This window comes from Rhinolophus hipposideros (assembly GCF_964194185.1).
Source record: "Rhinolophus hipposideros genome assembly, chromosome: 22".
NCBI classification, from domain to species: domain Eukaryota; kingdom Metazoa; phylum Chordata; class Mammalia; order Chiroptera; family Rhinolophidae; genus Rhinolophus; species Rhinolophus hipposideros.
In genome coordinates, this window is record NC_138068.1 from 26,974,155 (window position 1) to 27,262,512 (window position 288,358).

The following is a 288,358-nucleotide window of genomic DNA, read 5'->3' on the forward strand; positions in this document are numbered from 1 at the left end:
AATTTAATTGGCATAAGACCCCTAAGCTTTCTGGAAATTGAAAATTGAATTATGCAAATAGATCAGCCTCGACGGGTATATTAAGAGTGAGTGTGCCCTCTCGGGCAGGTCTTTTGGGGACTTTTGGATGGAGAGAGAAGCCTTTTACAGGTCAGGAATTGCATACTAAGGCTTTCAGTTCTAGGAAGATCAGACAGATCTACATAAGAAACAGAGTTCCACATTGAAAGGCAGAGGCACCAGTGGAAGGAGAGACTTAAATGGTAGGAAATAGGAAATGAATAGGCCTCTGAAAGATACTTGAGAAAGCAAGCCTCCAGATTTTCCTGTGACAAGCAGTCTTTCTCCATGGGCTTCTCCTATTCAAGTGGCCCCCAAATAGTCATAAAAACTGTGGGACTTATAAGTGAAAATCTACAGGTTGAATTCTGAAGTTACTAGTCTCATTGTTTTTTAACATAAAGCAAATTAATAGATGCCCTTAAAGAATGCTGTAGTTCCTAGTATTATGCTGTAACTGAAATATTGGAGATTAGTTTCCATGGCTACCAAGAGAAGTGAACTGGATTATTGCATACTGTTTTTATTCTTTTTATTTCATATTATAAAGAACTTCAAAAACTTGCAGCATTTATTCCATAAACGTAATCATAACCAATATTAAGTAATATATTACAGATATTCACTATATTATAGGTTATGATATTTTATACTGTTTTTTGTGGTTTATTTTTAAGGAGGGCACAGCTCACAGTGGTCCACATGGGGATCGAACCAGCAACCCTGGTGTTATTAGCGCCATTCTCTAACCAATTGAGCTAACCAGTCACCCCTATTTTATACTGTTTTAAAGGACAAATGATACAAGCACTTTGAATCTCCATGTCAGAAGCAGCAGCTTCTATTTGGCAGTGAGGTTTTAGCATCAGTGATTTTTCAACCTTTATTAATATCAGTGCTGTGGGTGCTTAACCAGAGGTTAGACTGTGAAAGCAGAGAATTTAGAAGTCTGAAAGCCAGGATCACCTGCAGGGGGAAAAAAAGAGTGTGGTGTGTGCTTGTTTGTATCAGAGTAAGTGCTTGTGACAGGTCAGTAGATGATATTTGACTCCCTGCAATCTTGCGCTTTAATTTGATCTTCGTGAGGTCAGGATGACATTTTCCATTTATCTCTGTTTGCCTTTAATAAAGACTAAGAGGTAAGGATATTGAGGCTCTGGCCTCTGGCATTATTGTCTAATTCTGCCCTACAGATCACTTCACTGACATATTATCATCCTATGGAGGCCCTGACTGGCCTACGATATCACCTGTGGCTCTTTTGGAGGTCTTGGGGAGGATGGATTTGCTTGCAGGGACATAAAAAAAATCCAAAGAAGAGACTTTCTACCAGTATTTTAAGTTTGTGTAACTATTATTCACTTCATTAGTCTATTTTTTCATACGACCTGTGTAAGGGCATATGCAATAATAGATCTTATTACCAGTAATTAGCACATAACAATACAGTGATACTCTTAAAACTTTAAAGGTTACTTTTAAAACTTTTACTGGATTATAAAAATTATGCAGAACAGTGTTTATAAGTGAACATCGTGATGATTTTCACGAATTGAACCCACCTGTGCAGTGAGCATCCAGCTCAAGCCACAGATATGACCAGTCAGCCAGGGCAGCCCCCTTCCGAGTAGAGATTTTCATCTGGAGAACTGAGAAGAAGGGTTTGCTCACACCAGTGATTGTCAGACTGCTGGTAGTACACAAAATAATTTTAGGCACTACATGGACTATGTTTATTTTTATCGTTACCTATTCAGTTTAATACTTGTATGTTACAAAAATATAACTACCACATCTAATATATGCTTTACAAATATTACATAGAATAAGCTTAATATAAATATTTAAAATATAAAAGTGAATTGAATTCGTGAAAAAATTTAATTAATAATAGTGTAGGTGGGTGACATAAATATGTCAAAAATTATAGAAGTGGTACGCTGGAAAATGACTGAAGTTTGGAATAAAATGGGATAGGTCATCTTTTCTACTTTGTTGTCTCCCATCATCTGTCTCCTGGAATACTGAGAGAAACTTCCATCAGGTCAACCCACACCTACCTTTGCCTCTCTTTACCCTGCAGCCATAGTGCAAATTATTTTAAAAAGAAAATATGCATGAATAACCAGCAAATTAAAGAGCAGGGTCTCGCCTTATCAAATATGAAAACATTTTAACACTACGGTAATTAAAGCAGCAATAAAACAGAAGTAGATAAATCAAAGAAAAAGAGTTCAGTCCATAACTAATTGTGACTGCAGGTGCAAATTGAGTATATAATGAAGGCAGCAATCAAATGCATAAGGAAAAGGTGCAGTTTCAGCAAATGGTCTCAGAGTCATTCACTCCCCACAATAGGGGAGGAGAGTAAAAAAGCTAGATTCCTCCCCTCACTTCTGATAACAAAATGAATTCTAGATGCTTTGGGGTAATAAAGGATGATGTGGTAGGGCCTGAGGTAGGTGCTTTAGACTGGTGGTCTGAGAAAGATTAAAGAAGTAGGCATTCAAGCAGAGAGCTGCAGGAATTACCAAAACAAAAAGCAACACAAAGGCTGGAGCATCCAGGAAAAGAATAAGCATGTGCAAAGATAGTGTGACACGTAGCCTGGAATGAGCTCGAAGTGTCTGGACAGAAGAAAGCCCCATGTTTGAAGCACAATATGCAGAGGGCAGACTGGTAGATGAATTTCAGAAGCAAGCTAGGGCCTTTTAAGCCAGGAAGAGGAATTTGAATTTTATTCTAAGGACAATGGGAAATAATTTTTGGATTTTAAGTAAGAGAATAAGAAGGTACTCATGGAATTCAGTATGTGTTAAGGGTAACATTTCAAAACACTCATAAAAGTTGAATTACCTAAATATTCAACCAATGGTGAGATCCCCACCTCACATTAGACACAAAAATAGATTCCAGATGGATTAAAGATCTACATGTAAAAAATAAGACTATGAAAGTTGCAGATGACAGTATTGGTAAGTGTTTTTATAATCTTTTCCTCTATTCTCATGATCTCAGGTCACTGACTCCCTCAAACTCTACTTTTTTCTCCAGGGGAAAATCACTTCCCCAATTTGTTAGCGAACTCAATGTTCATGAGCAAGTTTACATTCAGAGGAAGAAAATGTGAAGGTGATCCACACGACAGCCGCTTTGGGAGAAATGATTTACACAGCCCAAGAAGCGTGTGGACCGGAGTCAGGCCTGTTTGCTTGTTTGCAACCCGCTGGCCTTATTTTCTCATTGCTTTTGGAGAAACATGGGTCTGAGAAAAACTATTCTTACATCTGCCTTTTCTTTCTCTTCCCACTGCCAGCACCTGCTCCAAAGCTTTCATTTCCTAAAGGTCCTCCTCAAGATTTTCCTGGCTGTCAATCTCTCCCAGACACTGTCGCTACCGTATCGGGTCTTCTTAAATCCAGTCAGTAATGGATCCCATCCCATCCTCCACAGAAACCTCCCAACCTCGTTCATACCAACAGGATGAAAAACAAACCCAGGTCCACGCTCGTCTACCTTGGGTTCTGCCCTCTCCTCAGTCCTCGAACCTTACATCCAAGCGCAGTGGTCTTCAAAACATCCTATCCTTTCTCCAGCCCCCACAGCTTTACCCCACAGTTTATTTATGCTTTAATCCTACACAGCAGGACCATCTTCTAACTATTCACATATGTACATCTTCCTTTCCCCAATAGATGGAAAGTTCCTGAAGGCCAGACAGCTTATCTTCCCCAAGCTAGGCATACGACAGTCCTGGGTAAATATTGACCATCACATGGACTTGTTCTGTAGTCATATTTCCTGTTTAGCCTCCTAGGGAAGCCAGCTTGACAACTTCTTTCTCTTTGTGACAGCTGAAACCATATCATTTAAAGCCAGGAGCAAGGGGTGGGGGTGGGAGGTGGTTTGTACCTTCTGAGAAACATCATGGCAAAAGGAAGAGTCCATTTGTAGGCATCAGAGGCAACAACGCTGCCATTAACAAGTGGGGTGTTCCGTGAGCCTCATATAACTCCTCCAGGCCTCATTTCCGTCTGCAAAATGAGGACATTAGCAGAGCTCCAAGTCCCCCTCAGGCTCAAACATTCTGTGCAAATCTCTATGAGGGCGGATTCAGGAAACAGATTTTTCAAATTGATTGAGCTATGTGGCGTTATTACATGGAGAATTAAACTACTGTTCATCACAATTCATTTCTTGAGTTCAGCCTATCAGCCAGTGTTTATTAAGCACCATTTACTCTGCAGTACCCTGGATAAAGTGCTGTGGAGATACAGAAGTGGTATCTCACAGGATCTGTGGCTTCAAGGAGTTTATTACATAATCAGGATTTATTACATAATAAAAGCTCACCCAGCTCATGATCCAGCAAATTACTTTCTGTTTGTTTACCTAAGACTTCTGTAAAGTTTCACTTGAACCATCACATGTAATCCCTATGTGGCCTATGTATTCTGTGTGTCGTTTCTATATTATTTTACTTGAAACACACATATATTAAAAATTCACTGTATGCTTAGATATAACTATATACTTTGAAAATATATGTATTTAAAATATCTCTATTGACAGGCTGCGATTTTTTTTAAAAGTTTTTAATAAACCAAATGATGCAGATTTTCACACTTTACAAAAATAGAGGGAATTGTGCTATGTGCCTGCCCATCACCTAGCTTCAACAGCCTTTAGCTTTACGTCATTCTTTTTCATCACCCTCCACCCCCCTTTTGTGTGCTAAATCATTGCTTCTTAAGCTGTCAGTGTGAAGGACCCTTATTTAATTTCCAATCTGTGATGGACCAATGGGAGCACACAACTCATGGCATGCCACATACAATTCACCATGCGAGTTCAACAACACCCAGGGAATCAATTAAAAACATATGTAGGACTTGCTTTGAAATACATCAACAAATAAGAGGGAGTGATGAATGATGGATGGTGGATAGATGGACAGACAAGAGATAAGGAAGTACAGTAAATGTTAATGGTGAAATCTAAGTGGTGGGTATACAGGTCTTATTTGTAAATTTGTATCATGTTTTCTGCATGTTTGAAATTGTTCATAATAAAATGTTTGGGGAATATATACAGGATATGCTTTAAGTGTATTAAATATCTACCCATATGCATTTATTTATACCTTGGAGTTTTAAGTTACCACAGTTCCCTGAAGACAATCTTTTTTCTTAATGGAAAACACTTGAAATATGAAAATATAACTTTACTTGAACTAATTAAACAATCAACAGATCATTAATGAATACTTCCAAATTACTCTGGGAGATATGAATATATAGTCATGGTCCTCAACTTCAAAGATACTCATTAGGAAAATTATTTCCATATTGCTCTATCTAGGTCTCTGTTTCATCACCTATACCTAAGCTATGTCATCTGCATCATTAACACCTGTACTTTCCTGCCCAGGTCATAAATTCACATTTATCTCTCTACATTATGTATATCAAATATATCATCCACATCTATATTTAGAGTTATATCATTTGTAACTACTCTTACATTATCATCTACATTTATATTTACATCTGAGGTATAATCAAACAATACAGTGAGTGTTTAAATTAAAACATTTTATTACAGTAAAAGACACATTGCCATTAACCCCCCTCAAAACATTCCCCTCGCTTCAAACACACTTATCCCATGGTTCTTGCCACTTTCTGAAGCAGTTCTGGAAGTCCTCTTTCTTTAGCGTCTTCATCCTCCATCATGACAATGCTCCGTGCCACACATCGCTTCTGGTACAGCAATTTCTGTCAAATAAAAACATTACAGTGTGTCCTCATTCACCTTATTTACCGGATCTGGCACCGTGTGATCTCTTGCTCTTCCCCAAAGTCAAAATGACCATGAAAGGTAAATGTTTTGAATCAATTCAGGACATCGAGGCAGCCATGACAGTGCAACTAAAGAGAGTGCACAAGAGAGGACTTCCAGAACTGCTTCAGAAAGTGGCAAGAATGATGGGATAAGTGTGTTCAAAGCGAGGGGGATTAATGCAGTGTGTCTTTTACTGTAATAATTTTTTTATTTAAACATTCACCACATTTTGTGATCATACTTCATATATTTTACCTACATCTATGTTTACATCCATATCGTCTACAGCTACTTTTTCATGTTCATCATCTGCATTATTTACACCTATGCTTCTGTCTATGTCAGTATCTACATGATCTACATCAGGGGTTCCCAACAGAGCCAACTTTGCACCCAAAGGACATTAGGAATATTCAGAAACATTTTTGATTGTCACAACTTGGAGGTGGGGAGAGAGCGTCCCTGGCATGTAGGACAATGCATAGGACAGCCTCTGACAACAAAGAAGTATCCGGCCCAAAATATCAATAGTGCTGAGTTTGAGAGATCCCAATCTGCAGCCTCTACATCCATATTTACAGCTATGCTGTGCACATCTGCACCTATATTGACATTTACTCTGCCTACATCTGTGTTTAGATCAACATATGCCTTTGCATATTCATATATGTCACTGTGTAATGACTAGTGGGGGGGAAAGAAAGGGGAGGCACACACGTTAGAATGGGGCTAATTAATTAATTTATTTAATTGGTAATCAATTTAGTTAGCAACATGCCATAGCAAAAGACAAAGACAATTAACAGAATATGCTAATGTCAGAAAGTAAAGGTGGTTAAGACTAAACTATATACATTGATAACAATGCCGTGTCAAAGGAGTACACATACATATAAGTTTAAGAGATCCCAACATATGTTTACTATTGATCAAAAATCACTTGGCTAAATACACAAATAACATCAGTAAGGAGTATCCAAAAGCAGTAATACGCTCTACAGGATAGTAACTATTACAGTAGTTGCCAAAAGCTCACCAAACCGGGGTGGGGAACAGCACTGGAAAAATAATAAATCAAAACCTTGCCAAATCTGCAGCTGAGAGAAACTCAGGCGTCTTCCACACCACACCGCTGCTTGTTAGTTCCCAAGAACGCAGCTGCTGTTGCCTTTGTTGTTGTTGTTGTTGTTGTTGTTAGAAGTCAAGGTATCTTATGATGTTGTAAGCTGCAAGCTGCATACAAGTTTTCTAGATGCTAACAAGTTCTCAAGAAGGCTAATCGTAGTGAACAACACTGGAGAGGCCGGGAACCAGCCAGACCTCCCCAGGTTCGAGGCTGGAAGTCAGTTACTGATATGAATGTTGCCCATCCGGCCGAAGGGCCAATTCATCCGGATAAGCAACAAGGCCTGGCGATGTGCCTGTCCCGTCGTCCTGATACAACGTAGCTAATTCTTCACTTCATCTGCTGATGTGGGTGAAACAGAACAAAGACGGCATTCTCTCAACCCCTGATCAAGAATTTTTTTTTTTAATCCTAAGCTGACTATCACCTCACAGCACAGACAGAACAGTAGCCTCCTCTCACATCTCCCCTACGCGGGAGAATGAGAACAAACAGAAAAACAATCTCATCTCATGTCTCCCCTACTCGGGACCATGAGACCAAAGGGAAAAGCAACCTCATCTCATGTCTCCCCTGCTCCGGAGCACGAGATCAAAGGGGAAATTTACTCAACCCCTGACCATAGCACAGAGATCACCTCATCTGCAGAAATGACAAAAACTAATAGACAAAAGCTCGTATCAACCAATGAAGGCAAATTTTCCTCAACATCTACCCTCCACACTGGCAGCCACATCATCATCTCTACCTGTGTGATCACATCTTTGATGTCTACATCTAACTGTATGTCTAATTAGCAGCTAGGGGCATGCTTGTTACATCCGAATGAGGGGTTCATTTAATTTAAACTTAAAATTTAATGTTAATTCTCCCCTCCTCTGGCCATAACGATTCTGATCACCTAATTCCAGTGTGTGGTGGGAGGTGGTGGGTTCCCGCACCACCAAGCAATTCTCGGACACCGACTGGCGTCCTACAATTCAACTCAGTTCCAACACTGTCTATCTGGAGATAGCATCAAATTCTGTAGATTGAGGGCTCAGTCCCACAAGACCGCCCTCCACTTCAGAAGCCAATCACAAGTCCACGTTGTTACCTGTGCTTCTGACTGGCTATAAATCAAAGGTTTCCACAATTCTTATCATGGGTTTGATTAATGTGTTAGAATAGCTCACAGAACTCAGGAAACCAGTTTACTCCCTAGATTACTGGTGTATGGCAAAGGATATTAAAGGATATGAATCAACAACCAGATGAAGAGCTACATAGGGCAAGGTAACAAACAAAGGAGCTTCTGTCTTCATGAAACTTGGTATCTAGCACAGTGGCACGTGGAAGCATGCTGGTTCACCAGCCTGGAAGCTGTCCAAAACCTTTCCTTTTGGGTTTTTTGGAGGCTTCATTAAATAGGCACAATTGATTAAATAATTGGCAATTGGCCATCCATTCAACCTCCAGCCCCTCTCCCCTCCTGGGAGGTCAGGGGGTGAAACTGAAAGTTCCAACCCTCCAGTCACCGGCTGGTTCCCTTGACAACCAGCCCCCATCCTTAGGTGCTTTCCAAAAGTCACCTCTTTAACATAAACTCAAGTGTGGTTCAAAGGGGTTTGTTGTAAATATCAAGACACCTGTATCACTCTTACTTAGGAAATTCCAAGGATTTTAGGAGCTCTGTGCCAGAAACAGGAACAAAAGACCAAATATATATTTCTTACTATAAATCACAATATCACAGACCACATGCAAAAATGTTTGTTACATCAGAATGAGTGCTCTATTTAATCTAAAATTAAAATTTAATTTTAATTCTCCCCTCCTCTGGCCACATACAATAATATAAATGAAAGAGAGGTTGACCATTGTTGATCACACTCCTTAAATGTGATCTCTTTGCTGGCTTTGTCCCTGCTTCAGACCACATGGATTGAAGTAAGAAGTTAAGCATGTGCCTGAGGAATTTCATTCATGCCCTGTCTTTGCTTGCCAGCTTCCCAGAACCAGAGGACATCTGGTACAGACACAATTATCTCTAATATGGCAATAAAGAATACTTTCTTCTCAAAGAGCAATGACTGCACTTTGAGAACTTGAAATGGTTTGATCACTTCTTGTTCCATCTGAACTGGTCTGGGCTGGAAGACACGCAGTTGGAACATGGGTAGTTACAGATACTGCTAGTTTCCCTCGTCTCTTTGGGCCTCAGAGCAGTTAAAGACCTCTGATTCTACAATCAAACATCCACATTCATTTAAACTTCCTTAGGCTCATGAGTTGACTTGTCAGCCATGACAAAAGTACAATGATGGTTCTAGATAAAATTGAGAACATGGGAGATAAGACAAAAAAAAACAGAGCAAATCTCTATGGCTTCTTTAGGCTGTGACATTTACTAAATAACTGTGTTTCCCTATAGAAAGCCGTGCCTGTTGAAGACCATTATTTTTCTTTCAGGAACAAGATTGGCCCTAGGCAAAATTTCAAAACAGTCTTTCACTCACCTTTTTATATCCTCCCTCATTGTAATGTTTCTAAATTCTCAAAAAATGAATCTTTGGGACTTGGAAGTGAAACATCAGAAATTCTTTATTCATTATTATGGATTTATTAAAACATTTTAAATAAATAAGAAATACACAGTTTAGTAATATTTATAAAGAACTAAAGCCTATAACAATTACCCAAACATTTAAAAATGCCACCTAACATTATTCAGTAGATTTTGAATAATCTAACATTCAAATCTAACCCAGCTCCGGTATTAGGATTTCCTGATCTTGCTTTCAGTGGACCTCTCAATGATTCCCTTCAAATCAGTAGTGTCTCTATGTTGATGGTTAATTTTTAATTCTCACAAGAGAATTGTAACACCTTTCCCTGTTTTCTCAATTTCTCAACTGATTTTTCTCAAAATGTGAGATTTGGGAAGTCTACAAATCATCCAAGAAATGCTGGGACAGAATTCCCTCATGGAAACACTACTTAGGCAGCTCCTCCGCTGATACTTCCTCTCCCCTGGCCTTGCCCTCTGACTGCCCCAAACCCCCTTCTACCTTGTCCCACTAAACCTGCTGTCATGCCGGGCAGCAGGCGGGGTCTCTGCTCCCTCTCCCCACATAAGAACGCAGGACATGGTGAGGCCAAAAAGGAACACCCACGGAGCCATAAGTAGGGGAGTCATATCACTATATTCTCACTGGTGGCATCCGCCTCTCTGCAATCTGCTCTTGCTAGCCCCCATTTTTTCTGCTAGCGTAGCCACAGCAGTTATATTATTGGCCAATGGCTCACTGGTTACAGCTGACGGCCAACTAGACACAGCTGATGGCCATCTGATCACAGTTTATGGCCATTTACTACCCAAGCCAGCACCTTTCTATGTGAGGCCAAGAGCCTGGAAACTGCTTTTTGGGGCTTTGTCCCCACACCTGCCCTTTCCCCTACTTCACTTGAGCTGCAAAGAAATAGAGTCCCACCAGCAAAACGCCCCTTCTCTCTGGGTTGAATTTAGGCACGAGGAGGAAAGCAATCCCATTGAGCTATTTCATCCTGGGGTGTGAAGAACTAACATGTCTTCCATGGAAATTAGAAGCATAATCAAGACAATGGAAACATTTCTGCAACTATGGGAAAAAATAGTCCAAGGCATGCCTTCCAACGATCCAGCAGCAAAAGCTTCCAAGGGCCACATCAGGATAAATTGTGTTAGATGTTAACACAATTTATCTAGCTATTAAGGCTATGAAACTGGTGGAGATTGAGTGTGGCCAAACAGGAACATGAACTAAAGGCATTTAAATGCAAATGTTTAAAACAACCAAATAGTACAAGTCAAACATAACCCACCTGAGGGCCAGATTCGGCCAGTTTGGGATCTCTGCATTGATGCTTCAATGGGACTAGTCTGCTTGAGGTAGGTGAATCCAGCATCTGCAATCACACCTCAAAAGAAGATTGAAGCTAGTATTTCCCCAAAGGTGAGATGATAGAGTCAGTGAAATATAGGCATAGCTTTCTAAGAGGTATGGACTTAATGGAAACCAATTCCAGACCCTAAGAATTAAAATCACAGATTAAAATATTCTAACCAACAACAATTTAAAATAATAATAATAATTTATTAAAAAAAAACAAGTAGGCAAATGCCAGCAATTTTAATATTAGACTTTTAATAAATTTAGTAAGCTGAGAAAATTATATTTTATATGTAGACTGTGGTTTTACAAACAAAGTAACATGAGGAATTCATTATAATTATCCCCCTCCACTCAACTATTGCACTCGTATCAGCAATGTTTCTTTTTATTAGCTCATTGGTTGACCATCCTTATCAATGTACAAATTCAAATACAATCCTAATATTCTATAACCCAGAACATTTTTACATGAGTCTACTCAGGAGAAAAAAAATCATCGGCCTTTTATCAATTAAACATATTCAAAATACAGTTGCAGTATAACTACAATTGTTTGATGTGGTTCTTCTCTTATAATTCTGGTAGAATATTTTTAAGTCAAAGCTTGTGTTATGTGCACAAATGTGTAGAATATTGTGTGACTATTGCCTGCTATTCTAGTAATTAGATCTTTATTCCTTTAACTTCAGACCGTGATGTCAAATAAAAGGCACCATTTGGGAAAAAGCAAAATGATTCTAACCAACATAAACATTGGCTGCTCAATCTCTTCTGAACATGATTGTGATTTTTCCCTCCATATGGAGGGTCTCAGTTCCCTTATTGCATTTTTTAAGTATGTCTGTGATTATTTGAAATTCCATTCCTTAATGACGTCTGAATCTTTCCAGTTCAAGTTGATTTTTACAATGCAAAAGGTATTGAACTCTACTTGGGTCCTAAAACCTCCTTGCCCTGCTTCCTTGATGTAGATATTGATGATTTTAATATCTTATCACAGTCTCCATCATTTGAGACCTTTGAGATAGTTCTTGCCCACCTGGAAGTGAACATCAGAGAGGTAGAGTGTCACAGGGGAAAAAAGGTGAGTGTTAAACCAAGCTTATTGTAAATCTCAGTTCTGTCACTAATTGCTGTGTGACCTAGAGCAAATCACTTAACTTCTCTGAACTTTGGTGTTCCTATCTTAAAATGAGACTAATGAACCAATAATAAACCCTACCTCACAGGATGGTCTTAAGGATTAACAGAAATGATGTTTATGACACAGCAAGCACATCATAGGGACTGAGGAGACATAAAAGGCCCTCAACAAATGACAACAGTTTCTCTTTTCCCTCTCCCTCAGACATCCCTTACACATCCCCACGTCATTGTCCTTATTCATGCAACTCTGTATTAGTGTTCTAGGTCTGTGGTTAACAAATGACTACAACCTTGGTGGCTTAAAACAACAGACATTTATTCTCTCACAGCTCTGGAGCTAGAAGTTCAAAATCAAGGTGTCAGTAGGGCCACGTTCCCTCTGAATCCTGTAGGGAAGAATCCTCTCTTGCTTCTTCCTAGTTCCTGGTGGTTGACAGCAATTTTTGGTGTTCCTTGGCTTGTAGCTGTACCACTCCAATTGCTGTGTCCGTCTTCACATGGCCTTCTTCCCTGGGTCTCCACTGTCTCTGTATCCAAATCTCCCCCTCCTTTCTCTTATAAAGATATGAGTCATTGGATTCATGGCCCACCCTAATCCAGTATGACCTTACCTTAAGTAATTACAGTGACAAAGACTATATTTCTAAACAAGGTTACATTCTGAGGTTTCACGTGGACATGAATTTAGGGGAGGGCATTATTGCACACAGTACATTTGCTTTGTCATGTCCGTATCTCACCCAACGTGAAGACCTAGCTCATACCCTCACCTGGGTGCATTGTCCCTGACTGTGACAGCTACCAGGACCATCCAGTAATATGAACCATGGGATCATGTCTGTCCTGTGCCTAGTGGTGTGTTCGTGAGTATTTAGCAACCAACTTTCTTGGGTAGGTGTGCAAAGGGATATATATATATATTTGCATATATATATATGATGCAAAGCAAACAATTACCATTAATTTATATGGAAAAAGTTTTGAGTGTTCCCAGACTCAAAAAATAACCTACCAATCATACCAAAATACATTTAATTAAGACCAGTTTTATGCTAAGCATAATACCCTTACAAGCTCTCTTAGTCTTCTCTTATATGTTAGGACACACCTTGCGAACAGATGCACAAAATGAATGCAGATAAAGCACGGACGCTCCCAGACGCAGGGCAAAGTTTGTGCCTTGATGCTGAGATGCTGAGTGTGGTTCCCGGGAGAGGAGCTTGCTGGGGTCACTCTCACTGTTCAAGGTGTGCATGGCCTCTGTTACAAATCTCTGCAAAACAAACACCAAACTCTATTCTGCTTTTTGTCTGTTTTCGTAAAAGCAAAAATCCTCTTCGGATTTCTCTGGTTATCGACAACAGGTACTAACGTAGGTCTTTCATAAAAGCAAAGTGGCCTAACACGAACTTTCAAAAAGCAGGGGATACTGGTGGCTGGTTTCTGTGCTGTAAATACTCCCACCCGGCCTGAGCTCAAGCTATCAATATGATGTCAACGAACTCTTGAAATTCCTGAAACTTTAGCAATCAGCTCTCACGAACTGGTACAAGCCAGCTCCAGCATGAGTGACACAGTGCCTTCGTAACTGCTGTTTTGTCTTTAATGTTAGTCACCACCCTATGAAATAATAAGCTTCTCCGATATGTGTTTACTCCAGGGCCAGCTCAATATCAGCTCCAGTGGAAGCCTTGAGGGCCCCCATGCCAACTTTGGCAACTCTACATAGGCCCTGCTTTGTATTGTCCTCTAAGAATCACTTAGAATCTTGTATTATAATAATTTATTTGTGCCTGGAATTCCTGATATGCTCTTTGAGTGCAGTTATGGTGCGTTTCCTAATTATCCTTGAATCCGAGTAACTCACACAATGTCAGACCCAGCAGGTGTTCAGTTGTCAAATTGAATTGGGGGAAGGGGTCAGGGCCTATATCTTGTTTGGTCTTCCACAGTGCCATGTTCGCAATAGGCATACAGTACACCCTTCCCCAAACTACATAATGTCGTTGTTTTAATGTCCCCAAAAGCAGACCACCCACCCCTATTGGTTGGTTGAGTGCCCTGCCTAATAATGGTTTCCATATCTCGTTATGCATCATTCATTCATGCAACAACACGCACTGAGCAACCACTCTGTGCCAGGCACCATTCGAGGTACCAGCAATAGAACACAATGAAACAGGCACAAATCCCTGCCCTCCTGGAGCTTGCACTCTAGTGGGAGAGGCAGGCAGCAAAGAAATAAGTAAAACACATATGTTAAGTGCTTTGGAGAACAATAAAGCAGGAGAAAGGATAGGGAATGCTGGCAAAGGGGGAGGAAGATGGTCTGGGAAGACCTCATTGACAAGCATAATGTACTGCAGAGGTAACAGAGTCCATAATAGCATAATAACTATGAAGAGTGACAAATGGTTACTCGACTTATTGTGGTGGTCACTTTGTAAGGTATATAAATATTGAATCACTATATTGTACACCTGAAAGCAATAGAATACTGTATGTCAATTATAATATTTTTTAAAAGTAGCATTGAAGCAAAGCTCTGAAGGAGGAAAAGAATGAGCATGTAGATCTCTGGCCCTGTTTGAGGACACAGTAAGTGCAAAGGACCTGAGGCAGAAGGATGTTTTGTATGTTTTAGGAATAGCAGAGTGGCCAGTGTGGCTGGAACAGAGTGAAAGAGGGGGAGTGTGGGAGAAGTGAGAGAGATAAAGGGAGCCAAGTCATAAAGGGCTGGGGGCCAGTGTAAGGATTCTGGGTTTGTGAGTGACATGGGAGCCACTGGAACATTTTGAACAGAGGAGTGACACGGCCTGAGTAAAGTTTGAGTCTTTAGGATTTTCTAAAAGAGTAACTAGTGGATGTGAGAGAATAGAGGCATTAAGGATGACTCCCAGGTTCGTGGCTGAGCACCTGAAAGGATGGAGACACTATTTACTGAGATGAGGTACCAAACGCTTAATCATACATTATACAGTCATAGGCTACAGGAGAGGTGGCTGAGGTCAGACCATAGAGGAAGAGACAAGTCTAATTATAAGAAGACAGACTCCATATTGGGCCAGACCACCTAGAAATGTGGTCTGATGATGAACGCTGTGCATCTCTCCTAACAGAGGCTTAGGGAGGACATAAGACTCAGGCAAGGTTGAGCCCAGAGACACAGGGTTAAGTGTGTTGGTTGGGGACAGACAAAAGCGACAGAAACGGTCAAGTGGCATTGAGAGATCAACACCTCCTTAACTCACTGAGGTTGGGACAGATGCTATTAGGGTACAGAGATAAAAAAGACCTGCACCCTCCTCCCAAGAGTTCTGGAAGACCTTCCAAACACCACCCACTTTGCAGTGCTCACAGAAATGTCTACTTCAGCAGCCTCCACCCCCACCCCAAGGATGTTCTCATGGGAACTACTGTTTCCATGTGAAGCGAGAGCAGAGTCGGTCCACTGAGTGGGCCATGACCCACAGGTTATGAGCTGAGGGATCCTGAGACGGTTCTTAACTGAAATGGGTCGCGGAGGAACCTCTGTATTGTGCCTGAAATCCCACTCATGGACTCTCTCCTCTTGGATGTCTTGAGGGACAAGTTGTTCTGAAATGGCTCCAGGGGTAATATTGGTTTGGAGCCTCCCCGCATTCATTAGCACTTTGCAACAGCACGTTTTATGCAAATTACCTCTTTACTTTTGGATCTAGTATGGTGAGATGTTAATCCGTTACTGGAAGGGCAGGCAGATGATGGAAGCCGGGTGCTTCATTTGGGTGCTCACTTTAGAGCAGAGTGTCAAGGAGACAGAGCATGGTTCCTGAGTTACTTCCTCCTCACCTCCCAAAGTTCCCTTGGTGTCTCCCTTTCATCTGGAGGGAGCAGGGGAAATGGAAAAGAGATTATGAAAAGGAGAGGATTGGGGGCCACCGACTGATTTGGCATCGCAATGCCTGCTCTGAGGCTTCCATGACCTTCTGTGTGCCCTTTTCCTTCGACTCAGCAAGTAGCAGCATCCAAGAATACCCATGTGTGGGTTTACCTAGAGCGAAGGGAATGCATGTGTCTATAGGACACTCTGCCTTTTATATACTCTTCTTGTTTTCTTCCTCTACATCCCCACTGTCCAAACAGTGTCCACAGTGTCACAATAAAACACTGAATTACTGTGCAAACAAACAATTGCTGTAGCTTTTAGAGAATGCCGTCTATCTATTTCACTGGGTCCTTGGGTAAATTCAGGAATGAGGGGAATTCAGGTTCATTCTGTGACAAAACCAACTCCTGTCCCCCATGCTGCTCCGACCTTTTTACAATCTCTCCCTGGGCTCTAGATCCAGTGGGGTTTTTGGATGCCCTTTTACTTCCTCATCTACCTCTAAGCTAGAAGCTGCCTTATATTCCAGTAGGCTCTGGTCTGATGAACTCTTAGGCTTCTGCTTTGGTCTGCAGGACTTGGGATACCACTCATATCCCAGCAAAGGTACTTTCTCCTTTCCTAAGTTAGCTAGGAATTCTGCCCCCACTGTACTTCTGGGGAGAAAGTACAAAATCCTGGTAACTTACAGTTTCAGGCAGTACCATGTTTATATGGCAGAATTATCTGGTGCTCTTTTCTCATCTTTGTGAGTGAATGTAAAAGAAAGGAAAGGCAGCTAGAGGAGAAGAAAGGGATAGAGAGCAATCCTTTAATAAAACCGGTGAGAATTGGCTCACTCTCCATATATACATTTGTTACTCACATAAAAAATATGGGCAATTATATTTTGGGAGGTTTCACATTATGCATATTTACTTATGATAATGGCTCCTCGAGGACCATTGTGAATTATTGGGAAATAAAATATTCATAGGTGTAAAACTGAAATTAGCCTACATGGGTTTTTCCTGGAGTTTACATCTACAGAATGCATTTTTTGTTGAGGAGAGGTCTGCCTGGAAGTTGTTATGTTCTAATATTCGCCATAAATAATTCAAAATTCAGCACCAGAAGAAGAATGCCTCCTCCAGAGGAAAGAGGGCTTATTAAGTCTGCCAGATCTCTCAGAATCACAGAGACAGTACCAGCTTACATTTCATGAATCCTGAGGATGAGTTCAGGGAGAAAGGCCAGGGGAATTCAGCAGGCCAAACACAGGAGGGAGACCTCAAAACTGCTTCTGATGTCTAGTTTCAGCCATGTTTGCCTAACGGTGCTGTGATTTCAAGGTCATGACCACCATTTCTGGCTTGGTGTTAAAAATTCCTAAAATTGAAATACACATTTTGGAATGAGACAAAATTTCAAAAATTTCTGAGGAGTGCCATCAAGAGAATATGTTTTCAGGGGAAGAGGAGAAAGAGGCTGTGGGCACCAAGGCATGAGAAATGGGAGAGAAGTTGCAAAGAGGTGGAGAGAACCCAACAGAATAGGATGCAGTTCCTGACATCTCTGCTACCCACTCCTTGGCACAAGTGTTGGAGAAGGGAAGGACCATGCCACTTGTGTGCTTCTACCAGGTACCCCACTCAAATTCCTGAACAGTTACCCCTAGATTCTGTCCTGCTTCTGGGCTTAGAGGAACCTCAAAATTTCTCCAATCTTTTGCATTAGTCCTATCTTTGGGTCTGTGATTTTCCTCCTTCACTCTGAACCCACCAGCTTTTGCCTTTTGATTCCTCATGATTTCTGTTCCAATCAGAACATTTCCTCTTATATGGCAGCACTCATGTGTAAACAATGTGTAAGCATTTTTCAATCCTATATTACACATATACCATTTTGAACATGCTGAACTTGGAAAGTACACACAGCAAACAGTTTCAGACTTCTCTCACAGCTGCCTTCAAGCATGTTATCAAATTTCCCTGATCCTTGAGTTGTATCTCAGGTAGAAATAATAGCTTTTCATTAACTCTGGATCATTACAACAGTTCAAACTTTTATTTTTCACCCCATTCAAAGCTCCAGCTCCCAGTTGTGGCCCAACTCTGAACAAGTCATGCAGAAAAGAGAAAACATGCCCATTATTTTGTTTCCTTGTTTCTTTCCTTCTATCCTCCCCTCTCTCACCCTACTCCACCCCAGCTCCATCTAGTTTGGAACAAGGGCAAGGATCAGAGAAGACAGAGGAGGGATCAGAGATCACCACTGCCAGTGTTCTTTGTACTTTGCAGTTCTCTCTTGGATATTATATGCTCTCTGTTGTGGAACACCAGAGATGCTGGGTTGCCCATTCACAGGGGACTTTTGTCAATTCTTCAGAGTATTCCATGGCAAATTCTCATCCCATCAATCCCTAACAAAGGAGATGCTCTCTGTCTGACCTTTCACAATGACTCTCAGCTACATCATCAGTACATCCCACAGGTCCCCTTGCTCCATCAAGCAGGGACCATTTGGGGTGACTTAAGACCAGTAAAATTCCATGGAGTCCACGTGGCCCAGGGAAAACTCTGGATATGTAGATAGTTCAGTCATCGTTCTCTCTGCCCAACTTGCATTGCAGGCTGTTCCAACTGACCTCTCACTGACCTCCATCTTCTTCACTTAATTCTCAAACTCTTGGAGATACAAATTAAATTGCCGTGTGGTCTCCTTCCCACTCTCCTCTAGTAGCACTGTAAAGTGTCTCTCAGTTTCTGCAGCTCAGCAAGCATCCAGACAGGAAATGAGATGTCAGTCTTCCTTTCTGCAGACAACCCTACTTTTTATGGGCTGTTCTCTTGGGGCCCATCACTTGTCACTTAGGAAAAAGTATCATGAAACATTATAGAGCTCCCTACAAACTCCCTTCAAATAAATTATTTCTCTAACTAATCCCCTTTGTATTTCTATTTTACCTTACACGGACGTTATGAGTGAGAGTCACCATACCAGTTCAATCTCGTGTTAGTAAGTCTCGTAGAGTCTTAGCGAAGACAAGATCTTTGGAATATGTGGGCACTTAAAGCCATGTTCTCTAGCTCTGAGGCCTCAGCCAAAAATTAGACATAATAAAATTTCTATTTAACAGCCTGTTAGAGGTTTGTGAAGATACATGTCATAGTTCAATTTCCCCCAGAAATAAATCCTGAGACAAAAATTTAACTGCAAGTTATTTATTTTTGAGACAATTCCAGGAAACAGTAACAGGGAGTGGAGAAGCAAGACAGGGAAGGAAAGGCAGCCATATAGAGCTTGCTATCAAGAGACTTTCCACTGTGGGTAACTAAAGCTCAGTCCCACTGGGAAACTCTCAGAGCCTATGTAGAACACACACCTCAAAAGGATCTCAGAATCTGGAGTATTTACACACCAATGCTTGTCAGTCTTTGAGTGAGGGCTGATCCCAGGGGCTTTACTTTCTCAGCACTTCTAGCCTCCATTTGCATAGCACTGTTGGCCCTGGTGACTAGAGAAAGCCATTAGGCAAAGAAATGCAGGTCTTAGTAACTGGAAATACAGCCAGTGTGCTGTGAAGTGGGAAGGACCGCAGATAACCAGTAGCATTTGCTGCAGAGTGTGTGTGTGTGTGTGTGTGTGTGTGTGTGTGTGTGTGTGTGTGTGTTGGGAGGAGGATCATAAGAGAGACCAGGAAGCACTCTGAATTTATTCTAGATCTTTACTATGCTATATGTTGCTAACTAGAATAAATTTGTCAAGAGCCTGGTGATCTTATTAACTCATCAGACACAACCATAGTTATCGCACCTAGTTCTCAATGTCCGTTTCTTGTTTTCTCTCTAGTACACGAACAAATATATGATGATGGCTCGGTGTGAGGTCGGAGGGATAATGGATGGGGGAGGGGGGTTCACAGTGTGAGGGATATAAATGATGAACGTCTAAGTATTACCTTGTCTTGTACACCTGAAACTAAAAAAAAAAAGAAAAAAAAAGACCTAAAAAAAAAAAAACCAAATATATGAATCTGTTCATCTAATGCATCAATTTTCTGCAAACTCCAAATTAAAGAGGAACAGTCTCTGCTTTGTCATACCTGAATGGTTGCAGCTCTATCTCTTGACTTCTTTTAAGAAATTTTAATTTTTATGAATATGTACCTATATGCAAGTTATATGGAGTTACATTACCTACAGTTTAGTGGATTAAAAAAATAGTTTCTATTTTCTAAGATGAAAACTGGGTTTGTGATTTTTTAATTATGTCAAAGGGTATTAGGAATCTGTCTGACATAAGAAACCAGGTACTAAATGTATTCTACAACCAAACTACCTAAGGAAAACTACTTGTTTACATGGTGCTCTTTATTAGGAAAATTCCTTAAAGTCAGTCACAAGAGATAAATGTCATACTGGCTACAAACACAGACAATTCTGTACATGAACATTTGCAGGGCAGTAGTTTCCATGGTAGTGACATTTTTCTGGCATGCCATGCTCTCTCACCCTCTTCTGTAGACTCAGAATCCACCCTACACCTCTCCCACTTTTACTCTCTGGCTGGCTAGTGAGCTCTGCTAGAGTAGGTGGAGTGTATGTCTTTTTGCCCTCAATGTTGATATTGACCATGTAATTCGCTATAGTCAAAAAGAATATGCACCTACCAAAGTATCTGACACATTGTAAGCATTTATACATGCAAATAAAATGAATTAATAATTTTTGAGAGAAAATCTAAATTCAGTACCTGTACTGCTAGGTGGTTTCGATCTATATGCCATTCATCTGCTTGTTTACTTTCTGATTCCTTCCTCTGTTCTGTATCACTGGAGAGACTGGCCCTCGCAAACTTTATTCCCCAGGCTTCCCCTGTCAGTCATTCCCAGGTATGTTCAGCCACTAAAGAGGCACTGGCACTGAAAGAAAGCAGAAGCCAGGGTATTTTCCCCCTTTCTCTTCTTGGGAGGAGGGCATACATCTCTAGCAGTCACTGCTTCTCTTCTGTGGTTTCAGCTTCCACCAGATAGCCCTTGTTCTATGGCCCAAATACCACTTTCCTAGCCTACAGAAGTTCCCACTGCAGAAGTGGCCCATGTTTCTGGGCTCCAGTGAGAACATATCCTTTCTCTATCCCTCCATTTCCCAGGGGTGTAGTGGCTGCCTGCAGTGAATAATCTCTGGGTTTCCTCATCCCCCCCTATTTGCTCTTTCAGTTTTTGTAACCCCTGTGCATTATTTCTTGTGTTAAATTCCTTCTAGTAATTTCATTTTACTGACTGGACCCTGATGGATAAGCTGTTTCAGGAGCCGTTAACAAAAACTATGGTTTAATCTAAACCCTGATTCCTGAAGGAGATATGTTTTCTTCCTTAATTCTTCCTTGAGAGCATTCCTGAGACATGTTCTTCCCTGTGGGTTTTTGTATTTTCCTATGGTAATAGTATTTTGTAGTACTTGAGAGCAGATTATATCCAGAAAATTATCAGCAATCAAAAACCCAAGTCTGCCCAATATTGTAAAGATATCATCTGTTCCCAAATTAATCTATGTTTTTAAGCAATTTCTATCAAAATCCTAACACTTTTTTTACATGGAAATTGAAAACTGATTTTAAAATTTATATGAAAATGCAGAGGGCCAAAAATGACTAGTACCCTCCTGAAGAAAAACAAGGTGGGAAGACATTTTCCGCCAGATATCAAGATTAACTAGGGGCCGGCCCGGTGGTTCAGGAGGTTAGAGCTCCATGCTCCTAACTCCGAAGGCTGCCGGTTCGATTCCCACATGGGCCAGTGGGCTCTCAACCACAAGGTTGCCAGTTCGATTCCTCCAGTCCCGCAAGGGATGGTGGGCAGCGCCCCCTGCAACTAAGATTGAACATGGCACCTTGAGCTGAGCTGCCTCCCAGATGGCTCAGTTGGTTGGAGCGTGTCCTCTCAACCACAAGGTTGCAGATTCAATTCCCACAAGGGATAGTGGGCTGTGCCCTCTGCAACTAGAAATGGCAACTGGACCTGGAGCTGAGCTGCGCCCTCCACAACTAAGACTGAAAGGACAACAACTTGACTTGGAAAAAAAGTCCTGGAAGTACACACTGTTCCCCAATAAAGTCCTGTTCCCCTTCCCCATTAAAATCTTAAAAAAAAAAAAGGATTAATTAAAAAGCTATGGTGATAGGTGAGAGATCCAAGATGGCGGAATAGATAAACACTGTGCCTACTTCTTTCCATGAACACATTAAAATTACAATTAAATTATAGAACAATCAATCTGAAGATTAGCTGAACATGAGTTTTATAACTAAGGATATAAAGAAGAAACCACGTCAAGACTGGTAGAAGAGGTGGTGATGCAGCCCCAAACCTCCATGTGGCAGTTGGAGGGATATCTCAGCCCTGGAGTTTCCCTCTGGAGGAGTGAGTACTCCCCAGCCTGGAGTACTGGAGCCAGGAAGAGAAGCCCTCACAATACCTGACTATGAAAAACAGTGGGGATTCTGACTGTGTGGATGGGATGAAAGGCTGGGGGAAACCCAGACATCATTTTAAGGGGCCTGTACACAGACTTACTCACTCGCAGTCACTCACCCTGGGCTCTGGTGGAGGGATGGTGACTCAGGGGGCGTCGGAGGCACATGAAGGGCAGACTGAGGAATGTGGCTCCAGAGTGAGGACTGGAGGACAGTCTCAATTTTCTCTGTGAAGGGGCCTCCACCCATGCAGCCAGCAGGCGGGCACCATCTTTCTTGTGCTGAGCCTGCCCACACACAGCCAAATCAGAATCTGATTGGTCTGGTGAGCTCCACTGCTCAACCCTGCTGACTCACTGGGAACTCACCATCCCCAACTCCCCCAATACCAGATGTACTTTCTCTGACAGAAACCAGCCTCGCCTGTATTACATTCTTTCTTGGAAAACTATCAAAGTCCATGGGCCACAGGTGGGCGACAACTAGCCTCAGTGTGCTCTGAGACTTTTGCTGAGTAGCTCCAGGCTGAGCACTGGCACCAACCCAGAATCTACATTAACCTGGTGACCACGCTAGTGACTCCCTGAGACCGTGCCTCACCAAATTTACATACAACACAAGGATTTATCAGAGGCTGAACCTCAAGGGAGCTGGCAGGTGGCAGCAGGCCTCAGGGTGTCCTGACGTTTTGCAGAGCTCCTCCAGGCCTTGTACTGTGACAGACATCCTCAGTTCATAGCATGGCCTCTCCCATGCACCTACAGATTTAGCACAGGCAGTGAACAACTGCAGATCACTTTGTAGCTCCTACCAGGTAGTCCCCAGCCAGTCACAGGCAGTGGGTGACGTGGGTCTGCACCAGAGCACCTCCCAAGAGGCCCCAGAACCAACATACTTAGAGGTTGGCTTCAACTTACAGCAGAGCACTGCCTAATTCTCCCCACAAGTGGCACACACAAAGAGTAGCCTCAACAAGCACCAGAGTCCACTAGGGTGAATTCCACTCAGTGGGGTAAGCCCCCCACACAGCAGCCTGTAAGCTGTGGATGTGCCCAAACCACACAATCAGCTTGAGGGTCAATCCCACCTACTGACAGGCCAATAACAATCAAGGCTCAACTATAACAGGCGGGAACACACAACCCACACAAGGGACACTCCTGGAGCACCTGGAACAGGTGATCAGGGAGACTGTGCCAGGGTCCCACAGGGCACCTATTATAAGGTCGGACAATTAAGTTTGAGAACTCATCCTAGAAAGTGCCACATACCTCATTGCTGAATATCACTATGGTCACCTTCGAAGTACTCCCCTTGGGAAGCTATGCACCGATCCCAGCGCCTCGTGCACCCTTCAAAGCAATTTTGGAACTCTTTTTCTGGAATGACCATCAGAGCTGTCATCATATTACCCTTGATGTCCTGAATATCATCAAAATGTCTTCTTTATAGTATTTCCTTCATCTTCAGCTAAAGAAAGAAGTCACTGGGGGCCAGGTTAGGTGAGTAGGGAGGGTGTTCCAATACAGTTATTTTTTTGACTGGCTAAAACCTCCCTCACAGACAGTGCCGTGTGAGCTGGTGCATTGTCGTGATGCAAGAGTCATGAATTGTTGGCAAAAAGTTCAGGTTGTCTAACTTTTTCATGCAGCTTTTTCAGTACTTCCAAATAGTAAACTTGGTTAATTGTTTGTTCAGTTGTTACAAATTAAAAACGAATAATCCCTCTGATATCAAAAAAGATTAGCAACATCACTGCAACAAGTTCACGAACTTAAGTGTCAGACAATGTACATAAGGCCAAAATGAGGAAACAAAGAAATATGTCTCAAATGAAACAATAGGAGAAAACTTCAGAAATAGAACTAAACAAAATGGAGGCAAGCAACCTACCAGAAACAGAATTCAAAACAATGGTTATAAGGATGCTCAAGAAACTTAGTGAGAATTTCAACAAAGAGATAGCAAGTGTAATAAAGGACATAGGACCCATAAAAAAAGAACCAGTCAGAAGTGAAGAATAAAATAACTGGAATGAAGAATGCACTAGAAGGAATCACCAGCAGATTAGATGAAGCAGAGGATCAAATCAGTGATTTGGAAAACAAAGTAGCAGTGAAAGAGAAAAGAGAAAAAAAAATCCAAAAACAATGAGGATAGTTTAAGAGACCTCTGAGACATCATCAAGCATAACAACATTCATATCATAGGGGTACCAGAAAGAGAAGAGAAAAAGCAAGGGATTGAGAACCTATTTGAAAAAATAATGACTGAAAACTTTCCTAACCCAGTGAAGAAAATAGACATACAAGTCCAGGAAGCACAGAGAATCCCAAACAAGATGAACCCAAACAGGCCCACATCAAGACACATTATAATTATTGTAATTAAAATGCCAAAGATAAAAGACAAAGAGAGAATCCTAAAAGCAGCAAGAGAAAGGCAACTGGTAACTTATAATGGAGATCCCATAAGATTGTCAGCTGATTTCTCAACAGAAACTTTGCAGGCCAGGAGGGATTGGCATACAATATTCAATCGTGATGAAAATCAAGGGTCTTCAACCAAAACTACTCTACCTAGCAAGGCTATAATTTATAATCAAAGGACAGATAAAAAGCTTTCCAAACAAGATAAAGCTAAAAGAGTTCATCACCACCAACCCAGTATTTCAAGGAATGTTAGAGGGACTTCTATAAGATAAAAAATATGAATAATAAAATGGCAATAATTACATATCTATCAACAATTACTTTGAATGTAAATGGATTAAATGCTCCAATCAAAAGACAGAGGAGGGCTGAATAAATCAGAAAACAAAACCCTACATATGCTGTCTACAAGAGACTCACTTCAGCTTGAAAGACACACACATAGAAAATAAAGGGATGGAAAAAGATATTTCATGAAAATGGAAATGAAAACAGAACAAACAAATAAAAAAGCTGGTGTAGCAAACTTATACCAGACGAAATATACTTTAAAGCAAAGACTATAACAAGAGACAAAGAAGGACCCAATAATCCCACTTCTGAATATTTATCTAAAGAAACCCAAAACACTACCTCGAGGGGACATGTACATCCATATGTTCATTGCAGCATTGTTTATAATGGCCAAGATGTGGAGGAAGCCTGGGTGTCTGTCAGTGGAAGAATGGATACAGAGGAGGTGGTATATATATACAGTGAAATATTGCTTAGCCATGGAAGGGAATGGCAATTCACACTTGTGGCATCATGGATGGACCTGGAATGTATTATACTGAGTGGAGTGTAAGACAGAGAAAGACAGATGTAATGTGATTTTGCTTATACGTAGAATCTAAAGAACAAAATAAACAAACAAAACAGTAACAAACTCATAGATGCAGAGAACATTTTGATGGTTGCCAATTGGGAGGGGGATTGAGGTGTGGGTAAACAAAGGGGAAGGGATTAAGAAGCACTACAAAGTAGTTATGTAGATGTTGAATATAGCATAAGGAATAGAGTCAATAATATTGTAATCACTATGTATGGGGTCAGATGGGTACTAGATTTGTTGGGGTGCTAGATGGGAGGGTTTGGGGGGGCAGTGTGAAAAAGGTGAAGCAATTAAGAAGTACAAAATTGTAGTTATAAAATAGTAATGGGGATGTAAAGTAAGGCATAAGGAATATAGTCAATGATATGGCAATAACTATGTATAGTGCCAGGTGGGGACTAGACTAGTCAAGGGAATCATTTGTTAAATTATATAAATGTCTCACCACTGCGCTGTACACCTGAAATTACTATAAAATAATATTGAATGTCTAGGTATAAAACAAGTAAGTCATGGTGATGTAATATATGGCATAGGAAATATAGTCAATAATGTTGTGATAGCATAGTACAGTGTCAGATGGTTGTTGGACTTATCATGGTGATCACTTTAGATATATAAATGTTGAATAACTATGATGTACCCCTGAAACTAACATAATATTGTATGTTAGCTATATTTTCAATAAAAATCTTTTTTTAAAAGCTTTGGCGATAGAGAAAGTGTGGTATTGCTCCAAGGATAAACAAATAGACCAATGAAACGAAATGCATCAATATTCTAGGAGAGCCCCAAAATATGCCCATGCACATGTAGACTGTAGATTTTTTTCACAGTGCCACAGCAGAGCAGTGGAAAATGACAGTTATTTCAATTAAAAAAAGTCCCAGGGCAATTAGGTTGTGATATGGTGTTTGTTTTTTTTAAAAAAGCATCTGTGTCCCTGTCTCATATTATTTATGAAATAATGACTGAAAGAAAGGTAAGTCTGATATAGGAACCGGCTGTGGGCCAACAGACAATAATGAAAAGACTTTTCCTAATGATTAATAAACTCTGCCCAAGCCTGGTTTGAGAAGCTACAAGATGACATTAACATTTTTAACCATGTGCCTTTCAAGGGAGCAAGAAGAGAGGGAAATTGCTATAAAAGTGGAATGCAGATGCTCCTGGAATGTAGCGATTTGCAAGTACTATTACCAATCAGTGCATTTAAAAGAGCAGTTGGAACCCTTATATATCTCAATAGTAGAGGAAGAACTTCTTCCAAATTAATACCCAGGGGAGGGCTCTCATGAAACACCGTTGTTTTCTGTACCCACTGCTATACAGACTCTTTTGTGCCAAGGACATTCTTTTCTGTTTGCTTTAAAATTATATCAGATTTTGGAAAAATGCATAAATAGTATTAAAAACTTCCAAACACCTTTCACCCTCAATTTCCCAAATGTTATCATGTTGCCTTGCTTGCCTTAGTATTCTCTTTTCCTTTCTCTATCTTTATATTTTTCTAAGACATCTGAGAGTAAGTTGTACACATGATACCCTTTTACCTTTAGATACTTTAACATGTATTTCCTAAAAACACAGACATTCTCTTACATAATCCCAGTAGAATTCTCAAAATCAGGAAATTAACATTGATACATAATCATTATGTAATTTACAGATCTTGTTCAAATTCTGCTAATATCCTTTTTAAGATTCTTCTTATAAATATTCTCTGGCTGTGCCCTTGGTGAAATAATTCCCAGCCTTTTCCGGAAGATGCAGCCATCCCCTCAGCACATGTAAAAAGAATTTGAGCCTCATTGATTTTCTGGAGAAGGACATCGAAACCTCCTTTTAGCTGCGCATGCAGACATCTGCCTTCCCTGAAAGAGACCCCAAAGGAAGGCTCACTCTGTTTCCCAAAGCCTGTGTTGTCAGAGAAGATTCTAAATTGTTTCTCTTTGGTGCAGGGCACTTTCCTGCTGCTCTCCTGATTCCTCATTAGACTGAGAGAACCCACATCAAAATTATCCTGGAAGATGTTTTCATCTTCCTCTCACACATAATAACAAAATAGTTTCCTCTACTTCAATTTTAAAGCAAAGGGGATTCACAGGGCTTGTGGGATATACTAGTTCCTACAAGCAGGTTATTCCATTCCCCACCCCTGAGACTATGGCTCTGTTATAAAGGAGTAATAAGATGCCAAAGGGTAGCAACATAAATAAACGTCCATCAGAAAAGGGCCTGGATAAATAAATTCTAGTATATACAGTCAATGTAATACTGCGCAGCCATTCAGAATAAGTTGCAGCTGTTTATGTTCTAAACTAACTTAAGCCTAACAACAGAAATTAATTAAGTCATGTTAACTCTGCAGAGGAGTATTGGGGAACTTGGGGAGATAGAGGTGGAGCAGAGACACTTATAGTGAACCCTTCTGTCGCATCTGAGATTTTTAAAATTTTTACCAAGTGTATATGTTATTGTTGGGAGGGAGTTATGAATAGTAGAATAGTGGGTAGGTAGCTGAGTGATAGATAGATAGATAGATAGATAGATAGATAGATAGATAGATAGATAGATAGATAGATAGATAGATAGATAAATGAATAATAGGTAAGTATAAGACCAAAAGTTTGAAAAACAGCAGGTTCCATATTTTCCAGCTGCACCTTGTTTTTAAAGCCATCAAGCCTTCTCCATTTCCGCCACCGTTTACTCCTCTCTATTTAGCAAGAGTCCTATCATCCGCTGGGTAGTGGAGACACAAAACAGGCTGACGCGTGGATGGACACACTCTCAATAGAATCACACAACATACACAGCTTCCAACACGTTTTTAGACTTGTGTGTGCGGTGGAAATGAGGCAGTCCAAGCTCGGGCAGTCTAAGCGGGACCTCCCGCCTCTCCCGGGGATCAGGTTGGCACCACCTCTCTTCACCCTCCCATTCCTTCCGCCGCCTTACTCCCCACCCCCACTCCAGACCCGGAGCACCCAGGCGACTGCACTGGCGCAAACTGCAGCCTACTTGCGCCCCCCCCCGCCCCCCAGTGCTGCCTCGTGACGTCAGGGCTGAGCGAGGGGGCGCCGCCTGCTGGGTGCCCGCCCCTCCGGGCCGTGCGGCCGGGACGTGCCCTTTAAAAGAGCGGGGGGCCTGCGCCGACCGCGCCACACCGTGGGCACTGAGACACACGGCCGCTTTCCCGGAGCATCTTCATCTCGCCCGCCGTCCTCATCCCGCTCCACCGGTGCTGCCACTGTCCTCTGCGGCGCGCAGATGCAGGCGAGCCGGGCCATGCCTCCGGCTGTGCTTCTCGGCCTCCTCGGAGCCACGATGGTGGCGGGTGAGTGGGCGCGGCGGGCCGTTCAGCACCGCGGACAGCGCCAGGCTCTCTCTTCCCCGCCGCTCCCGGCCTGTTAGCTGGAAGATACTGGGAAAGAGGGAGGGTGGGATAGAAGGTTTCTCCCTCTTGCTGCAGGTGCTTAATTTCTTCTCTTCCCCGGGTGTTTCCCTTCCACTCCCCGCCCCACCGTGTGACTTGGAAAAAGCCCGAGGGCTTCTTAGCCCAACCAGTAGAGTTTCAGTCTTTTCAGATCTGAGGTTTCCTGTGGGTAGGGAGAAAACGTGCCAAAGCCTCCGAGGAAACCTCACGTTTTGCGCTCACTTCTAAATTGTCGTGCTCTTTTTACCCACCCGTCTAGAGAGGCGCTTTTATAGTCTTAGTCTGTATCTGTATTTAAGTATTTGGCTTTTTTACAGCCAGATAACCAAGGAGAGACAGGAGTGCATGTAATGTGATATCAGTTGGCACCTGCATATTTAGCTTTGTTATTATTATTATTATTATTATATCAACATGATGAGACAAAAGTAAGTCTCCCATACATAAGCTATCCTATTTTTCTCTTAACATAATAATATATATGTGTATGTGTGTTCGGGTATATGTGTGTACAAGTTTAATGTAACGGTTTTCTGTATTTTGTATTTGCGTTTCTGGAGAGAGTTGATTTCACATTCAAATTAATGCATTTTTAAGTTATGAATGGAAACTGCAGTAGATATTTTGAGTTTTGTGTTCCAGAAAAACAATAGAGTATAAAATAACTACAAAATGTCCATGGAGTCATGAAAACAAAATTATTTTAGTCAATTTGGGAAAATGATTTTTTTGGTCTTTTTTTATGGAGGCACAATTGACATATAATAGGATGAAATTTTAAGTGGTAGATATTTGACAGTGTCTCTTTATGTGTGGACGAATGTGGGATTAATCTTTCAAACCATTCTGAATCTCAAAGAAATGATCTCTGGGGGTTTGAAAGTAAAGTGTGTGTGTGTATGTGTGTGTGTGTGTGTGTGTAAGTAGAGTCACTATGAGTTTGAGACCACTGAGAAGTAAATATGTCAGCATCAGATTAAACTGGAGATTTTCTCCAGCTGTTTTAATGACCTCATAGAATTTTTTAAAAATCTGGGATAGAAAGTCCTGACTAGAATTGAGGTAATGCCATCCATGAATATGAAGCTTTCATTGACAGCAATTACTGGATCTAAAATGTAAAGAGATAAAAGGAAAGCCAGTGGTCATTTATTTTATTGCAAGCTACACACATTAGGAATTTCCTATGATATTTGTCATTCTTACCAATCACCTATAAATGTTCTCAATTTAATTCAAGAAAACCAAATAATTTAGAGTCTTTCTGGTGAAAAATATCTTCAGAAAGGAATTGCTTAAGAGGCTAAAACTGTGCTATATATTTTGCTAGAATACAAAACAGTGACATTTGCGAAACTTACTTAACTATAACTATAGTGGTAAAATACTTATGGCTCTCTTATGCAAGAGAATATTTTAAGAAGGGTTCATATTTTAATATGAGCTAACATGGAGACATTATACTCTTTAAAAATTTTTTTCATTGAGCTATAATTCACACGCCATAAAATCCACCCTTTTCAAGTGCATAATGTAGTGATTTCTAGTATATTCACAGACTGTGTGGCCACTATCAAATTTCAGAACATTTTTATCACCCCAGAAAGAAACCCCATATTCGTTAGCAGTCATTTTCCATTCCCACCTCTCCCCAGGACCTGGAAATGAGACATGGTAACCTTCAAGCAGAGTTTGTTATTTAGCAAAATCACAGGGCTGGAGGGGGCGGACTTCAGGAGACCATATGGTTCATTTTCTGTCCTTAAGAACTTCTGGAGGGAGATTCACACCTTTCCACTGTAGCTACTGTGCACTCTAAAAATTAATGCGAGTGAAGTAGCTACCTGATAGCCATATTATACCAGATAAGATGGGTTCTGCATTCAGAAGGGCTTGCTTAACTTGTTATTTTATAAATGTGTTTTCAATCTGGGATCAAACCTTGATAGTCTTATGAGAGATATTAATACTTCAGACATTATTCTCAGATTTATCATACAATATTATTTGAAAATTTTTCTACCATCTCACTACTTCATTTTAACATAATCATTGGGTTTCCTTTTGTGCCCCCTTTATACAAAAATAAGGTAAATCTTACTTTATACAAAAATAAGGTAAACTGTTTTAGGGCAATCAATATGTCTTAGTTATTACTTTGTTGTCACAGATCCTATTGGAGGAACTACATTGGCACTTAGATGTCTCACCAAGATGCATAACACACTTTCGCAAGGAGACTCTCATGCTCCTTTCCATCAAAATATGTCTGAAGAGCCTCAATCAGAGAAACAAGACTGTTCTGTAATAATAAACACGAGCTACAAATTGTTTAGAGTAATAAAAGAAAAATATTTCTCTCCCCCCAAATCTAATGACTGTTAATACTTTGGCAACATCAGCGCTTAATAAAAACACCTATTTCACATTTGTGGGGGAAATAAAAGAGGAAAGTTTTAGCAAGAAACTGCAATACCAAAGGTTTAGTAAAGCTAGATTTTAAAAAGGCAACTTCTAGTTTATTAGAGGAGGAATTCTCTCATTTATTTCCAGAGAATTTTACAGAATCCAGGTGGAAAGAGTAAGTGCCAAAGTGAGAATTTGGGGGATAAAATAATGGTCCACTATATTGGTCCCTGGATACTAAAGAACCATCAGGATCTGTCTGAACTAGATTTCAGGAAGAACATGGGAGTCTTTGTACCTTGTTGGCAATTTCTTCAACATTTTACAAATGATTTTAACATGCTGGGTTACTTTGGGCCTCTTAAAACAATTGAAGCAGATCCCAGGCCATACTTTGAAAAGGAAAATTCGGAAAGGTAAGTAAATGGAATAGGTGTTTTATTTCTAGGTTGAGCCCTATGATATGTAATTGATTGGAGGGGGAGTAATTAAAGAGGTTTGGGGAGTAAACATTTTGGGAGGAAAGGTCAGGTTGCTGGTTATAAATAAACTGCATTTGAGTAGCTTCCATCTCCGATGTTTAATAGTTTCGCCCTTGATCCAGCTAGCTTTACTCCTGTTTCAGGGACCTAGAAAAATTTTCTGCAATGAGCTTTTTCCGCTATAATAGCAGTTTCTCCTCCAGGAAATACCAGGAGAACTGTAGAGAGGGACCTATCTGTACATAAATGCTTTGAGCTTCTCCAATGGAAAAGGCTTAGACAGAACAAAGTCAAAGTAAAAGGTAAAAGGATGAAAGCAACTTTGAAAGAATAAAAGAAGGCACTGAAAAATTAAAATCAACTGAAGCATTTCCTAAGAAGACAAACACACTTCGATTGCTGGTTTAAAATAAGTTGAATCTCATGAAATTTAATTTAAATAAATTAAAAATTATCCTTTTAAAAATATCCTCATAAATAGTTGTTAAACTAAAATATCCTCATAAATAATTGTTAAGTGCCTATTTGCATATGATATTGGTGAGCTACTAATAGAATTAGACACTCTCATGTTCTTTACATGGCTGCAGACAACGTGGGGGATGATACAGCACTGATTGATACAGATGCAAAGCTAGCTTGTTCAGGTAAAGGCCTGGAAGTGAAAAACTGAGGCAATTAATTACATAAAATAGTCACAACCATGTTTTTGTAAAGGCAGTGAGTTTTGGGGAGAACGTTTTCTTGAGGACAGGAATAGGCAGAGGGAATCACAGATCTTTACACATTTTGGGTGGGCAGAATAGTTGAAGAAGGCACACTGGATTCATTTAAACTAGGTTTGTTTTAAACTTTTTACTGAAGTATAATATACAAAGAGAAAACTGCACAGATCATACGTATAATTTTTCATGCTTCGAGCATACCTGTGTGATCAGATCCCAGATCAAGAAACGGAACGTTACCAGTAGCCCCAAATCTCCCCTTATCTGTGGTCTGGATTTGATTTAGACTGAGTATAAGATAGCATATTTTTCCAAATCATGTTTAGGGAAAACAGCTGTGTGTGTGTGTGTGTGTGTGTGTGTGTGTGTGTGTGTGTGTGTATGAAACGGAGACAGTTATGGCTCCTGGAACAATCATCCCCAGCTATCCCCACTCTGCTCAACTCGGACTCTGCCCCTTTCTCCAAGTAATGCGTGTGGGGGATGGAGGATGATTTTGTGAGTTTGGGGTCATACAACTTCCCAAATCAACGCAACTCATTTCCCATTCTTTTTCTCTTTCACAGCTGTCAGTTCTATGCCAGTGGATACCAGGAATCACAATGAAGAAATGGTAAGTTGAAATGAGTCTAGAATCTAGACTGCAATGCATTCTCCCATTCCTTATTATACCAAACGAAATAAAATAAAAACAAAAACAAACAAACAATAACAAAAAAACAACATAGTCTTACAAAGCCAGGTTTTCACCCCTGAGGGACTAGGCAAGGAATACCCCTCCTGCCCTCAGTCTCACCTGCTTCCTGGATGTTTAGTGTCTCTGAGGATAACTGTATCATCACACCATTTTCCTACCAACATGTTGAGAAATGGGTGTTTATTCTCTTCTTGGGGGGATCTTAGCCCAGTGCCTTCTTGCACTGTCCAGGAAGGCCTGGAAGGTCTCATTATGGTCCTGTAACTCTACATTCCTGCCCCAAGGTTTCTGCGTCAGTACAGATCACATAAGCAAGCATCTCTGGACAGCAGCCCTGGGTTGAAGAGTCTGTCATCCCAGTGACACCAGCTTTTGCCAACCTACTTTTGGGTTTCCCCCCAGGTGACTCGCTGCGTCATTGAGGTCCTCTCAAATGCCCTGTCGAAGTCCAATGCTCCACCCATCACCCCTGAGTGCCGGCAAGTCCTGAGGAAGAGTAAGTTTCCTGCACTGAAGGAGATGTTTGTCCCTTTAGTGGTCCTTGCTCCTGCTCCCTCTACTTCACCTTCCACTTTACCTCCAAATAAACTGGGGGCATAATGCAGTGGGGGGAGTATAGACTAGACTAGTATCTGTAGGGTCCCATGGACAGTGGAAGGAAGCTTCTCTACGACTTCCATCCTACATACATACCTCTTACCGAATTTCTCCCCAACTGTCTTTTCCAGCCATTACCGGGAATGAGTGAGAGCAGAGTCAGTCTCTACGCAGGAACCAAAGGCTGCTCCTTTGGGCAAACCAATCCTGCTACTTCTGTTCCCTTTTCTTTCTTTACCAGATGGGTGCAAATGTTTGGGTTCTGTGATCCTAGGTCATCAAAGAACCATGATTGCTAGAGAGAGCTGTCAAGTGCAAGGCTCTGCTTGCCTGCCAAGATCAGATTCTTAGCCCTTCAGCTGAGGACATAGGATTCTGACCTCTGCATAGCACTAATTGTGCCCTGGGGTCTTTTTATGTCTGTTGAGAGAGCTCCAGGGAAACAGGTAAAAATCAAATGACCCATGTCTATCAAGGACCCTGGAAACATTACATCCATAGACCATAAAAGGCTGAGGTAAGGAGGATTTAAAAGCTCCTCTGGGGTTGTGGACTCAAACACCAGCCAGGGCCAGCCGAACAGGTAACATAAAGAAGTAAGACAGAGCAGAGTACAGCATTAGGAATAGAGACAGTGGAAATGTAATGGCTGTGTGCGATGTCAGAGGGATAGTGGATCGGGGGAGGAGAGTTGTCACTGTGTGAGGGATATAAATGATAAATGTCTAACTATTACATTGTTTTGTGCACCTGAAACTAATTTAAAAAGTTATGAAAAATAAAATAAAAAAGAAGTTGTAATAATAAAAAAAAGGGGGGGAGTAAGGCAGGACAGGAAAGGACTCCCAGTCTGGAGCATATAGGCCCCTTTCTAAGGGAGAGCAGATATTTCTCAGCTCCAAAGCTATTTGGAGAAATACAGACACTGTAACCAGATCTTGGGATTTTTTTCAAAAGAAGTTAAAATTGGAACTTTTAAATTTTTTTAAGCACATCACCTGGTACTTGCCTCTGAATTCAAATTTACTAAAAATGGTATTCAGGCCAAACAGAACTTACTTCTGGGCTACCAGTTTGTGACTTCTGTCCTATTCGATTCGAGTTTTCTCTCTCATGCTGACGTGTCTTAAGTTGATCCAAAGATTTGTGGAGCTTTCAGCCAAATGAATGGATGAATTCCCCACACCTATTCCCTCTCCATCTCCATTTCCACTCTCTGCAGCATGTCTCTAGAGCTGGCATACACTTTTGAGCAAATGGGCATTTGGGGAGTAGGAAAGAAACGTTGGTTTGTGGCTTAAAGAGACCTTAGTGAATGTGTAGTCCAATTTGTTAACAGAAACAAAACTCTATCACTAGGTTGATCCTTGCAACATGATAGGGATGGTTTTCCCCTTTTGCTTCAAAGTAAGAGTGAGCATTACACCTTAGTCTTTCAGATGACTGTGTGCTGCTAATCACAGACCTTCTCTGATCTCACCTGCTGGGTCTTAAAGCTAAATTTAGGAGAAAGTGCTAAGCCTCAAGCACAAGCTGCTACAGGCAGCACATGTTTAACTGGGGAAAAAAATGAAAATACTTCTGGTCCTGACCAGCAGGCAGTAGGAATGGAGCCACACAGCCTCTGCCTGGGGAAGCTGAGCTCCTGTCCGATCCGTAGCACTATTTCAGCTGACTCTCAGAATGACGTCAGTATCTAACCAAAGCCTCCCTGCTTACCTGTGCCTACCTGGCCAGCCCCGCAAGCTTCTATGCTGCACGCATCACCACTGGCTCTCAAAAGGCAAAGGCGCTAGTGAGGGACCAGCCTTCAGGTGTCTGGGTGTGAAAGATCGGGGACACTTCAATTGTCTCGTAAAATGAGAATATTAGCATGCCAAGCTGGGTTTTAAGCAGAGAAGTACAGAATTCCATGATTTCTTGCACATTGTTTGCGAAACAGACCAGTTTTTTCTATTTCTATCAGAGCTGTTTAATAGAAGTATCATGTGAACCACAGATGTAATTTCCAATTTTCCAGTAGCCACATTAAAAAGTTAAAAAGACAGGTGAAATTAATTTTAATAATATATTTAATTATAATCAATATGAAAATTTGTCATATTTTGTATTCTTTTTTTAATTTTTACGTAAAGTCTTCAAAGTCTGGTGGGTATCTTACACTTACAGCATCTCTCAGTTTGGACCAACACATTTCAAGTGCTCAGTAGCCACAAAGGGCTGGTGGCTTCCACAGTGCACAGCACAGGTGTAGACCCAGAGCTGTCAGTGGCCTTGGCTTCAGACATTGTATCTGAATTCAGTGACGTAAGTTGAAATCCAAACCTCCCAGCTAACAACTCATAGAGTGTTAACTGCATATCTCCTTTCACGAGATGTCCTTGAGTTAAGAAGGATTTAGTAAAGGAGCTGTCGATATTTGGACGAGATGAGAGAGAACAGAATTCAATTAAAATATCAGTTATACCATCCACTGTTGACTCATGAAATACAAAGATAACTCAGTATACTGATCTTCATCCTCAACATTTGAGAACGTGTTGGGCAAGTGGGACCTGGGTGAAGGAAGAGAAGGTCTTTCCACTGGCGTATAGTTTTCTCAGAGAAGAAATATACACCTTTCTTATCACCAAACACTAAGTTATTAGGTTGATGCAAAAGTAATTGCAGTTTAAAAGGTTAAAAATAATTGCAAAAACTGCCATTATTTTTGCGCCAACCTAATATATTGTCACTTATTTCTAGGTTGAATCTACACAGTTGATTGGATAATAAAAGTCTGTTAAAACTGGTTTTTAATTAAAACATTTTCAATCCTCCTTTGAATCTTGGTATTTCCCATTTTGGCTAACTTTATTAAGCTGGACTCTAGTTAGAGCTACTTACAAAATGATAACTTTTAATTTCTTCTGAGAGAAAATATGGAAAGAATAGTCCTGAATTATACCTCTTTGAGTCTCAAGGTCTCAGTCTGCAAAAAAGACGAGGTTGAACTAGACAAATTTGAAGGTTTCCTCTGGTTCTAAATTCTAATATTTCCTAAATCTATGCTTGGATTTCAATTTGATCATTGATAATACCAATGAGAGATGCTGGTTGGGTGTTATGAAAAAATAAAAATACAGAGAGTGTATTGGTAGATTGAAACACAGCCAAGGAGCTTTCATACCATTTGCTTTGAAAGGGACCTGAGTATATCTTTTATTAACTTAAAAAATTATCCAGGTAATGTTCAGAGCCTTTAGGATTAGTAGTGATCACTGATGCTGGTATTTGTTGAACCACAGGCAATTCTAACGTTATACTTACTCTTTTAAATTTTTTATTATAGGTAAAAAGGAGGTTAAAGATGAAGAGAAAAATGAAAATGAAAACACAAGATTTGAAGTAAGATTGTTAAGAGACCCAGCTGATACCTCAGAAGCCCACAGGCCTTCCAGTAGGGAAGATGCAGGAGTTCCAGGGGAGGCGGACACCCAAGGCCCATCAGTGGCCAACAGACAGAGAGGTGGGCACAGCCAGGAGGGAGCAGGTGAGCCCCAAGGGACTCTCTATGCCTCTGACAGTCAAGAAGCAAAGATACACCATTCTGAGAAGAGCGAGGAAGAGGAAAGGGAAGACGAGGAAGGAGAGAAATATCAGAAAAGGGAGCGTGGGGAAGGTGGCAGTGAAGAGCAACACCTGGAAGAGCCAGGAGAGACACAAAACACCTTTCTCAACAAAATAAACCAGGCTATGGCTAAGAAAACAGAGGAGATAGTGTCCAGATACAATACACCCTCTGCCAGGCTGCCTGAGGAGAAGACACACAGCCGGGAGAGGAGTAGCCAGGAGAGTGGAGAAGAGACAAGGAATCAGGAGACACACCTCCGAGAGTCTAAAAGCCAACTCAGGAGCCTGGAAGAACCTGAGGAAAGTGAGGAAGATACCAGCCTGGAGGTGGACAAACGACTCTTGAGGCCAAGACATCACCACAGGCAGAGTAGGCCCGATAGGTCCTATCAGGAAGAGAATCCTCCCGCTGAGGAAAGGGGACACCCCAGGGAGGAATCTGAGTCAGACATGGGCATAACCAACTTAGGGGACAAGAGGGACCATCATCCAACCCACTACAGGGCTTCCGAGGAAGAATCTGAATATGGGGAAGAAGTGAGGAGTTACCCAGGGGTCTGGGCCCCCAAGAACCTGGAGGGGAGACAATATGGGGAAAGAGGAAGTGAGGAGTACAGGGCTCCAAGGCCTCCTGCTGATGACAGCCTAGTGAAGGAGGACAAGAGATATCGCCCCAACTCAGAGCTTGACAATATGGCACATCGATATAGTGAAGAAAGTGAGGAAGAGAAGGGCCCTGAGTGGGGACACCTCCACAGAGCCAGGGGCAGGGAGCCTGGTGCCTATTCCACTCCAGACAAAGAAGAGAAACGATTCTTGGGTGAAGGACTCTACCGTGTTCAAGAAAACCAGATGGACAAGGGAAGGAGGCATCCACAAGGCGAGTGGAAAGAGCAGGGCAGAGATGACCTCAACTATGGTGAGGAAATGGGTGAGGAAGGAGCCCAAGGGAAGTGGCAGCAGCAGGAGGTCCTGCAAGACACTAAAGGGAACAGGGAGGAAGGTAGGCTTCAAGGCAGGCAATATGCTTCCTATCACACCACCGAAAAGAGGAAGAGATTAGGGGAGCTGCTCAACCCATACTACGACCCTTCCCAGTGGAAGAGCAGCCATTTGGAGAGAAAAGACAACATGGATGACAATTTTCTTGAGGGTGAAGTGGAAAATGGCCTGACCTTGAATGAGAAGAATTTCTTCCCAGAATATAACTATGACTGGTGGGAGAAAAAGCCCTTTGAGGAGGATGCGAATTGGGGATATGAGAAGAGAAACTTCGCCCCCAAACTGGATCTGAAAAGGCAGTATGACAGAGTGGCCGAACTGGACCAGCTCCTTCACTACCGGAAGAAGGCAGCCGAATTTCCAGATTTCTATGACGCTGAGGAGCAGATGAGCCCGCACCACGTGGCCGAAAATGAAAGGGACAGGGCTGGCCCGGGAGTTCTGACAGAGGAGGAGGTACAGTGTGGGGGTTTTGTTTAAAATTAACTTAAGATGGATAATGTTAATATGTTCAAGACTATCTGATATTAATGGGGAGAAATTGGTGGGAATTAATCACCATGATGATGTACCCCTCGTAACAGAGTGGAGACAACTTCTGGGTTTGATTTCCACCTAACTTCTAGCCATTGTCCACGTCCCTGCCCACCTCTTCCTATTGCAGTGTTTCTCAGTCTTGGCTACACATTGGGATCAGCTGGAGGGCTTGTAAATTACTCATGTCTGGGACCCACCCCCAGAGATTCTGTCTGTTTGGTACTGGGTGATGTCTGGGCCTCAGGATTTTTTAAAACTCCCAGGTGGATTCAGTGTCCAGCCAAGGTTGACAACCACTGTTCTGGTGTCTTCCCTTATTTGACTTTGCATCACTATTTCCCAGGATAGGAAAGAACAGATGATAGAGAAATTAGTTGCTTTGTTCTATCTGTGTCAGCCTCTATCAACCAGAAATTTGCACCTGGGAAAGGTAACATTATCAGAGGTGTACCTACCTAAACAATGTTTTTTCCTAATATTGATTATTATGTAGGTCAGTGCTTCTGAAACTTGAACAGGCATCAACATTACGAGGGATTCCCAACCCTCAGAGTTTATGATTCAGTAGGTCTCGATTGGTACCTGAGAATCTGCATTTCTGACAAGTTCCCCAGTGGTGCTGCTGGCCAGGGGACTACATTTGAGAGCCACTGATATAGGGTGTCTCAGATAGTCTCAGACGCATCAAAAATTCCCCTTTCTGTTCACACTGCTTTAAATCATAACAAAATAAATAGATCTGGGACCTCTTACTTCCGTTTTTCTATGTTTTCTAGGAGAAAGAACTTGAAAACCTGGCTGCAATGGATTTGGAACTACAGAAAATAGCTGAGAAGTTCAGTGGTAACCAAAGGGGCTGATGGTCGTTGGCGCCAAGGGCCATTTTAAGAAGCAGCCCTCACATTGTCTATTTTCCACCACTTCGCTGAAAAACATCATTTATTTACCCAAAGGCAGAAAGTAGAATTTAGTGCTTAACACAATTGGAAATGCCTTTAATTTTTGCCAGAATGCTATTGAAAATAAGAATAGCATGACTTGTAGCATATTCTTTCTTGCAAAATTGACCCATTACCATGCTTGTGACAATGACTGCTACCATCCTTGAAAAAAATATGTCTGTTTCCATTTAAATAATAAAAGATTTACCTGAGGCCAAGAGCTTCATGTCCTCAGCTTTCTTTGGGCTAATAGAGAGGAGAGTGATTTTCAACTCTGTTCTTTAAATTCTAAAAGACTGCACTAGGATTTATTCATCTTTGGATGCAGAATAGAAAAAAAAAAGGCAACCTTTGAAGGATATAAAAAGAAAGAGATCAGGAAAAGACATCTTTTCCTCTAGCCTGGAGAAAGATTAAATAGGCTTAAAGAATCTGTTTCAAAAAATGAGCCTAAAATATTACTTTTGAAATACTGTTATCTGGAGAGCTCTGGGAGTAGCTGGCCAAGGGTCAGTTTTCAGGGCCGAGGAGAAAGCCTGGATAATGGGAAGAACTCTGGACTTGGAATCACAACATCTGGGCTGGTCCAGACAGATGCCTGGACCAGGTACTTTCAGTGACTTACTTTTCTAGGAGAGTTTCAGTTTTATCATATGGGAAACAAGCCAGTCATTGCTATGAATTTGACAGCAAGTTGTTCTAAATCTGGGCACATGCTTTTCTAGAAGGCTGCTTATTAGCTCTCTGCCTGGGGTCTTTTTTTCCTGGCCATCAGATCATGCCGGGATGTTTGCAAAGACACATGTGTGAGAAGTGCTGGGGGTGTCAGGGCAGCTGGGGCAGTGCTCATGATGGATAGATTTGATATATAAATATTGTACTATTTTTCCATAACGAAGTACCACTGGTGGCTTAAAGCAACAGAAATTTACTCTCTCACAGTTCTGGAGGCCAGAAATCCAACATTAAGGTGTTGGTAGGGCTATGCTCCCTCTAAAGCCTGTAGAGGAAGATCCTTCCTTGCCCCTTCCAGCTTCTGGTGGCCCCAGGCATTCCTCGGCTTGTGGCAGCATAATCCCAATCTCTTCCTCCATGTCCGCATGGCCGTCCTTTTCCTGTGAGTCTCTGTCTGTTCACATGATGTTCTTTTTATAAGGACACCAGTCATACTGGATTAAGGGCCCACCCAGTCCAGTATGACCTCATCTTAACTAATTAATCGGCATCGATCGATCCCATTCCCAAATAAGTCACATTGTTGCTATACTAGGGGTTGGAACTTCAGCATATCTTTTTCTGGGGACAAAATTCAACCCATTACAGGACAGGCCAGCTCCCACACCCCTCAGGTAGAATAACTCTGAGCCACATGTGCTGTGTCTCCCAGAACTTCCCAGAGCATTGAGCATTACCAGCTGACATGCTTGGTAATGCACCTTTTACAGGCTGTCTTTAACTCCCTGTCCCACTTTCTACTGGTGACTCTACTGGTGTTTCCAGGGACCACCTCCCAAATAAACTGCTTGTCCTTAAGATCTTATTTTGGGGTTTGCTTCTGGGGGACCTCAACCTAAGAAACCATTCAAAGCCAGGCTGAATATGGCAAATAATACAACTACAGTTGTAATAGATCACAGTTGTAACCCCTTGTGTTACTACATCTTGATACAAGAAACTACAAAATGCTCAACACGTTGCAGTATACAAGGTAATGTGTCTCTCCTTTTTCTCTGTTGCAGTCCAGTAACAAAAAACAAATCGTTTCCTAAATAAAGAGAATTCAAGGGGCCCAAGATGAATAGGGGTTTACTCACTGGATGAAAGGAAAGCCCCTGCAGTGCACCAAATGCCAGCGTGGCAAGTCTCTCTCTCTCTCTCTCTCTCTCTCTCTCTCTCTCTCTCTCTCTCTTTCTCTCTCTCTCTCTCTCTCTCTCTCTCTCTCTCTCTCTCTCTCTCTCTCTCTCACACACACACACACACACACACACACAGTGGGCACTGCTCATGAGGAAAAGCTTCTGGCAGATGGAGCACAGCACTGCATGGCGCCCAAGCTCGGAGATGGTTCACCCAGCTTTCTCCTGGCCCACTGCCTTGTTGATGCCCTGCACTCTGGCACATCCTTTCATTTTAGTTTGCAAACACTTCAGGGCAGGCGAATGTGCAGACATGGATGACCTTTCAAGGATGCAGGAGACATCCAAGGAAATCCCACGTGACCCATGGTGCTCAGCAGAGTGCAATTAGGGTGTCTGGGAATGTCACAATTTCTTCAAGAAGTCAAGGCCTACCGTTTTTCCCTTTTTTAATTAAAATACATCATGATGGCAAAAACATCGAGTAGTCCTGAAAGGCTTATAATGGGTGTTGTAGATTGAAATGTGTGCCCCAAAATGACATGTTGAAGTCCTGACCCCTGGCACCCGTGAATTTGACCTTATTTGGAAATACGGTCTTTGTAGATGCAAACAAGTTATGACGAGGTCATTAGGGTTGGCCCATATCCAATATGACCAGTGTCCTTATAAGAAGAGGGAAATTTGGATACAGACATACACAGCGAAGAAGGCCATGTGAAGACGTAGACACAGAGGGAAGACAGCCATGTGAAGACGGTGGCAGAGATTGGAGATATGCTGCCATCAGCCAAGAAATGCTGGGGGTCACCAGAAGCAAGGAAAGATTCTCCCCTGGAAAGAGTCTCCCCTAGAACTGTCAGGGGAGAATGGGCCAGCTGACACCTTGATTTGGGACTTCTGGCTCTAGAACTGTGAGAAAATAAGTTTCTGTTGTATTAAGCACTCAGTTTGGGGTACCTTGTTGCAGCAGTCCTAGGTACTTAGTAATTCAATGAGAAACAAATGGACTCTGCCTCCTCTCCTCCCAAAAGCTTCTGCACATACTGTCACCTACAGTTATTTTAGAGAGTTTTCTTATTTGAGTATTGTAATTATCATGGTCTCACATATTTTATCAGGTGATGGGACAGGAGGTGAGAAATTGTTCTATCATTACATAATTAAAATATGCAACATACCATTTAACATACAGTATAATTGGGAGATCCCAGGCGCTAAAATAATTCACTAACTGCAATAATTACTATTCTGTAGCTCAGAAACTATACACTTGGACACATAACAGGCCTCACTGAGAAAGTGAAGACCTAAGGAAGTGAGGGTATGAGCCATGTGGCCCCCGGGGGAAGGACAGAGGCAGAGGGAACAGCAGGTGCACAGGCCCTGAGACAGGAATGTGGTTGGCACATTTGAAGAAGAGCAAGGAGGCCAGCATGGGGGACAGTCATAGGATGTGAGGTCAGAGAGGTGGCAGGGGTCAGATCACACAGGGCTTTTGAGGTCCTGGTTAAGGATTTTTGCTTTTGCCATTGGAGACTTCTCAGTAGAGGACTGATGTGATTGGGCTGATGGGTTGAGAGAACGCTGTAGGGGAAGTGAGGGCAGGAATGCAGAAGCCAGGAAAGAGGCCACTACAAAAATCCTGGCAGGTCATTGTGATGACTTAGAACAAGGTGGTGGCACTGGGGGTGGGGAGAAGTAGTCAAACTCTGGATCTATTTTAGAGAGACACGATAGGTAGTGGTGATGGATTTGGTGAGCAAAAGAGGCATCAAGGACGATAACAAGGTTTTAGGCCTGAGCAACTGGGACGAACAGAGGTGGGAAAGACTGCAGGAGGCACCGCCTTGGGATGGGAGAAATGCGGGGATCTCAGGTCGGGCTATATTAAGTTTGAGATGTGACTAGACACCAAGTGGCAGTGGTGAGTTGGGTATATGGGCCTGGAGCTCAAGGAAAGGTCTGTGCTAAAGACATGATGTGGGAGTCTTCATCATAGAGATGGTCTGTAAAGCCTTAAAACTGGGTGAGATCACCTTGTGTGATATAAATGAGCCAGAGACGGCCTCTGTGCTTTGGCCTCTAGGTTGGTTATTTCTTCACTGTAGGATAAGAACTGTTAGCTCAAACGCCTGCCAGTGCCACACACAAATTTTACACATCCATTTATTTTAAACATCTCCCAAACAAGCGAATGTTTAGACATTTAGTGCCCACCTGCTTCACATACTTCTGCCAAACCACACCTAGCACTTGCTGGCCATTGATAAGATAAAGTCTTGTGGTCACAAGATCCCAAGCCACATAAGTAATAAGACTTTCACTCCCTCAGGGCTATCAGATCCAGCAACTCCCTGCCACACTGCTGAGTGACATCCCCCAGACCCAAAAGTCATCTGTCCGATTCCCCTCTCCCTAGGAGTTCCCTTGTCCCCCGCCCCTTCGAAGCAGCAACCCCCGTTTCATTGCTGTAGCTTCTGGACAGATTCGTGCTGTGAGGGACGTCCCCCCTCTCCTTCCAAACCTGTCAGAGTGTCAACTTTTACACAATAAAGCTTGTGTGTGCTACTGCCACCTCATGGTCATATCTTTTTCTTTAATCATTTCCCAAATCCCTCAAACACCTTACATCTAGGGAGTGAGTGTAGACAAAAAAGGGAAGAGGTGCAATTGCTGAGCCCTGGGTCATGCCAGTGTTTTTCTAAAGAGTCATCTTGGAGATGAAGAGGAACCAGCAACAGGGATGTAGAAATAAAGGCCAGAAGATAGGAGGGAAATCAGGAGAGTGATGTCCTAGAAGCTTGGTGAAGAAAACTTCCACAAAGAGAGGGTTCAACTGTTTCTGATGCTGCCAGCAGGTCTAGAGGACCGAGAAGGAACTCTGAATTTCACATTACATCTTTCATTGCTGCTGGCTTCAAGGAAGCTTCCTGCTGAGGCAGCTCCTAAGTGCTGCTCTCCTATTCCATTCACCCCACAATCCCTCTCAGTGCTTCACTTAAATCCATGGTCAGCACACTTTTTCTTAAAGAGCCAGATAGCACATGTTTTAGGCTTGAAGGGCCATATGGTCTCTGTCACAACTATTCGACTCTTGCTGTAGATTGAAAGCAGCCATGGACAAATACATAAACAAATTAGCATGGCTGAGTTGCAATAACACTTCATTTATGGGCACTGCAATTTGCATGTCATGTAATTTTCACATGTCACAAAACTATTTTTCTTTTGTTCCCCACCCCCACCCCCATTTAAAAATGTAAAAACTATTTTTAGCATGCAGGCTATACAAAAAAACTGAGAGTGAGCCAGATTGGGCCTATGGGCTGTAGTTTGCTCACTCCTGATTTAAATCAATCATATTCTTTCTTATTATGTCTCCTCTCTTCCTTGAGTCTGCCACCATATGGCTATGGCTACTTTGTGTCACCCACAGATGATGGGAAAAAATTGTGAGAGACCACTTTATCCACTTGTTTGTGGAAACTATTCCCAAAATACAAAGGGACTTCTGCTCTCCTTTCCTCCATCCTCTGATTAATTTCTCTACTTTTTAAAGTTTGTTGGTTTAGAACGATAACACTAAAATAGATTGAGCCCACTCACATTTTGAAATAAAATTTCTTTAGTGCCTTGTTACCTTCCCATCAATGTGAAATTGAAATGTCAAGATCTTTCTAGTCTTGCTTTCATAGCTCAGCTAAATGTCAAAAGCCCAGATTTTAATGGACCTGTAAAAGAGACCAAAAAAAAAAAAAAAAAAAAAAGGAGGGGTTATGTGATATTAATTTCCTATGCTTAAAAGATTTTTGCCCTTTCTTATAAAGGGTCAAAGAGCAGTGCAGCGAGTGCCTAATAAATGTGAATGGTGGGGGGGGATAATTAACAGCTTATCAGTTGCTCTTTAAGTAGCTATTCAGGGACTCACATTTCTTTCCATCTGATCTGCTACATAGGTAAATTTATTTAAAAATCTGTAATTTATTCTCTTGAAATCAATATTAACCTAGAGGCAACATTATATTTCAAGTAAAGATATTAAATACGCTCAGATTCTTTCTAGCACTGCACTGCAGTACATGTGCATTCCAAAATCAGGAACACATGGAGCAACATGAATCTTAATGATCAGATTTTTAGGAAATGCTTTTTAGTATTTAGTGTTGCTCTTGCAATATTTACAACCAATGTTTTAAAACAAAATGCAAACACCCTCATCTTTTTCAAAAATTTGTACATATTAAAAAAGAATATATATTTTTTGCTTTTCCATATACAACCAATAAATGAATGATTGTGCATTAAGATTTACCTCATATGAGAAAGGGAACCAAGATAGTGACATGGGGGTGGGACTTCCTAAACTTCCCTCTTCCCATGGTCGCCCCAAGTATACAGTTATACATTTCTGAAAGAAATCCAGAAACTGACTCCTACACATCAGATGAATGAGAAAATGCCCATATTGAAGTGAGTAGGAAAGGCTGAGACACACTTTTGGCATAAACACCCCAGGCACAGTGCCAAACAGTTGAGAGGGAACCCCCAACTCCCAGCTTCTCCCTGAGAAGCAAAGCATTTGGACCACACATATAGCACCCCAACTTTTAAGACTCCCATTCGAGGGATGGACTCACAAAACACTAATTGTTGGTTCCTAATTTTCAGGAACCAACACACAAAATGAAGGAAAATGATGAAACAAAGGAATGTGTTACAAACAAAAGAACATGATAAATATCCAGAAACAGATCTTATTAAAACAAAGAAAAGTGATTTACCTGATAGAGAGTTCAAAATAATAGTCATAAAAGTGCTCACTAAACTCAGGAAAGCAATGCATGAATAAAGTGAGGATTTTAACAGAAATATAAAACCTACAGTATCAAACAGAAATCATAGAGCTAAACAACACAATAACTGAATGAAAAATTCAACAGCAGAGTAGATCAAACTGAGAAAGGATCAGCAAACTCAAAAATAGGGCATTGAAGTTGATCCAATCAGAGAAAACAAAAAGCAAAAAGAATGAAAAAGACTGAAGATAGCCTAAAGGACTTATGAGACACCATCAAGTGAACCAACATACATATTATAGGGGTCCACGAAGGAGAAGAGAGAGAAAGGGACAGAAAGCTTATTCAAAGCAATAATGGTTGAAAACTTCCCTATCCTGGAGAAGAAACAGATATCCAGGTCCAAGGAACCCAGAGAGTACCAAATAAGATAAGAACAAATAAGAACAAATACCAAGACACATTATAATTACATTGTTAAGAGTTAAAATCATGGAGATACTCTTAAATGCAGCAAGAAAAAAGCAACTTGTTAACTACAAGAGAACACCCATATGACTACTACGGGATTTTTCAGCAGAAATTTTGCAAGACAGAAAGAAGAGGAATGATATATTCAAAGTGCTGAAAGCAAAAAGCTGCCAACCAGGAATACTCTACTTGACAAGTTGCTTTTCAGAATTGAAGGAGAGTTTTCCATACAAACAAAGCTTTAGATGTTCGTCACTACTAGACCAGCCTTACAAATGTTAAAGGATGTTCGTCCAGCTAAAATGAAAGCTACTAATCAACTAATTAGTAACATGAAAACATAGGAAAGATGGTCAACAGCTTTATTACAACAGCTTTATTGTAACTGCTTTATACAATGTCATACGGGTAGTAGACTTGGGTTATCACTTTGTGAGGGATGTAAATGTCTAATCATTATGTTGTTTTGTAAACCTGAAACTAATATAACAAATAAAATTAAAAAGAACTAGGACCTAAGCCCAGGTCTTGAAAAAAAGAAAATGAAAGTATAAAACTATCTGATAAAGGTAAATATATAGTTCAATTCAGAATATCTCATATTGCAATGATGGTAGGTAAATCATTTATAATTCTAGTATAAAGGTTAAGACAAAAGTATTAAAAATAACTGTAACTACAATAATTTGTTAATATATACACAACATAAAAATATGTAAATTGTGACATCAAAAACATAAAAGGTAGGGAGGAGCATAAAAATGTAGAGCTTTTGTATGTGGATATAAGAAGGTCTGACAATTAAGTTCGTGAACTTGCCACTGCGTGCTTACACTGGCAGCACTGTACAAACAGCTCGGTAAGGTTTCATAACTTTGGTGTATCAGTGTTTCACAGCTGTGTTCGTGTTGACCTGTGGCAGTGTCTTCCTGAGTGGTGTTCATTATTGTTGTTGTGTGTTTTTGTGTGCCATCATGAGAATGTCTGACCTAGAATTAGAGCAATGAACAAACATTAAATTTCTTGTTAAACTTGGCGAGAGTGGAAGTGAAGTCAGGGACATGCTAGTCCAAGTTAATGGGGATAATGTCATGAAGAAAACTGTACAAATGGATTAAATGTTTTTCTGAGGGGAGAGAATGCATCACTGATGAAGAGAGGCCAGGGCAGCCAGTAACGAGCAGAACTGACGAAAACATTACAAAAATTCATTGAATTGTACGTCAAAATCATTGGCTGACAGCGAGAAGCATAGCAGACCAAGTAAACATCGATAGAGAAGCAGGAAAATCTTAACTGAAAATCATGGGATCAGAAAGGTGTGTGCAGAAATGGTCAGGAAGGAGCTCACCGATGAACAAAAGCAAAGGAGAGCTAACATTTGCCAAGACCTTTTGGAGAGGCAAGATGATGTTTTGGGCCATGTTATCACTGGTGATGAAACATGGGTGTACCAATACAACCCTGAAACAAAGCATCAAAGTGCACGAGGGAAGTCAGACAATTCTCCACGACCAAAAAATTTTCCGTCAGCCTAAATCAAGAGTCAAAACGATGTTGCTAACTTTTTTGATATCAGAGGGATTATTCATTATGAATTTGTACCAACTGGACACAGTTAACCAAGTTTACTATTTGAAAGTGCTAAAAAGGCTGCGTGGAAAAGTTAGACGACCTGAACTTTTCACCAACAATTCATGGCTCTTACATCACGACAATGCACCAGCTCACACGACAGTCTGTGAGGGAGTTTTTAGCCAGTAAACAAATAACTGTATTGGAACACCTTCCCTACTGGCTCCCAGTGACTTTTTTTTTTTACCCAAAGATAAAGGAAATATTGAAAGGAAGACATTTTGATGACCTTCAGGATATAAGGGTAATACTGTGTTTCCTCGAAAATAAGACCTAGCCAGACCATCAGCTCTAATGCGTCTTTTGGAGCAAAAATTAATACAAGACCCAGTATATTACATTACATTACTTTATTATATTATATTATATTATATTATGGACCCGGTCTTATATTAAACTAAGACTGGGTCTTACATTAATTTTTGCTCCAAAAGACACATTAGAGCTGATGGTCTGGCTAGGTCTTATTTTCCGGGAAACATGGTATGATGACGGCTCTGATGGTCATTTCAGAGAAAGAATTCCAAGATTGCTTTGAAGGGTGGGCTAGGCACTGGCTTCAGTACATAGCTTCCCAAGGGGAGTACTTCAAAGGTAACTGTAGTGATATTCAGCAATGAGGTACGTAGCACTTTTTCTAGGGATGAGTTTGCAAACTTAATTGTCAGACCTTCGTATATCTGAAGGAAATGAAATCAGTATCTCAAAGAAATATCTGCACTTCCATGTTCACTGCAGCGTTATTCACAGTAGCCAAAACTTAGAAACAACTAAGGTGTCCATTGATGGATGGATAAAGGTGTGATATAAATATACAATGGAATATTATTCAGCTATGAGAAAAGGAAATCCTGCCATTTGTGACAGCAGGGATGGACCCTGAAGGCACATTATGCTAAGTGAAATAAGCCAGAGAGAAAGACAAATACATGTCATGTTACAATATTGTGGTTGCCAGGGGCTGGGGTGGGAGTGGTGTGGGGGAAGGGGAATGGAGATGTTGCAAACTTCCAGTTATGAGATGGTAAATTCAGAGGATCTAACGTACAGCATAGTAACTATAGTTAACACTACTGTTATATTTATTTGAAAGTTACTAAGAGAGTAAATCTTAAATGTTCTCACCACAAAAAAGAAATGGGAATTGTGATGGGATCGAGGTCTTAGCTAATGCTGTGGTGGTGATCCTTTTGCAATATGTAATTGTACCAAATGAACATGTTGACTTATACCTTAAACTTACACAATGTTATGCCAGTTATAACGCAATAAAACCAAAAACAAAACAAGACTTGCTTCATCCAATTTTAGTGTACCTCTAAGATAAGAAATCCTCTAATTGGCTCATCTATGCATTTCCAATATCCTAATCCAGTGGAGAATATGGATTTTACAAAGTGATTGTCTTTACTTTTTGATTGGCACTCATTAAAATGCTCTCTCACATAACTATCCTGGTGGCTGGATATCCAGAATCATAGAGTTATCCATTCATCTGCTCCAAAGGTGGACATCCACTTTACGAACAGTGCACATTGTGTATTTACTAGCTGCACTCATGATGTGGGTACAAACAAGAGTGTTTCTCAAGGAGTGGTTCCTGGGCCAGAAGTGCCAGCATCACCTGGGAACTTGTCAGAAATGCCTCATTCCAGACCGAGTCGGAAACTGGGGTGGAGGCCCAACAATCTGTGCTTAGTAAGCCCTCCAGGGGATCCTGGTGCACACTAAAGCCTTAGTACTCAAAGATGAAGTTATATGCATGAGAGAAAAATAACTTTTTTAAGGTTGGTTTTTGCTGCTGGTGTGTGAGATGAGTCCACGCGGCCTCAGTAGTGCAGACCCCCAGAGTGAATGCAGTGAGATGGGACTTGGACATTGGTTGAGTCACAAGTAGGAGGTGCTTCTAATAAGTGACCATGGAGACCGGCCACCACTGAATCCAGTCTGTAACATGCTCCTTTGACCAAATATGACTGGTTGTTTGTGGGTGACAACTGTTTACAAGGACATGTTCAGTGAGGTGTCAATCAAGGCATGTTTTCTGACACAGACCATGTGTCACATCAACTGAAAGCCAGTGAATGTGGCGTCACTGATGGCATTATTAATGTCAGTCAGACGGATCATAGTAGGAAACACTTTTATTCTCTAAAAGCAATTGAGAAAAATCAAAACTGTTACTTTTTGGTAATCACACTGACCATTATCAGAATAGTACATGCTATTAGGAAAAAGCAATTTCTTTTTTTCTGAGATGCTCCTTGCTGGGTGATCTGCATCTATTCTATAACAACGTGACAACACACATGATGAGCGTGTTCAGTGAGCAAGACTGACTCAAACGGACGAGAGCCGTGGCTCCCTCTAAACACTTCTCCTGGCTGCAGTAAATGACCAAAGAATTTGATTCTTTTCAGTGCTTAGAAAGGCTAACCACCTAATCATGCCAGAGTTCAACAAACCAGCATTAATAATCACCAAAAAAAGGCACTTTAAAATACATTTGACAAGGAGTGACACTAATGCAATGAGAACCGGCCTAAGCCCTGCACTAAACTTTATCATAGTTCATGGAGATAGTGCATTCTGTCTGCGTGTGCATGTGCGTGTATAAATATATATGCGTGTGTGTGTGTGCGCGCGCGTGTGTATATACCAACATCCATTAGAGCAGATCCTCGAATGAAACCGTTTTGTTTAATGTCGTTTTGTCACAATGTTGATGAGATGCCATAGGAATTTAACTCTTGTTTATATGAACTAGCCTATGGTAAAATTGATTTTGTTATGTCATTTTGCTTAAAGTCACAGAACCTTAATGACAACATTAAGTGAGGACTTACTGTACACATATATGTGTATATATATCTACCTATCTCCGTAAGACTCTGGGGAGGGAAAAAACCTTTTGTTTCTTTTAATTGGATAGTACACAAAAAATTCTAGTCCCATTACTTGGAACAAAGATGGAGGGGATTGGTCAATTAATGCAAAAAAGTACCCTACTATACCTTTCTATTGACAAAAGAAGAAGTAAAATAAATATTCAAAACTTTCCTAGGCTGTGAACTATTAAAATAATAAAATCTAGGATTTTAAAAGTTTATTCCACTGCAGGGTACAGAGCAGACATTTTTGGTACTGTAAATCTCACACATCTGTATTGCTTAGGTTGAAGAGAGTGGAAAGAACAGAGGAAATTTCTTCCACAAATTCCTTCCTTGTAGTACCCACCAAGTTTTAGCTATATGGTGTCATTCCACTTAGCTGAACGTAGAAACAAAGTCTGGTATAAATATATTTTTAGGATGTCTAAATTCTCAAGATATTTGCACAGAGTACAAAAAGTACTTAAAGGATTTTTGTAAAATAAACAGAATTGGCCATATATCAGTCCACTGCATACTCCAGGCTTGGCTATTTTGGCTCGAGGTTTTGACAGACCAAACCCATCTGGTCAGAGGTGAACAAAGGCTTACTTGTCTTTCCCAAGAACAGGTGTATAGACACAATCTTATTCTTAGGATATGGAAAAACAACTAGTAATGACATTTAAAGTTTAATTACTAACTGTATAATGCCTGAGAGCAAAAATCAAAGCAACTTTGAAAGGTTAAGAGTCAGACTCTGGGCATTTCCGTTTTTTAGCTGCTGGCTCTTCAGTCTTGTGTAATTCTAAAGTGCTCGAGTTGGAGTTGAGACTGGGGTCTTCTTTAAGGTTGTCCATGGTAACGGTGAAGCCTGAGAGAAGGTACCCCCCACCTCCGCTCATCAGTAGTTTGGGATGACTTCGATCTGGCAAAACCTAATCAAGACAGAAAGACAGACACTCATATTTTCCTCAGCAGGTAAAGTATATGCTAACAATATACACACTAGAAATCAGAATTTCAATGACACAGATTCTCTTGAAGATTGAAATGAACCAACTTCTAAGTTCCTTCCTTCCTTCCTTCACACGATAGTTCAGGTAAGAGTATAGAAATTGGTTTAAGTGCTTTTCTTTTGAAAAACGAAACTGAAGCTGTTTCTCTCAAACCTGAAGCAAGTTTCTTGTGGCAAATGGGCAAATGGTTTCTGTAGTGCTCTGGGCCTGTACATAGCTTTCTTCCTCTTGGCTCCAGGATGCTTCATGGCAAACAGTGGAGCGTGGGTCCATGGAGATGCAGCTACGGGACATACACCCAGAGCCTCCCTTTCCTACTGTCCTACTGACTGACAAGACTGCTTCTTTCCTGTTACCATAGCTAAATAAGACGACAGCCATGAAAGGCAGGGTCGTCCAGGGCTATAGAGTGCCCTGGATTAAATAAGATGTCCAAGCAGCAGGGCAGGGCCTGTGGCAACCATGGAGGTGCTCCCTTAGATCGTCAAGAGGAAACTGGTGGCGAGGAGTTCAAGTAGCAGAAAGGCTCTGGTAGCTGCTCCTTTGGGATCCACTGTAGCGTTCACTCCCACGGCGGCCATAGGCTGCTCCATGTTGATAACTGAGCATAGCAACCAGGCCTGCACCATTTCTGCCCAACACAGGGCTCCTTTAATGGCCAATCTTTGCACTGGGGATCCCCATCATCCTGGCTGAGACTTCCTCAGAGCAGCACTGCAGGCCTTCCCCCCCATTCCCCTTCCTTCTTCCTGTTTCATAGGCAGCAGACCTGCCTCACGGTCTGATGGCTCTCCCTGCCTAGGTAATCCTGCTCCCTCCTCCCTTATCTTTCAAAGGAATGTGCCCCGATAAATCTCTTATACTTCTAATTCCATCTTGACGTAACGCTTTCCAGAGGACCTGAACTGACATGGAGCACACCAATTCGTCCTGAAAACTTGCTGCAAAGACATCCCAGTAGAGAGGAAAGGGTCCTTCTCTTGGCTTGGGAATTTGGCTATGATCAGTTATTCCCTCCACAGTGATCTTGAGGCCTTGGGTAAATACAAGCATAACTGTTTGCATTTTAAATGTCTCTGGACTGGAGTTACAGAGTAATAGATCCTGACATGAGAATAACGGGTCAGGAAAGGTCAGGGCACTTTCTGAGTTACAGGTGGGAGACTGTTTCATCTTTGTAGACACAAACAGGGATGTCTGTTTTAACACATTCTGGCACTCCTGCAAGGAACCAGCCACCCAGGAGAGCAGCTCCTGGGTTTGGCTGTAAGAACACATACCTGGTAATTTCTGAGCCAGGTTTCAGATACCCTGAGGTTGATGACCCCTCCTCTTTCCCGCAGTTTTGTGTAGCATTCCAACAGAGGCTGAGTGTATAAACAGAGTTCTGTTAAGAATTACTTCTAGGTCCACAATATGAGAATCAACATTTGGATGCAAAAATTCCCATCTATTCGTTTAACTATTACCTCTTTATACTGACAGTAGACCACAAACGGCCTTGAAGGGGCCACGAAGTTCAGCAAAGTCAACAGCAGTGGAGTGGGATGAAAACGACTTGCTACAATTAAACTGCAAGAAAAATGTTGGACATATTATTTCTCTATGCCCCCAAAATGGAGCACAGGTTTTAAAATGCATTTAAAATGATCATGTATTTATTTGCACGACTCACACGAGGAAGAGCTTTAAATACAACATTCCAGAAATTCCAAACAATAAAATCATGAGCTATTACTTTCTAGGAAACACAAATTGGATTATAAGCTGTCATGGTGCTTGGCAACTATAAGTAGTGATTCACATTCTTGATTTAAAAAAAGAAAACCACATGGAAACAAATCCCAACATTGTGATGCTGGCTTTGTGGGTATCTGAATCTCTCTCCTTGTCAGATTTCTTTAGCCCTCACCAGTAGCCAGTATCACGTCAAGTTGAATGCCCCCACCCCACCTACACCAAGTAGGACTACACAGCCCTGTCTGATGCACTATCATTGGAGAAATTTCAAAGTTCTTTTAAAACTCTGAAACCAGCACAATTTCCCACCTCTGCCAGATGCAGTCTCCTTTCTTTAAAAACCCAAGACAGAATCATCATCTCTGCTCCCACCATTATCAAAGCAGACAAGCAGAGAATGCTAATCTGTTTGAAGCAGAGCCCATGAGTACCAAGATGTCTCCTGTATTATCATCAACGCACCCATCCGCGTTTCTCTCACTCAGCAGAGCAGCAGCCTCTAAATGTCTTTTCCTTTGCTCTTCTTGTCTCCTCTGCTTTTCCTGAATCTTCAAGAAGAAAAATAAGAAACCAACATACTGAGGCCATTCAGTCAGGCTTATGGGAACCCTGGTCTATCAAAACATTTCAACAATATTTATCAGCTTAGGCTAAAGCAACAGAAGGAGGTCATTTATAAGGGAGTTGAAAACACAAGCCCGTATGGTATAAAGCCATCATTAGCTGCCTATATGCAATGCTTCTGTAGCCTGAAGCTTCACCCCAAAGAGAGTATCACACGTGTGTGCACCCACACACACACTCTTTCTCCATCTGGTTTGATATTTATTATTTTGGGGAACTGATGTTCCAAAGCCAAATCTCAGCGCTTAAATAACTGCGGTCCTGAGGGGAATATTATGAAGGCAGTGGGGACTCTTTAACATTCTTACATAATCCTTTTTGCTTCCTCTCTCTTTAGCCTCCTTATATTCTTGATCTTGAGAGACAATTTCCATTGTTTCTTGTTCTTTGGGGTGATTGCTCCCTGGGGCCTCTGCCATGCTGTTTTCGTTCTCTTGTTCTGAAGTCTGTTTTTCCTCCAGTGTGCCATTCCTTTCTTCAGCCAAAGCACTGTCTTTTGGCTCTGAAGATAACATCTCGGCAGAAAATGTTCCATTTAGAAGACTGTCCACTTTGTTGAGGGGGAATTCATAAAGACTACTGAGGAAAGATTTGGGAAATCCAAAACAGGTTGTTGCTGCCCGAACTGGTCCACCTCCAGGGTACAGCTGAATAATGGAGCCAAAACCTGAACAGATAAAAGAAACAAACATCTCCCACTGAAGGTGACTCAAGACTATGCCAACACTCAGGGTCCTCCACAGTAAGAAGACTGAAGGTCTCTCTACGCTGTTCAGTTTGAAGGGTGATACAGCTTCTCTGGGGGTCAGTTTGGAGCCTATGAATATTCCCAGTGGATGTCATGTAATTCCAAAACAGAGAAACAGGAAGTTTTAAAGAAGCTAATCCCCATTTGACACTACAGTAAAACCCTGGGATCATGCAAATGTGGATGTCGCATGATTGGTGACGAGTGCTTAGCTCCCCCCCACCATCCAGTCCTGAAAAAGGGCAGTGAACAGATCTTATCTTCTACGGGGTCAGAGAAAGGGCAGGCAAATCAGGCTATGTTGTACTCTTCCCACTCAATTCAGGCCAGCAATATGAGCACCAGTTATCCAGGAGTTTACTGAAATCACTGTCGTGGAGGTCCAAGCCAGTTCCTAGCCACAGGCTTCAGAACTATCCCCACTGATACGTAGTGAAGCTAGAAAAGACAATGTCATCTGGGGATTCCAAATGCAATGCAGGCTGGCAGATGTGGGCTGTGCAGGAAGGTCCTGGGGACTGCATCAGTGGCCAGCCCAAGTCGTTTCATTAACCTCAGAGTAATTCAACCTCACTTTCCATGAGTTTGAATTTTCTAGACCCCTCTACTCTAATCGTGGTGGGGTTTTCAGGAACTTGAAAATGTTAAATCTTACCTCCCATTCGTTCCATCATTGCACCCAGCACCAGGCCTGCACACGTTTCCATTACAATCATTTTATTGCCAGCACGAATATTTCCCAATGTCAACATCTGGGCTAGTGTATCATATCTCATGTGGCTAAGGAAAAAAGAATGATTCATTCACTTTTAATTAGGCAAAAACTGTTATTTTAATTGTCATTTTTCAAGTTTTGTTTGTTTCATAAAAATTTACGTTGATAAGATTATTGATTGTTTTGGAGGCAACAGTAAAAAGGACTTACAATTTATGTGGTAGGAGGATACTTTATGTAGGTGAGCAAGTTTTTTCATTTTACTTAAAATCATGACTTTCTTAAAGCTGTATTTCCCCCCAATTATACTTTTGAAAGGAAACAAAGCGTACTTAATTTTTCCAGGTTCTCTGGCATAATACATAATTGAAAGGATGCGGGTGGATGGTTTCACAACAGTAACGATGGCTTCATATCTAAGGGAAGGAAAAACAGAACATCAATTTTTTAAAAAGTTTAAAAATGTTTTATTTTTAATAACATATTTTACAAATCTACAAAAAGACTTAATGTTTCCTTCCTTTCCCAACAAAAACTTACTTCTTTTTCTTCTTTTTTATATATTTATCTTGAGCAAATTCTGTCTTGTCTCGGAATGTTGTACTATTTTCAATCAACTGCTGAACTATTTCCTATAAGAAAAGGAGCAAGGAGATTTCCTGAAACTTTGTTTTCACAGAACAGATCACTTCAAGGTTTCTTACCCCAGAATGTATTCAAAGGTTTGATTCTCCAGTCCCTTTTCCACAGAAGTCCAAGTGGGTAAACTTTGTATTTTTTTACTCTATCTAGAATTTGTATTAAAATGCAAGTGCTTTATAGCTCCATTTAAACCAAAATAAAAGAACAGAGGCATACAATACAGAAAGAAGAGAGGTAAAGGAACCTCTCATTCTTGAAGACCCTGGCTGAAAACATTACTGAGAAAAACAAAGTTAAGCTCTGAGATCACTAAGTTATTAAATTGTCCTTTGCCATCATTAGTAATGTTATTCACTTATATCCCTGCATGTAAGAAATGAAATTTCTGATATACTGAATTGCATGTACATTTCAAGCTCTATATCTAACAGGAGTACACAGCATTTTTACAATTTACCTTACATCAAGTCTGCTTAAAAACCAAGCAATTCCCTAAATACCAAACAAAAACAGAACACAATATCCTTTGAATATTACCTCTCCTTTAATGCCCTTGTCCTTTAAAGCTTTTATGTCATCTTGAGTAAGTTTCTGAGATTTCCCATCATCAACTATATTTCGATTATCAGTGCCCGCTTCTTTGGTCTCTAAGGAAGGAAATTGCTTTATGACATTTATGATCTGATATTATTTTAAAATCTTTCTTCTTTTAAGTTCATGCCACAGTCAGCCCATCAGCCACTCAAATTTGGCCTTCCAGTTCCCTGCTCCCCCCCAGCCCACTATCCTTTCTGGCCACAACTACTCGAAGACTCAAACTCATCTTCCTGCTCCCACTCTTGCCCCCTTACAATCCACCTGGACACCAGAGTTCTCTCTTTAAAATGCAAATTGGCCCATTTATTCCAACGCACCAAAACCACACTGCAGCTTCTTGTAACTAAAATACATTCCAAAGATAACCTACAAGTTTGTATATGATCTGGCCCCCTGGCTACCTTTTCTGGCCTCATTTCTTCCTTTTCCCCCCCCATAAGCAGTGCTTGCTTTATTAGCATTAAAAAAGAAAAAAAAAACAAACCTCTTATATACAAAACAAGCTGATTTTTGTTTTCAAGTGTTAAACACACTCCTTATTAAACAAAATTTAGAGCCTGGATTACATGAATTGTTTTTCCTGGAAGCACTTAAATGAATGAATATTTGACAATGGAGATATCAAAATGTACATCATGCAGGCACCAGACAGCCACGGAATCCACAGGGCCTGCTCGCCACAGCGTATGACCTAGCAGACACTGACTGGGTGCCCGCACATGCCCACGTTTGGGTACAGAAGTGAATTACTGCTAAAACCCAGAGGTGCACGTACACATTGTGTAGAAAATTCACTTGCACATTAGAATACCAACTACATTCAGCAAAGTAAACCTTGCCCCAGGTACATCAGGCTAACTTGCAATAGTGAGTTGCAACCGATGAAAGTTTGCTGGACAATCGCATGTAAACGTCGTAACCAGTCAATGCCCAGCCCCATGTGACACAGCTGTCCCGTCACTACAGTAGCCACAGGCCCTGCTGCAGCAACAGAGCAGAATCTTCCCTATTCTGTGCTCAAATACCGAAAGTGCTGGGAGAGAACCAGGGCCCAGCGTGCAACCAAGCCACAGAGCAGGACATGGCCCTCCTCATCTTGCCACGGGAGGCAGGCCCTCAGAAAGCTGTCAGAAGTGTCCATTCTGCTGTTCGAGCACCCCGACCAGGCTCCAGTGCCTGGAGTGTACTGAGTTCTGTCCTGGGTACTCAAGGTGTCTGGGCAGCTCCAGCAGGTCTGGCCTCGTTCTTGACCCCTATACTCAGCCACAGTGCCGTCCTTCCTGTTTCTTAAACATCCCAAGCGCCGTCTCACTGCAGGGCGTTGGCACTTGCTGCTCCTTCTGCCTGGAATGTTCTTATGACAGATCTGAGTGGCTAGAGCCTTCCATCACTCAGGGCTGAGCTCATCGTCTCCACCAAGTCTCACCTCATCAAATTAACATCCAGTACACCTTCCTGCTTTGTCATCTTCAAAGCACATGTCACCACCTGAAATTATGCTGTTTGCTTGTCTATGTGATTATTTTTGGTGTTTCCCCACTGCTAAATGAATTTTATGAGATAAGCTACCTCCTGAACTGCTATAATCGCAGTGCTTAATCATGCCTGGAACAGATTTGGTGTTTAACAAAAATATAGATGTTGATTTAAAAGTATTTAATTAACTGGTTTGAACTACAACTTTAATCGTATTTTTTAAATAATTATTTACACAGTTTTTATTAATACAATATTTTGAGTACATTTATTTTAACAAATACTTAAGTATTTAATTTCAGTTAATAATGATGGCTAAAATTATGGGGCCTTACTACGGGCAAGGCACTGTTACTTCCTATGTGGCATATGACTGAACATTTGCTATAGCGTAGGCATGAACTTTGTTTACGGCTCCATTTTACAGAGGAGGATGTAAGATTTAGAGAAACCAAATAACTTGCCCAAGGTTACAAGGCAAGTAATGAAGCTAAAACTTAAACCCTAGTCAGCTGAATTCAGAGCCAGACGTCATAGCCTCTACCTTATATGCTAACTACCTCTCGGCTGTTACTTAACTTCTGGGCACTGCAAGTGCTCTGCACCTGCTCCTACACTGAAGTGGCAAGGGCTTACGGCCCAAGGTCAGAGAGCCAGTTAATGATGAGCTGGAGCCAGAATTCAGGTATCTCAAAGCCAAAGGAAGACCCTGCTTCATCCTATCAAGCTGGTTCTTAGATTATGAGTTCAGATTTCTTTAGAAATAGTCTGGGCTAGCACTTTAGAATTAAGTGGGGCTGACAGGTTTCTGACTAGCCAGCTCTAAGAGCCATCTATCTCATATATCCAAAATAGCGTACCTGAAGTAGGCTCTTCCTTCTTCTTTTTCGGCTGAAGACTTCCTCCACTGGTCACCTCAAATGTGGTTCCATAACTATGGCCAATGACGTTATCCAGATAGAACCACTGTTTTTCAAAAGTTACTTTTCTGGGGAAGAAAATGCAATCAATGAGCTGATTTGTATTCAGTCTAGGAAAGATATGTTCACTTTTATTTCAAAACTGGGCTCCACAAAACTGGGCTCACAAAGGATGATCAGCAGTATTACCTCTGAACATGAACTGACAAATGCACTAGAGAGAATCTGGTTGGGGCAGAAACATAAAATTAATAGAGAAGCCACAAAAACACTGAATTTGGAATGAGAAACAAGAACAGAAGACATTCCTCTTCTGAGGCATTGGTCTGACTCCAATTTGCAATGTCTGACAGGACGTCCAAACTCACAGGCTTTGCAGACTTCTGGAATAGCATAAAGATTAGCCAAGATTGTCAGGCTAATGGACACACACTGTGACAACCCTTGCAACTTACACAAGAAAACCTCAAAACTGAACAATCATTGGGGAACAAATTCCCTGGCCTATCTGGCCATTTTCTTTGAAAATTGTCTAGTAAAAGCAAATTATATGTACAAATAAACATTATTGACAATCTACACATTTGGAAATGATGCCTAACACTGACAGTGTTCTCCTGAGGACCAGGCAATTTTTATTTTTCTTATTACCCAGGTTGTTATTTTATTACAATTTAAAAGGGACATCCCAGAAAAACACAAACCTTCCCTTTCAAAAGAAGAAAACTAACATCTTGATTTGAGGTTAAGCAGTATGTGCTAGACGCTTCATATTTTTAAATTTAGTTCCCACACTAATCTTGGGACATAACCCTTTCCAGATGAGCAAGCTAAGGCTCAGGAAAAAGGGTCTTGTCCAAGATTAAGTTACAAAGTGGGAGATGGGATTCAGATACAAGTCTGCCTGACCCCAAAGCCTGGTTGTTTCCACTATATCCCACCGTCTACTCAGCAAAGACCAGTGAATTTCAGGAAGCCCTGCCTAGCTTCAGGACATGGTTCATGTCAACAGAAACCTGAATCCTGGCATTTCCTTTGTGCCCCAACCCACACCTTCTCTCCTTTATCTGTGCCCCTGGAGGCTGAGCATGACAGAATGCACAGACCACAACACCATGGTCTCCTCCCAAAGGCTTTCCACCGTTGTTAGACCCTGGGAGCATCACAAGTCTCTACTGGTGTACTAAACCTTGCCACCCCTCTGTACGTGTATGTGTCACATCTTCACTAAATCTCCTCACTTGAACCATCTGAATGAATGTCTGCGAGATCATCAGTGATCCAGATAAGACCAATTCTCTTCTTTGCTGGGTCCTCAGTTACTAAACACATAACAGACACTCAAAACATTTGCTGACATGAACCCTGGCAGAGAAGTTGAAACTCAGGTCAGGTCAGCCCAGATGTACACCTCCCCCACAACCACCCTCATTCTTTGAGCACCCCCCAGAGCTAATGAAATCCTGGGTCTGAGCTAGGTTGGGTTCACCCCTCTGGCAGCTGGTCTGATGTGCAAAGGAGGGTGTGTCACCCAAACTGATCAGCCTGACAGGAGGTCACTACCCTCGTTAGGAAAGCAGGGCCCAGTCAGAGGGATGTGGAGCCATATCTTCACTGGGAAAGAGTGGGATGTGCAGTCTCCTTCTCCTAAAGCCAGATAGCTTCTGCCCAATCAGATAAGTGCAGTCCTGAGGGAAGAATGAAGAGAGAGTCTGGCCTAGGATTTAGCTGAGCTCAGAAAGCCATTTTCTAAATAAAATGTAAATTAATTCTGTGGCTTCTGCCAAGAAGAAAATGACAAAAAGCATTTCCAAATTAAAACACACACACACACAAAACAGTCTAAAGAGTACTTTTTATAAACAGAGATGTTGCTGACTATTTCCTTGGTAATGAAAAACCTCTTGTCTAGAAGAGCGTATTATTAAGAAGTACATTCAAGCAACCAAACTCAAAATTGGGCGACTTAACAGGATAGTTGCAGAAAGGAAAGAAAGAAAAAAACCAAAGTTTCACCTGTATAATGACAGTTCATTATACCATTGTAAAACTTGGAGATCATTCATTGAACTTTTAACCTAAGAATTATGATGCAGTTATACTTCAATGAAAAAGTTTAAGTAATTATTATTGGCATTTTCTAGAACTTACGTACTTGGGTGCAGGCACACATTTCTAACCAGAAATTCTGAAAAGTAAAAAGTATTGGTTTCAAGAATACAAAATATACTACTGATGTGGGATAGTTATAAAATTTCTCTGATTTCAACCACCAAAATGAGTATTTAAAATGAGTGTTGAAATTTTAAAATGCTTAAAAGCCTGTGCACATATTACATTTCAAAATTAAAAGAAATCCTTCCCCCCTTCTACTTTTTTTCTTTAACAGATTGGTGCTAATGCAAAAAAGCTTAGTTGGCATCAGTTTGGAGCTTTGGGGACGGTTACTAGACTATTTTCTAATGACACCTGTTTCGCTTTAAATACCAGTCCACAGTATGATTCACAAAGAAGTAAAATAATTCATCTGACGTGAGCACTTATGACAAATTCCAAGTCTCGCAATACCTGGCCTTATGGTCTGCAGAAAGCGGTTCTCCTGAGATTGCATTCAAACAACTTACTTTTTGTCAAAAGTACTATAATAACCCAATTCAAAAAAAAACCGCTTGGTTGTCCTTTTCAGATAACTAACCAAAACATCCCAATACATTTTCGCCATGAACAAACAATTAGGACTGAGCAACCTCACCACCCCTGCCAGAAAGTTCAAAATTGCCACTTCTTTAAATACTCAACCAGAGCGATGACTAATCAGCAGGTTCACAAACCAAACCTAATTTCAAGTTCTGAGACCTTGAGCAAACTGCTTGGAGCGAGTCAGCTTTTCCAAACTTCGCATCCCCTGGGGTGAAATGAGGGACCTCTAGAGCCATCCCACATTCTACGGGAAGTCGTTTCCTAACGTTACTCTGGGCCGACCGGTAGTCCCATTTGGGTAGAGAGAAGAACCCAGAAGACCAGACAGGGTTGGGGAGGTGTCATTTTTTGTGGGATTGACCCCGGCTGAGGGATTTGGGGAAAAATCGGGTGGGGGGGTTGGGGGAGTGACTCTGAGAGGTAAGGATGAGATCAGAGAGGGAAGGGTGGGTTCCGTGAGAAAACAGGCGAGATCTCGAGAACCTAGGGGAAGAAGTCCAGGACGGGGGGTGGGTGGGCACCCGGGCTGCCGAGGGCCAAGAACGGGAAAGGGGCTCTGGGGAAAGGCTGAGACGGAAGCTGGGGGCAGAGGGCCAGCTATGAGACCATGGAAGGAGGGCTCTGTAGAAAGACAGGAGGGCCGAGAATGGGATCCTGGGGGGAGAGGCCTTGGCGGGAAGATCTGAGAGGAGCCTGGGGAGCCAGAGAGCCAAGAATGGGACCCTGGTGGGAGGATTCTGTGGGGAGACTGGGAGGGACGGTTATCTAGAAGAAAGGGGCGGGGGATCCCTAAAGCCAGCGACCTGACTTACTTTCTCCGCTGGACTTGCACTGCTTTGAACACGTCTTCCCGTTTCAGCACCACGAAGTCGCCGTCGCGGATGCGGTTGTCCCCGGGATTCGGTGGCTGTGGGCCCGGCTGCTCCCCTGAGCCCTCCATGTCGCTCAGCGGGTCTCCGCGCTTTGCGGCGTCTTCCCAGCCTCCCGCTCCCTGCTCCTCGCCCTCCACCACGGCTGCCGCCAGCCTCACTTCCCACGATCCAAGGGGACCGAGAACCCTGCGTTCGGCACCGCCCCCACGTGCCGAGCGCCACTTCCGCTTTCCGGTCCGCCCCTCTGGACGGCCCCCAGGAGCCTGACGCTTTCCGTCTGGTCGAACTCCTTGATTGGCTGTATTCCGTCCCGCCCCTCCCTTCTCCTGTGGCATGACCGGAAGTTGCGTCACAGCGGCGCCAAAAAAGAACTTGGAAGAAAACTGGGCTTCAGCTTGAGGCACTACACCTTCCCGGGAGTCTTACGGGCGTGGATGGATGGATGAATTGAGGTCCCCGAGCCGCTCGAACAGATTAGAGGTGGCCGTGCGCGGGGACGTCAGAGAGCTTCAGCTGAAGAGAAACGTGGGACTTGGTCAGGACCTCGCGCCTCGCAGTCTCCTCTCCGTCCCGCCGTGTTTTCCCCGGGCTGAAGGGAGAGCCGGCCGGGCGTGAACTAGGAAAGCTTTGGGACGGCAGCCCTTTGCCAGTCAGAACTTAGCCTGAGGAGACGTAAGTGGGGTAGGGTGTTTAACGGAGCCCAGCGGGCCTCCCGGCGGCGCCTTTGCTCCTTCCCCAGTCCTACCTCTTGCACGTGCGTTGGAGTTTTCCTCGCTGTTCTCGCCCTGTTACCTCGTTCGGGGAAGAGGGCACGTGGCGTTGTGGAAGGAGCGCTTCAGCCTGCGAGGGTGAAGACGCGGTGTTGAAATGAGTGCTGCCACCGATCAGCTTTGGTCTTGGTCAGTTTCCCTGGGCATTGGTTTCTTAACGCGTCATGTGCTGTCGGTGGTTGTCGAGGTCCTGGCTTGCCCTAATATCGTGAACTTGTATAGTGGTTAACTTGTTTCTTACTTAAATCCCTTTAAACAGACATTGGAATACATTCTCTTGGAACGAATTGCACTACAATATAGGGACGTATTCTTATTTTCTTTCGGATAGGGCCTGCTTTTGAAAATAGACTTTCTTAAGAACAATGTTAGGTTTACTGAAAAATTGCACAAGGTACACAGCGTTCCCATACATGTTCTTTTCTCTCCTCCCGCCTCCAGATCCCCCTGTTTGCATCTTGCATGAGTGTGATGCATTTGTTGCAGTCGATGGACCAAATTCCATGAATACGTTGTTATTAGCCGAAGTCCATAGTTTACAAAGGGTTCACTCTTTGTGTTGTATCGTTCCATGAGTTTTGACAAGTGCATGATGTCATATGTCCACCGTTACAGAATCATACAGAATGGTGTCACTCCCCTAAAAATGCCCTGTGCCCCACCTGTATGAATTATTTTAAAACCGATTTTTAAAGGTCACTTGTAGTTTTTATTGATACTCAGCCAGGAACTAACTCTTTATGGGTTTGGCTTTAATAAAAACGTAACAAAATAGAGACATTGTGAAAGGATAATTAGCAAAAAAGATTGTAATTACAACACATTAACGCATATGGATATGCTTTCCAAAAAAGTATTGTAGTTCAACAAATTTATCTAAAAATTACCAAAAACCATCTAGTCAATACTGACCTAGAATTGGTCTTGCTTCCATTGTCTTTATAAGACAGTTCTGAACTCTGGTTGAAAGATTGAAACATGTATGTATGTACCCTGTCCCACTCCTGTGCTTCCCCAGAAAGGTCCACCTTAGATGCCTATGTGAGAATGCCCTGGTATCCGTGATTAAAGTGGGTAAGACACTGCAGGATTGACGATATAGAAGGAGCTACAATGATGTATTCCTAACGTCTCACCGGTCAGGATTATGTTCAGCCAGTGCTGCCCTGTAAGTCTCAAAACACTACAAACAAGTTATCTCAGAGTTAATTTCCTGTTTTGTTTTCATTTCTATTGTGGGAGCTCCTTGAAAACAGGTACAGTACCTCTTCTTATTTTTATCTCATGAGCATCCAGTATACTTGGTTAAATATCTGTGGTATACCTTAAAAAGAGATGGAGTTTGGAAGAGTAACTGCAGATTAGAAAAGAAATGGGCTTATACCATGGTGTGCCATGTTGCATGCCTGTCTCAAACTAGAATGTGTTAATTTTCACTTATTTACTATGTTAATACATTTTTAGGAGCACTATTTCCCCTATAGTTTTGATGAAGACTTTCCTAATCTCTATCTTTTAGAAGACATGAATGGGGAATATAGAGGTAGAGGATTTGGACGAGGAAGATTTCAAAGATGGAAAAGAGGAAGAGGTGGTGGGAGCTTCTCTGAAAAATGGAGAGAAAGAGGACACAGACTTGAAACCACGGGAAAGCATACTTCTGGTAGGGGAGGTCAATGATTGTTCAATTTTTTTTTCCTTCATGAATGAATCTGTTCGTGCCTGGCATGCATACAAAGCAGTTTAACTTAAATTTCAATCTGTCTTTTATTGATGTAACCCCTTAAAGTAGTATTTGAATGTTGATATCCAAACTTCTTACCAAAGCCTATAGTTTAGATACTCTATTAACATGTCAAGTTCTTATTGTTGGAAGGAGAAGCAAATAAGGGAGAAAATGTTTGCTCCATTTCTACTAACCTAGTATTCTGTTTTGTTTTCAGAACAAACCTCACAGTCTTTGCTACTACAATCAACATTGGATCAATTCATACCATACAAAGGCTGGAAGCTTTATCTTTCTGAAGGTAGAATAAAAAATGCACAAAGTACCATAAATTACCATTTCTTAACTTGTCTTTGGGTGCTACATCTCATATTCATTTGCTTACTGATATATACCCTCTTTAATATTAGTTCGCCAAAACAGTTAAATCATGTTTATGTTTTAATACCATTATGTTTAGGTTTTGTATCAGTCAGGAGAACAGAAAACACAGTAGGTATTTCAAAAAGGGGATTTAATATAGGGATTTGGATATATAGATGGAAGACTAAAAGAGCAAAAAGGGAACATTGAGGTAAGCCCCCAGATAGTAGTAACTTTAGGAAGCGGCAACCATTCTTATGACTGAGGAAACAAAACTAAAAAGTTCTGAGGTTACCAGAACCTAGGAATTCAAAGGAGTGGGCCACAGCATACCTCTTGCTTTGACCCCTGAAGGGCATGCTGTAAAGCTGTATTTGGACTACGAAAGCAAATTAAGCTCCTAACTCTGGTGGAAGGAAAGCAGTGTTGGTGCTTGGAACTGGAAGCTGGAACTGTAGTTGTCCTCTGCAGCTAAAGAGATGCTGAAAAGAACTGGAAACAAGAATAAATTCCTTTCTTATTTCCTGCCACCTATCAGTCTTTAAGGTGTCTCCAATTGGCAGAACCTAAATTAAGTCTGGGAAATGCAGTGTGCAGATCTTGGTCATAGGATCACAGAGCAGAAAATAGGTAGGCTTGGAACAGAGAGATAATAACCAACGCAGATTTGTGTAGAAACACAGTTAAGGAATCTCCCTTTTATAATCCAGAACAACAACTAACATCATACATCTGCCTCTATAGGTTTGGAGAATTGTCTTTTCTGTGCTGTTACAGTATCTGTAGGCTTGTTATGTCTCTTATGAGATATGAGATAGACGACTGATGGATAAAGTGTTTTTTTCCCACTACACTGTGGAATGCTTCAGGGCAAGGATCTTGCCCCATAACAGGCACTCAGTATTAATTTGTGAATGAATAAAGTGCTTTTTGGATGTTTTTTATATTGAAAGTCTGTTTTCTATTATATAGACAGATACGTTTCAGACTACTTCATTGTACTGTTTCTGTGTAGAAGACCAATTCAAAAATGTTATAGAACTTTAGAGTGTAAGATAGCTTACAGGTTTAGGACCAGAGTCAAGTGGTAGACTGTCTCTCCCCTGATCTCAGCAAGGGATTTTGACACGTGGCATTTTGGACTAGTAGAATTTACTTTGTAAAGACTGTTTCAGAATAAGAGTTTAGTTCCTGTGTCTAGCTTTGGCTTTATTATGTAAGCTATTTGAACTAATAGGTCCTTTTAGGTGTCAAAATTTCAATACAAATATTCCCAGGTATTGGTACTTTTATTTATTTATTTTATTTATTTATTTTTGTATTTTATAATTTAAAATTTTTTTCAGTTACCATTGACATACAATTTTATATTAGTTTCAGGTGTACAAAATAGTGATTAGATATTTATATAACTTACGAAGTGGTCACCCCAATAAGTCTAGTACCCGTCTGACAGAGACAGTGGCGCTTTTAGAGAGAGACACTTCCTGTCTGCATTTCAGATGACGTAAACCTAAACTTGTTTTAGAATCTTAAGTATACATGCAATACCACTTATCTAATTGTAATCAGAATACAAAGCAATTGGGAAAATCATCTACTATGTATATAGTGTTTCCTCTGTCTCATGAAAATTATGTGTGATTATTAGTGCTAATACCGTATTTGTTTGATTAGTTTACAGCGACAGCTCTCCTTTTATTGAGAAGATTGAAGCATTTGAAATTTTTTTCACAAGGCGTATTGATTTATATGATAAGGTAAGATCCCATACGACAGAAAGCTCCTAGTTCACTTGTTTGTGTCATCTTATTGAACAGTGTATTTGAGGTGCTAGTGGCTGTGATCATAGACACTGGAGCCGGACTACCTTGGTTCAGCTCCCAGCGCTGCCACTTACCTGCAGTGTGGACTTGGTTGAATTACTTACCTTTTCTGTGCCTCGGTTTTCTCATCTATCAGTTGAGAATAATAGTATTAATGTCTACCACAAGGGTTGTTAAGAGGCATAAATAATAAGGTAGTATATTTCAAATAATAGAACCATGCTTGGCTACAAAACTTACAGCATTTATCACCATATAAATATGTGCTTTTGCAAAGTATGTAGTTGAATGCTCAGTTATAATCAACTCTGAAAAGCAATTATTATTTTCATATTTTAATATTTTGTAGGATGAAATAGAAAGAAAGGGAAGTATTTTGGTGGATTTTAAAGAATTGACGAAAGACGATGAAATAGCTAAATTGATACCAAATATAGCAAATGAATTAAGGGATACACCTGAGAAAACCTTGGCTTGCATGGGTCTGGCGATACATCAGGTAAATATTTATTTTGTGAGACTTTTGTCAAAATTTTAAAGGAAGATTTTACCTTAACAGTACCTTCTCTAAAAGATTAGTTTTTACCAAACAGATACTATAACTAAAACCAAAAGGTTGCAATCCTGCCTTGAAAGATACCATTCATTCTATATACAACAGCTTACTTAAAATACAACGTTTACTTCTAATTTATTTGAATAATTAGATTAATTTTATTAAAGATTATGTGGAAATTAAATCTTGTTTTCAAGTAGTTATATAATCTCATAGGGAAGATAAGACAAGGCATCATGGTGTTATCAGTTATGAACTTGGACTTGAAACAAAAAGGTTCTCTAGCATGAGGCAAGTCTCTTAATTTCTCTGAGCGTCACCGTATATAAATTGAAAATAATAATGCGTGCTGTGTCTGCCTGAGTTTTTCTCAGGGTCTGATGGCACAATATATGTAAAAGCATTTTTTTAGGTTGGCAAACACATAAATGCTTCAAGGCAAAGGGAAGTAAATCTCAGGATAGGCACAGAGATAGTGCTGGGTGCATTCAGATGTAAAGGTAAGATCCTGAGCTGTTGGGGAGGAACATGGTGTACAATCAGTGGGGAAAGCTCAGAGGAAGATTTTGTAGAGGTGATGTGATTTATGATGGGTTTTAAAAGGGGTACCGAGGACTGGACATGGAGCAGGGGAAGTAAGCGTATCCAGGCAAAGGAACAGTTCATTACAAAGATGTGTATACAACTAGTAACCCAAGACTGGGAACCTTGGCTGTTGTCTTCAGACTCCTCTTGCTCATTATTTCTCAGTATTCAAGTCACTACATCCTTTCATTTCTGTTTCTAAAATGTCTCTTAAATCTACCTCTTTTCCATCCTTACTGCTTCTGTCTTAAGCCTTTGTTATCTTTCCTAGACTGTTGCCATTCATGGTAAAACAAGATTTGTCCTTAGAAACTGTGTTGACTTCTACCAAATGAAATCCAAATCCTTACGTGACATTGAAGACCTTCCACGATCTGGTTCAGCTTCCTCTCCCCACAGCTGTCCTTCATTCACTACCATCCAGCTAAACTGAGCTCTCTCCAGGATTTTCTAAATACTTCTGCCTCTCACATGTGCTGTCATTCAGCATAGAATGCCCTTTGCCTTGCATATCCAAATTTTTGAGGCCTAACTCACTCAATTATCTCTCTGTGAAACCTTTCTCATGACCCCTTTTCAAAACTCGCATGGTATTTCATCTGTAAATCTTTATGGTACTTATAACAAGTATAGCTGTGTATATGCATTTCATTTTCTTTCTTAGATTGTCAGCATACTGTTTTATATGCAAGTAGATATTAAATATTTAGTGTCAGATGCCAAGGGAGTGGGTATTGTGTATTTCAAAAGTCATCCTTATTTTCTCTGTCTTAATTGATCAGTGAATTGGGAGATGCACAAAATACTTTATCATCAGACCCATCCAGGAGGTAATAGCTTTGGGGGCTACCATAAGGACTTTTAATATTAAGTTTAGCAGACAGGGATGCTGGAGTTTTCCGGTCCAGGGACAACGAAATCCCAGGTAAGTCATAATCCACTATAAAATAAGTAGTCATAATTGAATATCAGAGTTTTAAGGGGCTATTAGAGTTCTGTTAATGTCCTACTCTGAACTGTTTATATTCATAAACTTCATATTCTCTTTTTATAAAAGAGTTATGTTTCAAGATGGTATTTTGTTTTCCAACTTTTGAGTAAATGTCCTGTTTAGGTATTAACTAAGGACCTTGAAAGGCATGCAGCTGAATTACAAGCCCAAGAAGGATTGTCTAGAGATGGGAAAACAATGGTAAATGTGCCACACATTCATGCAAGGTGAGGAATTTGCTGGTATTATTTAGAATTGGGCATTGAAGACTGTTTAAGAATGAGAACCTCATTTTATAAAGCCAAAGAAATCAGTAAAACGCGTATGAGTTCCTTACTACCTCATTGGTCATCACACCCAAGTGAACCCACTGAGAGTTCTTCAAAAAAATCACTATAGAAATAAACCTCTTCTGCCCAAATAACTTGATTTCTCAGCCTGTAGTGTTTTGTAAACATTGATTTTGGATGTGTACTTATCAAGATCCCACTGTTTAAATTTAATGATCCATGTAATACACTAAGTGATGTGATTATATTTTGTTAAAATTGTTAGGTTGCTACTCTACACAGAACTGATGGAACTTTGTTTCTCTTTAATTCATCTTTATTGTATTTTTTTTTTCTTTTTTCACTAGAAAACAATCAGTGGGACAAGAAGAAAAGGGAAGGTTTAGCATGTTTTATTTTTAAGAATGATTTAATGTTTGTGAATTTTCTGATACGTATGTAGAGACGCTATGGTTGGAGAATTGCATGGTTTCTCCTAAAAGGAACTTATGAAAATACAGACAACCTCAATTTTCTGTCCATCGTAAATCATAGATAAATATGTTGCTGTTTTTGTTTTTAGGGTATACAACTATGAGCCCTTGACACAGCTCAAGAATGTCCGAGCAAATTACTATGGAAAATACGTTGCTCTGAGAGGGACAGTGGTTCGCGTCAGTAACATAAAGCCTCTTTGCACCAAGATGGCTTTTCTTTGTGCTGCATGTGGAGAAGTTCAGAGTTTTTCTCTTCCAGATGGAAAATATAATCTTCCCACAAAGGTGATCGCATGTTCTTGAACTACCTCTTTATTTATCTTGGTAGAGAAGGCAAATTAATTTATAGAAAACATTTCCTGAAGTTTCTGAACACAGAGCTTATTTTTATTTTCAGTCTTTAAATTATGAAAATAAACATTCCTTTATCCACCACTCAGAATTTACATTTTGCCAGCTCCAGATATATTTTTAAAGATACAAAGCATCACTGATAAAATCAGTGTCTTTTTTTAACCCCTTGCTTGTACCATTCCCAGAAATAGTCATTATACTGAAGTTGTATCCTTTCCATTCATATTTTTCTATTTTGACTTAATAGGTGCACACATCAAGTTTTCTTTATTGTGGTGTTTGAAAGTGGTCTTTTTTTCTTTAACATTTTTAAAACCATAGAAAAGTACAGAGAATAATGTAACTTACAGCTGTATACCCACCATTACGAGTTGGCAAATACTAATATTTTGTCATTTTTAGCTTAATTTTTTAAACAAAAGTAGTTAAGAGTTGAAGTCTCTCTGTTCCCCTCCCCAGTTCCATTCACTTTGTTCCATCCCTGGGGCAGCCACTATTGTGAAATTGGTATGGATTCCTCAAGCCTGCATTCATACTTGACTATAGATCTAGCGTTTGTTTTCTTGGTATACTGAAAGTAACATTGTGCAACTTTTTTATTCCATGTGGTTATTTTTGAGTTCTTCCTGTCTTGGCACACATCTAATTCTTCCATTTTTATTACTGTGGATTATTCCATCAAATGAATAGCCACTAATTATCCATTCTTCTGGTGAACGTTTCTGTTGTTTCCAGTTTTTTACAATTACAGGTGATGCTGCAGAGAATATTCTTGTACATATCTCCTTAGCAGAGGAATTTTTCAGTTGTAGGATATGCTTATTTTTAACTTTACTAGATGCCGCCAAATTATTTTCGAGTGTCAGTCGTAACTTACACCCCTCCGGGTAGTGTTAAGCTATTGTTATTTTCCCATACTTTCATTACCACCTGGTGTTGTTAGGCTTTTTAGTTTTACCAGTCTGATGAGTGTAAAATGGTACTTCATTTTTAATATGAATTTCTATGATTTTTGTTATGGTTGAGTGTCTTTTCACATCTTTATTGGCCATTCAATTTTCTTCTTTATTGAATTTTCTGTTTATACCTTCTGTTTATTTTTTTCTTTATAGAGTAGTACCCCCTTATCTGCAGGTGATACATTCCACGACCCCCAGTGGATGCCTGAAACTGCAAATAGTACTTAAATGTATATATACATATATACACACACATATATATTCCGTTTTTGTTCTATATGCATACCTTTTCACTTAATGGAAGCACTTTATGGCTTCTCTCTGACAGACCCATTGCCAGCATCACTACTCTTGCACTTTGAGGCCATTATTAGGTAAGATAAGGGTTCCTTGAACACAGCACTGTGATACCATGACAGTTGATCTGATAACCCAGACAATTCCTAAGTGACTCACAGGTGCGGAACCTGTGCAGTGTGGAGACGCTGGACAAAGGGATGATTCATGTCCTGGGCAGGACAGAGTGAGACAGCATGAGATTTCATCACGCTACTCAGAACAGCATGCAGTTTAAAAGTTATGAATTGTTTATTTCTGGAATTTTCCACTTAATATTTTCAGACAGCGGTTAGCTCGTGGTTATCCACAGATAACAAAAACTGCGGAAAGCAAAACCACAGATAAGGGGGGACTACTGTACTATTAATAGGAGTTCTTTATGAGTTCTGGATACTAATCATTGATTATATCCATTATAGATTTCTTTTCCCAGTTTTGGGTTTGTTTTTTAAAACTTTGTGGTGCATTTTTTGTTTTATAGTTTTACATTTTGACATGGTCAAATTGATCATCTTTTCCTTTATGATTTTTATGTTTTATACTGTGGTTAAGAAGGCCTTGCTCACTCAAAAGTCATAAACGTATTTCTTACCTTTTCTCCTAATTTTTAAGCCTTGTTTTTTGTATTTAGATCTTTGATCCAGCTGGAATTTAATTTTGTCAATGGCAAAAACTAAGGATCTAATTTTATTCTTTTAGGTGAAAAGCCAGTTTTCACCATTTATTAATGAAGCCCTCTGTTCCTGCTGACTATAATGCTTCTTCCGTAGTACACTGTGCTTCTGTACACACATGAGTCTGTTTAATTTCACTGGTCTTGTGCCAACTCTCTATACATGTTTACATTGCTCTTATTAAAACTTTTGATAAGGTAGTTAGATTTACCATAGCTATTCTTTTCCAGAGTTGCCTTTATCATCCTTGGGCTTTAATAAGTTTAACATTTATTACATTTTTACTGAAATTGAAATTCGTAAGGCTTTTTTATCTTACAGGAAGAACAAGGTGGGCTGGATTCAGCTGTGGGCCGGCAGGGCATCTCTCCTCCATGTGGTCTTTGTGTGGGTTGGTTTTGGCTTCTTTCACACAGTATAGGCAGCTCAGGACACTCAGTCCACTCGGCGGCTGTTAGCTTCAGGAGACAGAAGTCCAGCCGACAGGCAGAAATGGCTTTGCCTCTTTTGAGCTAGCCTCAGAAGTCAGGTGGCATCACTTCTGTCACTGCCTGTTGATTGCAAAATGAGTCACAAGCCTGGCCAGATTGTAAGAAGGGGAAATTAGATTCCATTTCTTAATGGGGGAGTGGCAAGGTTGTAGAAAGGCTCGTGGGGAGATACTGTTGCAACCGTATTTGGAAAATACAGTCTGCCATACTCTCTGAATTTATAAATGCACCTTAAGGTGCAGTCAGCAAATAAGTGATGCATGCAAACTTGAACACAACTTACTTATATGTTGAGGACTGCCTGTGTGTGACAGTATTATAAATATTATCAAACAGTGCAAAAGGAGGCTAGGTGGGAGAGCTGGTGATTAAAGAACTAGGAAAGGCTTTTGAAAAAGGAAGGATTGAGGCTGGGTATGTGGGACTGGATGCGAGTGGGCATGCAAGGATAGGAGACAGCATGGGCACAAAGGAAGGAATAGTGCTTATTATGAGAGGCAAGGGAGGAACCCCCACAGCAGAAAGTAAGTGCGGTTATCAAGAGGGACAAGCTGAAAAAGTGCCTTAGTAGCTCATGACACAGAATCAGTGTAGAAGGAAATAGAAAATCATTGTAGTTCTTACTGCATTTTACTTAAATACCATTCTGAGAACAACTTTTAAGATAATATTAAATGATGCTTTTTAGCTCGAGGTGTGATTGTAGTTTATCAGAATCTGAATGTGAATTAATCTTGTTGCAGTGTCCTGTGCCTACATGTCGAGGGAAGTCATTTACTGCTCTGCGTAGCTCTCCTCTCACAGTGACGATGGACTGGCAGTCAATCAAGTAAGCAGTCAGATTAGGTACTTAATAAAAGGCAGGTTTTAGATCTGTCCTACTGCCAAGTAAGTCTTTGACTTTCCTGTATTATACGGTGATTATTTGTAGACAGCAATAAAGTATATAATGAAAGATTTGATTAGGAGTTTATGTGTTGAAATAATTCTTTGAAATTGGTTTCCTATCAGACTCCAGAAAGGATTTGATATGCAAGTATTATGTCCTTTTGCTACTAAGAAATAGTTCATTTTATTTCTCATTTATGTGACTCATTGAACTGGATGTAGACTTTAAGCAAAGCTGTATAATTCATTCCATAATGAGCTGTGATCGAAATAATATCGTTTTGAAAGTTTAAAATAAAGAATTTCTTAGAAATGGGTGTGTTTCATTTCATATTCTCATTATCTATGAAGCATTTTACTATAGATATTTTTGTAAAAAATAAACTTTTTTTCATGGGTCATATTTTGTGTGTATGTGTTTTTAATCCAACAATTTATTCCATTTTTCTGGCAGTAGTTCCACAACTCATCCTAAATATAAAATAATGGGTGAGTGTTGTTTTCTTTTTAAGTAATTGCAGTTTTTGCAATTATTTTTAACATTTTAAACCGCAATTACTTTTTTAAAAAATTTTATTGGGGAATATTGGGGGACAGTTTGTTTCTCCAGGGCCCATCAGCTCCAAGTAGTTGTTCTTCAGTCTAGTTGTGGAGGGTGCAGCTCAACTCCAAGTCCAGTTGCTGTTTTCAATTTTTAGTTGCAGGGGGCACAGCCCACCATCCCATGTGGGAATTGAACCGGCAACCTTGTTGTTAGAGCTCGCACTCTAACCAACTGAGCCATCTGGCTGCCCCTCCAGCAGCTCAGCGGCAGCTGATTGTCCTCAGTTGAGTTGTGGAGGGCACAGCTCACCAGCCCATGTGGGAATCGAACTGGCAACCCTATTGTTCAGAGCTCACACTCTAACGAACTGAGCCATCTAGCCGCTCCAATAGAGGGTAGTTTTGAAGTCAGAGTGCTCTCCAGAAAACCTGGCTGAAATAGTCTTAAAAAACTGAGAAGGTAGGGGAAAAGTAAGATATGTTGCTACCAAGCCCTTTCCTAGCTTTATCCCCTTCAGTCCTGTAAAAACCAAGACCAACATATGTCATAATTAACTTCACTGTGCTAAGATAGTTACACTCTATTTTATAAAAGAGGAAATGATTAAGATTCCTGAACATGATCGTGTTCGCAGTGAGTAGGGAACCCTGGTTTCCCTCCCACATCGGCAGGACTTTTAACTACTGAAGGATGTGATGAGGGCCTGGACGGTGCTATATAAGTGTCACAATAGTATATATATGCATAGAAGATTCTGGGTAATTTGATTATTTGAACAAAACCTCTTTGTTTTTAGGTAAAAATAGCATAAAGAAAATAGGCTTACATGTTTTAATTGGATTTGAACAACAACTGATACTAGGAAATCAAACTTAGGGATAGCGAACTTTGGCACCCACATTTCTTATACCCTTATAACTTCCTGTGTGTTTTGTGAACATCATTTCATTTTATCTATCAATACTTTCCCATTTGCTGATTTCTAAAATTTCAGTATAGTATCCTTTGTTTGTTGATTCCTCTGCACAACCCAAAAGTTCACTCTTTTAGTGACTAATTTTGGTGGACATTTTGGAGGGAGGGTAGACAAATGCAAGCACTCATCCTGCCATCCTTAACTGGAAACTGCTGAAGTAATTTTAGATACACCATTAAACTTTGTTTTTTAAACAGCTCTTTATCTAGCTCAGCACTATGTGGACCCTAAATAATTAATATGTAGAAGAAATAACCCAAAGTCCATATGTGTACTGACCCAAAATTGTTTACCTTTTTAGAATCCAGGAGCTGATGTCTGAAGATCAGCGGGAAGCAGGTCGGATTCCACGAACAATAGAGTGTGAGCTTGTTCACGATCTTGTGGATAGCTGTGTTCCGGGAGACACCGTGACTATTACTGGAGTTGTCAAAGTCTCAAATGCCGAGGAAGGTATGGGATAACTCCTCATTTTGATTGTCCCACAATAATTTGTCAGCATTTGTCTTTTCTCTTAAGATACTTCTGAATCTCCATCAATTTAGGGAGTTCCTTGTTTATTACATAGGTGAAACTTTTCCTATGAAATGAAGGTTTATTTGTAAAAGCTCACTGTGCCATTCTTTTATATTCTGTTTGAATCTTCGTAGGAAAATGAAAATACCAATTATTATATTTCACACTTTGAAATTGACAGGTTCTCGAAATAAGAATGACAAATGCATGTTCCTTTTGTACATTGAAGCAAATTCTATTAGCAATAGCAAAGGACAGAAAACAAAGGCTTCTGAGGATGGGTGTAAGCATGGAACATTGATGGAGTTCTCACTTAAAGACCTTTATGCCATCCAAGAGATTCAAGCTGAAGAAAACCTGTTCAAACTTATCGTCAAGTATGTATGACATTATCTGAGGTTTTATTATTTGTGTGCATATTGGGGTGCTTAGGGCTAGAAGTAACAAAAAACTAGTCAAAATGGTTGTGTCGATGTAAGAAATGTCCAAACCTGTAGAGAATTTTTTTATGAATTTATTCGAGCCAAACTGATGACAATTGCTGGGAAGCAAAATCTCCACGGATTGAGAAAAAGTTCCAGAGAACGGCAGTTTTGCAGCTTATTTTGTACATTAGACTAAAAGGAGGAAGTGTAAGGAGGGTTACGTGAAATCCGTTGGTGTGGTAGGTTAAGGGATGGGAGAAAGCAAAGCAGGGAAATCTCGGAGATTGAATAAAAAGTAAAATGGAGAGATGTATACTTTTACTTTGGTGGGTACAGGATAGTTAACAACTAACATTTACTGTGCATAGAGATGGTATTCTGGGAACAAGATAACAGTGAGGGGTTCTCTTGCTGTAGTGCATGGTTGTTCCCTGAGGGGTCTGGAAAAGGGATTACTCTGACATTTCAAAGATGCAAAAAGACTGTAATAGACAGCCTCACCTAAGGTAAAGATTGATCATTGTCAAGGAACTTACAGGCCTAGGATGTGACTATCCACTATGACCTGCTTTTAGGAGTTTTTATGTTCAGACCATCCTATGTGGTTACTTGTGATCTCTGAATTTGTAAGGCCCACCATGCAGGACTCCCCTGAGCTTGTCAGGTTTAGTATGTGGCCCCTTTTAGTCCACATTTGCAAATTACGGTTCACAGGCCAAGTCTAGCTAACTGCCCATTTTTGTTTGGGCCATGAGCTAAGAATGGTTTTTACATTTTTTAATGTAAAAACAAAATCAAAAGGAGAATACTTCGTGACACACAAATTATATGAAATTTAAGTTTTGCTGTCCATAAATAAACTTTTATTGGAACACAGCCACACTCATTCATGAGAGAACTCATGTTGCGACAGAATAAATGGCTCACAGACACTGTCTAGTCCTTTACAGAAAAGTTTGCTGACGTCTAGTTTAAACAGTAACGAAAATTTACCATCTCACAAGAGACTGATGGGACAATGAACTCCAAAGTCATTTCACTTAGTAGTACGTAAGCGATTATTTTTTTCACTTTGAAAAAGCAAGAAAGAGACTCATAGAGAACTCACTTAACATTCAGTAAGTATTTCGTAATATTCTCTTTTTTTCTTGTTATGGCCATGAAGTAGAGAAGAAACAAAGTAGAGGCATTTTTGTTTCAGTAGTTAAGAGCTCTGTTTTGGAAATAAACCTAAGTTAGAATCCTGCTTCAGCCAGTTACTTTGTGTGGTCTGGGGCATGTTGCTTAATTTCTCCTTCATTTTTATCATCTAATACTTGTCTCAGAAGGTTGTTCTGAAGATTAAATGAGATTCCATAATATACCTTACATAATGAACAGTGTGCTATTATTTTGATACTTTTTTGACAAATTTTTAGATAATTTTGAAGAAATAGAGGAAAATGAGACTGAATAATAGACATACCTAAGAGAGGTAAAGAACTGAGGTTTTGAAATGCATTGTATGAGAAAAATTGGTGTTGTCATGCTTTCTCCTTCAGGCTTGTACACTTGTTTTTTTCTGCTTTTAATGTTAATTAGCGGACTATGAAAAGTACAGAGTTCCTCAGGGGTTTAGTCCTTAAACTCTCAGAGACTTCTGAACAGATTGCCATGGGAGAGAGGGTGCTGAGCCCAGGTGGGGGTTTGATCTGAGAAGTGAGAGTGTTGTGTGTGGTCAGTAGCAGGGTCCCAGGAGCTACCTGGTTGAGGACCAAAACACCTTTGATTGGTTCCTCTCCTCCATTATTAATAAAAATCAGTATTTATAGTGGTCCTTCCTTTGTATTACTTATAAAAGATAAGGTAATATGAAAAACTAGGGTTTTCTTCCTACAGTTTGCTTTTACCTTTTTGTTCTAAGTTTGTGATTTCAACATCAAAACTAGAATTTTTTTATGGTCCTCTACTTGTTAATCTTGCAGCGGTTGGCAAACTGGGCAGAGTGCTTATTTTTGTAAATAAATGCTTGTAAATAAATGGTGCTTCCATTAGAGCACAGCACCACCCATTTATTTATATATTGTTGACTGTTGATTTTGGACCAATTGAGTAGTTGTGACCAAGACAATAGGACCAAAAATACTTTCTGGCCCTTTAAGAAAAGGTTTGTTGACTGTTGCCAGATTAACAAATGGAGGACCTTGAAAGGAGAATGGAGAAGACAGTTAGAAGGATATGTTTTAGTTTAGGTTCCTTCAGAAGCAATGATTTGGCAAGTGTAGTTTACCCAGATATACTGGTAGGGGAATGGGAAAGTGAGACAGGGAAAGGATGGCAGTCAGTGAGTGTATGGTGCCATATGAACAGGTTACTACTAGCATCTGGGGCTTAATCCTCCTGAGGCCTCTGGGACACTAGACTGCAGAACTCAGTATTTTTCTGTTCAAGGGCCTAGATTTGGAGCTGCTCCTGGGAGCTCTAGATAACTCAGCAGTTCTAGCCTGTTTGCAGCCATAGAAAGCCATGTAGGAAGCCAGCAGTGGTTACACAGGAACATGCTGGACAGGAAGTGCAAAGGGGATATGGCAGGACACCAATGTCCGCGTTTACATATGTTAAATGGGATAATGACTCACAGGTACTCTTTAGTATATCTCTTCCACCGTATTTTTTGTGTTCCTTGTTTGTACAATTGATAAATGTAACTACTTTATATTCATATATGGTCTTATATATTCTGAATCTTTGGATTGAACTGAAAAATGAAATTTTATCCCACCTTTAAGATATGTATGCAGTTCACCCTTTAGTCTCCTTCTTTCAGTGACTCAACTGCACAAGTCTAAAGATGTGTATTCACATAAAATACAATATAATTCTGTATGCGAAAGTGGAAGACCATGATTGCGATCCGTTTTAAAGGCTAGTGATGTAAAAAGATCAACTGTATATTTGGTTACTTTAAAATACTTTATAAGTATCCTGTTTCCTTTACATTGGCACAGTTTATTAGCATTCTTCCCTTTATAATTTACCAAGAATTTTGAGAAATTTACTGTTAATGAAACTTCTTGAGTTATTTGAGGGGATGTAAATTTTTTATTTTTTGTCTTTTTGATGCAAAATAAAGCAAGTTAAGCAAACTGTAAAGTAGATCTTCTAATAGATTAATGAAGTGTAAGTTAGAATTTATAAGCTGTATTCTGTTTTTCAGCTCGCTTTGCCCTGTCATTTTTGGCCATGAAGTAAGTATTTTATTTCATTTTTACTCAAAAATATATAAAGTTGGCAAAAATAAAATTAGACTTTATAAAAATAGCTAATTTCTGTTGGCCAGTTGTTCATATTTTAATATGAATCATTATTCTCCATGAACGAATGCTGTGACAGGCAAACTATAGCCCCTTGTAAGAAAAAGTTGCTTACTAATTAGTTAATAGGAATGGCTTCCTTTAAACTGACTCTGGACACTGTAAACATTAAAGCAGAAACTAACAAATATTTTTCAGTTTTGTGGAATGGATTCATGCCTTGCAAGGTAGGTCTCCACTCAGAGACTTTTAAGATATGTACTGCTCTGATTTTATGTACTTCTAGTTTTTGCTTTTTAATCATTTACATTATAGTAGTTCATATTGTTAGACTTAACTTTTTTACTTAAAAAGTTAAGTTCAGTAATGCTTAAAAAAAATTCTTAAAGAAATAAATGTCATAAACTAAAAGGAGGAGCACCCCTTTTGCTAGGCATCTTTATATTTTTCTCACTCTACCCCCCACTCCTTCACACTTGAGCTTGTTAAAGCAGGTTTGGTGTTAGCACTCTTCGGAGGAAGCCATAAATATGCAGATGACAAAAACAGGATTCCAATTCGAGGAGACCCTCATGTCCTTGTTGTTGGAGATCCAGGCTTGGGAAAGAGTCAGATGCTACAGGTAGGAAATCAATCATTTAATATTTTACCTTTTGCTTATAAAACGCATGAATAATTCACAAATGAATTGGTTCAAAGCATGTAGTGTGTGTGTTCCACAGGATCTGGTTTGCCTGGTGGTATAAGTGATTGGGTTTGTGTGAGGAATATAAAACCTGTATCTGAGCATCTTTTCAAGTTGAGCTAGTCTTCTGTCATGCAGGCTGCACAGGCATGCCGGTCTGTGGAAATGTCAATATTGTGAAACATCAGCCATTTATTTCCCTAACCCCCATTTTGTCTCCATTGCTTTGCTAGTGTTTATCGTTGTGACCTCATCTATGCACAGAATAGTTCAAGAAAGCAAAGCAGGGTCACCCGTTCTCTCTTCACACAACTCGGTAAACACTGTTTGGGGCTTGAAGAATAATCTGATAAAGCTAAGAAATCTGTTGATATCTCACTGCTTCTGAGTCCAAAGGAAGGCAGCTTCTGTGACCAGTTCGTTGTTGGTCCCCAAGAAGTTTCTGTCTGTGCCGAGCAGAGTCTAGTGAGTCTCCCCTTAAGGGCTTATGATGGCCCTACAGGTGCTGCTTGTTAGAATGCTTTTGGTTTCCTTGGAGTGAAACCTGGTAAGCCAACCATAATGTCCTTTCTAAGAATGCCCACGCCCCCCTCCTTATCGCCTACGCCCATGTGGAAAAATGTGACTAGGCCAGGGGATCCCTGCCTCTTTGGAATGTTATAGTCCTGTGACTACTGAATCTTCCTCTGAGGGTTGGGAAGTCTGGCACCTTTGGAGCGCTTTGAAAATACTGAAGCCTGCTGCAGGCCAAATGAATTAAGAGTCTCTGGGTTAGGATCCTACTGTCCGTGCGTGTATAACCCTCCACAGGTGATTGTGATGTGCAGCCAGGACTGAGAGCTGCTTTCGTCTCTGTAAACCCACTGTCCTCGTTAAGAGTCTCGTAAAATGATGCCTGGTTTAACACTGTGGTTGAGTGTTAAACCAGTCATCATTTTAATTCCTAATCTGACGTTTCATCTGTTTCCGTATTTTGTTCCTTTTGACTAACTGGACCTATTTTAAAAAAACATACACAAAAAAACACCATTCTGTTCTGAGCCCTTGCCACAAGCCTGGCACAGAGTACCCAGTTGTAGGTGAAACAAAGTTGATAAAAATGAAAACAGGATAGCTAGCCAGAATATGCACACGCAAAGTACATGTGGGGGTCTAAATTGGTACAGCTGTCTTTTCTATCTTTTTGTAGCATTGTGTATGTGTGGGGACAGAGCCCCAGAGAGCAGTTTCCAGGCTCTTGGCCTCACATAGAAAAGTGCTGGCTTAGGTAGTAAATGGCCATCAACTGTGAATGGATGGCCATCAGCTGTGTCTAGTTGGCCGTCAGCTGTAACCAGTGAGCCATTGGCCACTAATATAACTGCTGTGGCTACGCTAGCTGAAAAAATGGGGGCTAGCAAGAAGATGGTGGCTGACCTGGCAAGCGCGCGCTTTGCAGCTAGCACGGCGGATTGCGGGTTACATATTGCAGAGAAGTGGACAGCAGGTTGCAGATAGTGTGGTTCCTGTTTCCTGTGTCTCCAACCTAGCCTCCAGCGAGAATATAGTGGTGTGACTCCCCTATCCATGGCTCCGTGGGTGTTCCTTTTTGGCCTAGCCATATCCTGCGTTCTTATGTGGGGAGCAGGACCAGAGATCCCGCAGGCCTCCCGACATGACAGTATGTGATTTTTGAATTAGTATATTATAGGTTGAAGCCTGGATTAACCTCCACAGTGTCTATTATCTGTACAAATCATTTAATTTTTTACATTTTGCTTACAGCATATAAAACTTCATTTTTCTCTCTTACTCCTTTTTTATTTGCACAATACATCTTGGCAAGTAATGGTTCCAAAATACATTAAGGGCATTGCAAATGTTTTAATACCAAGAAATGACATTGGCTGTTTTTCATGTTTTTTAGACCCAAAATAATACCTTTAAAACCCTTGGCTTAATTTAAAAATAGAAGATGTAATATTAGTGGAAATTAAATGTTGTGAATAATAGTTGAGGGTATCGCATGTAAAACTGCTAGCCCCACTAAGCCAGGATTTTTAAAAATTAGGCTAACACTAATAGTTACGAGTCATTTACTTTATATTTTTAACCCCCCTTTCCTCTGACCATGTAGTAAACCATCATACTCTTAGACTAACAAATAAGGAATTACAAGTAACAAAAATAATTATAGCTACTGTTTATAAGTTCGGCCCCATAGGGTGCCTTGGCGGGTGCACTGCACAAGCCCAGGTCACTCTGACATACTCGTAGGCAACAGTGTGAGCTCCATCTCCTGGAGTTGTGTAGTGCACAGCCGTATCCGGTGGCCTTGCACTGGGCACATATCGTGTGCCGGCTACCAAGGTAAGTGCCTTACATACGTGATCTGACTTATTCCTCAGGACAATACGTGATAAAATACAAGGACGATGAGGCTTAGAGAGGTCCAAGAGCAGCACAGCTGGCACATAGTAGAGCAAGGACTAAACCAGGTCGGCCTGACTGGAGGTTCATGCTTTTAACTATTGTGCTATTTGAAAACTTTTCTGCTCTATCATAGATTTTTTTACTCAGGGGCAAGCATTATTGAGACATTTTATTATTTGATGTTTAAAGAAGCACTGGGGCCTTTGAGATTAAAATTCGTCCTCACATTTTTGCTATTTGAACTTGAAAATGAAGCATAAAATGGAATTGTGTAGAGTATCACAGGCCCACAGACATCAGTCAGGCCGCCTGGGTTTGATTGAATCCTGACTTCACACCTTCATAGCTGTGTGAGTTACTCTCTGTAGGTGTTGGTTTCCTGTATCAGTACACAGGGATGTAATAATACCTTCCTCTTACTTTGCTGCTGAAGACTGTATGCTAAAGCTCTTAGAATAATACATGGCATATAGCTAACATTTGTGAGCAATTACTATTAGCTATTAGTTCCCTTTTCCTTTCGCTGATTCTCTTAAACTTTTTGTTTTCCCAGGCAGTATGCAATGTCGCTCCACGTGGTGTGTATGTTTGTGGTAATACCACAACCACCTCTGGTTTGACTGTAACTCTTTCAAAAGATAGTTCCTCTGGAGGTTTTGCTTTGGAAGCTGGTGCCCTGGTACTTGGTGATCAAGGTAAGAGATCAAAATGAATAATAATTCTGGAGCTTTTATTTTCTTTTTTCTTAAGAAACTTTCCTTTTCAGTTGATTTCTTTATATTCTGTTCAAGAGACACTTGGACAGCACTTACCCAACCAGTGAGTTAAGTATGAGTGACAGAAAAAATAACAAGAAGTATAGTACTGGCATTTTTATTTATACTACAGAATTGAAACTGGTACATAAATGTCGTTCATTTTCAGAATCTTGCAGCAGATACAATTGTATGTAAAAATTAAATAATCAGGTCAAATAGGTATAGCTCTCCACACTTCCCATTTCACACCACCCATCACATTTGTGACTTGTTTTAAAGCTTTATATGGGGGGAAACAGTGTGAGGGATATAAATGATAAACGTCTAAGTACTAGTTTGTTTTGTGCACCTGAAACTAAAAAAAAAAAAAGCTTTGTAGTGAGTTCCGTGTGGGGTGAGATTGGGTGGCTTGTTGATTGCCTTATTCCTATCACCTAGTACATAGGTGCACAGTAAATGCTTGTTGAATATATTACTGTTACTTAGCTCAGAATGGTTCTAGATGCCTTGGAACTAAAAAGAAGGTGAACATTAACCTTTCTCAGAGGTCTTACGATAAGAGCTTAGAGCTATTACTGTAGAAGTTTTGCAATATTTTAACCCATCATATCGGGGTTTTTTTTCAGAATTTGACTGACAGTTCATAAAAAATCCAGTTGGAGGGCTTAGCAAGACGGAATCTCTTTTGGGCTTTGCTACCAAACTTTCTCTTTGTGACGCTTTAACACTATTGGAAAAACATGCTCCTATGCATGTGTCAGGCAGTACCCAGATTCCAGTCCAATACAGGTCATTCATTCCCTCCAGTCTGCCAGTGACTGCCACGTTTCTAAATCCTGGACCCGTCAGTCATATTTGCCACAGCTTATCACTGCCCTCTCCATCTCCAGGATACTGCATTCTTCTAGTTTTCCTCCTGCTTTGTTCACCTTCTCAGTCTTGACTTGTTCTTCATCTCTCCAGCCTCTTAACTGGTTGGCATCTCAGAGTGCTTAGTTTTTGTACCATTTTTCTTCTTGGTCTGTATTCACCTTCATGGTGATCTTATCTACTCTCATGGCTTTACTTACACCTATATGCTGAAAATTTCAAAATTTATATTTCTTCTCCCCTGAACTCCAGGCGCACATTTCTTATTGCCTTTGCAGTATCTCTATAACTTTGTCAGTCTGAACATGTCTGAAACCAAAATTCTGATCTTCCACTTCAAACCTATTCTTAGTCTTTCCCATCTCAGTAAATTTCATCCCTGTATTTACACAAATAAGAAAATGTGGAGTCATCCTTGACTTTTTCTCATACCCCACATCCAATCTGTCAGCGAGTCTTCCCCACATTCAATCTGTCAGTGAATTTTGTTAGCTCTACCTTCCAAATACAGCTGACTCTTGAACAGCGTGGTCTGAACTGTTTGAGTCCACTTATATGAGGATTTTTTTTTAGTAAATACGGTACTGTAAAGGTATTTTCCTTATAATTTTCTTAATATTTTCTCTAACTTTATTATAAAAATGTCATACATAATACATATAACATACAAAATATGTGTTAGTCAGCTATTTATTCTTTAGGTTTCCAGTCAACAGTAGGCTATTAGTTAAATTTGGGGGGGTCAAAGTTATATGCAGATTTTTGACTGCACAGGGGCTCTGTGCTCCAACCCCCATGTTGTTTAAGGGTCAATTATATATCCAGCACCCAACCTCTTTTCCACTACTACTGTGTTTCCCCGAAAATAAGACCTAGCTGGACAGTCAGCTCTATGTGTCTTTTGGAGCAAAAATTAATGTAAGACCTGGTATCATATATATCATATCATTTCATATCATGTCATACCCGGTCTTATAGTAAAGTGAGACCGGGTATGATATTAATTTTTGCTCCAAAAGACGCATTAGAGCTGATGGTCCAGCTAGGTCTTATTTTCGGGGAAACACGGTACTACCCAGATCCAAGATACCATCACCTCTTGCATGGAATCGTATTGTGATCTCCTACTTGGCATGCCTGTGACTACCCTTGCCCTTCCTATTGTTTTAAAAACCATCCCATTACAACTTAGGTCACTTTATCCTTCTGTTCAAAACTGTCCAGTAGCTCCCTGTCTCATTCAGGGAAAGCCTGGGCCTTGTTAGTGGCCCAGGGCCATTCACATTGAGCCTTTCATCCCCTCTTTGCCTTCTGCCTCCTTTGTGTTTCTCTTCCCCAGCTGCACAGCTTGACCAGCACCAGCCCTCCAATCACTTCACAGTCCTTCATCAGGGCCTTTGTACTTGCTGTTCCCTTTGCCTAGACTGTTCTTACATCAGATAGATCTGTAAGGCTTGTTCCTTTTCCTCCCCCAAATTTTTGCTCAAGTGTCCCGACCCCAGCAAGGCCTTCCCTAAACCCCATATTTTGAATCGTAACCCCATTCCCACCAGCAGACCTTATTCTTTTTATCCTCCTCTACCTTTTCTTCCCATAGCACTTAATACCCTCTAATATATTATATGGTTTACTTTTTTTAGTCTGCCTCCTTACACCAAATAGAATCTAAGCTTCACAAGAGCAGAGGATTTTGTTTTTTCAGTGCTATGTCCGCCATTCCTAGAACATAGTACTGATATATAGAAGGTATGCAGTAAATATTTGCCAGAGGAATAAATTAAGCAAACATATATCTGGTTATCATATAGCTCATTAGAAGTGACAGTGTTTCTACTAAGTTACCAGATAAGAAAATAATAAATATAAGAAGAGGATATTTGTTGTTAAACTGTCAGACTTTCCATTGATTAGAAGTGGAAGGTGATGTGGAGTTTAGCTGTACGGATGGGTAATGGGATTTAAGATGCAGAATGGTAAGAGCCTACTACCTTCTTTCCAAATGTAGGTAGATAAGCTGAACACTACGCCGGCACAAGTAGCACTGTTAAACTACAAAAGAAAATTAGCCAGCAGAGCTCAGATTCTAGAAACAAATATGGAGTCCTGCTACAGTCTTTACTGAAGACTCACAGGGAAAAGGAGAAATGATCAAAAAATAGTCTTTAAAAAGGCAGCAAGATTTACCCATTGTCTTCAAAGATAAAGAGTTTAAAATTTTTAAAGTTTAAACTTTATGCTGTCAAAACCAGGGGTCAGTGAACTTTAAGTCCACAGGTCAACCCAGCCTTCACTCTGTTTTAGTACAGTACACAAGCTAAATATGGTTTATTTTTAAATGATTATAAAGAACGACAAGAAAAAAAATCACCAAGAATATGTGACAGACTCCATGAACCCTGCAAAACATGAAATATATATGTTTGCCCCTTTACAGAGAAAAAGTTTGTCAGCTCCTGTTTTCAAACTTTGAAAAGTGGCATCAAAGAAGTAGCTTGCCTTTGTTCCTACACTGTCCTCACCTCTGAGGAACTGTACTACCGTGTTTCCCTGAAAATAACATGTAGCCGGACAGTCAGCTCTAATACGCCTTCTGGAGTAAAAATTAGTATAAGACCCGGTCTTATTTTACTATAAGACTGGGTCTTATGTAATATAAGACTGGGTATAATATATATAATATATAATATAATAAACATAATATAATACCAGATGTAATACCGGGTCTTATATTAATTTTTGCTCCAAAAGACACATTAGAGCTGATTGTTCAGCTAGGTCTTATTTTCAGGGAAACGGAAGTAATCTTGAGAGTTTCTGGCCATACCATCAATTCTAGAGAGATATGGACTGACCTCAGAGCTGGCATGCCTTATTTGGTCAGAGAGTTGATAAGGGCTTAACAATAGCAAAGCCCTTTGGAGATGACCACCTAACTGCTCATAGTACGGGGAGGAAGGGAGGAAAAATATTACAAGGTAATGGTAGAGGGTCTCCAATAACTTGTAGATTAGACGTGATATACCTGGCACATAAAATGCCTTCTAAAGAGATTAAGTGATTTCCCTGTAATTATACACTCAGTACCTGGTATTGCTGAGAATTGCACCCGAGTCTTCTGACTTTAGAGCCCATGCTTTTCTTTCCAAGTCGTGCTGCCATAGTGTTCCCAAAAGATCTGGCTCAAATTGCACCTTTTTCTTGAAACCTTTCCAGATTAACTTTCTTCTTTTAATCTCCCCGCAACCACAGAAAAACTCATCTTACATAATTGTGTATCTCTTAGAGTTGTTGAATGTGTATGTATCTTATCTCGCCTGTTTGAATTTAAGCCTTTAAGCTTTTTGAAGGTCACTCTCATATCTCCTTCCTTTTTGTAATCCTCACAACATAGGACCTTCCCTATTGAAAATGCTGAATGAGCAAATATTACATAAAAATTCGTTAAGTAAGACAAGTGTTTTACTTGCTATAAAACAATCAGAAATGCTCTACTGTATGACATTTTATAGTTTTAACTGCTGGACTCAAATGGAAATAATTTTTTATTGTGGAATATCCATTCTGAAAAGGTTTAGAACTTGACCAAAGGAAAAGTTTTTGTCCATATTATTTTACTGTGATTGTAGGTATCTGTGGAATTGATGAATTTGATAAGATGGGGAATCAACATCAAGCCTTGTTAGAAGCCATGGAACAGCAAAGTATTAGTCTCGCTAAGGCTGGCATGGTTTGTAGTCTCCCTGCGAGAACTTCCATTGTTGCTGCTGCAAATCCAGTTGGAGGACACTACAATAAAGCCAAAACAGTTTCTGAGAATTTAAAGTAAGTCTCTTCAAATATTTATACCTTTAATATGTTGAATCCCTATAAATCAGTAAGAAAAAGATAACTGAAGATATAATGGATAGTTCACAGACATTACAAGTTTCTAATAAATGTAAAAAAATGTATTCAAACACTACAAATTAAAACAGTAAAATACCATTGATATGTTCCAAATTGGCAAACATTTGAAATATTAATAATCATTATTGGCAAAGGGATGGGAAAATGGATTCTCACACCATTTAGCATTTTGAAGGACAACTTGGCATTTTTATCACTATAGTAAATTTATATTCTGTTTGTTCCTGCCAGATCTTTTGGAAATTGTACTCACAGAAATAGTCACACAAGTGCACAAAGATATGTTTACAAGATGGGTATTATAGCATTGTTTATCACTGCCAAAGATTGGAAACAACTTAAAATGTTCATCGATAGGGAAGTGGTTAAACTATATAGTAAGACTATACAGTGGAAAGTAGCAGTTACGAGAATGAAAGGAACTTTGTCAGTACTGATAGGGAAACAGGTCTGTTCTTTACTGTTAAGTGCAAAGAGCACATTACACATACTTATATATGTAGAATGATCCCACTTTTCACCCAAAACAATGTTTATATCTGTCTGTCTGTATGCTTTCTCTTCTGATTTGTTCTGTATAGGTTAGGCAAAATGTATGGGAGGGGGAAAATAGACTCAAGTGACTCAAAAGGGAGAAAATGACAAAAGAATGAAAAAATTGGAACCTTAAATTCTAGTAGGGAACAAAAGCTAATTTCCTAATGTTTAATAATGTATACCTCTAATACAGAAATGGTACATACTAAAATACCCAATTGTACTTTGAGATTCTGGGTATTTCTGTACCACCACCACCAAAAAAGTAAATCTATTAGTTTTTCTTGGTAAAATGACAAAGTGCTACATATATTGGGAAGATCCTAAGGATCCTATTGAACCTATTAAACAAGGATCTAGGAACATGGATTCTGGTTTTTAGTGGTACCACAAACATGCTTTGGGACATTGGTGAAATCCTTCACTTTGGATTTCAGTTTTCTTTTCTCAAAAAGATGGAGTTTTCTGATTGGTGGATTTAGAGATGATTAGAATATAGCATTTTTATTATAGTGAGTAATTAGATGGCCCTTTAATAACATGGGCTTTTTGCTTTTAAATGGGCATAAATGTTTTGAGTGACTCAATGTGAGGCAACAGATAATAAGATTAAGAAATACTCAACTGGATAATCGCTGATGTATCATATAGTATTCTAACTTAAAAATTCAATGATCCTAAATCATAGGCAGTGATAGGAACATAGAGAAGAACTCAGTGGTTTTGGTGGTAGAAAGGGCCATGTCCTCAGCCTACCAAGGATATAAAGCTGTGAACATATTGAAGAGCATAGGGCCTGTTGTCTCTGGAGTTGGTGGGCATGTTGAATCCAAAAGCTATTGCTTGATTCTTTAAAACCTTTTTTGAATTCTACATGGAATGTGAGTAATAAACAAGCAAGTCAGTGGTGTTCTAGGTTTTCAGTTTGTTTTGATTCCAGTCATTGTTTCTTCTTTCTTTCATGCCTCTTTAGAATGGGGAGTACCCTGCTTTCCAGATTTGATTTGGTCTTTATCCTAGTCGACACCCCAAACGAGGATCATGATCACTTACTCTCTGAACATGTCATTGCAATAAGAGCTGGGAAGCAGAGAACTCTTAGCAGTGCCACAGTAGCTCGTATGAATAGTCAAGATTCAAATACTTCCATACTTGAAGTGCTTTCTGATAAACCGTTATCAGAAAGACTGAAGGTATGTTTCTTCTCCTTAATCATTCAGTTCGCTTCTGTTTTAATGTTAGAGTTGAGTGTGTTTATTGTACAGCAGTAGTATATAAACTTTCATACCAAACCTTTTATGTTATAATAAATACGAGGATTTATGTAAACTCCATTTGAAGTAACCTAAGTCAACCAGACCAAGTGCTAGAACTATAGCATGTTTGGTTTATCTGGAGAGTCTTTTTGAATTTTATATTTATCTAAGCAAGTTATTTTAGCAGAAAGATTTCATTTGCTGCTTATCTTTGTAATCTTGGGCCTTTTTATTGTGTGTTAGGTGGTTCCTGGAGAAACAATAGATCCAATTCCCCACCAGCTGTTGAGAAAGTACATTGGTTACGCTCGTCAATATGTCTGTCCAAAGCTTTCCACAGAAGCTGCTCAAATTCTTCAAGATTTTTACCTTGAGCTCCGGAAACAGAGCAGTCGGTTAAACAGCTCACCAATCACTACTAGACAGCTGGAATCTCTGATTCGCCTAACGGAGGTTTGTTTAAGTTCATGCTTTTTTGGCTTAAGAAAAGGGCCAAAGGACTAATATGATTTCTCTCCATTTTCTGCATGATTGATTTGGTTTTTCTTTTTATTGGGAGACATTAGAACTAGATTAAGTTTTTTAAAGGTTTGTGCATCTCTTTAACATATCAGTCGAAGTATTGAAATATAGCCATTTCTTTCTAGGCATAAGAGCAGTTAATTGCAAAGCAACTGTTTTTGTTTGTTTGTTTGTTTGTTTTAATGACACTTAGGAAACTCCTTAGACACTTAGGTTAACTAAGGATGTTGGAATCAAAGTTGAGTGTATGGGAACATGGAATGTGTCAAATACCTTGAGTATTTGATTTGATGCACAACAGCTCCATCAGGATAGTAGTGCCGATTTTTTTTAACATCTATTCACAGCAATGGAATGCTAAGAGAATTCTTGCAGTTAAAATTAGCTGGGTCAGAATTTGGGCTTTTTGCTTCTAAAATCTGATAATCTCCTCTTTGCTGTTTTAACAGATTGGTTAGGCATGACTTCCTGAAAGTAAAAGGCAAGGAAAAACCAAGTACCTTTCATAATCAAATCTTCTGAAATAAACACTCAGAGAGAATGTCAGTAGAGAAAAGTAGATTTTAATCCATATTAAAGGTTTCAAACCACTTTTTAAAATTCCGACTTTCATATTACAACATTCTTCCCCAAAAGTCAGTTTTTGTTTAAAATGAATAAATGATAGAAGTTTAGACATATTATACCCGCTCAAACAAGATTAAATACATTTATAATCTTGTTATCTGAAAATGGTTGTTTTCTTTCAAAGGCACGAGCAAGGTTGGAATTGAGAGAGCAAGCAACCAAGGAAGATGCCGAGGATATAGTTGAAATTATGAAATATAGGTAAGATTAAAAATTTTAATGTTTTAAATGAAATACCAGTGATTGTTCTGTCTCAAGTATAGATTTAATTAGGCCAAACTAAATTGTTTTTATTTTTCCCATTGGATCACATCTTCCTCTGAACAAACTGTACTTTCTTGATTTAAAATATTTCCATGTAAATAGTCTTTACATGAATTTTTTTTTGCGGCAATACATTCACATAGTTCTAAAATTATTTCAGAAATACATATTTTGAGAAGGCTTGCTCCCATCCTGTTTACCATCCACTCTTCCTCTTCACCAAACACTCATTACTTTTTTGTAAATAGCATATGACTTACATTGTTCTGTACCTTTTTTTTTTTAACGTTATATCCAGAGATCTTTCCCTGGAAGGACACAGAGACTTTCTCCTTTTTTTAAAGCTACATAATATTCTATTGTTTAGATACACCTAGTTTAACCAGTCCCCATTGCTAGATACATGAATATTTTCCATTCTTTTGCCATGACAAAAAATGTTACAATTAGTAATCTCTATAAGATACTTTGTATGTGGGTAATTCTAAGAAATGGGAAATTCTCAGAAATGGCTATTTCTGGGTAAATAAACACATTAGGACTTTGACAAATGTAGCTAAACTGTCCTTTGTATTTTATATCATTTGGTAGATCATGATTCCTAGAATGTAGAAAATAAAAAAAATTAATTTTAGAGTATATGTCTACCTTAGAAATAGATTTTTTCTTTTAAGTGAGAGCTGATTGTTGGGTAGGTTTTCCTTTCAAGTAAAATTTTCAAAATTGGTTCACACATTCATATGCTTCAAAATTCCAAAGTTCAAAAAGTGTACAGTGGAAAAAGTTCTCTCCTACTCTGTTTACTAGCTACCTTGTTCTTCCTCCTATTGCCCCAGTGGCAACAAATATCTTTTTGTGACCAGATATGAACACTCATCAGAACTCTGTATCTGTGTATTTTTTTTCCCCTTTTATAAAGAAATGGTAGCATACCACATACATTCTATACCTTGCTTTTGTCAGTTAAAGTGCTTTTTGGAGACCATTTCGTATCAGTGCCTAAAGAGCTTTTATTTTTTACAACTGCATAGTATCCCATTGTGTGGATGTATCAGTTTAGAAAGTAGCTCTTTTTAATATGCTCTCACAGCAATTACAATGTAAGTCTGTTAGGAATCCACTTTTCCAAGGCCAAAAAATATATTAAAGGTGAAATTATTTTGTTAAGTAATTTCCATTCAAAAGTAAATTTTTTTTTTCTTAGAGCTCCTATTGTGGGGCTTGTTTGGAGTCAGAACTAGGTGACTTTGCCTAATTGTTACTCTTTGGCTTTGAGTAAAAGTGGTATAGCATCGTTGAAAAAGCACAGGCTTTAGTGTCTGACCTGGTGTTCCCACTGAGAGCAAGTTACACTGTGCTTCTCAGTCTCCTTTTGTGTGAAATGCACAACAAAGAATTGTGCTCTGAGGTATCATGCAGTGAGGCTATATAAAGTGACAAGTATGGTTCTGGCATGTTAGTGGGCACTCAGGACACTGTATTACCATTAGTGCTAGCCTCGACGATATTAAGGTGAGACTGAGCAGATCCCCCCTTCTCTGGCTCGTATTACACACTGTAGCCTTCACAAACTGGCAGATCTCACATCACAGACCAGAAGTTTCCAAAATTATTAACCTTTGTGAAGAATCTTGGGTGTAGTCTTCAGTGTTCTCCATCTAACTTTTCTAATAGCTCTAAGCTGCAGATCTTTTTCCCCCTTTCCTCATATGGAGAGACTTTACCTGGTTGTCTTTTCATTCACAGCTGGTACTGACCTCTCTTGGAGGCCACTGCTGCCTCTAGAAGCATGCTGTATAGGTAGAAGGGCGCCCGTGCCTGAAGGTCGAAGCATTAATCTCGAATTTGTTGCTTTTATAGGCAGCCTGTGGATGAAGGGGAGTCTTTCTCTTTAATTCAATAAGTCAGAATTTGTCAGCAACAGTGAGGTTATACTTGCAGTCTTTGAAAGCTTTAAAGACTCTAGAATTGACCGCTCTTTTTATTGCTGGTACCAAAGAACTGCCTTACAATGAGTAAAATCATTCACAATTAATGAGACTATCAACCCTTTCAACCAATTCCTAACATACCGTGTTTCCCCGAAAATAAGACCTAGCTGGACCATCAGCTCTAATGCGTCTTTTAGAGCAAAAATTAATAAGACCCGGTCTTATTTTACTATAAGACCGGGTACAAGACAGGACAGGACAGGACAAGACAAGACAAGACACCAGGTCTTATATTAATTTTTGCTCCAAAAGACGCATTAGAGTTGAAGGTCTGGCTAGGTCTTATTTTCGGGGAAACAGGTACTGCCTTCTATGTCTAAATATCCTATTGGTTTAGCATCACACAGTATTGAACCATCAATTTTTTATGTGATTCAGTACGAGGGTTTGAGGGGTCTTATAGGTGAAAATTTTACCAAGCTGGCTTCCTTCCCTCTCCAGTTGACTTCATTGTGTTGGAGACCCTCCAGTTACAATTTATAAGCAACCACATAGTCTAGGAATTACTAAACTTTCTCATACAACATACTGCCAGGGGCTCAGTGTACTAACATATGAAATAAAAGAAAGGCCACAAATACCATTTGCCTTCCTGACTTCTAATAGACCAGACCAGTAAGAAACCAGAAACTGCCCTGACAGTCATCCTTTTTTCACTAGAAAAGTAAGTCACTGAACCTAACTGAAATGCCAAAACATTTGGATTCAAACTTTTTTTCTCAATTAAAAACAAGAACCAACAATAACAACTTTTTAATAACAAGAAGTTGCCTCTTTGCTTACAATCTAGAATGTGTCTTTTTTTCTTTTCATCCTGTGCTTAAACTGTCCATCTTTGGAGTTGGGGCTAAGATTTCTACTCTTGGTTTTCTTTTTAATGATTTCTCTTGCCCTTTGGATCTTTTGGTGTCTGGTTTGATTGAAAATGTCATGTATGTATGTCTACTTCATAGAATGTTGGCTGTCAAACCAATCAAGGGTCAATCTACCCTGATCACCTTCTCTCACCTGTAACATTCTCTTGGAGGCTTTACCCTTACTCAATTTCCCTGGACCTCAGACCCCAGACTTTGCCGGAAGCAGTCATTTGGTATTTCTCCTCAATAAATCCACTGGTCTGTGGACACCATGGATTAATTCTCATATCTGAGCATTACACTTAAGCAAGGTAAATTATACCTTACTTTTTTAATAAAATGCTATACTGCACATTTATGATTGGTTCTGCATGTCTGAATCATCATGTCAGTAGCCTTGCTGGTAAATTTGAGTTAGTTTCAGGCTGTCAATTTACTTCTAGGCTCCTGAAAAAAAAGGTCTCACTATTAAGTGTAAACACCACCCATATCACAAGAGATTACCAGTTTGTTTTCCTAAATTGAATGTTTTTTTACTGGCTTTTATAAAAATAATTAGATAAAATGTAATAGTTTGATTCCAAATGATTGGAATTACCTGGCATAATATCCATAATAATAATATTATCCATAATAATAATATCCATGGTAGAGATTAAGACCCAGTTGAAATACTGAGACTAGATTGCGAATTATCTGTTTTGTTATACTTAACCTGCTTCCTGTCCTTAGTCTACACTCTACGAGAGCAGGGAACTTGTCTGTCACATTTACCAGTGTATTCCCAGGGCCCAGAATCATGCCTGGTGCACAACAGGCCCTCAGTAACTGTACTGTGTTGATGGTAAAGTTGACCTTAGTACTCATCTTTCATTCATTAACTCTTCCATTTCAGAGTTTCTATCTCTTCAGCTTTTGAATGTTTGTCCTTAATGTGGTTTTGAACCTGTAAAATTACATTTTAACTGGGAAGCAGAAACCTAAATAAGAAAAATCTAAATAAACTGTGATGTATAGTTCATCAGTTATCAGAACACATAGCTATAAAAATGAAATGTTTATTGGCAGTAGTTCACATAAACTTTCTCTTATAATTGAAAATATACTAGGACATGGAAGAGAACAGAGCCACTGTCAAATGTGAGGTCATTGTGAATTTTTTCTATTTCAGGAAAGTAACTCAAATATTTTACATATCTTTCTTCAAATCTGAAGATTCAAATCCCAGATAGGCCACTCAGCTGTGTAATCTTTGGCAAATCACTTAACCTTACTAGATTTTATTTCTTCATCTGTAAAATGGAAATAAGAATTGCCCCTAAGTCATAGAATTGCTGGGAGGACTAAATGGGATGGCATATGGTAAATAAACATAATTAAGGTAAATATTAGCTACTATAATTAATGTAGTAGCCTAAAGCATTTTTGACAACTGTCTGAGAAATAAGCATATGGTCAATTATATGGTAGAGTAGTTAATCACGAAAACCTTAAGATTGTATTATCTTTCAGGGGAAAACATACTCATCTCTTACTATCATTTATTAGAGTCTTATTTGAATGAGAATTCCTATTTGCACAGTTTATTCTCTTTCATGTAGACTCTCATCTATTTAGGAACAAAATGAAGCTGTATTTAGTACCCTTTAAACTCATTGCTGTGAGCTCCTCGAGGGCAAGGATTGTACCTGTTTTGTTCACCATCATAAGCCCACTGCTTAGCAGGTGACCAATTATATTTGATTAACTCCTGATTAAATAACATCTTGGCCTATGAGCCTGACTGTGAGAGTGTATCTGTCCCATCAAAAAGGCAGAGAATTCAGGCAAGGAATCAGCAATAGGGCTGTATTAGAGGATGGCTAATTGTATCTAACTGGGGTTTCAGACTTCTGGCTAAAATGTATTGTCAAGTACATGTTTCTTTCCTTGATACTGTGAAAATAAGCAGCAGCAGAGAACTGGAGGTAATACGTATATCTTTTAATATGTAACAATCATTACTGCAAGTCAGCAAACCCTTCTAGTTCATTCCCAGAGTATTTTAAACACATTTTATTTGCCAGAGGCCGCATTGAGAACTGGGAATGTATCTTTACCCAGGAAAGTCTAAATTTAGTATGTTTAGAATTTTTTTTTATAGATCAAAAAAAAAATATTCTGGGTATCCATATCAACTTTATATTTTTATGCATTTCTCCTTTCAAATTTAGAAATTTCTTAAAAATGGTACCTGTGTCCTAAATATTTGTATCCCTCCATGCTATAGGGAATTTCATAGTGGCCATTCAGTAAATACATATTTAAATCTTTGCTATGTGAGGTCTCATGGCTACTTCCCCATTTTTCTTATAATCTGGTGGCCTGGGATAAAAATTTCTACAGGTGTGCCACATTGGGTAACTGTTTTTCTTCCTTTCCCATTAAGCATGCTGGGAACTTACTCTGATGAATTTGGGAACCTGGATTTTGAGCGATCTCAGCACGGTTCTGGAATGAGCAACAGATCAGCAGCAAAAAAATTTATTTCTGCTCTCAACAATATTGCTGAAAGAACTTGTGATAATTTATTTCAATTTCATCAACTTCGGCAGATTGCCAAAGACCTAAACATTCAGGTATGATAAGCCAAATACTTAACAAATCTTTTTTATAATAATGTCAGCAGGTCTTTATTAATGTATAATAGAACTTTTAAATATCAAAAGATTTGGATTAAAAGAATGGAATCGGCATTTTTGGAGTATTTAAAAATACAAGCTTGTTTATTTAAGTTTTGAAATTAGTTTCACAGAGCTTTTAAAAAATAGTTTTTATATTTACCTACCTCTTTTCAAAAGGTTTTTCAGCATCTTGATAGTTACAGGGAAACATTTCCGTGTTTTTCTGACAGTCCCTTGTGGGCAAGTCATCTTAATGTCTTTGAATCTGTGTTTTCATTTATTAAATGAACTCTTCCACCTACTCTACCTACTGAAAAGTTTTAGTGAGAATGGATGTAATAGGACTTTATTTTTTTAATTTATTTTAAATTATAATTGACAATATTATATTAGTTTCAGGTATACAATATTCATTGAACATTTATATAACTTACAAAGTGATCAACACAGTTAAGTCTAGTAACCATCTGTCACCTTACATAGTTATTACATGATTGAGTCTATTCCCTGTGCTGTACATCACATCCCCATGACTTATAACTGGAAGTTTGTACTTCTTAATCCCCTTCCCCTTCTCCATCATGTAAAACAGTGTATATGGAAAACTGTCCACTTAATTTCAAAAGGTAGTCTAATTTTTGTTTAGAACTAAGGTTAAAACAAATAGAAAAGATTCTTTGCATAATGGAGTTTTTATTTTTGATTAGGTTGGCATTACAGAATCCAAAAGCTCATATATGTAGGCAGTTTTCTCTATAAGACCAAATGATTTTTATATGCCCAAGACTTGACAATTGTATATTACTGTTTAAGAGATTAATTTTTAAAATCATATTTGTACACATTACTTAGTGGGCTACTTTTTTCATGTTTTTCTTCCAGGTTGCTGATTTTGAAAATTTTATTGGATCACTAAATGAGCAAGGCTACCTCTTGAAGAAAGGTCCAAAGGTTTACCAGCTTCAAACTGTGTGAAAGGACTACCAAGCTAGGACCTCCTGGGTTTACTAGCAGTTTAAAGCAATCTCAAGAATGAAGAATATGCAGAAAAAATACTGTTCTCTGTAAAATGACGTCCCAAAAGTAATATAATAGGAATAGTATTGAACTAATTTAAAAAGTGATAGAGTCATTTGTTAATTTTTATAACTTCTTCTACAGGTTAAAAATAAATTGTTTGTATTTTTTTATCTAAATGATGTAATTATAAATTATAGTTTTGTTTTTGACCTGTCTTTTATTCTTATACTTCATAGTTATGCATACCAAATGTCCATCTGGGGAAGCATTCACAAAGTTACATTTTAAATAGTTCTGACATAAAAAATTGAGCGATCCCAGCATAAATTCAGAAATAAATTGAAACCAACTTTCAATTCTAGAAACATTTGGAAATGTCTTATATTGACATATTTAGCTTAACATCATAGCTACTGAAAAAGGTTTCAGGTGTATTATTTGTTATTACTAAAGGTAAACATGTACCTACTTTAAATAAATAGCTATGCATGGTTTCTGTTAATACCTATACTTCCATACTTCCATATTCCCTAATTTTCTGCTTAGTTTTTTCAATGGTCTTTCTATTTGCCTCCATTTTTCTGAAACATGCTAGTAATGCTAATTCTTAAGTTTTCAGTCTTACCTTATTACAGAAGAATGTTTTTCTCTTAAACCCTTTTACATATGTATATACATACTTCCCCATTTCTTTCCAGTTTACTTATATTAATATACCACAATTTTTAGTTAAATCTGTATTTAGCCTTCTACAGTATAACTTGAATATTATTCATTTCCTTTCTTGTACAACTTTTTTGTTTTCTCCAGAATTAATAATTTATTTTTCAAACTTAATTTTTTATGTACCTGCCACTAATTTGACCCTAAGGTGCCACTGCAAATCTAAGTTTCCTCTCAGAATATAGAAACATATCAAATAAGCTATTTTAACTTCTTGGAAACTTCTCTCCTGGAATTCTCTGGCTTTTTCCAGTCTGAACCAATAGCTGTCATCTTGAGATTTCCCACTTTCTCTCCCATTTCTTGGCTCCTATGTGCTCTTTTTTGTTTTGGTGGAACCCATTTTCTAAGTAGTTTCCTGAGAAAGAGTTCGTAAGGCAAATTCTACCCTCACCCTGAATTGATACTTTGGACATAGAATTTTAGTTTGGAAATTATTTTCACTCATAATTTTAGATAGTGCTATAGTTTTCAGTGTTGCTGTTTAAAAATTTAAAGCCATTTGATGTTTATTTTTGGTATGTGACCTTTTTTTTCTTTTGAGAAGCTATTTGGATCTCCCTTTTTGCCCATGGTATTCTAAATTTTCGTGTTTAGTAACTATCATGCTGGTTTCTCATGCCAAAAATGTTGGAGTTAATCTTTACCTCTTTCTCTTATCTCCGTATCAGTCTATCAAAACAAATCTTGACACTACAAGGTCTAACATTTAAGTTCATGAACTTGTTGCAATGATGTTGCTAATCTTTTTTGATATCAGAGGGATTATTCATTATGAATTTGTGTACTAACTGGACAGTTAACCAAGTTTATTATTTGGAAGTACTGAAAAGGCTGTGTGAAAAAGTTAGACAATCTGAACTTTTCACCAACAATTCATGGCTCTTGCATCACAACAATGCACCAGCTCACAGGGCACTGTCTGTGAGGGAGTTTTTAGCCAGTAAACAAATAACTGTATTGGAACACCCTCCCTACTCACCTGATCTGGCCCCCAGTGACTTCTTTCTTCACCCGAAGATAAAGGAAATATTGAAGGGAAGACATTTTGATGACATTCAGGACATCAAGGGTAATATGACGACAGCTCTGATGGCCATTCCAGAAAAACACTTCCAAATCTGTTTTGAAGGATGGATTAGGTACTGGCGTTGGAGCATCACTTCCCAAGGGAGTGCTTCGAAGGTGATATTCAGCAATGAGGTATGTAGCACCTTTTCTAGGATGAGTTGGTGAACTTAATTGTCTGACCTCGTATCTTCAAAATATCTGGAATCTGATCGCTTTTTATTCCAGTTCCACTATTTTGGCCCAAGCTACCATCTCTTGTCCAGTTTCATAAAGACAAAGTTTCTGTTTATTCACTGATGTTGCCCTAGCAGGTAGAATAGATTTTGGCCACATATACTTGTGAGGTAGATACAAGTAAAATTGGTGATTATACTACTTATAAATAAGGACAGAGTGGTAGAGAATAAAAAGGTTTCTAGTAACAAGATGGAGGAATTCTCCCCCTTCTCTACTGTGAAGTTGTTCAAAAACAACAAGGAAATAGAAACAGAAATAGATGGTCCTTTTTTTGTGAAGGAGGAAACAAACCACAAACCCCAACAGATTAGGAAGAACTACCAAAATCTATCAAGATGAACCAGGCAGTTTTGCATGAGGGAGGAAGCAGAAATGATGCCGGTGGCTGAAGATTTTAGACAGAACCAACAAAGTGTATTTCTCAAAGTATACTTTGCACACCTTTTGGAGCAACAAACATCCCATGTTTGCAACAGTGTGAATATGGCATACAGGTCGGCAGCAGCAACTTCTCTGAACCTGCTAGAGTACAAGAAGTAAAAGGTATGTTAAATGAGAAGCCACACAGATGAGCCAATCTGCAGGAGAAAAAAAATCTGGCTGTCCTCTAATTCCATCAAAGCAATATTCTTTAGTAAAACAAGGGGCACTGCCTACAAAATTTTATCAGAAAGAATTTCATACCCAGATGTTTCAGTCAGGTCTCTTAGTTGCAAAAAAGGAGTCAAACTTTTTCTGTAAAGGTCCAGACAGGAAAAATTATAGGCTTTCTGGGTCATTTGGCCTCTGTCACATATACTCTAACATTGTAGCACTAAAGCAGCCATAGATAATACATAAATGAGCATGGCTGTGTTCCAGTAACTTTATGGACACTGAATTTTGAACTTCATAAAATTTTCACGTCAAAGATAATAAATACTAGTTTTTAAAAATCATTTAATAATAATAGGTAGTGGGTCACATTTGGCCCATGAGCTGTGTAGTTTGCAGACTCTTGGTTGCAAAATAGAAACTGACTGACTTGATGAATCAGGAAAAGGAATTTTTTAAAAGAATTTTGGTTAGCTCTTAATTGTTGGATGGCTGGTGAACCAGGGGATAAACTTTGAGGAGCAATTGCTAAAACCATGCCTTAGAGCTGGCCTGAAGAGGAAGCCACTATCACCCGACCAGCACACGGGGCACCACAGGAAAATGCTACCCCCATACCCCACCGATGCCACTTCTGTACAAGAACGCTGGAAAACAATCCACTGCCCCTGCAGAAAGGTGGGAAAATGTCCCACTCACACAAAAAGAGCAACAGAGAATTCTTCATGGGGCCTCCTTAAAATTCTGAACTTAGAAGTCATCCAGAAACATCTTGATTGAAGAAGGCTAGTTTATATACTCCTTTCATAGAATGCTAAGGAATTTTCTGGGTTTTACTTTAGGGAGACAGGACCAATAAAACCAGACTTTCCTGTATGTTCTTATTGATAGTTCAAATGGTACTGGTTGTGTATAAAACCAATAAACACGACCTATTAATAATATACAAGAACTCAGAAAATATGAACCATTCTTAGAGAATGGTTGAATGTTTAATTCTAAGACCAAAACTTAAGCAAATGGGATTATTGCCATAGGAGAAAATGTAAATATTAAGTCCTGATTTTTAAAGGTGGGAGAAGGTAGATAACAGTGTAAATATGATGATGTCTTTGTCTTTAAAGGCTGGGTTGGATGGCTAAAGGTATTTAAAGCTGGTAACAATCTATTAATGGAATTAAAAGCTTTATTTAAAAGTTAACACATAGATCATATCAATCAAAATAAAGTGATGTGAGAGAAGAAATTTACTGATTTATCATTGTTTAAAGGAGAAAATAGTAGATACTGTAGTACGATAGAAGGGCCAAAATAGTAAACCAAAGGAAATTCTGCATTCCTGGAGGAATCACAGAGGTTACTGCCACCAACTCTTCTGGAAGATGAAGGAGGGCACTATTTATTTCACTTTACTATAGAAGATGTCTTAGAAAAAATAGTGGAATATTTTAAATTACTGATTGCAGCTGCAGTTCCAAATGCAATCTGTCTATTAGAGCAAATCAATATAGCCCCTAGAACTTGGTATGCAGGTATAAATTTGGCAATGTTATTTTCAAATAATAAAAGAACACTGGAAGCAGTTTGCTTTCACCTGCCAAGGAGAACAGTATTCCTTCAGTGTCTTGTCTTGGGTATGTGACAACTCTGATTCGCTGTCACAATTAAGTATACAAAAACTTCCACCATCTCACCATCCCGCAGATGCCATTCTGGTCCATACACTGATGACATCATGCTGACAGGAAGATAAGCGAGCAGGATACCCATGTTTTCTCCATTGATAGGGAAGCCAGGCTTGGTACAGTGAGGAAAACACTCTTAAAAGGATTTCCCTTACAGTTGTAAATGTCTTTACATGAAGAAAACTCCTACTTGGTTTTCAGAGCTTCTCCTAATGCCTGCTGTTTCTTAAAATTAACCAGCCTAAAATAACCTCCCAAAGAAGTACATTTGGGGGTGGCAAACTCTGCTATCCTTCAGCAGCAAGAACCATTCAAATTCAATTTGACACAAAACTCGTAAGAAAACAGTTCTGCAACATTGCAATGTTAATGAATATTAATAAATCAGTAAGTATAATGCATAATTATTTAGTAACCAATGTATATTAACCAGTTAATTAACCTTATTTTGGATATTCCTCTAATAAGCAAGTTTCTTAACCTCTCTAAGCCTAGGTTTCCTTATCTGTAAAATAGTAAAGGTAATAATGGAAGCTATCTAAGAGTTGTTGGGAGGATTAAATGGGATGATGCACTACAAATACAGCCTGGCTATAGTGAACACGCTTTTCAGACAATTAGTAACTGCTATTACTGACAGTTTCTAAAACCCGTATTTTTGGCATATGCAACACTCAAAGGAGGAAAATGAGCAGGGAGTTAGCACTACTTAGTTCTGGATCATTTTACTAACATTTAAATCCCCTCCGAGGGCCGCCAGAGCGCCGCGCACACTTCGGAGGGATCCCTTCTGCCGGACGCGGGTTGGGGAGAGTTGTAGGCGGGGCCTGAAAAGGCGCAGCCCTCTCCCCGCCGAGTGGGTCACGTGGTCGTGCCGCCCAGGCGGACCCCCCTGCCCTCCCCGCAGACCTGAGTCCCCACGGCGGGCGGAGGGACGCAAGCCGCGCGCACGAGCTGCTACCCAAAAGCTCTCGGGCTCTAACCGCACGCGCTCCCGCGGCCGCCGGGGGTGCTGGGACGCCCACGGCGACGGTGTCGCAAAAGCGTCGCGAAGGCGGCCGTCCGCCCTTGGCGGCTCCCAGCCACCTGTATAAGAGCTTGCCGGGGTTTGAAAACAAGCATGGAGATGACCGCCGTTCTCCGGGGCTTTGGACGCTCGCGGGAGAAGCGGCTCGTCGGTACCGCAGGGTGCTGAGCTCTCGCTGCCGGCGTCCCCGCAGCGCGGCCGCAGGGCCATGCTGGCTTCGCGCGTGGCGCGCGGCTCCTGGGGGGCCCTGCGCGGCGCCGCCTGGGCGCCGGGGGCGCGGCCGGGCGAGGGGAGCGCCCTCCGGGCCCTGCTGCCGTCCGCGCCCGGCTGTCTGCGCTGCCTGGCGGAGCGCTGGTGGCTGCGCCCGGCCGCGCTCGGCCTGCGGTGGCCCGGGCCCTTCCCGCGGGGCCACTGCTCCGGCTCGGAGAAGGCGAACCCCGGGCCCGCGGTCGGAGGGGGCGCCGCCGCGGAGGCCCGGGGCGGCCGCTGGGGTCCGGCGAGCGCCGCCAGCCTGGTACGTCCCGGAGAGGAGGGCCAGCGCCCCGATGGTGGGAGTCGCGGGCCCTGCTGGGGTCAGTCCTGGGCGCGAACACAAGCTCTGGCCGCCGGTTCCGGCGCTGCCTTTTCAGAACTTTTAAACCGTTCCCTGGAGCGAAGTTACGGGCAGGGTTTTCGTTTGGGATGAAGTTGGGAGGTCCCAGCAGGGTCCCCGTCGGTCCAGTTAGAATCCCCTCCCCCCTCCTACACGCGCCGGTGGCCGAACCGGCCTCTGGATGTTGCATTGATAAAAATAGCCTGCACTTGTCTTATGAAAAGCCTGTTTTTCATTTTCTGAAGGGAATCCCCGATGTTTAGGGCAAGTCTGTGAATCATCAGAAAGGTATACGGTACTTTTTGTTGGCTTGTGCAGGTTTGGTTAGCTATTACTTGACCCCTGGCAACCTTACGTGTTATAAGAGGAAGGATAATTAAATCATTGAAATCGTAATTAAACTATCCTGTAACTGCTGACTGCAGGAAAAGAGTAAAATGTCGAGGTAACGGAGGGAAATATTTGTCTACGTACCTGTTGAACTGCTGCCCAAGGAGAAGACAGCAGAGCGTGAATGTGGGCGAGCTTTTGATGTCATGTTAGCAAGATTCATGCAATTATTACATCTTCATTGTTATGTCTTCAGTGGGCTCCTGTGCTGCTTTCTTCTGTTGTGCAGCATGGGTTGAGGTGGCCACATCCTGGCGGCTCCACAAATTGCTCAAGCATGTCAGGGTTTGAATTCTGGCTGCTTTGAGGTTGCCATATGCTGGCTGAAGTCCTTCCCAGAACGACAATAGTTGGTCGAGTATGCCACAGGTTATCTGGTTGGGTGATCTGAGATTAGCGCTCTTATTTTTAAGTTAGAAACTTAACAAATTTAATGATTAGAAATTAGGGAGGCACTCTTTAGATTGAAATCGTTTGTAGGAGTTTGAAAGGAACCCCTTTCACTGTCCCAGCAACCTTCAATCTGGTTTATTCACCAAATGGCTGTGTGCAACTTTGTCTTGAATTTTGTCCCCGTGGATATCTCTGAGATGAATGTTGGGCCTCTTTATTCTGACCTTCTGCTTTGCTGCTCCTTTTCTCAATCAGGAACTTTCTCCCCTCCCCCCCCCCCATGAGTTGCTGTAACATGGAATCGGTGTTTGACTTAATTCTATACCACAATATGGTCAACATACTTACTTTTTTCTCTGGACTCTGAAACTCTGACTTTTGAACTTGAATTTGGAATATGTTCCAAGAATGTTTCTATTTAATTATGTAATGTGGTTTACTTTCAAAGAAAGGTCCCTGAGTAGAGGTTTGTATTGCTTCTTGTTTGGTGATTATTTCCTGGAGAATCTCCAGTTTTTCTGTAGCTTTCAATAACTGTATTTTGCCACCTGACCCCAGTATCCCCACTGTCCCTCCAAGCTGAGGTGAACATTTCTTGTGGGGTTCTGTTTAAAAACACAAACTTAGTATCTTTAGGGAACTCTCTTTTTTTAAAGGATTGTTGTGTTCAGGCAAATTGGTTACCGTGAAGAAAGAGGTTAACCAGGGTTAGTCTGGTGAGGAGATAGTCCTATGGGTGGAATTGGCACCTATCCCTTAGTGGAGAATAATCCAGGCTTTAGGTAAAGACATTTTCTTGTATTATTTCTGTACCCGTTGTGCAGGGTGTCTTAGCTCTGCTAGACTGAGGCTTTTTAAAAAGTTGAAATAACCTCTCATGAAACAGATTATGTTTGGCAAGGAAGTAATGTTCTTCAGAGAAGCTGCCAAGAAGCCCTTTTGTTAGTGCCAACTTCAAACAGCTTGGCTCCAAATGAAGTTTCAAGGAATCTTAAAGCCTCCCACAGTGGAGCTGTGAAAGCTCTTTTGGTTTCTACTTTGAGATCTTAACATTTCCATGGCTATTTTGTACAGATTTACAAAATTTCTCGATTTCCTAAGGGTCTCGATCCCTATTCCTAATACCATTTTCTTGCAGCAATTTGCCAATTCAGTAGTAATGTTATGAAATTGAATGTTTTTTTTCTCTTCATTTGCATTGCCACACACTGTGTATAGCATTTAGTATTCTTTTGATGGATATATGTAGAGGAGTGAGGCAGGTTATTTGCAGTAAACATTTTTAAGCCAAAATGCCTGGGGTTAATAATGTGGCTTTTTTCTGACTTTTTAGACTATCTACTTGAAGTGTAAGATCTTGAAGTTTAATTTTTAAAAGCAGTGTTTTAAGTTTTGAATTCTAATGAAATCTGATAAAGACTTGATTTATATAATAGACAATATATGTTTGTTCCTTCCTTCTTTAGGAAGAAAACCTATATATAGTAGACACTGCTACTATATGGGTACATGATACATCTGCGTCAGCTGTGTTACTTGACGGTTTTAGAGTGATATCTGTAAAAGGAACAGAATAGATTTGAAAACTCAATTTAAAGTACTAAATTTAAAGTTTATACATCTTTTAACCCTTAGGTTGATAAAGTAGTTGTCTTGGTTATTAATAAGTATAATAAGTATATGGTTATTTAAATATGTATAATAAGTATATGGTTATTTAAATATGAATTTATAGTATTTAATTTAGATTTTGTTGTCTTTGTGTTTCAGTATGAAAATCCATGGACAATCCCAAATATGTTGTCAATGACGAGAATTGGCTTGGCCCCAGTTTTGGGCTATTTGATTATTGAAGAAGATTTTAATATTGCGCTAGGAGTTTTTGCTTTAGCTGGATTAACTGATTTGGTAAGTTGTAAAGGTACTCCCTCTGTTTTGCTCTCCTTTGAAATCCCAGGGTTTTTACTGCACTGAATGAAATAGCACAGCCTCAGTTGGCTTTTCTTTAGAAGGAAATCCTCAAGATTAATTTCACCTGGTATTTTATGCAAGACCATCTCTGTGGGACTCTAATTCCTTATATGATCTAAGGAAGGTAATAGTAGAGGTTGTAGGAAGGCATAGGAGAGGGAGCTTTTTACTTTGGTTTTTAACTTCTTCATCAAAGAAAAACCCTTAGAAAGTCTCAAAGAACCAAGTACTTGCGTTAGGCATAGAAATAAAGGAGAGAGGCTATGAGACCATTTTTCTATTTATTGTGATAGGAATACTCAGATCTTCAACAACAGTTGGCTTTACTGGTGGAGAGGGGACCAGTGGGCCCGTTGTCGTAATCAGGGAGCTTGTAGAGCCCGGAGCTCTGCTCAGGTTTATGCTGGTGGGAGGCCATAGGCACCCCACAGATTTGATCCTTGATCCCTGTTTCACACCCTGCTGACCACCCAGCAGAAGACCCTGCCCTGGGTGGGCATTAGGCCTCTTTCTTTCTTCTACTCCCCCAGCAGATGGACAAAAGAGAGAAGAGCTCCTTGATACTACTGTGTCATTTGGCGGGGGCATTATTTGGGCTATCTCAAATTAGAACTTGGAAAATAATTTTATAACAGAAGGTTACATTATGTGTTAAATTGGCTTTCGTGAACTGACAGCCATCACCATATATGACATTATTTGTGTTTATCACCTACCTTGTTTCATAAGGAATTTGAAATGGCTCATAAAACTACATGTCCTATAAAAATACAGTTGAGGGAAGTGGAGAAAAGTTAGAGGAAAAATTTTAAATGAGGGCAAAGTTAGCATGTAGAAATAGATAAAATAAATTGTACGTGGCTGGTCTAGACGTCTACCCTCTGAGCACCCAAACGGGCAGTAATGATTTGGTCCTCTTTAAACTGACTTATGTTTGAAAAGCTTTACTTTTAATTAATAAGTGAGAATAAAGCAAAACTAATTTTCTGTTAATAGAAGTTGTATAGCATCTTTCTTTGTAACATCAGCTGTTCTCTTTGAGGTTCATAGAAACAAAATTCCACCTGCCCAGGAGTACTGGCGAGCAGTATGGAATTAGCTGAAGATTTTTCAGGATAAGTAGGGAGGGCATTTGCATTGTTATATGGCATTTCCAAATATGCATCAAAATAGTCTCTCAAAATAGCTGCCACCTCTGTTTTTCCAGAGTTTAGTTCCTGTTCGTCACAACATCTCCTCATTGTCACAATCTCTTACACCTGCTTTTATTTCTGAAGTTGGAAGCCCGGCACTCATTAGCATAGTCTCCAAGTCTGTCCAAGGATATTATACTGATAATGGAATTTTTGGTTTTTGTAACACACAAGATGTTTTTCCGTTACTGGATTTGATTTTATTTTCATTCGCAGTTTTTGTTGTTGTTGTTTTTTTTGTTAGCTTCCACATGAGATTGCAATATTCATTGAATGGCAGAGGCCTCGTTTACGTTTTTCTAAATATATAAGGCAGTGAGTGTGGAAACCTAAGCTAACTGGCATATTTCACATTTATTTCATGGAGGTTTTGATGCCTCTGGAATGGCAGATGACTGGACTCAAGGAAGGTTTAAGCAGGGGAATGACAAGGTCTAATTTATGTTGTGTGTGGGAAATGGGTTATTGGCAGGTGAGAGGGGAAGCAGAGAAGCTGTTGAGGGGGCTCACAGTGATCTTAGGGTGGGGAGGTGGTAGTTTGGAGTTGGAGAGAAGTGAATGGGTTTGAGATCTATTTTGAAGATAGAGTTAATATGTTGAATTGGATAAGGGGTGAGAAAAAAGACAAGTATGACTGGTAGGCTGTTACTTTTATTCTTTTCAACAAGGAGGTACATGGAGGTTAGCATTTTCTGTGATTAGCAATACTTAGGGTAGGACAGGGTTTGTGGAAAAATGCCAAGAACTATTATTATGCACATCCGCATAGAGGTATCAACTAGCAGATGAATACAGATAGTAGTTTGGAGTTGGAAGCAGTCATGGTTAGAGATAGATTTGAGAGTTATCAGCATATACTTAGATGGTCAGGTCTGGCGAAGTCATCTAGGCTGTGATAAAAACGAAGGGATCAGAGAAGTGAACAATGAGCAGTGGAGAAGGGACCAGTAAAGGACAAGGAGCTAGGAATGGCTACTGAGAAAGGAAGAAAATTAGGCAGTAAGGTGTCACAGAAGTTAAGTGAAAAGAAAGTGCTTCAGTTTGTGTTGGTGTTAATGTCAAGTCAGCTAAAAATGAAGAATTCATTGGTGACTTTTAGGACCGCTAGACGGTAGGGACAGTCAGCGGGTTGGTGAGCAAATGTGAGGTGGTAATGATATTGGTAATGATATTAGTGGTAATGATAGATATTGCTTTGAGGAAGTTTTGTTTTATAGGGGAATAGAGAAATAGGGTTAAGGAAGAAGGAAGTTTTAAAGATACATACAGAGTGTGCCCTAAAAATGTATACACATTTTAAGGAAAACTATTAAAATTATAAGACTTGATAAATACCGATAACAAAAGATGAATACAAGTCACGTTTGACTTCTGCAATGACAAGAGGTGCTGAAAGTGGTTACCATCAGAGTCCAGACACTTCTGATTACTGCGAACTACTGCTTGAGCAATGTTGATCAAAGTGTACACTTGTATACATTTTTTTGGCACTCCGGGTATATATACTGGGGGAAATTTTGTTGTTAATTAATTAATGAAAAGAGGGGGTGGAAAGGAAGAGATTGATGACGCAGAGGGAGTGGGGAAAGATAGGGGGAATTCAGAAGGTAAGAGGGCCTGGGATCAGGGACAGCAGGGAGAACGAATGGCTGCCGATAGGTGGTAGATTGCAGGTGGGAATATGAGGGGCTCACAATCTGTTTTTACTTTTCAAGGAAATTATAGACATGGTCATGAGCTAGAGGGAAAGGCTTTGGGAGGGATGGAGTCAGTTTGAGGTAAGAGCAGGCAGGGTGAAAAGAGAAGGTAAATACAGCAGATGTGGGGTTGCCAGACACCGTTGAGTGCCCACAGAAGATTTGTGGTCATGAATTGGAAGTGAAATCAATCAGCCCATTTATGTGTTTTTCTTGATCAGCTGCTTAGGTGCAAACCTCGCTGGAGTATATGGATACTTGTGTTTAAGCGGAGTTGAAAGAGAGTAGAGTAGGGTCTTATAGGTGTTTGCAGAGCAGTGATGATGACTTGGGAATCTAAGGTAGATAGAGGAACAGTGAGGATGAGAGAGTGATGACCATGAAAAAATGGGAGGTTAAGTTCCCTAAGATGAAGAACAACTGAAAGCTGGATCTTCCAAGGCCCTAACTCCTAGTTCTAGGCACTTTCTGGTAGACAGTGTTACATCGAGTTTACTTAAAAATAAAATAGATTCTTTCTGTTGTAGTAATAGCTAGTAATGGCTTTTTTGGAGGATTTACTAAGTGTTGAGTGCTGATCAAGTATTAATCACATTATATGCTGAAGACAGCCAACCCTTTGAGGTAGGTAATACCATCCCTGTTTTACAGATGAGGAAACTGAGGGTTAGAGAGGCCAAATAATCTGCCCAAGGTCACACAGTAAGTGGGAGAGCCAGGAAAGTTATGTTCTGCAGCAAAGAGCAAGTTCTTAACCATTGTCCTGTGCTACTGCTGTCTCCTCTGACTCTTTGGAATACTTGAGATATGGAGGACTTATTTCTCCTATGAGATGTACCTGTTAAATTATGTCTAAATTAATTTAATCTTTTCCTTTGGAAATAGGATGACAGAATTAAACATTTGTTTGAAGCTTAAAGTAAAATAAAATGACTAAAATCCAGGTAGGAACTTGGAAAACCTAAAAATATCTGTCTTGTTTAATGGGGATGGGCGATTCTTGGTTTCAGTCCATTTTGTGGTGCCAAAATAGGCCTAGAGATCTGGATTTTTTTTGTAGTAAGATTTTGAATATTCAAATGTTGGCAAGTAATTTATATTTTTAAAAGCTCTGGGCGGGTCATACAAAACCAGCCTGCAAGCCCTATTTGGCCCTCTGGCAACCATGTATGACCTTATTCTTGCAAACAAATTAAATATAATTTAATTTATATTAAGTATAATTTGCTTTACAAATTAAATATAATTTGTTTGCAAGAATAGTGATTAAGTGATTTTCATTCCAAAATGTTAGGTAGAGGGTTGAGTTTTTTATTCAAATACAGGTCATGCAAATGCAGCCAGATGTGGAATTAGCAGGGCACTAAACAACAACAACAAAAGAAGTTGAAAATAATAACAGTTAAAACTTGGGGAGTCATCATATTACATAAAAGTATGTAGGAGTGAAAGAGTCTCACAGTTAAGGGATCGTCCTTTTAAGGAGAAGCAGCAGTTTGGACTGCAGTGAAAAGTCAGCCCAGGGCTTAAGAAAGGGGCCTCCTAGTCCCTGGTCTGTCAGTCATGCCTTCTGTGAGTTTTATTTGCGTTTTTATATCTGTGTCTGCGTTCATCCCACAAAGGGGCATTGTGAAAACATTGAGAAATATCAGAAGCCCTTGGGAAAGAAAAATACTATTATTTTCAGACCAGTTGGTAATTTAAAAGCTAAACGTATAGTATACCAGGGAAAGAATGAGAAGGTTTGCTGGTAAGAAACAGAAGAGATTTTATTTACATTTTATGAAAGTATAGTTGTTATTCTGTATCTCTTCAAGATATCTGCTCTGTACCTATTATGACATTTATTTAAAAAAAAAAACTTCTATTTTCAGTTGGATGGATTTATTGCTCGAAACTGGGCCAGTCAAAAATCAGCTTTGGGAAGTGCTCTTGATCCACTTGCTGATAAAATACTTATCAGTATCTTATACGTTAGCTTGACCTATGCAGATCTTATTCCAGGTAAGAACGCCGTCATGCGTGCTTTTTAATAGCACTGGGAAGAATGATGTGAGCTGAGGATTTCTCTTTCTGTTCCAAAAATATATTTTTCAACTTTAAACTGTTTTGCCTAATTTTAAACTATTGAACTGTTTGGCTTGTCAAGCTATTTGCTTTACTTTAGCATTTATATCTTGGTTATACTTGTAGAATCTGTTGTTTTCTTAGTAAGATTGTTTATAATTAGAATTTCACAGTGCCAATTCATATGATTCAATTCAATTCTAGAATGTTTTGAAACTTACATGTTTTTAGTGCCTAGCTTTTTGAAAGCAATTTAATGTTATCCTAAGTACAATTTAATCATAAATGAGAGCCCTGAAACCCAGATGTCTAAAATTTCACAGTATTATTACTTAGACACTGTTATGCAATTTCAAATCATGCATATAGTTTGTACATTATATGAATACTCTTTCTAACAGTTTTATGATCTTTTGCTTTGTATGTTGCATGTACTTTCCTCGTTCATTTTTCTACTTCAGATGTATTTCTTAGTTTTTCACCCTCCTTCAGATTAAACTGTTTTTGTTCCAAGTGTTAAAAATAGAATCCGAGAATAAAGAAGCTGTCATATGGCTTTTAAATAGCATGTATTATTGGCATTCGATAGGAAGCAATGTGGTAGTGTTTCAGTGTAGTACAGTCTCCTCAACACAGACATTCTTTTTCTCTTCTGCCTTTAGGCATTTAAATTCCCATACCAAATTAAATGAATTGGATTTATGTTTATATTTATGTGCTTTTTTGAAAGTCAGAATTGTTGCATGTATATGATTGGGGGTGTGGAAGGGACAGGAGTAGTCTCATTCTAGTTAACATAAATAATTTGTAGTAAAAAAGAATCTAAGGAGCATTCTGTTGACATTCAAAATTCAAATGATCTTGTGTATTTTGTGCCTCCCATTTTTCAGTTACTTTGTATTTTTTTACATCATTTTACAAAGATTAGCCAGGTATTTCCCTGTTAAACATACCATTGTTTCCAGGTTTGGGTATTATGGATAATGTCGTTGTGAGATTTGCCTAAATTATTGGTGTAGGTTGTTTTCCAAGCTAAGACTTTCCTTCACTGTCATTCCGGAAATGTCCATTTTTTCTCTTCTGTGTTGAATCTGTTTTTCCAGGCTGCCATGGCTTCCTTGTTAAGGTGCTCCTTTTGGCGGAGGGCAACCATCAGTTGTTTCCTGTGCAAGGATGCAGTGTGGCAGCCAAATTCTTAACATCTCTAAATTGTCTTTCTTCTGGAGACATTTAAAATGTTTGTTGTTCTATTCTCCATACTTGACTGCGATCTGAACTGGGCATAATTTTCAATTGCAGGTTATTTTCACACTGACTTTTGAAGACCCTGCTCTGTAGACTCACAGAGTCCATGCTGCTGTTGAGAAGTCTCATGCAATTCTGATAACCTTTTCCTTTATATATGATTCTGTTTTGTATTGGAAAGCTTTTAAGATTCATTTTTTTACATTTTTCTAGTCGATGTTTTTTAAAACATTATCTCTCTTTAACAATTATTGAACTGCTTTTGTGGGTACCAAATTATTCCAGCACTTTTTATTGAAAAGTGTATACTTTCCCCAGACTTACTTCAGTGTCCATATATACATATATGGGTTCATTTCTGGATTGTCTAGGTTTTCCCCTATTGATTTTCTATCTTTGTACCAGTACCATTTTTAATTATTATTACTTTGCTAAAAGTATTGATATCTGATAGAGCAAGTCCTTCCACCTTTGGTATTCTTACCTTTTCCATTTATGTGTAAATTTTAGAATCAGCTTTTCAAGTTCCCCAGAAAATTCTTTGGGAATTTTAATTGGGATTGTATTGAATTTATAGATATATCTGGAAGAATTGATATCTTTACAATATTGAGTTTTCTGGTCTACAAACATTCTCAGTCTAGTCCTACACAACTAGACTGAGAAACAACAGCTTGCACTGTAGTGGGGTGGGGACGCGGAAGAAAAGGGGGGAAAAAACCCTACAGGAAATTTCATATGTATGTAATACATTCCTTTCGAGATTGGGAATTAAGACACAGGCGCCACTCCTATTCAACATTGTACTGTGCAATACAGTAAGGGAGGTAAAAGGACTGGAAAAGAATGCACTGTCATCGATAATACACAATACATAATTGAGGATACAGGAAATCTAAGGACTTTATGTTTATATTAGAATAAGACTTTAGCGAGTTTTACCAGACACAAAAATCAACATTAGAAGTAGAGCTGGTTTTCATCTATCAGTAAGCAGTTATTACAAAGTGAAATATAAAAGAGCTACCATTTATAAAAGCATCAAGAACTACTAAGTACCTAAGAATAAATCTAAGAAAAAATTGTTTATTACCTCTCTAGAGAAAATTAATTTTGTTTGACATTTTTAAAAGACCTAAACAGGGCAGATATATTATGTTTGTAGAAAAATGAAGGAAAAATCAAAATATTTTCAGAGCTACAAAAACAGGAATCTATCACCAGTAGATGAGGATTAAAAGAATTTCTAAAGATATTTAGACTTTAAGCAAAAGAAAAATAATTAACGATGGAAGGTCTGAAATACATCAAACAATATAAACCAAAAAAGAGAAGTAAATATAAAGGTAAACCTTAACAAACACTGATTTTATAAACAGTATCATGTGGGTTTAAGAGATATATAAAATCAAAGTATAACAACAATAACCTAAGTTGAGAAAGAGTTCCAAATGGAGTTCATTGTAAGGCCCTTCCAGTGCCCTGAAAAACAAAAGTTTATTTGAGGTCTTAAAGGATTTGAATCTAAAAGACAAAGATTCAGTTAGCAACCCAAACTGCACTCTAAAAAGAGCAAAGAAAGGTAGGGTTTATAAAGGCAACACCACAAAATGTAATTCCTTTATGCAAATGAAGGATTCTGCATAGGTTAACAGAGATTGGTTAGTTCTAATATGCAAATAAGGGAGGCAAAAACTAGAAGGAAAGAAGTCAAGTCCATGTTTGTCCAGGTAGCAGTTGTTATTCCAGGATGTTTATAGCTTGGCCTTGAGCTGAGTTTAGCAACAGGTATAGCAACTTAATTAGTGGCTCGGACAACTGAGGCACAAGGTGTGTATGGGCCACACTTCCCTAATAGCCTCCCATCTGTATTTTTGACTCTAGGCAATGTTTATGTCATTTTTTTCCCTTATCATCACCATGCTCTGGCAGCAACCTCATACATCTTGTGTTTGCCACATCTCGATGGCATCATTTTCTCTTGTGTTTGATTTAATCTTGTGTTGTTCTGTACAGTGTCATGCTGTAGAAGCTTGTAGCCTAGGCACAATAGGCTGTATCATACAGCCTAGGTGTGGAGTGGGCTATACCATCTAGGTTTGTGTAAGTCCACTCGAGGACGTTTGCACAACGGTATCGCCTAATGACACTGTTTTCAGAATGTAGCCCTATCATTAGGTGGTGCATGACTGTATGTATGTATATTTTTAAGAGGTTTTTTTGGTTTGTTTTGGGTTTTTTTACCTCTCTGTTGTATCTGTTTATTTCAAGTTCCATTTCTTTTTTGGTTTTGATCTCTCTCTTATGATGGAGACTACTGAAATATCTGGTGATCCTTGGCTGCTTGCTTATATTTTAATGAGACATTAAATATTAATAGAGCTCTCTCTGGGCATTGGTGGAATTTGTTGGGTGGTATGCTTCCCTCTAGGGTGAGCAGGCAAGACCCAGGCATAGCTCTGAATTCTCAGTACTTTTAGGTCTATTCTGTAGGTAAGAGCAATGTTTTGGGAGCTAAACCGTGGGAGGAAACTTGAGGTGTCTCAGTGTTCAGTATGTTGACCTTCACTTAATCCCACTGTATCCCAGTGAGCCCTATGTACAGAGATTAACATAAAGAAAAAGAGTTGGCAGACTTTTTCTGTAAAGAACCAAATAGTAAATATTTAAGGCTTTGTGGGCCATGTGGTCTTTGTTACAACTATTTAACTCTAGTATTGTGGTGTGAAAACAGCCATAAAAAATACATAAGTGAATGAATGTGGCATTATTCCAATCAAACTTCGCTTATGGATGCTAGAAATTGAATTTCATATGATTTTCATGTATCATGAAATAGTACTCTTTGGGGATTTTCCCCCAACCTGACAACCACTCCTAGCTGCAGGGAACCACAGAGACCTACCAGAATGATACTAGGGGGGTTCGGGGGCCAGGGATCCAGGTACTCTCCTGTGGACTTCCTGGTGTGAGACGGCCTGCTTCTCATGAGAGTCCTATGTGAAGGACTAAGTTTCAGCTCTTCCCACGCTGGTAAGATAGTTAGTTAGACTGATAACCTTAATGAAAACTTTGAAATTGGTCTCCTCTACTCATTCTTTTTGTGACTTTGTATTCTTTCATCCCTTTACTGTCCTTTTAGACGGGTTTGAGAGAGACCGGGAGAGAGGCAGGCATGTGTACAGTCTCATATTCTTACTTTTATACTGCTTTTTTCTAAAAGTTCATGCACCTTGATTAGAATAGCCTTGCTTTTTCAAGAGTAAGACGTTTGCTTTCTTCCTCAGCTAGGATAATAAATAATTCTGTTTTTTTTTTTTTTCTTTTTCTCTGGAAGGGGGAGAGAAAGATGAAAAATTCTTTGATTTGTTAGGTTTATAACAGTGTATAGGATGTCAGTCCAAGTTAATTTTTACTTACTCATGTGCATTTGTTTTGTCACATTTACCATATCGTATTTTCCTGGTTTATAATATAGCAAATTCTTATTGCTGGTTTAAATCAATTTCTAAATTCTGTAAAATGTATTATTTTCAATGCAATAACCCGTGATACTGATAATGACCACTTTTAATGTATGAAGGTGAGTTGATGTTATTATTTCCCTTTAATACCCATAAAATTTGCCCGAGGTGTATGTCCTTGTCACAGACATTAACTATATTTCAGACAGAGGTAGCAAGTCGGGAGGAAGACCTCGGAGCAATCCCTTGCAGAGTTTACACCCTCCTGCCCGCACTAACATACTATGGTACTCTGATAGGGAAAATGAGAACGCCTGTAGCCCTGGAAGCAAAGGGAAGGGAAGGCTGGGGGAGAAAGCAGGAGCACTTAGAAGATCCGACAGCCAGGGAACTGGATAAAAGTGCCCAGAGCAGCAAAGCAAGAGCCTGTATATATACAGTCAGTTGCAGGAGCCTTAGAGATCACCTGGTGCCGCAGGGTTCCAGCCCGGCATGCATCCAGTCCCCCAGGGGGCTTTAATCTGGGCTTTAATGAAGCTCTAACCAGGTGATTCTATGATGGGAAGTCAGTTTGGGGAACCTTTGATTTTGTTAACAGCCCTTTCCACCACCAGACTGTTAGAGATGGTAAACTGAGTCTGGATATGCTAATTGCTAGTCACACTGCTGGATTGGAGCCTCATGTACTGTCCTGAACATAGACTATGAATTCCATAGACCTAAGTTCCATACCTGGCTGTACTCCTTACTTGTGGGTGACCTTGGTCAGGTTATATAATCCGCCTGAGGCTTGTTTTCCATATTGGGGACAAAATGGGGATAATGATGGTCCCTATATCGTGGAGTTGATATGTAGATTGAATGACTTGTATGTATGAAATGACTAAAACAATGCCAGATGCTCAATAAGTGGTAGTTTTGGTAGTAAATAGAACTAGAATCCAAGTCTTTGCAGTGGATTGAATCGTCTCATTTCCTCTGGTGCAGAAACCTCTTATTTAGGATTAAGCCATATTCTTTTTTTTCTGGTGGTGATGAAATACATGAACAGGCGTTTATTTTCTTCTAAAGTTACGGTTAGGAGATTTACTATATATAATTTGCATGAGTTTGCTGCATTTTAAAATCTGATTGTTGTTAGATTTTATCAGCTAGTAATTGCTATAGAAAAGTTTGGTTTACAGGCACAAAAATGCTTTTAAAAATCATGGGTGTCTGGCTTCTTTTGTTATTTGGCTCATATGGCTGTGTCTTCTGTGTGTTCCAGATGCCAACTTGAGTGGATTAGCATTTTCTCTTTGGGATAGTCTTGTCATCCAGGACTAGGGCGAGGATCAACATATCATGGCTGTGATCAGCAGAGGTTAAATTTTAAGTCTGTAATTAGTGATTTTTCTCAAGTGGCAGAATCATTAGAATGTCAAACTAGAGAATATAGCCTCAAAAATAATTCACAAAAGAGCTGTTTGAAAGTACAGCATTTCCCCGAAAATAAGACCTAGCTGGACAATCAGCTTTAATCCGTCTTTTGGAGCAAAAATTAATATAAGACCCGGTATTCTATTCTATTCTGTTCTGTTCTATATTATATTATACTATACTATGTTATTATACCTGGTCTTATATAAGACCGGGTATTGTATTGTATTGTATTATATTAGACCGGGTCTTATATAACATAAGACTGGGTCTCATATTAATTTTTGCTCCAAAAGACACATTAGAGCTGATTGTCTGGCTAGGTCTTATTTTCGGGAAAACAGGGTATTATGGAAGGGATGTGCATGATCCAAAAAATATTTTGAACTGAGTTTTAGCTTCAGGAGTTTTTTCCCTTTTAAAAAATTTTTTTTTCTTATAAAAATGATACATGTTCATGGTTAAAAGTTTCTTTAGTGCAGAAGGGTATAAAGTGAAACAGGTCCTTGCCCTCTCATCCAACAGAGGAGTAAGTAGGGATTCCTTGGGTATCCATCTAAAATATCCTTCTGCTGGCTCTGGGATCATGCTGTGGAGTCTTAAAAATGATGTGAAAACTATTGACAAGTTGAATTCATGTTTCATTAGAATTCATTGAATGAATGGGGCTGGGAAAAAATAGCAATTGCCTGGGTAGGACCTGGCTAGACAAGAATACAAATATTTTATTTCTCCAAAAGTGGTACATATAGCACATTTTATTATTCATAAAATAGTCTAGAATGCAGAAATAAGCAAAGGTCCTGAGACACCAGAATGGTTTGAGTCCCAGCATCCTTTCCAACTCCTTTACCATCTCATCCCGTGTAATTGCAATGAGCGAGGATCGTATTTATCTTTCTTCCAAACTCACAAAGCTGAGAAATAACAAAGGCGATAGTGGGGCTGAGCAGAGCTGACACACTGTAGCTTAAAAACGGGGACAAGAGAAAGGAAAACAAAAAAGAGGCCCGGAAGATTAACATTCTGAAAGGCAGAGATAGATTTTAAAAGCCATTGTCTGTCCTTCACTTGTTTTGAGGGCCGGTTAAAGAATATGAAAAGTCAGTGATTCACTGTAAGGACTGTAAACCGTCAATAGGTGTTATTACAGAATTTTTACTTATAAGAAATACCAGTTATGGTAAGGCTGAATGAGGCTTCATTGTATGTGTAATGTCTTAGTAATTTTTAAAATCCCAATCAAAATTATTTTATATTTGATTTTCAGTTCCACTTACTTATATGATAATTTCAAGAGATGTCATGTTGATTGCTGCTGTTTTTTATGTCAGATATCGAACTCTTCCAACACCGGTGAGTTTGTTACCAAAAAATATTCTTTTACTATTAGTTATTACCTAAGGCAAAAAAGGAGCACTTACATGCTGAGTTTCACTTTGTGGGAATAATTTATGGCTATTTTTTGATCCATGTACAAGAAGTTTTAAAAACACACTTTATCATCTTGCTATGGTAGTTGTTCAGTTAACACATAAATAATGAGTTTTTTAAAAGTATGTTTTTGTTTTTAGTCAAAATCTTTTCAATTGATAGCACATAAAACCCAGACCAGCTAGCCCCACTCCTAGCAACAAGCTCTATTAAGAGCTTTTGCATAACCACACCTCCCGTGCTATCTAATTTAGACTCTACTGTGAATTATCTAGATCAGGGGTGTCCAAACTTTTTTCAACGTTTTTACCAAGGGCCATATGCGGTAAAATACACAAACAGCCGGGCCACTCACTCAAGGTGAAGTACGTATTGCCTCACCTGGTTTATTTCAGTAAACTAAATATATTTTTGGAATTTGCTGTGGGCCAATTAACAATGGATTGCAGACTGCAGTTGGCCCGCGGGCCGCAGTTTGGACACCCCTGATCTAGACAGACTGGTTTTTAAAAAATCACAGTTGTATGAACATGGAATGGATTGTATATTTGTTCTACAAATATTTGAGCACATAAGTATAGCATAATAACGTCATCTTTTGGTTTCCAAGCTGGTGAAAATAATAGTATTGTATTCATTTTGTTTTTTAGTCTAAAAAACATAGTGATAAGGGACATTTATTGAGTTTATTTTGTAAAAAGATGTAGTCAGGCAGACTCTATGATGTTGTGTTGGAATTTTGTAGGAACTGAGAAATTGATAAATTTAAAAAATTTATTTTCAGTAACCCATGTATGATTTGTAAAGAATGTAGATACTGCTCATTTAGGATAACAAAAGAAGGTACAAATAAAGGGCACGTAGAACTAGGCATGTGGTAAGCACTCAGTAACTGTTACCTACATATAATAAAATGTTTGTTTTAAAATTGAACAATAAATTGAATAAACTTTATCTTTTTTGTCCTCTGCCAGCGAACACTTTCTAAGTATTTCAATCCTTGCTATGCCACTGCTAGGTTAAAGCCCACTTTCATAAGCAAGGTAAGAGACACACAACGTCCTTTAAGTTATTCCCTGTGAATTTTTATTACGTTGAATATAAACCTCAGTCTGGAGCAGCTGAAAATGAGACAAATTTAAATGCACTGACTAAAGGGGATAGGGTGGGTCATTACCCAGTTCTTTTCTCCTGCAAGCTCTTTGGATCTTTAATGTATGCGTTGTGTTTTGTGATGGTGGTCTGAGAATGTAAGCCTTTGAATGAGGTGATGGGGCCGCCATTTAGGGAAGGTGGAAGGAATGGGAAGTAACTGCATTTTGATTAAAACACGACAGATCATGATGGTGCCATTATGGTTTCACTGCACCCCTCCTTCTGGTGAAAACACCATATAATAAATAAGTGCCTTTTGTTTTCAAGATTGATTGTTACATGCAAGGGATATCAGACAGTATTATTTACTAATAAATAATTGCTGCTCTTAGTTGTCCATCCTATTTTCCGAGACCTCTGTAGGGCAATAACTCTATGCCAGTCTTGGCACATAGAGCTTCTTAAGGCACACTGCTTTTTCAACTGTGTAGCCTTAGAAAGTTTGCTCTAATCATTCTTCTGCACCATCCCCTGTGGCAGAGGTTTAACAGGTTAGGGATGCTGATCATCTTTGGGACAGAGGGGTGATGACTTTTATACCACAGATTTCCTGGCATGGACTTTTACCTACATTTATGGGGTTGGGTTATTTTGTTTGTTTTGTTTTGTTTTTTGGATTCAACTTCCCAATTGTCAAGTGCAGCAATTTGAGTGTAGTACTACATTGAAAGTGGGTTCAAGAAGTGCAGGGACAGATGCCTCAAACCCTTGGTCTTGCAAGAAGTTCTGCATACAATTTTTATTATTTCTTTTTAAAACTAAGTGGAATCCTTGTAATTTGGCTGCAGAATGGTGGGATAGAACATAGGTGCTTCTCTGGGCACATCACCCACTGATTCATACTTCACACACTTCCCCACAACACTTCTCCTGACGAGTAGAGGGAGTCTCCAGTGTCTTTCTGGTTCTCTTTTCTTCCTCTTGTCCTCCGTGCTATTTTTTAGAGTCGGGAAACCTACTCATTTCCTTCAGAGAGCCTTTCTCATATTGCTGAATGTATTTCAGTTTTCTAACCTCAGAAGTTTGACATAGGTAGGCAAGTGAAAGCATTGAATGGGGTTCTGGAAAATCTGGGTTCTAGATTTGGATCTGTAACCTGGTATGACTACAAGCAAGTCATTTAACTCCTTACCTGTTAACCTTAGTTATTTGCATATTCACAGACAGAACTGTTTTAATGGGCAACTGAAAAAAAGGCAAAGAACATTGCAACATTATTGAATTGCTATGGAAATTCAAGGTAGTGGTGTTTTCTGACAGTTGTGCTTCTCACTGTAAAGAGCAACTGTGCAGACAGATGGGCCACTTAGTGAAGTTCACTCTTTGGTGTGAATGCCAGCTTCTTTGGCAGGGATATTAGAACATCAGGCATGCCGAGGGTCCGTCGTGTTACACTGTGGTGGACGATGCCTTAGTCTCGTGAGCTGAAAACACGATCTGGTTGGCACTGTTCATTTATGAGTCATTTTCTGTAGGTAAACACAGCAGTCCAGTTAATCTTGGTGGCAGCTTCTTTGGCAGCTCCGGTTTTCAATTATGCTGACAGCGTCTATCTTCAAATATTGTGGTAAGCTAAATTTAGAATCACTCTGCAAGAATTTCAACAAACTGTTTTACTGTGGCAGCCCTAGAATTATTTTGTTCTTACAGTGTTTATTGAGCACCAACTGAGTAAAGCTCTGGGGTATATTTTATGTTTGATACCATTCTTAAGAAGCTTACTATCAACTATGGGATGTAGAAGTTATAGGAACTTTCAAACAAGTTAAAAGGGATGAGAAGTACAAATAGTGTGTTGGGTTTCGGAGGAAAGAAAGAGTTCCAGTTAGGAAGAAGAGGGAAAGCTTCAGGGAGGAAGTAGCATTTGAGCCCTGAGGTGTAGGTGAATTTTCTACAGGGGGAGACTGAGGAGAGCTCATTCAGTTGAAGGACAGACCCTGAGCAAAGTCAGAGGTGTAGGAGGTGGGCAATGGAAAGTGCAGCCAGGCTAGTGAAAGGGGCACAGTGGGAGGGGAACTTGGAGAGAGAAATTTGAATTTTATTTTACTGTGCTTATTTATAGCCTTGAAAGTGTGTCACGTTCAAATTCCCAGAATCCAATGTGTCACACTGGTATTGAAGCACTGTATTTTAGTATGCTTTTAACTCCGTACTTAAAGCCTTCATGCTTGATGCAGTCTGAGCCAGAAAATGGTTGGTTAAGCAGTCAATGAAGCTAAAGAAGCTTTAAAAAATCATACACAAACTAAACATTTTCTAACATATATGTAAGTGTACATTTGTTCTGGTTCATCGTACATCTTCTGATATAGGACCAACATCCTTTCTTTGAATATAGGTCCATCAAGGGGAGCTTTTTTTCCTTGAATAAACTACATCCATAATACAACCTCTCAGATTTTCATTTTCTGCTTCTTTTAAAGTGATATAAGAATTTAAGGCATTTACAAAGCAATTTTGAGTATAGAAACTTTCTAGGTTGTTTCTTTGTTTTGTTTTTTTTACCGTTTTCTCCAGTATTTTAACAATCATATTGCCTGCTTATTTTGACAGTAGTTTTTAGCAACTGGCCTTGTTGTCAAGTTTTTCCAGAGTCTCCACACTAGACCTCAGAAATAGCAACTTTTCCTACTCGTATGTTTCACTGGTTTATGTGTGAATTTATGATATTAAACTGGCACGAACCACCTTAGGATCAAATGAAAGTAGAGTCCTGATGGGCCTGCACCTCACCGGGGGGAGGCAGACGTAGCGGTGCGCTGAAGTGTAGCCAGGGAGCTGCGAGCGTTCAGCGAGCTCTGAGCATCACTGATGTCATTTCACAGCGACTCTGGTTAGTCTGGTAATTCACTTAAGGAAAAATCAATAAAGAAAGGGGAAACTTATTTTAAATGACTCAGAATTTCAGGAAATAGAGTCTAATGCTAATAATAAAGTCTAAGCAGCATGGAGCAGTGGAAAAGGGTGCATGGTGCTAGAGTTGAAGCCAAGCCAGGCTCAGACAAGGTTCTGTGGCCCTGAGCAAGTTCTCGGGGGCTCCGTTTCCTCTAGAAGATGAGGTTGTGAAAGGGAAATGAGAATATAAGACAGAGTAATGTCTGGGTAAAAATGACAGTTGCTAGTATTTTTCCAGGCTCATTAGCTACAGGGTTTGACATTAGTAATTCAAATGAAGTTTTAAAAGTGGTGTATTGATATTCTTTTTAAAAAAATTAGTCTCCGGTACACAAGACAATGTAATAGACATTTACACCCCTCACAAAGTGATAACCCTGCCCCCCCAGTCTACTATGCCTCTGACATCACGTACAGCTGTTATAATTTCACAGGGTAAATCTTGCAGTTAAAAAAAAAAATTACACCACACAGTCTTTTTCACTTTTTTAAGTAACTCTTTTAAATGTATTCTTTATGAGTCTCACAGTTACTGAGTGTTAGACTTGACAACTAAATTTTCTTTCCTTCCGTTAAAGGTGTTTCACAGCTTTCACCACAGCTGCATCCGCGTACAGTTACTACCATTATGGCCGGAAAACTGTTCAGGTGATAAAAGGCAGATGAAGGTCATCCATCATCGCGAGCAAGGAAACGGTATACATCACCGGCATCAGGGCCAGTGGAAATCTACAGGAGTTTCCCTGTTTTGGTGTTCAGCTTGTAAAAGGGCTTGTCAGAACAAACCATGTCATCAAAATTTAAGTAATGTGCATTGAAAATACGTTTGATCATGAGCATATGCAGAATTTCCAGTGTATTTTTAAATGGAAATAAAACTATCATTTAGAATTATTTTTTTTTATCTTAGGTTTCTTAATTAACTTACAAGGAACCAATTATTCCAATTACTGTCAGTCACTTTTTAATTTTTTTTTTTAATAGACCAGAGCATGGAAACTGGAGAATTACCACTTCTGTTTAATAGAATTTAGAATACTCACAAAGCACTAGGGAGTTTCCTGGTTTTAAGTATATATCCTATACAACTCGACTACAGTTGTATGTTTAATTTGATCGATGTATATATTAACAGTTCATATGGTTAATATTTGATCGTTTTAGGATAATGACAATAAAAGTAGCTTAGTTGTGAATGAAATAAACTTGTGAAGAAATGATAAATGCCCTAGGTTTTGCAAATAATAAGATCAAAATAGAAGGTATTGAAGTTCATTTTCGGTAGTCTTCCAACCTCTCAGGTGCCTAATAGTTTTATGTATCAGGATAACAAGTAACAGAGGTAGTTGAACTATGAAAACATATCCATGCGCCTACACCATCCAGGAGGCAGTGATTACATCATGCCTTCCCACTGTATTTCTAACAAAGCAATGTTTGTATAATATTGGAACCTGTACTTATATGTTACTGTAAATAATATGAAACTGTATATTTTTCAAAGGTTTTTTAAAACTTTGGGGAATATCTTTTGTTAAGATGTTAAAAAAATAAAGAAAAAAACTGGGGGAAAAAGTGTACCTTCATTTTGGATTGTTTGTGTAACAATATGGTCCTCTTTTTTTTTGTAAGTTTTCCGATTCATAAAGTCCATTCAGGTATATCACTTGCACTTATATTGGAAAAATAATTGGTTTGTGACCATCTGACTTAATAGTCATTCTCACTATGCTGGCGTGTTTAGGAGAATGGGAGATGCAGGGAGAAGGAAAAGGAAGACCAGGCTGGTACTGGTTGCTTCCTTTTATCAGTGGAGGCCTATTGCTGCCCATTGTCCCAGGTCTGCACACAGCCTGTTGCCATGTTAAGATGGGAAGTTATAAGCAAAATTCCTGCCTCTTGGCGGTATATTTTGATCAGTGTGCCCTTCTGCTGGCCTTCCTTGTTCCCAGAGTAGCAGCCGAGCCACCCTTGGCTTGGGAAACACTGAAGTCTGCAGGTAGGGACACTGCCACTGAACCAAATGGAGGGTGGTGAGAGTTCTGGAAGAGAAGGGCTTCCGGAACCTCCTGTCTAGTTCCCTGGGAAGCAGTGAGGCTGAAGGTAAAAATCTAGACCATCCGAGAGACACACTGAGCACATCTCAGCACTAGCAAAGTCCGCCCACAAAAATAGTATTCAAAAAGCAACTTGAAATGAAATAGCTATGGGAAAGACTCGGATTTTGTGCTTCATTATGCTCATTTATAGTTTAGTGTTGATGCTATTTGGAGTGACTTATGAGTGGGACTCGGTCTCTTTAGAATTAAGGTCTTATCTGGCTCTAGTTAATATACTTTGGCTGCCTCAACCCTTAAAAAAATAGGATCTAAGTTTCCTCAGGTTTGTGGACACTGACTTGTTATAAAACGTAAATCTGAGTTCACAGAACATTGGAATTATATTAGGCATGTTTGAGTGTGTATTCATGCATACAGACTGAAAGGACGGCAGAAATTCATTTTGGTGCCTTCATGTAACAGACACAGTCTTGATAGTGTGCTTAAAAAGGCATTGGGATAATTACGTCTGAAGACTGCTAATGAATCACCATTTCGGATTTTGTTGTGCAAGGTTTTTTTACTTTGCAGTTTTTAATCAGTTGGTAGATATCTTTTAAATCACTTAGTCCATTTCTCTTGGTTACATATGTGATGAATCTGGTGATACACCTTAGAATTTGGGGGAGGTTTTTCAAAACTTTACTATCTAAATATATATACTACAGTTATTTGGGTCAAACTTAAATATGCTGTTTCTGCAGCAGGGCTTTTGTGTTGCAGCACAGTTTGGAAACAAATATATGAGAATCAAACTTGATTTTTTAAAAAATTAATTACAGTAAAAATGCTGTTTTGGGTTTAACTGTGTCTCCCAAAAACATGTTCAAACCCCTGCCTGGTACCTGTAAATGTGACCTTATTTGGAAATAGGGTCTTTGCAGATGTACTCAAGTTAGGTAGGATGAGATCATACTATGAATTTGGTGGCCTTAACCCAATGCTTAAGGTCCTAATAAGAAGAGGGAAACCTGACTTCTAGGTATTTATCTGAAGGAAATGAAATCACTATCTCAGAGGTGTCTGTACCCCCATGTTCATGACAGCATTACAATAGGCAAGACATGGAAACAACCTAAGCGTCTGTCAATGGATGAATGGATAAAGAAGATGTGGTATATGTATATACAATGGAATATTATTCAACCATAAAAAGAAAATCTTGCCCTTTCCAACAACACGGAACTTGATGGCATTATGCTAAGTAAAATAAGTCAGAGAAAGACAAATTCTCTGTGATCTCGTATGTGGAATTAAAAAACAACAACCAATTTATAGAAACAGGTTGGGGGGGGGATTGGTGAAGGCGATCAAAGGGTACAAACTTCCATTTATGAGTAAGTTCTGGGAAATCTAATGATCCCTAGAAGACAGCATGATGACTATAGTTAACAATGCTGTATTGTATACTTGAAAGTTGCTGAGATCTTAGAAGTTCTCATCACACACAAGCATAAAGGTAACTGAGGTGTTCACTAATCTTATTGTAATCATTTCCCAATATATACATGTATCGAATCATCACATTGTACTTCAAACTTAGTGTTACATGTCACATATCTCAAAGCTAGGGGGAAATAATAGAAAAGAGGGAAATTTGGACAGAGACTGTCACGAGACTATAGAGGCATAGAATAGAGTGGCATTGCCAGCAACCACCAGAAGCTAAGAGAGACGCCTGGAACAATTTTCCCTTAGAGTCTCCAAAGGGAACCAACCCCGCTGATAACCTTGATTGCGGATTTCTGGCCTGAACAGTAAGAGAATAAATTTCTATTATAAGGCACCTCGTTTATAGTAATTTCTTGTGGTAGCCACAGGAAACTAAGAAATGCTAATGTAGAAAATTAAAATCTCAAGGTCTCTAAAATGAAGTAATTAAATCAGTAAAATTCTCTGGAGCTTGATTTATTGTTTCAGATTACCTTTAGAATGATGTTCTTTCTACAGAACTATTTTCTGAATGAGAAATAATGCAGTGTCATGATAAAAGAAAACATTAGTCTCAAAACAACATGCATAATAAAGGCATTGTCTTAAACTGTCTGGCATTGTATTTACCAGCATAGGCATTGTTATATTGCACTAAAAAATTAATCCCCAGAATTCTTGTTATTTTTGCTTATGCTGCATCCTCATACGGTGATTGTGTGGGATGTGGGATTGCACGGGAAGTATGTACTTCCTATAGTTTTTTAAGAGCTCAGACAGACAAGTGCCATCACCTATGGCTGCATTTCTTAGACTATGTAGGCTCTTCAATTGCCACAAAGGAGGAAAACAGACTGGAGAATTGCACATAGGCTTGTACTGCTTCAGCCTGGAAATGACATGCATCATTCTTCAATTTCATTGGTCAACACAGTCATGTGGCTCTGCAAGGAGTAATGGGAAATACAGAGGAGTGAATGGACCATTTGGTGAAAAAAAAAAAAAATCTAGAAATATAACTTCCATTGTAATTTTACAAAATCATTTTCCCCCTAAGTTTGTATAAAAGTGAAAAAGGCACATCAGATACAAATCATGAAGGCATTGTTTAAGGCAATTGGGAGCAAAGAAATGCTTTGGCCACTAGCCAGAGCTTTAAGGTTCTCTTTTGCTCATTTCTCTCGGAAAAATAAGCTCCTAAAATGGAGCTCAGTATGCTTTCCCCCCAAAAAAGTTCACAGTTACTTTGTCCACTTAGGTGAAACGCAATAAAAATGGACTTTAAAAAGAACACCTTTTCCTGTGTTTCATAAATGTTCCCAGAAGACTGAAGTTTCAACTATAAAGCTAGAAGCACCATTTTATTTATTTATTTATTTATTTATTTATTTATTTATTTATTTATTTATTTATTTATTTATTTATTCATTTATTTATTTATAGCCAAACCTAGAATACAACGAAGAACCCAGAGGCCTCAGGAAACAGAACCAGTGCTCTTCTCCCTCACCCCCTGTTCTCAGAGTAAGACTCCACTGTAGTTGATTTCTTGAATAACACGTGCCTTGCCAGAGCTTGCGCGTGAGGGAACTTCCTTAAAATGACTTGAGGACGTTGCTTCCAATATAGGTCAGATTACAGAATTTGGCCAGGTTACCGAATTTGTTTTCTCGCTTCTTCCTTCCACACACAGTTTTATTCTCCTGGACATTGAGGGGGCTTGATTGCTAACAAATAAACAAACAAACAAACCCCACAAAAACACAAAACCAAATACCACACGAGAAGGCCCAGCCCCAATGGGAGTGGTCTGGTGCGGACCACCACGTTTCTGGAAACACACAGTGAAGAAGAAGGAAGGGACGTTCCTCGCGCTGAGAAACTCAGCTTGGCAAATTCCTTGTGTGCTGAGGAGTGCCCGGCTTCACGGGAATTACAGACAGTCAGAGATGATGGGGCGTTGTTTGACCCCCCCCCCCGTATCTTTTCTGCACTCAGGCAGTCAGTCCCTCAGCTCTGGCTCATTTGGAGCTTCAGCGGGTAGTCAAAGGCTGGATTCTTGTAGGCCACGAGGTGGGTGTCGGAGCGCTGCTGGCGTGGAGTCCGGCCCCGCCTGCAGAGACACGCAGACAGCAGCAGGGTGCTGGCGAGCAGAAGGCCGCTGGCGGCGCACAGACCCGCGAAGATGAGCACGAAGCTGGGCTTGGTGGTGAAGGTGGCGCACGGCCCCCGCGGGCCCGAGGCCCGGGGCAGGCTCAGGCCTGCCCTGTTGGCCGCCAGGACGCACACGTGGTAGGTGGTGCCGGGCCAGAGCCCATACAGAGGGTGCTGCCGGGCGGTGGCGTAGATGTCGCCCACCACCGACCGGTTTCCCGGCCGGCCCTCCGCAGAGTAGTGGATCTGGTAGCTGCGCACCACCGAGTTGGGGGCGCACCAGCGGACAAGCGCGGACGTGTCGGTGGTCTCAGACACCGCCTGCAGCTTGGGAGGCTCTGGGATGGCGTCTTCCCGGCTGAGGCCTGGGCACCGGCACCGCAAGCGCTTCTGCAGGTCTGCGCACGGGGTCTGGAGGTGCTTACACGGGTGGTAATCACAGGGGCCGTCCTGGGGAGGCGCGCCCTCCTCCTCCTTCTCCCCCTCCTCCTCACTGGAGTCGTCCAACAGCAGGATTGGAATTTCACCCTCGGAAGGACTTGGCTGGGGAGCCTGCGGGGTGGCCTGTGTCCTCCAGTCGAGCTGGGGAGTGCTCCCTGGGTTCTGGGAGGCAGGGAAGAGACCAAGGTGTCTGCTGGCCCATTGGGTGAAGGCAGATGAGATATTAGGGTCAAGGACAAGCCAGGCAGCATGTGCTCTGAGCTCTGCCCCGGCTGTGCTTGCAGCCCTGGGCACATTACCGGAGTTGCTGGAACCTGCTGTAGAGGGGGCAGCTACCCTCTCCCCGACAGGGCTGCGCGGCCATGCAGTTCCTGTGTGGAGACCCATAGGTTGGGAGGGGACTTTGGTGACACTCTGTCGATCTCCCACAGCTTGAGTGGACGGGACTGTGCTCCGCGGAGTGGAGGGTGCACGGGTGGAGCGGACAGAGGAGGCTGAATTGGAATCGAGGAGGGTGGTGCTTTGGCTGGAATGGCACACACTGGGCAGCTGGGAGAGCAAGAGAGGGGCTGAGAAGGCGCCCTGGGATCCGGCAGCTGGTGCACACGCAGTGTCCGCTGCCCTAGAGGGGAGGCCAACCAGTTAGACGGTGTTTGGCATCTGGGTTGCTCTTGAGCTGAGCTTTGAGTCCTCAGTGCAGACACTCCTCTGCCAAAACCTTATCAACACGTCTGCCAGGTACCACATGGTACACATCATAGACACGCATCACCTCACTGACCTTCAGGGCAACCAGTGGAGGAGGGTCATGGGTCCTGTCATCACTCCCATTGAGCAGAGGAGGTAACAGGAGTGCAGAAAGAGGAGCTAACTGCCCAAGATAGCAGGGCTGGCAAATGGCAAAGCCTAAACCCAGGGGACAACACCGTGAAGAGCAGTCCAGATTCTCTAAGTGCGGTCTGCTATTTTGTGCTCACCTGTCTGCTTCCTGGCCATGAGTGCTAGTGACAATACTCACACTAGTTAACATTTTCTGAGTGATTGTCATTTTGTTAGCATCTTACTATATCAACTAATTTAATTTGTATTACCTTATAAGGTAGGCACTATTATCCCCATTTTACAGATGAGGAGGTAGAGGCCCGGAGAGGTTAAGTAATGCAGCCAAAATGAACAGCAGTAAACGATATGAAGAGACTGCACTCTCAACCTCTTCATTAAGACAAAGAGAGACCCTTCATTACAAAGGGCTTGGGTGCTTGTCTTTGGAGTTAACATGAAGGGGAAAGGGGACAGACTAAGCCCCACTTGATATCCAGGCTTGGGTGGGAGGTGAGAAAAGCACCCCGACAGTGATCAGCACCACCACTGCCTGGTCCATTAAACCTTCCCATGTCTGCTCCTCCATGCCGTCAGCCCCTTTGGCTAACTGGAAGGCAGGCATAGCCTCCATCACCTGAGTCCCTGAATGTGACAACATGAGGGATGGCTACCCTTCCCAACACTGTCCACCTACCTAACATGGTTAGGTGAAGAAGACATGAGCTGTGAGAACTTCAGCTCTGGGGGGGAAGGGGCTGACCATCCCCCCTCAGTCACCTGCTTTGTAAATGTGTTACCTGCTGAGGGCAGTCCTCTTCGAATCCGTGAGGAGCCAGGATAACTCACAGCTGCAAGTGAGGGGGTTGCCAAAGAGGCTGATGGACAGGACCTGGGAGGAATGCAGGGTCCAAGGAGGGAAGGAGCTCAAGTTGCAGCTGAAATACACAGAAAATCAGTTGAGTCAGGGTTTTACAATCAGGTCAGAACTATTCCCTGAGGGTCATGGTGGCGTCATGGGGAAACCATTCTGCTAGGGGTTAGATATTACTTTGGGCAAAACCCTTAATGACCTTGGACTTCCTTTTTTGTCATCTGTAAATTGGAGATACCAACCCGACTCAGTCAATATCACCCCTTACGTCAAATGGAGACAATACTCCCCTGACTGCTGGTTATATCAAAAAGAATCTGTCACGATGAAAGTGTTTATAAAATGTAAATCTCTACACAAAAGTAAGATATTCTTATTACAGGCCAGTCATGAGAAATAGCAGGAATTCTTAATTAATGAGACTACTCTTGAATGTACACTACTGTGGTTGGACTATAGCTAATGGCCCTCAACACCAGTCCCATGGAAGACGCCTCACTGAAGTGTATCAGTTAGTCCTTGCTGAGTAGAGAGTTTCCCCCAAACTTAGTCACTTAAAACAATAAATATTTATTTTTTCTCCTGATTCTGCAGGTTGGTTCAGTGGTTCTTGAGCTCTGAGCCAGTTCAGCTGGGGCCAGAAAATTTAGGATGGCCTCACATATATGAAGACTTTAGTGGGTTTGCAGGGGCCTTTCTCCCTGTGTCTCTCATCTCCCAGAAGACAAGGGAGAACCTGGCTCACGCTCAAATGCATATCCACATTTGGGGGTTCTCTGAGTCTGATCTGACAGAGCCCTAATGTGAAAGAAGTTTCTATTTGCTCTCCCAAATTTCTTTGCCGAAATATTATGAGGGCCTCTCGGTCCTGCATCTAGTGTTGTCAGAGGGGACTGTGGAGGGCTTTGGGCATGCTGGATTGGAGAGAAGCCAGGAAGTCTCCTATCCCCCGTCCAGTGGGTGCTGGGTGCCAGGAATGTCACCCACTATTTATCACAGATAGCTTCCCAGGGGAGGGGAGTGAGTGAGCTAAGGAGAGCCAGGAGCATGTCAGGCTGAGGGGGCAGAGAGAATGGGTCCAGCAAGGAACTGGAATTTAATGAACTTCAGAGGCACCCAGGAAGCACCCAGAAAGAAGTGGCTCCTTCCCCTGAGCTGGGTCACACAGGTGGTGCAGTGTGGGGCTGAAGATAAGCCAGCCAAGGAATTAAACCTTCTCCTTCAGGCCATGAAAAGCACTGAAAGGGTTTCATTGGGCAGAAGACTCAGTCAGATTATAATTTAGATAGACCTCGTGGCTGAATGTAGTGACTGGATTCAAGGGTTCTTAACCCAAGTCTGCAGAGCCAGAGTCCGTGAACTTGGATGGAGGATGTAACATCTTCACTGTCACGAACCTCTAACTGAAATTTACCATTTACTTCAATGATGAATGAAGGGAACAAACCATGGGTGAATCTTCAATAGAAATGACAGATATTTGCATATCACTCTACAGTAGTTTCCTGTCATTTATAATCATCAAAATTATGGAAGTTGTTAGACCTGGATTTTGTTATTTAAGATGTTAAATAAAGAAGTACTCCGCCTACACATATATTTATAAAACACATATTTAGAAATACTTTTGTAACTATAATGGGTTTCTTTGTCATCCTATGTACTTTATTTTATGCATATAAAACCATTATTCTGAGAAAGGTCCATAGGCTGCACCAGACTGCCCAAGAAGTCTGGCACAGAAATGTTTCAGATTCCTTGCACTAAGGGGTGGTTCCCTGAAGGCAGAGTCTCCAATTACAGGGCCCTTGGTCAATGGGGTAGGAAATGATGAGAACTTGACCTAAAGCTGCCCTAAAGGGTGGGCTGTTGGGAGTGGAGACCGGGCCGGATCTGGCGATGGGGGAGCAAAACTTAAGAGTCGTCTACACTTGTACTACTCTTGAACCCACTCCTGTCTGGCTCCATGGAGAATGAATGTCACCAACACCCCATCTTTTGCCAAATCCTATGGTTACTCTTCCGTCTTAAGCTGATTAGGCCTCCCAGTGGCATTCAGGTCCGCCAACCACTCCCTCCTTCCTCAAACACTTTCTTCTCTTGGCCTCCAGGGTACCACACCCTCTTAATTTTTCTCACTAGTGGTACCTTCTTGCTCTCTTTTCCTGGTTCTTCCTCTTCCTGGTTTTAAAAGTTGGGGTTCTTTAAGGCTCAGTCATGGGCCCTCTTCTCTCTAAATCTCTGCTCTAAATTCTATGGCTTCACGCTTCATCTCTACACTCTCAAATATATATCTCTGGCTCAGACTACTCTTTTGCGCTTATGCAGTGTTGTTTAAGGTTATCAGATGTGGGATCAAATTGCCTGGGCTCCAGTCCTGAGTTCACCGCTTACTAGCTGTGTGAATTGCGGCAGGTTGCTTAATGCTTCTGTGCTCAGTTTCCTCATCTGTGAAATGAGGATAAGGACCACATCCTCCCACATTGGATTGTTGGGAGAGGAAATGCTTTGATATATACCTAGGACAATCAATGTCTGGCACAGAACAAGAGGTTCGTATTATTATTACCACTATGATTATTATTGGGTATTTGCACTGAATGTCTCACAGGTCTCTCAACATCCAGACAGTTAGATACATAGCCTAGAGCTTATCAAAAGGCCTGGGCTGGAGATACTTAACTGAGCCTACTCAGCACAGAGATGACAGAGGAGATATCAGACATGGGAGTGGGGACAGTGCTGAAGTCAGCATGTAGGGTGAGAAATGACATGCAACAATGTTAGGAGAAGTGGAAATAGCCAAGGACCTTAAGAGGCCTACGCAGGAAGGCTTGAGAAACACCAGGGCAGTGTCCTGAGGCCAAAGAGTTGGAAAGCGTCAATAGGGAGGAAAGAATCAACAAGAAGCTTAACAGACAGAGAAGCGGCCACTGGATTAGCAGCTGAAATGCCACTGGTTCCATTCAATCATGGAGCTGAAGTGGGGGGTCAGATTGCAGTGAATTGAGAAGGGCAGGGATAAGAGGAGGTGGTCACCACTTCTGAACCAGGGATGCTTGCTTATGTTGGGTCTGGGTTGTCTTTCTCCTCTGGCATTCACCTGGTGAGTTTGGACTCACCTTTAAATATATGGATCAATTATGTTCTTCAGTGTGATGGAGTTGATCACTAACTCCACTTGTCTTATAACACAGTACGTGGTGTGTGCCTCTGTCACTGATCACAATGCATAAAGACAATTGCCTGATGTCTGCTGCCTACACTGAACTGTGAGGTCCCTGGAAGCAGGGGCCATGCTGTTATCCTCACCACCATCATCATCACCAAAACCATCATCACCATCGACGTCACCATTGTTCCTAATACCTCCACCACTGTCACCATCAGCAATATCACCTGATGCTTCCACCACCATTTGTGTGCTGAGGACTCTCAAGCCTTGTGATAAGCTCCAGGCTCGTGTATCTAACTGCCTGTGGGATACTGAAAAACATATGAGACATCCAGTGCGAACGCCCAGTAATAAGAATAATACAAACCTCTTGTTCTGTGCCAGGTATTTTGAAGGCACATATCAAAGCATTTCCTCTCCCAGCAATTCAATGGGGGAGAATTTGGTCATTATTCCCATTTCACAGATGAGAAAACTGAGTCATAGAGGTGTTAAATAACTTGCCCCAACTCACATAGCTAGTAAGTGGTGAACTCAGGATTTGAGCCGAGGCAATTTGGCTCCACACATGCTGCCTTACACACAATGTTGCATCAGTTTAAAGCTCAAAAGAGGAGTCTGAGCCAGAAATGATATCACTCTCCTCAACATCACTACCACCATCGTCATCACCATTCCCATCGCTATCACTAGTTCACCACATTACCAACATCATCACCATCACTGCCGTGTTACCATCGCTTTCACCACAACCACCATGTGCCAGACACTGAGCTAAGCGCTCTGCATGGTCCATCTCCCTTTCCTTCAAAGCCTGAAGTGAAGGACTCTGGTTGGGGCTGGAGCCAGCAGAGAAAAGAGAGAAGTGGCTACATTGAGAGTGGTGGTGGGGCACAGGTGCCTGCTTCCCAGGCCCCAGATGTGGGCCCCAGGAAAGGAGGTAGCTTGGGATCATCTTCAAAAGAATGCTGCCCTTCCTGTTAGAAGTCAGGGAAAGAGGGTGGATATCGTGACACTATAAATATCACTGAGCCAGAGGGCAGCAACCCTGCATCCCGACCTTCCTATCCTCCCACCTTTCTTCCCTAGACCTGCTCAAACCCTGGAAGGGGCTGACTTCCTTCGTGGGGAAGCAGGTGGATGGAGAAATAGAGAAGAACCTAATGGCCTAATGGCCTCATCCCCTCTTCTCACTGCAGCTTTCTCATCCTGGGCTTAAAGGAAACCTTACGTTCATGAGACTTTGGAGTTTCAATACTACCCTGGACAGGACTGAGTTGCCTGGCTTGTAGGCGGAGTGGACTATCTGGGACCTGCCCAAGACATTACCCAAAGGATGAGGAAGAAAAGAAGCTCAGAGAGGGTTTAAAGGAGCCATGGGAGGAAAATTAAGATCTGGTATATTCTACAAAATAGTAATACCTATTCGACATAGTGTAACGGGCAAAATACAGTCATGTGATTCAGAAACACTTACTTCTGGAGCAGAAGGACCTGTAGGTGAGGAGTGTCTTGAAAGATGTGTGTCTGGACAGAGGTAAGTGCTGGGGAGTCTTGACAATCCAGATGCTGCAGGTCAGGGGTCATCTTGAAAATGTCCCCCTCCAGGCTCCTCAGCCTCGGCATCTTCCGCAGATAGAGGGACGTGAGCTTCGGCAGGTCTCTGATCCACCCAGACCGCACTGAAACACACAGGGACAACTGCCCACTACCCGGGGAGGCACCAACCCAAGACGCTGGCACGATATGAAGGGAACACCAGGAGCGACAAGGGGAGTCACAGAGGTCATGGCTGAGCATGGGCACAGCTGGGAGCTTGGGAATCTCAGAAGCACAGGTCACGTCATCCAGAAGAGCCCTCAGAGATGACCAGTCCTTCCTTTCAGCCTGAGGCAGCTGAGGCCAGAAAGGAGAATGGTTGACCGAAGGCCACACAGCTGGGAAAGGACAGAGCCAGGACTTGAACCCAAGGCTCTGTCTCCAAGTCTGCAGCTCGCCCACCCTCTCTGCACAGAAACACCCCAAACTTCACTCTGATGGCCGCCACGAGTGGGGACATTTTTGAAGGCGGTAAGGAAGGAGGAGAGGAGGAGCAAGGCTAGAGGAGGTCCAGGAACCTAATTGTGTGGCTCTCCTGATACATGGAGAATGTGTCCCTTCTCCTCTGTTTCCAGTTCTCACTCTTTTCGGTCTTGGTCTATGGCGGAACAGGTGATTATAGACACATGAAGTGTGTTTTAAAAACAATAAAACCAACCGTGTGAACCAGAATCAGAATATACCAAGTACAAGTGAACCGGTATTGTCACCTCCCTCCTGTGTCTTATTTGAAGGAGTCAACATTTGCAGCCACCGTTTTAGCCCATCAAGTAGAAAAGCCAATGACTGCAACCTCAGAACAGCAGTTGCTTGGCGTGAACAGCCTGTTTGGTGCTGAGTTCCTTTATCCACCAGCCCCTGGGAAAACCAGGCATTCCCTTCCCCATTCTATGAGCGTTTGCCAGCTGTGCTAGGAGAACCACGTGGTGACAGGTTTGGGCTCTGGCCCCCGAATGCTGGGATTTGGATTTGGAGGCACCGCTCACACGGTGAGACCTCGGACCATTCACCTGTCCTCACCTCTTGGAGCTCAAGGAGTTCAGCCCCGGATGGCGCTGCCAACTGGGACGGCCTGGCTCAGGACAGCTCGGTGGGGCTGTTTCTACGAGCGGCACTCTGAGCCTGGCGCCCGGGTCACCACCCCCCGAGGACGTTCCTGGCCCCGCCCCAGGTCACCCCCCCCCCCAGGACGTTCCTGGCCCCGCCCCGGGAGCGCATGCCCAGCCCGCCTCTGAAAACGCGGGGCGCCGGGGACTCACCCCGCGTGAGGAACGTGCCGCTGAGGTCCAGCACCTCGAGCGCGGCCAGGGGCGCGAAGGCGGCGTCCGCGATGCCCCCCCGGGCGCCGGGGCCCAGCGCGGTGCACGACAGGTTGAGCAGGCGCAGCGCTGGGAAGCAAGCGAAGGCCCCCGGCGGCAGCGCCTGCAGGGGGTTCCCCGCGAGGTGCAGCGCGCGGAGGCCGCCCCGCGCGGGCCCCACACACGGCGGCAGGGCGGGCAGCCGGTTGTAGCTGAGGTCCAGCGTGTGCAGCCCCGCGGGCGCGGCGGGGCCCCAGCGCAGGGCGGCGATGCGGTTGTGGCGCAGCGTCAGCACCTGCAGGTGAGGCAGGTGGCCGAGGTCCGGCGCGCTCAGGGCGCGCAGCGCGTTGTGGCTGCAGTCCAGGCTGCGCAGCGCGCGGGGCAGGCAGCCCGGCAGGCGCTCCAGGCTGCGGTTGGCCAGGGTCAGGGTCGTAGCCCCCGCGGCGAAGGGCCCCTCGCAGGGGGAGCGCGTGGCGTTGTTGGCTCCGCTCCCCCAGGGACCCTGCTGAGTAAGCCGGAAAAGAGGGGTCCTCTCGTGGGGGGTCCCTGCTGGGCTGGGGCTCAGTGCAGCCGTAGGCCCCAGCAGCAGCAGCAGCCACCGCAGGGCCCACCACATGGCGCGTGGCTGGGGAGAGAATAATGCGAGAGACCATTAAATCCAGCGGAAAGTACCTAAGAAGGGCAGATGTACCCCTACTCGAGCTCTGGGGAGGACAAGCCTCGGGTGTTCCCTGACGGGCAGGGGATGCTCGCCAGCATTACTGGGTGTGCAGTGACTGTCCCCGCCTGCTTTACCCTATCGCCTCCCCAACATCCACCGTGGCACCTCCCGCTTTTCCTTCTCCCAGTGATGCTGTGCCCTCTAATGCCTTTTAATTATGTGAATATTCATCCACAGGGGACCTCCTGTGGAAGGCCTCCCTCGTGTGTCCTGCCTGGGCCTGAACCCCAGGAACCCCCTCTGTTTACTTGTCCCCATCCCATGAGCTTCCTAAGGGAAGAGAACATGCCCATTATTCCTATCAACTCTCCCCAGGTGTGCAGACAGTGAATGGCTTCAGCTAGGAAAGCATAAAGATGGGATTTGAGGAAGACTTTGTCAATCCCAGTGAAAACTCAGTTGCCCCAGTTGCAGATGAGTCCTGGTTTGCAGGTCACATTTTAAAGTAAGTTCTAGGGTCTCTTTCTTGGGAGGGCACTCAGGGTTGTCTTAAGGGAAGAAAGGAGCCCCCAGACGACTGTGAGGTTTGGGAAGCTGAAGTCAAGCATTTCTGGGTCCCAACAAAAGCTAGGGGTCCTGAGGTCAGCTGTGCCCAGGAGGAATGGCTGAGGGCTGCTCGCTATGGAGTTTCTGGAGTACCCAGGATTGTACAGGGCAGCTGAGAGGTCAGGTAGAGGTAGATGAGGCAGCTGTGGGCTGGTTTGGGAGCTGCAAAGCTACTTCCAATCAGGCTCTGGCCATGCGGTCACTCCTTCATATTCCCCCAATTCTGCAGCTGTGTATTTCTGTCCCAGCTATCTCTGCTGACCACTAGGTCTCTGGGCAATCACCCAGGCCTCCCTCTTGCTATTAGGGGGTCAAGGCAGTGAGGAAGATCCTGGAAACTGAGGCCAGGAATCCATGTGTATAGCAATAAGTCATACTCACCGGAAGCTGCGCTTTTGGAATATGGCACCTCTGGATACCCGTTCAATCTTCAATCTTCAGTCTCGTCTTATAGATTTCAAGAGCCAGTGACTCAGACAGCAGCTCAACTCTGAACTCCAGAGGGAGGCCTGTTTCCCAGATGCCCCTGCCCCCCGGCCCCACCCACAGAGAGGGCCAGAGATGCCCCAGTCTCTGCAGCCCTTTCTTCTTCACATTGTGGTCTTTAGTCCACACCCTCACTGCCTGTCTCCTCCTCCCACTCTGGGCCTGGGCCTGCCCCTTTGCAGGTCTGGCACCTCCTCCTAGCCCTCCCCCATCTTCACCTTACTCCGCCTTTCCAGGCCTGAGAAATGGAGGGAGTCAGCTCTCCAGGGCCAAAGTGAGGGCTGAGGGCTAATGGGCGCAGTGAGGCAGAGGTGGCAGTGTCACCTCCCAGGAATCTGATCCTCCTGCCAGGTGGTTACCTGTTTTCTACAATGCTTGGAGGCTGAATGGTGAGCCGGAATGAGGAGGAAGCCCTGTGCCCCAAAGGAGGAAGGTAACCCAGTCCATAGGAAGGCCTGCAGAGATTTACAGGAAAAAGTGGCCAGAGAGGAGTTCTTCAGAGGAGTCTGGGAGCAAGGGCAGGCTCAAACTAGATCCCGGGGTTCCCAAGAAGGTTTGGTTTGGTTTCTCTGGGACCTGAGGGCTAATGGGTGCCCTCAGTATCACAGTGATACTGTGGATGTTTATCTCTCATAATTGGGGGGAATAAATAAAGAGGGCGGAAATGCAGAAAGAACATTCCCGCATCATGGCTGGAGTTATTAATCCTATTTACCGAGAGCCCCAGGTCTCCCTGAAGCTGTGGTGACAACGCTAAGTGAACTTTGTTTAGAGCACGTTTGTTTAGAGCATGTTTGTTTAGAGCAGACACTGCCTTTCTCCCCCTGAGTTCCAAGACTCGTAATTTTTTTTGAGGACCTTTGATTTACACCCTCTCCCTCACCCCGAAGGCCAGGGGTGAATCATTCCCAGTGTTCTGAACACAGACCCTGAGACCAGAACTACATGATCTTTCCTCCTGTCAGTCCTTATCTGAGCAGCGCTGAGGAACTCCAGGACACCTTGGAACTGGCATGTTAGGTTAATTGGATAATTGCACAGCCTTGGGGATCTCCTTTTAGGCCTTCTCCACCCAAAGCTTCAAAAATATCCTTTCAGCCTCAGTGCCAGCCACGGCCTTGCTGCTCAGCAATGTTCTTTCATTGGCCCCAGGTGGGGGCGGGGAGAAGCCTGTTCTGAGACAGTGCAGTCACCACCCAGGGAGCCCCAGAGGTAGAAATGCTGCACCATGGACAACACAGAAGGCCAAATGGGAGGGAGAAGTCGAGGGAAAGGTGTGAAGGTGAGAGGACCCGGGTGTCAGCGAGGAGGCAGCCTCCAGTGAGGCCCTTACCTCTGCCTTTGCTTGGTTTACCAGGCACAGAGCACCCAGCAGGTCAATGAAAACATCAGCTTCTCTCAGAGTTAAAACAGCCGGCTCTACCTTAGAGGAAATGGACTGACCACCTGAGGCCAGCAGGGGCTTGGGGGGTTCAGGCAGAGCTGCCCAGATGAGAGGAAGCTGAATCCACTGAAACTTACCTGTGTGAACAGAGACCCTGAGGAGAAAAGAAGTTGTCCCCCTATGAAGGGCTATAAAAGAGGAGTAATGTTGGGGTCTCCTCTGTACATCAGTGGGGCAAGGGATCTGGGGAGGCTCTGGTTGTGGAGCTCCCTGAAGTCATTGCCCTGTGTTTGCCCAGAGCCCCAGGCCCTTGAGCCAACTTCTTGTCCCTGATGCTTGTTGGCTAGTTCACCAATGGCGGCAAGGGCCTGGCCTGGACTGGCTGACCTGACGTCCGAGCTTAGCCCTCTGAACTGCTCTGTTGCTCTGGCTCTGGTGATACCCAACCCAAGCAGATACACCCTGGGGACTGAGCAGTTGGGCTTTTGAGCTGAGGAGTCTGGTGGCAGAGTTTGCTTACCAGTCTCACCCAGGTGGTACATTGGCCTTGCCCCAGTGGATGTATTCTGCTTGTCACCACTACCCCCTTTTTAAATTGAGCACTTACTACAGTCAGAGCCTAATGCATTATCATATTGAATCCTCACCAGGTTCTGATTATTATTCCCATGCTACAGATAAGGAAACTGAGGCTCACAGAGGCTGAGTAGGCTCTGAGCACATGACTAGTTAGTCTGTCTGGCTTAACCACTGCTTTTATATTGCCTTCCATAAGCCTCAGCATTTGGCACGTGTAATATTCCCAATAAACACAAGAAAACCTTTTTCAAATACTTAGATAGACGTACATCGTATGAGAAGCCAGGAGAGTTGGGAAATTTCCTTTCTTGGTTGAGCAGTTCATTCTCAGAGGAAGCAGAACTGACTCCTTGGGCTCCTGAGGGCCCAGGACTGAATCAGATGCCTGGGCAGAGCCACTGGGCACCTCTCGGGAAGGCCCGGCCATCTTCTCTAGCCCCTTCTCCTCTTCCAGCACCTCTGGGAGGTCAGGAAAAGATGACTGAAGTATTTGTGTTTGTCCTCCCCGCCCCCAGACAAAGATACTAAGATCCCATGACAAAGTCCTGGGACCAGAAAGTATGTGTTCTCCAAATGCCACACCATGCCAAATGCCACACCATGTCCTATCCATCATTGTTTTACCCAAAGTGCTCCCTCTGCCTGAGTGCTCTCCGCCTTGACCACCTTACTCTCTGTTTCGGTTCACTCTTCCATACCTTCTGTGGGTTCCCTCAAAAGTTGACCCTGAGATAAGGACACGGGTGCAGGTAGTTTATTTGGAGGACGATCCCAAGAAGCATGGAAAGGGAGTAAGGAAGTAAGACAGGAAAGGGAAGGCACTGCAGGTGTGTGACTGAGGAGGTCACTCACTGGGACCCTCCGAGAGACTGCAGAGCAGCTTCGGATTTTTTCATCAAGTGGCAAGGAAGTGTCGGCATTTACCTACTTCTTCTGCTTCTCGTTGGCTTGAGGGTTTTTCCTGTGGCTTTAACTCCTTGGCACACCTGGCTTGAGCTGAGCATGTATCAAACAACTCCAGGGAGGGCTAAGAGGATGGGCACTGATAGCATCTGCTGTAGCACCCTTCACGATTTCTCCCAAGGGGGCCCTCCCTTGGTGTTCTCTCCCAGGTGACTTGGGCTAACAGCCATCAGGTGGATTGACATGGCTCCCTGCGTAACTTAGGACTAAACTTCCTGAGAACTGGGCCATGTCATTCTTCTCGGTAGCCCAGGTGCCCAGGGTGGAGTCTGGCACTTGAGACAAATATTCAACAAAAGAATGGGAAGAGTACATGGTGAGTCAGAATGTCCTCCATGGTGCCCTGGAGTGGATGAGGCAGGACTCGAGAGAGTAAACATTGAATTCAAGTGAAAGTTGCCGCTTAGGTCCAGCAGCATCCCAGCCTTGAGAAGGTCTCAGGTGAGGGTGAACTGGGACGTGGTGTGTGGCAGGTGGAAGTGCAAGGAGAGAATTGAGGCACAACGAAGTTTCTAATCGAGATTCCCCACACTCTCATGGGTCTTTGATGGTGGTGGGGAAATCTTGTAGAAGAAGATCACAAGATTACAGTGTTAGGAAAACCCTAGCCTACAGAAAAAAAAACAAAAGAGCCAGTAATTATATACTTGGCTGCACTTCTTTTCTTGATTTAGATCAAAATTTGAGTGGTAAATCCTTGGCCTTAGAAGTGACTTTAGAACCTGCCTGATTCCACCCCTCTCTTTCCATTTTAGAGGCAGAAAACTGAGCCCCACAGAGGGCAATTGGCTGTCTGAGGTCACACAGGTGAGTCCCAATTATCCGATGAGAAGGAGGGCCACCTAATTTTTACTGTTCTGTTCTGGGCTCTAGGCTTATTTGCACCGCTGACCAGGTCTCTCACCTGTCCTGTGGGCTTTTGCCCACAGGTATGACTAAGTAAACACAGCTAGTGAATGTCAGGTCACTGGACAGAGTTTTTAGGGGTTCTGACCCCCGCTGTTTTGATCCCATTCCCAGAACTCCAGCAATAAATAATAGAACTGCAATAATAAATAATAATAGTGGTTGCCCCAGAGACCCAGAATTGGACATTTCCAAGGGCATCCTGTCCAGCTCTGTTCACAACTCTGGCAGCCTGGAGTGGAGTGAGGGAGCTGACCCAGTGACAGGTAACCGCTCAGCCAGCTGCCCCTGCCCTGCCCTTCAGACAGCAGCTGGCTATACACAGCGCTCTTCTCCCAAGTGCTGGAGTTGGAATGTACAAACTTGAAGGCTGCATTCTTCTCTGACACCAGAGATAAGCTGGAAGAAGGGGAGAGTGATTGTGGGAAGATACGGTACCAGGTTGTCAAGTCTCCGGGCAGCCAGCCCTCACAGAATGGTATGCAGAAAAAAGGCTTTTGGGTGGTAGGGACCAAGATATCTGAGTGCTCTCCGCTGATGTGGCTGACCTGCCTGTGAGGAAATGATCTTGAGGGAATACAGCAGTCGTTGAGACTTGAGTTTATTTTCCTATTGAGGCATCACTCAATGGCAGTAAGATTTCAGCACCAGGATTTGTAAAATGCTTAGAATTTTAAAAAATACCACTTGAGATCCTTTTAAAATCTGTAATGGAAAAGATTCAATGGGAAAGGAGAGGTCAGACTTTAATCTGTCACTTTAGTTTGCTCGTGGCTGTAGGAAATGGGACAAAACTGTACATAAGACATTTTTAGAAACCACATTCTGGAATTTACCACTGTCAGGCAGCACAAGTGTAAAAGCTCCTTAAACTGGGACAGGATATTGGGTTCACATCCAAACGCTGCTACTATTTTATTGGGTACAATGTCTATATTCTTAAGCTTCTGTCTGTCTTGCATTTTTCATTTGTAAGGTCAATGGATTGGTTCAGGCTTAGTAATTCAGCACACATGTCCTGAGAACATGCCAGTTCCTACCCCAGGTGTTCCATATAGAAAATGGGGACTCAGAGATGAACAAGACCAGGACGTTGCCCTCAAGCAGTTCCCAGTCTAGGAGGGGCAGAAGACAAAACCATCACAAACAGTGGGAGCTCACTGTCATGTCACAGAGGGCTGATCTTCCAGCTCTGTCAGGCCCGGGGATATATCCAGTTTGTTCCCTGCTGTATTCGAGTGTCTGGCCATACCGGCTCATGCTACATGCTTAAGAAAGAGTTGCTGGATGAGTGTCTATTAACTGTGACTTCTGCTTTTCCTGTTTCTGATCAGTTATATTTTCTTATTTGGTATTTCCCACAGAAGAATAGTCATGGTTTGCTGTATATTTATTTAGGTTTTTAATATGTTAAAAAAAAAAAAAAGATCTACCAAAAGCAAAAGTATTTGAGTTGCACAAACAAAGCAATGATTTGGAATCTCATGGAGCTGGGATGTTATTTGTTTCCCGTGGCTACAGCAACTTGAACATGCACTGTGGATGTTCAGTAATATTTTGTGGGATGAAGAAATGCATTCTATCCAATAAGCTTATGAGCATGCACTTAACATCATTACTCACCATGGAAATGCAAATTTAAAGCACAATGAGACACTACTATGCACTTATCAGAATGGCCAAAATGAAAAAGACTGATAGTACCAAATTTAGAATTAGAACTCTTAGTGCTGTTAGAACTCTTAGTGCTGATGGGAATGTCAGATGGTACAACTATTTTGTAAAACTATTTGGCAGTGTCTGTAAATGCGAAGCATATATCTACTTAATGACTCAGCAATTGCACTCAAGAGAAATGAGTGCATATATCCTCCCAATGAATGTTTATAGCAAATTTATTCATTAAAGCCCCACATTGGAAACAACCCCAAAGACTACAAAAATCGATACATAAATTATGGTTTAGTCATGCAATGGGCTACTACAAAGCCTCAAAAAGAAGGACCTATGTCATGCTCAACAACACAGATGGATCTCATGGACATTGTGTTGAACAACAAAGCCTGGCATAAGAGTACACACTGTACAGTTCTATTGATACAAAGTTCAAAACCAGGCAAAATGAATTACTGGTCAGAAAGCTCATTACCTCTGAAGAGCATCCCTGTCAGAGGGCCCAGTATGTGCAAAGGAATAGAGGTATGAGGAGGTGTGGAGTGTTGAGGGAATGCACAGCGCAGTAGGACAGGAGGATAGCAGGGGCCAGGGAGGAAGAGTGTAGGGAGAAGAGATTAGAAAGGTTTGGGGTCATAGTGTAAAAGGCCCTGTGGTAGTCATTAATGCTATTTGCCACATAGTTCAGGGGTTCTTTCTTCTGGCCACTTTAAGGTTGTACTTCTTGACCCTTTGTGGTTGAATGGGGCCATGCTTTCATGTTTTGTTCTGGCCAATGAGTTGTAATTGATTAGCTACATTACTGTAATTTAATTGCTCGTGTGAGACTGTCCAAGGCTCTCTCTTCTCCTCTTGCAACTGACACTATTTGAGATGGTGGCTGTTCCGCCAGCCTGGGTCTCAGAAGACCAGAGCGCCCCTGAGGCTAAACACATGGATATATAGTGCGAGAAACAAACTTTGTGGTTTTAGATTGCTGGTTATGGCAGCATAGCCTTATCTATTTGGATTGATACAGGCCTTGATTATGGTGTCAAGTTCATTTGTTTGTTTGTTCATTCATTCATTCATTGAACATCTGCTCTGCACTAGCCTCTGTCCTACCTTGTTTCCCCGAAAATAAGACATAGCCAGACAATCAGCTCTAATGTGTCTTTTGGAGCAAAAATTAATATAACACCCGATCTTATTTTACTATAATATAAGACTGGGTATAATATAATATAATATAATATAATATAATATAATATAATATAATATAATATAAAAGACTGGGTATAATATAATATAATACTGGGTCTTATATTAATTTTTGCTCCAAAAGACACATTAGAACTGATTGTCTGGCTAGGTCTTATTTTCGGGGAAACACGGTAAATGCTGGAGAAATATAGGCCTTCCTCTCAAGGAGCTTTCATTCTGTCAGGGAATACAGACATTAAGCAAATAAATGAGGTAATTACAAATTGCAGTAAGAGTGATAAAGGAAATAACCAGGTTGGTATTATATAAAGGAATTGGGGAGGAGAGTGGAGGTGGCCATCAAGAAGGGTTGCTTCTTGAACTGAGACCCAAGGATGCTATAGAGTTGTCATCCTTGGGAATAATGTTCCAGGGAATAGCATGTGCAAAGAACTGGAGGAGGAAGGAGCCTTCTGTGTTTGAGTCACAGAAAGCAGATGTCTGTGACTGGAGAGTAGGGGGTGAGGGGAGAGGTAGGCAGGAACGCTCATCTGACTAAGTTGTACGTGGCCTGCTTTATGCATTAAAAGGCCACTCTTGTTTCTATGTCAATTGTAGGCAAGAGCTAAGCTAGGGAGTTGAATTAGGAGAGCATTGCAAGTGTCCAAGGGGGAAATGATACTGCTGGCTCGAGAATGATGACAATAAAAGTAGAGATAAATATATACCTTTGAAATACATTTTAAAGTAGAATCCACAGGATTTGGTAATGGATTGTAAATAAGGTATGGTAGGCTGAATAATGGTCCCCAAGCATATCCATGTCTCAATCCCTGGAACCTGTAAATGTCACTTTATCGAGCAAAAGGAATTTTGCAGATGTGATTAAGGTAAAGATTTTGAGATGGGGAGCTTATTCTGGATTATCCAGATGAGCCCTGAATGTAATCACAAATGTCTTTATAAGAGCCAGATTTTACTACAGAGAAGAAGGTCACGTGGCGACTGAAAGAAGAGGCTACACTGCTGGCTTTGAAGATAGAGAAAGGGTAGGAAGAATGCAGGGAATGCAGCTTTAGAAGCTGGAAAAGGCAAGGAAATGGATGTCCTGAAACTCTCTGGATGGAATATGGCTCTGCTGACACTTAGATTTTGGCTCAGTGAAACTGATATCAAAATTTTCACCTCAAGAACTCTTAAGAGACTAAATGTTTATGTTGTTATTTTTATTGTGATAAAATATACATAACATGATATTTATCACTTTAACCACTCATTAAGTGTACACGTCAATACAGAGGCATTAAATACATTCATAATATTGTGTAACCATCACCACTGTTATGCCTAAAATATTTTCATCATCTGCAATAAAAACTCTGTATCCATTAAATAATAACTCCCTCTACCCAACCCCACACTCAATTCCTGGTAACCTGTGGATGAAAAAACATCCAGCCTAAAAGAAAGCTTATAAGAGTTTATTTGAGCCAAACTGATGACAATTGTCGGGAAGCAAAGTCTCAATGGATTGAGAAAATGCTTCAGAAAATGACCATTGTGCAACTTATTTCATACATTAGAATTAAAGGTGGGGGTAACATGGAATCTACTGGTTGTAGATTAAGGGGCTGGGCGAAAGCAAAGTGGGGAAATCTCTGGGATTGAATAAAAAGCAAAATGGAGAGACGCACTTCTTTTACATTGGTGGCTTACAGGATAGTTAATAGCATTTTACAGCACATAGTGAACAAGGTAACAATGAGGAATTTTGTAGTTTCCTCTTCTGGTTTTGTGCCTCCTGGGGCCTCTGGAAAGGGATTACTCTTACATTCTAAAAGAATGTTATCTTAGATGCAAAAAGACAACGGATATATTCGTGTCATCAAGGAAACTACAGGCCAAGGATGACTTCCTGCCATGGCCCACCTTAGTTAGGAATTTTTATGTTCACACTATTCTATGTGGTTATTTTCAGTCTCCTGACCTTGTCAGGTTTCACATGTAACCCCTTTTCCGTCCACACCTCTATTACACTTTCTGTCTGTATTTGTCTATTTTAGGTACTCCTTATGAGTGGAATCGTACAAGATTCATCCTTCTCTGTCTGTCTTATTTCACTAAGCATAATGTTTTCAAGGTCTATTATGTCACAGCATATATCAAAATTTCATTCCTTTTTAAGGCTGAATAATATTGTCCATCGTCTGAGCCACCAACTTTGTGACAGCAGCCATTGGAAACTAATACGCAAGGGATGAGAGAAAAGAAGGTCTCAGGGATGATCCCTAGGCTCTTTGGTCTGAGGATTGGATGGATTGAGATGCCGTTTACTGGGTTAGACAAGTCTAAGAAAGCAATGAATTTGAGGTAGGAAAATCACAGGCTCTACTTTGGCCATATTAAGTTTGAGATGTCTCATACACCTAGATATCTCTACCTTGTCTGGTAGACAAGGAGATGTTGAGGAAATAACTGGACATCTAACTTTGGAATTCTGGGGGGAAGTCAGAGCTGGAGAGTTACATTTGAACATATCAACACATAGATGATGCTTAAATCCAATAGACTGGTTGAGGCTGTTAAGCCATATTTAGGCCAGGAGCAGAAACCGTATCTTAAAAGCCATCTTGTCTTGATGCTGTCTTGTTTTATCTTCTAAGGGCCTGTGATCAGCAGGCCTGGGCTTCTGGACGGCGACCTAGGGCCAGGTGTGAAGCTGGAGGGCTTGGTCATGCCCTGAAACCCTTTGTCAATGAAAAGCTCCTGCAGCATTGAATGGGGGAACAGCCTCGTATGCCCCTCCTATAAAACTCCATACCCCTCTTTGCTTGGAGAGGTTATGGTCTTTTCTAGCCTGACCTCCCACAGCTCAAACATGCCAAATAAATTCTAATAGACAAATTTTGTTCTCCCGCGACTCATTCCTCTGACCGTGCCTAACAGAGGCCACTTAGAAGAAGTGTGTAGACAGAGAAGAGAAGAGGACTAAGCCAACATTTGTAGATGGAACAGAATAGGAAGCACCAGCCTAGCAGGCTAAGAAGGAACAACCAAGGAGGTGGGAGAAAACTCAGGAAAGTTTGGAATCATGAAAGTTGAGAAGTTGAGAGAGATGTGTTTCATTAAGGAAGGCACAGCCAAGCAGGTTTTGAGAGACTGAAAAATGGAGGACATTTATGACCTGGACAAGAGGGGAATTTAGTGGGGGTTAGGGACAAAAACTGATGGAGAAAGTGACCTAAAATAGTTCCCTGCCATGTAAAACTGACCTAAAATAGTGGCCCGAGTGGAGAGAGAGGTCCCCAGCCTAAGCCCCAGCCCACTTCCCATAACCCCCTACAAGCACACCCTGAGCCAATCACCAGAGGACACCTACCCCTTCCCCAACTCAAGGAAGTCCCCAACCCATAAAAACCTGCCCAAAACCTTGCTAGGGGCTCAGTATTTTGGGAAGGATTCCACTGAGCCCGCCATGGTAATAAAGCTGACCTTCCTAACTCTCTGAGTGCTGCTTGGGTTCTTTCTGGTCCTGGTATCCGTAACAAAACCAGAGAGGAGTGAGTTAAGGATATGAGAAAGTGTGTATTTGTCCTCTTAACTTTTTGAAGAAGTTTTGAGACTGGTTAGTTAGCATGTCGTTAGGTAGACAGGAATGTCCCTGGTGGAATAAACAAAAGGCAGCCATATCCTGAAACTCCACGTTCCGGAACGTCTCCTTCACTCCAGGACAAAGATATGAGACTGCACCTTGAGGTTAATAAATTATCTCATAAATCCCTTTTGGCCAGACAAATAAGCAGATCTGACAGATAAGGGTGGGTTCGTTAATCCCTTTAGGGTGGGCAAACAGGACAAACCTGAAAGATGAATTCCATTAGAAGGCACCAGCCCCCTTCCCCAAGCAGGCGAGGAAAGGTATAAAAGTAAGAACTTTTGCCTCAGTCACTGGGCAACCCAGTCGGGACCCCCTCTCTTTCTGAGAGCTGTGATTCTGTACTCTTTACTTTTAATAAACTATCCTCTTTTACAACTCCTCGCCTCTCCTTGGTCCATGCTTTCATTCTTCGGTTTCACAAGACACAATCCAGGCACAAAGAAAATAATCCTACATCAGTACAGTTTTACTATGAAAAGGAGTGGGAAAATGGGGCAAGATAAAGTTTAAAACCTTTTTAATAAAGTTGTAGTTGTCTGTAGCTGCCTAACATGTAATCCAAAACTTAGAGGCTTAAAGCAAAAGTCCTTATATTCTATTTCATGATTTTTGTGGGTCAGGAATTTGATTAGAGCTTGACTGGATGATTCTTTTGCTCCACACAACATTGATTGGGGTCACTGATCATTTGGAGCTATTGAATGGGCTGGTTTTGAGGGTTCAAGATGGCTTCGCTCATAGCTTTGGCACCTTAGTGGGGCTGGCTAGAAGGCTGGGCTCTCCTGGGACTGTCAACAGGATTGCCTATCTGTGGCGTCTCTGGCATGGTGGCCTCAGGGTAATTGAATTTCTTGTATGGCAGCCTCAGGGCTCCAAGAGGGAGTGTCCGTGAACAAGACAGAAGCAACATGGCTTTTCATGTAGTATCATGTAAAAGTCATGTGGTATCACTTTTGTTGTTCTCTATTAGTCAGTCCAGCCACAGGCCCACCCAGATCTAAGGGAAGGGGGCAGACACCCCACCTCCTGATGGGAAGACAGTTAAATAATTTGCAGCCCTGTTATAGAAACCTCACAGATAGAGAACATGTTTGTGGGCTGGATGGGAATGCACCAAGAAATGGGGAGAGGTGAGAATGATGCAGATGACAGAAGAGCAAACTGCAGGAATCAAGTCCTTTGGAGGTCACAAGGGGAAACTGAGAAGGCTAGAGACTAGGCACTTCCCTCACTGGGGCAGGAGGAAAGAAACACATTGTGAAGACAGATACAGAGTAAAAAGATGATGCTCTTCCCACGTGATAAGTTTGCTCTGCTCAGTAATGTACGGTAAGCTCATCAGCTGAGGGTAGGTGTTGAGGAAGCTTGAGAAGAAAAGAAGGTAAACAGTCATTTCAGAGAGTTGGAATGTTAAGTTTTTTGTTTTTTTTTGAAAAGCGGATTTTAACAGTGATGACTTTCTATCATTACTGAAAATAATATAGATTGTTAGTACATGATTACTAATCCTTAATAATATGTTAATAACAAATCACTTTATTGGTGATTATTAATTATGCCAAGTATTTGTGAAAACTATGAGAGCTATTCCAAATTCTAGGAAGTTGCTGACCAATTGTTTCCATCATGCTCCTTTTAGATGTTATATTTCCAGTTTATTGCTGGAGGAACTGGGATTGATTTCATAAAATAAGTCTGTGAAAGACCCAAGATGAGAACTCTGAGATCATTTCCCTTTTTTAGGAGTATTGAGAACATGGAAAATACCTGTATATTTTATTTGAGAGGATATTTGGATCACCAACTCCTCAGAGTGATTTAAAAAAAATTATCTGGCAAGAGTTGATATTGAGCAAAGTTACTTGGTAGGTGGTGCCCTTTTGCATGATGCTTTCCCTGATTAAAATACGTTTATAATTTTTGTTCTGGAATTGCTTTCAGGAGTTTATGATTCACACACACAAACCAATTATCAGGGTTACTTTTATTTATTAAATCAATCATAAGTCACCTTATTTAGTCTTGCATATTTCCTTTTTTTCTTTTTTTAAAATTAAAGTTTATTGGGGTGACGATTGTTAGTAAAGTTACATAGATTTAAAGTGTACAATTCTGTGTTACATCATCTATAAATCACGTGTTCACCACCCAGAGTGGATATTTTCAAAAATTGAATCCCCATGAAAGTAATGAAGACCCATCAGCAATAAAGATATCCCAAATGAATCAGGCTTTGCTAAGAATTCAATGGGGAGTTCTCAGAATGTTTTGAGCAACAGCATTGCCAAGGTCCAAACATACTTCATAGAATTGCGTCATGTAAGTAGTGATTGAGATCTTAGTCACCCTAAACAGATTTACCATCTACGCCCACTAATCTCTCTTTCCGGTATCCTTTCTATTTATTTACCAGTTGGGCTTCCACCCAGCCAACTAGCCAAGCTAGAAATTATAGGTCAAGCTTGATCCTCTGCTCCATTAGTCTACAAATTCACTTGTTTACTGTTCACCACAATCAAATAGGAATATATTCAGCTGCAAGTTATGGAAAATTCGCTTAATAGTAGCTTAAACAATTTTTTTCTTTTTTTCATTTTGTTTGTTCATTTATTTTGTTCTTTAGATCCATACGTCAGTAAGATCATATGATATTTATCTTAGTCTGACTTATGTCACTTAACATAATATCCTCTAGGTCCAGCCATGTTATCTCAAAAGGTAAGATTTCATTATCGCAGAATAATACTCCATTGTATAAATGTACTACAATTTCTTTATCCAGTTGTCTGTTGATGAGCATTTTGGTTGCTTCCATCTCCTGGCTCTTGTAAATAGTGCTGTAATGAACATAGGGGTGCATATATCTTTTCAAGTTAGTGTTTTGAATTTCTTCTGATAAATACCCGGAAATGGAAATGTTAGGTCATGAGGTAGTTCTATTTTTAATTTTTTGAGGAACTCCCAACCGTTTTCCATAGTGGTTGCACCAATTTTCAATCCCACCAACAGTACATGAGGGTTCCCTTATCTCCGCATTCTTGCCAGCACTTGTTGTTTGTTTATTTATTAATGCCATTCTGACAGGAGTGAGGTGGTATCTCATTGTGGTTTTAATTTGCATTTCTCTGATAATTAGTGACATTGAGCATCTTTTGATATGGCCATTGACCATCTGTATGTTCTCTTTGAAGAAATGTTTATTCAGGTTCTCTGCCCATTTTTAAAAATTGAATTGTTTGGTTTTTTGGTGTTGAGTTTATGAGTTCTTTATAAATTTTGGATACTAACCCTTTATCATATGTATCATTGGTGAATATCTTCTCCCATTCAGTAGGCTGTCTTTTCATTTTGTTGGTGGTTTTCTTTGCTGTGCAAAACCATTTTAGTTTGATGTGATCCCATTTATTTATTTATTTATTTATTTATTTATTTATTTATTTATTTTGTTTGTTTGTTTGTTTGTTTTCCTTGCCCAAGGAGATAGATCAGAAAGAACTTTACTAAGAGCAATGTCAGAAAGTTTACCGTCTATGTATTTTGCTAGGATTTTTATGGTTTCAGGTCTTACATTTAAGTCTTTAATACATTTTGAGTTTATTCTTGTATATGATGTAAGAATGTGATCCAGTTTCATTTTTTTTGCATGTATCTGTCCAGTTTTGCCAACATCATTTATTGAATAGATTGTTTTTACCCTACTGCATATTCTTGCCTCCTTTGTCATAGATTAAATGGCCACAAGGTGTGGATTTATTTCTGGGTTCTCAATTCTGTTCCATTGATCTATGTGTCTATTTTTATGCCAGTACCATGCTGTTTTGATTACTATAGCCTTGTAGTATAATTTGATATCAGGTAGCGTGATACCTTCAATTTTGTTTTTCTTTCTCAAGATTGCTGTTGTTATTTGGGTTTTTTTGTGGATCCATTTAAATTTTAGAATTATTAGTTCCAGTTCTGTGAAAAATTCCATTGGTATTTTGATAAGGATTGCACTGAATCTATAGATTCCTTTGAGTACTATGGATATTTTAACAGTGTTAATTCTTTCTATCCATGAGCATAGTATTAGTCTCCTTTTATTTGTATCTTCTTCAGTTTCTGTCTTCAGTTTCTTATAGTTTTCTTAGTATGAGTCTTTTACCTCCTTGGTTATATTTATTCCTAGGTATTTTATTTATTTTTTGATGCAATTATAAATGATGTCGTTTTCTTAATTTCTCTTTCAGACATATACAAATGCAACTGATTTGTGAATATTAATTTTGTGTCCTGTTACTTTACTAAATTCATTGACCATTTCTAATAGTTTTTCTTTGGTGGAATAACTAGGTTTCTTTCTATATAGTATCATGTCATCTGTAAATAATGACAGTTTTACTTCTTCCTTTCCAATTTGGAGGCCTTTTATTTCTTTTTCTTCTCTGATTGCTGTGGCTAGGACTTTCAATACTATGTTGAAAAAGTGGGCATTCTTGTCTTGTTCTGGATCTTAAGAAGAATGTTTTTAGCTATTCCCCATTGAGTATGATGTTAGCTGTGGGTTTGTCTTATATAGCCTTTATTATGTTGAGGTATGTTCCATCTATTCCCACTTTGCTGAGAGTTTTTACAATAAATGGATGCTGGATTTTGTCAAATGCTTTTTCTGCATTGAAAAAATTCATATGACTTTTATTTTTCATTTTGTTTATGTGGTGTATCACATTAATTGATTTGAGGATATTGAACCAACTTTGCATCCCAGGAATAAATCCCACTTGATCATGTTGTATGATCTTTATAATGTATTGCTGAATTCAGTTTGCTAATATTTTGTTGAGGATTTTTGCATCTATGTTCATAAGGGATATCAGCCTATAATTTTCTTTTTCTGTAATGTATCTGGTTTTGGAATCAGGGTAATAGTGGCCTTGTAAAATGAGGTTGGGAGCTGTTCCTCCTCTTGAATGTTTGAGAATAGTTTGAGAGGATAGGTGTTAATTCTTCTTTGAATGTTTGGTAAAATTCACCTATAAAGTCATCCAGTCCAGGACTTTTGTTTGTTTTGGGAGTTTTTTGGTTACTGATTCAATTCATTTGCAGTAATTGGTCTGTTCAAATTTTCTGTTTCTTCTTGATTCTGTCTTGGAAGATTCTGTTTCTAGGAATTTATCCAATCTTCCAGATTGTCCAATTTGTTGGCATATAATTGTTCATAATATTTTCTTATAATCCTCTATATTTCTGTGCTGTCAGTGTCACTTCTCCTTTTTCATTTCTGATTTTATTTATATGGGTCCTTTCTCTTTTTTCCTTGATGGGTTGGTTAAAGGTTTACCAGTTTTGTTTATTTTTTTCAAAGAATCAGCTCTTGGTTTCATTGATCTTTTGTATTGTTTTTAGACTATTTTTTTTTAAATTTCCACTCTGATTTTTATGATTTCCTTCCCTCTGCTCACTTTGGGCTTCAGTTTCTCTTGTTTTTCTAGTCCTTTAAGTGTAAGATTAGATTGTTTATTTGAGATTTTTCTTGTTTCTTGAGGTAGGCCTGTATTATTATGAATTTCCTTTTAGGACAGCTTTTGCTCTGTCCCATAGATATGGGACATTGTGTTTTCATTTTCATTTGTCTCAAGGTATCTTTTGATTTTTATCTTGATCTCATCGTTGACCCATTCATTATTTAGCAACATTTCATTTAACCTCCATGTGTTTGTGAGTTTTTCAGTTTTTTTCTTGTAATTAATTTCTAGTTTCATACCATTATGGTCAGAGAAGATACTTGATATGATTTCAATCTTCTTAAATTTATTGAGATTTGTTTTGTGGCCTACCATGTGGTCTATCTTAGAAAATGTTCCATGTGCACTTGAAAAGAATGTATATTCTGATCGTTTGGGGTGAAATGCTCTAAAAATATCAATTAAATCCATCTGGTTTAATGTGTCATTTAAGTCCACTGTTTTCTTGTTGATTTTCTGTCTGGAAGATCTGTCTATTGGTGTTAACAGGGTGTTAAAGTCCCCTACTATAATTGTATTACTGTTGATCTTTGCTTTTATGTTGGTCAATATTTGCTTTATATATTTAGATGCTCCTATGCTAGGTGCATAAATATTTACAAAGGTTATATCCTCTGATTGTCTTGATCCCTTTATCATTATGTAATGTCCCTCTTTGTCTCTTTCAAATCTTTAAAGTCCATTTTATTTTGTCTGATATAAGTATTGCTACCCCAATTTGTTTGTTTGTTTCCATTCACATGAAATATCTTTCTTTATCCCTTTACTTTTAGTCTGTGTATATCTTTTGACCTGAAGTAGGTCTCTTTTAGACAGCATATGTATGGGGCTTATTTTCTTATCCATTCATTCACCTTATGTTTTTTTATTAGAACATTTAATCCATTTACATTTAAAATGATTACTAATAGATACACAGTTATTGCCATTTTATTATTCATATTTATGTTCTTTTTTTCACCATTTCTTCTTAAAGAAGTTCCTTTAATATTTCTTATAATACTGGTTTGGTGGTGATGAATTTCTTTAGCTTTTTCTTGTCTGGGAAGCTCTTTATTTATCCTTTGATTCTAAATAATAGCTTTGCTGGGTACAGTGATCTTGGTTGTATGTCCTTGCTTTTCATCTCTTGGAATATTTCCTGCCATTCCCTTCTTGCCTGCAAAGTTTCTGTTGAGAAATCAGCTGACAGTCTTATGGGAGCTCCCTTGTAGGGAACTAACTGCCTTTTCTCTTTGCTGCTTTTAAGATTCTCTCTTTGTCTTTAACCTTTGACATTTTAATTATTATGTGCCTTGGTGTGGGCCTCTTTGGGTTCATCTTGTTTGGGACTCTCTGTGCTTTTTGGGCTTATATATCTATTTTTTAAAATTTTTGCTAGATTAGGGGAGTTTTCTGTCAATATTTCTTCAAATAGGTTTTCAATTTCTTGTTCTCTCTTGTCCTTCCAGTGTCCCTATCATATGAATGTTGTTGTGCATGATGTTGTCCTAGAGGACTCTTAAAATGTCATCTTTTTAAAAATTCTGTCTTTTTTTTTGCTCTACTGATTGGGTGTTTTCTGTTGTCTTTCAAATTGCTGATTTCATCCTCTGCTTCACCTAGTCTGCTGGTGATTCCACCTAATATATTCTTCATTTCAGTTATTGTATTCTTTATTCCTGACTGGTTCTTTTTTATGGTTTCTATGTCCTTTTCATGCTTTCTGTCTCTTTGTTAAAGTTCTCACTACAGTCCTTGAGCATCTTTATAACCATTGTTTGGAACTCTGTATCTGGTTGGTTGCTTGCCTGTATCTCATTTAGTTCTTTTTCTGGAGTTTCCTCCTGTTCTTTCATTTGGAACATATTACTTTCCCCCCTTATTTTGGCCACCTCTCTGTGTTTGTTTCTATGTATTAGATACTGTGTTTCCCCCAAAATAAGACCTTGCTGGATCATCAGCTCTAGTGTGTTTTTTTGGAGCAAAAGTTAATATAAGACCTGATTATATTATATTATATTATATTATATTATATTATATTATATTATACCTGGTCTTATATTAAAATAAGACTGGGTCTTATATTAGTTTTTGCTCCAAAAGATGCATTAGAGCTGATGGTCCAGCTAGGTCTTATTTTGGGGGAAACACGGTATATCTGCTATGTCTCAAACTCTTGGTCATATGGTCTTATGTAGTAGGTACTCTGTGCAGCCCAGTGGTCCTGTGTCTCTGGTCACATGCTCTGGGTGCTCCAGAAGTATCCCTTGTGTGGATTGTGTGTACCCTCCTCTTATCATTGAATCTTGATTGCTATTGGTACATCCATGGTGGGGATTGATTCTCAGGCTGACTGGCTGTGGAGTTTGGCCTCATCCACAGCTTATGAACTACTGTATGGGGGCTTACCCTGCAGAATGGGATTCACCCCAGCAGTCTCTGGTGCCTGCTGAGACCACCCTTTGGGTATGCCACTTATGGGGCTAATTGGGTGGTACTCTGCTGTGGTCTGAAACTGACCTCTGGGTATGTTGGTTCTGGGGCCCTTGGAGGTGGCTCTGGTACATGCCCAAGTTGGCCACTGCCTGTGACTGGCCAGAGACTACCTGGTAGGAACTACAAAGCAATCTGCAGTTGGTCTCTGCCTGTGGTGGATCTGGAGATGCATGAAGGAGGCTACACTGTGAACAGAGGACAGCTGCCACTAGTACCAGGCCTGGGGTAGCTCCACAAAAAGCCCAGTACACTCCAAAGCCTGCTGCTGCCTGCTGGCTCCTGTATGGCTCAGGCACTGATAGAGCCTTGTGTGGTGTGGAAGTTGAGTAAGGCAGGATTTCAGGGAGTCACCAGGGTGGGACAAGTGTTGTTCACCAGATTCATGTAGATTCTGGTCTGGTACCAGTGCTGAACCTGGAGCTACTCAGAAAAAAATCTCAGAGCACATTAAGGTCAGCCACTGCCCACAGACCCCTGAAAGTTGTCCAAGAAAGAGTGCAGCACAGGCTAGGCTGGCTGCTGACCATGAAATTGCCCCTGGTGATGCACAAGTTGGGTGAGGTGACGTCCTAGGGAGTCACCAGGATGGAGTGAGTGGAGCTCACCAGGCCAATGCAGTTTTAGATTTGACTGTGTGGGGGAGGGCTCAAACTAAGAAAGATGGTGCCTGCCTTCCTACTGCACGGGAGAAGGATTCTACACAGGGAAAATTGCCATTTTCCCTCTAGTCCTCATCCTGCAGCCATACAACTCAGTCTCTCCCAGTACGCCTTTGACACCTGCCGAATCACCGTCCCTCTGACAGATCTTAAGGTGGGTGTCTGTGAATGACTGAGTCTGTGCGTTGGCCCTTTAAGGGTATGTTTGTGTTTCTTGCAGTCTTCTGTCTCATCCAGATGGTCAGAATCCCCACTATTTTTCACAGCCAGATGTTGTGGGGGTTCCTCTTTCCTGCACTGGTACACTGGGCTGGGAAGCACAGCGTAGGGCTGGGGTCCCTCACTCCCCCAAGGGAGGGGCCCTCTGGGGCTGAGATATCTCTCCTGATTCTCATCCATCACACGCAGGATTGGGGCCAGCCTGTTTCATGTCTCTGTGCCTCCTATCAGTCTTGACATGTCTTCTTCTTTATATCCTTAGTTATAGGACTTCTGTTCAGGTAGACTTCAGATGATTCTCCAGATTGATTGTTCTATCATTTCGTTGTAAGTTTAATGTGGTCACAGGAGGAGGCAAGCACAGTGTTTATTTACTCTGCCATCTTGGATCCCCCAAATTTGTTTATTTTTCTTACATAACAAAAAGTCTAGAGTTAGGCAGATATTGATTTCCCTTCAGCTACTCCATGATGACACAGACTTTTTCCATTTTTAGGCCATATCTTTAGTGTCTATCCTTTATCCTTATGCTTGTTGTTTTCTGGTTGCAGGATGGCTACTGTACCTTCAGGTATAGCATCCACATCAAGGCAGGAAGAATGGGGAAGGGTGAAGGTGAAGATGAATATCGTTTTCGTCAGGTTAGAAAAACCTTTCCCACAAATCTTCATGGCATACATCACCTTGGGCCTCATCGGTCAGAATTGGGTCACATGGCCACCTTTACCTGCAAAGGAAGCTGGGATGTTGGGGAATAGGATTGTCATGATTGGTGTAGACCAGTAAAGATTCATCGCTGGGGCCAAAATCAAATTCTGTTAGCAAGGAGGAAGGGAAATGATTTTGGTAGGTAAATAATATTATAGTATTGGCCACAATCTCAAAGTCTGATGATTTTATTTCTGAGGCAGGTCTCAAATTGCTCTACCTCTCTTTCCACTGGCTAAGTTCCAGTCCCCAAGTTTTAACTTGGCTGTCACAGCCGTATCTTAATGGACCCTCCAACTTCCAGTGTGGCCTCCCTCCATCTATCCTCCATCAGCTGTCAGTCTTATATTTTTAAAATGCAAGTGTAATCATGGCATTTCATGGATAAGAACATTTATTGGCTCTCTACTGATGGCCCCTCTGCCAAGATTAACTTAATACTCACCCTTCTCCCAACTTGGCAATCTCTTACTCATCTTTCAAGGCCAAGCCTAAATGTCCCATCCTTTGGGAAATCCTTCCTAATTTGCTTCTGATTCTAGCAAAAGCAATAATTCCCTCCTTTTTGTTCTCAGATGTCTCTTTTTATATAATAATACTTATCATATAACCTTATAGTTATTTGTGCAGATATCTGTCTCTTGCTAGGTTATAAACTCTTCCAATATATTATATTGTCCTTAGCAGCTAACATAGTGCCTGGAACATAACAGGTGCTTATGGCAGAGCTACTTGTTTCCCAATATCTACTCTCACCTTCTTTATCACTAAAAGAACCCTGATCTTCAGTTGAGCCCATGGCTACTTTCAATAAAGACCAAATACAAGCTCCTTTGTAGCTAAGTGAAGTCATGTGACATAATGTCTGGAGCTAAAGCAGCCATGTTAGACTGTGAGTTGACTTTGTGTGTAGAAGCTGTGCAAGGCAGAGTGAAAAGATAAAAGGATGTGGGTCCCTGACATGTCTTATGAGTTTTGGGTAGAAGAGAGAAAAACCTCTATTATTTTTGATTTTCGGTCCCTTGTAGCTAAGCAATTCTAACATACATACATATGTTAGATATATGTATATAACATTTGTGTATATATATATATATATATATATAACATTTAAATTATATAAATTATATAGTGTGATATAAATTACATATATTTATGTTATATAAATTATATAGATTGTATAATAGAAAAATACGCACAATGTATAATATATATGTGAGTATGCTTGAATTACAATTGGCTGAACCCTAGCATAGCTTGACAACTATAGGCTCGTAGGCTACATTAAGTTCTCAGATATATTTGATATATATTTACATATGTTTAAGACATATGAGTAGTAGGTAGGGCATACCTCACAAATCTGTGTGCTCTCATGTCTAACTGACTATGCTCATGTACATCATCTATCCCTGAGTGTACTTGCATTTGCAGCCCCTTATCCTAGAGTGAGTTTTGCTTAGGTTATAAGCAATGAATTATTCAACAGCTTCTTGCCAACTGTTTGGCTGCTCATTGGATTCCCTGACGTCTACCTTATTCAAAGAACCATTTATAAAGGGAGGAAAAGGTCAGAATAAGAACATTTCACTCAATGTCTAAAAACAGAGCTCAGTCCCTGAGGAAAAGTCACCTCTCTCTGGTGGAATTGACATTAATCACTTATATGCAACGGCAAGACCTGGGCTAACCAGTCATGGGGAGAGGGGTGGATGGGGTTATCTCAGGTCAAGGTCTAGTGTTTGCTTTGTTGGGAAGAAGACAGAATTCTTTCCTACTCTCCTGAACCCTACCTCTGACTCAGATTTGCAATCAAATGTCATTATTAGACAAGTGGGCCAGCAGTTGGGATCAGAATATTTTTTTAGTAGAAATTTCCACTCTTTTGGCATTTGCAACCTAGTATAATATAATTAGAGGAGAAAAATGTCTCTGGAGTTTTGGTAGTCCATACCCAAACATGTTCTGGAAAAAATCATCTCAGGGGTATTATCACAAATAATTTTGTCTTTTGGCTTTTGTCTTAAGAGGCCTTGCCATTCACATGGGAATATCAAGAGTAGTGCTAAAGAGCACTAAGTCAGAAGGTCTGAGTTCAAATCCTTGTTTCCCACATTCTAGCTGGGTGACCTTGACAAGTTTCTGTGTACATAGTTACAGTGTGTGCCGGAGTTGGCTTGTCCCTGTCAGAGAGCTGAGTGTTTGAATCTCTTTCCAACTCTGTGTTCAATGATGTCATGTTGTCTGTGGTGGAGGTCTTTACACCAGGGAAATTGGCAAATCAGGGCTCCCTCCCACCCACAGGGTTATTGAACATTAATCAGCACACCACTGTACATTTCCTAGTTTGTACAATGAAGCTGATGAGAACTACCTCACACAGAGGTTGAACTGAAATAACTCATGGGAAAAACAAGTGATAGCCCTTAATACATGTCAGCCTTCTAATTCTTTTAGCCATGTAACACTAGCTCTATTATTGTTGAGACTACTCTTTGGGGAGGCAGAAGCCTGATTTCACTTGCTCTAACATTGGTTGGTATAACCATTTACCTTCTTGGTATCCCTTTTGCCTCTGGGGCATATTTGACAGCCATGGCTGTCTGTCAACCCACCCTGAAATTTGAGTTACATAATTATGTGGTCTGACTCAGATAATGGGGCTGTATTGACAGAGAGATGCCAGATTTGAGGAAAAAAGCACAGGCATGGGGCAAAGACCCCGGATTATTACATCAGAATGGAGGATATATCTCAACCTGATTGTGGGGGAAAATGGACCATAATCAAAGAATGCTGGAGTACAAAGAGTTACAAGAAATGACACAATGCAAACTCTGGTTTTACAGATGAGGAGACATGCACTCTCAAACTGGGGCTCAGATATTCCTCTACTGTTGTTCTAATTTCCTTTTTGACCAGGCCAATGCTTTTTGGCTATGGTGAAACATGATCAAATTCAGAATCTGTAAGAGAATTTCCTGGATAGGATCAGAAAAGCAAGCAAGAAAATATCTTAAAATGGGGATGCAGATTGGTGCAGCCACTATGGAAAACAGTGTGCTAGTTCCTCATAAAATGAAAAATAGAGCTACCATATGATCCAGCAATTCCACTTCTGGGTATTTATCTGAAGGAAATGAAATCACTATCTTGAAGAGCTAAATGTTCATTGAAGAGCCCCATGTTCATTATAGCATTATTCACAGTAGCTAAGACATGCAACCAACCTGAGTCTATCAGTGGATAAATGGGTAAAGAGAATGTGGCAAATGTACACAATGGTATATTATTCAGCCAGGAGAAGGAGAGAAATCCTGCCTTTTGGGAAAACATGGATGGACCTTGAAGACATTATGTTAAGTGCGATAAGTCAGACAGATAAAGACAAATTCTGTAAGATTTCATTTATATGTGGAATCTGAAAAAAACAAATTCATTGGAACAGAGAACAGATTGGTGGTTGCCAAAGGTGATGGGAGGGTGTGTAGATGAAGGTGGGAAAAAGAAAAAGAAAGAAAAAAATTGTCTTAAAAGAAGAAGCATCATATTCTACATCAGAAGTTTTAGGCTGCTTTAGAGTGAGATCATAGCCTCCTACTTTGCATTCTGCCAGCTCTCAAATAGCTATTTTTTTCATGGATTAATTCACGAATATTTCACAAATTAATTAATTTCCATGAATCTGGAATGACTTAATAGATATCATATTAAAATACAAACAAAAAAAGTAGGATACGAGATGGTATAAAGACTAGAAAGACACTTCAAATTGGCAACAGTGTATGTTTTTAGATAGTTTTAGTGTGGAAAGATTTCCTTTTCTACTTTGTGTGATATTTCATCCTGCATTAGTAAGCTATTCCACAATAATGCTGCTTATCAAACTACCCTCAAACCCAGTGGCTTATAATAGCAAGAATTTATTCTCATACTAATAGTCTATGGGTCAGCTGATCTAGCTAGGTTTTGCTGCGGTTTAGCTAGGCTGTGGATCAGGTTCAGATCTGCTGCATGTGTCTCATTCTGTGCCTAGGTGATTACCTGGGAGCTGTTCTCACAGTGGATGGCAGGAGTGCAAGAGGCCAGCCAAATTGTACTAGCACATTGGGGGCCTCTGCTCACATCATATCCACTAACATCCCATTGGCCAAAGGAAGTCACATGGCTAAGCACATCAATGGGGCAGGAAGTATACACTACCCACAGTAAGAGGGAGCAAGTATTTGCTGAACAATAATCCAACTATCACACAAACTATCACGTTTCTTTGAAGACGACTGCATAAAATACTTTTATAATTGAAAATGTTCTCATTACAAATGTTCTCACTGCATTTTATAGTTTTTAAAGCATCTTTGTGTTAGTCTCTCACATATTCTTTCCCATAGTCTAGTGAGTGACATGGTGGGGAAGGCAGCATCCCATTTTTAAAGATGTGACAATTCTGGCTGCATTATTTTCCTAGAACTTCCCTAAGAAATTACCACAAGCCTGGTGGTTTCCAACAGGAATTTATTCTCTTGCAGGTCTGGAATCCAGAAGTCTGAAGTCAAAGTACCAGCAGGATGGTGATGTCTCTGAAGGCTCTTGAGAAAATCCTCCTTGCCCCTTCCTAGAATTCCTTGGTTTGCGCTGCATCTCTCCGATCTCTGCCTCCGTCATCATGTGGCCTTCTTTCTCCATGTGTCTGTGTGTCTCTCCTCCTCTTCTTATAAGGACAACAGTCATTAGATTTAGAGCCCACCCTAAATTAGTATGACCGCATCTTAACTTGATTACATTTGCGAAGACCCTATTTCCAAACAAGGTAATGTTCCCAGGTTCTGGGTGGACATGAAGTTTTGGGAGACACTAGTCAACCCAGTGTACTTGCAGATTGTATGGCATTTATGCTCTTCCTTGTCAGTTCCTTTAGTGCCTGACATTCTTCCTGCCAAATCCATGGCCCATGTCTTAGGCCAGAGCTTCTCAAACTTTACTGTGTACACAGATCTTGTTAAAATGCAGAGTCCGATTCAGAAGGTCTGGGTGGGCCTTGGGGCTGGGACTAGGATGCGGCAAGGAGGTGCCTAGAGTGGCATTGCATGGCCTGTATGGTGAGGGTCTCCTTAAATGTTGTGCCCTGGGTGCCTCGCTGGCCTCACCCTAGTCCCGGTCCTGTGAGATTCTGCATTTCTGACAAATGCCGTTGGTCCTAGGACAACAATGAGTCCCAAGGCCTCAAACTGCAGTCTATGTGGGTTTGATGCTCAGTACCCAACTCTCAAAAGCAATGAGGGTGCTTTCCATTTTGAAGCTGGGTGTGTGGGTTTTGTAACGGTTAGAAAGAAACACTGGTGCTGCTACATTTTAAAAGAAACATTGGGTCCTTTGGGCTGGCCTGGCTGCCAATACTGGTTCTTTGGGAACGTTTTAGGAACTTAAATGGTAGCACAGAGATCCAGGCCCCTTTGTATGCACCTCATGAGACCTACATCCCCAACCCTACTTGGTTCCCAGAAAACCCCACTTTCGCAGGCTCCCTGACCTTCCATAGTATTGCCTGCAAGTGTGTCTTTGATCTCTCCTAACAGACATGGTACTCAAACCAGTCCAAACCAGATACTAGGCCGAAACCAGCCATCCCGTCACCAACACTTGTGCCTATGTGTTGAGTCTTGGCCCCACGCCCTGTTGTAACCCCCTCTTTTCTCAAATGTGTATATAATTTCTGGAAAAAAAGCTTTATTATTTTTTTGTAACCTTACTTGTCTTGCTATCATGGGCCTGGTTTGGGGCCACCCAAGCCTCTGAATCAAATCACACAGGCTTAGGGCTTTGAACCCTCCCCTCTTGCAAGACCCTGGGCTCCTGTTGAATGGCTCCACCTCCTCGCCAGGACACACTTTTGTGTCCCAGGGATCTCAGGGAACAGCTGAAATCCTCACCTTGCAATTTTCACTGGCCAAAGAAATCATATCCTGCTATGTTTTCAGACAACATTCATCATTCAGAGGTCCTCTGAGGGGAAGTGACTATTGGATTTTTCCTCTGTAACAACTGAAGAAACTGAGGAACAGAGGGGAATTATGGGTCTTCAGAGTCACTTATGGGTCACAGCGAGTCAGAAGTAAATCTGCTTAGTCAAAAGAATCTTTTCTACAGTCATCCATTGGAAGCATTCATGAATTTAAAGAGAAACCTCTAATTGCCATTCTGTTTATGTGTATTTTAATTTAAAGGGGCTCTTCTGAGGTAACCTAGTCTTGATGCATCATGGGATATGTGGGCAAATGTGGGGAGACTCCCGGAGGCTTTTTCTAAATCATCTAATTTGATGTTATCGAAAGCTGCTTCCTTTGAACTCTGGGCTCGAGGGTGGCTTCATTTATTAGAATCCTTCATTCAGCAAGAAGGGTTCCTCTCTAAAGAAGCCTGAGAACCTATCATCCCAACGACAGCGGGAGTTCAGGGCCATTTGTGAGGATGGATAATGGGAGCAGGCTGATGTTTTTACTCTTTTTATAGCACTCAGTATTTCCACATAACTTCAGTGAGTTGAGAAAAGGGATGGGGAAACTTTAACACAAGAAAGGGCCAGGTGCTGACCTTCAGTTTTTCCACCCATGATTTCCAGGACTTAATAGCCCTTGGAGATACTAGCCCTTGGAGACATAAAAGGGAAAAAGGGGAAAAATAGCAAAGAAGTATGCTCCCTCCTACTCCTGCCCTCCCTGAGAGATTCTGGGGTGGTAGAGAGGGAAGGGGAGGAGGCAAGAAAATCACATGTCTGTGTGGGACAATAATGAAAATGAGTAAGAAATGTTAAATGTACTGAAGCGAAAAAGAAGTCTTGCACTTAAAAAAAATTCTTTTAAGTGAATCAGAAAAAACTATTGCAAGATGTTTTGGCTTCTAGTGCCTATAATTCAAAGATGAGTTTTCAAATGAAAGACTCATTTGCTTACTTTTTTGAACTTGGGACTGAAAATGAAACTTCCCAGAATCATAAATACCACACTAGCTAGACAACTCATTTATCTGGCTTCCAGACCTTTCTGATCCACCTGCACCTCCCACAGATAACTTTGGGGCAGCCAATCCCATAACACCACTCATCTTCTATCAGTGTGAGCGACATGGAAACACTGAACTCAACTGGGGCAGGGGCTGGGGGGCAGACATTTCAAGGCTGAGCAGGGCTGGAAATGGAAGGGTGGGGTTTCTGGTTTAAGCTTAGTGGTCTTTGAAGTTAAGACAAACCTTGCTTTGAATCCTGGTTCCATTGCTTACTGGTGCTGTGACCTTGGGCAAGTTACTTTACGGTCTGAGCCTGTTTTCTCCTTTGAAAAATAAGAAGGTAAACCATTCCTGCCCCCTATAGGTTGATGTGAGAATTGCATTAAGGGCTATCTAGAAACTGTACAGAACCTCCAGTATGTTGTACCACCTATCACTAAATCAAAGAAATGCCCTTGACATTTGAGTATCAAATCAGAGACCCTCTGATGCTCTTATGCCTCTGGATATTTTCTTGCTCTCTGATGCTTTTTCCAAAAGGCAGACCTGGAACAAAAGAGCTCATGACATGTCAGGAAATCTGGTGACAGTCAATGAGAAAAGAATTGAAACCACCAGATTTCTAAGTCAATTTCACTGGGGAGAATGAGCTCAAATCTTGGCATCGTGAGGAAAAACACATTAAACCTGAAAGTGGCACTCCTTTTTCATAATGGAGAAAATATTCATTTTTTTAGAGACAGCAGACTGGATAGTAGAATTAGACCATACTCAAATCCATATAAGCCATTTAATTAAAAGCCATATAAAAATAATAAAAAGGCAGATTTACCAATCTAGTGTAGATAAGAAAGCAAATGGAGTCAAAAGGCACACATTAGTTTAAAATTTCCTCATAAGTAGTCAGATGACCTCTTGCATCCGAAGTTAAAAAAAAATGTCCTGAAGTTGCTCTTTGGAATAGCAGCATTTAAGGTTTTCTTGTCACACTTGTTTGTTCCTTTGGGATGTGGCTGTGTAGTCATGGGATAAATGTTCCCTGAGAGTTTAGTTAAAACCAGTCAATTCCTTTGAGTGTTTTCATGGAAATGTCAGACAACCCTGAAAAGCTGAGGAAGAGGGTTGTACTAAAAGTCTAGCTTTGGTAAATTATACAGAGTTGCACCTGGAAGCAGACAGGTGCAATGTGACATCAACGGGCATTATTTTAAGGTAGAGCCCAACATACTTTTAAAGACCTGACTAGATTCTAAAATAATAGAGTCCAGGACTCTACAGAAATGACCAACACCAAGTTTGACCAACCCCAGGTTTAACATAGTACACTCAGCACTAGATTCTACATGAAACATTTTAAGCTATGTTCTTTATGACATGAACCAGATTTTCCAAGCGCCTAAGCCATCTCTGAGCTTTAAAGCTAGGCCTCAGAAGCTCAACTGGTGCCTGGGGAGTCTTCATTAACATTCACCTCTAAGGAGAGGCTGAAAGAGGAATTTCCAGTGACAGTTTCTGGCGCAGAGCCCGGAGGTCCCTATCTAAGGCTGTCTCAACGCTGCTACAGGAATTCTGGAGATCTCTCCTTCTGAAAAGGTTTTGTTGGGAAATAAATCAATAGCTAGCTGATATTTTCTGGCATCTGAGCTCCAGCCAGGCCCCCTGAAGTTGCGTAGTAAAGAACTTCAAAATGGAAACAAAGTCTCTGCCTTACCCTGGTAACCCAAATCCTTTGTGTGACAGAACATTTATGAAAAAAAAATATACATTAGCTGATTTTTCCCTCTACCCTTGATATAGCTTTTCACCTTCTCAATACCCACTCCTCACAATGCTGACAAACCCAAACAGAAAATGACAACTGAGGCAGCTGTTAATTGGCCTACGCTTACGTCGTAAGCCAGAGAGAAAAGAAGTCTATGATCAACTTTTGGTTTACAAAAACCAAGCCCTTTAAGGGGAAAGGCCAGAAGTTATATAGCAGACACCAAATCCGGGAGAACACTGATGAGTGATCAGAGCAAGTCTTCTCTGCCCGCAAGACCAGCCAAAGGCCCCACAGATGGAAGCCATCAGCCCTTAAACATGGTGGTCTTTGAGAACGGGCCTGGCCTGTGTCCTGCTATGCTGTTTCTGACCAATTGGGATGGGGATCTCATTGGAAGCCTGGATGAGGGAGGTGGTTTTCATGAACAGAGAGAATTGGGCATGTCTTCCTGAGCTCCAACCCTGAGTAGAAGCAGTAAAGACATGGAGCTGAGTTGAGGAATATACAGGTTCCCTGTACCTGTGTCACCCATGCCATCAAGGACTTAAAAGTAGCTTAGGGATCCCCAGGAATGAAATGGGACTTGTGGGTGGTAGCAGTAACCTTAGAGGAGCAAATGTGTCAATGTCCAAGACCAAATGTGTCAATGGTTATTTGGCAGAAGTCACTGTGGACTGATGACACTGAGGGCCACTGCTTTGACCCCTTGTCCCTAGGGCAGGGGTAACCCCACCTCTACCCTCTCCACCTCTAGACCTTGACCTCCAGGGAAAAAGTGTTTGTGTGGACTCCCTCTGCCATTTTCACAAGATGGAAGCTAAAAGCACTTCTGTTAAGGAACGACCTAGTTCTTTTCATCCCTGAGTTTTTGGAATAAGATGTGTGCTCCCTACATGTGCTTTTGAAGCTTCTGTTTTTTACGCTGGCATAGCAATGGGGCAGATAAGCACAGGGAAAACGTCTAGCCATACACTTGCAGGTTCGCCTTTCTCCTGCCCTCCCATTTGACAGAAAAGGCAACCGAGGCTTCTTCCACTGCATAGGACAAAGTAAAGAAAGGGGTGTGCAAGCCAGTGTGTTTGAAATGAGGTGAGGATCTGGGTGGCTGCTGGTTGTCTGTCAGGCTGGAATCTACGCACTGTGCAAACCACAGATGCCACTGTCTGGGGAAGACCACCTTCGGCTTGCCCTCAGTGTGTAGGCCCAAGCAAGTCTGCTTTGCTTCACTCCTGACCGCCAGTCAACTTGTGGAACAGCTCCTCATCGAGCGTTTCATTCTGGTCCTTGGCGCGGGTGGACAAAAATATGTAGCCACCAATGTATTCATGCACGATCTTGCAATCTGCGCTCAGGCAGGTGAACGCAATGGAGACGTTCTGGTCGAATTCTATTGCCACCTGGAAGAGAAGGCGCGTATAAGCTTAACTTCTGATTAGGAAAGATGAGAAGGAAGCTGCCTTCCTGGAGATGGTCCCGGAGCTGAGGGTTGCTGAGGTGGCGGACAGATGCATTTCCCTACAAACCCCCGCAAAAACCCACCACCTCCATTAGAGGCTTACAGAAAACGTGTCTTTGCTCTGTTTGCGCCCTCTTGTGGTGTCAACTTTCCTGCACACCTGGCAAAACGTTTCTAACTCCCAACCCATAGATATTTTTGGTCTAGTTTAGATGTAGAACTTTCTAAGCACTCCCTGTGTCAAAGAGCAGGTACTTGACAGACTTTTAAATGGAGAATGAAAGGCTCACCCTGAAATTTCCTACATCCACTGCCCCTCACCCCTTTCCATCTGAAAGTCATAAACTCTAAGCACTAGAAGAAACTGAAACATTATGGGTTCTCAACTTTGGCTGTCCATTGCAATCACCTGTGGACATTTAAAAATTACTAATGCCCAGCTACTGCCTTAGAAATTCGGCTTTAATTGGTCTTGGGAGTGGCCTGGGCAGTGGTATTTTTAACCTTCCCAGGTGATCGTATATGCAACAAGGTTTTAGAGCCAGTCTTAGAGGTCGTCTCATTTCAGACTTTCATTCTACAAATGAGTGCCCAGACAGTTAACAGCCCTGCTGACCGGAACCCATGGTTCTTAAGAAAAAGTGAGTCTCTTACCATGCCTTTATGTTGATGGTTTTCTACTGGAAAAATGAGGAAATGAGGGAAGAGAATTTGTATACCAGCCAGTTCAGAATGTTTTAAAGCAGCAGGGCGCTAAGGTGCCTCTAACTTTACCTAGAGTTTCCTGGGACGTAGCCTTGGCCTGGACTTAGTTCTCAGGGTACAGGGGCAGATGAGGAGAGTCTGAGGATTCGTCAGCTCAAGAGGCCAAGCTTTTCTCAGTCATTCCAGGGCATTGTACTTGTTTCTCTAGCAGTTTTTTGCTCTGGGGACAGGAATGGATGCTCTCCAGGTGGGCAATGGAGCCTCTGAGTTTTCAACCAGTGAGACCTTTTGGCAGTAATTCAGATAAGGCCTCTTTTTAGGTTGATTTATTTTGGGTGATAGTTACATCTGAGGTAGTTTCTGCCAAGTAATTATCAGCCCAAGTCTTATATAACCCTATGCTGACTCAAAGGAAATTAATCAAACTGCTCAGCAATTTTAAAGTCTGCATGGAAAAGCTGTATGGTGACTAAGACAACTTGTGAGGTTAATTCAAAAGCATTTTTGGTCTGTACTTGTTAGGAAACTGCCCAGAATTGCATGCGATTATTTTAGCAATTACCACATGCTTGTGGTTTCAGAATCCTAAATATAAGAACAGCTTTTTAAATCAGAATAATCTGCAATTTTGAGGGAACATACATTTCCAGGCTTAACACTGAATATATCCCAAACTTTCATTTTACCTGACGGATTTCCCAATTTACATTCCACTGTTTCATATTTGTGAATCTCCACGTTGTAATTGGAATTCCGGTGGCTGCATCAATTCTAATCAACCTATTATATGAAACTCCCAGAATGTCATCTTTCTTGCTTCCTTTAAATCTGAAAAACAAAAATTAAAAGAAACAACTGCTTCCTGTAATATGATGTTCATTCACATATCATTTCTTAAAGATAATACCAACATTTCTACACTTGATCTTAGCCAAAAGGCCGAGAAGTGATAATACCAACATTTCTAAATCATTTCCAAAGAATGGACAATGAAGGATTAACTTTCTACAGAAGGGCATTATTATCATGATACGGAGAATATGACTAATGGAGAGAATTAAGGCTATACTGCAGACATCCTTTAAGTGAAATTGACATCAGGGGAAAGCAAAATAAGAGGTGGGCAAGTCAATTAATTCAAAATCAGCACCAACTGTGTACTCCAGGCACCCTTCTAGGCACTGGGAATACATTAGTGACCTAAATGCATAGAAAATTCCTGACTTCATGGAGCTCTTTCTGTTGGGGGTGGCTGACATAAAACATAGTCGCAGATTTCGTAAAATCAATATGTGATTTCTCTCTCTGTTTTTGAAAACGTTGTCATCCTAAAAGAACCAAATTTCCTTTTAAAATTTCCTTCCCCACCGTTAGCTAGGATTCAAAGGTATTGGCACTTTGAACAGAAGTATGAAGGATCTTTATGAACAGCCCAAAGTTTTGGGCCATTTGTGAAAGGGCAGTAATTTAAAAATGAAAACAGTTCTACATTCTAGATTCAGTGAGAATAAACTGAGCTCCAAGAAAGCCACTTAAAAAAGAATAAGTGAATGAACTAATCAGAAACAGTTTTGGGGACAAAAAGGAAAAAACCGAGAGTTGTTAGATGGGGGGGGGGGAGATAAAGGAAAAGGTGAAGGGATTAGGAAGCAGCTGGTAACCACAAGATGGCCTCAGGGTTTTTGAAAATTAATTTGGGGAACGTATTCAATAATATTGTAAAGATTTTGTTGGGTATCTGATGGACATGTGTCCTACTTGGGAGACCACCTCGGGAATACTGTGGATGCCTGATCATGGCATTGTACACCAGAAGCTAAACATTAATGAATGCCAACTATAATTTTATATATATAATGTGATGGCTCGGTGCGAGGTCGGAGGGATAGTGGATGGGTGGAGGGGGGTTCACAGTGTGAGGGATATAAATGATGAACGTCTAAGTATTACCTTGTACACCTGAAACTAATAAATTAAAAAAAAAAAAAAAAAGAAATGGAAAGTGAGAGAGGCAAGTAAACATCGTTATCACCTGACGAGGTAATAGGTGACACCGAATTCAGGTAGAGACTGCCATGCCTGAATGAACCGCAGCTTGGCTTCCACCAGGGACATCTGGGCCACATTCTGGTGGGCTTCCAGAATCCGGGCTGCTAGCTAAACAGAAACAGGAGACATGCAACTCTTCTTAGCAATTATCCCATTTGCTCTAGATCCCTGATGAACACAAGATCCAACTGCAGCTCTACAAAGACAATTCATTCTCATATTGTCTCCCTCTCCCTTTCAGACATGCAAATCACTGGGGAGGAGCAGAAACAAGATCAGCCCACACACAAGCTAAGTTTCATGCAGATGGAGAGTTCTGGGGCCCTCTTTCTGGGGTCCGTGGAGTGTCCCCAGACAGTGGGTGTGTTTGAATCAGTGCTTCTGTTTAACTTTTAACCTATGCTTATGGAAGCATAATTTAATTTGTAGGGACTACAGCATTTTATTTTTAATGAAATTATATGAGGGCATATTGTCATGTTCAAGTAGCAGGACAGTCATCTCCATGATAATTAGCAATAGTTTCTTAATATCATCTAATACCCAGTCCATAGTCAAATTTCCCCATCAACTGATTTTTCATGATGATGGTCTCAATCATTTTAATTCCTCAGTTTATTTCAGAAAATACAGAATTCACTGTAAACAATCACCCCAACAAGATTAATAGTACCTGTTTGGACTTGTGTTTTTTTGCACAACGAGGTGACACAAAACATTCTGGGTTCATGTCTGTGTTTTCAAGACTGGAAGCCACTGGAGAAGTTGAGTTCCGGTTTTTCATCTTCAGAAATGAAAGGATGTTGAGGACTTCTGGCTGATAGGAGCTATCTGCCATGGTTTTGCCCTTTGATGCCAAGATGCAGGCAGCCATCCATTGGGCATACTGATTCTCCTGCAGCAAACACGAGAGGGTTGAGAAGCAAGTTCAACTGCAAAGCCCCCCAGCAGGGAACAGGACTTGGGCTTTCATCTCTATAACACAAAACTGTCACCTTCTAAGCATGGAAAGATGCATGTTCTGAATGGCTATAAATCACCTAATTTAACACCCAACAATAGGTTTTGAGTCCTGTGTTTAGTTTCTAGATGATGAAGGACTAGAAAATAGGAATGTCAACCTTAATAAATTCCATTAATTTAAAGATGAACCAAGGACATGTGCCATGGAGCAAAGACAGGTGAAAACCCAAACTAGCAGAGAGACTTCCTTGATACAGATATTTCCATTTTCATATCTGGTCTGATCTCTATGACAAGAAAAGGAGGGGAAAAAATCATGAACTGATTTCGCATATTATTTCTACTCTGGCCTATCATTAGTAAACATTCTAATCCCATAGTAGGAATCAGGTCCATCGATGGGTCCTGAACCAGTTAGTGGTGGCTTCTATTGTTCTTTAATGTCTGTGCTCATTTTTCACCTCAGGTACTGAAGAGGAGTGGTCCCAAAAGTTGAGGGTATGCAACTGAGAAGTGGAATTCTTCAGGACAGTAAGTGTGATATACTGAATTACTGGCCTTACTCTTCACTCTTCTGGTATCCATACCTAGTGCCATGTCATTTTATATTCCCTCCCACCAGCGCCAGAGTGTAGTTTTCACCTTTTGACTTTGAGCCCAGCTAGACTCACTTTGGCCTTTGGCCAATGGAATATGGGTGGAAATGACAGTGTACCTATTGCAAGCCCAAGTGTTAAGCGGACTCACATGTTTCCAGCTGCCCTCTTGCACTTCCATCATGAGAAGAGCCTCCCCAGGCAGCCTGGGACCCAGAATAAATACAATGAGCTCAATCTGCAGTGAGAAGCCAAGCCTAGCCAGACCTATGGCTTGAAGCAGGCCTGCCCACCTGACACCAACCTGGATCATCCAACCCCCAGCCTACCTGCTAATGTTTCAGAAACAAATGTCTATTGATATATGTTAGTGTGATTTATGTGGTTGTTTGTTACAAAGCAATAGCTCGCTGATACAACAGTACAACTGAGAAAACGCTTCAGCTGGTTTGTCCTTGGGCTTACTAAAGGTGATGTGACTGAACATTTTTGTGGTTTTACTTACATGGTCACATCTCAAATACACTTCATTCATACCATCAGCAACAGGTATTAGTAACTTGATTCCAAATTTTCTTCCAGCTACATTCACATCTGGCACAACTTCGCAGCCTGAATAATAAAAGGCAGGGGTACAACTGAGTCCTGAAGAACCTGTTATATAAATATCAGGTGTACATCTAAAATAAAGATGTTGAACATACACCCCTCAGATTTGGTTCTCCTAAAAAATGCAGGAGCAATCTGATAACATTAACTGAAAGATAACTAACTAAGACTTATGAACTAACATGGATAGAGAAAAATATTTTCTTTCATGATTTTCTTAAATATATCATCAACTGAATTCATTCTGAAGGTTGATTTGGCTATTCTAACCGATAGGAACAATTATGAATATGAACTGTAAAATAAATCAAAGCACAGGAAATTCTGATTGCCACAATGATAAGGGGATTGAGTGTACTGATTAATAAAATATTTCAACTAACAGAGTTACCAGTACACTCACAGTCACTTTCAGAAATTAGAATAGGTAGTAAAGCAATGCTGAATTAAATATAACTGTTCTGGAATGCAGAAAGCTTTTCAGGATCCTACAATGCCTCATGTACTATACTTATGATGCCAATTACCATCAATTCATGAACTTGGACACACTGGCAAAGAAGAGACAGCAGGTTTAGTCACCACATTGACTAAACCATGTTCCAGGTCTATGCACCGTGGGGAAGCAGAGCTGCAGGCAGGCGGCCATTCTGAACAGGAACACTGGAAGTCAGCCTTGCTTCAGCGGCTAGGAGTCTTGGCTTTCATCTGTTTCCTGGGTCATGACAAGCCACGGCAAGATGTGAAACCCTCTTACCTCTAAGATTTAGTTTTTCTATTGGTTCTCCTTGTTCAAGTTCCTGATTTTTAAAGTAGGCTATAGATGTGTCTTTAAAGACGAACCAATATTGCTTGAACGCTTTTAATATTAGCTTCTTGGGCCTGCAAAGTAAAGCACAGTGAGCATTTAAACAATCATCCAGAAATGTCAGACACTTTGCAAATTTTAAGCGGATCAAGACGCATTTCCAAACAACATACGCTTTATTTTTAAAAACAATTTGCAAAGTGTCAACTCCTTTATAAAAACTAGAAATGGGGTTTTGCTCTGAGATGTAGAAGTTAATGCAAAAGCTCAGGAGTTAGACCAACTGGGGCCATATTCGGGTGCTGCTACTGCTTACATGTGTGACCCTGGGAGAGACATTTCAACGGCCTGGGTCATATGCACTTTCTGTGTGTGACAGGGATAGTAACAGCCTCCAATTCACAGGGCTTTTATGAGGGTGGAAAGAGGTAATCTATGTAAAGTGCTTATCATAATACCTGGCACAAATGAAGTGCTCAATGAATTATTATTATGTATGTGAGAAACACCCAGAGATCTGATGACATCTGAAATTCCCACACACTTAGATCTGAAAAAGCTGGCCCTATGGACAGCACAACCTTCAAGTTATCAGACGTAAAAATCAGATAGAAAAGTGAACAACCTTTTCTGTAGTTTCCTCTTGACCCTTCAGAGACACCACCAGGGAATTCCCAGTGAGCCATGGAAATCACCCAAATCTATAGCTATTTTATATAGATTCCACGGTTATTAAAAATATTTTGTGGGAAGATCTCCAATGGTGTTATCTGTTGAGGCCCGAAAACTTTGTACTTTGGGCTATACAAGGTTGGCGGTGCCAATGGCAGGACTCAATTGGGTTACTGAAAATAGAAAATGTGTGAGAGAGCTAGGGAGTAGGAAAAGGGGTACAGATGGACAGAGAAAAGCAATCCTGGCCTTGGGATGGATCAGGGTACCTCATGTAGAGAAGTAGATTTCTGCATTCAAGAACAGGAGAAAGAGAGGAAGCTTGGTGCTAACATCACTCATATAATTTGGGGCAAGTCTTTTAACACATCAGTACTAGACTTTCCTTAGCTAAAAATGTGTCGTCCTTAACACAAGGATAAGGAAATGTTCATTTAAAAAACAGTGTATTACCGGAGCATATTATAGAAAAATTAAAAAATAAAATTGAAAAACACTATACAAAGTTAATGTTTCCAGGATTTAGAAAAACCACTGCATTAAAACAGTATCATGTTGAGGATTATAGTTAATACAATTCTAAGGAATATATTTAAAAGACCGTTTGTCTAAGAATCAGATTCTCCAAAATTAACAGTCTTTTCAAAATATAATCTAAGCGCTTAGCCTATCACCAAAAGATAGTAAAATATCAATTTAGTTCCAGGCATCTAAATATTTCTATTCAGAATGAAGAATAAAACCCTGCTTTGCCATTTTAACTGGACTTTGAAAGTATCGAAAGATCTCAAATTCCATTTACTATCTTTTCCCAGTTTGGTTCATCTTCCAGATTGTTTTTATCCATCCCCAAAGCTAACAGTTATTTCTCCTATTCTTTGTTCCAGAGGCTGGGGCAGGGCAAGGTAGAGAGAGGTAGAGAGTAAAGAAGGTGGCTGGGTTGGGAATAATGTACATAAGAATGAGACAATGTCTTGAATCCTCATGGAGCTCATAGTTTAAAGAGGGAAATGTGCAAAATAAATATAATACAACATGTTAAATTATATAACAAGGGTGCAGGGAGTGGTGGATTACGGAGGACACAGCATTTAGACAGAATGAAGAATGAATAAGAATTTGGAGGAAAAGGGGAAAAACTTTCAGAAGGTGGCAACTGCACATGCAAAATGCAGAGGTGCCTTGTGAAGAGCTGGGTCCAACATTTTTTGAACACCAGCCTCATGCTGAGCACTGTGCTGACCAATGGAAATCGGGGAGATGGGTAGTTTCTGTGGCTACAGACTTTCCCTGTGTGAGAGATGAGGTAGACAAAAACAGTAAGGTAGGTTGGGTCCAGGGTAGGACAGAATGTCCTGCTGAGGAGCTGGACATTGTTTTCTAGAGGAATGGTTCTCAAAGTCTGGTGTTCTTCAGAACTGGAAAGGGGCTTGTTAGAGATATCAAAGCATGGCTCCAGTCCCAGAGATTCAGATTCTGTAGGTCCAGATTAGGGCCCAGACTTCTGCATTTTAAGTAAGCTTTCCTATGGCATTTCCCCAGAGTTTGAGAACACTAGTCTAGATGAGTAATCTCCAAACTAAAGGTGGGCACACCCCATCTGGAAAATATTCTGAGTACCTATCCTTTAACATATATACAATTTTTCATTTGTAATATTTGTATATTTGTACCATATTGTAATATAGACATTATAGAACCTACAGAAACATATACATTAAAAATGAATGACTGTGGAAAGTTCCTTTTGTTTTAACAAGGGAGGTGATTTCTCCGTTACATAAATCCCAGTTGAGGAAGTATACTGTTGGTCGAGCTTACTAAATCACAACATTCATATTCTAGTGCCATCTATCTGTTTGTGAAGGTTTTTGTTGAAACAAGGTACTAATTTCCACCTTCCCTGATGTCAGTCGTGCATGCATATTAACCAGAATATGTTGCATTTTCATATTTTTAATAAATGGGTTTAAAACACACCATAACTCTTAATTTGGATGGGATTTAACATGGAAAAATTCTGTTTCCAAGTTTTAAAGAGGTGTAGATGATATTGTTTTGATAGGCAGTATCATTACTGGCAACACTGTGATAATGGAAACATTTCCAAATAACTGTTTTCAAAATTCTGTCTTTAAAATTAAGTGTGTTTATTCTCTTTAAAGCATCTAGAATCTTACTACTCATGGCTACCTGTCATCACAGAAAGGTCATAAATTTGGGACACTTATTTTTTGAAAAAAAAACACAAAAAAACCCCCAAAACTGTATTTCAGGTACTTTTCCATGTGATAATCAATGATTCGTAATGTGGGATTAAATATTTTGATGGTCCCTCTCCATTTCTTTAAAAGTATTATAAAGATTCTACTGTCTTCATTTTTATATTTGTAAAATGAATCTCACTCATAATCTCCTTTGGCACATTGTGTACATCCGAATGGAACTTGTCTGCTACAGTAACTTTCCTACTTGCCTGTAGGAACTTGGCTTATGATATAATGAGTACAGTTTGTGTGTAGCTTCTCTCTAAAACCCTGTATGGAGCCCTTTTATTTATTTCAAAGCAGTCTCTCCAACAGTGGTTATACCTTATGGGTTGGGGATAAATCATTGTTTTTATTACATATATAATTTACTAATCGGATTGGAGCATGCCTGGTTTATATTTAGGGGTCTGCAAAATTGGTTGGGCATAAAATTCTAGATTTGACTGTTTCTTCTCTTAGCACTTTCAAGGCATTTCCCAGCCAACAAGAAGTCTGCTGCCCACCTAATTGTTCTTCCTTTTTAAGAAATCTGTCGTTTCCCTCTTATTTTAAAGACTTTCTCTTATCAATGGTTGGCTGTATCAAGATGTACAATTTTACTGATTTACTGTGTTGGGATTTGTGATTCCTGAATTTAGGGATTTTTGTCTTCAATACTATAGAAAATTATCAAGCATTCTCTTTTAAATGCTTGCTTCTCCCCTATATTTTCTTCCGGAACTCCCAGTAGATGTATGTTGAATAAATGAGAACAAAATGTATTCTCATTTTATTTATATCATACTTTCCATTTCTACCTGTCTGAGTTCTCTCTTCAACTGTGTTTTTAAACTTGATGTTTAATGCACCCATTCAATTTTAAATTTCTACGCCTATATTTTTCATTTCTAGAATTTCTATTTGGTTCCTTTTCAGTATGGCCTCTTTCACTATAATTTTTACCTTTTAAATTACTTAATGATTCTAAACATACTCATTTTATGGTTTCTTCAGATTGTTCTACTACTTAAAATTACTGAAACTGCTAATCGTCTTGTTGGTTGGGTCTGCTGTTTTTCCTTTATGGTGGTTCATTAACTCAAATGGTTAGTCATTTTTGCTGGGAGCTTTTTTTTTAGGGGGTTATTGTTTTCTGTAGAAGGCCCAGGCATGCTAGATTATGGATATTTCCCTCCAAGAATTTTTGCAATTTATTTGCTAGGGCTTCACAGAGTTTGTGGCCTTGGACCAGTTTCTATTTTATTTTTTCAGGATCCTTTTATTATACAATACTGTAAATTTATATCTGCATCTGTATGTGGCAGAGACCTCGGCTCTGAATTCTCAAGAGAGACTTTTCATTTTCCGCACAGAACCCCAATGCTAAGATGAACTTCCTTACTGCTTTCTTTGCCAGATGGGTAGTTTTTCTACTCCCTGTTAAACAGAGAAGGTAGCCCCTTTAGGCAGGGGCTTCAGTCCTGGGTCATGGCTTTACATGAAGTATATCCACCTTAAAGCTTCATTTTTGATCCCTGCATGGGGATCAAAATGAGTAATGATAAAAAAAAAAAAATGATAAAAATCCCAGCCCCAAGCCATGAGAATCTATGTCCATGGCCCAACTTCCTCTATGCAGCTGAGGCTTCATTTGGAGAACTAAGTTCCCTCTTTATTTCCTGCAAGTTGGGATTTTCCAGTCTACCTTCAAGATCAGTTTTGTAGTTACAATTCTTTTTTCTTTTTTTGGCCAAGCAAGCAGCAGTGGATTTATTAAAAGAAAGGAAAAATGATAGTACACTCTCGAGATGGTGTGAGAGTGGGCAGGCCCAGAAGAGCAACTGCTCTGAAGAACAAAGAAGCTTAGGATTTTATCATCTTTTCTATAATTACTTTTATTTTATCTAGCATTCATGTGGATTAATGGCAAGATGCTATTTGCATAAGACCAGATGCCAAGTTGTTGGAAACTGAAGTCCACTATTTATATAGTATGTTCAATAGATTTTAAAAAATATGTAATGGAGTACTTATGCCATACATACTTAAGTACTTACGCCATAAGTTTCTTATGCCATAAGAAAAATGAAATAGTGCCATTTGCGACAACATTCAACGGATCTTGAGATTATTATGCTAAGCGAAATAAGTCAGACAGAAAAAATCAAGAACCATACGATTTCACTGATATGTGGGATATAAAACTGAAAGCAACAAAGGAACAAGATAAACAAAGAAACAAAAACTCACAGACACAGACAATAGTTTAGTGGTTACCAGAGGGTAAAGGGGGTGAGGGGTGGTAGATGAGGATAGACGGCATCAAACATATGGTGATGGAAGGAGAACTGATTCTGGGTGGTGAGCACACAATGTAAGATATAGATGATGTATTACAGAATTCTACACTTGAAACCTATGTAACTTTACTAACCATTGTCACCTCAATAAACTTTAAAAAAAAATGATTTTTTTTTTAGACATAAAATGCTTCACTGTTAAAGAAAAAAGCATTAAAAGTCAAATGGTTAGTTCAACGCTCTTTTACTGATAAGGAAAGGAGGCCTAGGAAAATGAAGGGCCTGTTCAAAGTCATACCCACACTAGGAACAGAGCTCCACTCTCCAATACCTTTCTTCCTTCCCTTCTTTTTTCTTCGCTTCCCACCTCCTTCCCTTCCTCCTTCACTTCTTTCTTCCATGAATTATATTATGTATTTAAATTTAGCATCTTGAGAACTTTGGTGAATAAAATGTCCACTGGCAAAATATGAGGACAATTTTGTGAATCTGAACATATCAATCCCACTTAAGTGACAGGATATGGGGCTTAACTCCAGAATATCATCTCCTTCATCAAAAGAGAACTGTCACCATTTGGTTTGTGAATAGCGAGATTTGCTCTATACAGAGAATATGGCAACCAAGTTTATCTGTAGAACAATTATTAAAAATTTATGAAGACATATTTGTGATTCAAATTCTTTTCTGTAGCTCTGACTATAGCAATATGCATGGTTACAACTATTTATGCCACAGAAGTTAAATTAATGACCCTATTGTTTGAGACCATATCCTAAGATCACATTAAAAAAAACAAACAAACCTTTAGAAACCCAGTGACAAATGTTGTTACCTTTGGACTCCTGTTTCTCATTTATACCTGACTAATTGTTCATTCTTTCCAAGTCTTGCTTTGCATCATGTGTTATCAAAAGCAACGTGTTTCTTTTTAAGCCACCTGACCCAGCAAAGTGTTGGTTTGTTAAGAAAAGTCAACAAACCATAAAGTGATAAGTAACTGACAGAACCTCAAAGGGACCTTATTCCTTTTATCCTAACACACCTTGGCACCATCACAAATGTGAAAATCCTTTTTATCCCATGAAATAAAAAAAACTCTGCCTTTTTAACAGTTTCAGATTGACCTTAGGTGACTAGGGAGTTGATCAGAGATACTTTACTAAGAAAAGATAGATAGTTATCTCTCTGTGTTCTCAGGATCCAAGTTCTAGTGACAATTGATTTTTAAACTGTGAAAAGAGCCTAGAAATGGTGTTAGAGTCCTGTGCCTCCCAGGTGGACGGTAACACTCTAGACTGGCATAGCTGTTCATTCTTGCTGACACTGGCCATGTTTACCCCACCATTTATGGAGCATGTACAATAAGCCAGACACCATGCTCAATGCTTCATACGCATTATTTCATTTAATCCTCCCAACAAACCCAAGAGGAGGTATATCCCCATTTTATAGATTAGGGAACTGAGACTCAGAAATGTAAGGACAATGCCCAAGTCACTCTGCTACTATGTGTTGTGGGGCTAAGATTGGACCCATTTTCTGTCTGATGTTAACACTCATGCTCTCACCTTTGAACCATGAACCTTCCCAATGAATGTTTAATTTAAACTCCTGGACTCTACCTACAAGGCTTTGTTAAAAGTAATCCCTTTTCCCTTTAAGGGTGACTTACCTAAATAATTTGAGATTATCTGCAAGTGTAGGGATATCAGTAATGTCCTCCTAAGGAAAAACAGATAATATTTCACAAGCAGTAATTAGACGGGTAGTGCTAATACTCTATACCTGTACTGTCCAAACACTGTCCACTCGCCACATGTCGCTATGTAAATTTGAATTACAATTACATAAAATAAAAAAACTCAGTTCCTCTTGGGGTTGGGGGATGGGGTGGGGGAGGGTTGGGAGTGGGCTGGGGCATGTGCAGGGCTTCTGTGGTGGCTGGCAAAGTTTTGTGTCTTGATTTCGGTGGTGACTTGGGTGATAAATGAAGACTGATTTGTGAAGCTGTACATTTTTGCTCCCCCGCCTCACTTTTCTATATGTATCTTATGTCACACAAATGAGAAAGAGATTGACCAAAATTGACCAAGCACTCTCTGTACCTACCATTCAAGTGAAACATTTGGGTGAGAAATAATACTTTTATGCACGAACAAAATTATTTTACAACTTGTACATCAGAGTAATACTCGGTACATCTGATTAAACTCTCAGTAAGAGTTTAAAAGGAACCTGGTTCAAAGTTCATTCTGCACTGTAGGTTGGCGCTTATTTTCAAACTGAAAAGCCTATTGTTTGACACCACAAAGCCTTGGCATAAAAATATTGGGGGAGGGAGGAGGAAAATTTTCATCTGTTCTAAGAAGGTACACTGTCCTGTTGTATGTATTTAGTAATGAAAATAGACAAAAGAGAACTCCAATTTCAAGGGAGCTGTGCCTCCTATAAATGTGAGAAAGGGCTCTGAATCTCTATAGAATGTTGGCATTTGGTTTGTTTGAGGTATTCGTTTTCGCATGATGCCAATTTCCTATTTTAAGGAATTTAATCATCACAAGAGAACACGTATTAAATACATAAGAATATAGTGACTCATTTTTATCTATTACTCTTTTTATCTAATTACAATGGATCCACCTCTCTCAGTGTGATTAAACTAATCATTACTCCCATGAGTAAGTTAAGTTAAACAAAAGAGTGGCACCCAAAACAAGTCAAAGAGGAGGGACATTCCAATGATAAAGCTGACATTCAGTCACATTTCATAAGGAGCAAGAGATGAGAAACCAGTATTATTTCTTTATGTTTTACTGGGGTGGGGGGGATGTTTATTTCCTCAAGTCAAAAAGGTTCAGGAAATTTTTATAATGTTCCAAGAAAAACACGGTCACGTCTGTCAACCTGTCCCAGTGGAAATGCATATTAGGTAAATAGATAATAAGGCTTTGTTACCTGTGGAGCATTTTCTCTATTCTCACAGCTAGCAATAAACTGAGGGTACTTTCTAAACTTCAGGGACCAATTCCACGTTCCATGCTAGTGAAGTGGAGCCCTCATCAGTCTTTCCCACACACTAGGCCAACTTATCCAGAAGAAGAAATATGATACAGAAGTATAATCATTAGTAGTAATGAAAATACCTTATAGTACCTTACAGAGCTGACCTGAGAAAAGCTCGTCAGTTCTTTCTAGGTTTAAGCTTGTCAAATGACAAGCATGTTTTCTTTTTTCAAAATCAGACAAAATATTCGCTTATTTCTAATAATAAAAAGTTCATCTATACATTTGTCAATCAGAATAAAACCACAATTCTGTTATCAGGAAAGTTCATACCAATGTGTTGTCTGCTTTTCCACCTTCTAGGGTCACTTCCAAATTAGAAAGTGCTGCTTCTACTTCATCGACCTCAGACTCATTTGTAAAATCCTGTATTTCAGCTGATGATGACAGTTTGCTAATGTGATACTACAAAGAAATAGAGGTTTTAGAAATGTTATAAGCACAAATGAATCCATTAGCTGTTCTTTTTTTTGGAGGCAACTCCCCTGTAATACCAAACATCTCCTGGAAGGAGATCTCCCTCCTATGTAGGGAAATGACATTTTAATCTGAGTCGTTTATGATTAGTCATCTCCAAACTTGGTTTTTCTCCATCAGTTGTTGAGCTTGTAGTGGGGAAGAGATAAGAGTTGCAAGACGAATGCTTTACATAAGATGTACACGTGTAACCCACACACGTGTACATTTGAAATTTGAAATTTGAGGAGCATTTGAAATTTGAATTTGCTCCCCTTATTTCCAGTGCTTTCTTCAAAGAAAAAAACAGTAGGAAGAAAATGAAACTTGAAGCAGAACAAACTTCCTTTGTCTCTTTCTAGAGAATAGGTCCTGAAGTTCTCATACCTGCAGTGCTGCAAAGATCAACATTTCTTCCTCGGTGCAGTCAATTTCTTCTAAGACAATGGCCCACCTGGCTTGTTCATAGAGCTGGTTTATTCGGACAGCGTCATACTAGAGAAAGAAATGGGTGGATATGTGTGTATTTATATTCTATAATACAAAAATTCCAGAATAACCCCCCTTCCTTGTTAATCAGATACAATAAACTTCAGTTAAGGTAACTGAAGGAAACACCTCTCTACCTTTCTACCAGTTCAGCTCTTTTTACTTCTAAATTCAGAACTTTCTCGAAATATTTTCCAGAGTTTTTCCAAGGGGACGAACTTACCCATCTTCGATTGACACAGTGATAGACAAAATGTCAATAATGCAGTATCTAGAAGTAGACCTACTCATATGTATATAAACTTAATATAAAAAAGAAATGGAATCTCAGTAGGGGAAGAAAGAATTCAACACTGTAAACAGTGTTAAAAATGCCTAGCTATTTGGAAAACAAAAATCCAAAATCAAAAGACAATCTTACATCATCCCCAAAATATAAATTACAGATAGATTAAAGGATCTAAATATACAAAACCACAGTGAGATACATTTACTACAATGGCTCTAAAGACATAATAACAAATGTTGGTGAAGATGTGGAGAAATGTAAAATAATGCAGCCTTTATGGAAAAACAATTTGGCAGTTGCTCAAAAAGTTAAACAAAAGAATATGATCCAGCAATTCCACTTGTCAGTATATACTGAAAAATATTGAAAAGAGGGATTCAAACAGATACTGTACACCAATGTTCATAGCAGTATTACTCACAATAGCCAAAAGGTAGAAACAATCCAAATGACCACCCACAGATGAATGAACAAAATATAGTGTTCACATACAGTGGAATATTATTCAGCCATAAAAAGGAATGAAATTCTGATATGTGCTACAACATATATGAACCTATATATGAAGACATTATGCGAAGTGAAATAATAAGCCAAACACAAAAGGACAAATATTGTACTTATAGGAAGTACCTCGAATAGGTAAATTCATAGAGATAGGAAGTAGAATAGAGGTTAGCAGTGGCTGGGGGAGGGGCTTAAATGGGGAGTTATTGTTTAATGGGTACAGAGTTTCTGTATAGGATGATGAAAAAGTTCTGGAAATGGATAGCAGTGATAGTTGCATAATATTGTAAATGACTAATTGCCATTGAATTGTGAACCTAAGAATAGTTAAAATGGCAGATATTATGTTGTGCATATTTTACAACAAAAGAAAAAAACCCCAAACTTGTGCCTGAATGTTCACAGCAGCATTATTCATAATAGCTAAAAAATGGACACAATCTAAATGTCCATCAACTGATGAATGGATAAATAAAATGGAATATTATTTGGCAATAAAAAGAAATGAAATACTGATGCATGCTACAATATAGATGGATATTGAAAATATTATGGTAAGTGAAAGAAACTAGTCACAAAGTACTACATATTGTATAACTCAATTTATATGAAATGTCGAGGATAGGCAAATCCATACAGACAGAAAGTAGATTGATGGTTGCCTAGGGTTGGGGGTTGGTGTTAGAGGGAAATGAGGAGTGAATCCTAATGGGTTTCTTATTAGGATAATGAAAACGTTCTGAAAATAGGCGGTGGTGATAGTTGCACAAGTCTGTCAATATACTAAAAACCATTCACTTGTACATATTAAATGGATGAAATGTATGGTATATGAATTATATCTCAAGAAACTGTTATAGAAAATCTAAACACAACAACCAAAACTATTGGAAGGAAACATGAGAGAAAACTTTTTGTAATCTTTGAATGTGAAAGCTTTTCTAAGGAAGACAGGAAGCCTAAAAATTATGATTGTGGAGACAGCCAGGAGTGCAGTTTCCAGGCTCTCGGCCTCACGTGCAAAGGTGCTCACTCAGGTAGTAAATGGCCATCAACTGTGACTGGATGGCCATCGGCTGTAACCAGTGAGCCACTGGCCACTAATATAACTGCTGTGGCTACGCTAGCAGAAAATGGGGGCTAGCAAGATGATGGTGGCTGAGCTGGCAAGAGCAGATTGCAGTTAGGACGGCAGAGTGTGGCTGATTCTGTGGCTCCTGCTTCCTGTGTCTCCAATCCAGCCGTCAGAGAGACTATAGTGGTATGACTCCCCTATCTATGGCTCTGTGGGTGTTCCTTTTTGGCCTCACTATATCTTGCATTCTTATATGGGGAGCAGGACCAGAGACCCCGCCTAACACCCTGCATGACAATGATGCATCAGACTGACTTAACAATTAAAAGTTAAACATTTTTAATGGTAAAAAAATGGCCTAAAGAAGACTGTACTTTTATAAGACCAAACACAGGGTGGAAAAGAATATTTGCAATAAACATAGAAGGCAACACCCACAAAGTGCTCCTATAAATCAATATGAAAAATATAAATAATTCAGTTGAAAATGGGGCAAATATGGGAATAGGCAACTCACAGAAGAAAGCAAAATGGCCATATAAACTTTGGAAAAAATGCTCAACGCCACTAACAACCAGAGACTTCAGGTTAAAGAAAAGGATGACAGAGTTCCTGTTTTCCTATCAGATTTACCCACATTATGAGAAATGATAACGTCTGGTGTTGGTATGGATGTGGTGCAACTGGTACTTTCACATATGAGGTCAGTAGGGAGGCAATTGGGTGGCATCTTTTCATGTCTTTTTGCCTTTTGCACGTCTACGGGTACTATTCTAAAAAAATGCAAGTACTCATCAAAGATACTAGTATAAGAATGTGCACCACATTTTTTGAAAGAGCAAAAATTCCAAGGAACCCAGGGTCATGATGAACTACGGTTTAGCCTTTCCTTTGATTATTTTGTAGTGGTTAAAAAAAAAAGCGAGTCAGACATATGCGTATATTGTGAAGTACAAAGACGTAAGCGACAAGGCAAACACATGATCCTGTTTATGTAGGGGGAAAAAGAGCCTGAAAAATCTGTTAAAAAATTTTACAACTGTGAAAAAGTCTGCAAGTATTGTTACTCATTAAGCTGTTAACTGTGGCTGCCTCTTGGGAGAAAGGTCACGGTAAAGGACTATTTTCCATTTTTACTCTAAATACTTTCTTTGTATATTTGATTAAAACATTGTTAAAAATTGTGGTAAAATACCTATACAATTTACCATGTTAACCATTTTTAAGTGTGCAGTTCAGTGGCATTCTACAGAATTCTTTTCATCTTGCAAAAATGAAACTCTGTATCTTTAAACAATAACTCCTATGTTTGGTTTTCTTTCTTTTTTCTTTCTTTTTTTTTTGACACGAAGTGTACATTTTATTATATCCTTAAAAAATGTTGAAGAAAACATGGAGGAGGAATAGAAAGAGTTTCTAAAGATTTATCATAGGTTGATTAGCATTAGTTTATTTTTTCCTTTTGCACGAACCTTATGCATACTAAGAAAAAATGTGACAGGGAATGAAAAATCTGAAGTAAGCCCAAACCAGCAAATAGTGCTGCTATCAGGTAAGTGGGAAATGGGACCTGTTGGACAGGCATGCTCATTCTCAGCATTTCTACAGCTGCTGGTACAAGGAGACAATGCAAATCCAAGTGTGTGGTATCCAGGAGGCTAGAATAATAAGAATCTTAAGAAAGTCTGTCTTTGTTTCTTGAGCGTTGCCAGGTGTCATGGAACACCTCAGGAGTTCGCCCCAGAATCCTCCCAAAACACATCAAAACACAACACACATGAGAACATTCACAACAGCAGCATTATTCATAGTAGCCCCCAATTGGAAACAAACCAACATCTCTCATCTCGCGAATAGACAAACAAAATGTGGTCCATCCACAGTGGGACACCGCTCAGCCGTACAAAGGAATGCAATATTGATACACGCAACAACACAGATGAACCTCAAAAACATTATGCCGAGTAAAAGAGTCTAGACAAAAAAATTACACACTGTATGATTCCATCTATATGAAATTGCTAGAAAAAGCACAACTTGAGTCAGAAAGCAGACCAGTGGGTATGACCACAATGGGTACGAGGAAAATTTTGGTGGTGATACAAGTGTTTTAACACTGAATTGTGGTGCTGGTTGCACAACTATATACATTTACTACAAATCATGATATTGTGCACTTACTGTGGGGGAATTTATCATGTAAATTATACTGCAATCAAAAGACATGACAACTAAAAAAACCACACACACAATGCACACCAACACCCCCCCTCCCCACCAAATAAAACCAACCCTTGCTTTAATTCGCAGTTGAAAGACAAAATCTAAATGTTATGTGTAGCTGCTGAAATTTGAATTGGGCTGACTGTTCTACCGTCTGTCTGTCTATCTATCTATCTATCTATCTATCTATCTATCTATCTATCTATCTATCTATCTATCATCTATGCATCCAAACACACACACACCCATTTATCCACCCATTCATCAATCCATCTATCCATCTGCTCTCTCTCTCTCTCTCTCTCTGCCAGTCAGATCCAGTGCTATAATCCTAATGCGGCAGGGGTTTTAGTGAGAGTTAACTTAAGGCACCAAATAAAGCTTTTCTCTCAAACGCAGTCACGAATGACTTAAACATAAAAACTCCCACACCTAAACATACTTAATTCCCTCCATCCCCAAGCAAAAAAAACCGTTCTTTGAAAGAACACTGGTTAAACAAACGTGACCTACATTTGTACACTGACATTAGGAGGACAGGATCTAGAACAAGATGTCATAACTACATTCAGGATAAGCCCCGGTGCATAAGGGGCACTGGATTTCTCTGTTGCATCTAGTAGAACTCTGGATTTCCACTTTGGAGGCTTGTTCACATTCCCACTGAGGCCCAGTGACATCACAAGGTCCTGGGTCTTCCTTCCACAGGTCAGTCATTAACAGGCAACCTAATAGGTCTTTTTCTCTCAGAGAACTTTGCAGTGGTTTCAGTGACTTAGAAGCAAACTTTTCTCTTGGTGAAAATTGGCTACTCCTGTCCTCTTTTTGGTCCTAGATTTCCTTTGTCTTCTGGCTAAGTGAAAATAGAAACCCCACCGTAGAAGCACATGGCTTCTACCACCCCCACTCCTTGAATTCCTGTTTTTCTCCATCTGGTCAATTCAGTCAACCCCTCCAGCCCTTCCACCAACCTAATAACAAGGTCTCCCTTCCATAGTTTTCATGCTCTCAAGGGGCTATTATTTAGATCTAATCACTTAAGGCTCCCTGTTAGCTGGGTAGCAGGTTTCAGTGTTCTCTTATTAAAATTGATGTGCCTTTTCTATACGGAACATTTAAAAATACTATGAAATATTGGAGTTATAAAATTTTTGATTTCACAGTTTGACTGCATTTAAATGGGACAAAAGAGTATATAGTGAAGGAATTTGTTTTGAATGAATTCTGAAGGGACAAAATGTTAGTATCCTACAATAAAAAGACTCCCTCCTTTCCTGTTCCCCACAAATGGTAGTTTCTGTATGGATTTTTTTGTACCTTGATCTTTTTTAGTCAATGATATACCTTGACTATGTTCCACATCAAAAGGAAGCTGATTTATCTTCTTAACACCACTATATAAGTGTACCATAACGTATTTAACTAGTTCCTCACTGATGGATGTTTAGGTGGTTTCTAATCTTTTCCTAAAACAAATAATGTAGTAATAACTGTTCTTGTGTACAGACATATCAATTCACATATGTGAGTATAATTGTGGTATAGATACCAAGGGGTGGTTTTCCTGGCTCAGAGCTATATAGAATTGTAATTCTGATAAATATTGCCAAGTTGCCTTCCACAGAGGTTAGATTAATTTGTACTTTGACCTACAAGCCGTCTATGAGAGAACCTGTTTTTCCATACTCTTGCTAAGATAGTGTCTGAAACTTTTTGATGTTTGCCAACACAAGGCTAAGAACCACTGCAATTTCTTTTCTGTTAACTATGTGTTCATATCCTTTGCTCATTAGTCTATTGGGTTGTTGGGCTTTTTATTATTGATTTGTAGGAGCTCTTTATATATTAGGAGAAATTAGCCTTTTGTTTGTAGTATGTGTTATAAGGACTTTTTCACTTTGTTTATGGTTTTTGGTTGGTTTTTTTTTTTTTTTTTTGCCAGGCATACAATTTTCATTGTGAAAAAGATTTGGGTTACTATAGTTTAATATAACTGTTTCATTTTGTAATCCCATGCATTTTTTTCATTAATTTGAAACCTTATTCTAACATCCAGCAATTTGGGGTTCTCGGCTGCTAGCTTACTTCTTGGCACATAGTAATTGCTCAATAAATAAATGAATAAATAAGCAGTTTGAATAGTTAACATTGGGCCAAATAACTTACTTAGCAATTAGAAAATCCATGAGTATGTTTTACTTATGCATTATCAGAAAAAAAAATTAAGGCAGTTTATTAGAATAGATAGCATACAACAAGATAGCTTAAATTGACTAAGAATTAAGTAAAGAAAGAATAAAGTTGAGGCAGGAATGAGGCTTAAAAAAATGAAATCACAGAAAGCGTATGAATTTGGTTCTAGCAGGCAATGCAAACAAGGAAAACCTGGACAGTTATATAATTCACAGTGTTCTTAAAAACAACAAGAACAATTCTTTAAAAGAAGCAGTACAGTAATTTCTCCTGAAGTTTTTATCAAAGAGCCAAAATTTGCTTTTTTGCTGTGATTCCCTGTAAGTTGTGCACACCAGGCACAAGTTAGGCCCACGGGCATTAAGTTATATCTAAACCAAAGACTGAGCAGGAGCTCCAAAGGAATGAGAGAGAAGAAGGCTTATTTTCAAGATAACGACTGTTAGGGAAGAAGTGGGAGCTGAGATGGACCTTTGAAGACCAGACTTAAAATCAGGACCAAGGAGAAGACACAAGAGGCAGTAACACTGCTGTGGGTGAGAACAGGGTCTGTACAGAGTAAGTGGCCGGCAGCCAGGCCCTCAAACAAGTGCCGAGCTTTAAATGGAAACGAGCAGCAACAAGCACATAGTGGATCAGAACCATGAACTCATCCAGTGCACTCAGAGAACTGGTGACACAGTTTATATTTGCTTCATTTGTCCATTGAACTACTGACTCACAACTCTACCAAACGCCGAATAAGGGCAAGGGAGAGGCCAACGTTCAGAGGATGGATTTTCATCACTCAGTTGTCCCAGTAAACTTCAGGTGGGAGATGTGCGCTTAAAATGGGAGTTGGTGACCAGCTGGGTCTTCGTTTTTATAGATGATCCTGTCTTTCTTTCTTTCTTTTTTTTTTTTTCAAATCACCAAAAACTTTCAGCACACAGTGGGGATTTTGGTGTGTGCCATCATGGGGTCCTGGTTTATTCATGAAAACCTGCTCTCAACCTGGGTCCTCACAACACCTTCCTTCCTAAGCACTAAGGACTCCAGCTCCATGAGCTGCTCTCTGCACGTTCCTTCATTCCTGTGAATGGAGATGGGCAGTGTGCCCAAAACTGGACATGAAGACTCCTGGCCAGTCCCGCTCACTCAGGGGCAGCTGACCATGCTCGCAAGAATCCAGAAGATGAAAATCCAGAGACCAGTATACATTTATTGGTCTAACCCTGCAGGGTTAGACCAGAATAGAAATTTACAGAAAATTACACAAATGAATCCTAACTTTGATTACTACATGACTCAATATTACACTTCAATGCATTCACATTAAGAGAGAGAGAGAAAAAGAGAGAGAGAATAGAGAAAGAGCATCTTACTTTGGGATTCAAGTCAAAGAAAGTGTAGTATTTAAATCGTAACAGCAGCTTCTCATCCTCCTGGATGCCTTGTTCCATAAGGGAACGCGAGGAATCTAGCCAACTAGAAAACAATAGGACGAGTTTTAAAAGTCAATTAATTTTACACATATGTATTATAATATATGTTTATATTACATATGTTACATATGATACATTTATATTTATATTATACACATACGCACATCTCCTTGAAGTAAGTCCGCGTAAGTTATTATAACCAAAAAGCAGTAAGGGAGAGGACTTGATAATAGCTTATACGTGCATTTTATCTTATAGCTTTCCCAGTGGTTTTTATATACATACTTTTTTTTTCCATTGACACTTTAAAATAAGCCAGTGAAGGAGCCAGGGCAGTTTTTAGTTTCTCACTTTTACTGATGATGAAACTGAGTCTCAGTGACATTACTGATATGTTTAAGGTCATGAGTTTCATGGTGGAGCTAGAATGAGAATCTACATTTGCTGACTGCCTGCACAGCCTTTCCTCTACACTGGGTGGTTTGACCCCAAACTGACTCTATCTTGTTGTCTAGAACTTTCTGTAATGACAGCAATATTCTATATGGCCCTGTCCAAAAGAGTAGCCACTGGCCCCATGTGGCTACTGAAATTTTAAATGTGGCTACTGCCATATTTTAATTTTAATGAAATTCAAACTTAGATGTAAATATCCACATGGAGCTAGTGGCTCTAGCACTAGATAGTATAGTTCCAGAGTTGAAAATAAAAACGGTAATGGTGAGGGGTGGAAGGGTAAAGATTAAGGGTTAACAACAAAACTAGGTGGGGATGAATGTCATCCAGTACCACTGAATGAAAACGGCTGGAACTTCTATGATATTAACCCCCAAGATGCATTCTCCATCCTAAAGGACTTGGCACCCAGTGGGAGAGACCAGGCCTCATAATAAAGGAACAAGGTGCCATTGGAGCAAGCAAAGTATTAGAACAGAACTGCAGGGAAGTGACTGCTTTTCAGTGGTGACATCTGAGAAGGAGAGAGTATGTGGCTGGGCCTTAAAGGACAAGCAGGGACTGACCAGAAGAGGAAGAAAAAAGGAGAAGAGTCCTGGAACAGAGCTAAATCTGGAGGTGAAGTAGTGACAAAAAGAGTGAGTGAGCACCATGGGGGTTGGGGTACCTGAGAGCACAGTAGGACAGAGAGATATCTATCTATTGGGACCAGATATCGGAGGGAGTGGAATGCTGTTAACAAATTTGACTTTATTTGGTGAACAATGGGGAGTGAAAAGAACTGGTGGTTTGAGAAAAAGTCTGAGTGTATTTTCTGAGCGCACTTGAAGCAAAGTTGGACTTGCTCATTAGGAAGCCTAAAGAGAGAAGTGCTGTTCTACTGGACAGTGTGGGACAGGTGGGCCACCTTGTCTCCCTGATGTCCCATGGGGTCCAACCCACTTATCAACTGCCCTAAATCACATATAATGCACTTTATACACTTATAGGGGCAAAGAATTAGTAGTTACATATGGTAAACCATTGAGTTACCCAAACATAAATGTTGTCACACTTTCAATGTATTGACATGACCAAAGATTGCATTTTCCCCTTTTGTTGCTAAAATCAGTACTGACTTTGGCCTAGACTGTAAGATCCCCAGGCATGCTAACTTAAAGATTCAGCATTCCCCCCCACCTGTCCTGCAGCATCTCTATTACTATGTCAACATCAGTTCACAGAGAAGCAAAACAGAGCCACGTTCTTACCCTGCATTGAGCTTGGCCTTATCGACCAGAGACCGACACTGGTACATATCAGCCAGTGTCTCTGCGGACTGGGGGGGCTGGCTGAATGCCAGGATGCTGCAGTTTTGTTCGGTCAAAGGGCTGTCACTGAACCAAGTCATGGTGGATGATGCTGGCGTTCCGTTGACCGGGTCATACATGGGCATCATGGTCTTACTGTATAAGCCGGGACTTACTGCAAGGCAAGGGGAACACGTACTCTGACATGGGATACAGGGGGCAGGAATCTTCAGAAAAATAAGTACCAACACTGCTGATCTTACAGTGGGTGTTGAATATAAATATCTGTACCATTGAAAATAATCAGATGAATCACAACTGGTGGGGAGTGAAGTTATACACAGGTAAAGCTCTTGCCTGAGTATTGAGCTCCTGAAAGCTTGGGAACTCATCGGTTGTCAAAGCTTCCCAAATCAACCTGACAAATGTTGGGGATTATCTCCTTCTCAACAATTCAAAATTCTTCTATGTTAGCAGTAAGTTTTGGCACTAATAGAGAACTGGAGATCTCACAGAATGCATGTACATAATATATTCTGGGCGAATCCTTTAAACAATAGTACTTGCCAATATTAAGAATCCGGTTGATTGATGGTTTATAAATCACCTAGCTTTAATTTGCATAAGGCAAGTACAAATAACCCGTTTTATTCTATGCACTGGAACATGTGAGAAAACCCTCAAATGTTGCAAGCAACCTAGAAATGTATTTATTTTTATATACAAAGAAAAGGACAATGCCTTTCTAAAAATTTTACCTGTTCTCTTGTTAACATGCCCAATGCAAACTTCAAATTGAATTCAGAAAAGAGGCACATGAAAATAGACTTAGGAAAACAGAAGTATATTTGAGTGATTCAAATAACCTTTTTTCCCCCTCAAGTTCATGGCCAGTTCTACTAAGGTTTTTTTTTTTTTAATTCATCAGCAACATAATGATACGTACAATTAAAACAATGAGCTATACACAGACCTCGTCAAAAAAGTTCTGTTAGTTCTAAAATCAGTTGGAGTTTAGAACTAACTGGATTTTAGAAATTCTGTTAGTTGTAAAATCAGTTGGATATCCTTTCCTCTCACAGGAGTCCTGTAATTATAGTCCTCCTTCTTTTTCCAGGGAGAGAGGAGATGGGAGGGAAAAAGAAGAAAGGCAGACCAGAGGGGAGGAGAGTTCTTGGTATTTAAGAATTTAGGAAATTCTTTGACTTATGAATGAATTAAAAAAAACAGAACGCCTGTCACAAATCTTACCTGGTGGACCTGAAGTTGTTGGAGAACTCTCCAGGTTTAAAATATCATCATTTACTGTCTCCTTAATATTTTTGTCTTTCTTCTTCTTCTTTTTAAAATAGTCATCAGAAGGCTTTAACAAGGAAAGTTCTTCTGATCTTCTAATATCTAATAAATAAATAGAAAAAAAGAAAAGAAAATCAAAAAGTAAAAAAAAAAAATTCCTTCTAAGACTCAATGTCACACTGGGTGTTTGAAACCAATTCTCCAGAGATTCCTGAGAAGTAAATGGAACTAAATTGCACTGCTGTTTGAAGAAACAGAAGGGGAACAGAGACTCCTCAAATAGGGCGTATGTGGTTCAACTACTGGAGGGAGATTCAGTTTAGTAAAATTTCTAGCTTGGTTTTTAATTCATTGTGAAAATATTTCAAACATATCCAAAGTAAAGGGAATAGTATAATGGCCTCTTCATGGGCTCATCACCAAGCCTTAACCATTACCAGCATTTTACTGTTCTTGTGTCATCTATTTACCATCAATTTTTCCCTTCCTCCTTTCTTTCCTCCTTCCCTTCCATCTTTCCTCCTTTTCTTCCTCCCTCCCTCCCTCTCTTTTCTTTTCTTTTTTTTTTTGGTTTTTTAAATAACAACCAAGGACCTCACCTTTTTTCTTTATGGACCACTGAGAGCCTTTTTCTTACATGATGCCCAGTAGCTAATTTCATCCAGACATTATTGGCACCCTGCCTATCTTTTCTTGGCCCTCATCATTTCATTCGAGTTCCAGTGGCAGCTAGGACATGCATCTCTCAGCCCGAGGGCTTGCTCTGGCCTCCAGAGTTTACACTGCTCGGATACAGGTGCAAGAGACCACACAAGTTCAGAGAATTAACACTCCCCAAGAGTGGCCCTGAATGACTGATGAGAGGGTATGTTAATAACCCAGCTCTCTCACCCCTGTGATGAGACAGCTCTGAGGTATGTCTACACTGGCCCCCAGAGGTTCCTAGTGTGACCTGATTGGTGACACTCTCTTACTGGTGGCCTTCTCTTCCTAGACTCACATCCCCACCCTCAACCAGTGTTCCCTGGCATCACCTCACAAGTGAATACATATTTGTACTTGAATCCTTATCTCAGGGTCTGCTTCTGAAAAACGCAAAGTAAGAAGATAAGCCCCATTTCTCTCCAGTAATCAAATATATTTTTTATTGCCAACGGAACTCCTGATAACCATTCACCACAATGAGCTGCTGTGATCCCAGTTAACAGCCAAAGAATGTGGATGTTGGAGTCTTTGGGCAGATTTCCTGGAAGTAAATGCACTGATACCATAGGTCCTCCCACTTCTCAGTTCAGACTCTTTTTAGTGCTTGAGACGGACTGGCCTTGGAGCTTGATCCTCTCCCCAGTAACCAAGGATGTCTGATTGTCAGGTTGCAACACGCACCTGTGACCATTCCAAATGCAAAATTTATACACAAAACTTGGAGATGAATTAAAATGTCCATTGGAAGCATTAGAAACAAAACAAAACAACTACAACAACAAAAACCTATTATCTCCAAGCCCAAGATTTGTCTTTCGTTTTCCTTGAGGGAAAAACCATCATATTGCTAACTTTGATTTAGCTTCAGTGGATCAGATATAAAAGTGGTTATTAGAAATACCAGGTTGAGCCTCTTAGAACTACCATGAAGATATAATCTAGAAAACAGAAGAACATATGATGGCTCCTGTTTATTTCAAAACCTCAAGTTTTTGGTCCCAGCTCCGATGTGTGCTTCCGGTCCACTGTTGTGTGGAGTATGTGTGATTGAATCATTTCCTTTGTTTTAAAATCTTCATTAGAATACTACTGAAATGTCCTGGTGCTTATCATATACTCAGCAGGCGTCAGAGTCACTATAGCACTTATATTTTATAATGGAAGTTCCCATTCATTTGTCACTCAACAGTTACTGCACAGCTAAAGTGTGCCAGGCATTGTGCTGGGCATACTCAGGAAATGGTTTCTGTCTTCACCCTACTTAATACCATACCTGCCTCCAATGCCCACTACTGGCATTTCCAAGCCTAAATATACTACTACACTTTCCCCTTTTTTTCCTACTATCTCCTTCCCCCTCCAACCCCCCAGTTTTTTAAAAATTAGTTTCAGGTGTATAAAGCAATGTAATATATTAATAATAGTTAGACATTTAAACCCCTCATAAAGTGATAACCCCCTCCCCCAAGCTACTACCCCTCTGACATCTTATATAGCTGTTACGATACTATTGACTATCTTCCCTACGTTGTACCCCATATCCTGTGACTATATAGCTACATATTTAGTTACAGTTGACATTCAGTATTATTCTACTTCAGCTTCAGATGTACAGTGCAGTGGTCAGGCATCTACAGAGTCTACGAAGTGATCCCCCTGATAAGTCCAGTGCCCATCTGGCACCTTACATGATCTTTATAATATTATTGATTATATTCCCCAGACTGTATTAACTGCCAATTTGTATTTCTTAATACCTTCACCTTTTTCACCCTGCCCCCAACCCCATTCCCATCTATCACCCTGATAGATCTAGTACCTATCTGGCACCATACCTAGTTATTACAATATTATTGACTATATTCCTTATGCTATACCCTACATCCCCATGACTGCTGTGTAATGACCAATTTGTACTTCTTACTCCGTTCCCCTTTCACCCATCCTTAACCTCTCTCCCATCTTAAAGAAGTCCCTCTAAGATTCCTTGTAATATTGGTTTGGTGATGAACTCCTTCAGTTTTTTCTTATCTGGGAAGCTCCTTATCTGTCCTTCAATTCTAAATGATAGCTTTGCTGGGTAGAGTAATCTTGGTGTATGTCCTTGCTTTTTATCTTTTGGAATATTTCCTGCCTGCAAAGTTTCTGTTTAGAAATCAGCTGCCAGTCTTATGGGGGCTCCCTTGCAAGTAACTAACTGCTTTTCTCTTGCTGCTTTTAAGATTCATTGTCTTTAACTTTTGGCATTTTCATCATGATGTGTCTTGGTGTTGGCCTCTTTGGGTTTATCTTGTTTGGGACTCTCTGTGATTCCTGGGCTTGTATGTCCATTTCTTTCACCAGGTGAGGGAAGTTTTCTGTCATTATTTCTTCAAATAGATTTTCAATTCCTTGCTCTCTCTCTTCTCCTCCTGGTACCCCTATAATGCAAATGTTGGCATGCTTGATATTGTCCCAGAGGCCCCTTAAATTCTCCTCAATTTTTTGGATTCTTTTTTTTTTTTTTTTTACTATTCTGATTTTCTGCTATCTTATCTTCTACATTGATGGTTGGACCTGTGCTTCATCTAATCTACCTTTGATTCCCTGTAATATATTCTTCATTTCTGTTATTTTATCTTTTTATTCTGACTGGTTCTTTTTCATGGTTTCCATCTCCATTTTTATGCTTCCTATCTCTCTGTTGAAATTCTCGCTGATATCAGTGAGCATTCTTCTAACCAGTGTTTGGAACTCTGTGTCTGATTGCTTATCTCTGTTTCACTTAGTTCTTTTTCTGGAGCTTTGTTATTCTTTTATTTGGGACAAGTTTCTTTGTCTCCCCATTTTGGCTGCCTCCCTGTGTTCGTTTCTATGTATTAGGTAGGGCTGCTATGTCTTCTAGTCTTAGTAGAGTGGCCTTATGTAATAGGTGTGCTGTGGGGTTCAGTGGAACAGTCTTTCTGGTCACTTGAGCCATCTACTCCAGGTGTGTCCCTTGTGTGGGTTGTGTGTACCCTCCTCTTGTAGTTGAGCCTTGGTTAATAATTGCACATCGATGTGAGGGACTCACCCTTGTGCTTATTGGTTGTGAGGACTGGCCTTGCCTGCAGTGGAAGAGTTGTTGTGCAGGAGCTGACCATACAGAGCAGGATAAGCCTCAGCAGGACTCTGGTGCCTGCCCAATCCACCCGTGGGTGTGTTGTACTTGGAGTTGGCTGGGTGATGCTCCAGCTTGTTTTGAAGCTGACCACTGGGGGCACCAGTCCTAGGACCACCTTGGAGGGGATCCGCTGTAGGTCAAGGTAAGCCACAGCCCTTCCCCCACCCAGGGCCACCCGGCAGGAGCCACAAAGAAATCTGCTGATGGCTTCTGCCTGTGCTGTGCTTGGAAGCACCTTGAGAGGCCAAGCTGAGAACCAAGGCTGGCTGCTGCTAGTGCCACACTTAGGGCTACTCAGCCAGAGGTACAGGACATGCTCAAGACAGATGCTGCTTGTCTGGGTTCCGCAAACCTTTGAGAGACCCTAGGAAAGACTGCAACTTGAGCCAAAGTAGGTGGTCTGCATGAAAAAGCCACTGAAAGCAGCCTGCGTGTGCCTGAAAGTTGGGTGGAGCCGGGTCTTAAATTGCCAGGGTGTGGCGAACATAGGGCAGAGACAGGTATGGAGGCCCCTGGGTTTGCATGTGGGAAATGGGGAGAGCTCAACAAAGAAACAATGGCCTCTACCACCTCCCCTGTCCAGGAGAAAGCTGCCTCTCCAGCCCTGGTCCCAAGCTAGATAACTCAGTTCCCTACCATATGTTCCTGCCGCCTTTCCAGCTGCTGTCCCAGTGCTGGAGCTAAGAGCAAGTGATTCTGTTGGTGGGTAGTCCACGTGCGGTCCCTTTAAGAGAAGCACCTGGGAGTGCAGCCTCACTCAGTCTCACTTAGTCACAATGTCCGCTGGTTTTCACAGCCAGAAATTAAGGGGACTTCTCTCCCTGGCACTGGAACCCTGGGCTGGAATGGGGCTGGGATGTCTTGCTCCTCTGAGGGTCGGGGGGACCCCCACAGCTGAAATATCCTTCCTGATCTTTAATAGTCACACGGAGGTGTGGGACCAGCCGGTTCGGCATCTCTGCCTCTCCTACCAGTCTAGAGGTGGCTTCTTCTGCGTGTCCTTAGTTGAAAGGCTTCAGTTCAGCTTGATTAGGTGATTTTCAATAATGGTTGTTTTGTAGATTAGTTGTAATTTTGATGTGGTTTTGAGAGAAGGTAAACACAGTGTTGACCTGTTGTGCCATCTTGGTTGTCTTTTCTACTGTCTCCTTTTAACATCTTTTTACATTTATTATTTATTTTCTGTCTCTGTATGCTAGAATGTACGCTCCAAGAGGGGAGGGATTTTGGGCTATTTTTATTAGTAACATATCCCTAGCATTCACTACAATGATTGTCTAATCAATATGTATTTGCTGAAGGAATGAGTGATCAGTGTATAGTTCAATGGGGAGATAGATCAAAATATACATATATATGTATATATATGGCCAAAAAGCTGTATGTATATTTTAAGAAAGGACAAAACTGTATTAAAATTGTAATACTCAATATATACCAACAATAAAAAATGAATACAAGTCATATGTATACATTTTTTGGCACCCCTGTATCTATATAACATACGGTGTCAAAATGCTGTATCTTAGCTTTGGAATCAAAGATTAGACCTAAACACTTTCAAAAATATAAAGTAAGAACACCTTCACAACACAGGGTTTGCTCCTCTTATGGAAGTCCCAGGTTTGGGCAAGTGTCCCTAACGGCTGTTAAATTCATAGAACACCATCCCGTAAGGATTAGTTTTCAGTCCATAATTCAGTGTACTTTTGCTTAAAATAAAAAGGATTCTAATGGACATGGCTATATACTGGAGCCAGGTGTTAGTGAAGCAGTTAGGACATTGCAACACCATTATCTCAAAAACAATAAAGACACATAATGGTTTACAGGAACTCTTTTTTGTTTGTCTTAAATATAATGATGATTTTACTATGGCTTAGAGAAATGAATTTTTTTGAGGAAATCATAATGGGTTTGTCTCTTCTGTTTACATATTTTTTTTGAAATAGTTTTAAGCTTTGTGGAAATGAATCTGATTTATTTCAATAATGTTCCATTTGGTTTAATTCCACTTAAATGGCTCAAGTCCCCATAACTGGGCTTGAAAAGTGTAATCAAGGCAGTATTACGTAAAACCTACCACTGGAGGTAGGCAGAAAGCACACATCAGTTTCCTGCCTTCCTTTGCTAAGGGTCCAAAGGGCACAAAGACCCCTGCAGGGTACTCACTCAAGGTTTTGCAGATATCACTGACAGCTTTAAAAACCACAGCTGAGAAGTTGACACGCAATCTCACTGTCCTCATGTTTGGTAGGCGGAGGCGGAGCGTTTTATGCTGAGGAGTGAAGAGAAGCTTTGCATCTGCCTGGACTCCATATTTGTCCAGAGTCCAGTGTGTTTTCAGAAGCCAGCAATGCTTTTGTTCCCACCAAAGGGCAAAGTCTGACCAGTCGTGAGCTATATCTGCAAAAATGGAAAACACAATGGAGTAAAATGAGAGGGCGCACCCCAGTCAATTCCTTTGTGTGCCGAAACTGAAACAAACAACTGTTCTTCAGCTCCCCATCTTTTTTTACAACCCGAGGCTCAACAATCCTTGGCTTCTCTTCAAAGTCTCTAAGGTGAGGCAGGTAAAACACAGGCTGAACCTTACCATCATTGATAATTAAATTCTGTGGAAGAAACAGATACATACTGATTGTGTTCCTGATAAAATGTGAAAGTTCTCATCCTTACATCCGTTAGTGACACAGTACTTTCTGGAAGGCCAGGAGCATTTGGCTTTGTTTAATCAAGATCATTTCTCTATTAGAAACGTATCCTTACATCACTGGATCACATGGGAATATCACTAGCTCCCCCCAATCAGAGTCCACATACAAGTTCTGATAATTAAGTTCGCGAACTTGTTGCAATGATATTGCTAACCTTTTTTGATATCAGAGGGATTATTCATTATGAATTTGTACCAACTGGACAAACAGTTAACCAAGTTTACTATTTGGAAGTACTCAAAAGGCTGAGGAAAAAGTGAGACCACCTGAACTTTCGGCCAACAATTCATGGCTCTTGCATCACGACAATGCACCAGCTCACACAGCACTGTCTGTGAGGGAGTTTTTAGCCAGTAAACAAATAACTGTTTTGGAACACCCTCTCTACTCACTTGATCTGGCCCCCAATGACTTCTTTCTTTACCAGAAGGTAAAGGAGATATTGAAAGGAAGACATTTTGATGACATTCAGCACATCAAGGGTAATACGATGACAGCTCTGATGGTCATTCCAGAAAAAGAGTTCCAAAATTGCTTTGAAGGGTGTACTAGGAGCTGGTGTCAGTGCATAGCTTTCCCAAAGGGAGTACTTTGAAGGTGACCATAGTGATATTCAGCAATGAGTATGTAGCACTTTTTCTAGGATGAGTTGGCAAACTTAATTGTCAGACTTTGTAGAAATACTATAAAGTGGACATTTCACTCTTCTCGGTAACATGCAACTTTTTTATCAGTGCCGCCATATTCCCAGTTTCCCAAGTGTATAGACTGAAATCAGAGCTGAATGTTTTCTCATCAACATGGAAACTTCCCCCTCCTTCATTGTTGGCATGAAAGTTGAATCTTTTCCCTTTGTCAATGTTGGAGTCAACAATCTTTTATTTTGCTAAATTAAGAGCTACCAGTATTTTTATTTACTTAAAAAAATAGTTTATCTTTCCCCCCCCTCTCTTTTTAAATTAGAAATCCTTTCTTGCAATGCTGTTAGTAGAAGTATAAATGCTAGAACTATTTTTGAAAGTTCTATTATTTATCAATTCCTCTCTGAGGAATTGCCTATGTACATATGCCTGTGTATGCTCATCAAAGGACATGTACTATACAAGCCTTACCTGTGACAGCCCCCAAATGGAAACAACTCACATGTCCATCAACAGGTAAATAGATAAACTGTGGCGTAATCATACAATGGAATATTATACAGCAATGAGCATAAATGAACCAAAAGTATATGTAACAATGTGGATAAATTTCACAGACATATGGTGAGTGAAAAAAAGCAGCTAAGAGCATATCTTGTATAATTCCACTTTTATACAGTTCCAAAACAAGTAAAATTATTCCTATGGTGTTGGAATTCAGGACAGTGGTTACCCTTGGTGGAACAGCGACTAGGAGGGGTCAGGTGGAGGATTTGGGTCGGGGGACAGGTAATGTTCTATTTCTTGATCTGGGTGGTGGACCGTGACTTTGAAAATTCCATGAATTGTACACTTATGATAAGTATACTTTTCTGTATGTATATTATACTTCAATGAAGACTTGTTTCAAAAAAAGCTTTATCCCATTAGTGGAAATGAGAAGGCAACATCCACGGCCTGAAAAGATAAAAAAACAAAACAAAACAAAACAAAGAAAATAGAACATTATTAAACTCTAGGTTGATCACGTTGACTTCTGATGGGAAGATTCTGACCTTGAAGGCTACTCTTTCTTTGTTTAAACAGGGAGAGTGGCAAATGGTGGATAAGTGTTAAACGACATATCAGCACCAAGCTGACTTTATCACTGAGCAGTCAAGTGTTAACAGAGAATTGACACAGTAGTCTAACGCCCTAGAAATAGTCTAAGGTCACCCTAAGTGTCATCAGTGGAATGGGCCCCATACTGATGGAAATATGGCATTCTACCTACTGAGGAGCTTTGGTTTGTCACCACAGACTCAAGTTTTTGCAAGGGTGGTCAGGTTCAGTTTGAGGCTCTTCCAGGGCCTCTGATTCTCTTCCTCTTGTGGGGAGGGGGTTGCTCTCTGGGCCATTACAAGAATGATGATCAGAAAAACTTAGATGATCAGACAACCTAGATCAGCCATTGCATGGTGATGAAACAGAGGGTTTTAAATATAGAGAAACCATAAAGAAATAGTAACTTACTGATGTGTTCTACCAACTTGAGAATTACTCCCCCAATATGCAGGTCTCCGGACACACTCAGTTGGACTTCTTTCTGCTCTTCATTTTCACGGTCAACTCGGACCATGAGATCCCAAGAAGCAGATGCAAAGTCATTGGATGAGAGCATTGTGGCAAATGCAGGTGTCTGCTGCACAAAAAGGCACATAGATCAAAATATGAGAAGGAAACTGGAGCTTGCCAGCAAACTGCAGAGCAAAACTTATTATTATTTTTTTAAAAATTTTAATTGTAGCCTCCTTTTGAAAATAATCTGCGGGGTTCCCAGTACTCTAGATATTAAATTCAGCATCTCAAAGACAAAAAGTCTTATGGAAATGGTCTCAAGCTTTCTAAATTTATGTATTTTATCTTTCCACTCCCCCAAGACTTGGCTATCTATTTTCTGTGTCAGCCCAATGCATCAATCTTCATTTTCCTTATCCAATGACTTTTCTTGACCTTCTCTGAACTATTCTAGCAATAGGCAACAAATCATGGCAATCCTTCATGATATCTGTTAAAAAAAAACTTTATTGAAGTGTAATTTGCGTAACTAAAACAAACAGGTTTTAAATGTACATGGACACATTTTGTTGTATGAAAATTATACTATGATATTGTTGATTTTAAAAAAGAATGTCATTAAAATCTTTCTCTAACATACATATGTATTAATATATTCCTTCTATAAGTTTTAATGACATCTCCTGGTATAAAAATTCAAAAAATGAAAATATAGCAAAATAGTTTCTATTTCAGTTATATAACATGTAGTTTTACCTTAAATGCATATAAAGATACAGGTCATTAATAATTATTGTCATGTATTTGATTTACTTGAGTTATCATTTTATATCATATAAAAGTTGATAAGTAGATCAATTAAGTTTTCAGACACACCTTTGGCAAAAGATTTAAAATAGGAGTGTCAGCTCTACAAAGCTCACTTTTCAAAGTACAGACGGGTGAGAACTTCGAACCCATAGTTTTTCACTCCTTGGAGGAACTAAAATGAAAGAAGCTAAGCAGTATCAAAATGGGAATGTTTCAGGGGGGTAATAGAACACGAATCCAAAACTGGCAGAACTTACAATGTCAACTCTCTTACTCTCTTAGTTTCAAACAGAAAGCAAATGACACTACCCTCTCCTAACTATTTTAAGATTTGAAATACAAATCAGTCATTTAAGTGATAACAAATCTTTTCCACATTACTAGGTAAAGATAGCTTATGAGAAAGCTATATTTACGCGTTAAGATCTATTTTTAAGAAACATCAGTGCACACAGATTCCTAAGAAAGGGCTGATCTAACAAAGTGCACACACGTTCCCTGCAGACATGATTAACATGCAGGTTTTATCAACAGGTCTCAGTGGAGGTGGTGGAGACACTGCATTCGTAACAAGCTTCAGAAGATGCTGGTCTGTGGCTCACACTTTTGAGTAAAAAATTAGCTCCAGGACTCAGTTCTTTCCTTCCAACTACCCAAATCAAGATTAAGCTGGGGACTATGGTGACATCTGAGGAACACTATTTTTAATAATAAGCATAATTAAACCACCAGTATCATACCAGTTTTGGGTTCATTTGAAACTGTTTACATGTGTAAGTAAGCCTCCGAGAATCTCAAAATACACAAAATAGATAAACACTGCAAATCTGAACTGGCTTGGCATAGGACATATTTTACTTGTTTGAATCAGTTCCGAAATAGCTCCTTATGTTTTTATGACCAGAAGGACCCCAGTAAGGTAACGCTTGTACCTTGCAATACACGTAGGTGCACATGGAGACCTCAGGTACCGACAGTGGATTATATTGGACCTAACTGCTTGCCTCACTGTCATCATCAGCCTCAGCTATCATTTATTATGTACTTACCAGGTGATGTATTCTGTGCTATCTACTATCCTTGTGTTAGCCCCATCCTCTCAGCAATCCCATTTAGACATGAGGAAACTCAGGCTTAGAGAGACTAGGCAAATTATTGGAAGTCACATAGCAAGTTAGATGGTAGAGCCCAGACAGAAATCCAGGTCTTTTTAACTTTGAACTCTCAACCACCACACTGGAACACCATTTATAATGTTGCAATGCCAATATGAAAGAAAACTCTTAAAACCACATGAGCTAAACTTTGAGTAGCCTTCACTAAGCATTTCTACTAACATAATCTTTCCCAGTGAGGAGACAATAAATATACTACTTTCAAAGTCAAACTCATAACACGGCATTGAACTGTTTGACTGTAAGATCTTTACAGTTTTTAAAACGCTATGAGTTGAGGTTTAGTTATTTAAAATATTTTGTACGTAATATAATCTGTCTTTTAAGGTTGTTTCATGAGCAATCAGGCATAAGGTCCGTTTCTTTTCCTAACACAGGCAATCACTTCTCATTTAGGTAACAGATGGTGATTCCCTTACTACAAAATCCAGGCTAAAATTAGACAATCTGGTTTCCCCACATTCCTCTCCTATCTTTCTGTGCCTTCATTTTTGAGTGAACTTCTCATCTGCAGCAAGCTGTTACTTGCTGAGCAGAGCAGCGAATTTCAACCGGAAAGCTCATCTTGGAGACCAGAACAAGAAGCAAAGAGCACCAGCAAACCTGCCTTCCCTGGGTGAAGCCTAGCTGCCCACTTCCTCCAGTCCTTTGTGAAAATGCAAGAAAGAAAATCAGAAAGCGAGACCGAGAGGCAGGCAGGCAGAAACAAAGAAAGGAAGAAAGGAAGGAAAGTATTTAGGTAGGTAGGAAGACAGAAAGAGACAGATGGATGTATGGATGGATGAGGAAAATAGCCTCAGATGCTTCCCCTGTTGGATATGAGAATGCGAGTGTCTGAAGGCCTGTCTTTTGCCAGCTTTGAAGGGTCTGGGGACACCCGGGGAGTACGGTGGGTGGGTGGAAAGCTGCCCTTTACCCCCATGAAGGCAGCACCCCGTGGCTTGCCAGTTTATTTTGCGCGGCACATGCGCAGGGTGGAGAAAACGGTGACACGCCGAGGACATTATTTTAAAAAAAAATTCAACAGCCATTTAAGTGCAAGGGGCTGCAGCAAGTTAGTGGGCTGGGGTCTCCGGAATCAGCGGTGCCCACCACAGCCTCCCTCCCCCGCCGGGCTTCCGACCCCCCCAGCCCCAGCCCCTTAGCACCCACCTCCTTTCCTGGAGCCTGTGCTGTGCAGCTTAGCAGACCCGCACGTGGAGGGCTACGGGCTTGCAGACCGGGGCAGAGATTACTCAGGCCGCGTCGGGGGCGGGCGCTGGGGGCGCACGGTGGCAGCAGCGGCGGCTCCTCTGGGCTGCGGCTGGCAAGGGCTGGCAGGGCTCCCCGCCGACGCCCGGGAGAGGCTGACTCGGGACCTCCCGCCGAGACCTGGCGCCCGCCCCCAGCCCGACCAGGTGAACCCAGCGCGCAGCCCGCCCTGCGCGGCGGAGACAGAGGCGGAGTCCAGCGGCGGCATCACAGGCGAGGGCGCGCCGCGCCCCGGGCCTGCTGGGTCTCATTCCCGGGACAGGAGGCTTTTTTTTTTTTTTTTTAATTTCACCAAGCATTTATTTATTTATATATATATTTTTCATTAGTTTCAGGTGTACAAAACAATGTAATAGACATTTACACCCCCCCAATCTACTACCCCTCTGACAGCCCATATGGCTGTTACAATTCTATTGACTTTATTTCTTACGCTGTACTCCACTTTCTGTGAGTACATATTAAATTACAGTTGACATTCAGTATTATTCAGCTTCTTCCACCGGTAGCCCCCGGTGGAAGGGCTACTATGCAGCCAGATTGGGGCGGGGGAGGGGGGGGCTGGGACACAAACACTCCCCTCCCAAACCTCTCATCACGCCCCCCCCTCCCCCCCCCATTCCCAGATCCTTAGACCGCCTCCAATTTTCCGGTTTCCCAGGCCCCTTGGGGAAGAGCCTAAGTGATTGAAGTCCTGCTACTTTCCCTGCCCTCCAGGTACCGCCATCACTTAAAAGCTGGGGTGCGTCCAGGCCCCGAGACTCCCCGCTCCAGGCTAGAACGACCCCCTCCCCTTTAAAGAGCCTGTGATCGCCTGGTGAAAGAAATAAAAGCGGTTCACAGAGTAAGAGGGTGAGGTAAACCCCTGAGGAGGGTGAGGCTCCCTGAGCCTGCACCGTGGAAGACCTGGGGGCAACCCAAGGGCACGCCCCACGCGGAAGTCTGGGGTGGCTCACCTCACCATCACCACCCAGCCCCACAGGGCGCCTTGCTGTTGGATTCACTTCCAAATAGAACCGGAAGCGTGGGTGACTTTGGTCAATTTACACAACCACTTCACGCCTCCTTTCTTCATATTACACATATTTGTTGAGTGTTTATTAGGCACCAGGCCTTGAGCTGAGCTCAGAGGACACACCGGATATAACACAGACATGGAAATTATAGTTTCTTCATTTGTTAAACGGATAGAGGGGTGGAATACCTGCCACCACTCCATGGCAGAACGTCATTCAATCCATGGAAGAATTTCACGCAGCATAATACAGACTTTAGCGATTTACATCAAGTTCATAAAGGTTGCAATAGCTTAAATACAAATTTAAAATGTTATGAAATTTAGAATAGGAACCTTTGTTTTTTTGTTTGAACATTACCATATTCAGTCATTATTATGGGTTTGAAAGTATTTTTAAAGGTCAGTTGAACAACTGTCAGGAAATAATGGAATTTTATAATTAAAACAAAATAATTAAAATCCTGAAGCTCAATTTCCTAATTTGGTAAAGTTTATCAACTATGGGAACTGTCATATGGTCCTCCTTTCCCTACCTGCCCAACACTGACTGAACAAACATGCTCTTATCTTGTGCAGAGAGTGTCTAAAGGCTGGGTTTCTGGTTACTGCCCATGGCTGGTTAGAACATACACTGTTTTCAAAATCTTGTGTGTGATCTTAAAGTACCAGTGGCTTGATTTACACCAAATTGGTTTCTCATTTTAGTTGAAACTCTCTGGACTGTACTAAAGTATTTAGCTGGTTTTAACCTTTTGCTTGGCCTACGTTATTTTTAAGCTTTTAATTGAAATATTACATACTTATATTTATGTGCAAGAGCACAAATCATGAATATACAGTTGATGAATTTTCACATACTGGGCACATCTGTATAATAAGCATCTAGATCAAGAAATAAGACATTATCAGTCCCCAGAAGTCCCCTAGTTCCCCTTCCAGTTACTACCACCCCCCATTAAGGGTAACCACTATTCAGACTTCTAACTCCCTGGAAGGGTTTTGCTGATCTTTGTGCCTTATATAAATGCAATTGGACTATATGTACTATTTCGTATCTGGTTTCTTTTGTTCAGCATTACATTTTTGAATTTCATCCATACTGTGTCCTAGACTTTTTTGTTTATTTGCTTTTCTTACTACCTGGGTATCATTCTTGTGACACAGGTCCAATCCATCCCTCCCTAAAGTCCTGGTTTAGAAATAGATTAAAAAGTGTATTCTGGACTTCAAAATTTCATACATACATAAACAAGCAATACTCACCCTTGTTCCCTCTTAAAAAACAAAGAGAATCAATACTTTGAGTCAGTTAATTAATCTATGCATATTCATCATGCAATGAATTAGCTTCCTTATTCATTTAGCCACTGTACGTATAACTGGACTAGACACGGTCATATGCGCTGAATATACTTAGATTAACTAAACACAGGTTTTAGCTTCAGGTTGTAACTTTGATGCAAAGGAATTCAGAAGAGGGTATCTACTTCTGCCAGGTATGTGAAGTTGTGGGGAGTATGAGAAAAGCCTTCAGAAAGAAGGTGATTTTTTGAGATGGAATTTGAAGCATTGACTGAGAGCTTGATAGTTGCCTATAATAATAACCTGTAGTCTCCAAAAAACTGTTTTAAGGTATTTTTTGGTTAGCAGATAATTATTATACTTCAGTAGGAATGGAGAATAAAGAGGAGCTATATCTCCTGACCTCAAATTTTACATGTTCAAGGTACAACTACTACAACAATAACTATTATCAAATACTTATATACTGAAAAACTGACACGATAATTAGTATCTTCGAAAGATAAGTTAATCATGTCTGTATTATCACATGAGATATGAGTAGATTGTGCTAGATGAGAGATGGGGCCATGTTTGTATTCATGGAACAGAAAAGGGAAATACCGTGTTTCCCTGAAAATAAGACCTAGCCGGACTATCAGCTCTAATGCGTCTTTTGGAGCAAAAATTAATATAAGACCGGTCTTATTTTAATATAAGACCGGGTGTAATATAATATAATACCGGGTCTTATTTTACTTTAACATAAGACCAGGTATAATATAATATTAATATAATACTGGGTCTTATATTAACTTTTGCTCCAAAAGACGCATTAGAGCTGAGGGTCTGGCTAGGCTTTATTTTTGGGGAAACACGACAAATTGAGGGCCTTCGAAAGTCCTGATAACTTTAACTTATTAAACACAAGTGACTTTCTTCCTCTAGAACCTTCACACTTCCACTGGCTGAGCTCTCAAAATTAAAAAAAAATTCTGTATTGATTGAGAGAGAATGAGAAAGCTGCTGGGAGGAGAAAAGAGGTGGAGTTTTTTCTTGATAGTTTTATTTGACAAAACTGTGTTATCCAATGTAAGTTTCTTTATTGCATATTCAGCTGATAAACATGCTAAAAGTCTGGCAACTAAGAAATGGCAACATTTGTGTTTATGGAGAACATGTTCTGCTAAGTGCAATGAAGCAGAATGTGCTTATTATAGCTACACCCTCCTTTCCAGCTGGATGGATAACAAGCACTTTCTGTGCCCAGGCATGTTCTATAATTTTCTCCTTGCAAGGGTGGAGAGGGTGTGTCCTGATGTATGTAGCAGCAGTAGATGAAGAAGGGTGAGGAAGAGCAAAGAAGAGTAGGAAGGCCTTGCTAGAGGCCACAGTACTGGAGTCACTGTTGAGCATGAGAGGAGCAAGAAAGATGTCTCCCTCCTTTTCTGTCTCTCCCTCCGCCCCCCTCCTTCTCTACTCCTTCCTTCCTTTGCATCCATCTCAATCGAAGGGTACAAAGGATTATACTTGATTAAGGATATACACTGATAGTTAAGTCTTCTACAGCTCCTGATTATAAAGTTGTCCTGCCGGGAGAAAACTTACAAGTTTTCTCTGGAAACTTCTGGAGATAGTTTATGCTTACATGATCTGACAAATTCACAAACTTGTTGCAATGATGTTGCTAACCTTTTTTGATATCAGAGGGATTATTCATTATAAATTTGTACCATTGGACAAACAGTTAACCAAGTTTACTATTTGGAAGTGCTCAAAAGACTGCGTGAAAAAGTTAGATGACCTGAGTTTTTTGCCAACAATTCATGGCTTCTGTATCAGGACAATGCACCAGCTCACACGGCACTCACTGTCTATGAGGGAGTTTTTAGCCAGTAAACAAATAACTGTATTGGAACACCCTCCCTACTCACTTGATCTGGCTCCCAATGACTTCTTTTTTTACGCGAAGATAAAGGAAATATTGAAAGGAAGACATTTTGATGACATTCAGGACATCAAGGGTAATACGACGAGAACTCTGATGGTCATTCCAGAAAAAAGAGTTCCAAAATTGTTTTGAAGGGTGGACTAGGCAGTGGCATCAGTGCATAGATTCCCAAGGGGAGTACTTCAAAGGTGACCGTAGTGATATTCAGCAATGAGGTACGTAGAGCTTTTTTTAGGATGTGTTTGCGAACTTAATTGTCAGACCTCGGTATAGACCAATTATTATTTTTTTTTATGTAGGTGATAGTATTCTATACATATTGTTCTGTATTTTTATGTTTTTACTTTAAAATATCTTGGTGATTGTAGCAGACATCAGTCATATTCATGGCTGCCTAGCATCCTTGGAAAGTCTTCTTTGTATTTGTACAGATCCTTATGTTTTTATCCCCCTCTAGAAATCAAAACTCGAGTTCCCAAGCTCCCTTGCAGCTGGGCATAAGCCTTTGTCCTAGACTCAGTCACTCAGGTGCACTCAGGCACAGCTTTAATTTGGAAGTGAGTGAGATGTGGACACAGGAAATACTTGGAATTTCTCTTTAATTGTAGGCAAGAATCATTGATGGATTTTGAAATTAGTCAGTAAAAATATGATAAGGAACAGGATATTTGTAGTCTCATAGCATCTTCCTGCAAAGTATTTGTCAATTATACAGGGAAAGATAGTGACATTAGAGTGGAGAAAAATGGCAAATATCACCCTAATTAAGTGCTCAAAATGAACATCATCTGTAAATAATGCATATTGACCTCATACATATCCTGATGTGATGCACTGAGAAGGGCATAGCATCACTTCGTTGTGTTCTTGTCCAAAATTGTATAACCTCAATTTAATCATGAGAAAATGTCAGAAAAACTGTAACTGCAGGACAATCTACAAAATAAATCTCTATTAGTCTTCAAAAGTGTGAAGGTCATGGGAGATAGAAAAACTAAGGAACTGTCTCAGATCAGAAGAGACTAAAGAGACATGACATCTAATGCCATGTGAGATCCTGGGTTAAATCCTGGCATAGAGGAAGGATATCAGTGAAAAAGCCTGTGAAATTTGAATAGGTCAATAGATTAGTTAATAGTATTGTAGCAAGAATAATCTCCTGTTTTTCATAATTGTATTGTGGTTATGTATGCTGTTAACAAGAGGAAGATGGGTGAAGTGTCTCTGTGTACTATTTCTGCAACCTTTATGAAAGTCTAAAGTTATTTAAAATAAAGGTGAGCAGGAGGAAGAGGAGAGGAGGGGTGGGGACAGGAGGATGTCTTGACCCTGAAGCAACTCACCAAGAGTGTAAGGAGCGTTAGGGGTTCTGGAGTGAGTCATGACCTTCCAGTGAGCAAACAGAGGGAAGACCGTGTACAAATTATTGTTCTTGTAACCCAGAGTTTTCAAATGGGGTAGGGGTTTGGGCACCATGTCCAGTATTCTTACCACTGGCAGTGACTTTATAACATGGTGTTTCAAGTTTTGGAGACTGATGAGTCTGTGTTCACCTGCTGTTACTGCTGACAATAGGTCAGAGGGCTTGGGCATGTTTCAGTTTGGTTCTGTGAGATTCAGCTTCTGCTTCTGGAAAGCGGGAGTCAAATGTTTGTGAAATGAGACAACATTTGTAAAGTGCTGAGCAAAGAGCCTGAAACCAAGTAAATGTTCAATAAATACTAGAGTAATAAATACACAAAAAAGAGTGGGGGTGTTCTCTTGGAAAGAGGAGGAATTGGAGACTCCCTGGATGTTGCATTTCATCCCGGGGAGGTAGGATTGTGCTCACCCCTCCTTCTTTCTAGCTCACAGGTAAGGGGTCAAAGAGGGAAAAAGTTGTCACTTAGGTGAGCTATAGGAATTTATTAACTTTCTCAGACTGCATCAAAGAGAAATATGTGACTGTTTTTACCCAGGTTAGTAGGAATAGGGAACTTGTCACAGTGAGTTTCTTCTAAACTCCTATGCCGGTATAGGGTGCTGAGAAACATTGTGATGATTTCTCTACTTCTTTCTAGTAATAGAAATTTAATAAACACTATTATTATTGTCATAGTGGGTATGATTTTGAAAAATCCAGAATGCTGAGTGTGAGCAAATGGTCATATTTATTTATTTTTCTAGATCTAATATAGTCTATTGATTTTTGGTTAAAGATGGTTGACTAACTACTCATATTTATCTCTTCTCCCTCGTGAGTCCCTGATAAAATAATAGCTTAGGATCAAAAGGGTATAAACACACAATGACAAAGGTCACAGGAGAAAGGCCACCAACCAATAAGAGATTTCAAGAATTTCCTAGAAGATGGAAAATTGAACAAGGAGTAGTCAGTAATGAAGCAGGGCAGTAAAATTCAGTTTAGGAGTATGTGAAAATGGGGATGTAACTAAGGCTTCCCAGAATATTCTCAGAGAAACTCAGGACTTGGAAATGCCAGCAAGACAGACAGTGGAAGTGAGGCATGTTGTCAAAAACAAGGGAATGAACAGTCCCTATAGTCAGTCCTCCGACTATCACATTTAGGGTGAATGTGTGGCTGCCAGATCTCCACCCAGATGGCGAAAATCCAGAGGGCTCTACTCTATAGAAGTTAAATGTCTCCTTTGGAAAGGTAGGAGTTGGCCTTTAAACCAAAGGCCATCTCCCAATTACACTAAAGCAAAGCTTACCAGTGAAACCTTGGACACTGGGCTCCCAAACAGGTTTGAAAAAACCTTCTCATTCTCAAACATTATCAAATATTTGAAGAAATCCTCCACTATGAGAGAGACAAAATTAAAAGAAAATTTTAATGTAATTTTTCCAGTTTTATTGAGATACAATTGACATGACAAATTTAACAGAAAAAAAAATGAGTAAAAAGATAAGAAACCTAGAGGAGCAATACAAGGGAAGAGCAAAAACAGAGTGGAATAAATTATTACAGAATAATATGAGAAAACCACCCAGAGACGAGGAACATGATTCTCCAGTTTAAAGAATCTGCTATATATCCATCAAATGAATAAGAAACAGCCACTCTGAAGTACAGCGTTGTGAAATATAAGACACTATAGAAAAATAACAAACCCAAGAGCTTTTTTTTTTCTTTTTAAAGATTTGATTGGGGAAGGGGTACAGGACTTTATTGGGGAACAGTGTGTACTTCCAGGCCTTCTTTCCAAGTCAAGTTGTTGTCCTTTCAGTCTTAGTTGTGGAGGGCGCAGCTCAGCTCCAGGTCCAGTTGCCATTGCTAGTTGCAGGGAGCACAGCCCACCATCCCTTGCGGGAGTCGAGGAATCGAACTGGCAACCTTGTGGTTGAGAGCTCGTGCTCCAACCAATTGAGCCATCGGGAGGCAGCTCAGCTCAAGGTGCCATGTTCAATCTTAGTTGCAGGGGGCGCTGCCCACCATCCCTTGCGGGACTGGAGGAATTGAACCGACAACCTTGTGGTTGAGAGCCCACTGGCCCATGTGGGAATCAAACCGGAGCCTTTGGAGTTAGGAGTATGGAGCTTTAATCGCCTGAGCCACAGGGCCAGCCCGCAAGAGCTTTCAATGAGAACAAACAGGTTACTACAAAGGAAACCAAAATCAACATTTCATACCCAGCCAGACTATCAATCGAGATATTTTCAGACATGATAGGACTCAGAAATTTAATTCTCACAGATTCTGTCTTAGAAATATTCTCAAAGATGAACCTGACAAAACAAGACAGTGACTCAAGAAAGAGGAAGAACTGTGATGCAGGAAACAGTAGATCCAATCCAGAAAAGTAAACAGAGAAAATTGAGGACCCTGGAAAAAGGAGACCCCATAGAATGTCTAATGTTATGAGAAGTTTGGAAAGAAATTCGGCATATGGTAAAGAAAAATAGTGAAAGGAAAAATAAAGTCAGAAAATTCTGGCAAACAAATGGCTATTAAAAAATAGCTTTTTCAATTTCAAAAATTAATCTGTAGACAAAGAAAATAAGACTAATATGGTTATGAAATAGAATTCAAACATTGTGAACATGGTATAATATTTGGTCTGGTTCCTGACATAGAGCTCCTAACACTTTTGGAATTTTCTAAGTATTAGGGTGACAAGGACGTCTTTTGTTCTAATGTGTACACTCGTGGAGGGCCCCTCGATAGCTTCAGGATGGGGGCTGGTTGCCAGAGAGGCTGGACCTTGATTAAAATCTTGGAACTTTTAGCACCATCCCCTATTCTCCAGGGAGGTCAAAAAGGCTGGAGACTGAGTGAGTCACTAACCACCACAATCATGCCTACGTAATGAAACCTCCATAAAAACCCTTAATCAATTGGTTTTGGAGATCTTCTGACTTGGTGAACACATGCATATGTCAGGAGGATGGCATACCCCATCTCCATGGGGACAGAGGCTCCTGCATTTGGGACCATTCTGAACCTAACCTTACGTACCTCATCTTTTGCCTGTTTAGATGTATCCTTTATAATTAAGTAATATAGTTAAGTGTAGAATTTTCTTGAGTTGAGAAAATTATTGGGCCTTGAGGAAGGGGGTGGTTTTGGGAACTCCTGACTTGATAACCAAGTAGGATGGAAGTTTGGGTAACCTGGGGCCCTAATTCTTGCAACTGGCATGAAGTGAGGGCAGTCTTATGGGACCGAGCTCTTAAACCTGTGGGGTCTGACACTGATGCTGTTTGGGTTGTTAGGGTCAGCACTGAATTGAATTAACGGACATCCAGTTAGTGTCAGAGAATCAGCGAATTGGTTGGAGAAAAAAACCCTTTAGTTAACTTCAACAATGCAAAAATAAAGGTATAGTGACAGACACTGGGGTGAAAGAAAAGGGGAAAATATGAAGGCAAATGTTAGGGGTGCTAAGAGACTCATATTACAATATATAATGCCAAAAGATATGGTTGACAAACAAGTATTCAAGGTGTCAGAATACTACTTGAAGTAACACAAATAACCAAGAGAAGATCTAAAATAAAAACGAATCTAGATATCCCGATATTGGGAGATAGAAGCTGTGTCAGACAATGAATACTCATCTATTATAGCTGGACATGCTTAGATGATGTCTAAAATTGCTAAATTAAGAATTAGCAGTAAAGACATATTACATATAGTTGATTCTCATTTTTTATGGGAGTTATGTTCCATAAAGTTGCCATGAACACTAAATTAGTGAACACTGAACCATTGTTCCTAAGGAAAATATGTACACATACACGTACATATCTCACATAGATTATACTCTTAAATCTAAAAACAACACATCTTGGTAGATTCTATTTTTAAAATTTTTCTGAGGTTCAGAAGTGTTAAGTGACTGACCTGGGGCCACCCCATTAACAGGTGCCAGAGTTAGGATTTGAACTCCCGTCCATCGGGTCCCAGAGCTAAAGCTTCTTGTACACTACACTGCCCATTGACCTCTATGCTCTGGCCATCTCCGTATGAGAAGGCCATGTTGTTCCACCTCGTGAGTTGGCCGTGAGCTGGCCATGAGCACATTAGAGGTGACTCAAACTTTTTGCTGCCACCACAAAAGTGCCATGAGTGTGGATTTTGGAGTTACAAATAAATTTTAGCTAGTAGGCAAATTCACAAATAGGAATCTGCAAGTCATGAGGCTTGAGAGTATAGAGATGGATTTAACACCCAGAAGAAAGGGCTAAAAGAAATAGAAATGGTTGCCTCTGGAGAATAGGACACTGGATGGCAAGGAGCAGGGCGTGGAACTGTTGCTTTTCATCAAGCACAAATTTTGTCAACAAATTCAAAATGAATACTCTTTCAAAGATATTTTACATCATTCCCTCTCCCATGCCTCCTTTCCTCCTCCCCTTGCGCTGGCAGGAGATCTACTCTGTCCTTATTGGGGCTTTGCAATTGGAAAATGCTTTATAGATGGTGTCGTAAATGTTGCTGTAAATGAAAGTTCAAATAAGAGACCCAGGGAGCGAGAGCAATGGGCTTCAATGCAGGAGGCTTATCAGAGGGGCTGAGAAAGGCTCCTGGGAGAGGTGAACCTTTGAAATAGGAGCTTTGAAATAATGTCTCCACTTGGGAGTCAGCTGTTGTCTGTATCTTACGTTAGCATCAAGAATAACATCAGGAAAGTTAGGAGTAGTAGAATAATGCTTCTTGTAAATAACTTTTAAAAACTGTCTCGGGAAATACTGTCTCTGGAAATGGAATTGTTAAACCACCGCTCTGAACAGTGTGTACTTTTATGTACTTGTTCATTGGGTCGATGGAGGTGGGAAGGAAGAAATTACAAAATACGTTTTGCTAGTGTGTACTAGAAATTTTTAGCTTATCTATTGCCCTGTTACATGCATTTCATTTAACTTTATATATTGTGTATATACTGGACAAATGGGTCCTAATTTTATAATATCTAATCTCTAGATATTAAGAGGTTGCCAATGTATGACAAAAGTAGAGTTAGTAAACTAACACATTTAGTACAAAAAAAAAAAAGAATAACATCAGGAAGAACGTTCATTGAGAGTGAAGAGACGCATCTCAAACTAGCTCAGGGAGAAAAGGAGTTTATAAGTGAGACATCTAAAGGCATGGCTGGATCTGGGGTTTCACCAGAGCCCTGCCTCTGTCTCACTGTTTCATGGTTCTGTTTTCCTCTGCGATGATGTCATTTTCAAGCTGACTCAACATGGTGAAAAGGATGACCTTCACCGTGCTCATTATGACTGCACCATTGGAAATGCTAAATAGTTCTGACAATGTCCTGTGGAGGCTTTCCACCAGCCTCACCAAGGGCATGTGCCCCATGGCACTTGCCCACTCTTGGGAGGGTGGAACCAGCCTCAGGTGAATCACAGGGATGGAGGAGGATTCCTATGGAAGGGAAGTGGAAAGTGTTCTTCAAAAAAATAAAAAAATAAGGGTGCCGAGTGGACAAAAATTGTCTGCTATAGCTTTGCTACTCAAAGTGTGGTCCAGGAATGTTTAAACAGTTGCTGCAGTCATGCCCATGGCACTCTTCTGGCCAGATCCATCCCACTGGCGGGGAGTCCATGGGGCTAAGAGGGATACCCACATGGAGTCACCTTACTTCTACACCTTACTTTGTATACTTGAGACTTAGGAATTCCCTACACAAATGGTCCCAAGCATGTTTCTGGGGCCTGCATGGGCCTCTTCTCCAGTCGCTGGAATCTGACCATCCAGGTTCCAGTGGATTTCCAACCTGACCTGAGGTGTAGGCCCTCAGGACAGAGAACAGCCCTTCCTCTGCAGAGTGGATTCGCCACAAGTGTGTGCACCTATAGGTCTGAGGGGTGGCCAGGGGACCTCACGTTCCTCCAAACACTGTCCCTCCTATTTCTTCCCCTTCTTTCTTCTCTCATGGACCTTGCTTGCACTACCTCTAAGGCACTTTGGGGGTGTTGGAGGAAGGAAAAGGAGTGGGAGAGAACAGGGAAGTAGTTTGTGGAGAATTGAAGGAAACAATCTCCAGGTCTCCAATATCATAATGTACAGCAGTGCACGTGTTTCCCTCCCTCCCCCCAATGGACAACATTCCTTGACTAGATTTGGTCATCTCCTACCTGCATGGCTTTTTACTTTGGCACGGAATCTCCAGTCAGTCTGTTAGAAAGATAGAAGTAGCCCAAATCATTTCCTTTACCTATTCTCCATCTGGGACTTGGCTGAGGTGTGTACACATGAGCCTGTTATGGTCTGGGGTGGAGCCAGGGCAGGGAAAATAACACGAGTGGGCTGCCTGCTGGGCCTAACGAGATATTAATCTATAATAGGTGCTCAAAAATGTTTAATGAACGTGGCTCTCTGTACTTGCTTCTATCTGCAGCATTTCCTGGTAGGTACTTGAGCTGCTTTACTAGAGGATTCCCACTAGATGTCACTGTTGTCATGTTTGCCAATTCTCTATCCCACATTTTCCCCACTTTGGTTTGATGTCATTAGATTTAGAACTTAAATACGTCCCTTTTTTAGTAAGAGGGAAGATTGTCCTCTGTAACCATCAGAATTCTTGCTTTATTTCCATGTTGTCACTGACTCCAATTACTTTTGTTGTTTTCCTTGCTCATAATTGGGTATATGAAAGTTCCCGTATATAGCAGGTGCTTAATAAAATTGTAATTTAATTGAAAAGGGTAAGTTTCTAGGGATTTGAGAGGGGTAGTGTCTTTTTACTTAAACTTACTGCAATCCTATTTGCTTTTTAAAAATTAAGTAAATGCCTTGATTCTATCAGGGTTCTTTACTAGATCTGAAGCCAAATTCAGGGTGAACTTGAAAAGGAAAAAAAAAATCACTAACCTCTAACAGAAAAGTAAAAATTTCTTTGATTGTAACTATAGGCAACAAACCACAGAAGTAGAAATACCTGGGACTATGTCACCCACAGAAATCTCAATTTCTTTATTTTATTTTATTTTTTAGCATTTAAAAAAATTTATGGGGGTGACAATTGTTAGTAAAATTACATAGATTTCAGGTGTACAATTCTGTATTACATCATCTATAAATCCCATTGTGTGTTCACCACCCAGAGTCAGTTCTCCTTCCATCACCATATATTTGATCACCATATATTTATCCTCATCTCCCACTCCCCTCCCCCCTTACCCTTGGTAACCACTAAACTACTGTCTGTGTCTATGAGTTCTTGTTTCTCATTTGTTTGTCTTGTTCTTTTGTTGTTTTTGGTTTATATACCACATATCAGTGAAATCATAGGGTTCTCTGCTTTTTTCTGTCTGACTTAAGAAATTGCAATTTCTTATATCACGTTATGGAAGATCATTTTGAAATATCTTTTTTTTTTAATTAATTAATTTATTTATTAGTTTCAGGTGTACAAAACAAGGTAATACTTAGACGTTCATCATTTATATCCCTCATACTGTGAACCCCCCTCCCCCCATCCACTATCCCTCCGACCTCACACTGAACCATCATGAAATATCTTATACACTCATCTCCACTTTGAAATTAAGGTCATGACCAAATTCATTCTTGGAGCTTATAATGTATCAAAAGAGAAGCACATATATTACTATATCATATATATTTTTTAAAAGTATTTTGATAATTTTATTCAGTGTAATTAGTTTCCTTTGCAGTCATCGGTATCGTATTTAATGCATTTAAAAACATTACCCTGAGAGAAGGTCGGTAGCTTTCACCAGAATGACCATGGTAGGTAGAACAATGGCTTCCTAAAGATGTCCATGTCCTGATCCCCAGAACCAGTGAAATGTTATGTTACAAGGCAAAGGGACAATTAAGGATGCAGATAGAATTCAGGTGCCTAATCTGCTATGTTTAAAATGGGGAGATTTTAGAGAATCCAGGTGATCCCAATCTAATCACATGAATCTTCATAAGCGAAAGAGGGAGGCAGGAGAGGTGGGGTCAGAGTGAGAGTGGGAGAAGTGATAATCGAAAGAGGTTGGTGTGATGTGCTTGTTGCTTTGAAGATGGGTGAAGTCTACAAGCTGAGGAATGTGGAAAATGTCTAGAAACTGGAAAAGTCAAGAAACAGACCCTCTCAGAGGCTGCAGAAGGAAACAACCCTGCTGACACCTTGATCTTAGACCCATAAGATTCATTCGACCTTCTGGCCTCCAGAACTGTAAGAGAATAAATTTGTGTTGTTTTAAGCCACTAACTTTGCGGTGATTTGTTGTAGCAGCCATAGGAAAGTACTACTCTGACAGAGAGGTCTGTGGCACAAAAAAATATGAGGAGCCCTTGTATCTATTCTAATTATCAGTTATGGACAGTTCCATCTGTGTGCAGGTGGGTGGTTGTGGTGAATTACGGAGTTGTCTATCACTGATAACAAATTACCCAAACTTTAGCAGTTTAATCAGTTAACATTTATTATCTTACAGTTTCTGTGGGTCAGGAATTTGGGTTTGACCTGTGTGGTTTTGGCTGTGTGTCTCTCATGAATCTATAGTCAGCCGAAGGCTAGTCTGTGGTGTCATGGAGGGCGCCATGCGGGGTCTCTGCTCCCACTCCCCACATAAGAACGCAGGACATGGTGAGGCCAAAAAGGAACACCCACGGAGCCATAGATGATGGAGTCATACCACTATAGTCTCACTGGAAGCTAGATCCACACTGTCCATGACGCACCCTGCTAACTGCAATCCGCACTTGCTAGCTCAGCCACCATCTTCTTGCTAGCCCCCATTTTCTGCTAGCGTAGCCACAGCAGTTATATTAGTGGCCAATGGCTCACTCGTTACAGCTGACGGCCAACTAGCCACAGCTGATGGCCATCCTTCACAGTTGATGGCCGTTTACTACCCGAGCCAGCACCTTTCCACGTGAGGCCGAGAGCCTGGAAACTGCACTCCTGGCTCTGTCCCCACAGGGGGTCTGCTTCTAAGATGGCGCATTCACATTGCTGTCGGCTGGACAACTCAGTTGCTTGTCACAGGACCTCTTTCAGGGCTGCTTGAGTGTTCTCACAGTGTGGTGGCTGGCTTCTGTGAGGATGGGTGATGGGGGGACAGAGCCAGGAGTGCAGTTTCCAGGCTCTTGCCCTCACCTGGAAAGGTACTCACTTGGGTAGTAAATGGCCATCAACTGTGATGGGATGGCCATCAGCTGTGGCTAGTTGGCCGTCAGCTGTAATCAGTGAGCCAATGGACACTAATATAACTGCCGTGGCTACGCTAGCAGCAAATGAGGGCTAGCAAGAAGATGGTGGCTGAGCTAGCAAGCACCGATTGTAGTTAGCAGATTGCAGTTAGCAAGTGGGGTTGGTTGGTTGGCAGAAAAGCAAATGGCAGGTTGCAGATCGTGTGGCTCCTGCTTCCTGTATCTCCAACTCAGCCACCAGTGAAACTATAGTGGTATGACTACCCTATTTATGGCTCCATGAATGTTCCTTTTTGGCCTTGCCATGTCCTGCGTTCTTATGTGGGGAGTGGGACCAGAGACCCCGCATGACACCCTGCATGACAGGTGATCTAAGAGAAAGAAAAATCCACATGCTTTTTATGATCTAGTCTTTGAAGTCAATCATATCAATCATATTCTATTCCTAGAAGTGAAGAGAGAGGAATTATGCTCCACAAATTATCAAATAATCTTTGGACATATTTTAAATTACATACTATTTCTCTGTCTCTTTGTTCCTTTAAAAAATTCTCATGAACAAATCCATACCAAGAGTTGACGCCAAGAACATTTGGATGGAGTGTAAATGACTGACAAGAAGAGTATATATAGAAAAATCTCAGTTTAATTTAATTTATCTAATTCATTAAAGCCTTAATTTAATCAAATTTGTAGTTGAAATCTTAAGCCAAAAAAATGAAGTCCTTCCTTGTAGAAATTCTGTCATTACCATCTTGGCCTGGGATAGTATGTTTTTTTAAAATAAACTTTTCATTTTGGAATTTTAGAATTACAGAAGTTGCCAAGATTGTACAGAGATCTCATATGCCCTGCAACCAGTTTCCCCTATTGCTAACATCTTACATTACTAAGGTACATTTGTCACAACTAATAAACTAATATTGATACACTATTATTAACTAAAGTCTATACTTATTTTATATTTCTTTAGTTTTTACCTAATGCCTTTTTTTCTCTGAGCAGGACACTTTTAGAGCAGGGTTTTCTATGTGTTTCTGGCAGCAAAATCAAGTAGGTGTGGAGGAGAGAACAAAAACTCTGGAGATGGATTTGGATTGGAATCTTGCCTGCGTCGCTTAACTAGCTGAGGATCTCTAGTCAAATTACTTCTTCACCTCAGTTTCCTTATCTGTAAAATGGGAATGATGATACATTATAGGAATGTTGTAATATTAAACAAATTCATATATGTAAAACACTTTGGATAATATTTGGCACATTAGCCAATAGAGGACAGCTATTGCTATCGGTATTGAATTCAGGGTTTTGTGAGGTAATCTGACCCAGAAAAAGATACTTTCTATACAACATGGTAAGTACAGGGTCCCCATAAGTGCCTGGGAATGATTCTAAGACCTCCTGCTGAAGTGACATAAAACAAGTCTTGAAGAATGGCGGGGGAGGGGTTCAGTAAGGGAAGGGCCCAAGAAATGGGAAGAAGGTGTCCAGGAAGAGGGGCAGTGTGAGCAGTGGTGTGGCAGTATGAAGCCACCTGGGAGCTTTGGAAAAGGCAAGCAGCTCTGTGTGAGGTGGTGAGTAGCCAGGAGTTCCTTGGCATAACTCCAGTCTCTGCCTCCATATCCACATGGCTTTTTTCCTCTGCATCTCTTTGCCCTTTCCTCTTCTGATAAGGACACTAGTTATTGGATTTAGGGACCCCCTTAAATCCAGATGATTTCATCTGAGATCCTTAGCTAATTATATCTACAGAGACCCTATTGCAAGTAAGGTCATATGTAGCTGAGGTTCTGGATGAACACAGATTCTTGGGGAACACTATTCAATCCACTACCGAGGCATTTAGGATGATAATTTATAAGAAGCCAAAAAGGAAGATTGTAATAGAATCATACACAAATGAGTAAAGAGTGAATGAAGTGGAGATAAATGTTAATGTGGTAGTGATAGCATAGCTGTTTCCTGAACTTTTTTTCTCCTCTCCTGAGCATGTGGCTAGACTATAATTCCCAGCATCCCTTGCAGTTGGGTTGTTCATGTGACTGATTTTTAATCAATGGAAGTTGAATAGAAGTGCTGTGTGCTACTCCCAGGCCTGTATCACCTCCCATGTATCACCATGTTCTTTTTCCCTCTTAGAAGGCTGGCTGGACTGGAGATAAACCCTGAGGAACTTTTAGAGGCTAGAAGTTGAAGATGGCAGTGATGGAAGTGGCTGACCTCCTATCTTCTGTCTCTGAATCATTGCTTGGAGGAGAGATACTTAATGATAGGAAACACTTGTTTTAGAATTTGCATAAATGAGAAATAAACTTATATTGTGGTAAGGCACTGATATTTAGGGGTTATTTGTTACAGCCATTAGCTTATCCTGACAAATACAGCCTCAGTGGATTGATGATATGGCAGGGAGGAGTCTCAAACACAAACGGATTTTTAGTTTTAAACTTCTGACATAAATTTGCAAAACCCTGGGAGACAACTTTGGCCTATTATGAAGGTCTATAAAATATAATATACTGCAAGCTACAATAGCTGCAGAGATCACAGTTGCACAATTCTAAACCACTTTAAGCAGCTTAGTAGTAAAAAGAGAAATAAAATGCAGAAGTTTTATGTTTAAGCCTAATATACTTCAAAAAAGATGAGATTTTAATTACATGAAGTCTTCCTTGAAAATAAATTAAATTATAGAAAGAACCTACTTTCTCACAGTAACATAATAAACTTAATAAAGTGCACATAAAGACACAAACAAAAGATTTTTTATCAAAGGTGATCTTAATGCTTAATTTGTTTTACAAGTAGAGGGGTATATATAGTTTTATCAAGCTGTCTTGAGAAAGCTTTCAATAAAGCTTATATATTTTCAGATCTTATTTTTTTAAGAGTAAGGAGAATTTATTTTTTGTATTTAGAAATGTATTAGATTAATTTAATATTTGGTTTAACCCTGTTGCCATGCGAACCAGGCTGCCACCATTAGGGGATTCAAGAAGCTGAGTGCCATGTATGGATACCCTTATCAAAAGGACTGTAATCAGAGATCACATTTCAAAAGTCATGATATGAAAGACTAGGCAAAAGAACATGGCATTGAGTGGAGGTCCAATTTCCCCTGTCACCAGCAAGCAGCAAGGTTTACAGAAAGGAAAGTGGAATATTAAAGCAGCAGATTAAATTACTAACAGGTACATCCATTTTGTCACAAATGGCACTATTTCATCTTTTCTTACAGCAGAGTAGTATTCTATTATGTATATATACCACATTTTCTTTATCCAATCATCTATCAAAGGACACTTTAGTTGTTTCCATGTCTTGGTAAATAATGGATCTTGAGATTATTTTGCTAAGTGAAATAAGTCACACAGAAAAAGCCGAGAACCATATGATTTCACTGATATGTGGGATATAAAACTGAAAGCAGCAAAGGAACAAAAAACCCCAAAAAAACTCATAGACACTGACAGTAGTTTAGTGGTTACCAGAGGGTAATGGGGGTGGTGGATGGGGGGTAGATGAGGGTAAACGGGGTCAAATACGAGTATATGGTGATGGAAGGAGAACTGACTCTGGGTGGTGAACACACAATGTGATATATAGATGATGTATTACAGAATTATACACTTGAAACCTATGTAATTTTACTAACCATTGTCAACCCAATAAATTTTAATTAAAAAAAAAATTACTAACAGATAAAACCACCTTGGCCGTGTGGTTGACTAAAGTAGTATCTGTCCCAAGCTTTAATGCATTTGAAAGATCAACCTGTAGGGTCTGTTGCCCCATATACCAGACGGGGCACCCCTGCCAATACATCCACCACCGTAAAGGTATGGAAGTCTGGAGAGACAGCTGTTGCCCTGAGTCTCATCATGGATCAACGTGCTATGCTGCTGAGAACACCAAGCCCCATCCCACCTGGGAGAGGCATAATCTACAGGAATTTGCAACGGGACATCCCACTGGGATGGGTGAGTTACTTCACACCCCTGGATAATCAATTTCCACTGGGATCCTGTTATCCTATTACAAGCTGAACCTGTTGAAATGCACTATATCTGGGATGGAACAGGCACCATTGAAAGAGAGGAGCGGATAGGAATCCGGGTCTGGCATATCCTGCCCCCAGTCTATCTCCTCATGCCTGACAGTGACACCTTCCCTGGCCAACATGGATGGTATGCACAATTTGGTCAAGTACCTACAACTGTAGCCACATTAAAATCTAAGGATCGGGGCACAAGTGTAATTCTTATAGAAGGGAGAGAACTTCCCATACAAGTTACTACTAAATATCTGTGTTTTTGACCATAGACTTCGGCTGCTCCTAAAGTGTCTGGTCATGGAATGGGCACCTGATGGAAATACCTTTCCATAGTTGAATGCCCAGCAAAGGAATCAACCCAACTGTTGGGTATGTGGGCAGCAGTCCCTCTCTAGCTCATTAGGATTGCCATGGTGGGTATCACCACTACAGGAAGGGGACTAGAAGCAGGACATTAAGAAATAACAAGCAAGGACTAGTACTCTTAATTCATCTGGTATTACCAAGACTGATCCAGAAACCTGGTCTGTGGCACACGCTATGAATAACACTGCACATGGGTTTTCTTTTTCTGTCAGTAAAACTACACAGGCAGTCCATCAAACTGCTGACTGGAAGAGTCCTAAAAATACCACCATCAGAGCCAGGGTGGATATGCTCAGATTTGGGATGGGTTCATGTGGGTCACCCTGAGTTATGGACATTTGAGCACGTGAGCACCTTTATGTTGGGAACGGAAAACTGACTCCAAACAGAACCAATCCAATTGTATCAGGAATATGGGATGGATAACACTGGAGCTCTGTAGTTATTCTGTTACATGAAAGGACAGTGACTGGTTTGGCACCAACTGGTCATGCCACCCAGATATTTATTGGGAAATCCTGAATGGGACCCAATGGTTGTGTGGCACAAATCTTTGACCATAGCTTTTACCTGGGTGTCTGGGCCTCTGCACCCTGGGTTTTCTCTGGGAACAGGGGAGAGAATCCACCTTACAAAAATTGCCAACTTCCCTTTCCTCTAGGCCAGATGGGCAAGTTCTGCTTTCCACTGGTATGATCGTTTGGCCACCATCTTTGTTCCCTTCATCGGAGGACATCATAGCACCTATAGAAGCCCTTCCTAAATTCACGCAGCAAGCCTTAAGTGATAGCTGGCAAAATGTCTCCTTACTGAACACGGAAATGTCTCTATTGAGAAAAGGTGTCCTCCCAAATAGGACAACATTATTACTACCCCGCAAGCAGGCACCTATGCCATTATCCAAACAGAATGTTGTGTCTTTGTACCTGATGAATCTATTAATGTATCATCTTTATTAAATTACAGAGGACACAGGTGAATGCCTTGAGTGATCCAATGCCCAGCCCAAGGGACTTAATAAATCAGCGGTTCAGATCAGTGGTGGGAAAAACTGTTACTTATTTTAGGAATCATTACCTTAATCTGTGTATTCTCTTACATGTGCCTATGTTGATGCTACTGTTTCTGCCGGTAATGCAGCCAGAGCGCTGTCAAACAAGCCATCGCCATGCTAATGAAACCCCTTACTGACTGCTCAGGGCACATTATGGAGGAGAGTGTGGAAGATTGTAAGATCTGGTCACGAGCAATGAAGTGTTGGAGGAAGTCATTAAGAGGATGTAACTGCTGATTGACCCTGAAGCTGGACCCAGGCAATCGGAAGCTCCTCACCCACTTCCCTGTCTTTGGAATGTATGTTCCACCCACCATTCCTATAGCGGGAGTTGTCTTCAAGGACACGGCCTTGAGAGAGCAATGTGTTGCTGGGACCATCTGGATATTATATTTGACTCAATGCTGTTAAGGGCTCTATGTAAACTTTCAAGATTTGGGGGCACAGGTGCAGAGATCTACTCGTCTTGTGGCCTCCAGGACAAGCCTGGTAAGTTAAGTTCCCTCACTTGTTAAACCTGTCATCTGCCAATCTGGAGTGATCTGCCCTTTTTATTGGTCTCTTCTTGCCGTTCATGTATGGGAGCTTGTTTCAGATTTCATCCAGGAAACTCCCAAGGTTCAGAACTAATATTAGGTATGAATGGGACACAGATCTTTTCTTCAGCAGTTTCAAGATGTTCACAATCATTAAAGGCAGATTAGGGTATATTTAAATAGCATGGCTAGGACTATTATGCTAAAGGTATCTAATTTGTTCTCTGAAAACATTTAAGTATGTTGCGTTTGTGTTCTCCAATATCCCATTTCTTTACCTTTAAAGGCAATAACCTGTTTATTACATAGTAGCACTTAGCTTAAGTAGATGATTTAGGCATAGCATGGCATTATAATTTTATTTTGGCCACTGAGGTTGGGGAAAAACAAACCAAAGACTGAAGTAGTCACTGATGGCTTTTATGTGATTTAACCTTCCATTCTCCCCCAGTCTCTAAGGGTTTTATGACTTTAATGAGTGGTAAGTTTGCTTTCTATCTTCTGTGTCTGTTAGGCATTGTCGGTGAGGTTCTAAAAAGCCTAAAAGAAGGCCAAGAAAATCAAAGGAAAAACCCCTGAAAGACCTGGACCTGAATATGCAATCAGTTAAAAAATTCTTCTGGAAGTTGACATATTTGCATCACTTTTGCATTGTGAAATGAAGCAATACATTCTCTTTGGAGTTCTAAGTCACTGCTATTCAAAGCATGACTCCTGCACTGGCAGTATCAGCATCACCTGGGAATGTGTTAGAGACGCAGAATGTGAGCCCTGATCCTGGCTCTCCTGAATCATAATTTGTATTTAAACAAGATCCTTAGGTTACTCAATGGCATGTTAAGTTTTCAAGGAATTGGTCTATTTAATATAAGTTATCAAATTTGTGGGCAAAGAGTTGTTTATAGCAGTCCTTATTATCCTTTTAAGATTTGTGGGATCCACAAAGATGATCCCTCTTTCATTTCTGATAATGGTAACCAGCTTTTGTTGTTTTTCTCCTTTGTTTTTCTGTTGCCAATTTTCTTGACTTTTGCCCTCATTTTAAAATTACTTCCTTGCCTCGCTTTAGTTTTAATTTGCTCTTCTTTCTCTAGTTTCCTAAGGTTGGAAGCTTAGGTTATTGATATGAGATCTTTTGACTTTTCTAACATATGTGTTTAATGCTGTAAATTTTTCTCTAAGTTCTACTTTAGCTGTAGCCAACAAATTTTGATAAGTTGTAGTTGAATTTTGACGTAATAATATTTTTAAAAATTTTCTCAAGATGACTTCTTTGACCTCTGTGTTATTTATAAGTGTGTTATTTAATTTTCAAATATTTGGGGATTTTTTGGCTATCTTTCTGTAATTGATTTCTATTTAAATTCCATTGTGGTACAAGAACATATTTTGCATGACTTGTATTCTTTTGAATTTGGTAAGGTATGTTTTATGGCCCAGAACATTCTATGTGAGTTTGAGAATAATGTGTATTTTGTTGTTGTTGGATGACGTATTCTACAAATGTCAGTTCAAATTGATTGATAGTGTTTAGGTCATCTATAATATATTCTTACTGATTTTTGTCTTGTTTTACATATCAGTTATTAACAGAGATGTGTTGAACTCTCCAACTATAATATTGGGTTTGTCTGTTTCTCCTTGCAGTCCTATTGGTTTTGCCTCATGTATTTTGATGCTCTATTGTTAGGTGCATACATATTTAGAATTGTTATGTCTTCTTGGAGAATTGATGTCTTTATCATTATGTAATAGCCCTCTTTATTCTTAATAATCTTCCTTATTCCAAAGTCTGCATTGTCTAAAATAAAGTGCTCCAGCTTTCTTTTGATTAGTGATAGAATGGTATAGCTTTCTCTATCTCTTTACTTTTAAACTATATAATTTTATATTTAAAGTGGCTTCTTGTAGAAAACATACAATTAGGTTGTGTTTTTGTATCTGTTCTGACAATCTTTGTCTTTCAATGTATGTTTAGGTCATTCATATTTAAAGTGATTATTGATATCATTGGATCAATGTCCATAACCTTTCAATTGTTTTTTTATAAGTTGCACTTTTTTTGTTTTTTTTCCCCCCATTTTTCTGCTTTCTCTGGTTTAGTTGAACATTTTATATGATTCAATTTTATCTCCTCTCTTAGCAAATCATTTATACTTCTTTTTAAAAGTTTTTAGTATTCACCCTAGAGTTTACAATATACAGTTTTAAATAACTTACGTATATTTTCAAACAACACTATACTGCTTTGCATATATTGTAGGTACCTTCGTTTTTTAATTAACATTTATTGGGGTGAAAATAGTAAAATCACATAGGTTTCAAGTGTACAGTTTTGTAATACATCATCTATATATCACATTGTGTGTCCAGAGTCAGTTCTCCTTCCATCATTTAGGTACCTTATAACAGAGTATACCCAATTTAATTCTCTCATGCCTTGTAAAATTACTGTCATTCATTTAATTTATCCATATGCTATAATCACCAAATATGTTGCTATTATTATAGCTTTAAACAAACAGTTATGTTTTAGGTCAATTAAGAATGAGAAAAAGAAAACATTTTGTTTTATTTCATTTATTCCTTCTCTAACATTTTTCCTTCCTTTATGAAGATCTAAGCTTCTGACATATAATTTTTTCTTTGCCTAAAGAATTACTTCTAATATTTCTTGCTGGGAAGGTCTGCTGACAATTCCATCAACTTATTTTTTGGTCTGTAAAAAGTCTTTATTTCTCATTACTTGGAAGGATAATTTCACTGGATATAGAATTTTAGATTGGTAATTTTTCCACCCCCAAATTTAAAAATTTCACTCTTTTCCTGAAATGCAAATAAAAACCACAATAAGATACCACCTTACTCTGGTCAGAGTGGCTATCATCAATAAATGAACAACAAGTGCTGGCAAGGATGTGGAGAAAAGGGAACCCTTCTGCACTGTTGGTGGGATTGCATATTGGTGCAGTCACTATGAAAATCAGTTTGGAGGTATCTGAAAAAACTGAAAATGGAAGTACCTTATGACCCAGCAATTCCACTCTTAGGTATCTATCCAGAGAAATACAAGATGCTAATTCAAAAATATATATCCACCCCTACGTTTAATGCAGTGCTACTCACAGTAGCCAAGACATGGAAACAACCGAAATGCTCATCGGTAGATGACTGGATTAAGCAACTGTGGTACATTAATACAGTGGAGTATTACTCGGCCATAAAGAAGAGTGAAATCTTACCATTTGCAACGATATAGATGGACCTAGAGAACATTATGCTAAGTGAAATAATTCAGATGGAGAAAGACAAATACCATATGATCTCACTTAAATGTGGAATCTAAACAACTGAATAAATGAGCAAACTAAACAGAAATAGTCTCAGAGATATAGAGAAAAAACTGATGGGTGTTAGAAGGGGGTTAGGGATAAGGGAGGTGAGGGGATTAGAAAGCACAAATTGGTAGCCACGTATTGCCACTGGGATATGAAAGACAGTTTGGGGAATATAATCAATAATGTTGTAAAGGTTTTGTAGGGTGTCGGATTGGCACTCGTCTTATTAGAGAGACCACTTCATGGATGGTGTAGATACCTGGCCACTGCTCTGTACACCTGAAGCTGAAGCTGAATAATATTGAATGTCAACTATAATTTAATATATATATATATATATATATATGTATATATGTATATATGTATATATATATATATATATATATATATATATATAGTCATCAGATGTGCAGTACAGCATAGGGAATAGAGTCAATGGAATTATAACAGTTAAATACAATGTCAGAGGGATAGTAGATAAGGGGAGGGGGATTATCACTTTGTGAGGAGTGTAAATATCCAACTATTACACTGTTTTGTACACCTGAAACTAATAAAAAGAAGATTTTATTGTTTTCTTGATTGTATGATTTCTGGGCAGAAATCCACTGTAATTCTTATCCATATTTCTTTATAGGTTAGGTTTTTCCTTTTTCTCCTCTGTCTTCCTTCAAGATTTTCTTTTTGTTTTCGGTTTTTCTGCAGTTTGAATAGAATAGATCAAAATATATAATTTTTATTCATTTATCCTATGTGGTGTTCTCTGAGCTTCCTAGATCTATGGTTTAGTGTCTATCATTAATTTTGGAAAGTTCTTGGCCATTATTATTTAAAACATTTCTTCTGCTCCATTCTATTTCCCTTCCCCTTCTGGTGTTCTAGTTATGTATACATTATACCTTTTGAAATTATCCCATAGTCATTATATGACTTATAGTATTGTTTCCCCCCTTTGCAACCCAGTTTGAGAAGTTTCTATTGACCTATCTTCAAGTTCACTGATTACTTCCTTGGCATTGTTGAGTCTTCCGATGATACTGTCAAAGACATTCTTCATTTTTGTTACTGTGTTTTTGATTTTTAGCATTTACTTTTGACTTTTTCTTAAGAGTCTCCATTTCTCTGCTTATTTCACCCATCTTGCATGTTATCTGCATTTTCTATTAGAGCCTTTAATATTTTAGTCATTTTTACTTAAAATTCCCTATGTGATAATTGCAACATCTGTGTTTTATCTGAGTCTGGTTCTCATGATTGCTTTGTGTCTTCAGACTACGTTTTTTTCCTTGTATTTTGTATGCATTGTAATTTTCTGTTCAAAGCTGGACATGTTGTATTGAGTAACAGGAACTGAAATAAATTGGCCTTTAGCATGAGGTTTTATGTTAATTGGGCTAGGATGTGGACTGTGTTTAACGTTTGGTGTAGTTATAGGTACCAGAACCTTCAACTTCTTCCACTGTCTTTCTTTGTTTTTTCTCTTGCCTTAGGAGCTCTCTATGTTCATTCAGAAAGAGTCTGTACCTTGCAACTCTTCCAGCTATCATCCATTGTTTTTATTCTGGAGCCTTATAGTGGTAGGTTGTGGTGAGGGGAGTTTTCTATAGTCTTGTGATTAAACTCTCCATCTTTTAGTGGGCCTGTATCTTGGGATTGTCCTTTAGTGATACAGTTTTCTGTCTGTTCTTCAGTGGCACAGCTCCCTCACCTATCTTGTCCCCGATTCCCTTCCATGGCCACAGCACTCCCAGTCTGTTTACTTGAAGCCCTGTCCCCCTGTTGACTATTTGTGTCCCTACCCCATAGATGAGACAAAAGATGGAGGGGTTGGAGTAGGAAGAAGACTCTTCCCTCAGCTGGGATAAGGCTCTGGCAAAGTCTTTTACCCTGGAGAGTGGACCCTTGTTATGCAGAAGAATCTGAGTGTATTTCCTTATTATTATTCTTCCCCTCCTGTTAACAGAGTAAGGAGGAGATCCTGCTCAGATTCTCAACATGAGAGCCTGGTGGGGTTCCTGGAGGGAAACCTCATGAAAGTGTGGGGGTCTCCATAACTGCAGCCTCAGGAGTTGTTTTACTCTCATGCTAGTCTATGCTCAGTCTCCAGCAATTCATCAAAATTGCCATTTAAATATTCCTACTAGTTTTCCCCTCCTGTGGCTTCCGCTTCAGGTAAGCAGATGTTAGTTGCTGTATTTCTCTGGATATATCTGTTTGTTCATATTTTGAGGTGATTTGCCCTGCGACCTCAGTTTTCTAATGAGTTTAAGGAAAGTGTTGATTTTCAGTTTGTCCAGTTTCAGTTTGTTATAAGAACAGGATGATGTCTTCCAAACTCTTCACGTGTCAGGGCTAAAATTGGAGTCACTTTAAGGTTTGAGAAGCGCATCAGGTTAGATGTTTAGGTCTTAGGATGAGGGGTGGTCTCATGGATTGCACTGGCCCAATGTCAGAAGACGTGGGTCTGGCTTGAGGGAGCGAGTGCTCACTGCCTCAAGGGACATCATTTCCTTATTTATTAAGTGGGAGAAATTCCACCTGCCCCAGAGTGTTGTGAGAAAACAAATGTGACAGATGGGAAGTGTTACAAGGTCTTTCTGTCAGGGTTAAGACAGCCACACTCCACTTCCCTGGAACCTGTGTCTCTAGTATGGCAGAAAGGAGACTCAGCTTTCTGTGGAATTGGCTTTCTCTGATGTCCTTCTGTGTCTTGCCTGACTTTCCACCCTTGTCCAATAATCAGCCCCACATTAATAAAACACCAACCTTGGGTCTGGATTCTCTCAGGCTCCTCTCTCTCTCTCTCTCTCTCTCTCTCTCTCTCTCTCTCTCTCTCTCTCTCTCTCTCTCACACACACACACACACACACACACACACACCCTGCCCCAGTATTGGCTGGTCTCCAGCCACATGAAGCATGCATTCTGTCAGTTTAAAGGGAAGTTGACAGGAATCATCGGGAAAAACCACTCGTTCTGGGATCTGGGCTCTTGGAATTTGTTCCTGCTGGACATTCCCTGGACCCAGGTCTATGCCAACATAATGCAATGCCACAAGCCTCCCGCTTTGCTTGACCTTTCCTCACTCCATGCTTGAGGGCTTTGGAGAGCAGCTGCAGAAGACTGGTTGACCTCCAAAGTCAGCTCCTGGGAGCTGGCTGCCAGGGAATTCTCTCGAATGGGGCCTTCTAATGGATGAACATATTTCCTGGTCCTAAAGCAGAGAAATTAGAAACAGAAAGAGACATTGAAAGACATTCTGCTAAAAATAAGCCCCTTCTCTCTCCCTCAGTAGTCAAATAAAAGTTCTCTTTCATTTGGGTATGTTTTATTTTTTAAAAGTTCAATTTAACAGTTTTTAAAAACAAAGTGGAATAGGTCTGAAATTTGTAAAAAAAAAAAAAAAGCCACTGGAATTTTCTACCCTCACCTCTACCCCCATGAAGCTGCTCCTTGATTCTCTTACAGAGTTATTTACAACTCTGCTTAGACCACCTTTCCAAAAGGAATGACCTTTTAGGTCCCCAGGTGACCCAATTGCTTCCATCTCCTTTATTCTCTGGATTTGTGTCATTTTCTTGCTTTAGCCACTTCAAGGCAGAAAAAGGCTGTAGGATGCCCTAATTGATGTCAGTTAGGTAAACAGTAGACTTCATTTGGGTTCAGGTGAGAACATGAGACTCATAGCTGCTCCATGTGGTTTGGGATTAGGTGTGGCCTCTTTAAGAATTTTCACTTTTGGGGGACTCTTGACCAACTTTCTGGGAGGAGCTGGGATAAGAACACATCCTGTGACTGCTGATATCATTTACCCACAATTATGGGGCTCACCAGTTTATTACCTCTCCCAGAAAAAGCACCATGTGGAAGGAAGGAACGATGGATATCTTGTCCCCTCTGCTTCCCACACATATTCTGGAAATTCTCATTGGCGTCTTCCTCCTTTCAGTCACTTTTCCTCTCTTTATATATTTCTTTATGTGATTATTTGGTTAGAGCTTATCTCTGTCTTGTTCTAGGTACACATGGGGGCCTTGATCACTCATAATTACTGAATTCTTAGAGTCTAGCACAGTGTCTGGCACAGAGTAAACTCTTGACTATTTGGTGGCATTACTTTAATCTTCACAATGGCCATCCTGGTAAGCTCTATTATTATACCCATTTTACAGATGAAGAAACTGAGACTTTAAACAACTCACTCAAGTCTCCCAACTGGAAATCCATATCCAAGTGATTGGTTCTTAAGCCTATGCTTTCATTTTACATAGTATAAACCCTCCTGCTAGGTGAGGGAGTGAGAAAGAAAATGAGCACCCCATACAATCCTATGAGAACTTCACAAGAAGAAACGTGCTTGAGGGAGCTGTAAACTGGGGCGGGGGGTGGAGGGTTGTAAAAAATATGTTTCAGGCAAGAACTCTCTGGAAGACAATTCCTAATGACAAGCACTGGCTTTGGGACACATTTGGTTGGACAAGTTATGTTAACATTTGTTTTGTTAATAGTTAAATCAGAGTTAGAAACTTTCACTTTTGGCAGCTGTTGGAATTTTGAAAAAAAAATTCTGTAAATGGATCTAAAGATTTGATTATTTCAATTAAATTATTTTTGGGGGTTCAATATGTGAGTTAACCATCTATTTCAAATTTGACATTACAATTGTTAAAATATTAATCAACCAGCTAGAATTTAATATTTCACCCAAGGAAAGGGTGGGCACTGTCATTTTTTGAACAAGCATTATGTGCTAGGTCCTTCACATTGAACCAATGGTAATGTCTTCAAAGACAGGTTATGGCTCTTTCCTTGTTTTACTGTCTCCTACGGTGTCCAAGGAACGGCTGGGGTCTGGAGGTCTAGGGTCTGTTCTAGGTTCTGCCTTTATGAATCCCAGGAAAACTCTGGGATCTTCCTAAGGGCACCATTTTCTCCTGAGTTAGATGAAGGGGGATGGGTCAGATGGTCATTAAGGATTCTTCCGGGTTAAAAGTTCAATGAGTCTATGACTCCAGATGGGTGTTCTGGTCCCTGTTTTACGGTCCTCTCTCTTTAGGAATAATGGAAGGGCCAGAGAGGCTAAGCCACTGTTCAGCCAACACCTGCACAGCCTGTCTGACAGGTGGGCCCTGAGAATAAACAGTCTCTATGTGTGTTGGCCAAGTGCTGAGGCTGCAGCCTGCAGCTGGCCTCCTTGGCTCCTGCCGACCCCTTGGCTGCCACGTCAGTCTTTGGACTCTCTGAGTCTCCGGCAACTGTTCAAGCGTTTGCTTTTTCTCCTCCTAAGAGACAGTCAAGGGTGTTGGGGGGCTTGTTACTTTGGGAAGTCTGCCACATTTACGAACGCCTTGTAACCCCTATTGAGTGACAGATTTATTTGACAATTTTTGATAAGTGGGTTGTTTGCGACTCGCTGACGGAAGGAATTATTTGTAATTCCAACTTGAAAGGCTGACCATCTGAGAGCAATGACTAAGTGAGTGTGCGTATTAAAAGGTCATTCATCGTTGCTTAACATCCTTCATATATCATCTTCTGATCCCTCTGTTTTTATTGTTTTGATCTCAAAAAAAAAAATCTTTTTTAAATGTGAGAGCTGGAAATTGGGAAATGACAGAACTATTTATGGTCCCCGTAAGCAGCTGGCCCGTTTCAGTGACAAATGTTATAAACATGTTGTGTTAAATCCCAGTCCTTTGCTCTTGATTTTAATGACTTGGAATTCATTGAACTTGAGGCACCCTGGATTCTGTTTCCTGCTGAGATTCGGTAATGGTGACATTCTGGCTTGGCAGAGTGAGCGTCACTCTGCTGAGTCACGGTTCTCTTAACTTCGTCCAGGTCTCCACAAACCTAACAACTAGAATTTGGTCACTTTGCAGGTGTCTGGAACTGTTCCCAGGGCTTATTGCTAAATAAAAAGCACAACTATAAACTTGTTGCTTTAAAGAAATGCAAAGCACTTTCTTCTTTCCCACCAGGGTCTCACCTCTGATGACTTGGTTGTTTAAAGTCCAATGCTATCAAAAATTGGTTCTGTGGCTGGTTGATCAGTTGAGCGAGCAGTAGAGCTCTAAGCACTTTACGCGAATCTTTCTCACTTGTTTGATCCTCACAATACCCTTCAGGGGCGACTGCTATTAACGTTCCTATTTTAAGGTAAGGACTGGTTAGTTGACTGGGCTGAAGGGATTCAGCTAGTAAGTGGCACAGCCAAGATGTGAACCCAGGGAGGTCTGACGCCAGGGACTGAGCTGTTATTGGCCATGATTCATTGTCAGTTAAAATGACTAGTGCTTGGCCACTTACATCAGTAAGCCACCTGGGAGATGTGTAAAACTGGTCATGGTGGGAGGAAAGGGGAAGGTGTGGCAAGGACCAATCAGATGGAAGAAGGGAGCTACCCAGAGCAAATTCTTCCAAGGTATTGGAAAACAAACCAACCAACGAAAAAAATCAGGGAGAAGAACTCACCAATATATAGCATAATTTTGCAAACAAAACACAATACTTTGGGGTTCAAAGACCTCAAATTAATCTGAATATTTTATTTCCAGGAAAAAAATGGACAAAGGGAAAGGATGAGATTTCAAAAGTCGAAGCCAGGACGTGGACAAAGACCAAAACCGTGAGAGACCATTGATGTCAATGGCTGTTCTTTTCTTGAAAGATATAAACTTTTGTTGAAATATATTTGCAAAGGCCTAAGGCAAATAGTGGCTGAGAAAGGAACAAAGAAAAGGTGCTGATGAAAAATAAATGAGCACATCAATTTATGGGTTTATCAAAGGTGCTAAAGGAATAATGTCTTGTGTGTATACTTGCTTAGAATGTGCAATATTGAAAAAATACACCCAAAGAGTCGGAAGATAATGATAGAAAGTTTATCAGAATGTTTCTGTGCGTAGTCACAAGGAATAATGCTTTTCATAATTAAAGCAGGGTCTTTTGTGATTACAGAAGAAAGAAAAGAGCTCTGCACCTTATTTTTTCACTCTGTGATATGTCTTGAACATCTGTTCATGTCAGTACCTAGAGATCTGTGTGGTTCCTTTTCATCTTCTGCAGAGTGGCTATTTAGTTATTTTGTTACCTCCTTAGCAATGGACCAGTGTGGCAGATTACATCTTTTGCTGGTACAAACAATATGGCAAAGAATGTTCTCCCTGCATGCCTGTGGTAGCTCTCCTCCTTCAGATGAGTCTGCTGCAGGGGGCGGGGGGGGGAGGTGTCAGTCAGAGCTGACTGACACTTCCAGTTGACACACCTCTGTATCCATCACAGCAAGACCATGCTATCACCAGGCTGCTCCCAGGCAGTGACTGGGCATGGCAGGGGTACCGTCCCTGCCTTGTATGGGACTCCCCGGCAACTTTGGCTGAGGGTCTCCCCACAATTTGGCTTAAATTTTCTCAGAATTGTGCTGCGGTCTGAGGAACTTCCTACCGAATCCTTCCTTCCTTTTCTCCTTTCTCAGATGTCAGGTCTGCGTCATAGTCTGAAAGATCTGCCTGTTTTCTCCTGTCCCCTTCCGCCTTTATTCTTAGCAAGTGTGTACCCCAATAGATCTCTCGCATTCTGATCTTGTCTTGGCATCTGTTTCTCAGGGGACCTGAACTGATCCACCCTCTGAACACATCGGTAAGCGTTTCTCTAGGAAAAACTCAGAGAAATAGAACTTTGGGAGCACAAAGTATGTATGTGTATCTGTATCTGTCTATGTATTTATTTAACTTTTTACTGGTGTAACATAAATAAAAAGAAATGCACATATCATAACTAAGCAGCTCAAGAAATTTCACAAACTGAGCACAGCCATGAAGCCAGCACACAGGTTAGGAAAGAGAACATTATCTGCCCCTCAGAAGCTTCTTCATGCCCCTGCCCATCATTTCTTACCTCCCCACGGCTAACCACTATCTGACTTCTAACATCGTAGATTTGTTTTGTCTGTTCTTGAGCTTTATGTAATGAAATCATACGACATGTTCTTTAGTGTTTGGCTTCTTTTTCTCACTATTATGTTTGTGAGATTAATCCATGTTCATTTATCATCACTGCTGTGTAATATTCCAATGTGTGACTAAACCACAATGCATTCATCCATTTTATTATTTATTATAACATCATTTCCAGTTTTTGGCTCCTAAAACCAGTGCTGAAATGAACAATCTTGTATAAATCTTTTGGTGAACTCATATGTATGTGTTTCCGTTGGGTGTACACCTAGAAGTAGAATTGCTGGGACACAGGGTAAGCATACATTTAGCTTTAGTAGATGCTGCCAAACAGTTTTCGAAATAATCATCAATATACAATGATCACTATCTACATGGAATAATAAATATAAATATGTTTATATTTTTTAAACACATATAAATAAATAGTAATCTAGAAGGTGGCTGAGTATCAATTTACACTGCCTCCAGCAATGGATGAGAGTTCTGGTCATTCTTCTCACTCCCTAACACTTAGCATTATTGTTTTTTTTATTTTAGCCATTCTGGTGGGTATGTCTTGGTATTGAAGTACTGTTTTTGTATGCTTTGGTCTGATGACTAATGATGTTGAGCACCTTTCAATATAATTATCGGTCATTTGAATATCCTTTTCGGTAAAGTGCTTGTTTAAATCTTTTGCCCATTTTTTTTTATTAGAGTATCTGTCTTTTTGTTATTGATTTTTAGGTGTTCTTTCTATATTCCAGAGATAAGAGTCTGTATATTTTAATAGATATGGCTAAAATAACTTTCAGCATGGCTAAAACATTTAAATGCCAAGAGGACCATTTCTTGTGTTCCTCCAAAGATCATGTGCCAAGTTACATTAAATTAATGCAAATTTTCAAGGAAATCCCTCACTTGCATGGTTAGCTCTACCACAGTTTCTTTCTTCTCTTGATGAAGTCAATTCTTACCCTTCTTCCTTCTACATTGTGAGATTCAGATAAAAGGAACTTTTGCTAAATTGTTCTTTCTGGGGATCAGAAACCAACAATCCAAGCAGCCTACTTTTGCATCTGGAGATAACCGTCCCTTGTGACATCTAAGGAGGGATATCTGGTTCTCAGCTGGAACAAAGCCATAGCGACTTATACTCTGAGTTATTTTGCTCAGTGAGCCAACCTCATAAACTTTTTTTAGTGTTTGCTCATTATATGTTCATATTACTTTTAAGGCACTAAAAAATGTGTCATGCATAATAATCTAGAAGGTGACTGAAGTGAAATGAATTGAGCTTGCAGTTCTGATGTTAATCTTACCTCTGGGAGAAGTTTCTGAAGCAGAGAGCAGCTTGAGATGGAAGCTTAGACGTGCACCAGGCCGGGATTGCTTCCTTACAGAGACATGCTTGCAGACGAATCCTTCCCTGTCCAATCTTTAGTGGACTTGAAAGCAAAACAAAGCTATTTGTATCAACCAGGGTCCAACCAGGAGACAGAAAGGACACAATATTTCACCATGGAAAGTTTAATCCGAGAATTATTAACTCTAACGGGGGTTGAAGTCATGAGGGATGGGTCAGTAAGAAGTAAAGAGAGCTCTAAAGAAGGCAACAAGAGCAGATGTAAGGAGTAGCCACCACTGCTAGGGCTGAGATGGTGCGCCCAGGAAGGAGCCCTTTCTCATCTGAGGGTGGATCCAGACCTTGTTGGGAGGTCAAGGCTGTGGCTCCCTGAATGGTGGGTAAGTCGGCTGAGGTGTTGTGCCAGTGGAACTTGAGGGAGGTCTACCCTCTGGGTTGCTGGGGGTGTTGTCCACAGAGAGGTATCTCGGTGTTAGGGAAGCTTCTGGCCCCTGGCTACTGTTGGTTGCTACGTGTTGGAGAAATAATTCACTTCGGAAGCCAGACACTGGAGCAACCACATGCTGCAAGAGCTGGGTAAGAGGAGCACACCAGTCCAGGAAGAGAAAACACTTCCTTTTGCAGTGGCCCTCTGGTGCCCTCTACTGACAAAGCTTAATATCATGCCAACTGGCAAAGGAGAAATATTTACAGGGTCCAGCTCCATTTTTGCAGAGCAGGTAATGAACAGTGAATTTGAAGCTAAGAGCTGCCAAATTGATAACTAGCACACAATTACTTGTGATTAGTAGATACTATATTATGTTGCAAGAAGTGGCCTCCTGTCTGATTTATTTCGCTTAGCATACTGATCTCAACATCCATCCATGTTGTCACAAATGGCACTATTTCATCTTTTCTTATGGCAGAATAGTATTCCATTATGTATATATACCACATCTTCTTTATCCATTCATCTATCGAAGGACACTTTGGTTGTTTCCATGTCTTGGCCACCGTAAATAAAGTTGTATTGAACATCGGAGCACATATATTTTTTATGGATAATTGTTTTCAGATTATTTGGATAGATACCCAGGAGAGGGATTGCTGGATCATATAGGAATTCTATGATATGTGGTATATAAAACTGAAAACAACAAAAGAACAAGACAAACAAATGAAGAAACAAAAACTCATGGACACAGACAATAGCTTAGTGGTTACCAGACAGTAAGGGGGAGCGGGCATGGTAGGGGTCAAATATATGGTGATGGAAGGAGAACTGACTCTAGGTGGTGAACACACAATGTGATATATAGGTTATGTATTACAGAATTGAACACCTGAAACCTACATAACTTCACTAACTATTGTCACCCCAATAAACTTTAATTAAAGAAAAAAGGATGCAAAAACAAAAAGAGAAAGAAATGGCCTCCCAATTCTCTGGAAGTATCAACATTACTGTATGTGGTCCCTCTGTGGGATTTGGGATATTGGACAAATGGATATCACTACTTATTCTCAAAGCCCCTTTTGGCTCATTTACTTCTCAAACTTTGAATTTCTTAGGATATCACAACGGAAATTCACGTATGTCATGGGCCTGAAACCTTAGGGTGAGCTCTAATCCAATATGATCAGTGTCCTTACAAAAGGGGGACATCACAATGGAAATTCACATATGTCATGGGCCTGAAACCTTAGGGTGAGCTCTAATCCAATATGATCAGTGTCCTTACAAAAGGGGGACGTTTAGAGATGAACAAACAGGGACAGCATATGTGAAGATCAAGGCAGAGATCAGGGTGATACTTCTGAAAAACAAGGAATGCGTTTGACAACAAACAACCAGAAGCTAGGGGAGAGGCATGGAACAGATTCTTTCACAGCCCTCTAAAGGAACCACACTGGCTGAAACCTTGATCTCAGACTTCCATCCTCCAGAACTGTAAGACACTTGTTTAAGTCACTCAGTTTGTGGTACTTTGCTATGGTAGTTCTAGCAAATTGATACATCAAGCAATATAATATATAATGCATGTAAATGTATATTTATATATGTGTTTGTATTATATTATATTAATTATGTTATAATTTCCTTTCTTGAACTTCTTTTCTTTTTCATGGCATTAATCTTTCTTTCTTTCTCTTTCCCCCTTTACTTTTCTATATATCTATGACCAATGCACCCCAAACTTTCTAATAGAAATGTATATCTCTTTTTAATTTATTACAAAAAGATCAGCTAACCTCTTACTGTCATCTTTTATTGTTGATGACGTCCTTCCTGGAGCTTTTGTCTGTGTTCCAGCCTGAGATGATTGCTTTCTAGAACTGTCACTTAGCTGATGTCCTGAGAGCTCCCTTTTTGTCATCCTGGTATTCCCTTTTCCTCTCTCCTGTGTTGATTCCCTTAGTTTTTCTGATTCCATATCTTTGTTTTCTTGTTTCTAAGAAAAAGTGGAGTGAGATAAATCTTTGAGACCTTGGATATTTGAAATTGTCTTTAGTTGAAACTTACATAGTTTGGTTTTTGCGTTAGTTATCTATTGGTGTATAACAAATCACTCCAACATTTAGTCACTTAAAATACCCACCACGTATCATCTCGGTTTCTATGGATCAGGGATCTGGTTGTATCCTTTGGCTCAGGGTATCTCACAGGCTGAAATCAAAGTGTCAGCTGGGGCTGCAGACATTTACACTTGATTGGGAGATGATATGTCTCCAAGCTCACTCATGTGATCGTTTGCAGGATGCAGTCTTTATGGGTTATGGGACTGAGGACCTCACTTTCTACTGGCTATTAACTGGACGTCTCTCTCATTTCCTTGCCCCCTGGGCTCTCCATAGGGCAGCTGGCTTCCACCAGAGTGAGCCAGCGAGAGAGCAAGAGGGAGCCAAAATCTTTTTGTAACCTAATCTCAGAAGTGATATTCCAACACGTAAGAGTATTTGAATGTATTCAATTCATTCAAAGCTAGTCACCAGGCCCTGCCTATATTCCAAGGGCAGGACATAAGGACATGCTTACCAGGAAGGAGGGATTATTGAAGCCATTTGAAAGGGTGCCTACCAACAGTTGAGTATAGAATTCTAGATAGGAAAATACTTTGTTGTTTTTTTTTTTAGTTTTTTTTCAGATTTCATTGTTGCTTTTGAGAACTCTAATGCCATTCTCATTCTAATCTTTTCTACGTAACCATCTTTCTTTTCTCCCTCTGAAAACTTCTCTTTGCCTCCAAAGTTCTGAAAATCTTTGGTGATGTACCTTGAAGTGAATTTTTTTTTTCTGGTGTGCTGAACACTCAAGGGGCTCTTTTCATCCAGAAACTCAAGTCTCTATGTTCTGGGAGGTTTCATGAATAATTTCTCTTATAATTTTCATCCTTCCCCTGAACTAATAAATTGATTTTCTTATATTTAATCTACTATATATATCTTTTAAAAAAACTTTTTGTTTTGTTTTCTAAGAGAGCTCCTCATGTTTATTTTCCAAATATTATAGGTTTTTGAATTTTATGCCATGTTAGTTTTAATTTCCTAGATGACTTTTATTTTGTTCCCAGATGTTTCTTTTTTGAAACCTCTTATTCTTATACAATGTATGCCATGTCAAGGGGTAAGAAGTTGAGAGGTGAAAATGGGCAGGTGTTTTGGTATCAGAGAAGTCTGGCAACAGATGTTAGAAAATAAAAAGGGGGCTTGGGACCACTGGGGCTAGAAGCAAGGGTCAAAAGCTATTATTATATTTCACCCCTGCCCACACCAACACCCCTATGCATGTTTCATTGTCCATCAGTTAGCAATGACTTTTAACATGTGTTTTTTGACATCTGAAACCACGTGGGGTTTCTCCATTATTCCCCAGTCATAGTAATCACTTTAGTTGTACATTTTGGGGTAAATTTAACGTGGAATTACACTTATAAAATGTTTATTGTTTGTGGCTTGTAAACATTTAAATTTTGTTTAACATGTTTGTTATTCTTTCAATAAGTATTTGCTGAGTACTTACTCTATTCTAGCCACAGAAATCCTCTCTGCACTCATGGAGCTTACAATCTAGTGGGAAAACAGACACAAAGTATCTAATCACCCAAATAAAAATACAATCACAAACCTGAAGGAACTGTATAGGGTACTGACAAAGCAGAGATGGACTTTACTTCAATTGGAAGTTCAGAGAAGGTTTCTTTAAGGAAGTCCCATTTCACTTGAAACTGAAGAATTAGTAATAATTAGCTTGGAGGTGGATAAATTTAGGAATAGTCCGGGCTGAAGGAACAGCAGAGCAAAAGGCTCAAGGGAGAGACTTACTATGTTTAAGAATCTGAAGAAAACTCAGGGCGGCTGGTGCACAGTTTGTGAAGATGGTGAGGGGTGCTTGGGCAGTGAGTGGGGCCAGACCTGATAAGGAAGAGACCTTGGCCAGCATGGCTCTCAGGTTCCTAAACGTGACCCACTGGGTGAATGGAGGTGTTGTTTATTGAGATGGTGCATATTGGTTGCGGAGAGATCAATAATTCAGTTTTGGACAGGTTTAGTTTGATATCTAAGCAGAGATGTCAAGAGGGTGGTTAGACATAGGGTCTGGAGTCCTTAGAGAGGTCTGGAAGTGTGATATGTGAGTATTGAGTATGTAGAGCAGGGGTGTCCAAACTGCTGCCAGCGGGCCAGCTGCGGCCCGCGATCCATTGTTAATTGGCCCGCAGCAAACTCTGAAAATATATTTAGTTTACTTAAATAAACCAGGTGAGGCAATACGTACTTCACCTTGAGTGAGTGGCCCGGCTGTTTTTGTATTTTACCGCATATGGCTCTTAGTGAAAAACGTTGAAAAAAGTTTGGACACCAGATGTTTACGGTCATGGGAAAGGATGAGAGCACCTACACTGAGAATGAAGAGTGCCAAGAGAATAGGGTCAAGGAAAGAGCCCTGAGGAATTTGAGCCCTTACAGTTCAGTTAGAGGAGGAGGAGGATCCAGCAAAAGAGACTGGGAAGTGATAGCCGGAGAAGAAGGGGGTAGACAAGGTATCACAGAAGCAAAGAGAAGAGTATTTCTAGAAGAACAAGGTGCAAACATGTGATATGATGTTGAGGGTCAAGTAAGATGGATGTTAAGAATTGACCATTGGATAGGGCAACATGGAAGCCCTTGGTGACTTAGCAAGAGTTGTTCTAGTGGGGCAGAGTCTAATTAAAATGGGCTAAAGAAAGAGAAGTAAGGAAGTAATGATAGCAAATATAGATCACACTTGAAAATTTTGCCTGTGTGTCGGGGGGGGGGAAGGGCGGAAAACATGCAATAATGCAATAACTGAAGGGAATCAGGAGAGAGTTTGTTTTGTAGACGGTAGACTACAACATATTTCGCTAGAATATGTTTTATGTTGAAGAAAAGGCTATAAAAAGAGAGAAATTAAAGTTGCGAAGACAGGGATACCATTTGGCATGAGGACCCCAGAAGGCAGGAGGGCTGCAGAGCCTGTATGGAGTGATGTCTGGTTTTTCTGGCATTGTACGAGGAGCAGAGGACAAGAGAAAGGGAGAATTGGGTTATGCAAAGATGATGAAGCACCAACCTGGTTACTGTTTTCTCTATGAAATTTTGATACCGAGGATCCTTCTCTCAGATGAGGCCAAGAAATTAGGAAATATTTAGAATGCAGTAACTTGGTAAAGCACAATAAAGTTACTCAGCTTTTCATTCCTTTAAAAAGTTTTACATTTTCATAAGAAGTGATAACACCTCTCTGTTGTTTTATTCTAGCCAGTTCCATTGACTTAGACTTTTCATCTAGTCAGGAATGTATATGGATTGATTCTCTGTTGATGAAGAGGGTGAGCAGATTTTCAGGCAAGCCCGAGGCTTTACCCACCTCCGGCCTGGCTATTGAGCTCCTCTTTTGCCTCTTCCCTTCTATGACTACACTGCTGGGATCTTCTAGTTTTGCTTTCTGTTTCACTCAAACTTGGCAAAAGTAGTGACAGCTAAGTACCAACCTGTGTTGTGAATACCCGGTTGTCATCTCTAAAGAACTTAGAAATAAGGAAATTCAGACTTCCTTCTGAGCTAAAGTCTTAAACCAGAGCAGAGATGTGCAAATGTATTGGAGAGAAATGGGGGAGCTCCCAGCAAACGACACTAGGCAACTGGAATGTATTAATGACTAGCTAATGATTAAAGGGGCACCAGTCAGTTATGAAGACTAGAAAAGGGAGAAGAACAGAGACAAACGTTGGCAGTGCTCATTCAAGAACTGTCCTGCAGGTGGGGAGCTTTAGTTGATAGATTTTCAATGTTTCAATCTCACCAGCAAAGCTGCTGGTGAAGTGGATGGATGCAAAGACGCTAGCCCAGTGGTTCTCAAATTTTGGTTGTATCAGAATCACCTGGAGAAACTTGGGAAACTTACAAGAGCCGGTCCTCTCCTACTTCAACCAGCCTAGTACTGTGGGTGCTTTGTTAGCTCTCCAGGTGATTCTAATGCATGTTAAAGTGTGAAAACCACTGCTCCAGTGAACTGATTGGAAGCATTCTGGTTCTGTTTGTAAGGCCCTCCCTCCAAGGGAAGTGGACCCAGCAGGCTCTAAATACGGTTGATCCCTCTGACTTCCCTTGTTCTGATTCTACTCTCACCAAACAACCTTCTGATTATGGATTGGTTTTCTGCATATATCTGCTGACAGGTAAAGAATGTGGTGATCCTCTGGACTCATGCCTTTCCGTTCCCATGACAATAATTTCTCAACCTCAATGGAGATACCCTTGAGCTTGGTTAGTGAGTCTATCTCCGGGACAGTGGTCCTCAACTTTGGTTATGCAGCGTTTGCTGTGGCTCCAGCACTTCTGCGCTGGTTAGTGCTAGGGCTGCTGGGCTGCTAGTTTGAACACTTGATATGCTGCTGGCCTCAGGGTTCAATAGGAGGAGAGAATTTCTAGGCAGCCTCGCAGAGCAAAGGGAAATGTGAAAAGCGAAATGTGAAAAGCTTCTCCAAAGGAGGCCTCCTAGGAACACTCTTTTATGAGGCAATAAAACTTTCAACTAGAATAAGGAGATAGAGAAGGAAGGTGTGAGGAGAGCAAGAAAACTGAATAAAGGGCGATCTAGACTTTAAAACCCAATCATGAGTCAGTCAGTTTTTAGCATTAAGTTAGGAAGGGAGCAATCCTCCTTTTAGTTGAATGTAATGAAAAAATATGAGAATATAATTTCTGCAGATAAAATTAAGCCTTGGACTTCTTGCTTCTGATTCTAAACAGATCTGCAAATGTCAGGCAGTCTTCAGACGGCATTGATGGCACAAAATTGGGCACATACTAAATGTTCTCTGAGTGCCGGACTTGGAACATCTTTCCTTCCAAAGTTTATCTTCCAAGATTGCTTTACTCCTGTGCTTTAGTTGCCTATGATTCTATCTACAGTGAGAACGGTGACATTTTAACACCGATCCTCAAAGGCTGCAAGCCTTTCGACACATTAGGATCTCAGGCTCAGTGCTACGACCTTTTCCTCCCTTTTCTGTGAACGGTAGGTGAGTCAATGAAGAAAGTTTGTCCTTTGTGCTTAGTGGAGAACAGTGTTTCCCAGTAGAGGGCATCCTTACGCAATGAATTTCTCTTTACCCTCAGAATTATTTGCAGTTACCGATGTGCATTAGGGTTTGCTTCTAAAGCTTTTTCAGTTCAGCTTGTTTTTGGCAAGTCATTTATACATAAGGTGTTAAAGTGTTAAGAAGATTTGTTCCAATATTTTTCTTAGTTGGGTAAGTGATAAATCGTACTGTTAATGATGGTGGTAGCAGATCATAAAATAGTTTAACTAAATTTCTGCTGATTTTATTTACTCATAAATTTGACAAATATTGATTGTCTTCTGTGTGCACGGCATGGGGGTGCGGGTGGGTCTACAAGGGTGAGCCTGAGTCCGACCTTCCTGGAAAAGAATTTATGATACAGAAAGGGGATAAGACGTAAATGCAGGAAGTTAAACTATAAGGCAAAAATATATGTATATTCTTGTTTCAAATGCTTGCTTATTAGAAGCACTGGTTTCTCTAATATTAATTGTTGGTGGGCTTTAGAAATCTTTCCATTTCCTGTTATAGATGGCAGCCAGAATATTCAAGTCGTTTTCAAATCTTTTAGCTTCTGCCAAAATTGATTTGTTCAGGCCTCCTTTCTTCCAACTTTTGAAATCCAGCTATATTTTAAGAGGAAATTAATCTGTACATTGTAATTCCACCCATAGTTTTTAAAATAGATTATTTGGAAAGACTTGTTCATTGTCTTGGTTTCCTCTAAAGTCTTTCCATTTCTAGTGAAAAGGAGGAATTGTTATAACTCGGCTCTCCTCGGCCCAGAGGAAATCTGGAGTGAAATTCGGAAGTGGCAGAGTTGTTTAACCTTTTCCTATCAGAGTGTTGGCAATGGAAGGTTTGTTGAAAGTGTGTGGGTTGAATGATACGCTGTAGGCCTGAGACCAGACCACAGACTCCGGGTGATTCATTTGATCACCACAAGCCAATAACACCAGATGAGAAACAAGAGACTCTCCACGTTCAGATGCTTTCTCCACCTCCAGGATGGGACCACTCAGACCCATTACAGAGAACCAGAGCCAGCAGTTTCGGAAAGCTTGTTATCTTGATAGTATGGCTTGCAGTATCTTCCAAGGGTGGGCAGGGGGTGCAGCCAGGCAGATATAGATAGGGAAATGCTTTTCATTTTGGGTTCCACATCCTGTAAAAAAGCTCTAAAAGCAATACCTGAACCATGGCTGTAACACAGGGAGCTAAGAGTTGAACCTGGGAACATACTTGTAGGTTTGGGCTCCTCCATAGGAAATACAGATGTATGCTGAGTGTCCTCGGTGACCACACTTTCTATAATTGTCCTACTGTGGGAGACACCAGCATGGCCCAGTGTGCCAGGCATCTTGGGGAGAGTGCCATTCTGGATGCTGGTTGAGATACTCAGTCCTCAGGTCTATTTCCAGTGACAGTATCTATGGTGGGCATTTTCAGTGCTTTATCCAGATCCCCTTTACCAGACCTGCACCCCTCCACCTCCACTCCAGGTGCTGTGAATGGTGGCTGCTCACGAGTCACAGCTACTCCTTCTTGAGAGAATTGTCCCCCATTGATGGGAGTCACCTTGCCATGGAGTTTATGTTCCTTTTAGCAACTCACAAAAAAATGACTGGTTGCAAATGGGGTACATGACATTGGTTCCCTTTCCTCAAGGTGGGAATCAATTTTGTGGTTTGTCTCATGCTCCAGGGCTCTCCATGGAATCAGGCTGAAGGTAAAGTCCAGCTGAGACCAATTCTCCTTGCTTAGCAGCTTTCCTGTCCCATCTTGCATCTCTTGCTCCCCTTCTGCCAAAAACATTCCTGTAATAAATCATCTCAGGCCCTGCTTCTAGAAACTTTACCTGAGACAGCACCTCTTTTGACTTGGTAGGACATATAGTCTTCTTTACTTGGTACAATGTGTTGGTCACTTTTTCCTCTCTCATTGAAGAGAACACTTTATTCATGTATCTGATGGCTATGTGCTTCCGTCCATTCTTGTCCCAAAGGATGAATTCTGTTCAATCCAAGCCAAGCATGGTGACTTCATTCTTCTTTCCACTGAGTGGATTAAGAATGACATGTGACCAAATTCTAGTCAATGGCACCTACAGCAAGTCTGCTGCAGGGCATCTGGGCATGATTTCTTTGATTTCAAAAGGAGAGCACAGGAAAATATATTTGTATTCCTATCTCTGGACATTGTCGAGTGAGAATTTGATAGTGTAGCTTCAGCAATCATTTTGTGATCATGAGGAGATGCTAAAATAATCTCAGACTCTGAGGGTTATGATGTCATTAAGCCATTGAATTACCCAGGCTTAGAATCTCCCAACCAATCAGCTGTCTCACTTCTAGTTATGGAAAATATTTGTTAATATTTAAAGAATCTTTAGTTGCATCTGCTGCTATTGTGAGAACATTCTAGATATCTATAAAGCTAGCCTTGATAAAAGTTACTTTCTAATGACCAAGTAATATTGAGAACATCGAATAGAAAAAAGTCATTGATACTCTCCATTCTATTGTCCTATTATAAACAGGAAAATGGGCTGATAATAATTTGTACAGTATTTTGCTTTCGCTTACATAGCCGGTTTATTAAATGGGCCTAACTTAGTAGAGGCCAAAATCGGAAATGGGTTTATTTTTTTGCCCTCACTGACTAAACATTCTCGGTTGCATTTGCCTTGCCTCCTCTCCCTCGATGACAGCTTTTTGTTCACATTCAGTTGTAAGAACGGTCTCATTTTTGTGTTGTAAAATATAGTACAAGTTAAGTCAATACTTTCAATCTTGCCTTTAGTTAAAAATATGTTCTTTTCCAATAGTCAGGCCTGAAAACTCAAGCTTGGGGTCTGGAAAAGGGGATGGAATGATGGTTTATCCTTTCACTATCCCATTCTTGCATCCTATTTTTCAGGGTCTTTTTTAACTTATTTAGTGCTCAGTGTGGTTTTCTTGGCTGGTACCTGCTGGCCATTTCCCCTGTGTGGCTTGTGTCCAAATGCTGGATTTTTTTGTGGGACACTTTTATGTGTTCCTTGGAACCCTCACTGGGGAACTCCTATACTTTTCATTCCTGGAGCTGCTGATTCATGCTTTGCTTGACCTTCTGGAACTCCTCCTCTTCAACTCCTGCTCTCCCTCACCCAGCTGTTGATCCCACAAAGCCTCTCCCTCTTCCCAAAGGGCAGCCTCTTATTGGGATACCATAAGATGCCCCATACCTGGCTATCTTCCACATTCTCTCGTTAATCAATCTACTCATACATTTTGCCAGTACTTGAGTCCTAGCCTTCTTTTATCCTACATGGCAAACTATGAAAGAAAAAGAATTGGTTTGAGATGTTGGATTTGTAAGAGGATGGTGCCTCTGTCAACTTGAGTTCCTGAATGACAACATGGAGCAGAGCCCCCCACAAACCTGCCTTAGATGTGTAGTGTAAACAACAATAACAAAAAAACAAAACTTTGTTTTAAAGCACTGAGATTTTGAGGTTTGTTCCTGCAGCTTTACCTTTCCCATCCTGATGGATACAGTTCTCCACTTTGGGCCTTCCGTTGTAATTCTAAGACAAGAGGAAATGTCCCGTTCAATATACTGTCGCCCTTAGAACTGAGGTTTCATTTTGGGTTATATTTCTATATACTTCCTGGGAGTACCCACGTCTTAATCCCATAATGCTAAGATAACTTTAATAAATGAATTTCTTTGTAGCTATTCTATAAAGAAATCCTTTGAGAAAAACTTTGAGAGTTCCTTGGGGGAAGGTCATCTTCATAAAAATCTGATCTCATCTGGCCTATTCAGCCTTGAATACTCCCTCTTTCCAGTCTTTAACCTTCATGCCAGTAAGAGCTCTGAACCCATTTGCACATTTTTAGCTCTAAAAATTTATCCTAACTTCCTAACATATAGCCATGTTTCGTAAAGTTTATTCCCTTTCTTCTTGGTCTTCCCTCTTCCATGAATTTAAGTCATCTAACCAAATACTGATATATATTGAACATTGTTTTAGATCATATTCCCCCAAAGTAGGCTCTAAGACATAGATTCTAGAGCAGGTATTTATTTGAAGGTGGTCCCAGGGAACAACAACAGGAAAGTGGGGAAGTTAGAATGAGATGGGAAGGAGGCCAATAGAAGGTACATTAATGAGCAGGTTATTGCTCAAGACAACTGGGGCTCAAACCTGCTGGGAACCTCAGGGAGAAAGGTCTACAGCATTCTATAAAGTTGTCCTACCCAAGGGGCAACAGTGCTAGGAGTATTAATCCACCAATCCATGAGCATAATTGGTTGAGGACTGTTCCCAGGGGTGGTTATTCTACAGTTCTAATTTTCCCCCTGCAGGAGCTAGCCTAATCCAGCCACCAGAGAGAGCCTTTGGGGCAGGTGCTTACAGTTATGAAGTCTGGACCTGTAGGAGAATGGCGAGTGCAGAGAACCCTGCAGTATCTACTACAATCATGTCCTGTATTCAGAGTGCTAGTTGAGTGCTTGGAGTCACAAGATTGAGAAAGGGAGGCAGGCAGGCATCCATTCACTAAACCATTAGGTAGGCTGTTCGTTCATTGAATGGCTAAAAAGAAGCAAAAAGAAGCAATGAGAGCATGGAGGAAGGAGAAATGATTTTACTTTGGCAAGCAGAGAAAAAGGATTTTTGACTTGGCTTTAAGGGGTAAAAAGAATTAAGAAGAGGAGCTTCTTTCAAGTTGAGGGAGTTACCATAGGCACGCTGGCTGCAGTATCAGATTATATTTTGGGAAAATTGTAAACGGTGGGTTTGACTGGGACACAAAATGGTTGAGACAAAGTAGGAGATCAAGTTGGAAGAGCATGGGGCTGGATTATACAGTACCAATTTGTGGTATTTTTGTGACAGGGAGAAACGACTACACTTTTAAAACTGGCAAATGGACTTCAATTCTTGTGTCTGGACAGGATTCTGCAGGTAATGCCTGATCCTCCAACGTTTACCTGTCTCCTATTCCTCTCCTTTGAGCTCTGCGTTTTTTTTTTGTTTCCATCTTTCTAAATGTTTCTTTCCAAATTATTTTAGCTGATTCCCCCTTAGCTCATTCCGGGTTTGGTGTTCTGGACATGGAGTTTGTGCTGGCTTCCTTTTCTAGTACTCGAACTAGTGGCAGCCATCTTGTGTCCTGTCCACTGTGTGACTGTCTCCACTTCCTCCCTTGTGCTCTGTCTACTTCTGGCTCCAAAATGCTCTGTCCTGCTTTCCCACGTCATTTTTCCTGTCATATAATTCTTCCTTTTATGTCATAACATGGGCTACTAAACTCTTGTTTAATAATCGCAGTGTGTTTTAAACAACTGTGTGTCCTTCCAAATTTGTCACAGTTATAGACTCATGACAAAATCTGCGAATACCTTTTGGAATTTTTTCTAAGTCACAGACAATCACGCTATTTTCTCATTTAATGGGTCACTGTTTCACATGTAGTATTTGAGAACAAGATTGATAATTGTATTTACAAAAAAATAAATGAATAAATTAGTAAATAAAATGAGTTATTATTATTATTGTTATTATTATTATTATTATTGTTTAGCTTTACTAATGAAGCATACATTATGCTGAGTAAAACTGGTACAAAACTAATTTGTCTGCAACGCGCCTTGATATTAATAACTGACATTGAGAGACCTTTTACCATTTGCTAAGCACTGTTCTGCACTCTTTATTTGAATTAACATTTTAAATCATTATGACAACTCAAGAAGATTGTCCTCTTATTATCCTCAATTTACAAATAAAGAAATGGAAGCAGAGAGAGATTTAGTAACTCGGCCGAGGTCACTCATTTTGAAATTAAGATTGAAACCATGACACTGGCTCAGAGTTCCAGCTCCTTCTCACTAGTCTACAGTGTTACTCACTGTGGTATCTACTGCAGTGGTTCTCAAAGTGTGGTCCTGGGACCAGCAGCATCAGCATCACCTGGGGACAAGTTAGAAAGGGAAATTCTCTGGCTATGGCCCAACCTAGTAAACCAGAAATTCTGGGGATGAGATCCAGCTATCCGTGTTGAAATAAACCCTCCAGGTAATCCAATGCATACCAACATTTGACAACCACTGCTAGACTGCCATCTGTGTAGCATGTCATTTTTGATTTCCCTTTTGAGTTCTGCTCCTTTTGGATACGTAGGAGAAACGTCTATTATCTAAGCATCCACATGGGGAGTGGGTTCTAGTGTTCTGTTTTGAGGCAAGAAGATGCTACTAATAGTCTTCTGGGCCCCTCCCTTTCTCATTTGTATGTTAATATGGCACTTTTTTTTCACCTCCCTGAAAACTTTGTGGAGGATGAAGGAAATGTTGTTATGTGATTGGCTTTTTAAATAACAGATGACATGGATACAAAAGTCTATGGGTAAGACATAAAGATGATCATCCGTAACTGAGGATTAGCTATAATTATACTGCTGATAACTGGATAGGGAAAAAGTAAGAAATTTTGTTCCCTTTCTTTTAAATTGTTAACGTTTACTGGCATCTTATTTACTGTAGATGGATAAAGCAGTTTTCATATTCCTTTCACAAAACCTCGAAAACCATACAGTGAGGATAATGTTACCCCTGGCCTCAAACCAATGAGAGGTAATTTTGCTGTCTTGTTTGATTTTTGTCTCTTAAGGTAGGTCCTTCTCTGACACCCTAATTTTTACTGATTACCCCCTGGAGTTCTTTATTTCTCTTTGACACTGAGAGAAGCTATTTGTTCTCTCCTGCTTTTCCCACCTGTCTCTTCAAGTTTTCATTCCTCCTGTCTCTTTGGTATTTTGAAGAACCACTTTATAAAATGCTAAGCTTAGTTTTTCTCTATGCACCCGATCTCAGTTCCTGCAGCAAAACCATATGTGCCAACCTGTTTGATGTTCAGCTGCTGCTTTATGACCAGGTGTGGCCTGAGGAAAGGATTAGAGCCATGATTCTCAAACTTTAATGTCATACAAGGCACGTGGGCAATCTTGTTGAAATACAAATTCGGCTTCTCACAAACTCCTGGGCGCCCATTTGGAGTGCCAATGCTCTGTCAGTGGTACTTGACCCTGCTGCACGTTGGAATCACATAGAGGCCTTCAAAAACTACCAGTGCTTGGCTTGCACTCCATATGTCGTGCCTCAGTTGATCTTGGCTGGGGCACTGGCACTGGTTCTCCAGGTTACCCTCATATGCAGCCAGAATCAGAGGAAGCCATCTTCTTCAGGGGCTCCCTGAAACTGTACCTCATGCTACTCCCAGAGATGTGTTCAAACTGAGCTGAGATAGAGCAGTGCTGTGGTAGAGAGTAAGACACTGGATCCTGACCACCTGGATTAGAATCCCCATTCCCCTGTATATTAGCTGTGTGACCATAGACAATTTAATTTGCCTCTCTGTGCCTTAGTTTCCCAATCTGTAAAGTGGGGATAAGATGGCATGTTCTATTATAGGATTATTGTGAGGTAAAACATGTAAAGTGCTGAGACAGGTATAATTACTTATCTATTACTATGAAACTGATTACCCCCAAACTTAGTAGTTAAAAACAAGTATTTATTATCTCACAGTTCCTATGGGTCAGGAGTTTGGGAGTACCTCAGCTGGGTAGTTTTTCGCTTAGAGTCTCTCATGTGGGTGTAGTCAAGATGTCAGCTGGTTATGCAGTGATCTCCACAGGGGCTGGAGGATTATCTACTCTCAGAGTAACTCAGTCACATGGCTGTTGGCTGGAGCCTCAGTTTCTTACCACATGGGCGTCTCCATAGGACTGCTTAAATGTCCTTAAAACATGGCAGCTGGCTTCCCTCAGGGTGAATGATGAGAGAGAGAGAGAGAGAGAGAGAGAGAGAGAGAGAGAGAGAGAGAGAGAAAGAGAGAGAGAGAGAAGGAAGCCACAATGGTGTTTTATGACTGAGCCTCAGAAGTCAAACCATCGTGTGTCACATTTTATTCATTAGGTGTGAGACCACACTCAAGCCCTTAAGAACCTTGGGCTCCCTTTCCAAATCCATTTCTACCTCCCTTTCCCATACATCCCGCTCAATTGGTGTCTCCTAAAATAAGGCCTTTGTATGAGCAGTTGCCTCAGGCTGGAGGGCCTCAACCTGGCAAACTCTACTCATTCTCCAAGATCTGGCACAAATGCCACCTGTTCCGTGACTTTCTCCTTCACTTCACTCAGGAAATAATTGCTGCCTCTCTTGTATTCCCAGAGAACTTTATATGCCTGTCCAACAAGATTTCCATATGCAGTATGGTCTGTATTTGTGTGAGTTATTTGAGGCTTGGGACCACATCTTTTATTTTTCTGTTGCTTGCACCTAGCATAATGCCTCATAATGCCTCTCTTATCCCAAACTACTGGACTGTAGAAAGCTATTGTGGTAAAAATACTGTATAGTTTCTAACACTGAAGTAGCAATCTGTAATTCATTACATGACTATTTTTGTAGAGAAACATATGACTATTCACACTAAGTGAGCCAAATGAAGACTATTAATAGTTCCACATCAGCTGAGCTCGCATTTTGCCATCAAATGGGTTATAACAAAACTTTTGTTTTCAGAACTTTATGGAATCCATATACTTGACTCACTCTAGAAATAGATTGGGGTTTTTCAGGACAGGGATGAGCTGTATTTGTCACTCACCAGAGGAATGACAGTGTCTGATTCCTTTTTCTTGCAGATACATGCCTGTAGGAAGACCCACACTAAGGATGTGTCAGGGGCAGAAACTTGAGAACTAGAGAGGCCTGAACAGCCAGTCAAGGAACAGGGACCTTCCTCAAGGCTGACACTGTATTGATATATGTCTCCTTTCAAATGAATACTGAATCTTCTCTGGTGTAGGAGGCAGGTGGTTGGGATTTTACTTCTGTTGTCAGTTAACCCTAAAAGAAGAAAACTTTTGACATCAGCAGTCAGAAGGGGACGTTCATTTGCAAGGTTTTGAAACCCAGTAAAGGATAGGAGAGATATGCAGTGCTTTGGAATAGAATACCCTCTGTCAATGTCCATACGAATAAGGTCAATTGTAATATTATTATTTTTATTAGCTCTAAAATAACATCTTATTACCTTTTTGTTCTTCAAGTGCTGTCCCTACAATTCTAGAATTTGCCAAAAAAGTCCGGCCTTTAGAATTTTATAATTGCATCCAGACCTTCATGTTTTTGTTTTAAATTTCTGTATGAACTTCTTGGATATATACCCTGAGAGTGGTTAAATCCCATTCACTCACTCTTAATCCTGGATACAAATCGAGTTCTCTTTCCACTACCCCTTTCTTTGTTGTGTACTAAGCAGAGGCCAACACTTTAGTAAGAATGGCATCAAGTAATAAGATTTAGCTTCCTATTCTTTGTCAATTACTGATTTAACCCTGTATTGATCCTGTCATATGCAGATATCACAGCACAGGCTATTTTCAAAAGCTCTTAACGTTCACTTAAAAGAAAATGTAGTATATATTGGGTCCAATGCATGAGTTTTTGAATAAGCACAAGAGAATAATTAATATACATTATAATCAATTTTCTGGAAGTATTAAAATTTCAAATCTGAACACTTGGGGCCCCTGGGTGGTCTAAGCCTACCCATGGCTCCTTATATCACACCAGAGCTTCCAACTCAATCCCAAAAAGATGAAGCCAGATTGTGTAAAGCTGGGGTCGGGGCGCAACTGCTTGAATGGTGACTTAGTTTAACATCTGCCTAGCTAAACATATTGCACATATGAAGCAAATACATTCTCAAACATTCATGGCTCATGGCCTCCATTTTACTCTCTCTTCAGTGTATGTACTAAAGACTCCCAACTCCTTATCCACGGTATAGACATCTTCCCTTAGTTACAGACACATGTCTATCTGCCCCTTGGCATCTTCAAGTGGATGTTCTACTGGTATCTAAAACTCAACCTGTCCAACACTGAACTCACTATCTCTTTCTTCCACTCTTTTCCCACCTTCCAGAAACATGGGGATCCTCTAAATGCCTCCATCTCCCTAAGACACCATGATTACATGACCACAGTGGAGGGTAGGAAATAGTGTCTGTGATACTGGATTTAGCCAAATTGTTTTCCAAAAATAGTTGTGTCAACTTATATTTCTATCAGCAACATATAAGTTCTGCTTTCCTATATTCCCTCCAACATTTGGAATGTTAGGTTTACATTTTTACCAACTTGATGAGTGTGAAATTGTAATTCATTTTGATTTTAATTTTAATTTCTCTCATTATCAGAAGCTGAGGATACTTCTGTATGTTTACTATACATTCATTTTTTTTCTCTGGACTGCCTATTAATATCTTTCGCTCATTTTTTTTCCATTGGGTTGCTTTTCTTTTTTGGTTAAAGTACTGTATATATTCTGGGTACTAATCCTTTGTTGGTATATGTGTGGAAAATAACTTTTCCTACATTGTAGCTCATCATTTCTCTTTATATTATAATACTGACATTCATCAGAGATGAATTTGAAATTTTAATGTAGTGAATGTGTCAATCTTTTATTATCTGTATTGTGTTTTTGTTTGTCTTGTTTAAAAAAGATCCTTTCCTGCCTCAAGACCATAAAGATATTCTCCTACCTTTTATTTTAATTTTTAAGAAGTTTTGGGTTTTGTATTTATGTCTTTAATTCAGCTAGAATTCATTTTTGTAGGAGGTAGAAATCTAATCTGCTTAAAAAATTAATGACAACTAATAACCCCAGAAATTACTGACTGTTCTATCCTTTTTCTATTGATCTGCAAGTCCATTTCTATCAAATACTAAGTTGTTGTATATGTGTGGGTGGGTCTACTTTTGGGTTCTTTGTTTCGAACCATTAGTCAATTTATCTATCTTTGTATCAAAGGCACTTTTGAGATTTCTAGTGCTTTACCATAAGCCTTGACATTTGGTAAGGCAAGTTTCTCTATTTGTCTTCAAATATTTCTTGATTATTTTTGGGCCTGTCCTATGAAAATTTTAGAATTAGTGTTTCAAATATAGTGGAAACTTATAAATTAATTTGGAGACTTCACATTTAAAAATTGTCATCCTATCAATTAATAATGTATCTTATTAAAATTCATACTTTATTTTTATTTTTTCCAACTTTATTGAGATGTAATTTTCATAGCATTGTGTAAGTTTAAGGTGTACAACGTATCGATTTGATACACTTAACCAAATACTGATATATATTGAACATTGTTTTAGATCATATTCCCCCAAAGTAGGCTCTAAGACATAGATTCTAGAGCAGGTATTTATTTGAAGGTGGTCCCAGGGAACAACAACAGGAAAGTGGGGAAGTTAGAATGAGATGGGAAGGAGGCCAATAGAAGGTACATTAATGAGCAGGTTATTGCTCAAGACAACTGGGGCTCAAACCTGCTGGGAACCTCAGGGAGAAAGGTCTACAGCATTCTATAAAGTTGTCCTACCCAAGGGAAATGATCACCACCATAGGGGAGCTAAGCCCTCTATTATGTCACATAATTACCACTTCTTTTCTGTGGTAAGAACGTTTAACATACACCCTCTAAGCAATTTTCAGGTATATAATATAATATTATTAACTATAGTCATCATGCTGTACATTAGATCCCCAGAGCTTATTCATCTTAAAACTGGAAGTTTGTATAATAGCCAAGATAAGGGAACAGCACAAATGTCTTTAACAGATCAGTGGAAAAAAAGGAAGTGATATATACACACACATACATATATGTATATATACGTATATATATGAATATACACCTGTATATACACATATATAGGTATATACATGTATACATACGTGTATATAACATGTATACACACAATAGACTATTAGTCTGCCATAAGAAAGAAGGAAATCTTGCCATTTGTAACAACATGGATGGACCTTGAGGACCTTATGCTAAGTGTAGTAAGTCAGAGCAAAATCATATTTTTTAATTCTATTACTATTGCATAAAAATGCCATTGATTTTTGTATATTGATTCTTTTTCTGGCAATCTTGCTAAACTTTCCTATTAATTGTAATGTTTATATGCGTATTCTTTTGGATTCTCTACCTTAATAATTGTACTGGTTTAAAAAATGTCCACGTATTTTTTGATGCTTATCCCTTCAAGCAGTGAAGTGTATTCTCCCTCCCCTGAGTGTGGATTGGACTTCGTGACTTGCTTCTAACAAATAAAAAAATGTGGAAGTGATGGTGTGTCACTCTGAGATTTGGTTATGAAAGATACTTGTAAGCTTCCGTTTCACCCTCTCTGTCAAACTTTGTGTCTCTCTTTCTCTCTCTGATGACTCACTCTAGGGACAGCCAGCTGCCATGTCACAAGAACATGCAGGGAGCCCTGTGGAGAGGTTCATGTGGAGAGGAACTGAATCCTACCAACAACCATTTGAGTGAGCCATTTTTGGAAATGAATCCTTCAATTCCAGTCAAGTTTTCAGAAGAGTGCAACATCCGCAGACATCTTACTTACAACTGCTTAAGAGACCCTTAGCCTCTAAGCTGTTTCTAGATTCCTGACCCTCAGAAACTGTTTGAAGTAATAAAGATTTTGTTTTAAGCTATTGCATTTTGAAATAATTTGATACCCAGCAATAGAAAACTAGTACTCTTGTCATATAGTTTGCTAATAAGGACAGTTTTCTTTCTTTCCAATTCTCAGGGCCTCTGCATACAGTGTGCAGTTTGTTTAATCCTTATACTTTAAATTTCTTTTTCTGTACAAGATTGAACAGAAATAGTGATAGTAGCTTACTTGTGTTGGTCCTTATTTTAGGGGGAATGTTTCCCAACATTCTACCCTTAAGTTTGCTATCGATTTTGGGGGAGATTCCCATTATTAGGGTGTCACTTCCATTCAATTCCTTTTAATTTAAGATATTTTATTTATTCATTTTAAACATCGTGAATGGTTATTATCTTCAGAAAAGGCCTTCTGTAAGATATATTGTGATCATCCTATGGTGTTTCCTCCTTAACCTGTCAAAGCAGTGAATTACAGCCCACTTTGTTTTTTAAAAGGTTAAGCCATTCTTTCATGTGCAGTTTGGTCATGATTTATCTGTTGTTAGTACATTATTAGGTTCAATCTGAACTTTGTGTTTAGGGTTTTTGTATTAATGTTCATAAGAGAAACTCCTGTAATTTTCTTTTCTTTTGCTTTCCATTTCTGATTTTATTTTCAAGTTTGCAATAATCTCATAAGAAGAATTACGGATCATTTCCAGTTTTTCCATTTTCTGGAAGTGTTTGTATAATTAGAATTAAATATTCATTGACTATTTGTACAGCATGTATCTAAAATTATCAGGATATGGTGTTTTTTCTATAAGTTGATTTTTAAAAAACTGATGATTCAGTTTCTTTTTAAAATTTTTTATTGGGGAATATCGGGGAACAGTGTGTTTTTCCAGGACCCATCAGCTTCAAGTCAAGTCATTGTTTTCAATCTAGTTGTGGAGGACACAGCTCAGCTCCAGGCCAAGTCGCCCTCTCCAATCCAGTTGTGGAGGGTGCAGCTCACTGGCCTATGTGGGAATCAAACCGGCGACCTTGGTGTTACAAGCACTGTGCTCCAACCATGGAGCTAACCTGCCAGTTGCCCACCGGTGGTTCAGCTCCAAGCTCAAGCCACTGTTTTCAATCTAGTTGTGGAGGGCACAGCTCACTGGCCCATGTGGGAATCGAACCAGTGACCCTGTGTCATGAGCGCAGCACTCCAACCACTGAGCAAACCGGCTGCTCTGATTCAGTTTCTTTACTCTTCTTTTTTCTACTTCTTGAATCTGTTTTGATAAGTTACATTTTTTCTAGGAAATGTCCATTTTATCTAAGTTTTCAAATTTATTAGCATGAAATTTACAGAATTTTATGGTTATTTCGATCTTTGTTTTATCCATAGTTTTGCCATATTTTAAATTCTTGAATAGATTATTTTACCTTCTCTCTTTTTCTTGATAAGTCATCTTCTCTATTATATGTTCATTTGAAAATGTCATTGGTTTCTTCTCTTTGTTGAATTATTTTCTTCTTTCTGCTTTGGGTTTATTGCATTTTTTTTTCTAACTTTTTAAAATGGGTGCTTAGCATCTTAATTTTCAACTTTCTTTTCTAAAATAAGCAATTATTTTAACATTAAGGAAATAATTCTCATGCATTATTATAATAGATACATCTCACAAACTTTGGAGCGTAGTATTCCCATTATCGTTTAATTCCAAGTATTTTGAAGTTATTTTCTATGATTTCTTTTTAGACTATAGATTATTTAGAAATGTGTTTTTAAATCTCCAACAACGTTTTAGTTATCCTTTATTTACATATTTCTATTTAATTATATCCTGATCGGAGGATAGGATCTAGATGATACAGATGTTTTGAAACTTGTTAGAAATTGCTTTAGGGCCTGTATGTGGTCAATTTTGTAAATGTTCCATCTGTACTGGAGATAAACATATATTTAATGAGCTCTATATATGTCTATTAGATCCAGTTTGTTAATTGGGATGATTTCACATTTTATATTTGTAATTTATTTTTTGGCATGGTTTACTGCTTAGTGAGAGAAATGTATTTAAATGTTTATTTCTCCTTGTTTTTCTTCCATACTTTTTGCTTTACATATTCTAGGGCCCTACTTTTAAGTGCATATAAGTTCAGACTTATATAACTTCATGGTTAGGTAAATGACCTAACCGTCATCATCTCTTTATTCTTGATAATGCTTTGTTTTAAAGCATATAACACCTGATGTTAATATTGCTATACCAGCTTTCTTGTGATTGATGTTCACTTGGCATGAACTGTTTACATGACTTAACTCGCAGAATTTCTGTGTCCTTATGTCTGAAATATGTCTTTTGTAAACAGCAGATAACTGGAACCAATCAGACAACCTTTTCTTTTAATGGGTTAGTTTAGTCCAATAGCATTAGTTATGATCACTAATGTATTTGATTTATTTTTACCATTTTATTTTTTTTGAATTTGAACTAATTTTTCTAAGTTGCTACCTTTTTTTCTTACCCTCTTTCAATGAGTAAACTTTGTAGCACTTTTCTTTACTCTTTGAAAATTTTACACTTTTATTTTAATAATTACTATTAAAATACTATTGTGCATAAAGATTAAAGTAAATATTTCTACCCTACTCCATAGAATTCAAGAATCTTAAAACATATTAACGCTAATCACCCCACCACGGTACATTTTATTGTTTTCCAGTATTCTATTTCTATTTTAATTTTAACCCTCAGATTAGATGCTATTATGGTTATTTTCTACATTTCCTAATTATACTGACTTATACATTTATCCACCATTCCTTTCCACATCTCAGACCTCTCTCTATGAATGATTTTCCTTTTTCTGGGAGTACATTCCTTTAGTGAATGCTTTTAAGCAGTAAATAATCTCAGTTTTGACTTTCTGAAAAGTCTTTATTTTGCCTTCATTCTTGAATATAGTTTAGCCAGGTATAGAACATGTTAACAATTATTTTTTTCTCTTAGTATTTTGATATTATACTGCTGTCTTCTAATTTGTATAGTTGATAAAATGTCATCTTAAAGTCAAACTATTTTTTCTATGCAGATAACTTGAAAAAAACAAACTGACTTTTATTCTTCAATTTCTTCAGAACATTAGGAAGTGTGGCTATTTCCCAAGTGAGGATGGAGGAGAAAATATTGAGGTTCAAAGAGAGAAGAAAATACAAGAAATAGTCATTGGGCAGATTAAGGGCATGAATGAGTAGGGAATGGTATATGTTTGCTGGTATACCAGAAGCCCACTTAAAGCCATCAGTTAGCATGGATGTGTATTTTCTGCTCCCAATGTTGGTCAACTCAAAAAAAAAAAAAGGGAAAGTGGAAGGAATAAGGGTCTTGAGGGTTTAAGGTGGTAAAAGAGAGAAGAAAGGACAGAAGGATGGTGAGGGAACATGAAAAGTTGGTAAAAATCAATAAACTCTAGGGCTCAGCAGGTTTAATGGATTGTTCTTGTTGGAGGTCCTAGAGGGAGTGAGCTGGAAAGATAGGATGTGGTGGATGAAAGTGGGATCCTAATTGAAAAGTGAGACTAATTGAAAAGATGTTTTTCTATCCCTGTGCTAATATAGATGATTTCAATCACTCTAGCTATTGAATAAATCATAACGACTTTTATGATGAGTCCCTTTCCTATTCTTCTTCTTCAAAATTGTCTTGGCTATTCTTGTCTTTTGATTTTCCAAAATGAATTTGAAAAACACCTTGAAAAACACTGAGATTGTGAGATAACATACATATTAGTCTCTGCCCCCGGTTCCTGGCACAGAACTCCTGAAAATTCTTGTAATTTCCTAAGAGAGTAGAGCTCTAGGAGCAGAGCATCTTTGGTTCTATTGAGAAGACTCTGCATGGGCTCCTGGGTGACTTCTTTTAGGGGGCTGGTCATCAGAGAGACCAAGTCATCATGGGAATGATGCTTGGAATTTTCAGCCCCACCTCCTGTCCTCCAGAGGGGAGAGAGGTTGGGAATGGAGTTAATAATTGATCATACCTACATGAGGAAGCCTCCATAAAACCGCTGGAAGCTAGCTGGTGAGCTTCCAGGTAGGTGAACACTGGGAGGGTGGCACACCCCAACTCCACAGGGACAGAAGCTCCTGTGCTTGGGACCCTCCCAGACCTTGTTCTATGTATCTCTTCATCTGGCTGTTCATCTGTATCCTTTATCATATTCTTTAATAAACTGGTAAAGGTAAACAAGCATTTCCCTGAGTTCTGTGAAATGTGCTAGCAAATTAATCAAATTGGGGGTCATGGGAAACTGGTTTGTAGCCAAGTCAGATAGAAGTTGTGGGTAACTTGGGGACTTACTACTTATGACTGACATTTAAAGTGGGGTGGGAGCAGTCTTGTGGGACTGAGTCCTTAATTTGTGGGATCTGACACTATTTCTAGGTAAGTAGATAGTGTTAGAATTGAGTTACACTGTAAGATACCCAGTTGGTGTTGCAGAGAATTGCTTGATGTGGGGAAGATTGCCCCTACATTTGGTGACCACAACTGTCAGAAGTGAAGTGTTCTGCGTGAGTAGAAAAGGAGACACAAAGTGAAGGGAGGACTGGGTAGTTTTTCTAACTCAGATTTTGGTTGGAAGTACAGGTTAATTTGGACTGAATTTTCTTTTTACATTGTCTTCCCATCCAAGTTATTCCCTTTAATTTAAGTAATATTCTGTAGCCTTTGGCTATATTTATTAATTTCTTCCATTAAGGACTTTTATATCTTTTGTTAGATTTTTCTATTTTAAAACTTTTAATAGTTTGGGTATTTTCTTACGTTTTCTCTGTAGGCAATAATATGTGACATGATTTTACTTCTTATTTATAATTCTGAAATCTTTTCTCATCTTATTGTACAGCTCAGAAATATAGGCCAATATTGAATAGAAGCAATGAGAGCTGAAATCCTTGCTTTTCCCAACAAAGGTAATGCATATAATTTACCTCATTTAAGAACGATGTTTGCTATAGATTATTGAAGAGATATTCAATTACCATTGGATCTTTTTCTGATACACACGTCTAAGTATCTGTAGGTTTTCTATTGGACTGTTCAGTTTCCCCAGGGTGGAACATTTAATCTCTCGCCTGCAGGGTTAGGCCAGACAGTCAGTGTTCTCAGTGACAAAACAAGAAGGGCACCTGCAATCTCATCATTAAATGATCTCTCTGTTTCAGTTTGGCACCTCAGACCTGCCCTTCTCTGTGCCTGTTCTCCCAGTTATGAACCTATCTGGTACCACCCTTCCAGGGTGTTAGATTTGTCCCTTACTAGGGTTGAGAGGCCCTGCATGTGTGAGACGGGACCAGTTTTTTACGTAGAATCTCACCGAGATGTTCTCTTTTAAGCCCTTCACTGGGCTTTCAGAGGTAGTTGATGCTTCCATTTCAGGCTCTTCTGGGTTTCTGTGGTGTGACTCAAACAGTCCATTTTGTGTTCCTACCCCTTGCAGACTGGCTGCTGGGTTTCAACTTTCTCTGCCCTTCTGCGTCAGTTACCACTTATCTGTCTGCTTTCTTCTTCTAAAATGTTCTTGACATTTCTCATTTCTTTGGTTGACTTTGTGGGTTTTAAAAAAAATTCCTTTTGGGAGTTTTAAAGGAGAGTAAGGGTAAATAATTGATTTCTAATTCTTAATTGGAAGTCCTGATTTATCTTTTCCACCTGTTCTTTCATAATTTCTATGTCATTTATGTCATCATTTCCCTTACGAACAGCATATGGCTGGAATAAAAATCTGATTAAAAATCCAATCTGAGAGTTTTTTTTTAAACTGGCAAGTTTAACTCATTTATATTTATTGTGAATATTGTTCCATCTGAATTTATTTATTTCTGTCATCTTCATATTTTTGAATACAATGGTTTTTCTTTACTTTTCTCGTGTCTATTTTATTGAGTTTTCTTTAATCCCTGCTTTTTCTTCTCTATTAGTTTGGAAATTATAGATTCAATTTCTATGGTTTTAGGGATTACACTTAAATTTTAAACGTATTTATTTGATTTAACCAAGTTTAAACACAATCAATATCTCTACCTTTATCCTGATCCAAGCTCCTTGGAATGATTAACTCTTATTATCAACTCTTGATTATCATCCTGTCTGACTTTGCAGGATTCCTCTGTCTTATATTTACCTACACATTTTTCTAACTGTTCAACTTAATCATTATTATTATTATTATTATCGTCACTGTTTATTTTACAATTTTTGTTGTGCTTACAAATGCTTCTTGCATCTCACATTTTCCTTCTGGGTTTAAATAACTTGTTACTGAAGAACATGCTTTAGTGGTTTTTTTTTCAGTAAAAGTCTTTGAATGATACATTCTCTTAGACTTGAGGTAACAAAAAAATGTATTGATTTCACTTTCATTTTAAATCTTGATTAGCTGGTTATAGAGTTTTAAGACCGTAGTTATCTTTTCCCTCACATTGAAGATCATTATTCATTGTCTCCTGACACCTGTTGTTACTGGTGGAGAAGCCTTCTGATTGCTCCTTGTAGTTGCTTTCTCCCCATTTATTCCTTCTAAGAATCTCTTTGTCTTTTTTGTTCTCCAGACTTATTAAAATATAAATAGGGGATGAATTTACTTTCATTATTTTATGCTTGCAATATTTAAACAATATTTTTAGGCATAAATTTATTTTTATTTTGTATGTTTACAAGTTTTTGTGCTTCTTTATTCTGAGGATTTATGTTTTTCATCAATTCTGGAAGAGACTCAGCCATTGTCTTCTCAAATATCACCTCTGTTCTCTCTTTCTGGGACTCCAGTTTTATGTAAGTTAAATCTCATTCTGCCCCATCTTTCCACACCTCTCTCCTTTTCTGCTGCTCCTCCTCCTCCTCTTTCTTCTCCTTCTCCTTCTTCTTCCTCTTTTTTTCTCTCTGTCTCCTCTTCCTCCTTCTTTTTCTTCTTTTTGTGTCTGCTGACTTCCTCTGATGGTGGATTGTTTCCTCAAAGGGTGAATAATTTTTGAATGTGAGTTTATCTTCATCAAGGTTTAAAATTGCTTCGCATGAATGTTTGTGGGAGTTGTGTACAGCCTCATATGAGTTTTTTCTGGCTCTGCATAAGGTCTTTGGGATTTTTAGTTTATCCAATCAGCTTGGAATTCTGGCACTACTCGAATATTATAAACTCTAGAATTTCTCAGGCTTGGCCTTTTAATTTCTTATAGGAAAACTGTATTTTATTTTACTCAAAATTTTGAGAAAAGACAAGCTTCATTGATCCTTCACTAGGCCAAAAAGCTGATTTTTTTTTCTAGTGTTGTCTTTTATAAAAGGAGCAGCCTTTCCATTATCTTCTTTTATGCAGATGTTTCAGAAGTACCTTGCCTTGTCTGTGTCCAAGATCATAACTGTCTTCTCATGGACAATAAGATCTTACCTTCTAGCTGTGAGTGTGTACAAAGGATTTCAATAGAGACCTGGTGTAAATACAAACCCTTACTCCTATTTACCACTTACATCTGTAGATTTATTTTGTTTCTTTTAACTCTCTCTCTCTTTCTTTCATTTTGTATTTTATCCACATGTTTTTATGTCTATATTGGAAGAAGTTCTGTATGAGTGTTGTCTGCATTTAGTTTAGTTGCTAGACCTGGAAGCAATAAATCAAAATAGCACACTAAATTAAAATATGTTCTATCTTCTCATTTTATTTTGTTTTATTTTATTATTATTTTTTTTCCACACAGAAACCTATATGTGATTTTATTTTCAATTTTCAAAAGTTGGGAACAACAGAAATTTTAACAAACATGACTGAAAGGCTACAAGACATCAAAGACAACAGATTTAATTATTGTCTGTCTGAGTATTCTATTGATGGACCAGCAATGCTTAGATAAGTAATAACAATATAAGTAATTATAAAATTAATTTTATAAAGTTTATTTTTCTTGCCTTCATTCAGCAAAATCACTATATTTTTAATCAAAACTTTTACAAAATTGATATTGAATTGATGCAATTGGTATTGGATTGGTCTAAAAGATTAAAAAATAAGATATAATTGTAAATAGTATACAAACTTTTAATATCTCACTCAAATGTAAATTAAAGTCAATGTAAAAATTGCAAAATTAAAATTGTATTCATTTGTTTTTCAAAATTATTTTTCTTCTGAAATATTTAAAATTACTTACCAAAATTATTAGCCAAAATATAAATTATAGCTAACAGATATCATTTTTATTTAATTTGAGGAAATGTAACGAAAAGTTAATTTGAAGTGTTTATAAAAATAAAACTATTTTCTGGTCTACTGTTCAATGACTTTAGTTGCCAATGTAAAGCATCTACATTAAACTTCATGTTCCATCATAACCTGTGAATAGACAAATTCAAGTGTAACATAAATTAGTATTATATTTTCCTCACTGTCTATACAACTGTTGAAAATATCATGAATACCACTGGAACAATGAACTTGTTCTGGAGAAGCAAAACAAAAATAAAATTATTTAGGCATTATGGGAAATGATTCTTCATTATGCAAGGATCTATGAATGCATTTCTTTCAGAAGAAACCTTTGACAAGGTGACTTGTCTTACTAGTCACCCAAGTGTCTCTATACTCAAATCTTCAAATTGTCCCCTCACTCTGACATACTTGTCCATTTAGGTACAGTTGCTTTTTATTTTGAGGACATAGGTGAGAGATGTGGAAAATGATTCCCCTGGGACCTGAGCAGTGTTAATCACGAGAGTGGATGTTTGGAGTTCTGCTTGCACTCTGCCATTTTTGAGTACCAGATTCTGAGCAATGGAGGCACACATGTATTCTTTAATAAATATGTTCATTTTTGTGATATGTGGAGGTTTCTAGAGCCAGGACAGAGGTCTGTCTTTCCTGAATCTGAGGGAGGTACTGCTTGTTATCTCCCTTAATTTATTTTATATTCCCTGTTTTTGAAGAAAACACGTTATACGAAGTGTGATCACAAAATACAGTGAATGTTTTAAATAAAAAACACATTACAGTAAAAGACACATTGCCATTAATCCCCCTCAAAATATGACCCCTTTCTTCAAACACACTTATCCCATGGTCTTTGCCACTTTCTGAAGTAGTTCTGGAAGTCTTCTTTCATGTGTGTCTTTACTTCATCCTCCATTGTGATAACGTTCCATGTCACACATCACTTCTGGTTCAGCAATTTCTGTCAAAAACATTATGGTGTGTCCTCATCCACCTTATTCACTGCATCTGGCACCGTGCAACTTCTGGCTCTTCCCCAAAGTCAAAATGACCATGAAAGGTAAATGTTTTGAATCTATTCAGGACATCAAAGCAGCCATGACAGCGCGACTAAAGACACTCACGACAGAGGACTTCCAGAATTGCTTCAGAAAGTGACAAGAACGATGGAATATGTGTTCCAAGCGAGGGGGAGTATTTTGAGGGGGATTAATGGCAATGTACTTTTTTATGATAATACATTTTGTTTCTTTATTTAAACATTCCCTGTATTTTTGGATCACACCTTGTATATCACTTAGTATTTCCTTTTCTAGGGCAAGTACTTTAACTTTATTCAATCCTTAGTGTCGCCCATTTTTGTGATTTTTCTTGTAGTCAATACATATGGCTTTGCCTGATCACCATCCATTCCTTTTCTTTGGTCGTAGCACTTTTCTTTGCTGTATGGCTTCCTGACTCTTGGTTCCCTCACTCATCACATCAGGCTCATGACACCCCTAGTTCTAAGGGTAGACATGACCACAAGTCCTTCATCATCATGGTTTTCTAGAACTTTTGGAGCTTTTTCTTTTAAGATGACGAGTGCTAAGGCCATTATGATGAGTAAGTAGCCATAGCTGGTGACCAATATTACCATTGTTGGAAAGGAATCAATGTGGAAGAGAGCAGAGTCAAAATGCAGACTATGTCTGATGACATTAGTTGATTCTTCAGATGAAGCCATGTCTACTTCTACGTTTTTCACTTATTTGCTCTGATGAAGTTTTTTTCTCTCTTGCTTAAGGCAATTTCAATTAGATTTTTATCACTTGCTACTAAAACAATTCTATTGCCTCCTAAATATTTGTCTAACTTGATTTTTCTTAAGAAGATTATGGAGTTTGATTCATGAGAGACCTGCTTCATGTTTTCATAGGTCAGATCCCACTGATCTAGAATCACCTCTCTTTTCCCTTTCCCTCCCCTGAATAATAGCAGTTTTGCTGACTCATTTTCAGAATTATGGCCTCCACTTGCTTTCTGTAGTATTTATCTAAATCAGATTGTTCCTTACCTCAAGCAGTTGAAATTTGTTGTGAACATGATTATTGAGAGTAAAAATGAATTTAGGGAAGAACTATTTAGAATTAAAGTTTTCTCCAGGTGGCATAACATAGAAAGATCATAAATAAACCATAAGATTATACCACCTATCACACAGAGAGGTAGACTGGCATAGCACAGTTGCTCTCATACTTTACTGTGCATAAGAATCTTCAGATGAGGTTGAGGTAAGGAACTACTTGAGGTAAGGAACAATCTGATTCAGAAAAATACTACAGAAAGCAAGTGAAGGCCATGATTCTGTTAAATATGTAGTTTTCTAAACTTCGCACATAAAAGATCTCTTTCAGGATATGGGGTGGAATCCAGAACTACACATTAAAAATACACTCAAAGGGAAGGCAAAATAATCTATGGTAGAAAAAAGTAACAATAATTGCCTAGGGAGTTGGGTAGGGATTGACCAAGAAGGAAACTTTTGGGTGCTGATAATGTTCTGTATTTCAGTAGGCATTTGGGTTGCATAGATGTTTACATTTGTTAAAATTCATTGACTGGTACATTTAAAATTTTTGCATTTGATTGTATTTAAGTTTATCTCAAAAGAAAAATAACTGAAAACAATGTTGAACTTCAATTAATGGTATCATGTTGAAATGCTTATGGGTAAAATACACCAGTGCCTGCAATTTCTTTTAAAATGTATCAAAAATAAGATAGATTGATGGATGGGTAGAGGGATGGATAGACAGGCACACATGTAACAAAGCAAGTGTAGTTACATGTTAATTGTAGACTCTAGGTAGTAGATATATGAGTATTTGTCAAATTCTTTCATTTTTATATGAATGTTTAAATACTTTTATAACAAAATGTTGGGAAATAAAAGCTCTCCAGGAAATTTTTATGACATAGATATAGTGAAAAACATGCGAGTTTGGGAGCTGGGCAGTCATGGATTTCAATGTCAGTTTACCTCTTACTAATTTTGTGACCTTAGACAAGTTATGTTCTATTTCTGTGATGGTTTCCTCATTTTAAAAATGGGGAATATGTACAAAATAGGATTGTGCTGATAGTCTGAGATATATGGTCAAGCATATAGCACAATGTCTGATACATAGTGATTGTATTTTTAGGATGTCAGCTACTATTGTCACTGTATTTATTAGAAAAGCTATTTAGCACTAACTGAAATGCTAGTGTCTGTTGTATATTTTTCTTGTAGATGGCCTTGAAGATTGGAGTCCTAAGAGTTTATAAAGTGGAACTAGAGAAAGAGAAGTAAAGAATGTGCATCTTCAGGGTCTTTTGGGTGGCAGTGGCTCTTCTGACATATTCTTTGGTGGTTCAAAGACTAAATTGTCTTTTTTTTTTTTTTATGTCACTCCATTTCTGAAAGTCAGCAGTTAATGTAATTCCCTTGAATTTCCTGGTTTACGTTCTCCTCTCCTTGAAATAATTTTCTTTTTCTTTTTTGAATTTTATTGGGGAATATTGGGGAACAGTGTGTTTCTCCAAGGCCCATCAGCTCCAAGTCATTGTCCTTCAGTCTAGTTGTGAAGGGCATAGCTCAGCTCTAAGTCCAGTTGCTGTTTTCAATCTTTAGTTGCAGGGGGCGCAGCCCACCATCCCATGTAGGAATTGAACCGGCAACCTTGTTGTTGAGAGCTCTCGCTCTAACCAACTGAGCCATCTGGCTGCCCCTGAAATAGTTATTTTTTTAAAGATGTCCTGCCTGTACTGTACATGACCAACACCACTTTTAATATTAGTTTTCACTTTTTATTTTTCTATTTTGGCAATCACCAATGTGATGTATTATCCCCAAAGGCCAGTCCCCACGGATGATACATCTTATCTAATCTATGTTTATCTAAATATTATTTAAGCCTCAAGTCTTTTCTGATTTACATTGGTCTCTCCCTTTCCCTGGTCCTTATTGTACTTAGAGTTTATAATACACCGTCTAACACTTATGATGTTCCACTTATGTTGCCCAGGTTAGTTGGTGAACAACTTGAAAGTAGGGGCAATATTTTGGAGAAACTTTATGGTTCATATCAATCTAATTTATGCTATTGTTTCTCATAAATTCTCTTAGACACATTTCCCTGGTTCCTAAGCATATACATTGTTAGCTCATATAGTTGTCAAAGTAAAATATAGGTATTTAAAACATGAAAGGTGAAGGACTATGAATTTCCTTCTCCCCCCTTTATTAAGACTAGAAATATAATTTATTGAATGTTTTCTTTTTTCCCCCTCTACTTGTTCTGTGCTAAGTGAAATATATATTTTTGTAGTATGTAGATTATAAATGCAAATGAAGCAACTCTTTTAAGCCATAAACTACATTTGTCTTCAAGCCAGAAGAATGTGGAAACTTGCCTACATGAGAGGAAAAGAATCACTAGTTTTTATTTTTAAAGTTTCTACTTTAAAATTTATTGAGACTATTTCAGGCAGCATCAAATTTGAGACTTCCAATGATGGCTTTCTGTGATTTTATTATGGTCTTTTCTGTTATATCTATTAGAGTACTGACATATTTCTTCTTTTCACTAAGAAGAACAATAGAATTATTTAAATGCCAATAGGCATTTACTGAGTTGCATATTTGTCTAGCTAACTTTCTTTTTTTCCCCCTTAGACACAGTTGGGATTTGAAGAGAAACAAAGCTATAGACCTACAGTCAAACAATTAACATTAAGAGCAGAATACATCAGTTTTTCTTTAAAAAGTCAGAATTTCTCCCATATTCCCCAAAGTGTGTTATTAATTCTCTTGGCATGTTATACAGCAAAATGAAAGTATTTATGAATGTGGCTACTTCTTTTAACAAGTTCCAATAACTGCTTCCTAAACTTGTGTTTTTATATCAATTACATACAGTAAGCACTGAAATCAACCAAAGAGAACTGCAGAGGCCAAGTTGAGATATTCATGTTAAATGAGGACTGCTGCCTGCCAAAAGTAAAATGTGGATATAATTTTATAACACCATTTTATAATTAAAGTCATAAGTGAGGTTTCCTGCTATTGTTTAAAAATGTGTCATGATAAATTTAAATCAAAGATATGGGCAAAGAAAGGCCTGCAAAGTAACAGATGAAGGCAACTAAGATGGTACAGGAACATGGCCTGGTGCAGAAATGAAACACATGCAAACAATTTTAGTGAAATAATTACATTTATTGTAGATGGAGTTCTGTTTTAGAAACTATAACCACTTAGAAACGGTTCTCATTCATGTCAGTTGAGGTTAACTTGTTGGTACTGTCTGACTATAGAGAGATTTCTTTTACCAGCAGGGAAATTTAATACATTGATTTAGTGATAAGACCATGTCTTCTGACCAAATATTCACCAAAATCCCCCAAAACTGAAGAATGTGACTTCAGCATGTAGAGTCCTCAGTAGTTAGTGTCGCCAGATTTAGCAAATAAAAACACAAGACACCCAATTAAATTTGAATTTCAGAAAAACAATGAATATATTTTTAGTATAAATATATATGTCTAACGCAATATTTGGCAGATACTTATGCTACAAAATTATTTGTTGTTTATCTGATGGTCAAATTTAACTGGGTGTCCTATATTTTATCTGGCAAGTTTTACATTATTAAAAAGTACAAATTTTAGCAATGGATTTTTGTATTTTTAAGCTAAATATTTGAAGGAGAGTACATGTAAATGATCAGAGCAGAACATAAGGTAAATTTATTTTTGCATTATCAGATCATTAAATTTCTAATGTGCACCGTTATGTGGATGAATGATGATTTCTGTTCGGTGATGGGGAAGATTTTTGCTTTGCTAGTGAAAACAACCCATTTAAAAGAGCTGCTCCCTGAAGGAGATATGTTGATTCACATACATGGATAGATTTAATCATTAGGACATTCCTGGCTTTAGTAAGTCATGTTCGTCTAATGTGAAGGCCGTTCCCAATGTATCAATTCATTCATCTTGTCTCTAATACAAGCCATGTGTTTCATAAGGGGGTTGAAAGGACATTAATCAGAATCTCCCCCTTCAACCAGTCCAAGGGGATGCAAAGTCTTGGTGACATCTAAAATGTCAAGATATGGGGAAACGGATAATAACATTCAAAGCATATCACTTGTAATTCATACCGTTGTTACAATTGCTGTGAAATATGTTGGGGGTGCGGAGGCGACGTACCATAAAGCAATGTCTATTCAGTGAAAACTGTGGCTGGAAAGGGCTGGAGGGCTGTATCTGCTTTTCCTCAACAGACAAAACTCCCATTGAATCCATGAGAAGGCAGAAATTTGTATCCAAACTTATGTATAGCTCAATTGTCCTTTAAGAGTAAGAGAAATACGTAGTTATCTATGACTTGATTCCCTTGTTAAAGATCAGTGGTTCTCAATCTTGTCTGCATATAGCAACTAGCTTTTAAAACTCCCAATGCCCAGACTACTTTTCAGACTAATTAAATCACAATCTCGGGATTTGGGACGCAGGTATCGGTCATTATCAAAAATTGGGACTGCAAGTCGGTGCAGTCCCTAGGGAAAAGAGTATGGAGATTTCTCAAAAAACTAAAAATAGATCTACCATACAACCCAGGAATTCCACTTCTTGGTATTGATCAGAAGAAAACAAAAACACTAATTCACTGCAGCGTTATTTACAATAGCCAAGATATGGATGCAATCTAGATGTCTATCGACAGGTGAATGGATAAAGAAGATGTGGTATATACATACAATGGAATATTACTCAGCCATAACAAAGAATGAAATCTTGCCATTTCATTCAACAACACGATAGACCTAGAGGGTATTATACTATGTGAAATAAGTCAAACAGAAAAAGACAAATACTGCATGGTTTCACTTATTAGTAGAATTTTAAAAAAAGCAAATAAAACAGAGAAACAGAGACTAAAGGGATGATTACCAGAGAAGAGGGTGTGGGGGATGGGTGGAAAAGGTGAAGAAGAATATAGTCAAAATTGTGCTCTTTGCACAGCGACAAATGATTACGAGAATTAGTGGGGTGATCACATTGTAAGGTATAAAAATGCTGAATCACTATATTGTACACCTTAAACTATTATAGCTAATATAATATTGTATACAACTGTACTTAAATAAAAAAAAACAACAAAACAAACAAAAAATTTCCCAGGTGATGCCATTGTGTAGCTAAGTTTGAGAACCACTAGATCATCACAGGAAATTCTGGTTATAGACATGAAAACACCTACTGACTTGTTAACATTCTTGGCATTTGATTTTATACCAATTTATCATGCTATATTTGGCAACTGCTCTATATAGATATTTACAAAATTTTGCAAGTTCATTATTATTAGCATCGTATTGTTATGATTGTCGTTTCTTAATGCTCTTCAGAGAAAAAATGATGGTAAACAATTAAAATAATGTCTAATAAGATGCTAAAATGTAAAATGAATGAAATGTACCAGGCACTGCTTTAGGGTAATCAGAGAAGGCCTCCTCTTTAGAGGACATTTAAGTGAAACTATAAAACAGTGGTGCTCAAAGTTTGGTCCCAGAACCAGCTGCCTCAACATCACCTGGAAACTTGCTGAAAACAAAAATCCTCAGACCCCACTCTAGCACTCTGGAATCACGGACTCTGAAAGTGGGGCCTGGAAATCTATGTTTTAACAGGATCTCCAGGTGATTCTGATGCATGGTCAAGTTAGAGGCTATAAACATTTCTCCAAATATTGGTTTACAGCATCCCATAGGAATTGTTGTGTTTTCACTTACTAAAAGTAATACATACTTTCAAGTTTGACTTGCCTTTTAATTTAAGGGTAATAATATAGAGGAATGTTTTAGAACTCCGAATTGGGTGACTTTTTGTTGCTGATTTCCAGTTTTCTTGTATAGCATTTAGATAACATAGCATAGCTGATTTTCAGTTTGGGGATTTAACTGAAAATTTCCTTGAGGCCATTAGACCAATTTTACAATGTTTCATGGGTTTTAAAAAAGAAATATATATTTTTGAGTATGTGTACTTGTATCTATTAAGTCAGGCTTGCTAATTCAGTTATTTATTTATGGTATGCTTGATCTGTCAGTTTCTGATTATAGAGGTGTGAAAGACTTCCACTGCATCTGTGGTTTGCCAACATTTTTGTTTCATATATTTCAGAACTATGTCCTTATATAAAAACTCATGAGTATTATATCTTCTTGATGATTTTATATTAAAACTTTATTAGCTTATATCATTCCTAATTCACATTGTTTTCTTTTTGCCCTTAATTCTGTTTTGTCTGATACTTAATATACTTGGGGTGTCTTTGTTTTATTTTTGTGTTTCTTTTCATATGTTCTCTCTCTCTCTCTCTCTCTCTCTCTCTCTCTCTCTCTCTCTCTCTCTCTCTCTCTCTCTTTCAGCTATGTTTAACTACTCCACCTTCTTGACTGGACTCCCCTTTGTGTGTCTCTTAAAAGAGCTTACAGTAGATGTTCTCTTGTGTCATTAGTTTTAAATCTAATTTGAAAGTCTCTGTTTTTAACAGCAGAAATTAGCCATTAATATTCATTGTAATTGCTGAAATATTAAAACTGCCATCTTATTTTGCATTTACTGGTTTTTTATTGTTTCCTTTTTTTCCTAACATTTAATAATACTATACAAATTCTCTTTGGCTCTCTCTTTTTTGAAACCACTAGTTATTTTTTAGACATAATACATCTGAAATAATTTTTAACATCTGTTTTTAAATTTTTTGACACTTTCCTAGTAAGAGGTGAAGTCTAATCTCCCTTCTTTCGAATATGGGCTAACCATATTCATTTTGAACAAATAGAATATGGTGGAAGATATGAATGGTTTCTGAAAGCTAGTTCACAAAAGTCATTGCAACTTTTGCCTGGCTCTCTCTGTCTCTGTCCCTGTCTCTAACTGCTCACCATACTATGAGGAAGCTCAGGCCTCGTGGCAAGGCCATGGGTAGGTGTTCTGCCTAACAGCTCCAGCTGAGGTCCCAGCAGAGAGTCAACATCAACTGACAGATGTGTGTAAGTGAGGAGCCTTTATGCCTAATTGTGCCCAGTCAGCCCTCAAGCTATGAGAGTTAAAAAAAATAAATGGTAATGATTTTGTAGGGTATTCGACGGACACGTCTCCCATTTTGGAGACCACCTCAGGGAAGATATAGATGCCTGATCACTGCAATGTACACCTGAAGCTGAACAATAATGAATGCCAACTATAATTATATATATATATATATGTATATATATATGTATACATATGTATGTATATACTTACAAGAGGCGGAGTACAGCATTGGGAGTGGAGACAGTGGAAATGTGATGTCTCGGTGCGATGTCAGAGAGATAATGGATGGGGGGAAGAAGGTCCACAGTGTGAGGGATGTAAATGATAAACGTCTAAGTGTTACCTTTGTTTTGTGCACCTGAAACTAATAAAAGATATATATATATATATATATATATATATATATTAAAAAAATGATTATTGTTGTTTTAAATCACAGCAATAAATACCAAAAGCAACAATAGATCCCTGAAGCAACATCTTCTTTGTCTTTTTCTTTTGTTAGTTAAAATATTTGTACATTTATGTAGATTACTATAACATTAAGCATTAATCAATATTTATAACCCATAATGTGAACAAGGAAAGGTCTTTAGTAAATTTATAATTAACCTGTTTCCAACTTTCAGTTTTCTGGAATAAATTTGAGATTGTAATTTTATCTTATATCACGTCCCTGCTATTTAAGAACTCTTTTATTAATAATTGTTTTACGTGTCCTATGCATATTAACAATAGTTATTCTAATTTAATTGTAAGTTTTGTGATTTTTGTTGTATATCTTACTCATTACTATTCCCGGTGTTCCACGTTTCTATGTCTATCTCTTTCTTGGATTTAGTTTTTCATTTCACTGTGATATAGCCTTGAATGATTTTCAAAGAGGATAGATGAATGTTGAACATTTTGATCCCTCACCTATGAAAAGCTTTAAATTTGTCCTCACACATGAGTGGTGGGAATAGAATTCTCAGTTCTAAATAATTTTTTTCCAGAACTTTGAAAACAATGCTCCATTGTGTACTAGTAGTCTTGGTTAGTGAGAAATCAGATGCCAGTTCAATAGTTGTTCTTGTGTTTATAAGGTACTATTTTACTTTGGGGATTTTCAGTTTATCCTTTAATGTAAATATTTTACTAGTCTGTACCTCTACATATGAATTAAAATTGTTTCTGCTTATTCTTTGAGGGCCCATTTCAGCTTGATGACTCAAGACTTTTAATGTGGGAATTTTTTTCTCCTATTATGTCTTTGATTTTTCCTTCTCTCCCTCTTTCTTCTCTTGTTCTTGAATTCCTGCCAGATGAATGTCAGTTTCCTGGAAATCTCTTCCATATTTCCTAAACTGTCTTTGTACATTTTTAATCTAATCCCCTTCCTTCCTTCCTTCCTTTCCTTCCTTCCTTCCTTCCTTCCTTCCTTCCTTCCTTCCTTCCTTCCTTCCTTCCTTCCTTCCTTCCTTCCTTCCTTCTCTCTCTCTATCTCTGTGCAATTTTCTGACAGACTTATCATCTAGCACAGTACTTTGGTTAATTTTTAACCATACCAATTTTATTACTAAGCCCTTTCATCCAATATATTACTTTGGCAATCACATTTTTAATGTTATAGAGCTCCGTTTTGTTTTTTGAATGCTTCTCAGTAGCCTGTTCTTATTTTATCGGTCCACTATCTTCTCTTAATTAGAATGAAATTTTTTTTATCTGTTTCTTGTAGTATTAATTTCTGCTTATATCATTTGTACTTTAGCATCTTCAAATATCTGGTAATACTGACCACCTCTTCATAAAAGGAGGACTATATTGGTAACTAAAGTTATGCACAGGTACAATTTGGATGTCTCTTCCCAAATGTAGGCACATTTAAAAAAAAAATAACTTGCATAAACAGAAAAGAGTGAAGAGAGAGAAATCTGGATGAACCTGGAATTTCATTTCCCTCTGATGGTTTAGCAATGACAGCTGACTCAGCAGATCTGAGTTACCTCAATAGGCTGATAGCAGGGGCTCAGCTCCTGAAACTTCCTTCTCCAATTTTTTTCTAACAAGCCTTCTTCCCTGGCCAGAGGATTCCAGGTAACATAGACTATGACCGTTGCCTTTCCCTGATCCTATAAAACTGTAGAACATTATGGGGTCAGAGTCCCTCTCTGTTGGATTGTTGGCCATGTTCGTACACTTTATGCATGCCTGACCTGTGGGTTAAGGAGAGGCTCTGAGATTATTTATACTTTATTTCTTCTCTACTTAGAGTTTTTTTTTCCACTTGATAAACTCTATTTGGTATCTGCACTACATGGTACTACGTTGTGCATCTATGACCTATTTGTATGACAAACAGGCTTGGGGAACCCTTACGTATCCAAAGCTGTGATGGCTTTACTCTAGGTAGGGGATGATAGTTTTTAGTTACTGTACATTGCTGGCCTTTGCTTTTCTCTTTATATCTTTTGTGGTGTAATGGAATTCTCTCTTTGGTTTGTCTTTATTGTTTTTTTAAATTTTTAGTTACAGCTGACATACAATATTACATTAGTTTCAGGAAAACAATGTAATGATTAGACGTTTATATACCTCACGAAGTTATCACCCCCAATAAGTCTAGTACTCACCTGACTGGAGTTCTCTTTTTGGACCTAATTTCGGCACTGCAGCCTTCCTCTCACACTTTGTTTAGAAGACATTATTTCGACTGCTCTGGAGACAAAAGTGATAGCCAGCAACTCTGTACACAGGAGTCGGGCGTATGTATATTTGGTGTTTTTTTTATGTCAACTACAATGTGGGGGTTAGGAGTGCTGACCCTCTCACAGTGTAAAATCCCTTACCTGTATAACTTCTGACTCTACAGTTGGGCATTCGCATCATGGGTTCTACCAACAGCAGATGGAAAACAGTATTTTTGATCCTGATTGGGAATCTGAGGTTGGGAATGCAAAAATTCTGTTTTCTATCCATGGTTGTTTGAATCTGTGGATGCAAAACCCATGGATAGAAAGGGCTGACTGTATTTATTGAAAATAATCTGCATATAAGTAGACCTGTGCAGTTCAAATCCGTTTTGTTCAAGGGTCAACAGAGAGATAGAGATAGAGATAGGTAGAGAGAGATAGGTAGAGAGAGAGAGACAGAGAGAGAGAGAGAGAGAGAGAGAGAGAGAGAGAGAGAGAGAGAGCGAGAGAGAGGGAGAGAACCATATTCAAAGTATACCAGCAATGAACCTTCCAGTCTACTGACTGGTGAAGAGCAAGAGTAGATATTATAAATCTGTTGTTCCTTCAATGTGTTTCAGTTCCCACACGCCACTCAGGTTGAGCATCTCATCAGGCTGAGTGTGATTCTAACATTTAAAGATATATATTATTTTCTGTACAATGTACACTCCTGATGCACGTCGCAAACTTTATCTGGTTCAACTGAAGAATTATGATCTGTTCCAATGCGGGAGGAAAAACTGTCAGCTTTATCAAGAGGCAGTCTATCTGTTGTCTCCCTGCTGACTGAAGTTATTTTCAAGGCCAATAATGACCCCAGGGAATTTTTGCCTTGTATAATGAACTTAAAAGCAACCTCCTTGAGGGCCTGACCAACTCACATGGGCCAGCCTTTATTTAAGCTCCTGCGGAATGGCTCCATTACCTGTTCCCACTCCCTTTTTTGTTAATTCAGAACTTCGAGATTCTTTGGGGCTTTTTGGGGAAGAAGTTATTTTACCTATATAAATTCTTCTGCAAGTTCTATTTTATGTTGGATTTTTTCCTCTGTTCTGTCTTTTACGTTAAGCTAATTCTATTTAGTTACATTAAAAAAATTTGTTGTTGAAATTATCCATTAATTCATTCTCATTGTAAAAAATTACAAACCATAGAAAAAAATTATAACAAAGGCCACCTTTGATTCTAATCTGGAGTAGACCTGAATCTCTGTCTTTCCCATTTCTCTGTCTAAATGTATATCCAAATGTATTTGTCGGAACCTGAACTTTCCTCCCCATACATGTATGTATGCATAATTTTTTTTTTTATATTTATCAAATCATCATGTTGCACACTTTATTATTTTTTTAAATTAATTAATTTATTTATTAGTTTCAGGTGTACAAAACAAGGTAATACTTAGACGTTCATCATTTATATCCCTCATACTGTGAACCCCCCTCCCCCCATCCACTATCCCTCCGACCTCACACTGAACCATCACATTATATATATAAAATTATAGTTGGCATTCATTAATGTTTAGCTTCTGGTGTACAATGCCATGATCAGGTATCCACAGTATCCCTGAGGTGGTCTCCCAAATAGAACGGTATGCATAATTTTTAAATGTGTTTCAGCTATCTAGTGATCTGTTTGCTCTGTTTACAGACCACCCCAAACTCAGTAGCTTAAAACAATATACATTTTATTATACCTCTTGATACCATGGGTTGGTTGGGCCTTAGGTTGGACTCTGTAGATAAAAATGTCTGCAACAATATTTTCCTTTCTACATGATATTCCAGAATATTGCCACACTCTGATCAATGGTGGAGTCTATGTCCCCTCTTAAGCTGGGTAGGCCATTGTGAATTGCTCAGCTAACAGAGTCTACCAAAGAGATGCTATGTGACTCAGAGGTTATTTCATAAAAGTTAATACAGCTGTCCATGGCTCTCCCTTGGGATACTGACACTTGGAACCCAGCCACTATGCCCGGATGAAGCCCAGGTCACATGGAGCCTCAGTCCTGGTTGATATTCAGCTGACAGGCAGCACCAACTTGCCAGCCATATAACTGAGCCAGGTTGAATGTGAATCCTCTAGACCTTAGTCATGTGGAGCATTATGTGGCGATACCAACCTCTGCCCAAACTGAAGATGTATGAGTACCATAAATGCCACTGTTTTGAGCCACTGCACTTTGAAGTGGTCTGTTTTGCAGTAGTGGGATAATTGGCATAGGTTCTCTTATGCAGCTATAGTCAGATGGCGGTGTTGCGTACATGGTGCTTTGGTGCTCCTCAACTCAGCCTCTCTTTCCAGAATGTGAGCTTGCCCTCCTTGTGTTGCATCACAGGGCTCCAAAAAGGAGAAAGTAGACACTTCCGGGCATTTTTAATGCCTGAGCTTAGATGTCCCAGAACGTCATTTCATCCACATTTGATTGGTCAAAGCAGTTGTAGGCTCAGCCTAAATTCCAGGGTAGGACACATAAGCTCTACCTCCCAATGAAAAGAAAAAGAAATGCACATGCATACAGGAGGGAGAGGAATTGATGTTGGCCCTCTTTGGAAATCAGCTGCCATACTTCCCTCATTAGAATATTATTAGGTCCAGGAGAACCCCAACCTCGCCTCTCTTGTTTGCCATTGGGTCCCTAGCACCTGCTGCTGAAAATATTTATTGCAAAAGTGAATAGATATGTACTGTAAAAGTGTATGACTTTTGTATGAGACTATTTCCTTTGACCAGAATATGTTCTCCACTTTCCCTATGCTGACTAATTCTTCATCCAACCTCTTCAAAATTTAGTGTAAGAGCCATTTCCTTCATGGCCTCAGGCAGAGTTAGTTACTCTCTCCTCTCGTTCCCTCAGTCTATTGTGTTGGGCATTTTTTGGCTTCCTTTTGGGAGGACCTCAAAGACAAAATCATATTTTAGTTATCTTTGTGTGACTTCCAGTGTCTGGCAGGTAATGCTCAGAAATAGAGCCATGGCTTAAAACACATGAGCATTCAAAAGTGTTGTCAATTACTTTTAATTTGAGGCTCCACCACACAATAGAGAAATAAACATTTGAAATACATTTTAAGGAGAGTTTATGACTAAAGGCCTTGGGTGGTGGTGGGGTAGGATGATGAAGAGAGAGATCCTTCAGTTAAGACAAAGGAAGTTGTTTTTTTTTTTTTTAAATACTGAGATTACTGAAACTCTAAAAATAATTACATAATTACATAATTATTAGAGATTCCAACAATAGGAATCTCTAACCTTCTTCACTTCATCTGTAAAATGGGGATATAATACTCATAGTAATTTAGGGTTAATGTGAAGAGTAAATGGAATAAAATATGCGTAGTGCTTGGACCAACGCCTAGAACATAGTAAGTATTCATTAAGTGTTAACTATCATAATAAAACCTCTGACACTATTTGCCATTTGTTGACTGACTACTTTGTATGCAGAAATGCACTCAAGGATAACACGGATGCCAAAATAACGGGGGCTTCTTTCCTAAAGTAATTCAACATGAAGTCAGAAAGGAAGGATAGCCATTCCAGAAACATCAACAATGTTGTAGAACTTCAAGGAGCTCTTTCCTGTTGTTTTTTTGGTGGCAGTTTCAGTGGCTGGAATCATCCCCAATGCAGGAGGGAAGATCAAGTGAGTCTGAGATTTGCTGATTCGGAGGTTTGGTGAACAGGTGAAAAAGTCAGCTGTCACTTAGAAGTGCAGAAAATCTCACATCGTTGAAGAAATCTCCAGTCCTAAGACTTCTAGCTCTTGGGAATTTGAAGCTTGTGTTATGTAGTGATTCCTTTCCACAGAATTATAGAGCTAAAAATAAGGCTGTTACATTAAAATTAACTTTCCTATGAGAGTTATTTTGAATAACTTGAAATGGTACTACCTAACTGCCGTGAAATACTGATTAAGGATTCAGCAGACGTGTCACAGGCAGTCTGTTATGCATACTCCACAGCAAAACCCTCAAGGTTTCTTGGAGAATCCATCATCAACTGAAATTTCTTTGTTTGATACCTTAGAATGGCCTGTTCAGGGGCAGACGCTGAGACAGACCCCTTCATTAACTGTCAGCTAATCAATTTACATCCAAAACGAGGCGTACTGTTCTCATTGTTGTTTTCTCTTCCTTCTCTCCCGCCACTGTTTTTATTTTTTTTAAATAAATTGTGTTTTACCTTTGTTAACTGACAGCTGTTTAATGGCCATGCCCTTTATACACAAGTGAATTATTTGGCATACATGTAATTAACTACATGTCTCTGAGTCATTCTTTGACATATGACATCATGGAGATTTACCGTCATCTTTTATGCAGTCCCGTACAATATTAATGTTCTGTTTTGATTTTTTTCCCAATATAAATGCTACTTTTGGAGCCTGAGTTTATAATACAGAAATGGAGACAGGTGCCTTGTTGAAATAGGATGCTTCATTATACAAGTGGCCCATGGACACTAATTGATCTAGATGCCATACATCTCAAAAATACTGAGATTACTGAAAAATACCTGGAGATGTGTAGAATGAAGATACAATTAAGTGTTTTAACCAGAATTGTCAGATTAATATGATTATGTAAGTGAAAGAAAGTTAATTATTTTTCTGAGATCTCTAGAGAAGTGGTTCTCACCTGGGGGACAGTTTTGCACTCCAGGGGACACTTGACAATGTCTGGAGACAGTTTGGGTTGTCACGACTGGGGAGTGGAGGGTGGCAGGGGGAGGAAAGCTGCTGGAATCTAGTGGATAGAGGTCAGGTATACTACTAAACATCTTACAGTGCATAGCTCCTCACAACAGAGAATTATCTGGCCCAAAATATCAGTGGTGCCGAGGTTGAGAAACCCTGCTCCAGGGCTACAAGTTCCACTGACAACCACCCTGGATTGTACTATTGGTTTAAATGATATGCCTTTTATCTTCCTACCCTGTACCTTTGTTGTATCGAAGTCTTCTGGATTTCCCTTAGCCGGTGTCAAACACAAGGCTTGGTACATGTTGAACACTCAAATATTTCTTTTTGACTTCTATGACTCTTCATGACAATTTACTACATGAATGAAGGGGCTAGACTTACCAGCTAATTGCAGTGTTTATGCTTCTTAAACATTGTGAGCTTTCTGTTTCCCTGACTTAGCTTTTCTTTTCTCCTTCTTCACTGGGACTCAGACTTGCAATTAATTACCCAAGAGATAAATTCTGCAGAGATGCAGAAAGACAGTAATGAAGCCACAGGCAGCAGGGAGGTAATTAACTAGTATTTCTTGGCTTTGACACTGAGATTACCAAGCCCTCTGGATAACAATGAATTTATAATGGGTTACATGTTTCATGGGAACATTTATATATAAAATACATTTATTAAACAATTCACATGAATTAACTAATCTCCATAAGGTTCCCGTAGCAGATCTTTTTATTAATCTTTGCATTGACAAGAATTTATTGAGTGCCTTTTGTAAACCAAAACCCAGTTATTTCCCCAAATGGTGAGACCAAGAGACTTTATGGCATTAGAGGGTGAGTTGTTGTAAAAGGGTTGGCTCATTCATGACCAGAGAGTTCCATCCCTTTTGTGGCCTTGGCCGGATTTTATAAAGTGTAGCCTCTTGTTTATTTATAATGGACTTTGAGATCCTTGGACGAGATGTATTACATATGTGTGAAGGATTAGAGGGCAGTTTTTAATAACAACAGGAATAATACTGCTTTGTGCTGCTAAACTGTAGATCTTTTCTTCTAAAGATTTAAAGCCCATTATAGACATAATTTGATTGTTGCTCTATTGCAACAGTGTTTTTCCTTCTCTCCCTGTCCAGTCAGATTGTTTCTTTATTAAAGATGGCACGAATACTTTCTCGTGTTATGACCTCTTTGATAAACAGCTCCGAATGTTATAAAAGCAAAGCAGGAGATGTCTCAAATAATTAGCGACAGAAGGCTTGCTGATGTTCGGGTGTTAATGTTGCCAGAAAGCTCAGCTATTTGTGGGTTGCTCAGTACATTTTTGTACAGATGTGTGTGAGGTTGAGTTTCAGCCATATGCCTGTAACAGCATCAGGAAACATTTTGTCATGCTACTTCCTTGGGTGATCTTTTATGACCAAAAGAAAAAAAAAAGTCATATTTCTGTCTTGTGAAATTGAGCTCGAATTCTGGGTAGTTCAGCAGTAATCAGTATGTGCCCGAATCACAGCTGCATGGGATGGTTTGTATTATATACCAATGGCAACTACTGCTCTAAATATGGAAATGAAATACTTTAGGCTCAGGCTGATTTAAATCTGTGGGTAGGAAACGTCTGATCTTTTCCAAGATAAGTTTAAAAGTGTGTGGAAGTTTCTCTAGGGCTACAAATCCTGTTCACATTTATATGTATTTCTTTGGGGATGGTCCCTTGAGGTCTCTTGGCAGCCCCCTTCTTAAATATGGGGAGAGACTGGGATCCATAGGAATGCCAAAAAAAAAAAAAATCAAAATGTCCTCAGAAGCTTACCAGAGTGCCGTTGATTCAGAGACCAAATTCAACAGTTCCAAGCCTCAAAAGATGAGTATCAAACAATACTTGGCTTCTCTCCCTCCAAGCATGAGACATCCACATTTACCCAGAATCAGTTCGTAATTTG

General features: G+C 40.0%; 6 protein-coding genes and 1 long non-coding RNA gene across 10 annotated transcripts; 4 read left to right on the top strand and 3 right to left on the bottom strand.

Moving 5' to 3' along the window:
• The first annotated feature begins 28,692 nt into the window (after nt 1-28,692).
• CHGB (chromogranin B) lies at nt 28,693-40,378 on the top strand. Its single transcript, XM_081033460.1, has 5 exons — nt 28,693-29,060; nt 33,339-33,385; nt 33,872-33,965; nt 37,398-39,136; nt 39,994-40,378. The coding sequence occupies exons 1-5, from the start codon at nt 28,994-28,996 to the stop codon at nt 40,075-40,077; spliced, it is 2,031 nt and encodes a 676-aa protein (XP_080889586.1). The 5' UTR covers nt 28,693-28,993; the 3' UTR covers nt 40,078-40,378.
• A 10,670-nt stretch (nt 40,379-51,048) lies between these two features.
• TRMT6 (tRNA methyltransferase 6 non-catalytic subunit) lies at nt 51,049-64,062 on the bottom strand. The gene is made up of 11 exons (XM_081033233.1): nt 63,783-64,062; nt 60,211-60,338; nt 57,815-57,924; nt 57,176-57,267; nt 56,968-57,051; nt 56,576-56,700; nt 55,481-55,839; nt 55,011-55,096; nt 54,278-54,380; nt 54,089-54,175; nt 51,049-52,727 (listed from the first exon to the last, which is right to left on the bottom strand). The coding sequence occupies exons 1-11, from the start codon at nt 63,908-63,910 to the stop codon at nt 52,536-52,538; spliced, it is 1,494 nt and encodes a 497-aa protein (XP_080889359.1). The 5' UTR covers nt 63,911-64,062; the 3' UTR covers nt 51,049-52,535.
• A 108-nt stretch (nt 64,063-64,170) lies between these two features.
• Nucleotides 64,171-99,752, top strand: MCM8 (minichromosome maintenance 8 homologous recombination repair factor). Of its 2 annotated transcripts, none has more exons than XM_081033232.1 (19): nt 64,171-64,514; nt 66,132-66,275; nt 66,556-66,639; nt 68,379-68,461; nt 68,877-69,026; nt 70,783-70,886; nt 71,512-71,710; nt 74,986-75,071; nt 76,952-77,103; nt 77,348-77,543; nt 80,788-80,818; nt 81,366-81,506; nt 84,535-84,676; nt 89,236-89,431; nt 91,026-91,245; nt 91,552-91,761; nt 92,582-92,658; nt 97,998-98,187; nt 99,115-99,752. In XM_081033232.1, exons 2-19 carry the CDS (start codon nt 66,137-66,139, stop codon nt 99,205-99,207), a joined length of 2,493 nt encoding a protein of 830 aa, XP_080889358.1. In that variant the 5' UTR covers nt 64,171-64,514; nt 66,132-66,136; the 3' UTR covers nt 99,208-99,752. The 2 variants fall into 2 exon arrangements, with proteins under 2 accessions (XP_080889358.1, XP_080889357.1); XM_081033231.1 differs by having other exon boundaries at nt 64,173-64,741.
• A 4,903-nt stretch (nt 99,753-104,655) lies between these two features.
• Nucleotides 104,656-126,110, top strand: CRLS1 (cardiolipin synthase 1). The gene is made up of 7 exons (XM_081033235.1): nt 104,656-105,103; nt 107,735-107,872; nt 112,700-112,829; nt 120,291-120,376; nt 121,429-121,497; nt 123,085-123,176; nt 125,083-126,110. The coding sequence occupies exons 1-7, from the start codon at nt 104,798-104,800 to the stop codon at nt 125,168-125,170; spliced, it is 909 nt and encodes a 302-aa protein (XP_080889361.1). The 5' UTR covers nt 104,656-104,797; the 3' UTR covers nt 125,171-126,110.
• Nucleotides 126,111-129,460: 3,350 nt separating this feature from the next.
• On the bottom strand, nt 129,461-140,272 carry LRRN4 (leucine rich repeat neuronal 4). The gene is made up of 5 exons (XM_081033234.1): nt 140,043-140,272; nt 138,356-139,019; nt 136,975-137,179; nt 132,249-132,386; nt 129,461-131,251 (listed from the first exon to the last, which is right to left on the bottom strand). The coding sequence occupies exons 2-5, from the start codon at nt 139,008-139,010 to the stop codon at nt 130,045-130,047; spliced, it is 2,205 nt and encodes a 734-aa protein (XP_080889360.1). The 5' UTR covers nt 139,011-139,019; nt 140,043-140,272; the 3' UTR covers nt 129,461-130,044.
• Nucleotides 140,273-140,373: 101 nt separating this feature from the next.
• LOC308490666 lies at nt 140,374-166,256 on the top strand. 2 transcript variants are annotated; one of them, XR_013992254.1, is made up of 4 exons: nt 140,374-140,580; nt 143,829-143,880; nt 159,905-159,994; nt 164,591-166,256. It is a non-coding gene; the product is annotated as an uncharacterized lncRNA (long non-coding RNA). The 2 variants fall into 2 exon arrangements; XR_013992255.1 differs by lacking the exon at nt 159,905-159,994.
• Nucleotides 166,257-167,839: 1,583 nt separating this feature from the next.
• FERMT1 (FERM domain containing kindlin 1) lies at nt 167,840-207,992 on the bottom strand. 2 transcript variants are annotated; one of them, XM_081033236.1, is made up of 15 exons: nt 207,898-207,992; nt 204,716-204,884; nt 202,018-202,251; nt 195,954-196,100; nt 194,664-194,877; nt 192,898-193,000; nt 185,145-185,252; nt 184,575-184,706; nt 182,911-182,960; nt 175,964-176,088; nt 175,103-175,209; nt 173,712-173,933; nt 173,022-173,146; nt 171,676-171,817; nt 167,840-170,225 (listed from the first exon to the last, which is right to left on the bottom strand). In XM_081033236.1, the coding sequence occupies exons 2-15, from the start codon at nt 204,861-204,863 to the stop codon at nt 170,052-170,054; spliced, it is 2,031 nt and encodes a 676-aa protein (XP_080889362.1). In that variant the 5' UTR covers nt 204,864-204,884; nt 207,898-207,992; the 3' UTR covers nt 167,840-170,051. The 2 variants fall into 2 exon arrangements, with proteins under 2 accessions (XP_080889362.1, XP_080889363.1); XM_081033237.1 differs by lacking the exon at nt 207,898-207,992 and adding an exon at nt 205,637-205,657 and having other exon boundaries at nt 204,716-204,881.
• Between the last annotated feature and the right edge of the window lie 80,366 nt (nt 207,993-288,358).

Bases quoted from the DNA above. Each gene is read 5' to 3' on its own strand.
- CHGB (XM_081033460.1), top strand. From the start codon at position 28,994: ATGCAGGCGAGCCGGGCCATGCCTCCGGCTGTGCTTCTCGGCCTCCTC. The intron at 33,386-33,871 runs GTAAGTTGAAAT...GTTTCCCCCCAG, and splicing joins GGAATCACAATGAAGAAATG to GTGACTCGCTGCGTCATTGA. The intron at 33,966-37,397 runs GTAAGTTTCCTG...TTTTTATTATAG, and splicing joins CCGGCAAGTCCTGAGGAAGA to GTAAAAAGGAGGTTAAAGAT.
- FERMT1 (XM_081033236.1), bottom strand. From the start codon at position 204,863: ATGCTCTCATCCAATGACTTTGCATCTGCTTCTTGGGATCTCATGGTC. The intron at 202,252-204,715 runs GTAAGTTACTAT...CCATTTTTGCAG, and splicing joins CAAGTTGGTAGAACACATCA to ATATAGCTCACGACTGGTCA. The intron at 182,961-184,574 runs GTATGAACTTTC...GTTTTTCCTTAG, and splicing joins GAAAAGCAGACAACACATTG to GAGGACATTACTGATATCCC.
- CRLS1 (XM_081033235.1), top strand. From the start codon at position 104,798: ATGCTGGCTTCGCGCGTGGCGCGCGGCTCCTGGGGGGCCCTGCGCGGC. The intron at 107,873-112,699 runs GTAAGTTGTAAA...TTCTATTTTCAG, and splicing joins TAGCTGGATTAACTGATTTG to TTGGATGGATTTATTGCTCG. The intron at 112,830-120,290 runs GTAAGAACGCCG...TTTGATTTTCAG, and splicing joins CTATGCAGATCTTATTCCAG to TTCCACTTACTTATATGATA.
- MCM8 (XM_081033232.1), top strand. From the start codon at position 66,137: ATGAATGGGGAATATAGAGGTAGAGGATTTGGACGAGGAAGATTTCAA. The intron at 66,276-66,555 runs GTAGGGGAGGTC...TTTTGTTTTCAG, and splicing joins CACGGGAAAGCATACTTCTG to AACAAACCTCACAGTCTTTG. The intron at 91,762-92,581 runs GTTTGTTTAAGT...TTTCTTTCAAAG, and splicing joins CTCTGATTCGCCTAACGGAG to GCACGAGCAAGGTTGGAATT.
- LRRN4 (XM_081033234.1), bottom strand. From the start codon at position 139,010: ATGTGGTGGGCCCTGCGGTGGCTGCTGCTGCTGCTGGGGCCTACGGCT. The intron at 132,387-136,974 runs GTAAGTGTTTCT...TGTGTATTTCAG, and splicing joins CAGGTCCTTCTGCTCCAGAA to CTGCAACTTGAGCTCCTTCC. The intron at 131,252-132,248 runs GTAACACATTTA...CCTCCCCTCTAG, and splicing joins AAGAGGACTGCCCTCAGCAG to GGCAGCGGACACTGCGTGTG.
- TRMT6 (XM_081033233.1), bottom strand. From the start codon at position 63,910: ATGGAGGGCTCAGGGGAGCAGCCGGGCCCACAGCCACCGAATCCCGGG. The intron at 57,925-60,210 runs GTACGCTATTTT...TTCCTTCCTTAG, and splicing joins GAAGGAAGAGCCTACTTCAG to AGACCAAAGAAGCGGGCACT. The intron at 55,840-56,575 runs GTAAGATTTAAC...TTATCTGTTCAG, and splicing joins AATGATGGAACGAATGGGAG to GTTTTGGCTCCATTATTCAG.